Source organism: Vanellus vanellus (genome assembly GCF_965231255.1).
Source record: "Vanellus vanellus genome assembly, chromosome: 6".
NCBI lineage: Eukaryota > Metazoa > Chordata > Aves > Charadriiformes > Charadriidae > Vanellus > Vanellus vanellus.
The window spans coordinates 61,817,086-62,072,814 of record NC_138911.1 but is presented as its reverse complement, the minus strand read 5'-3'; the positions used below and the strand labels follow the sequence as shown (position 1 = coordinate 62,072,814).

Below are 255,729 nucleotides of genomic sequence, written 5' to 3'. Positions count from 1 at the left end.
GCATTACATACATGTTGTTTTCCTGTTAAATTTAAAATTTAATTTAATTTTAAAATACTTTAAGAGAATGGTGTGATGCCTTGGGTTTGTTGTCATATGAATGTTATGTTATAATAATATGTTTTTATGACAGTTTATATTCTCACTAATGTGGTGTTTTCTAGGCTCCAAGCCATGTGTACGGTGGACATAGTAGTCATGTAACTAATGTAGATTTTCTCTGTGAAGACACCCATCTCATCTCCACAGGCGGAAAAGATACAAGTATTATGCAGTGGCGAGTCATTTAGAGGAAACATCAGTGTGAGCATACACAGTTGAGTCGACCATGCACAGAACTTATGTATAAACTGTATATTTAAAACTTAACAGTACGTTTGCAGTTTAGCCTGGTCACTGTGATTTTTTTGTTAAAAAAATTCTTACAAACCTCAGGAAAATTAAGCCCTGTGCTGGTTACTTTACTCAGTCTAGTGATTTTTTTTTTTTTTTTTCATTGTGTCACACGTTAAGAATGATCGTTTTCTCTTCTGTTGTACAATATACAACGCAGTACAAGTTAATATAAGAAATGTGGCTTGACAGTTTGCAATACAGTGGTATCAGCTGAATGTGACTATCTTAAATGTTTTCTATAAACACTGCTAAAATGGTCACAAAAATGCCTTTCAAAGACTGTATATATGTGCTTATTTGTTTCACTATCTACACTTTGTACTGTATATCTACTTGTTTAGAAAAATCTATGACAATGTCAAGGTACCGAATTGTTTGTGATGGAGGATGATGAATAGACACAAAAAGCATAAACAGAGATGCAAGATGCAAAAATTAGTGTTCTAGAGCTGAAAATGTGACTGCTGGTAGATTTGCATTCTCTTGGGAATAGCACGCCTTGGGTATCACCCGTGAGGGGTTGTGTTCCCTTTCAAGTGAATCGGCAGGTTATGCCCCCGTTTGACCGGAATATCTCAGCAGGGTTTACAGATGTCTGTGCGGTTCAGGTATTCCATATGAGTTTAAATTAAAAAAAGTCTTTTTACTTGTATATGAACAGTTTCTTTTTGAGAACAAAACAAAAAAGCTTGGCCACATCCCCGTTATTGGTTGATATATTTAACTAATATGTATATTAATCAGCATGATGCTATATTGTACATGTATAAGATTTTAGCAGTTCATAACAAATGGTAAGGCAATCTAGCTTTACTTTTTTATGCTTATGGATATTGTATATTTGTATTTTAAGACCAAGTAGACCAAGTCTAAAGATATCTTTTTAAGTGTACCATAAACCTGCAGAGGGTGAAGGAAGTCTTGGAAGCCTACATGAGATATTAATGTGTAACTTCTGGCCCCTGTGTTTTGTGCATGGATGGATATTTATAGTATGAAATAAGATTGTGTTTTGCAATGAAGTAATAGTGGAGGTGGTATAAAATGGTTAAGAAGGCCTTATCAATGTTGATTGTGACACAGATTGAAATGTATTGTTTACTTTGAGGAATGTATCTGAAGAATTTTAAAAGAGAGGAGTTCTAAGCAGACTCGGAAAAGGTAATATTAAAATTTTGCTTGTAATGGACGGTAAACGTTAATTCTCTGAACTCTAAAGCACTGGTTGTTTAGAGTGATTTAAATGAAATGGAATCAATAAATTTTGAAACTTTTTTTATTACATCTCCAACCTCCTACACTGAAAGTGCAGGACACCAATAAACATGTATTAAAGTGAATTTTCAATGCATTCTTCCTGTTTAGTAAACTTAGAGAAGAGATGGGCTTTTACTTAACAACACACATTTGTGATTTCTCAATTAGAGCTGCATTTCAAGATATTTGGGAATAAAATCTAGATTTTGGCCTACATAATTTCATGCGCGAGCGTGACCCTGGGAACGTGATCCCTGACCCACACCGAGGGAGTGAAACTCCACCTTCACGGCAGGGAAGAAGGACACCTACAAACTCCCCTGGTTCTGCCTCCTGGTACACATCACTTACCCCTGAGCACTCGGCGCGCTCACGGCAAGAGCTCCTGCCAATTTCTCCGTGTTAGGAACCTGTCCTCAGGCAAGACTTGTGAAGGCCGGGGTTTCGGGGTCACTTTAACCTGACGTTATCTAGCGCCGTCACTGAAGGAAGAGGTTTTGCCCCCCGGCTGCTTGTTCCCATCCCACGCAGCAGCCGAGAGCTATTGTGGCCACAGGGAGAACCCAGCTGGGAGATGGACCCATGTTAAAATTAATTCAGAGGAAAAAGGCTGGGGGGGGAGGGGGGGCAAGCAAGCAAACAACAACTATCAAACAGAAACCCCTTTTCCTCAGTTTCCTCATCTGATTTAGCTGTGTGGCTGTATGAATGCTCGGACAGAGGAGGGAGCAATGTGGAGAAGAAAATAAATGAATAGAGGAGCAGCGGAACAACTTTTTTTGATGGTGATGTCAATCTCCCTCTGCTTAAATTGTGTGAAACTAAGGCGTAATATCCCTACCCTTTCTAGGGTTAATCCAATCCTAAGAGGCTGTAATACGCAAGTGACGGGTTCCCATGTTGTCTGGTTTCTTGGTTGATTTTTTTTTTATTTTTTTTTTTTTTTTTTGCTTTTGCAGATGGGGTGCTTTCAGGTGTTCTGCTTTCAGAATTGTAGGTGATTTGTCATAACTTGCAACAGAAAAAACGAGCTGCAAAATTGGGTTGGCTCATTCCCTTTTCATCCGTCTCCCACGGTGCTACTCTTGGGATGTACTGATGTATTTGTGATCCCTTTCTTCATTTTAAACTATTACCCCTTACAATAAATAGATGAGGAATCCTGCAAGTTCATCCCTAGGGTTACTGATCAAAGGGGATTTTCAACAATCCCATCCCATCCGTGCCTCTGCTGCTCCTCTGTTTCGAACTTTTGCTGTTAAATGCGTCTTTGTTCCTTTATGAAGACCTGATAAACGTATTAGCTGAATTGGCAAGTGCTGGGTAACATCTTGAGCCAAATATCCGTTTGACGACTGTTAAAGTGATTCTTCTTTCTTTATCCAGGAAATTCTACACAATTTTGCCATTGTTATATATAATCTTCAGCTCTCCACACTTCCACCCTTGTTCCTTGATTCTTGCATTTATTTGCTTTCTCAGGAGTGTTCTCTTTTTTGCTTTAAAAGAAAAAAAAGAAACAAAAAAAAAAAAAAAGGGAAAGAAAGTGTTATTTGTGAACTTTGCATGCTTGGTTCCCTCAGCAGCACCCCAGCACCCGGGACTCCTACACCTGATTCCTTCACCTGGGACTCTGTCTGGAGCGGTTGTGGGCTCCTGCCCTTCCACGTAGCCTAAGGCTGGTTCGCAGGTCCATGGCTGGAGCGACGGCAGCGCTTCTGCTCCTGCGCCTTCCCTCCCCTGATGGTGGCTGTGGCAGGTGTAGCATTGCTCAGAGAGACCCATTTCTTTGTGTCTCTTGTGTTGCTGTTGTCTACCAAGCATTTGCCTACTCCCTTTCAACTTACTTTTTGGTTTCAGGTCGTGTTTCTTGCTTTTCTTCCCTTCATATTGCTCTTCTGTGACTTCAGCTTCCAGGACTGCATCCACCTTAGCCCTTACTGGCACACGGTGCTGCCCTCAACTGCTTATAAAACCAGTGGCCCTGACTGCCTCTCTGATGGTTTTGGAGCCGAGTTCCCGGTTTCTTACTGTATCTGTATCCACGCTGCTGCTTTCGCTCCCACTTACCAACATCAGTGGCTGCGTCTGCTTTCAGCCCCCCCTCCCCCCTTCCTTGTAGCGGTGGATGAGGCCATCGACGCGCTCTCCTCGTTTCTCAGTTGTCCTCCGTTTGTCCGCCGGCAGCCCTGAAATGTCTATCACATACTTAGGTTTTGAAATATTTTTAGGGTAGGGATTTTTTTTTTTCTCTGTTGTTGTATGGCATTTAGCAATGGGATTTTGCGATCCTATGTGCACTGCAACAGTACGACAGTCATGTTTGTCCAAAATGATGAGCATGTACGGTCAGGGAACACTTCTGTGTTGGGATATTCAAAGTGATTGGCTGCTGAAGTTGATACTATCTATTCTCTAAGTCTTAAATTATTCAGAAAACAATACATACGATTTCAAAAGACTTCCTCCTCCCTCTTCTATATGCTTATAAGACAAACATAGACTCAATCTGGTTTTTAGGGTCATCGCCCATCTTCAAGTAGAGGCTTTTCATGATTTGGTTTACCTCTCCCACCTGTTATCTTACTCCTAAAGGACACATATTTGTGTTATGTCAAAACTACAGCCTTTTTCAACTAATTCTATATGTACTACTTGAATTACTACCTGAAAGATAATTGTTGCATAGGTACTGCTGGTAGTGCTTGGTTCTGACAGGTTGGTGAAACCTGATGGGTATTAACAGTTTCCAGCAGATGCGCTCTACAAAGATCAGTCACTGTATTAAAAGAAAATGAAGTAAAAAAAAAAAAAAAAACAAACAACCAACAACCAAAACAAAACAGTGAAGAAAGGAGGTAAATATAAGAGAAAGTTCAGAGTTTCTCAATGCTAGTGAATTAAAAAAGCCCCACCGTTTCAAATTATTAAAAAAATCCTCTCATGAAGCAAATCAATTTTGCTAAAATGGATTTTTTTACTCTTGTAGTAATTACAAGGTTAATTAATACAAGGTCATATTTCCTCTGTCAAATGTTTGGGTGAAATTTATTCTTCAAAAGAATTAATATTAGAGGATATTATTTCCCTTCAAAATTATTCCTGTGACGAGAGCGTGCAAGGGCAAAGAGCCCCTTTTTTGCAAGGCTTGGCATTCTTCATTTCTTCGGGTTCTGCTCGGAGAAGCAGGCAGTCTTTTCGTTGTGTTTTCTCCTGCGTCCCTGGAACTAGGGCTGTTGACAGATCACTCGATTGCATCCTCAAAAATCCTACAGATGGCAGGGAAAATGTCACTTTAATTACTAGTGAAAAGAACAGACTTCCGAGAAAGCCTAAACAGAAATCCTTTTCTTCCATCACTGGCCGGGATTCGCAGCCGCGCTGGAGCGGTCGGGTCCGCTCACTGCCGTGCCGCTCCGGCTGCAGCAGGCTGCCCTTCGGAAGGGATGCCCCAAGCCAGAGCATCTCCTATCCCAAAAGGTGGGAGATGAGGAGCCGACTCTTGAGGGGAAGGAAGAACGGCACCCAGATCTGTCTGCTCCCGGACGGAGGCTGCTGGCTGAGCGAGCCCCTTAGCGGTTCACGCTCTTGCTGGGAGAGATTTACGTTTCTCCTTAGTCATGCAGTTCCACGGCAATTGCGTTTTTCCTAATGGAACAACTTTGCCCCCTGAATTCATTAAATAATTGTGGAAGACTAAGTGATGATTCACGCGGAGGCATTGCTGACAGTTCAGCCAAAGCTGCCATCTAGCACTAGGTGTGGTAGACCTTCCTTGTGTCAGCGGTGATACCGACCGGCTCATCTGGGAAGGCCGCCCGAGGGACAGGATGTCCGTCAGGATGTTTCATGGCGTTGTGGGTTCCCCTTGGGCTCCTGCCAAATGTGGAAGGGTAAGACGGTGCCTCCTTTCGACGGAGCCGCTGCGCCGTTAGTGTCACTGGAATCTGTAGGCACTTCTTTGGATGTTGTGTTTTGTCTGGTTTTATGAAAGCTTGAGGTCCTGGACTCCATGGAGAGCGGTTCCTCCCCGCCAGCTCCACAGCCCCAGCTTAGCACAGGTTTGTTTTTACCATCTTTTGGCTATCTACAAACTACATTAAATTAATTTAGACGTTTCCATTCATTTGGAGTGGACCTGTACCTGAAAGGCTGCTTCTTTGGGTCTAGGCTGAGGCGTTGGGGTTGTAACCATGAGAATGGCCACCCGCTTTCTGGGGCTCCGTGCAAGTGAATGGCTTTTTAGCAGGAGTTTCTGAGAGATGAACGTTTTTAAAATCTGACCCGTGGAATTACCGAGAATAAGCATATAGCCAGAGGGACGCAAATTCAGCTGATTCTGGCTCTCAGCGCTACGCGAGCTACGTTTGCTCCAGATTCCAGGTTGTAGGCTAAAGAAATCTGCTTCAGGCTGTTCAGTCATCATGGTTAGAAAGTGAAGCTGAAAAAGGCTGGATGGGTTGGTTGCCTTGCACTGCCCTCGCACCGCGGAGATGTGCCGAAGAGGGAACTGTCTGCTGGAGGCAGCCTGAAGGAAACGCCTCTCTCTACAAAATCAGTTGCCTTGGCTGGTGGTTCTGCATTCAGGTTCTCATTAAGGTAAATGTCAACGTTTTTAGGGCTCCTTCCTTCCTGCCCAGCTTCTCCTTTTCAGCAGCTTTCATTGACATCGTAATTCCCAATTTATGACATCAGTGTGTAACCACAGAGGAGGTTGTTATGCCAGAGGTTCGAGCGTTTTGGCCTCCTTACAGCACCTAAAAAGAGCAGAAGCTGAGCTCTGAGAGCCTCTGTCTAGGGCTCGAACAGGCTGACAGGAGGCTCAGTTTAAGTGAAAAGCCCTCTGGCATTTCCCGTACGCGCGGCTCCTGTTCAGCAGCAAATCTGGCCGCACGCGGTTCAGCAGCCCGGAGAGTCCCCGCTGTCTCTGGCTTCGCCAGCGCGGCGTCGCCTCTGTGCCGAGACCTTCCGGACTAGTTTTGGGTGAGAACGCGGCGGCTTTCGTTAGCGGGCCGTGACAAGCCTGGCCTCTTGCTAAAAAAGCTCAAGCCCAATCAGTATTGACCTTGCAAGAGCGGGACCAAGGGGATTTTAATAGCAATAAAACAAAACGAAGCAGCTCTTTGCCTGGCTCGGTACAGCCCTCTCTGCAAGAGACGGCAAAGACGCAGACTGCCCTCCGAGGGCAGTGTGTTGTCCCCCCGGCGTGGGATATGGAATATCAAAACACAGGCTTTGGAAATGCTCGGATGGGGCTAAACCATAAGCTGAAGCAGTATTTCTTCAAAGAAGCCGAAGTCATTGGTTAAAAGGAAAACTGGAATTGTCAGGGGTGTTTCTGCCTCCCATTCCTGCCCTCCTGCCCTCACCCGAGCGGGAAAACACATCTCTGGGGATGCTGCTGGGGAGGTTGGACCACTGTTACCTCCCAGTAGGGCAGGCGGGTGCGTGGTCTTTGGAAACACCCTTACTGGTTTGGCTTCTGCACGTGGGGCGCCTAGGCACTCGTGGTTTACTGCCCTCTTTTCCTTAAGTTGCATGTAAAAGTCACTCAGGGAAAATCACTGATGGCCTCGAGCAGATAAGACCAAAGGAGGTCCCCAGGGCCTCCCTGCAGAGCGGAGCTCCTCCCTGCCTGGAAGGCTGTGGTTTCCTGCTCCGGCATTCCTTGGGACTGGAAATCCCGCTCTCCTGGGGCTGAGCCGGAGCGATAAAAGTGCCAGTGGCGTCCTCCCTTTCCGAGAGGAGGTACTGACTATCCCCCACCACCGTCCCGGGAGCACAACCGGACCCTTCCTTTCCCTGGCCGCCATCTTCACGTGAGGAAATATAAAAAAACATAGAATTAAAGTATCTCAACGGTGTATTATTTCCTACTTATTCTCTGCCTTTTCCTATACCGCTCCCCCTTCAGTCTTGTTTCCCTTCTTCGTTCTTTCCTCATTTTTGCCATTTTCATCTAAGTTCCTTTTCTCTCCTTTTCTAGTTGAAAAAAACACAACCCAAACCTCTGTATTGACCTCACTTTTCTTTAGTTTCCCTTCTCTTGTTCCCTTCAGCTCCTGCCGGAGTCTTCTCCCGCTTGATCCTTTGTTCCAGCCTCTTCTCATTCTTTTCCTCCTCCCCCCAAAGACTGGACAAAGCCTTGCGAAAGAAATGCGGGTTTTGGGGGACTCGGCAGTTGCAGCCCCGCTGCAGCTCCTTTCTCTCCCTCTCCCTGCGGCGGTGCGGGCGGTGGGCGATGATGTGCGCTCCTCCACCGCCTGTGCCTCACCAGGGCCATCTTTTGGGCTGCCCTAACAAATCGGAGATGGGGCTTAGACCTTTGTCAAATGGTGCCGGAGATGGCGGGGAACGGTGGAACGGCCAGGCAGGCGGGCATGGTGATGGGTGAAAACCACACACCCAGGACTGAAGCCCTCCGAGTTTGGGGAATTTTGGATCTCACTTTGTGCCTGAATTGGGTAATCGTGTTCTCCCTGCCCCGGCGAGGGGTCCGTGAAATTGTACAACTAGAGCCCAACTCCGGTTTGGCAAAGTTAGCAGTCATGTTGCCATTTGAGGAACAATTTTTTAGAAATAAATGCATATGTGTATTACTAGACATTGTATAATAAATTGATATAACGAATCCCTCTCAAGGGTGAATTTCACAAGGCTAAATCCTCCAAGCTTAGGAAAAGCCCTCAAAAAGAAAAAGAAGTGTTAAACAAGTTATTGTGGACATTTGTTTTCTTTGAAAAGAGGTTATTTTTGTGGACAAGGCCACGGGAAAGCCTGAGAGTTTCAAGAGAAAGCTCTGAGCTGCACAAATTCAGTGGGAAAAACATCACCACAAGACTCTTGCGCTGTCGTGTAGCTCTGGACGTGGCATCGACTCCCTGAGAAAAAGAACTGGGTGACCTTGAGCTCCTGATACGAGGATATTTACAGAGGATGTTGCCCCAGGCTGTGTGACTAAGAAGGGCATCCTCCTCCTCCTCCTCCTCCTTCGAACATGAACTCTTGGAATCCAGGCAGTTGTTGCAGCAGGACCTGGAGGGGGCAGATCCATCAGGGTTTGCCGTGCAGGAGGTCTCAGCCAGGAATGCTGTGACCCTGGGGACAGCAGCTCTTTGTTGGGCCGTGCAGGAGGATTCGCAATTAGGAAGAGGAGCAGGAAGACCAACGAGCCCGCCGGGATGGAGATGCACCTTGGTGGGTATGTGTTCATACAAATGAACAGCTTTAAGTGTCTTAGAAGACGTATAGTTCTGATAGCAATATAGTGCAGATTTGGCCCAGCAAAACAATTATTGCATGGTTCAGTCGCGTCTTTCAGTCAACACAGTGATCTGGTGGGCACGTGAGCCCATGAACATTGATGAAGAAGCCTTGTGGAGTCTGATTGTCGTGGTTTAGGCCAAATCCACCACTGGGGACCCGAGGGACCCCAGACGGGACCGACAGATGCTCCCCTCTACCCCTCTACAAAGAGGGGTTCTATACCCCTCAAACCAGGACACTGATACATCGCAGGTTTTTAACACTGCTCTCCTATTCCTACGCCGTTCGTGGCCAGCAAGATTGGCACCTGTGACGGTACATACATTTTCTTCTCCTTTTCTCTCTTTCTTCTTTATATAGGAACAAATAAAACGACCAGTATAATTGACCAGTAACACCACATACTTTGCATTTCTGCATCAGTTCTCAAACCACCTCATGGGCAATTAAGCCTCCCAACCCTTCGCAAGGGTAGACGTTGCACAAGTTTATAGCCAGTGAGGTGTTGCAACTTGCCCAAGGACGGCACTTCTTCTCAGGAGGCGGCGCAGGAGCAGAGCCACGTGTGGTAGAAACCACCCCCGTGCTCTGCCCGGTTCTCCGCAACCCCTCCTGGGCAGCTGCCGGGGGTGGATGTGTCCATGCTGGGGCATGCGGCGGTTGTCGTTTCAGCTCTTTGTAATGACTCAGGAGTCTCTGTGCAATATCAGGTGCCCCTTTACTCCGTGCAGCGTACGTGCCCAGATAAAAGTCTTCACAGAAGTTTTTTATATCTTAAACACGCCATGATTTATGTACGTTTCTTTGCCTATTGGATTTGCGCCTGTTATAAACCTAGCTTAAGACAATTACATTTTAAAAAAAAAAAGATTACCAACGAACTCGCGTATGGATTTGCTCTTTTAATCATGTTTTAAGTTCTAGTAAAATTACTGTGAAATTTTCTAGTTTAATAAGCATCCTCCTTGCCTTATGCCATCTCCCATATGTTGCATGAGCTGGTCAGTGACCCGCACTCTAAAGGATTAGTCAGATGATAGTAATAAGAAAATAGGTTTTATTTTTGCTCGTTATTTCTTCATAAGCTTGCTACCTTCAGCAACCCCATCACAAATTACGTGGATGAGTTTCTACAAGCCACTGTCACTCGGGGGAGACTGCATACCAGAGCTGTGGTCTGACAGTTGTTTCTTTATGCAAACAACATATATTGTGCCTTCTAGGAAATTTAGGATAATTGCTTATAAGAAAGGACTTTAAGCTTTAGTTTCAAACAAATGAGGCCCCTCATGAATAGGGGGAAATTCTTCTTTAGGAGAGACTGTCTCTGTCTGAAGTGAGCTTATATTAATCGGTGGGGTGACCTGGGAAGAGGATGGCACAGAGCTGGTATGGGACAGGGAAGGCATGAGCTGGGCTCTGTGCTAATGAGGCACAGAAAGGGTGGGAGTTCCCTCCCCCTGGCCCTTCACTAACTCTCTCCCTAATTAGTTTTTTAACATCTTAATGATCATTGAAAATAGCAATTATCAGATATGCATTCACTACCAAGAAGCAAGCGTGGCCTTGAATAAAAGGCGTACACATTTCTTCCACCGCAGTGTTTGTTGCTGTCATATTATTGTTGTTGTTATTGTTGTAGTATGTTTTTATTTAGTATTGAGCTGCAGTAGGCAGCAGCAAAGCTTGACCAGCTGGTGGTGAAACAGGTCTCTAGGGCATCAAATCTATGGGCTTGATTTTTTGCAACATTTATCCTTGTGGCATAGGCTACTATTACAGAAAAAGAAGTGTCGTATCGGCCTGAATATCTAGAAACCTTAACTTTTCAGAGAAATGGACATGAAAAGGTAAGTATTTATATTAAAAATGGCCCCTACTGCTTTGCTGTGTACCTCCTGCGCAGGCTGTGCCATGCCTGGTAGCCTCCAGCACGGTCCGGCAGTCTGCTTGCTCTGCACCACGGGCAGGTTGCCCCGAGACCTGGCGCAGCTTGCCAGCCCTCGGCGCTGCCCTGCAGCCCGCCTGCCCCCGCGCTCCCTGCCCCGTCCCCAAACCGCCTCCGCACACAGGGAGAGGGGCTACAGCTCTGGCAGGCGCAGATGGAGGTGGGTCTCAGGGAGTGATTGGAGCGGTGTTAATGGGGACACGGACATGTGGAGGGTGGGAGAGGGCCAGAACCCATTTCTGTTCCAGACACAATGCACACACGTTCTGGCTGCCTGGAAATCCACCGCTTGCTGTGGGATTACACAGTTGTTGGGTTGGGTTTTTTTTTTTTTTTTTTTGCATCCAAATTGGATCATGCAGAACTGGGAGAAATCTGTGGGGGATGGACCCAGTTTGAAGAGCTTTTTGAAGTGCCAGTCAAGTTGTGATGACCTACGTATGAAAGGCCTGAGAAGCAACTGCAGGATTTGGTCCCTCGTTGTGCCAGATCCTTGCGGATACCCAAGTGATGCCACTTTTAATATCACCTTTCATTAGTGGGTGGTGCATAGGAAGAAGCAAAGAGATGTGGAGAGGGGCAGCTCCAGGCTCTGGACACGCAAAGAAGTTGTTCCCACTGGTGGAGATCATCACCGGGGGGTTCGGGCTGGCGGGAGGTGACTGGGAGAAGAGCCGAGGGCCAGGGCCGGGACTGGGACGTGGGGTGGGGAGGAGAGGTGGATGGGGAGAAGCGGCAGGACCAGGGGCAGCCCAGGGCACCTCGGGGCGGGAGGGGAAGGTGGGTGCGGAGGAGGGACGTGGCTGACGGCCGGGTGGGAGAGCTGCCGGGGCCACTCCCCGGGGCCGAGCGGGAAAGGGCGAAGGAGCAGAAAGCGCAACTGCCCCTCAGGGTTAACTGGAAACACAATTTCTGCCCTCGCTTCCATCAACATAAAAAAAAACACCGATTTTTAACGCTGAGCATACAGGACCCCCTATAAGGCAGAGGAGGGGTCCGCAACGGCGGCACTGCCCCCGCTGCAGCCGGGAACGGGGCACGGCCGGTTCCCCGGACCCTCACCCCGGCACCGGCCCCGACCGAGCAGCCCGGAGCCGCCGCGGGGCTCCCTCCCCCCCCTCGCCTCCGTCTCACCTGCGCTGCCGGCGGCGGTGGGGCGGGGGGGAGACCGGGGGGAGAGAGACCGGGCCGGGGCGGGCTCCATCCCCCCGGCGGAGGCTGCGCGGGGCGGGGCGGCTCCGCCACGCGTGGGAGCGGCGCGGAGCGGAGCGGAGCGGGGCGGGCGGCGGCGCTTTGTCCTGCCCACACACACAGAGACACACACAGACACAGACACACGCCGGCAACATGGCCGGGCCGGCGGAGGGGCTGCCCGCCGCCGCGCTGCCCGGATAGCGCCGCGGGGACCGGCGCTGCCGGTGGGGCGGTGCCGCCACCGGAGAACCCCCCCCCTCCAACTCACCCCCCCCCCCCCTCCTCCTCCTCCGCCCCGCCGCCGCCACCGTCGCCGCCCGCCCGCCCCCGGCCCCGGCTCGGGCCGCCGCCGCCGCCGCGCCCCGCCGGGAAGATGAGGTGAGTGCGGGCGGGAGGGGGATGCGCAGCGCCGGGCACCGCCGAGCCTGCCCCGGGGGGGGGGGGAGAGGGGGGGGTATCCGCGGCTCCCCCCCCCCCCCCCCCCCGCGATGGTGTCACGCCGTGGGGGTGGGAGGGGATTTCCTGTGGGAGTGGAAGGCGGAGGAGAGGTTAAGCAATGCGGCGCTGCCTCGTCCTTCACCGGATGGATAATAGGAGTGGGTGGTGACATTTTTGGCATGTTTGACTGTCAGTGCCTAAATCCGTCTGACGGATGATCTCGGCGGTTCCCGAAGCGCTGCGATATCGGTGCTGCGATGTCGAGCCGGGCGGGAAGCCCGCTCTGCTCCGCTCCGCTCCGCTCCGCACCGGCGGCGGCTGCCGGGTCGGGTCGGGTCGGGTCCGGTCGGGTGGGAGGCGCGGCGAGGAGTCCCCACCCGCGATCGCGGAGGGCGGCGTGCGGGGCTGGGGGAGAAGGCGGTGTCGTGTCCCCGTCCCCCCCCCACGGGGCGGGGAGACGGGATTTCTCCCGAGCATCCAGCTCAGGTCGCGCCGGATCGCCCCCGGTGTCTCTCCCTTGTGGGGCGGTGAGAGCTCCGACTCGGAGTTTTCCCCCGGTCAGTTTGTCTATTGTGAATATGAAAAGCAAAAAAAAAAAAAAAAACCAAACCCAACAAACCCCCCAGATTTCCTGCAGCCAGATGAGTGCCTGGTGGAAAGAAGGAAGGAAGGAAGGAAGGTGTTACTTGTCTTGGTTCATGCTCTTCCAAATCTCTCTCCTCTCATTTATTCAAGAGTTCACTTGAGCTGTCAGTATCTCGGAACAGCCCAGCCTCTGATTCATCTTCTAATACTAGTGGTTCTTTCCACTTAATTATTATCTTTAGCAAGATAAAACTGCTCTGGGAAACCTTAAAAATGGAAAAAACAGTTTGAAGCCAGAGCTCCCTTGCCTGATCCCTGAATTGCAAGGTTGGCATTGCTCCTAGGAAGTACAGTGGAAGTCTAAAAACCTTCGCCTGCATTTAGAGTTAACATTTATTCCTGAAATTATCATGTGTGCTGAAGGCTTGGAGCTGCATGGATTTATTTAATCATTTATCTTACCATCAGTTTTCTTCACTTGCTTCAAATTACATTTTCGGGGTGGGCTGAAAGCACGTGAGCCTGCAGTGTCACGTGAGTGGTGGCCTAGACCCCTCTGGTCTCCACGCAAAAGGTGTACCTCCATCAGTCTCACCTGGGCTGACCACGATGCTGCTCAGAGACCTCCAGGGATCAAACACAACACATGGCAGTGAAGTCTTCCCTTGCTCCCTCCCGTTCAGTTAGTGGCCCAGTTGGTAGAGCTCTTCCCTCCTGAAGAAGGAAAGCCGAATTTTTGACTCATAAGCGCATCTTTCACCCCTGAGGAGGCACCACGGGCTAGTTGGAAGGCTGGAACAATGTTGAGTTTCTCCCAGTGGAGGTCCCCTCCTTCGCTTGAACTTCTGCAGTTGGTGGTTGTGCTTTTTGTTGGAAGAGGCAGCAGGAAAGAGAGAGTCCCCCAAAGACAGACTGTGAACTGTGCAGCCGAGGTGATCCCCACTGCGAGAGCTCAGGCGCTCTCGGAGGAGGTGTGAGCTACAGGGCATTTTGGAAAGCAAAGCAACTTAACTCGAGGAGGGGCGTCAGGACTTGCCCATGTCCTCACTTTTGACGATGATGGACAGGGCGCTTCTCTAGGTTGGACACCCAGCGGCGGGCTGTGCCTGGGCTGGGTGAGGGAGCAGGCACTCCACGCTGGGCGCTTTTTTGTATGGCTGTCCTTTTCCTGTTGTCCCCATATGATGCTTGGCAAGTGTATCACACTTAAAATAGTCTTTTCTTATAATTGCCACTTTTATACTCTAATAGACATGCTTGTTTGTTTTTTTTTTTTTTTTAATGAATTCCTGTTTCTAAAGGTTGCCATTACTGATTTTTTCCCTTGCTTATACAGTCATTACTGAATAGGTTGTACTTGTCAGTAAATATATATCTGCAAATCACCTATAACCTTTTTCAGTAACAATTGTTCTTTGATAAATACAGGCCATATAATTCCAAAAGACCCCGCCAGGCTAGACAATCATTTAATAAAAACCTTCTTACAACATTTGCTTAGCCATGTGTGTTTTATTTATATTGCTTTTTGCGGTGAAAAGATCACAGTGCTATTCCTTGCACAATTGCATTTATGTTGGTTTCCATTTTTTGCTAATTTCTTTATGTCTTCATTTCGAAGGTATAAAGTGTGCGTAAGTGGGTGTACCACAGGTCTTAGTAATAAAACAGGTTATAATGGATGTTCTGCTTTAAAAGTGGATTAGGATTCCTGGGTGGAAAATGCCAAAGTGCAGAGGTGTTATTACTTCTTTGTATATAAAAACATTGCTTTAGTGCAACAAATATTGAGGTTCTTCTAGAGCAGATACTCATTTATTCTTGGAAGTAACAGAATTAGCTCATATTTGGGAAAATGTCTATGAATATTGCTGTAGATGAAAATAAGACTTTTACATTCTGTCAGCAGAGGTGTAACCTCACGTTTCTTAGTCATACGTGTAGTTTAGAAGGCATCTGTGTTTCAGTGGTCTCAGATCTTAAAAATAAAAGCCAGCTATAGCATTTTGGGTGTATCCCTGAAAAAAATCTTCGCTGCCTCTCCCTTTGCCGTGCCTGTGGCGAGTGTCAGTTGGCTCTCTGTGCTGTGCTCCCGAGGCAGCGGTGTGGGGGAAAACCTCCCGCTTTACGCACTTTGTTTTTTCTAAACGGAACATACAGTGAATATCCAGAGATGGAAACAACCTCTAAACAGGATTATTCAGATTAAAACTATACCGCCTTACCCTTTCGTGGTAACACAGGCTTTAATCAAACACGAGGTGATGAGTTTAGCGCCGAAGTTACTGAGGAAAACGGTGTCCCTTTGCACCTCAGCGTTTGCAGAGTTCTCTAAAGTCATCCTTCCTTGTTCTGATGTTTCTGTATAGCTGCCAACTGGAAATCCTAAAAAGCTGTTGTATTTAGCCCCGATTTAAAGAGGTGAAGCAACACCCTGAGGAGAAGACAGCTGAATATTCATAGTATAAACCTGTTTCAATAACAGGAAGCGTATATATGTCATTCTTCTCAAACCTTTTGTTTTCAGACATAAGCAAGCAAAGTCTTTGCCTTTGTTCTAATAAACACGGTGTGTCGAGCATTTAAGTCTTCCACATTTTCCATTCATTAAGCAGTTCATGAGATAACTCAAGAGTTTTGCCAGTGCCTTTAGTTTGCTTGGAGGGTAACTGGAGCTGTACGTCTGTAGTGTTATGTTCTACGTTTTTTGTTTTGTTTTGGTTTGGTTTTTTTTAACTGTTTCTTTCTGTTGCATTTGTAACAAATTAGAGAGAATGTGTTGTTTGTGTTTATAATGTCATCAGATTTGGGGTTACTGAGCTCTCGGGACTAGTGGCCTGTGTACTGTCTCCTGCAGGAAAGTAGTAGCATCCCCTGAGATGGGTAAGAAAATCAAGTTGTCTGTAAAGTGTCTTTTAACCTTGTCACCTGGTAACTGATTTCTGAGCTGCAGCAATATGCTTGTGGCTTAGCTAATTTTTGTTTAATTAGAAACCTCTGTCCTGCCACGTTCTGACTCCCGCTACGTGCCTTGGCGTTGTGGCGTGTGTGCGTGCGTGGCGTGGGGCTCCTGGGGACGGTTGGGAGGTGTCCCACCACCTTCTACAATGATGCCTTTCGGCGTGTTTAGGTTTGCAGCCTTTTGAGCCAGATCTGTGCCGTGCGGTTCTGCCGGTGGCCCTCGACGAGAAAACACCCAGCCCTCTGGCTGTCATGGTTTCGTCAGCAGAATCCCAAGTGTGGCTACTATGCTGCTGACAGAAAATTGCTTTTGTTAGCTCCGCTTTAGATCTTTAGAGGGGTAGTTTAGCTCTAGCTGCGGCCAAACTCCTTTGTCAGCAAATTTTGGACCCGCGCTGAAGGTTGCACCGCGGCGGCTGCAGCCGTGCAAAGGCAGCGGCTCGTCGGGAGCCGGGCGATGCTGGGGCTCCTTGCAACGCGCCCTTACGGTCAGGACCTGTGACGAGGCTGGCCAGCTGCGCCTCTTTCATGCTCACCGTTATGCTGTGTACTTAAAACCTAAACTTGTTTTCCCCTCTCTAAAATAAAGCGTGAACTCTGGGCATCTTTTTGTGCGCTCCCTCTTTTTTTGAAATATTTTGTTTTGTCTTCTTTTTGTAGTGGTATAATCGAGGTTGAAAGTAACCTTTCAAGTGAGGGTGTGCAGGTCTGTTTAACTCAATATTGTGGCTTTGTGTGGTGTTTCACTTCTGTCCTTTCCCAGATCACTCAGACTGTGTTAAACAACAGATGTCCTAATGCAGAACAGCTCCGTTAGAAGTGTGCTGTGATTAAAAGTGTCTGCATAGTCTGTCTTTGTACTTGGCCAGGTGCTTCCATCGGACAGTACTATTCTCCTCTCTTTGTAAGTATTTAATGGTCTCTTGTAAGTAATCATCAAAACCTTTCCAAAAGTGCAAACACAGTTCAGGCTCAAATAATTTTCCTTTTTTTTTTCTTGCTGCCTTGTCATAGTTCCTCTCAATTCTGAGCACTGTCTATGATGGCCAGCACTGAACCTCTTTAGAAAGGATTTCTAAAGCTGCTGCCGAAATAAAATGAATCCTGACTAGTGTTCAATCCTAATAATTACAGAATTAAAATGAAATAAATTGAATGAGCGATAGATTTTCTGTATCTGAGAAGGTCACTGTAGATATTCCAGGTTTCTTTGCTGAATCTGAATCTGAGTATCATCTCATCCACTTTCTATCTACATTTTAAAAAAACCCATTAGCTGATGTTTCGGTATTGTCCTTCACTGCAGTAGATAAGCAGTGAAGGCTGCTCCAGCGTATGTTGGTATTGCTCCTACAAGAGGATGGGGAGTTTTGGGATGTATTTTCTGTTTTCTCTGCAGCCGTTGCAGAACACTGGAGATCCCCAGTGCTTCCCCCCCTTTCTGTTTTCCTCAGCCTTGTGCCTAGGCTCACTTTCTCAGGAGCACGGAGGAGAGGTGGAGTAGCTGTGCCACCGTTCCTTCATCTCACCCCGTTGCTCGCCCGTAGGCCGATTTCATCCACGGTCACCTACCCAAGGCTTCCATTTCATCTGCTTTTTGATCTAATGCGCCGTAATGAGGGGAAGCGACCGAAAGCCACCCTGCCACAGCTCAGAGCTTCCACCAAGGTGCATTCGAACCACGCACCAGCAAAGCCCCGGTCCCTGCAGGACTACAGCCGCGATGCAGCCCAGGGAGAAGACACCAAACCTCCCACCAGGCTGCCGTGAGTTCCCTGGGGCGTAAGGCAGTGCACAGCCTCACTTGGGTTAATCTACCTCATTCCTGGCTAATTAGCTCACGGGGAGCTTTGCAGTGTAAGGCTAGGCTGTTTCCCAGCACCTGCGGCGTTTCTATCCCGCGCCCTCGCCAGCGGAGTAACCCCATGGTTCATCCGGCACGTCCTGCTGGTGATGGCTGTGTTCGTGGGTGTGCGCGCATGGCTCCCGCTAACGCTCCAAGTGTGCTTCAGTCTGAGTTGTGACCGTGTGAAATTGAAAACAGTTTAAATTTGGTCTTTTTTTTTTTTTTTCTTTTTCATTTCTGAGGTATTTAGCACTGCAGAATGTTTCTTCCCGCGAGACTCTGTGTTTTTGAGTTGAGCAAACACTCAGAATGGTATTGACAGCCTTTCCAAAACTATTCTTCGCTTGAGAGTTACAAAAGCATTAAGATTATCGATTTTTATTAATCAGAAGAGACAGACTGGGCAAGTCCTTACCAAAAATTCAAAGCTGGAAACCTCCTTCACATCGCTGACTATCCAAAGTGCCATTCCATAACATCACAGCAACTCGCGAAGCATTACATTTCACTGGATATTTCACAGTCCTGGAGCGGGAGAGACATGTGGGGGCCAGAAACTTTTGATTTTCCTTCTTGATGTAGGCATTCCAGCCTTACATTTGTTTCAAGTTCAGTGTTAGTTTATGCATCTCTTCTGAGTTCTCCTTCCTGCTCCCCTCCGCTGTGCCAAGTTAGCCATTTGTGGTTTGGTAGGGTCACCCAGATCACGAAGTCTACACATACAAAGACAGAATAAAAGAAAATTCACACTTCCCATACACAAAGGGTGTATATATATAGGGTAGGAGCAAGCAGGAGGCTGAAAGGTTCGGGCAGTGCTCCGTGGCACCACCAGAAATGCTCGTGAAACCGTTTCTCCAGGGATTCCTATTACTGCCAATTAAAATTTGGCTTTTACCGAGATGCTACTCCTGCTCTTCACAGGAGAGGAGCACCTCTCCTATGAGGACAGGCTGAGAGAGTTGGGGTTGTTCAGCCCGGAGAAGGCCCTGGGGAGACCTTATAGCAGCCTTCCAGGGGGCCTGCAAGGAGGCTGGAGAGGGACTTTTTACAAGGGCGTGTAGGTAGGACAAGAGGTAATGGCTTCAAACTGGAAGATGGGAGATTTAGAAAAAAAAATTTAGGAATTTAGGAAATTTAGGAAAAAAAAAGTTAGGAAAAGAAATTCGCTCTGAGGGTGGTAAGGCACTGGAACAGTTTGCCCAGAGAAGTTGTGGAAGCCCCATCCCTGGAGGTGTTCAAGACCAGTCTGGATGGGGCTTTGAGCAACCTGGTCTAGTGGGAGGTGTCCCTGCCCATGGCAGTGGGGTTGGAACGAGATGGTCTTTAAGGTCCCTTCCAACCTAAAGCATTCTATGTTCCTAGGATTCCTGTTATCCACTGGAGACCCTCCTAATCAGGCTCCCCAGTGCTTGCGTTACAAACTGTGTAGCCCAGCTGGTGGTATGGATGAGCATTTTCTAGCTGCTGCCATGTTTCCAGCGCAAAAAAGGTATTCTCCACCTGGGTTCACGATGGAGAGATTTTTCCCCTTGAGTTACACATGCTGTTGACCTGGAATTCAACCCCCTTCCTCACATCACTAAACCTCTCTCCCTGCCTGAATTCCCTCCAGGCTTTCATGCAATGGCCCTGATAGTCATCAGCGAGGCTGGGCCTGTTTGATAAAATCACAGAATGGTTTGGGTTGGAAGGGGTCTTTAAAGATCACTTAGTTCAATCCCCCATGCCGTGGGCAGGGACATCTTCAACTTGACCAGGTTGCTCAAAGCCCCATCCAGCCTGGCCTTGAACACTTCCAGGGATGGGGCTTCCACGACTTCTCTGGGCAGCCTGTGCCAGTGCCTCACCACCCTCATCACAAAAAATTTCTTCCTTATGTCTAATCTAAACTCTCTTTCAGTTTAAAGCTGTTTCCCCTTGTCCTGTCACTACAGGTCGGAGTAAAAAGTCTCTGTCTTTCTTATAAGCCCCCTTTAAGTACTGGAAGGCTGCATCAAGGTCTCCCTGGAGCCTTCTCTTCTCCAGGCAACTCCCTCAGCCTGTCCTCGCAGGAGAGGTGCTCCAGCTCTTTTTGTGGCCCTCCTCTGGACCCACTCCAACAGGTCCATGTTTCATGTGCTGAGGGCCCCAGTGCTCCAGGTGGGGTCTCACAAGAGCGGAGTAGAGGGGCAGAATCACCTCCCTTGACCTGCCGGCCACACTGCTTTAGATGCAGCCAAGGATGCGGTCGTGTCCATATGCCAGCTTATTCTCTGGAAGCCCCTCGCCGTTGAGTGCTGATCTCATTTAGGTGAGCAATTCGTTTCTCAGGCAGTAGGTGTCATTCCTGCAACTTGAGATCTCATAGTTTTCTTCGCTCTTTCTTCAGCCTCACGTAGGTGCCGGGATGGATAGACATGTTTTTCTGTGATTTACTGGGGGGGGGGGAAAGCAAAACCAAAAAGCTGTGTAGAGTAACTTGGCTTAATGCAGTACCATGAATTGTAGCGTGCCTCGGATGCAGGCACAGGTAGATGCTCCAGCAGGGAGGACATAATTTGGGTCTGGCTTGGCAGCGAGGCTGTTCAGGCCCCATCATTGCCATTGTGGGGAGATATGTTGTGCTGGTCTGCGGTGGCTAAATCTTTTAAACGTTTTTGCTGCATTACTTTATCTGCTGGAGGATGGCAATACTTACCTGAGGGGGAATTAAGATTGTTAAGTAGCTAGGTCTCAGTCTAGCACAGAATTTAAGGATATGCTTAATTTGGTCCTGTTGAAGCCCGTGCTTTGCTAGAATGGAGTCTCTTGTTCAAAAAGCATTTCTGAGGATGAAGAGCATATTTATACCGAGTGCTAAGCATTATAGTAAAGTACCTTGTGTATTGCTGTCCATTCTTCTTTTCCCTTTCCCATCATTCACTGCTGCCTCTTAATCAGCGTGTGCGTTGCTTCCTTCCAGTGCTTCCTTCCGTTATCCCTGCCCAGTAAGCCACTCCCTCAGTAACGAGGGGATCTAGAAAACACACTGAAATGGCATTAGCAAGAAGCAGGGCCGTGGTCACCATAATCCCTTTAATTGCATGCTGTATCCTTTTTTTTTTTTTTTTTTTTTCCCCCCGTAGCTGTATGCAGATGAGGAGGTTGGCTGCAGGGATGTTGCATGGGTGTATGTTTGCATGCAGCGGGAACAGCTAAGCACAACCAGGACTGTTGAGTGCTCATGAGAAAAGGTTACCTTAAACAAGTAGATTCAAGTGGAAAAGCTGTAACTGGAAATAAGTCTGTTACACGTGTGCTGGATGAGTAGGAATATGTCTTCAGCGCTGAATAGACCAGCGCTACTCCACTTGCGGTTCGTAGACCAGAAGACATGAAAAGAGAGTTTCAAAATCAGAAACAAGGAAATTGAAATCAGCCACATCTGCACATATTTTCGTGCAGTCTGTGTGTACGTACCCATGTCCATTAGCTCCTTACTGTTGTTATTACGCAGTTAAAATGTTGTTGGTACTAAAATCATCATTTTATTAAATGACTCTGTTTTGCCTGTCACTTTCCTTCCCACCTGCCAAACAGTACTGGGATTTGAGATAATCTGTGAATTCCTCTTTGGAAAGGATTTGTGATTTAAAATGAGAGACACTGGACTAGCATATTTTGACAGAATGAGGTAACTTTAATATTCTGACTTTGTCATGAATTAGTGTTGAGTGCTGCAACACATTTGCATGCTAATCTTTCTATTAAATAACTAAATGCATCATCTAGGTGAATCTAACTCAATTTTTGATCCCACAGCTGTTACATTGAGAAGGAGTGATTTGAGTCATCCAAATAAACCAGCCTGGCTATTCTCAGGCAATTGATTTCTTTGACTAGTCAGAGAGAACATGGTCTTATCTACCCATTTTACCTGTATGCTTAACAAAATGTCCTGTATCTGTCCCTGTTTGTTGTTTCGCTTGTCTGGTAGTGAGAACCATCTGTGAATAGGTGGAACGAGGAGTTACATCCCTTCATTTTGCTTCGGCATGTGCAGTGTTTTCCATTAGAGGAGTTCACTGAAATGCTGCTTTGTCAGCTCCTCCAAAGTGATCCGTAACTCACAACGCTGTCTTATGACTCCACCGGTAGCTTGGCGTTGTGACGGATCCTCCCTGTACCTCCACTGGTAGCCCGGTGTTGTGATGGATCCTCCCAGGGCCTGACCTGCTGACTCTTGGCTTTGTATTTATTTGTTTTAATGGGCGTTGAGCTGTCAAACTCTAGTTTGCAGCATATGAATCACATACAACTGCCACCAAGATTGCCGTGGTGAGTGGTGATCCCCGGGGCCATCCAGCTCATCGCACGCTCAGGAGCAGTCCAGAGCAGTGCCTTGCTCTACCTGCAGGTCAGCCCCGGAGATGGCCATCCCCCTCCATCCTCAGGGATTTCAGCTGCTCCGTGTCTCATGCTGGATGCAGGAGGAAAGCCAGACAATGCTATGGCATTAAGGTCCTAATCTTGAAGAGACTTGTACAGATTCTTGGCCTTATTACAACATCCTTGATGTTTGTGAACCTAATGACCGTTGTGATAAGACCACTGACCGTAATAAATTTAAGTGCATGTGCAAGTATTGACAGGATTGGAGTCTGATGGAGCGGTGAAGGCTCGCTTCTTCGTTTGAGGGCAGAGCTCAAGCGGGGGAAATTTTGTAGCTTTTAGGAAGGGAGCCAAAACTACCCTATTCCAGTCCTCTGTATGGAAGTCCTCGTTTTTAACATACACAAATACGAACGGAAGCATCCCTTGTTTAAACTTTCCCCCTCAAAATGAACAAGTATTAACTGAAAAGCTGGCAGTAAGTCAAAACCAAGCCCTGCCCTCGGGGGAGCGGAGGAGGCGGGCAGGCGGTACCAGGAGCGGGTTTGCTGGAAGTGGTGGGGAGGGCTGGGGCTGGTGGAGCCCTCCTGGTAAGGCTGGTCCTTCCCTTTTCGGGCTTCCTGAGCCAAAATGGAAATGAGGAACAAATGGAAAGATGGGCAGAGCGTTTAGCATGACTGAGGAATGTGTGTGGGTAGTGGGGGGTCCCCCTGGGCCTGTCGTGTTGACCCCAGGGAACGTCCCCTCGTTTTGTGGTCCTCAAGCTGTTGCCCAAGGACGAGCTGCAAGGCCCCGCTTGTCTCTTCTGTCCTGTCTTGCTAAACAAAAATAGCGCCAGAACTGCGTGACTGCAGCTCTTAGCAGGATCTCAAAAAACCTGAGCCAGCATACTATTTTAAAATTTCATGGGATTAAATATGAGTGTGACAGAAATAGCAGAGGGGAGACCGAGCCAGGCAGCAAACCAGGGAAGATGGAAATGGGTTTGCAAGAGCAATAAATGCACACAAGGGCACATCTCCAGCTACGAAGCTTGTTCGGAGGTGTGCGGGGCGAACGCCTCGCATCGTGCGTTTAGCCGTCACCACTGTCCCGAGCGTGGCGGGGGCTCTGGCGTCGGTACTGGTGTGGGTCCGGTTTAGTCAGTGCTCCCACTCTGAAAGCAGAGCGGTGTTGCCTTCAGCTGGCTCCATCCCCTGAACCGGTTCATGCTGAAGCTGTGTAAACGTCTGTCAGCATCACGCCAGCGGTGCCGCGGGCAGCGGGAGGGAAGGCTGTGGTGAGGCCAGGCCTCACCCACGTGGAAATGATGCTCCGTGTCCGACCCTCCCCTCGGTGGGGACTTCATGCTTCCAGGAGCTCAAATTTAAATCACTGCATGGTCTGATTAACCCAGTGGTTTGCTAAGGATTTCCATGCTAAACTGCTGAAACAATAGTCCTTCTTTCTTACTCAGGAATGCTTTCTATGGCCTCTTATTCTTGACACTGGACTCCAGTCTTTGATCACTTTGGTCAAAGTCTGTGACTGCAGACTTAGTCATGCCCTGATACCAGCTGTCATCTGTTATAGCCATCATATAGCCTATATAGGGCCCGTTTGTCATCTTTTTGTTTCGGAGGTTTGGACACCTTTTGTGACCCTTAAAAGATGATAATCCTGAGTGGACACTGCAAAACAAACAGCACAGCTAAAAGTTCCCCAAACAAACATTTTAGAGGCATGCTGGGGTATTAGAGGCTGTGGTTAAGCCTGACCTTGCTGGAGTCCTCCTCTGCTATTTGAATGCAGTGGGATTATAATCTAATATCAGTTTCCATCTCTGATTCCCCAACACACATGTCAATATGATAGGCCTAAACTGCAGTTCAGCTTCACAGATGGTACCTGCATCGCAGAAAATATTAGATGACTAGTGCCCTAAATACGACAGAGTGCATTTGTCTACGTGGCTGTGTATACAGAAAAATCTCTTTAATGGTGAAAAGCGTAGTCACGTAAGAGGGATGTGAAGGGGGTTTGCTAGAAGGCTCAGTGGTGGCTTTTTAAGCGTTGGAGCAGGGTAAGCAAAATTAAAGTAAGACCTTAAAACTGTGAATAAACATGACAAGTGACTTTAACACATCTGCCTAAAGAAGAGGGCTTTTATGATTTTGTTGTTTTATTAAAAACAACAACTTTGATAAGCGCTGTGTTTTCGTAATAGTACAAACCACGTCAAATATTTTAGTGACCTCCTATTTAAAATATAACCACATGAAGTGCCTCAGCTTCCTTGAGGATTGTCTCAGTTTTCTTCAGGACGTGCATTTCTCATGGCCCGTCAACATCTCTTCAGGTATTGCAAATGCAGGAGGATGGAGAGGTGAAGACTTCCAGGATCTGATTCTCTCCAGCCTCTGGGCTCCCGAGGAACTTCAGCAAAGATGGAGGGACAGGGGAGAGCCTTCATGGAGGGTGAGCCTGCAGCAGCCCTGCCAGCGTGTCCTCAGCAGGATACACAGCTTCTAGTACCCCTTTCCTGGGGAATGAATTCATTGACAGCTCAAAACTGTTGATTTTAGGGGGATTTTTCCAGCATCTCTTCTGTTCTCTGCTCTCTCTCTAAAGCTGTCTGCACGAGGATGTGAAGGAAAATTAATCCAAATCACCTAAAATGTGAATGTAAAGTAAATTAGGTAAACTAAGTTAAACCATTGTATATATTCTCTGATTCAGCGTTCAAGTGACCTTAATTTGATTAAGCTTAATTCACATCAAAGTAAATTATACTAAATATGAAATAGGGTTGATTTAATTAATAGTGAGTGTGTCTGCAGGGATCTAATGTGGTTTGATTCATTACAGAAATGTTAATTCAGATTACCTTTCTAGAGTTTTCGCATGTAGATAAACCCTACAGGACAGTTTATTAGTTCTGCCTAAACTGGTGTAATTGTGTGTTGATTCCCTCTGGCTCTAGCAGGACCTTCCCACCACTCTCCTTGTGTGGGACTTCACGATCATCTTGTTTTGGAATGTCTTGTTAATTTGTTAATCCAGCCAAAGAAAATTCATCAGTTTTCTGTTGGATTGGCCAGATTTTGACCTGGTCTGTGGCTGCCTGGAGCTCCGCAGGATAAAGACAGGAGTGTGAATGTGTGATCAAGGTGGAGAGGGTGGGGACTTGTTTCACCTCAGGTCAACCCTTTGTGCAAGAGACACCCTGCTTCTAGCACTATCGATCCACTGGACGTTCACTCTCCGTTGGGTTACGTAGCGCACGGACTAGAAGAAGTCACGAGTCTTGCTGGAGTTGCTCGAAGTCAGATACCACCAAGTTTGATTTGCTCAGTGTTTAGGTACAACTGTTAGGTATTTCTTGGCTCTGGCTTGTGCTGTTTTCCTTTGGCTTTTTCTCTCCTTTGTGCCTACGTAGCACTACAGCACGTACCTTCTGAATAGCCGGCACCTCAGTAGCTTGTGCTTTCAGTATACACAAGCTCTACTGACCCACTTTCTTACTGCTTTTCTTCCTTTTCTGTCCATGGCTTTAGAGTTCTGTGAGTATACTTTTTGCTGTTTGATTATTGCAGGAACGGACACGTGATGATTGCAAAGATGGGATAACTGGAATGGCTGAGACCTGCAAGTTTTTCTGTAGGGTGTTTTTTAAGGACTTGCTTTGTTTTCAAAGGATTGTGCAAAAAAAAATCTGATTTCATAGTGCTGTGCACACAGTGTAAAATAAGTAGCACATAGTGTAAAATATGTAGAACGGAAGCACCTGATGATTTTCAACAATTTGGCAAACTGAAACGACTGGAGCGACTTCAGGAGGAAAATGGATAATAAATATGAACTAGATATGGTAAAGTTGATCTAATTCCATAGCTTTTTTTGCTTTTTTTTTTTCTGAAGATCATTTGAAAAATAGAAAAATGACCTGCCCTGAACTTTAACATGAACCCTACCTGTGATGCAAAAGTGTCTGGACTTTGGGAGGCTGGAAGGAATATAATATTGTGCTTCAAAATTTGCTTGAAATCTATCCCCAGAGGACTAGGAAATGCTGGCTGTCCCCGTTAGCGTCTTCGCACCTTCTAGTTTCGGCTTGCACAAGGAATCACTCCAAAGTAGTGGCCGAAGGGTGCTGTCAGCCTCTAGAAGCTTCCTGTGATTATTTGGTTCATTCTGTCTGGAAACCAGGCTTTGGAACCACCGAGCTGTGCCCATCTCATCCTGTTTTAATATCAGCACACCCAGACGCATAAACAATGTGCTTCTTCATGAGGCGATGAAAATCAATGAGGCTTTGAAAAGACATGCTCTTTAAAGTCATGGCCTTATTTGGGAAGTTGCAAGAAGCTTGGCTGTCACAAGAGAATATTTTGGCTCCGTGACAGTTTCCTTTATACGGTTCTTCAGCGAGGAATCTCCTGTGTTTGTACAGTGATAACTTGCAAGCGTTGCATGCCTTTTTTCCCCTCCCCAGGAATATTTGCTGGAGGAGAACCCAATGTGTTGGTCAAAAGAGGCCAAAGACCCCTTCGGACCTCTCTCTGGTCCAAAGTATGTAGAAAAGGCAGGTTTTCAAAGGTAAAATGAAAAATTCTTGGTATTTTAGGATTCCTGAGCAGATTCACATATATTTTTATTGTAATTACTTCTCTGTACCCTTTTTTTTTTTTTTCGCTACTCATTTGTTGAGTGCTACCTTCTGTTTATATAAGTGTGGGATTGTTTAGGAATAATCCCATCTGCCATCACCCTTTTGTTCCTTACACTCCTTGGGAACGTTTCCTTTATGTTCCTGACGCCTTGGGAACTCTGGTGGGATAAAAGAGCCTGCATGATAAAGATAAATAATAAAGTGAAGGGAAGGTGTCAGAGACAGAAGCATTTTAGACTTGGAGTTGTAGGGGGAGTACGAGGGAGGAGAGAGAAGATTATCATAGCAGCATTTTGAAATGGTTTCAGAAGAGGTAGTTGAAAGAGAAAGAGGGATTAGAGAAAAAAGTCATGATTATAAGATAAAAGTCACTGTGGCTGTTGCTGAATCCCCTGTCCGTATGATAAGACAGTGGAATATAAAAATATTGCAGAGATTTAAGCCACACAATTTGGTGAAGTCCTGAGTGAAGAGGAACTCCAGGCCATGGGGATGTTGGAGACCTGGGGCACAACAATGAGCAATGCCATATGGAGCTTTCGTGATACCAGAAAGGACACCTTCCAGCATCAACAGTACTGTTAAAGAATAGTTTTTGGAGAGGCTGAGTAGTCAAGGGACAGAGGGTGAGTTCAATGCAGTCTGGTTGAGGAACTAATAACTATCCTTCAGATTTTACATTCCCTGAAGGGTCCAAAATATCCTTCTCCCCAGGATATCGGATCCTCACCTCCGCTCTCCTTACTGGGTTTCCTTTGACCTGTTCTTGCCGTTCCTGTGCTCTTACTGGCCCTACATACATTTCAGCTCTCTTCTGCTCTCCCCAGTGCCTTTCTGTTTCCGAGGAGGTGGGGAGGCAGCTGTACAGGCTGATCTCTGTCCTCAGCCCTACAGTGCCAAAGGTAATATTTGGTTAGAGCTGTCACATCTTCGGAGAAAGGGCAGGTGGAGGGGGTGGTGAGCCTGGAGCAGAGGCAGCCCAAGGGTCCAGCATTGCTTGTATTTCCCAGGCACCAACGCTGTCTGATTATACTAATGTCACTTAATATTGTCTTCATCTAATAGCAGCCTGAGGTAGCAGAGAAAAGAGTGGTAGAGCCCGTGGCCATGGATGGGAAAGCAAGATACTTGTAACGTAAGAGAGCTTGAGCTATTTGCAGCAGATAGGAGGAATGCAATTAGGAATGTGAGGCTGGAAAGAGCAGGAGTCAGGTTAGGCGGATCTGCAGTGCTCTGAGATAGAAACGTGTGTTCAAAATGTGGAAGAACGCTGATGCCTGTCTGTGGCTGGGAGCTCAGTAGGAATTTTGTGAGCAAGAGGAATAAGTTTTGGATAGTATTTGAGGTTTCGTGATGGTCTCTCATTTTATGAGTCTTGGGAATTCATTTGCAGAGCCTTGCTTTCAAGGTCTCTGGGATGCACTGACTGCTCTGTAGCTTTGTTCATTAGAAATTAGCTAAGCCAGGACTTGACTGGGACGTTTACCTGTGATGACCTGACCGTTTCCTTCAGGAAGTCATTCATACTCGGAAGACAAATCACAGAATCACAGAATCATCAGAGTTGGAAGGGACCTCTAGAGATCATCTAGTCCAACTCCCCTGCTAAAGCAGGAATTGCCTAGAGCACATTGCTCAGGACTGCATCCAGGCGGGTCTTGAAAATCTCCAGGGAAGGGGACTCCACAACCTCCCTGGGCAGCCTGTGCCAGTGCTCTGTCACCCTCACCGTAAAGAACTGTTTCCGTGTATTTGAACGGAACTTCCTGTGTTCTAACTTGTGCCCATTGCCCCTCGTCCTGTCACTTGGAACCATTGAAAAGAGCCTGGCTCCATCCTCCTTCAATCCACCCTTGTATCTCATGTTAGAAAACGGGTCATGCTCACCTCTCTTTGCCTCTACAGATGAGTGCAGTCAGATTTGGCTCATGAATAAATATTTAATACGCAAAGATACGAGTCAGTTGTGTAAGCTGAATTGGTGCCCGGTTCCTTTTCAAATGATCTGGAGTACCCAAGTGATGGACGGGTGGCTGATGGCCATGACTGGTGGAGACCAGAGTGCAGCTGGATGCCAGACACTGTCCATGTGCTCGGACACCCAGGTTTAGGCCACTGGTTTGAACCCCAAGCGATGCCAGGCGGGACGGCAGTGACACTATGCAATGTTTCAGCAGTAGGAGGAAAAAGCTTCTGTTTGCTGCAGTTCACTCTGGGGTTTGGTGTACAAAAACCAGTCAGCGGGTCTGGAGCCAAGACCCTCTCTGATTGCAAAACTCACTCCTGCTTTCCCCTTCTGTCCTTTCCTGGTTCTGTACACCACCTTTGTGCAGTTTTGGGGTGGACAAAAGCGTATCTCAATGCTTTTGCCAAGGTTGCGGCCTGGTTGTGAGGCAGGCGGGCTGCGTTCTGCGAGGCTTCCTGCTGGGCCAGCCTGAGTGATGAAAAGGACCCAGTCTCAGCGCAGGTATGGAGGCAATAGGTGTAGTACTAAGCTTGATTCACGGTAGCGTAGGGCAATTTGTACTACTGCTCCTTACTTGGCTGTAAAAATGCTACTAGCTCTACTACAGGTAGTTAATCACAGTGGTGTAGCCTAAGTAGGTAGTTTTTTAAAGACAGAGTGAGAAAATGGCATCGTTCAGTTGAGAAATGGTAAGCCATGCAATTATAGCTGGACAAGTAGCTTGTATGCGTGATCTCCTCCTCTGCTCTCCCTCCCGAGCTCTCCGGGTTCCTTCTGGCTGCACGAAACATCGCTGGGTCTTGAACAGGAGTGGCGGCTGGCCAGGGCTTGGGGCTGCTGGGGCGGGTTACAGTAATGGTTTGATTTGTCAAAGACCTCCCTCGTTGGGACTGGGTTGGAGTTGGCAGAGCCCAAATGAGAATTCTGACTTCATCAGTGACTTTGCTGCACAGTCCCGAAGCAAGCGGCAGGGCTTCCCTCACTCTTCCATTCCCCACCTCAGAAATCTGGATCTTATTAGGTAACTCACGGGAAAATTAGGAGAGAGATGGCGAATCCTGGATGTGGAAAGCAAAGCAAGGTGCCCCAAACGTGTGGTGTTTGTGTTACAGTTTTGCTGCTTTATGAATGTTAGTGCTTGTCCTTTTGTTAGGAAACTGAGTCTCATCCCCAGTAGCGTTGGAAATCGGAGAACTGATGATATTCAGATGATGTGGGGTCCTGAACGCTGCCCAGTTTCATGGATGGTGTAAAGGCTTTTGCTGTGATGCTGTTTTTGTAATTTACATGCATTTGACTCTAAAGTGTAACATGCAGCTTATGTAAAAAAGGTATTTTTGTGTTCATTTTGACACCTCCTTTAATTAAAGTGTCAGACCTAATAACGTTTCGCTGAAGAAACCGGTGAACCCTCTCCAAGGAGTCCTGCAGGAGCAGCAAAGAGCAGGAGTTGTGATATTTCTCAGGTTCTTAAAAGAAATCTAAAAAATCAGTTTTTCAATCTTCAGCCCTTATGTGGAGAACAAATAGAGGATGCAGACACGATATTTAAAACAATACTTTGCAACTTAAACTGCCTGCTGTGGTTTTGGTTTGCCACGGAGTGTCATACAACATATCTTCTTGCTTTATCATCTGGCTAAAAAGCATTGGATCTTGCTGCTGCTCTGCCAAGAAATTGGTAAAGCTGGCCGAAACCCACACCTCCACTGCACTGCACCCTTTGCAGAGTGCAGTGTTGCCAAGGTGCGTGCATTTCAGAGAAAGGCATCCCTGAGTTGTCTCCTGTATTATCGAATATACTCGTGGCCACCCGTAACTCTCCTCCAGCCTTACAGGAAGAAGGCAGCATGAAGTCTCAAAGTTGTAGTCTAAATGCATCGATGGTTTTTGTTAAAGATTATGTATAAACTTCCTCCACTATGTGTATTTTACTTAGGGAGCATATGTTATCAGTAAATAAATTCCATGTGAGATGGGTTATCGCAAAGGGGAGAGGTTGTGGGAATGACCTGATGTTCCTTGTGCGGCAGCTGCTGTCGCAGCCAGGCACGCTGTGGCAGGAAGCTGTGCTGTGCCCAAGGGATGGGAAGGTCCGCTCACAGAATCACACCCAGTTGTGGAGATTGGCAGGGACATCTGGAGATCATCTCGTCCAACCCACTGCTCAGGACCTCGTCCAGTTGAGTTTCGAGTATCTCTAGGGATGGTGAATGCCACAACCTCTCTGGGCAACCCATGCCGTTGTTTGGCCACCCTCATGGTAGAAAAGTTTCTTCTTTCTTATGTTTGAATTGGATTTCCTGTATTTCAAAATTTGTGCCCATTGCCTTTTGTCCTGTGACCTGTCACCTCTGAGAAGAGTCTGACTCTTTACTCCCCCATTACGTATTTATACACAGTGATGAATGTATCCGTGAGGATATGACACTGTCAGAAGCCTTACTGGAGTCAAGACTTGTCAGGACAGAGTAGGCCAGAACCTGACCAGTGTGATATTGCTGTCACCTTTCTCCGGGTAGAAAGTGGTATGCACCACACCGCTAGCATCTCCCTCCTGCCAGCAAGGTCGTATGGGTTAGCGTGTAAAGCTGCTGATGGGTGCTAGGCTGTCCTCAAGCCTTGGAGGAATCAAAACTTGTATGTTCTCATGGGAGCGAGCAAATGATGTTCTGAAATTGCCATGGCTTGTGCCTGGTGCTGCTGTCAGAAGCTGTTTCTGAATGAAGAGTTCCACAGTATATAATGAATAATTCCTTCACACGTTCATTCTAACCTCTTTTGCATCAGTTGCAAGGAAAAGAAAAATTTGTTCTTTTTTTGTTGGAAGCAGTGACAGTATACATCTTAATGTGATAGCAATGCAGCTAAGTTTTGGCAAATTCTCTACCATCTGTGACTTGCACTGGACAATCCTTACATATCCCGGGGGAGATTCTGGGCCGCGATCCGATCTGAGCTTTGACATTATGTCCATGTACCATCCCCGTAAGCTAATAGTTCCTAAGACCTTGCTGCTGTGATCCTGTGCTGCAGAGAGCTTGCTCAACAGACACGTGGTACCCATGGAGTTTTATCGACTGCAGTGAGGTTACTTTTGGCAGATAGAAGCAGAAGTATAAAACTTAGCTTTGATTTTTCTCCTGTCTGCATCCTACCATTTAACTAGCGAGTGCTGAGGTATAAGAAGACTCAGTTGTTACTACTCTTCTAATGTTTACCAGAGAAGATGTCAAGTAGACTCCGATATTTTCCATGCAGAGTAACTTCTGGCCTGTCAACATACTTGATAATGAGTCCCCAATTCAGTAGGCATTAATGCATTCATCTGTGTGGGGGAAGTTGCTTGGTTGATGTTGGCTGCTACTTTGGGCTGCAAAGATGCCACTGTATAATTTAAATGCTTGTAAGATCTAGGCCATTGGTTTCCTTGAAAATGGCAAGAAGGCCAAGTGTTTTATCGTGGTATGTGAATACCTTTATTTGTGTTTGTGTCTGAAGTACACAGGTTTGTGTTTGTTGATGTATGATTTATACACCACATAAACGTCCACATGTTTTATTGTCAACGTGTGCTTTAGTGGATGACCGTGGTTTATTCAGATACTGTTTTCTCATCCATTGACATTTCATTTGCTAGTGGTGATAACACAAGTCTAGTTTTAGCCTCCCACTTCTCTTTTTTCCTACTTAATCCCTCACAATTTGGAAAAAGTCAAATTGACTAATTATGACTTGAAGGAAGTTTCCAAATGGAAGCCTACAGTTCCTTTTATTTTCTCTGAAAGATTCCTCTGTGTCTTCTGCTCTGGGCTTGTACAGATTACGATACTAATCAGTGAAGATGTAGCAGGTGTAAGATGCTGTGGCTGTCAGGTGAATATTGAGGCAGCGTAATTCATAACTGCTGAGAGGACTTCTCTGTGCAGTGTGATTCGAATTAGTCTGTGCTGTATTGAAAAAGCTATGGTTGATAATTGTTTATCTTAGAATAAATAGTACATTACTGCCTTGCACTTCAAATTCATGCAGCCCTGTACCTTTCCTTGGAAGAGATTTTGTGTGGTTTTAAATCATTTTTCATAAGCAGGCAGAAACTCAGGTAGGAATACCCAAGTCTTGCTCATATCAACAAACATTTGCAACCTATACAGACTGAATCTTAATTTTTCGGATGTTCAGTGTTATGACCATATTTCTTCTTTTACTTATTTGACATTTATCCCAAATCATAGATTCATAGAATAGTTTGGGTTGGAAGGGACCTTTAAAGGCCATCTACTCCAGCCCTCCTGCAGTGAGCGGGGACATCTTCGACTACATCAGGTTGCTCAGAGCCCCATCCAACCTGACCTTGAAAGTTTCCAGGGATGGGGCATCTACCACCTCCCTGGGCAACCTGTTCCACCGTTTCACCACCCTCAGCGTAAAAAAATTCTTCCTTATATGTAGTCTGAATCTTCCCTCTTTTAGTTTAAAGCCATTACCCCTTGTCCTATCGCAACAAGCCCAGCTAAAAAGTCTGTCCCCATCTTTCTTACAGGCCCCTTTTAGGTATTGAAAGGCCACAAAGACCCTTGTCTGCTGCCAGTTGTGGCGTCTGGCCTGTTACAACTGCTAGGGACCTTTTCCATTTTCAGCTTTATATGGCAATCAGCACCGTACAGCCCTAAGCTCGACTGCATATTTCAGGCACTATTGCCCTGATCGATAACTTAATAATCCATATGGAGCTTTTAGTTTTCATCCCGACCGGCTCAGTTCTGTTGGATTGCAAGTTGTGACTTGGTGCTGCTCCCAAGGGCTGATTGGGAAATCAGTCAGGATCCCATTCTCTCTAGTTCAGCCCAGTGCACCTTCCCCTGAGCACTAGAATAAGGCAGATGGGGCTGTGTTTGGAAAAACGTCCCATTTCAGCCCTGTGAGATGCTGTGAGCTCTCCTGCACCCGGTACAGAGTGTCTGTTAATGAAAATGGTATGCGCTACTCCCAGCACGATAAGAGTAAAGCCGTGGGAGAAAATCAGGGGGAAGACCTCACTTCAGCCACCCTGTGGTCAGGCCAAGCCTCAGGTTTTGCAAAGCGTAATGTCTATTTGGGCCAAATCTGGGAGTAAAAAGTGATTTTTGCTGTGCAGATGGTCATGTGCTGTGATAATTTAAAGCTGTATAAATGAGGAGGGAACATAGGTAGGATTTTTTTTTCTTTTTTTTTGGTGAAGGTTAACGTCAAAAAATCAAACTTTAATGGTCAAACTGAAGACCAGAGAGCAAAAGGAGCAGTCTGAAGTGTGGATCAGGCTGCTCTTGTGCATAAAAATTCACACAGTGTTTTAAGGCAACATATAATAGAAACCCCATTGAGAAAAAGAAGGGGAAAAAAGTTCGTTTCCTCCCCACCCACCTTTCCCTTTAACAGCTGAGGGTTCGAGTCAAAACTCCAATATTGGATATACCATTGTTCGGTAAACTTTAGGGCACTGTAATTATTTCCACAATTTTCCCAGTACCTGAACAGACTAAGGTACCCATTCCTTCCTCTATTTCAATAATCCTTTTAAATCTTATTTTCTTAAGCCCAAGGAAGACTTTTGAACTCAGAGAAAATCCTATTGAAAGAAGATTTTTCTGGGATGCTGGCTGTGATTGCCACATCCTCTGTTGTGCAGAAATGTTAGAGCTGCGGTGGATGTATACTGCTAATATATGCTCTCGTTGGCTCATTTCCCTTCTCCTTTCTGTTTTCTCCCTGATGAATTGAAGTGAATGCTGGGTTTTTCAGTGCAGTTGGTTTTTTTTTTTAGTGGTCTGAATTTCAATTCAGCGTAATGATAATACAGGCTTAATGACAGAAGTCCGCTGCGCTAGTGGCTTTTTCCTTGCTTCAGCAAGGCAATAAATAGTTACCTCATTAAAATATCTCCGTCTGCTTGTGATCGGATAATGTCACCTAGCATCTGGCCGAGGCTTTGGTGAAATCTCAGGTCGAGAGGACCAATACTGATACACCGATACACTGAATACCAATAAAGCAAGATGTTATTCTTAGGGAAACTAGGTTCTTCTGCGGCGTATCAACGCAAGGCTCCTGTATGCCACTTAAATACTCGCTAAAGCCAGAAATGTCACCATAATCCTCTGCCTTGCTCTGGTTTGTCGTATTTCCAGGCTTTTTTTTGCATCCTTTGCTCCTTTGTCAAGCTTTCATCAAGGGTAACCGCTTCTGTCATGGTCTCACTTGTTTGTTAGAGTCTGGAATTAAAACTGCAATTTTTTTTTTTTTTTTCCAAAAGCTACTGATTTTCAGTGGGAAGGATCCCCCGTTGCCACATTTATCTGGCCTTGGATCAGAGGGTGTGATGTGGGGCCCTCAGTTCCCATGAGATTAGTTGCCCCACCCCGACTATGTTTAGTGTCATTTTTCTTTTCCGTGATGTAATTTCATTTTGTGGTAAAGTGCGGGACATTTTTCTTCAGAGGTCTGGGCTGATTATAGAGCCAGGCAGGGAATAAACAACTCCTCCTTGTAAAAAATTTCATTTCTGGTTGTGGTTTCTGACGTACCTTCTGTCTGCTTCTGCAGACCTTTAGTCTGGCTCGGGGCATGAGAAGTTACAGTCGTCTTTGCTAAAAAGTCATAAGGAGGTATTATAATCCTGCGTTTATTTATATATTTGGCCATTGTATGTGTTCATGTGACTTCCTGAAGCCCCTGCGAGTTCTGTTAGGTAGCCGCACGCCGAGCCTCATTCGTGTCGACAGTATGACATGACGCTCTCAGATCTTACCGTCTAATACGGGAATCCTAGTAATTAATTAACCAGAAATGACACTATCGGTTATCTCGCAGGACAGGAGCCCTGGTCATGCTGTCTGTAGTGCTATGAGCTGTCGTGAAAGCGCCAGCTGAAAAAAAATTAAGTTAAAAAAAGTTATGGTACTGAAAGCTTTCAGCAGCTGACCTCCACTGAATACGAAAGCTTTCTGGAGAGCGTTTGCTTTTCGTGTCGTTCACAGTGAACTCGCTGATGAGGCAAGCCTTGACTTGAACAGTTGACTATTTATTTGCATAGTGGCTCTCAAGAAGTTGCAGAAATAGAACGACCAGACTGAGTTTTGTCAACAGTTTCAAGGAGAATGAATACTTAGGGGAAACAGTACGCTGTTAGTTCTGTAGAAGGGTTTTTATTCTAGCTGGCATGAAAAAGAAACATTTTTCAAGTGAAAAACAGCCCTCTTCCATTTGAATTCAAGTTAGAGGAAGATTGGGATGAAGAAGAAAACAGAAGTTGTCTTCATTCGCCATGAGGGATCTTGGCTGGCTCTCACTTTGGAGGTAAAAATCCCGTTTCCTACCAATTCGGTAGCAGAACACTTGTTTGCAAGGGGCCACCTCACCCGTGCCCGGCTGCTGGGGTACTGTATATAGTAAGCATACTTCTAGGGAAGTTCAGCCTAAATATGGAAGATGACTTTTTTTTTTTTTTTTGATGGCTGTATTGTTCTCCTCTCTGTTAGTTTTGATCTTTTATTAGGCTCTAGCCAGAAGCACCTACCACGCAGTCCCTCTCTTTTGGATGCTTATGGAATAATTAATTTCTGTCAGATGGTGTGACTGCATGTGTTTTGGTGTTCCTACAGTGTGCCTTTATTGTCGCTTAACACTATCACATTTGTTTAAAAGGAAATAAAACCAAACTCAAGGTCATTACTGCATTAAAAACACCATGTCCTGTGTGGATTTTCTTTGTTTCCGGTGCTGGGATTTTTTTTTGCCACGAATGCCTTTCCCTTTCACCCCGGCCCTTTCTGCCTATACTTTTTCAGAGCTGTGGGATCAGGTGGCACAGTTACCGCAGCCTGTCGTGGATCCCTGTGTCCAGGAGATGTGGCTGGCTGTACTTCAGATGCTTTTCCAGTCTCTGACTCCCGAAGCTCAGTGGGGCGGCCGCTGCCCTAGAGTGGGGTGAACCTCAGCAAGCTGTAGGTGGGTCGGGATGTTCCAGGATCCAGCCAAACTCCTCCATGTGAGAAACTCTTTCCTTGTACTGGAAACCAGCCCTCGCAGTAAAAGAAATAGGCAAGCCAAGGTGGGGAGCAGCCCCAGAGGTGACTTTGAATTTGCTGCCTCCTCCTGACTTTCCCAGGCAGCGCGTTCTCCCGTTATCTCTCCCTCCCAGGTGAGGGGTTTATTTCCCAGGATTTCAATCATCTCCATCATTTCCAGCGATCCTCTCCCTTAATCTGCTCTCCAGCCAGCAGCTGGGTGGCAGAGCCTGTCCCCCTTCTGCCTGGCCTGTGCTGGCATCCTTAGGTGGCCGCACGCTGTTGTGGCGGAGATGCCGAGGCTTCTCTAGCGTGTGCCCAACCGAGCGAATAAACCTCCTCCCATCACTCCCGAGCACGTTGCCGAGTTCAGCTGGGTCTGTCGGGAGCCTTGGCGAAGTCTCCCCGTGAATGAGACTCATGCGATCCCTACGCGAATGGATAGTGTCAGTCATCCAGCCTGTGTGTCTTAGACGTCCAAAATTTCCAAGGGGCTTGCTGTGGGGATGATGAGCTCTGCCTCCTGGTGTTTTGGGGTCCGTTCCCCTGTGCTGTGAGCTGTGTTTATTCAGCCATGGCGTGCGACACTGCCGGGCCACGTTATTTTGGAGGAGCAGATGCATTGTCCCATCGGTGAGCTATTCCAGGAGCGTGCCCATGTGCCTCCATCCTCTGCTTTGGTGGGACCGCCCTACAGAGAGTAGGTGCAAACTTCATCCCCGCACCCGGGGTGCCTCGTGGCCCCCAGTTTTCCCCGCCGGCCACTGGCACCGGGGCAGGTCCCTCTGGTGCGGGGTGGCCGGCACAGAGGTGCTGTGGCTGGACCAGGGGAGGGCGGCTCCGGCTTGTCACCCCCGGGGTGTGTGTGCGGCAGGGATGCTCTGACCCCAGCGCTCGCTACGCTGTTGCCATGGAGATTGCGTGCGCTGTTGCTAGGCAGCTGAAGCATCTTCGCTTGCACACTGCAATGCCACGAAATTCTCAACTTTCCTCTTTCCCGTCTCCTGTCTTTGATTTCGCAGATATGACTCCTTTGGCTCTCATCCCGCTCCTTTCAGTTGCACTGCTGCGATTTCTTGGTGTTAACCCTATAAACCCTAAAAAGCCCGCATGGCATTGCGAATAGGATTTATGGCAGCGCGTTCAGGGCTGAAGGAGTTAAAGTGGTTGGGGATAGACTACAGAGGAAATGATTTCTAGCAGATAAACTACTTAAAATGTTCTGGCATTCATGGAAGGGGAGGTTTGTGGCTGCAGTCTTTTGTTCCGTCACTGATGGTTTATATGAATAAAAACACAGACTAAAATATCTCTACAAGGTAAGAAAATCAGCTTCAACGGGCCTAATTAATCTCTTCGGTTACGATATATACTAAGTTCTTTAGTATCCTCTGCTTTTGTTTACTGATTTTGACGTAGCGTGTGAATGGTAATTTAGCGGTGGAGCCTGTCGCGTACAGTATTTGACTTATTTGGCTTGAATAATAAAGATATCAGCCTGTATTCCTGGAGTATACTGCATTAATCAGACTTGCAGGAATGATCACATGGTACTCTATCGCCTTTCCCTGTTAGCTGCTGCTTGTCAGCAGCTGGCTGAGCTGTAGGCTGCAGGCCAGTAGCTGCATACCCTTTCTCTTCAGAATATTTCAAATATACTCTCTCGCCATTATGCATTTTGCTGCAGTTTGGCAAAACTAAATGGTCCTTCTGCACGTTAAGAAGATCGTTTTAAATTTCAGAGCATTGGTGTAGTTACTAGGCCATGTATGCATTTGAAGAATTCAGGTAGGCTCTCTGTTTTATACATCACTGTGCTCGGGTTTTGTTCTCACTAGGTTTTTGCTGTGTAATGTCAGTCAGCTCTGCAGCTAGTTCTTCAGTGTGCAAATATTTATTGCCTGTTAAAATCTCTGCCCTATGCATGGGGAGAAGCGTTTGAAGGGTAAGATGCAGGTAACGGCAGCTAACCGCATGATGAAGTGCAAAGCTGGGTAATTGATTCTATCTTGCACAAATTTCATCGCCGCGCAGCCAGGAGCAGCGAGTACAGTGCAGTTATAAATATAAACCAGAAACTGCTCTGTTTAAAAGGGTCTTCGCTATTTTTGGTTCCGGAGAATCTGACAGATGCTCCTTCGAGATAGAATACCGATTGTGATAGAGAAGAGAAAATTGATGCTTGGCTTGTATATTAGGGTTATATTTTGTGCTGCTGCAGAGTATACATGTCTGTTTTTCATAATCTGGTGGCTGCAGTATTCTGTCTGAATTACGTTTAAAATAACAATGTGGTTAAGTTTGTTGGGGTTGGTTTGTTGTTTGCAAGCATTTGAGCAACTGTGATTGTTAGAGTATAAAATTAGCACCTTTTATTTGATATCGGTTCTGCTCAGTATTGCCTCTGCCCCCTCTCCTCCTCCATCCCCACCCCCAATATAACTCCATCCTTATGCAAGCATTGAGGTCTCTTAAAACCATGACAGATTTTTGAAGACCTGAAGCAGAATTTCTGCCCTCACTAACAGAGCTGATTATTTTACCTGCAATGAAACAGTATTGGACTTGAAAAAATTCTGGTCAGTAGTTGTCGGGTAGGGGGTGTCTCACTTTTTTTTTTTTTTTTTTTTTTTAAATTTTTGCTTAGTGTGTTCAGTTCTTATAACTTACGCTTTAAAATTGTCCAGATAAAAGGGTGACAATGTTGTAACAGCATATGGGGATTACCTCATGATATGTCTGTCTGAATATCTTTATTATAATGTATCTTTAAAATTCCCTTTCTTTTTTTGATTCAAAAAAGAGATTGTTTGACCAAGTATGCAAGTAGAGGAGAGGATGGATTCTCTTTCTATCGACAATGAGTATTCCGTACCAAATATCTTCAAATTAAACTTTCTAACCTCAGATGAAATATTACAATAATATTTCTGCCTTTTGTTAAAGTATTTAATATATTGGCAGCTTCCCTTATTTTGTGTTTCGTTGATCGGTTCTGTGTGGAAGTAAGCCGGGTCAAAAGCAGTAAAAGCAACTACAGGACACCCCACCACTCCCAAATGTCCTGATTCAGCCATAAAAGCTGAGGAGAAACAGGCTGAGGATGTATATACTTCTATTGTGAAGTGCAGTATGATGCTGTTTGAGGGGAAAGATTTTACTGGAAGACCAGATAATGCTGTGTAACTGCAGTTGTCACAGGGCTGTCAGGAGATGCTTGAAATCTTGACATGGCTGATTGTTGGCAGTAAATTAAGCTGCGAATGGGCCACAAACTTACTGTGCCGCTTACTATGCCTGCAGAGTTATTTGTATTTCACCCAGTTGGTTGGCTCCTATTCTTAATAGAGTGACTCTCTCAATAAATCTACATGAGAAGAAAAAAAGGTGTTTTAAAAATTCTATTCTAGAAGCCTTAGCTGTCTTTCAGTGGTTTTCCTGGACATCATGGGCCAGGAGGACACCTGCTTTTATGGCAAGAATGGTCAAATGCTGATTACACGCTCATTAGGCTTATTAAATCACTTGTCATCCTCTCTTAGATTTGTTTTGAAAATAGTATTAACATTTGATATACACACTTCTAGACCTTTTCTTTTACATCTTCTTCACCGGTAGGGCTGTGGTTTCTGCATGGCAGCACTGAAATGGCATTTATTTTATTAGGCTTTTCAGTGGTGTTTTGTTAAGGTTGTATCTGCATGTTGACGGGTTTTTTTTATGGTATGATTATTCTCCTGCCTGTGGCTATATTACATTATGATGGGATCAAAACATATCTTGCAAGATAAAGAAAAAAAAAAAAAAAAAGGGGTCTAGTTGAGTAGCCGGGTGGAAGTCTCACTCCCATGGGCTCCTGGAAGCAAAGTTGATGAAGCAGTAGATGGCACTCTGCTCTGGACCAATGGCCCCTGGTCCGTGGTGGGCCCACACTTTACAGGTGCCATTTTCCACGTGTGTAAAACATAAGCCTGCACTCATCTCTCATCTTGACATTGACCTGCAAGCAGGTGCTCGCATGCCCGTTGCAGAAGCTGTTTCCATCTCTGGGTGCACCTGCTTGGGTACCCAAGTATCTAGAGAAGTGGCGACCCCAACCTGTACCTGCTCATGCAAACCCATGCGTGTCATTTCTGTATATGCTCATCTACATTTTTCTCTCTGCCTCCAGGCTGGGCCTTATAGACCCGCAGGACACCGCGGGCGAGCGGTGGGGGCTGTGGCACCCCGGCCCAAAGCCAAGAGGTGTCACTGGGCTCTGGCTGCCCGAGTTGCCCCGGCGGTTTCGGTTTGATGCAGCCTTCTTCACTTCCCCGGCGGAACGGCGCCGGGGTGTTTTTGTGAAGTGTTCGGCATCCGCAGGACCCCTCTGCAGGAGTGTCTCACTTAAGGGCTGTAAGTGGCCCTGGTGTGCTGTTTGTGAAACACTTATTTGTAAAGCCTTTTGGGATGAAATATTACCCCTGTGATTACTGGCTGGATGAACAGACACTTAAGCCTCAGAAAAAATAGAGGGTAAATCCATCAAATAATCTCATAGTTCCTTGCATCGGCCAGGCTTGGTTTATCTTCCTCTTGGGAAGAACCTAATGTCCCCTGAAAAACTTGGATTCCTTTTAAAGCGAGGGTTGAAAGAGCCGAGACCCTTCTCAGTTTATATAGGCTGCTGGTTTCTGTGCGATACCACTTGGGTCCATTTTTTTTAATGATTTTTCCACACCGTCTTCATAAAACCCCAAAGCTCATGTACATTTTGTTTATAATTGGAGGCAACATTGTCAGCCACTTTTTTTATGATCTCCTGCTGACTGCAGCGTCGTAAGATGACTTTGCGTGTGAAGCCAACGGGAGGATGGTACAGAATCACACAGAATCACAGAATCACAGAGTTGGAAGGGACCTCTAGAGATCATCTAGTCCAACTCCCCTGCCAAAGCAGGATTGCCCAGAGCACATTACTCAGGACTGCATCCAGGCGGGTCTTGAAAATCTCCAGGGAAGGGGACTCCACAACCTCCCTGGGCAGCCTGTGCCAGTGCTCTCTCACCCTCACCGTAAAGAAGTGTTTCCGTGTATTTGAACGGAACTTCCTGTGTTCTAACTTGTGCCCATTGCCCCTCGTCCTGTCACTGGGAACCATTGAAAAGAGCCTGGCTCCATCCTCCTTCAACCCACCCTTTAGATACTTGTACGCCATAATAAGGTCTTCCCTCAGCCTTCTCTTCTCCAGGCTAAAGAGTCCCAGCTCTCTCAGCCTTTCCTCATAAGGGAGGTGCTCCAAGCCCTTAATCATCTTAGTTGCCCTTCGCTGGACTCGCTCCAGCAGTTCCCTGTCCCTCTTGAACTGGGGAGCCCAAAACTGGACACAGTATTCCAGTTGTGGCCTCACCAGTGCAGAGTAGAGGGGGAGAATGACCTCCCTCGACCTACTGGCCACACTCTTCCCTATGCAGCCCAGGATTCCATTGGCCTTTTTGGCGACAAGGGCACATTGCTGGGCCATGGATAATTTACTGTCTACCACAACCCCCAACATTTGGGGTACATTTGGCCACAAGCGGTGCTCCTCACTTGGTATGTTCAGTCCAGATTTAGCTCTCTAGCAGCAGAACGCAAGTGCATTTTCTTTTCTTTTGTTGCCGTGCCTTTATCTTTCTGGGATATTACTTGGTATTCTTCGCAGTGAGCTAGTGTCTGTCTATTTCTGACACACCGCCCACCACGGCATCGCAGTATTTTTAACTGCATCTTCTATTCCCCCGTCCACCGCGCAAAACTGAGAATGCTACAGGAGGGAAAACGAGTCTCTCAAGGAGCTGGCTGTGAACAGAGGAGACAAAGCCCCCCGATGAGTAGGAAGCAAAGTTCAAAATGGAGGTAAAGCATTTGGGTACCGTGGTGCGTGTGGAACCTCTCGCCTGCTGGTCCCCCAGGCAGCGGCGGCAGCAGGGGCCGGCGGTGCCTCCTGCGAGTCGGGGATCCCCTCTGGCTTTGAGCAAGCGCCGGCACTGAGCTCACCTTACCTATAAGCGTTTATTTCATGGTGGAGTTGAGCTGCAGAACTGGAACCGAACTCGGGAATTCTGATGCCTGAGCCTCTCCTTTTACTACTGCCAAATGAAAAACTGAAACCCCCGAATTAGTGAAGAATTCTGGTTTTAATACAGTTCTGCAAAAATGAATTCTGGCGGCAGGTGCCCATCAAACGCTTGCTCTGACTTCGGCTCTGACCGCATTATGGCCAACAGTGCAGATGCCTCCAGGGTAGGTGGCATATTTATTAAAGAACAGTGTAAAGGGCAAGCACAATCCTTTTGTAAAGGCGGACATGAGATTAAAACTTGAGGGCAGGTGGCTTTTCCTTCCCCCTCCCCCAAAGAAATCGCAGACTCACAGAATGGTCAGGGTTGGAAGGGACCTCTGGAGATCACCTAGTCCAACCCCTGTGCCAGGGCAGGGTCACCTACAGCAGATTGCACAGGATGGAGTCCAGGTGGGTTTTGAATGTCTCCAGAGTGGGAGACTCCACCACCTCTCTGGGCAGCCTGTGCCAGTGCTCTGCCACCCTCAAAGAAAAGACGTTCCTCCTCATGTTTAGATGGAAAAAAATAGCAAGATGACTTATGGAAGGGACAAAAGGCTGGTGCTCCAAAGGGATGCTGGCCTGTCTCCTGTGGCTTTTCCTGCTGAAAATTCCTAAGAAGGACATCTTTTAAATAGTGCTGATTTTCAGAATTGCATTCTGAATAGTCAAGCAACTTCAGGAAGCTGTAGGTAAGGCACATGGAGGGATTTGCTTGTGTCACAAATTGCTCTTTAAAAACAACAAAAAAAAGATCTGCTGTTCTTTTCTACAAGAACGCTGATCATATTGATGAGCAAGAAGCATCAGGAGAGTTGCCAAAAGACTGTTTCAGTTGCTACAAGAGTGTAGCTTTTGCAGAGAGGGGTAATGGGGTTGCAGCGCTACGAAGAAGTGGAACAAATTGTTGTTCCACATCGGTGGCTCTGACCTCCCTAACCATCTAACCGATGGAGCAGCGAGTGAAAAACACACCAAATAGTGCAGTTAGTCTTTTCTGACAAGAGGGAAAAAGAATCAGGGAGTAATTGTTGCTCAAGTCAGAAAGTGTTGAAAGGAAAGGGAGCAAAGAAGTTTAAAATGCAGAAAACCCAAGGATGGTATTTTGGCAGACCATAATTGGTCGCAGTGTCTCAACCCCTTCTAATCTGCATTGCTGAACTCACCGATCGCATTGCTGAGTTTAGAATATCCTGATATCCTGTTGGCGCTTAATAAATAACCACAGATGTGTGAAGCTCGAAGCTGGAAGGGGCCAGCTCAGCTTCCGCAGAGAAGCGATGCCGCGGGCCTGCCCGGGCTCCGCGGGCTCCTCCATGGACTACGGCCACCAGCGAACCAGCTGGCTACGTTCCTCTCTTTTGTCCTTACGTGGATGCAAGGAAATGTAATGCAAAACTTGATTAAAATAAGTTGTTGAGACAGAAGCTTTTGATTACATGCAGGAATTGGCAAGTCTACTCGTTCATGTTGCAAACGTGAATATTCCATACGATGCATCTCATCAGAGAAAATACATGTGCGTGGGGGGGGGAAAGTTGGGGTTCCTGCAAGGTCTACATAGGGGGGTTGGAACTCGATGATCTTCAAGGTCCCTTCCAACCTAAACCATTCTATGATTCTTCTCTTAAGAGTTCACCCTTCAGTTTGTGACCAAGAGGCTAAGTTTTATGGGTTTGCTCTGAAACAAACTTGCACTAAATTAAAAAAAAAGGAGAAGAAAAAACTAGTTTGGGGTTTTGTTTTGGTTTTTTTTTGTTTGTTTGTTTGTTTGTTTGTTTTCTGAAGGTAGTTGCCTGAAATCCGCCTTTTGATATTTGAAATTGATTTTAGATACTTGGTTTTTGGACAGTTGTTATTTATCCACACAAGGCATACCCCCTGAGGAAATGTTGCTTCCTTAAACAGCAGATTGAATCAAATGTTTTTGCTGACATATTTTTCCCTGTGACAACTGACACTGCAGTTGCCACATATTTCAGTGGTTTAGCACAGAGACGTTTGAAGAGAAGGAGAGGAATACTTCTGAGGTAGGAATATGAGAATACCATCGCTGGGAATGAAGATAAGCGCGTACGAGTCTCATAGTGGCTACGTTGTAATATTTCTACTGAAAAGAACTAGAGACCCTTTGTTAGAGGCTGTGGGATTAGGTTTGGCCAGATTTTAAGAGGAAAGCATTCTGGTGCCTGGGAGTACCGTCTTGTCCTAGATATAAATGTGAAAGGAGATTTATCCCAGGATATTCATTGGATTAGAGGAGCTCCGGTATGTATGTTAGGAGGTAAATTCCAGTCACATTAAAATCAAATGTAAATTGTCGGTGGGGTGTGGACTTCGTGCCTGAAACGTGGGGCTCTCTGTGGAAGTCTGCAGCGTTCCCATCTTTTCCGTGGTCCAGCTGGACACCCTGCAGAGCAACCATCTCGCTGGTGCCAAGGGCTTGGTTAGGCTGCCTGACATCTACCGCAGTGTAATTCATTTGCAAACCCAAGAAATTTTCTCTCTGTTCCCTTTGCCTTCTAGGCATGGTAACCTGGTTTTGCATTCGTCTGTTGTCTCTCTCATTTCCTATACATGTTTATTCCCTCCTTCCCCTCCCCTCCCCCTTTATTTTTTAACCATCCTTGTAGTAATATTCACAACCAAGAAGTGGCTGCTGGTGTTTAATGAGGATCCAGACACGCTTTTCGGAACTGAAGCTAGTTATCAAGAGGCATGGAAATTGGTGTCAATCTTTAAAATGAAAACAAACACACGAGTACAGATGGCGTCTTTAAAGAACAGAATTTATGATAATTTTTAAATCCACCTATGGGCACCCATTAGAGCAAGGCATTTGCAGTCCTGCCTGCCTCTGTCTAGCCTTGAGTGTAAAGTCTATAAAGATTTGAAGCACTTTAGTTTAACTTTCATGGAAGACAGCTGCTGCCCGCTGCTTCTTACCTGCGGTGCCAGCTTCTTAGGGCTGGATGCTGGATTTTGCTGTCCTGGTGTGTTCCAGAGATGCTGATTATCCCTGTCCCTGCCCTTAACTGCAGCCGCAGGACGGCGTGGATCGCCTTTTCTTGCGCAGCGAGGCCGTACAGATCAAATTGCTGGTCTTGCTGGTTCTGCCGTTCAGGATATGGAGGCTTCTTCCTACGATACATCTTAGCCCTTAAAGGTCATCATGGCCTTTGAAGGGGAAAACTTTTTCCCTACTTACTCCAGCATGAGTTGGACTGGATTCCTGACCTTGTTCTCCTGGGAACTGGTTTGATTCCTGCAGGAATCGTAGCGCAGAGCTGGACGGGGTCACCCGTGCCTCTCTATTTTTGCACTGGAGGGAGGGTAGGACCTCACAACATCATCTGCTAGGAAAGGCTAACTACACGCAGCAGCAGCTCAAACCCCATCCTCATAAGCTTTTTGTTCATTAACTAAAAGTGGAAAAGGTATGGCGCTTATGGGGAAAAATCCACTGGTGATGCTTCATTACTAGAAGCCCTTTTCATCCAAGGACCTCGGTGTGCTTTTAAGGAACGTCTTTCACTCTCCCATTGAGATTTTGTGCAAGAACAGGCAGAAACTAGGGAAAGTTGCTCCCTGCCATTCCTGCACAGAGCCTGTGCCCAGAGCTGTATCTCAATTCTCCTTTAGCTGGAAGGTTTTTGCAAGCCTGATACCTTGCGTCCTTGGAGACTTTCTGGGTAAGGTGTGTCCATTCACTTTTCCCAGCTTGGGGTCGTACAACTTTGTGTATTTTAGATCAGCTGCTTGTAAAATGAGGTTAAAAAGCCACAATTTAAGCGGCTCATGCTTCGTGAAGGTTTGTTAAAACACACACAGATTTTTTTTTAAAAAAAAAAGGAGCTGACAGTACAGTTGAAAAATCAAAGTTCAAAACAAATGTTGAAGTTTCTTCATATTAATATGCTGCTGTGTTGGCTCACAAGATTACACAGACTTAAAATCAAATGTTTAGAGTTTCTTTCCTTTAAGTTGATATCTATAGTTGCACATTACTAGCTGATCAGCAGCTGGAGTGCTTCTTCGTGCCACCCAGGGGGAACATGGGTTGAGTTTCATACTTTGGACTGCATGGCACAGCTGGGTCGGTCTATCTCCTTTGGAAACCATCGCTGCCTCCCGCTAGAGACTGATGTAGCTTAGGTAAAGGTATGAGAAGACAAATTTGTCCATTGGGTGTTTGCAGTGTTACCTTTCGAAAGCAGTTAGAGAAAGCTGACACTTGGTCTGTCTTCATCGTAGCTAGCGGAGAGCAGGGGAAGGTGAGGGGAGCGAAAAGTCTGTGGAATGGCCCATTTCTTTCCATCTAGGTGCCATGAAAGCAAAGCTGAGCTCTGAAGAAGAAAGGAAGCGACCTGGGCGGGAGGAACGTAGAGGAAAACTTTCCCAGGCAAAAGATGCGCGTAGCAGATGGTGTTGATATTGCGAAGTGCTGTGAATTTCGGGGGATAATGGTCCAGCAAAGATGATTGCTGGGCTGGGCTTGAGGATGATGGCTGTGTTTCACAGATCTGGCGCTGAGGGTTTGAATCTGAAAATGAATGAGAATAAATACCCACTTTGATACTCTCCATTGCGGTACGATTGTTTTGGTGTGGATCGGTCAGGCAGTGTGGTGTCCCCGTGTCGGTTCAGGATATGAAGATTGAAATGAAAATTCTACTTTGCCTTTGGATGACTTGGGATGGAAAACTATTCTTAAAATCACACAGAGTTGGTTTTACGTCTGGATTGTCCACATCCTAGGCGACTGTCTCAGGCATTTAGCTACAGGGCATGGGAGATTGTGCTGTCTTTGTGGAATCGGGTGTATTTCCATAAAACATGCTGTTGTAGTGCTGTCGTGGTCACGGTCTAGGGATATAAATGAGGCAGTGTTTGAAGAGAGAGGGAATATCTTTTATTAAACCAACTTCTATAATCGGCCAAAACAGGCAAGCTTGTGATTACACAAGCCCTTTAGAGATCTGAAACGGACGTTTCAAACAAAGAAATTAAGAAAATATCAAAGCCACCCAGAAGAAGAAGAATTCTCTGAAGTAAAACTTCTGCTTTTCTTTTTATTAAAGTATCAATTGTTAGCAATATTATAAAGCCTCAGACGAACTTCCCATTAAATTTGTCTCTGGGAGACAAGGAAAGAGACTGAAAAAACAAACTTGAAGGAAATAAAAAGTGAAAAAAAAAAATTTAGGGAAAGCGGTGATTGAAACTTTTGTTTCAGACTGAAGGAGGGGTTTGTATCAAAACGCTTGTCCTTTCTTCTGACTGTAAGAGTTGGTCTAATAAAAGAACTGTTCCTGCAAACCTTGCCTCCACAGATTGTTTTTGCTTCATGAGACAGCACTTTTTGATGTCATTTCATGCTAACTGCATTTCATGTAGTTAACGCTGTTCTGCCCAGCTAGCACGGCTTTGCTGCCGTTTGGCAAGGGGCGGCTTCTTGTAAAGTTGGGTTAAAATGGAAGCAACAGATAAGACTCTTTTTGACATCCATTACAAATTATTTGAGATCAAAGTCACATTCTTCTCCTAATTGGAGAACGGAAATCTAAGAACCATATTTCAGAAATCAAGAAAAATTCATTTTACATGGATCAGATTTTCACAAGAGCGTGTGTCTGCTCTGATTATTCCAGGGAGGAGGACCAGCTGGATGCTAGTTACGTAGAAAATTGGCCTTTGTCTTTAAAGGCTCACATAGATGTGGAATATTTGAATTATTTGAAAATTTATGTTTGTTTTCCAGCGTAAACAATGTGGAAAATGTGATTCCAGGCTTGTCTGTGTGTATTGTAGAATGGAGGGAGCAGCCGTTACGACCCTAACATTGTAGAAGGTGCTATTTTCTTAAATCTATGATTTTTCAGTGCATCATGTTGCAGGAAAATAAGAGTGATAGGTGAAGACTTCTTCCACAGCAACACACTAAAACCGGCAAGCTACAACATCCCCCGTGTGCTTTCTACATCATCAGTAAGATGTGTCGGTAAATGTTTGCAATCGCTGGAGCAGTGTAGGTAGGCAACGGTGGTCAAAACCTTTTCAGAAGCACATACAAGAGGGACAAAGTCAAGAAAAAAATCACTTGTAACCCAGAGGGATGCTGTTAGAGCAAATGAAATGCATTTTGCTTGGGACTGTGTCACCAGAGAGAGAAGTTCTTGCCTAGAGCCTGTGCCTTAGGTCACACGCAGTTGCAGTACTCCTTGGGCATAAATAAATGCATGTCCCAGTTAAGCCAGATAATTGCACCATCACTATATATATCCTTTAAAAATAGAGAATACAGCCCAAGCTTCACCATGCATTAAAGCAAGTAAGGCAGTCATTTGAGTCACGTGGAGGTGCGCTGTGTGCTGCAACTGGACTCATCCCATTATGGTATCGGGACATTTCTGTTGCAAGAGAAACAGCAAATGCTTTAGGAGTCCGAAGTACTTAGTACTACAAAGGCTGGGGAAAAACCCACCACCATCTTTGGAAAAGGATCACCCACAAAGCTTGAGGATGACACTTCAAAGACCGCGCTGGCTTGTTAGACAAGATTATTGGCACTAATAACAGGTAATGCATTCATGTCAATAGTTCCCCTGTAGTTGTTTTTAGCTACTCTCAGTAACTAACGGCAATTTCCAAACTCACTCAGACAGCATAGGCTCATTAAAAAAAGTTAGGCGTTTATTTAAACTATTTATAAAGTGCAGTGTGAAAAGGAGGAGAAAGAAAATGTCCTATTACAGAAGAAGGTGAAAATGAAGTACGCGCTGGGTACAGCACATGTAAGGTAGCTGGATAATTTTACATGAAAAAGATGTCTGACTTGTCGTGGAAAATCCTGACATTGCTGACAAAGATGTAACAATACGCTAGTTTCCAAGGTTGAAGTACGAGAAAATCAATCCTGAAATACGATGTGATTTCCTAGCACCGAGACTTAGGAAGCGGCGGGGTTGTTCGGAGGGGGACACTGTGCACTTGTCACCACCTCAGCTCCCGCTGCGGTTGTGCTCCTTTCAAGTACAGTTTTCTCCCCCCAGAAGAGATCACGTCTATGCCTGCGAGTGCACGAGCATTGGGTGGGGGTGTGAGCTCGGACCCTGCAGCTTCCCACATCCCTCCTGAGCTCTGCCCACTCTTGTGTGACTCTGGCTCTACGTCAGGGTAACCTCGGGTGCCAAAAATTGGGTATTTCAGCTGTCTGCCATTGCGTGCGTGGGCGAGGGGAGAGCCAGGGGTCAGATACGGACCGGTTTTCCCTCTAGATGCGCGATTTGGCTTCTGAGGTCTGGAATGTCTTTTGCTTTGCTTCTTTGATTCTTTCCATCTGAAGTATCTGAGGTCAGCCTGGCTGGCCAGGCGATGCCCAGGATGGCAGCCCCAGCTCGGGGGCAGCAGGCAGGAGCTGGGCAGCTGCTGCCTTGCTCCCACGCACAGGGACTGCCACGTTTGGGGTACCACCAAGGTCAGAGAGCCCGCTGTGATTTTACTTCTTGGGGATTTCCCCCCCCCCACCCCCCCAGTCAGTTTCCCCAGTACATGTTGTGATCCAAGTACAGCACTCAGCTAGTTATTCTTTGCCAGGTTAAAGTTTCTGGTGCATTCTTGGGACCTCTGAGGTTTTAAACTCCTTATCTGCAAATTGCATGTATGTAAATTATAAATATGCAAATTAAAACAACTAATCTATGAACTCCGTCAGGTCTTTTAGTTGTTTCTCAGTACTTCAGAAGGATAATACGGAACCTTTTGGTGGGTACCATGAATAGAAACTTGGATTTTAAGAATGCATTTTGAGACATACATCCTGTTTTATAATTTACTGAGTCCATCTGGTAGAGGACCTGTTAAGAAAAATCCAGTGCAAGGGAAGCAAAACGCTGCCATTGCATTGCTACAGTGGAAAATCACACACCGTACTGCAGCTTTGCACTTGTGCTTCAAGATGACAACGAGCAGAAAGTGTATTTCCAGGGCTTTCTGTGCTGAGCAGATTCCTTAAACACAGATTCCTTCAGATTTCTGAGCTCAGCCATGGAAGTATTAAGTAAAAAAGTCAGAAACTTGACTGAGGCTGCTCACTGAAACCATTATTAAACTTTAAAGGAAGCAACGAAGCAAGGATTAGATGTAGCTGGGTGTGGAAAATAGCTGTGGAAACAGGTGTTGCTTGTCACTTCGAGTTTCACCTTGATGTTCAAGCGAGCTGAGGCAAGCGGGGACAGAGCTGGTGGACCAGTGAGGAGGTGCAGGTGCGCTGGCTTTGCTGGAATCGCAGCCTCTCAACGTTGGTGCTTGCTGCAACCCCCAGAAATGTGCGTCACTGGAAGCCGTTCATCCAGGAACACGGGCCGGAGGAGTCATCTGTTGTTTTATAGCCGGTGTTTAGTGGGCAGACTCTAGTCTTCAATCCAAAACCTCTGTAACCTCGAGAGGGGATCAACTCTGACAGTGGCGGTTGTGCCAGAGAACTGAGGATTTGTCTCTAATGCTGAGATTGAGTGCAGATGCTCCCAGAAATGGTACATGTGCGCCTGCGGACACGGGGCGCCGTGCTTCAGGCCGCGAGCACCCCGGCGTGGTACCTCCAGGAGCTCTGCCGGCTGCTGGCCGAGGACAGGCCTGCGCGAGGGCTGGAAGCTCTCACCGGGCAGGGGGGGTCTCCATGTAAACAAAAAGGGGCAGCAGAGCCGTGATGTGGTCACAGCTTTGTAGGGACAGGGCAAAATTCCCATCTGGTGAGTAACTGGGCTGTGAAACTGGTCTCCCTTGCTCTCGGCGGGATGCTTTCGCTGCAGTGTGCGTCCTTCATGTCATGCGTGTGGCTGTAGGAGTCTGCCTCTGCACTCGCACCTCGCCAAAAGTTTTCCGTGCTGTCTCCTTCCCCTCAGCGTGGCCATGCGTGGGCAGCAGCCCGCCGTGCTGGCGGGGTGCCCCGGCGTTCCTGCAAGCCGTGGGAGCTCATCCCTCTTCGCTCTGCGCAAGGTGCTGGGGGGTGTGCAGGATCAGTCCCATGGCTTTTTCCGGTGAGAGGTGTTTTGTGGGAATCATTAAAGTGAGCAGAGGTCTTTTCATCTCTAAATGTCCAAGAAAAGGGAAGTTGCAGGTACAGGATGTTCTGAATCCTGAGAGTGGCAATGATGAGCAGCGTCCCGGCTCCAGTAGCCCTTCTGTGGTGGGTCTCTCTGGTCCGAGGACGCCTTCCTTCCCTCTGCAGCATGACTGTACGTGTGTATATATACAAATACACACATACATCTATATATTTTTGTGTCTGTATTTCTACATCATGCTATAAACCAAAGCTGTTTTCAGGTTAAAATGAAAGTGTTTGCATTATGTGAGCGCTTTCCTTGAGCTTTCCTTGCTGGGCTTGTGAGAATAGAAGATGGAGCCAACAACACTTTGTTTTGATTTCTAGCCCAAGTTACTGTGTACAGTGATTCAAGTGTGGCTTCTAGACAGGAATTATTCATATTTGTCTATTAGATTTGGCAAAAGGCTGCAGATTTGTTTACATTACCAAAATTCAAATCTATTTGTCAGCTAAACTTAATAGCAGAATGTGTGGGCTTTGATATATATATATATATAATATCTATTTACATATAGCCATATTTAGGCAGAAAGCAAAGAATTAATTTTTGCATTAGTACATGATTTTAACAGGCAGCAGAAAAAGGAACACGGTGGTAAACTTCCAACGTGTCAGATCAAAAGACACAAATGCCAGAGAAATAGGCATGTGAATACCACTGAGAAGGACTACCCGAAAAAAAGCACAGGCAAATTAATTTCAGCTGTTTTAAAGGTAAATGTTGCATAAATGCTGTCTTTGTAATGGTAATCATGATAGTGTTCATATAACAGTTAATAGTATTTCTGTTTTGATGAGAGGCACTGGAATCCCAGAACACTTTAAAGATGTTCATCAGTTACGACTCATAGTTCTTGCAGAATTGTTATAATTATCCCTACTTTGCAATTAGTAGGAAAAATTAGGTTAGCTGACATGCCAAAGGTCAGATTTCAGATTAGTTGTAGTGCTGGGAATAGGGATCATGAGTCAGACTCTTTCAACCCTTAATTCAGATGTTTGAAATGGAAAGACCTTGCCTTGTTGGGAATTCAGATTCGACATCAGTCGAAAGCTGGTCGTCTTCTACTTTTGGCTTTTTTCTGCAGTGGAAATTAGCCCCGCTTTCAGCCATGAGAAGATAAGCAGTTGTGCAGATGTCTGAGATGGGCTTCATTTCCCTTAACTCTGAATGTCTACATCAGACCCGGTCCCTGTAGGATCCTTGTGTAGTCAATGGAGAGAAAAAGCTGCTGCTAACGTGATTTATCTGACCTGTTTTAGCCGCCTACTTCAGGAGTAGATGAAGCATGCTCTAGAAACGCTTTTACTTCTCCTGATTTTAAGGAGGCCCAAATGAAGAACTGAAACTTAGAGGTTGTCTGGGCTGGGTGAGGTGAAGCAGAACTCGGGGCAGTGTGAGCAGCTCTAATATGTCATCTGGCCCAATTTGTGGCTTAAAGCAGTTTATCTTTTTTTGGTTTGCATGTGGCACTTTCATTTTCTCATCGTCTTTACTCCAGCTTCTGGCCCCTGTTATTTAACATCCAGCAGATTTAACTACAGTTGTGGAGTACAAACACAGGAATGACCCAGGTACTGTCTCGTTGACTTGGGTGAGATCACAGCTTTGAATTCATGTTATTGCTTGAACGCACCTTTTATTTCAGGAAATGGAGTAAATAAGCTCCCTTGTAATATGTGGTGTTAGTCAAGACAGAACTTCGCTTGTGGTTGGGGTACAAAATACAGAATGGTTTCAGTGTTACTTGGGATGTTTCGTGCAGCTCTGACTGCACCTCTTCAAACAAGATCACCTACTGCCCTCTTGTAGTGAACATGTAGCAGTTCTGTTCTTTGTTTCTCTGACGCTTACAGCATCCCTTGGGGTATCCTTGTTCTTTAAGTTTACTTTAAATTTGCCTTGAAATATATTTCCAATGCAGTGCCTGTGATGCTTAAACAGCTTTCTGAAAACCAACTTTACATGGGTACCCTAAGCACTAATACATCAATGTTCTCGGGTTAATTTATCCTAACTGATGCTGCATGTCCCTATGTATTCATATGGACCATTGCCAGCATTTTTTGTGCTTTGGCTCTAGTTTGGACATGTAATAGCACCTAAACCGCTGAAATTTCTGTACTGCAGTATCGTGATGCTCTCCAAGAGAAAGACGTATTGAAAAGCAAAAAGAGCTACCTGTGCTTGTGTAGTAAAAACCTATCCAAATGAAGAAGACTCAGAATAGCTTCCTTCATGATTTACCTGCCTGCCCGTTGGGATGCTGGAGAAGTTGTGGAGGGAATTGCAGGGGATTTAAGAAGGTTCCAGACGTAGTGAACAACTGAAACATAAAAGTAGATATGCCAAAATGTATGCTGAGCTTCTCCTGGTCTGTGACTTATATTGACAATCTGTATGTAACTTTTGTCATCTCAGTTGGGTGTTACTGTCTTTATCCTTTGAATCCATTAACTAATGAAGCTGAGATAGCTGACATTTGCCTGAAACCACTTGTTTTTCCTAAGTGTTTTGTTTTAGATGTCATCCTAGACCAGCCTAGTTTCACTGGAGCAGTAGTTCCCAAACACTGAAAAGGAAATTCCCTCCAAGAAAATAATCCCTGTGCTCCTGTTGACATCATCTTGTCAAAGTCTCAAACTGCTGTGTTTTTTGTAGAGTAGTTGGGGATCTTGTCCACGCGATGCTGCTTTATTCCTGTACTGGTCTATCTTATAATTCATTAACCAGTGAAATAACAGGGAATAATGAAAACAAACAGCTTAAGCATGGAGCTTGAGCACGGCTCATGCTTCCTGAAAGCTTGGGCAGATGGGGCCATTACATCCAGTTTACATTTTAAATCCCTTCTCACGAGGATAACTGATAACTTTTTGTTTGAAAAGTTGAGCTCCAGCAGAAGGAATGCCATATCCCTTCTTACACCTGGCTAAGCTTTTGCATCTCGCTACTCTGAGAGGTGCTGCCATGCTTTTTTAAAAGTGCACGTGAATATCCTAAGCCAATAGTGAGAGCAACCGAGCCTACGCTGAACCGAAGGCTGCAATTACCTACGTGTTCCAGGAGCTGATCTCTTCCTCCCCTGTTCTTCCCAGCTGCAGAGTGACCGAACTTGGCTGTTTACTGGGGCATGCTTCCAACTGTCTTATCAAATATTAAGCGGATGACTATGTAAATAATTTTTAACGTTACTGTGCTAACATCTTTATCACAGTTATAAGGCACTAGGTGCTCTCCCTTTAGTAAGAGTGGTTTGGGTTTGGGTTTTTTTTTGTTTAATTTAGAAATGAATCGATAGTTCTCTTCCTGCCAACTACAGCATGGGAGAGAATGAACTTCGCAGTGAAATTTGGCTATAATAAAACACATAATCTGTTTGACTTAGTTTTAAAGAAGGCAGTTGTTTAAAGCAGCTGGTTAAATACACAGATGTTCTGGTTGAGGGCAATCCAATATTAAAATGGCATAACGTGGCAACAAATTCTCATTTTAAAATGAATGCCTGACAAAAGAAGTGTTTAGTTAAGCACCTTACCCTTAATTATAGCGGCAGATATTTTTCTTCTGGAAGCACGTGATCAAAAGGTGCTGAACGACCGAGCCGCCTTCTAGCAGAGAATGCTGCGTTGCGCTTCCCCGAGACAGAAGCGGTGCGTTCCCTGGCTGGCTGGGCTCAATCCCCCACCGCCGGACCGCTGCCGGACTCTGCAAGTGAAACGACGGTGGCTATGCGAAGAGGTTTGATTCATCTCATCTGCGGGCGTAAGAAGAGTTGTGAAGTCATGTGAGAAAATGAAGCCGAAGGTAACGTGCTTGTGTCAGGGTCCTGCTCCTCTTCAGGGGCCAGCAGAGTTGAATTCTTAAGGTGGGATGGAGACCAGCTGCCTCCCTGAGTTTCCTTGTGAAGATGGGGCTTTTGGTTATAACATTTTACTCATCTTCATGAATGCCTGCCCAGTGAAGCATGGAAGCGTTGGGCTTTCTCTCCCTGCTGCAGAAGAGGAAGTCAACTTAGGCAATTTCCTCGCACTTCGTTTCTTTGAACTTGCACAGCTGTCCTCTGGGGACTGCAAAGTCCCCCGCCCTAGGGCCTGCCAGTTTTGGAAGCTTCTAGATGTCAAGTCTAATCTCAGTTTTCATTTTTAAAAATGCAAAGTTCCTTGACTGTTTGCTTGCAGAGAAAATGGAGTTATTCTCGGTAAATGACATGTTGGTGCCGTTATGTTTCTGGGTGTAAGGTGGAAAGAGAGAGAATGTCATGTAGCTATTTCATAGTCCTGTAACGATAAAAAGAGGCACGGTGTCTCCAATTGCACCAATTAAACCAGTTAAACAGTAACTTTGCTCCTTCTTGTCGCAACAGACCTGCTTTATACAGGTCTGTTCTTTTCTGCAGCCTCCAGCATCAGGGGCTCTTTATCGCCTGCCTGTATTGCCTTGTTCCCGAGATGTGGGCTTCCCACAGACAGCACCCGGGAGCCTGTGGGAAAAGGGAGGACTAGGGGCACCAGAGTAGCCGAACTTGTGGGAGTGCAGTGTCAAGAGCAGTTGTGGGTTCAACTACTGTGGCTGAATTTGCAGCCGCTACTGGAATGAAGGCCCAGGAGGATAGCCCGAAACAGAAGGGAGGGAGGTAAGTGGCATGAAAAGTTTAGTCTAGGACTTCTAAATCCTTCTGAAAGCAGGAAACCACTCCGTCGTCTTCCATGGCCTCCCCTCTCTCAGCCTCCAAGGCTTCCTTGGCGTGATCACAGCTTTATTAGAGCCAGGATAAATTTTAACTGAGTTGTATGCACAGAACTTGAAGTCACACATCTTGTTTGCGAGAGAGGCACGGTATTTGTCCTTCTGCCACCCTTGCCTGTGAAGCAATTTGCCTTTCCTACACCGATGTGCGTCACCCAGTGTTGTTTCGATTAACGGGCCGCGTTTTCTAGAAGGTATCATCACAGAGAGCCCCTCTGTGTCTCAGATTATTGTAATCTTGCTGCCTGCTGGCATGGTCTTAGAGGCACTGATAAGAAGAGCCTGTTCTAGCAGTGTTGTGTCTTGGCTCTCTTGGAGAGCGTGAGGCATGTATGGCATGTGGGAACTCTTCTCTGAGTTTGAAGAACTAAGGGAGAAAGTACTGATGTCAGCAACTTCACCATTTTAGTGCAGAACGTTGCCGGATTTATTCTGATCCCCACCTAGAGCCAGGATGGGTTTCAGAAAGGAGATGCTGGGATGTGGCGAGTGGATTGGGAGCAGGGCCTGGGGACACCTGGGGTTTCTTCCTAGGTTTGTGCTAGCACTGGGGTGACTTTGGGCAAACCAGATTCACTGTCTGCAAAATGGGGACAGTGAGACTCCCGTGGTGTAAACCTACTAAGGTTGAGAGCCTCTTCTTTAGGAAACAGCTTCTTCTACTTAGACATTTTTCTTTTGGATTGCAAGCAACTCCTGGACAAAGTTGCTTGTATATTTACACGTCACACTGCTTTATAATGTGACTTCCCAGCAAAGCCCACCTGTGGCAGGAGGTGAGGATATATGGGCTTTAATGCATTAATTTAGATTTAACTGCCTTTCCAGGAAAATATTTAAAAGTACTTGCTCCACATAAGAGGTTCTCTATTGCTAGATGTCTTGAAAATGAATGTGCTACCTCGGGGCAAATGCAGTATCTCCTTATTGCTCATAACACGGTTACTTTAAATCTTCTGCCTTTATTGAGAAAATGATTATCCTTGTTGAGGATTCCTCCATTAGTCTACCAGGGAGGCTGTTAGTTAGAGAAGTAGATGAGTCATGTCAAGCCTCGTGTCTCCTGGTGCATGTTTGCAAACCTAATTTTAGTCAGTCTACTCTATTCTGCTCTGCCAAAATTAGATAACATTGTTACAGCTATGCGAGTGTTTAAATCAAAAAGATTCTCCAGATAAATATAATTAGGGAAAACCAGTTCCCTTTAGCTGTATTCGGTCATGGATCACAAATACATCTTTTTTTTTTTTTTTTAAAGGTACCTAAATTTAGGTTTCCAACACTGTTCTCAGACCTGTTGGCTTCAGCAGGCTTTGTAGCGAGTCCTTAACTGCACACATATCTAAACTTGTGTCTAACATTTCCCGTGCGCCTTCCTGCTTAAAAGCAGTTGTTACTATTACTACTGTATTCTGGCAGCAAATGCCCTCATGAGGCACAGCAGCACTTTAGATAAAGTTTTCTTGACTTGTCAGCAAATTGTCCTGTTTGCTGTCAATTTGTGAGGTTTCCCATCGCCTCCCTTATGTTTGTATTTGAGCACCTCTTACACTGAGGAATTTAACCCCTTTGTCCTTGGGAAGTAGGGGATGTGATCCTCATTTTGCAAATCCTGCTAGTCTTGCTCTCCAGCTGATCAGGTGGCCTTCATGAACTCAGTGCTAGGTGAGAAGAGTGGGATTCAAACCAGGGCATGGACCTCCGTTTAACAGAGAACTCGAGCGCGTACGTCCATTCAAAGTGTGTGCTTCAAAGCTTTGTGATAGCTTAGGGCTTAAACGCGTCTTCAGTCCTTTATCAAACTGAATTGAGCTGATGTTCAAAGTTACTCTTCTGTTGGACAGTTTTGTTAACTCGGGGTCCTGCTCCACGAATGCGATCTGAAGGCTGTGCAGCCCCACAGACTGGTTGGGGAAGCTCACTGTAATGATGAGGTTCGGTGGCAGAGGTTGGGTGAGCACACTTGCCTATCCAGGGTGCTTGGTGGTATTTTGTACGTTCTTTCAGAGAAGTGCGTCTGCCACAGTCCAACGCTGCGAGTAACGAAACACCCTGGAGATTTTGTTGCTGTGGTAGGTGAAAGAAAAGGGGGAATGGCAGACAGACAGAGGTGTCCGTATGGTCAGAAACTGAAGTGAGCATGGACTGGGACGGGGGCAGGACCTGATGTGGAACATCAACTAAACGCATCCAAAAAGGGAGAAAGGAACTGGTAGCCTGTGCAAATCGGCTATTAAATGCTACATCTGATGCCATTGCAAGAGGCTTTTTGCAGTATTAGTTACTTCTGATTAGATTTGCGAGATGTACTAGATGACAACAGTCTATTTAAACATCTATTCATATTCTTGCTCTAACTTACTTTTGAGTCCTATGTGGATTACATTTGGTGTTGTGAGGACAGAGTCACACAGCCTCTGTTCTTTCTTCCTGGAACTTTGGTTCCGATTTGCCAGCCATGGCCCCTTGCTCCCAGGATCTCCTTGGCTGTTTGACTAAAAAGGACCAGACTTGGAGTCTCTGGACTCCTGTTTCCCTCCAAATGCTCATGTTGGAGGAATGAACTAAACTCCCAAAATCTTCTTTGCCAGATGAGACTTCTTGCTCCTTCCCTTTCCTCCCAAACGCATCATCTGCCCGTCAGCATGGGTTATCTCAGCACAGGACGTACTGCCGAAGTGTGGAAGAGGTAGCTAGCTCCTAACAGCAGTGAGTGAATGCAGTGGTTAAAGAGAAGAAACAAGACTGGCCCGTCTCCCTGGTGTGCAGCCTGCATGGGGAATGTGTGACTCACGCTTTGGACGCCCATCTCAGACTTCCCTGCAGCTGTGCCGCATCTCACGTGCCTACAGAGCTGTGCTGCAGGGCTCCTGGCAGCCTGGGGTCCCACAGTCACAGCTGGTCTGATGACCAGCCGTCCAGCATGGCTGGAGCGTGGGGTCACGGAGCAGGAGAAGTGCTGGGGTGTGGTCCAGGAGGAGACTTCTGCACTGGAAGAATCTCCTAAAAATATATCACCTAGCAACATCTTCATGCCAAAGAGCATCATCTTGTCTCACGGTCAAGAGTGAATGTGGGATCTCATCCTCTGAGATAGCAAGGAGCTGAGGAAGGGAGGTGGAAATCTCTCCGCCTCGGCCTTCTTGATCCTTCAGAGCTGCCCTCTCTTACCCTGTGGGTTTTTCCCTTTCCTTCTGCCACCAGCACCCCACTAGACGTGCCGAGGGAAGGGAGCGCCCTTGCTTTCACTGCACCTGTTGTCCGGGTAAACAGAGATTCAGTGCTGCTGACATGGGTCCACAGGCCCTACAGTCTGTTAAAAGTTTCCTTTAAATAAACAAAGCATATTTTTAGTTGTACGCAATGTTTGGCCATGGGAGCAGAGAGCTCTAGCAGGTGTCTTTAAGGCCTCTAGAAATGAAACAGCCATCCCCAAGTGGAATATGTAGTGGACCGGCTGCTTAGCTCATGGAAGTTGGCCAGCCTCCACTGGATTTGACCCAGGACAACTAGATTAACACACAAAAAAAAAGACAAAAAAACCCACTTGTTTTCTTTCTATCAAGATGTGTCCCCTTCTTTCTGCCTCTCAGCAATCTGTCCTGTCCCCTCTTGCTGCATCTTTCCCCATCTCCCTTCCCCTGATCTTACCTCTCTTCCCTCTGTGCTGCAGGGAGCAAACCGACAACCGTGCCAGTCGCTTGGCTGGAATAATTCAGGAACAGTTTTGCCTTCTTGCCACAGGATATCTGAGGAAGCAAATGCTGCCTTTGGTTTTGCAAAAGGCGGGTGGAAAACTTGCAAGAGGCAGGGGAACTTCTGTGGCACTTCTGTATAGCAGCTCAGCGCTGGGGCCAGCAAGTTGCGTAGGAGAAGTGTTGGGATGACACTGCAGGAGTGATCCTGCGAAGGTGGACTGCACGTGAAATTACAGAATCATAGAATGGTTAGAGTTGGCAAGGACTTTAAAAATCATTGAGTTCCAACCCCCCTGCCATGGGCAGGGACACCTCCCACTAGACCAGGTTGCTCAAAGCCCCATCCAGCCTGGCCTTGGACACTTCTGGGGATGGGCCATCCACAACTTCTCTGGGCAACCTGTGCCAGTGCCTCACCACCCTCAGAGTAAAGAATTTTTTCCTGCTACCTAATCTAAATCTCCCCTCTTCCAGTTTGAAGCCATTACCCCTCGTCCTCCCACTACATGCCCTTGCAAAAAGTCCCTCCCCATCTTTCCTGTAGGCCCCCTTCAGATACTGCTCTAAGGTCTCCCCGGAGCCTTCTCTTCTCCAGCCTGAACAACCCCAACTCTCTCAGCTTGTCCTCATAGGAGAGGTAGCACAAGACCCTGGAGCAGCTCTTGGGCAGGTCGCATTCCTGGAGTGGCGAGAGTGAAATTCCAGCTACAAGTCCTAATGAAGGACCCGTCAGAGTTCTTCCGGGCACTAGTTGTGGCTGGACCATCTTGCACATCCTTCAAGTGTATTGCTGCAAGAAGGGTGTCTCGTGAGCCAGCAGAGAAGGCACAGATGGGAGGGTATCACCAGTCTGATGTCAACTGAGCTAAGAAATAAAAAAGCAAAATGATTTTTTTAATTAGATGAAAAAAAAATGAGCAGACAGTTAAAGACAACAGTTAAATGTGAAACAAATAGAGAAGGTAGTGAAGTTAACGGGGGATTAAAAATTGATCTTGAATAGTGTGTTTGTAATTATTTGTATTTTTCCCGGTGTCTCTGTTAGTGGGACTTTATTAATGGCATACTCAGCAGGCTTGTTTAAAATGAGGATTTTAAGCAAATAGCATTATCTTTTATTTTAAAAGAGCTTTGAAATATGAAACACAGCAGGAAAAACAGGTGTTGGAAGAAGTGTAGGCCGAGAAAGCCTTTATTAGATTCATCTATTTTCTGCCTTCAGTGGATCTGATTGCCCAGTCATTGTTCTGAACACTGTTTGGAAAAGGTGGGAGATGCGAGAGAGGCACTTTCTCCTTGATGTCTTGCTACAGGTGTTGAAATACTTCTATAGCTACATGTCGATTCATGGCTGAGCAGCTTCAGAGGTTGGGAGGAGGTTCTTTACTCATTACTTGGGTAGAAGCGGCATCAGGTGGCAAATCATGAATGAAATCAGAAATCAGTGCCTTTGTAAATGTGGATTATGGAAAGGAAATTAATATATAGGTCTCATTCTGAAACAAGAGAGAAAGCTTTTATTGAACATGTTCAATTAACAAAACTTAAGTAATATGGAAATTCACCTGGGGTGGAAAACCAATACAAGAAGGAAAACTAGTAGGAGGATTTAGGGGTTGTGTTTTACCTTTGCTAAGCCACAAATATATAAAAGGTTATATATAAACTGTATTTTATATTTATTAGTCTGAGAGCCTTTCTCAGTGTGTGCCACAGCTCCTTCCTTGGCTGGATGAAGGGTTTTGTTTGCTTTTTTTGTATCCTTAAAAAAGACTTGTTAAAATCCACCTTCGCTTAAGAATACATTAGTCAGTGGTACATGCTGGGTGTAGAAGTTACAAAGAATGTCTACTCATGGAAAATGTGGACGTCTGAAAGTCGTTTGCGTTTCAGTGTTAAACCACCGTTGCCTCTTCCTGCAGAAGTACAGAGAGGGCTGCGTTCCCTCCTCTTAGTTCACTTTCATCGCTTGGATAATGTGAATTCAAAATTTGGAAACTGCATAGAATAAGCATAAAGTTTTGGTTGGTTTTTTTTTTTTTTTCCCCTAGTGTTCTAATTATGAATAAAAATGTAATCAAGGATATCTGCTAGCTCTAAAGCTGTGGAGGAGACCAAGCTTAGTGTCTGTCAGTTCAGTGTGATGACAGATGATACTTAATCTCTATTTTGTAATATTTTTAAAGTTAATTTTTAGATAGCACTGGGGGAGTTATGTAAGCTTATTTTTGGATGCTGTGAATTAAAATTCAAATTTCCATCACTACGCAGCATGGCAAATCAAAATCAGAAAAAAAAGTCTATGAAATGCAAAATGAACATCATTCACTTTTGCCTAAGTTAATGCAAAAATTAACATTCTGAATAAAGGTATGTTTAATCTGTGTAATTGCTTATTGCGTTTCAATACTGCATGATGTATTCTCCTGATCACCTAAGAAAGCACCAAGTTTCTTCTAACCAGTAAGAGTTCCCTTTGGGAAAATAGCTTTAAAAAGCACAAACGCAAACCAAAATGGAGATAGCGCAGGAAACCCTGTTTTAATTAATCTTACTGATTTAACTCGTAATTAATATCAGTGATACGAATCAACCCGTGTACTTATTGCTTTGGGAAGAACAACCTGCGGGCCCACTTGGAGACGAAGGTGTGCTGGGAAGGAGCCTGGGCAGGGGGGAGGGAGGTGGTACCCCAGGCTGCGGCGCCTGCCCCGGCTCACGGCATCTCTGCAAGAATTCCTCGCTTCCAGGGAAGAGAGATGGCCGGGATGGAGATCCGTGGTGCAAACCCCAGGCAGCTTCCGCAGCAGTTGTGAAATCACGCTCTTAAGTCCTCTTATGAAACTCGCCTTTGCTTTTATTAGAAAGGTTTTAAAGTATCCCCAATTGGAAAGCAACACTTAGTTTCTAGTTGAATTTGAAATAAAAGGCTTGTTGCAGCCAAAAATGATGGTTTTGATTTGGTTCATCCCAAATAGTTTTATTTTTCTGTTTTCTGTAAGGGTAATAAATCACCATTAAGTGCTGATTTCTCCTTATGGTTCTTTATTGTAGCGCGATGGTTTGTTCTGCTTTCAAGTGTCATTAATCCGCAAGGAATACATCCGAGTTTCTGAATAAGCTTTTATTTGTCAGATTTGACTGGGGTTTAATCCTCAGCATTGCTAAAAAGGCTTTTCTTTTTCTGGAGGTGCCTTGTTAGGAAATACGCTGTGCAGACTGTGAAAATTTAGAGTAGTTGTCTCCTGTTACTACTGTTATTTCTCTTTCCCCTTCTCCTTCTGCCACACGTAGCTGTCTAGGGCTTGGTGTGAGGTTTCCTATCAGCGGAGGTGGTTTGGTTGAAAAGGGTGAGCGGAGGAGGAACGGCACTGCAATCTGCGTCTGAGCTTTGGCCTGGTGGTCTGGAGCTTCTGGGTCTGATTCGGGCTTCGGCACTCACCTGCATGGTGGCTTTGGGTGAGGTTTGTGGCATCACCAACTGGAAATAACTGCCTGTAGGATTTGGTCTTGGGTGGTGTAGCCTGATGTCTCTGTGCAATGGAAAGTTTGGGCATTCTGTGCAGGAAGACTTGGTTCAGAGCTGACAGCGAGACGGAAGAGACTCATTAGAACAAACAAAAAAAAACAACCGTCAATAAAACTGATGTGCTAAGAACTACCACAAACTGTATAAGTTTCCTCCCATGCTGCTTTACCTGCTTCTCCCAAGCAAAGACTGTAGCACATGAGCCAAGAGGCAAATAATTAAAAGCTCTCCCATACTGTGTCCCTGAGAGATGTCAACAGAGAGGAGTCTTGTTTGATGGGCAGTGGTGCTTTTGGGAGGGGGGAAGGATTCTCTTCACTGTTCCCTTCTCTGTTTCTGGAAGCGTCATAGTGATGGTGCTAATTTAATTAAAAAAAAAAAAAAAAATAAAAGAGAGAAATCGAGGCTGTGTGTGGCAGAAGTAGTTTGCTCTCACTCAACTCAGCTCCAAAGGAAAAGCTCCAGAAGGTCACTGGGCACCTGCAGAGGCTTCATATTTAGAAAGATCTTGCTGGCAGTGGAGTCCCTACTCTGTTGGGAACAGGGGGCACCCGGACAGTAGTCGAGGCAGCAGTAAACCCATACACATGCAGCAGAGGAGTCCGCACAGAGAGGACAGCATACATGAAAAGGCTGAGATTTCACAGGAGGAACTGGCTTTTCTTAGGCTTGTGCAAAGTTTTGCTTTCTCTTTTGTAAAAATTACTCATAATCTCTACAAGAGCAGCTTTTAGCTGTTTAGGGCACATCTCACGATGATGCCCACACTGCTGCGGTTTTCTTTCCGGGCTTTTTATTTCTCCTTTTCGTATCTAAAATTTCTACTTAAACAAACATAGCTTGATGGAAACTGTCAGTACCCCTTGGTCTGAGGGAGGGGGAGAGCCTTTCTGTTGACAGTGAGTGGGGTGCAGGTTCAGACACTGGATTTGGTGTGGATGTGTGATGCGGCTGCAAAATGAATGTCTGAGATGGGCAAAAGGATCTCTGAGAAGAGGTGGGTGAAGAAAAGGCAAAGATGGGGATATTTTGCAAAATCCTCAGAAATGCCTCCGATACAGAAGGGATGGCTTTGTTGCTGGAGGGAGCTTGCCATCAGAATTAACCGATGGTTATTCACTCTTTCTTTGAGATCGCTACAAGGGATACAAAATTACACATCTGCTTCATCCTGTCCCGAAATTCGCCCTTCGGTCTGCAAAAATGAAACAAGAACTGGTGACTTTTCGATATGTGTTGAATGTGTTGTTATAATATCTACTGTGCCTAGAACAACCTGGCTAAAAAAATCCAGAAAATGTGAATTATGTGCTATGAATAGGCAAATGATTCCTAAGCAATAATGTGTGCTGAATAACCTTTGTACCTTAGCAAACTGCCAAATCTGCAGCTGAAATCTGGTAGCTGAATAATGTAATGGGTTTAACCTGGCTCTGGACGTGGAACGCAAGATCCTCCAGCCCTGGCGGTGGGACTGCTCTGTGGAGGATGACACTGGAGGGGGTTCAACCACAGCATCTCTATGAAATTGGAGGGCAGCTCTTCACTACAAAGCAGTGCTCAGGACACGCCAGTTTGGCCTTCTGTAGTCCCTTCATATTCCTATTTAAAGGCAAAGCAGCCTTTCAGGACCGTTTGTTGAAAGTAGAACGTGCCAGTACTGCTAGGCTGGGGGGAAAAGACAAAATATCCTCATCTGATGGGAAGCGCACCGCAGCAGTGTCTACCAACACCCAGATGAAAGAACACAAACAGAACTGTGTGTCTTATTATGGGCTTCTGAGTGTTCCCCCCCCTCCCCCCCGTTTGTTTCTAATTTAAGAATTGCAGTACATCATTGTAGGATGCAGGAATCTTAAGAAGTAACTCATGTTCTAATAGGGATGTCGATGTAAGTCATGCTATATCATAAGTGCCACTTTCTATCCCTCTGTATGTCATCAGAGCTGTTTCAAAACATATTTTCAGCTGTATCAGCCACAGTGGATATTTTTAAAAATGCTTTCCTATTAGGCCATTCTGCTCCTGACTCAAAGAAGGAAAATGTTAAGACCAGCTTTCAAACTGATGCGTGCTCTGTCTGCTTCAATGAAATCAATATGTTAGTCTCCACCTACTCTGGCCTGGGGTTATCTTTGTGAACTACGTCTCAGAAGAACGTTTTATCATTACAAGCATTTGAAAACTATCCTCTAAAATCAATATTCTTTTTCTCTCTTAAACTTGCATTTGGTAAAATATTCTCAACATTTCTTTCCTCTAAAAAAGTTAGTTGCTATTAATTGTGGGAGAAATAGATCTTAAATTATTTTCCCCAGTGACACGGCTTCATCTGTTCTATGGCCCACATAATTTCTGTTCTTACCACGATGACATTCCTGAGGTTACGCCCAAGATAAATTTATCTTGATGTACGCTAGGTTATTTATCCATGGAAATGTAGGGGGGGGGAGCAAAATCTGGCTGCTGCTGTGGCTGTGCACATGCTAGAAAATCTGCTGGCAGCAAACGCGGCACATGGCGAAAAGTTAGTTTGCCCTGATTCTGTCTTTTCCAGAAAGTCAGAGAGAAGAAGGCGGCCCCGAATCCCCTGAACCGGCAGTGCCGACCGCGAGGCACGTGGGTGCGCTGCGAGTGCTCGTGCAGCGGGATGTCGCGGGCAGCGCTCCCTGCGTGCCACCAGCCATCGCTCACCGCAGCGTCAGCGTCTCACAGAACCGTTTTTGCGCTGAGCCGAACAGTATTTCCGTGGAAATGCAGCTCTTCAAACCAGACCTTTGATGCTACGCTAAAGGTCATCTCCGCTATCGTTCTTCTCCCTTTGTGTGGCCCAGCGTTATAAGAACCAGCTGCGCTGACGCTGCGACCAGGCAGGCAGAGAACCGCACTGTGTAGCTGTCGGAACAGAAACGTATGCGTGTCCCGCTCATACCCATGTGTTAACTTCAGAGCTGCTCACGGGTCGTACCTTCATCCAGTGAACTGACAAAAACTGCCGTCCTCTTTCTCTGCTTCCCTCAGCAATTGCACGTCGTGGATTGTTTATTTCTTTCTCCAGCAATGGCCTGCAACCTTGAATTGTGCTAATAACACACATCAGATTGATGGTCGTGCCACCTGGGGTGGGTGGCAAGGGTGCCTTAGTGCAGCTAGCATCCTCCTCCTGGAGATTACAGCCATCAATTTCCATCTGTTGTGAGCACCTACACTATGATTCCTGGGTATAGGAATGTCAGTTGGTTCCCAAGGCTGAGCGGGTTTCCATTTGGCAACCAGCCCTCCACCCCTAGCATCAGTGCTATAAAGACAGCAGTAGCAGGTAATTTGCTTTGGCTTTATAATACGTGAGCCTGCAATTACCTATTTTCCTCTACTGCATGAGATCGGTACCCAGATTGGTACCTTTTGAGACTTTACGGATGCCTTATAGCTTTCAGTCCAATAGCACATCATCTCTTTTGCTGGCTAATCAGAATTATTATTCACTATTGGTGTTTTGGGAAAAAAAAAAAAAAAAAAAAAGAAAGCTTCGAACCTTAATTAAACATGGCATGAGCCAAGCCTGGAATTTCAGGACAATGGGAGAAGCAGATCCGTTTTCAGGGCAGTAGGCTCACAGCCTCGGCAGCTGTGAAGCAACAGCCCTTCTTGGCATCTCAGCACATGCAAAACTTATTGTCCGACTTTGGAGGCCTCTTGAAAACTTGGTCCTCATGTTGCTCTCACCCTGCACCCCATCCGGCAGCCTCGGTCCCTTCTTCTCAGCCCCGTTTGCTGGTGGCTCTGCTCAGGCAGATACCAAACCCCAGCAGTGGGTTGTGAGTGTGTAATTCTGCCGAAGTTTCCTGGTGTGGCTTCCTGGTGTGGGTTCTTGTAGCATCATTTACACAGCCTTCTCCGGCACCATGGGCACAGCCCCCTCGTGAACACTGGAAGTTAAGAGAACTCACAGATTTCCCAGTGGAAATCCTGATAGCTGCGAACACTATTGCTTCGTGTATGTGACTGGTGTTAGGGGGAAGCTGTGGTCTGGTCCAGCTCCTCTTGACAAAAATTTGGATCTGAAACCCTGAAAAGTTGTTTCTGCCTCTGCTTTCCCCCCACTCCCTTCCCACTCAGCGGCAGATGCAGGGTCTCTCTTCAGATGTGGTCCCTCCTTCATCGCTGACCTGGTCTGAAAACGCGCACAGTAGGAGTTGCTGCCCTGATAGGCTAATCTGAATTTTAGCACTGATTTCTGTGAAGGAAGCCCTATTGCCGGGGTAGGGAGGTAGCCTGGGGAACCTCACAGGGAAGGGGACACTCTGGATGAAGCAGCAGAGGACTGTGGAGATGCGGCTGATGCCTCCACGTAGCATCGGAGCCCGTAGACTGCAGGTCCATCTCTGGTGCAGCCAGTAAACCCAGCTTCGGGGTGAACCTTGTGAGGGCTTTCCAAAGCACTCATTCCCAGGATGTTCCTAAACAGTGCCTGTGATTACTCCAGAAACCACGACTGTAACACTTGGAGGAAGAAGAAAGGCTTAATGAAACCAAATGTGTTTGTTAGCAGTAACGCAGAGCAGGCGCCGTGGCTGCGCCTGCCAGCCGCCATGCTCTGCAGCGGTTGCGCTTAGGCACGCTTAAAAGCAGGAGCAGTACTGGCTCTGGAGGAACCTACTGCTCCCTCCTCTTGTCTGGAGAAATAAACTGCTTCATAGCAATTCCTGGAAATCCCATGCCAGTTACATGCTGAACAGATAAAGTACAAATCTGTACTATCAACTTGCAAAACTTTCTCACTGACATATGGGACTTCTGGGCCTCTTTATTAATAAAGGGCCTGATTCCTCCCTGTTTTCTTCCAGGTGGTGGTTTGTCCCTGCAGGGACTATGTAAAGCGCTGTCATGTCAGATGCTGTTTTATAACACTTGGCTTGTGCAAGTGCTAACAGCAATACTGGAAAATGGCATTTATTTCTTTTTACCACGGTATGTTCTAGATCCATCAGGAGTTGCAAATGTTCTAGGATAAATATAGCTTGTTCCTTTGCGAGCTCTGAGCCCGCTGTGGCAAAACTCCTTTCCTCCCGAAAAAAAAGGAGGATGTGGTGGAAAGGAAGAGGAATGTCCCATGCGTTGACAAATCCAACCGGTGATGTGTGGGAGGTGGGTCTGGGACTTTGAATGCCACCATAATCACAGCATCACGGAATGGTAGGGGTTGGAAGGGACCTCTGGAGATCATCTAGTCCAACCTCCCTGCTAAAGCAGGTTCACCTAGAGGAAGTTGCACAGGGTTGTGTCCAGGCAGGTTTTGAATGTCTCCAGAGAAGGAGACTCCACCACCTCTCTGGGCAGCCTGTGCCAGTGCTCTGCCACCCTCAAAGTTAAGAAGTTTTTCTTCATGTTGAGGTGGAGTTTCCCGTGTTCCAGTTTGTGCCTGTTGCCCCTTGTCCTGTCACTGGGCACCACTGAAAAAACTCTGGTCCCATCCTCTTGACACCCGCCCTTTAGATATTTATAAGCATTGATGAGATCCCCCCTCCGTCTTCTCTTTTCCAGGCTGAACAGCCCCGGGTCTCTCAGCCTTTCCTCATCAGAGAGATGCTCAAGTCCCTTGATCATCTTCATAGCTCTCTGCTGGACACTGTCCAGTAGTTCCCTGTCCTTGAACTGGGGAGACCAGAACTGGACACAATACTCCAGATGTGGCCTCACCAGGGCAGAGTAGAGGGGGAGGATGACTTCCCTTGACCTGCTGGCCACGGTGTTTATAATGCACCCCAGGATACCACTGGCCTTCTTGGCCACAAAGACATATTGCTGGTTTATGGTCAACTTGTCCACCAGGACTCCCAGGTCCTTCTCCACAGAGCTGCTTTCCAGTGGGTCAACCCCCAAATAATGCGGTCTAATGTCCTAACTGAACTGTGCACAATGGCGTTACCTGGGCCGATTCTGTCCTCCCACAGACTGCTCCCTGGAAATGCTCAGGGAAGGTGTTTACATCATCCTTAGTTTCTCTGTCGCAATGTTCATCTGCAGTCTTCCACCAAAATCTTCTCCCTTTTGGAGCCAAAACAGAATCACAGAATTATCAGAGTTGGAAGGGACCTCTAGAGATCATCTAGTCCAAAAAACGATTGTTGCTTTTGGCCCCTCCTCCAAAGACAGGGTCTCAGCGTGGTTCTTTGGGACACCTTTCTCTGGGAGACCTTTCTCTGGGAGCAGGAGATGAGTGACTCCAGGGACAGCACCAGGAGCTTTGCATTTCTGAACTCATCCTTCTGGGGTCACTTCTTACACAGGGCAGCATCTCCCCTTTAATGCCAATGTACCTGCCACATCACCCGCCTCGGCTCCCTTCTCTTGCCCAATTTTAACCGCACACCATCTGTGTGGCCTTGTGTCTTGTTGCTGCCATGCATGTGTGTCTGCCCTTCCCTCTGGTGTTTGTTCTATCTGCCTGTAGTGCCCCAGTTTATGCTTAAGCAGTCTGATTTTTGGAGCAGGGAGTTTCATGGTCCTTGCAAATGAGAAAAAAAAAACCAAACCTCCTACGAGATCAATGGATTTCTGTCAGTATAAAACAAATTTGAGGGAGAAGATTCTCCTTCCTTCCTCTGCATTCCTCCGCCTTTTTCCCCAAGGTAATGTAAACAGCAAAACTGCTTCTGGAAAGCACTGTCCTGGCGGTGGAAATGGCTTTCTGCGGCTACTTACAATTACGGTGGAGATCAATAGGGAACAGCAGCACTTGTGCAGCGAAGAGTGAATGACATGAACTTAACTTTCCCGCCCCTGCTGTGATGTATAGTGTCCTGTGGCCCCGCTTCCTTATCCTCTGTATACATGAGTGTCATTTCAGGCTTGATTTTTCTTGATTATCAACAAACAAGGTACAGATTTTACTGCCCAAATCTTTGCCGCCGTTCGGGAGGGGTGTCTCCTCGTAATCTACCCTCTAAGCGTCTTTGCAGGCTCAGAGATCCCTTCACCATAATGCGTTTTAAGATTGTCTCGTTACCTTTCATATATATATGTCCGTGTGCTGTGTCTGGAGCTGTGTGTGGGGAAGACAGATGAGCTTCACATGCCTTCCCTTAGAGCAAGGCTGCCCACATGGGATGCCGTGCAAAGGAAAGTGGAAGCGTCTTAAAAAGTTGGGGAAAAAATTAAAAGCATTAGTAAAGGAATGTGAAGCATATGGTGCATTCTACATACAAACATATAAATAAATACATATACATATAAAAAAAAATAGATACCATTGTAAAGGTCTTTTTTTCTTAAGTTTTTGAAGCTTGGGCAGCATGGTGCCTACCAGGTTGAATTGTTTCCTTCGGAAGTCATTGACAGTAGCAATGGCATTGCAGTGGTTTTGAAGGCTGGGCTGAGCGGTGAGATAAATACGAGTTACATTTTTATTTTGTGCATTATCATATTGATCTAATTCAGCTTTATGATTCAATTATCCACTTAGAGAAATTAATTACAAAACAGGCTCTAAAAGTGTCCAGGATGGGTTGTGTCGAGCCAGCAGCATGTTGTGGGATGTGATGAGTGAGGCTGAGCCTCGCTCCATCTCCACGCTTGTAGGAGACTTCTTTCCTCGGGATACAGGAGGCGGGAATGGAGAGCTTTGGTCTTGGACTGCAGTACGAAACCTCTTGTCAGTCTGTTTTACTTAATGTTCGGCTTCGTCTTGGGTAAAAGTGGGCTTGAGAACGTTGCATGTTGGGGAAAAAATCAGCGGGGGGGTTGGAGCTAATGGAGCTGCAGCGTTAAGGGCTCTCCATCGTTCTAGGGTACTTGGGCGCTGCGCAGAGAGGATTTACTGCGGGGATTTTGATCTGTAAAACGTGAAGTGCCCGTCTGTAGCAACGGTGCGGCTCGTGTCAAGGGAATATGATGCAATAGATCAGAGTTAAATTAAAACTCACTTCATGTATTTATAAATGAGAAGAGGTATCTGTTTTCATGCTTAGGTGAACTTGACACATATGAATGTATGAACCGCAGTCTCTGGTGGTTGTTACTATTTTAATAGTAAGTGAAAAATCCAGAGAGTATAAATTGCTTGTGTTTCTTCATGGCAAAACCGGATTACATACAAACCGAAAGGACATACTATACTCGGTAGAATAAAACTGATCCATGTATTACCTGTTAATCTTACAGCATTAACACTGACTGAAGTTGAGATTGGTTTTTGGGTTTGTGGGTTTTTTTTTGCTAATTTGGGGGTTGTTTGTTGTTATCAGTAAAAGAAGTGAAGCATTGAATTGATTATTTGAATATTTAAAGGCTGCCTCGTGCATCGCCATGAACGCTGTGATCTTTAGAGGCCCTGACAGCTTTCCCTCTGGCTATTAACATGTCTGCTTTATACAGCACAAATGTCAACATCACTACTCCTCTAATTAGAGCAGTAGGTCAAACAGCGTCTTTGTCTGTAGAAGAACCTGAGCCATCAGCCGTGTTAAGAAGCAGCCCCTTTGTTAAGCTTGATTTAGTCTTTTAAGGTTTGTCTCGTCCTGTGACAACCTACAAACGCTGTTTTTCAGAGGGGGACGTTTTTGCTTACTGCAGAAAGGGAAATGCGTAGAAGAGATTCTCCCTCAGCCCGTTCAGCCCCTCCGCCTGAGATGCAGAGCGAACCTTCCCCAGCAATCCCAGCTCGCTGCAGGTCTGACCAGCGAGAGGAGGGTGCATTGATTTGGTTTCGTTCAAGCACAAGAAATGTATGTTTCCAGAGACAGTTTAAATTATAATAGATTCGTAAGCTGCAAAAGCTCACGAAGGTTGAGAAATACGGTGCTGGCCTTTAAAACTGTTTTCTGTTGACGGATGCAAAGCAAAATCGCCATGATGGTCCTCTTTTGGGTACTGTATTGGAGGCACCGGTTTGGTTTTGCCTTTTCTGATTTTTTTTTACAATTTGGCATCCTTTCCATAATGATAAATCTTGCATTTGAGACCAAGAAACCAGTGGCGCCCATCTTGAATATCTGAAAGATGTGATTGCTATTTACAGTTTATCCCATTTTTTTTTTTTCTGACAATGTCTTTGATTACTTCTCTTTCAATGCACTACACATCTTGCTAACTGAAATTGCCTGTAGCATTATGGAAATAGATTGAAAAATATTTTAAACTAGACATGGATTTTAGCATTTTTTTTATTTTTTACATATTTTTTAAACATATTTTAAAATAAGTTTTTTATTTCCGTGATCTTGGATTTTGGCGGCTAAGTAGTTGGTGAGTCTCCAGTGGAAATTCTCAGATTTCAGAACTGCACAGTTTTTCTTTAGAGCAAGTAATAGTCACGTGAGCTAACACAAGAATGTATACTTTAATCTGGCTAGTTGTTTCTCTGGAAGGAGAGTGCCAGCAGTAAACAGGAGGCCACGACCACCTTTGCTCCTTAAACAGAAGCACGATGAAGAACAGTGCCTAGGACAGACGGACAAAGGATGGTTTGGGTCTGGTTTCTCTGCTTCATGTTCTCGTTAGCATTTGGCACGACCTCTTGTGCTTCCTTTCTCCTGCCCGTTTCCCCTTCCCTACAATGATGCGTGACCCAGCTCGGACCAGGGTGGGTGCGGGAACTCCATCACCTCTACCCTCGAGCAAACCTGAAGCACATGGAGAGCACACAAGGATAATAATCCATCATCTCTCCCCTAACCTGTCCTGGGCCACCCAGTGTGCCCAAAGCCTTCAGAGGCTTCAAAGACATCAGCCCTGGTGGGCACCTGCTGCTTGTCTCGGGCTGCTTGGTTCTGTTTTATCTCAAACCAGGACACTTCTCCTACGTTTTGCCTGCGACCGCTGGTCCCCCTGCAGGTCAGGGTGCTCTGCTTCCTCCAGGTGAGGATGGTGTGTGTGGAGGCAGCTGCCTGCTGCCTTCCCGCTGCTGCCTGCCAAAAGCACTGCTCAAGCGCTTTGCCTCTCCCAGGGTTATCCGGGAAAGGAGCCCGGGTCCTGAACATCCCTGCAAGATGCTGAAACATGCTTTTCTGTTAGTGGGGGAAAAGCTCATCACGGATTGAATTGGTCGGGAAGAACCTGAAATGGCTGAAACTGCCTGCAGTGTCGCAGTGAAAAAAGTCTCTTCTCCCTTTCTGCTGCGTCCCCCCAGCACCGTACTGGCTGGGGAACTGGAGCTCCTCCAGAGGGAAAGTTTCCATTTGTTGGAGGAGCTGTGCTTTGCTACTGTGGGTTTTTTGGTTCTGTTTTGGGCGGTTTTTTGTTTGGTTTTTTACATTTGCTCAGTGACTGTCATCCTACAGAAAATTAAAGCTGTTTATTCCCCCAGACAGAAGCTGTATTTGCAGATTTATGTTGCCCTTCTCTGAAGAGACAGTGCTGCTTCTGCCAAATTAGCTGCAGCAGATCTATGACCTGGAGGCTGCTCTTCAGTAGGCTGGAATTAAACCATCCAACACGCTTCCAACATAAACACTGCTCCTGTAAAGAAGCTCTGACAGAGAATACCAGGCGCCATGTCTCCCTTGGATTTCAGTGGTACCTAACGTGTCTTTAGAAATCCCAGTCTTGCCACTAAAAAACAAGGGGAACTAAAATAATTGAATTGGGCTTAATTTGTTTTTGTTACTGCAGGACAGACCTATCATTTGATGTCTTTCAGTTAGGCTTTCCACTTCTTATTGAATATAAATCGAAGGACTAAGGGATACTATTTCCCTCTTTTTTTTTTTCTTTCAGAATAAGAATTTCCTTCTATGTGCACCAAAATACTGTCAATGTAAAGGATGAAATAATTTTGGCTGTTGTTTGTGTGTAAAACAAGTCTTACGTGGAGATCATGCATAAGCATAACCAGTTTCTTAGTTTGCATAAATAGTTTGGGTGATACTGGCTCGGTACAAGTATGGCCTGTGGGCTATTTTGGCTCTTGGTCAAGTGATGCTCTCTGCACCCCTGAGTGAAGGAGACACAGAGAGGGTCATGGGTGGCTACCAAGTTGGCCAGTACCTTTAGGAGCGAGCTGGGGAGCTCCGCTGCTTTGGAAACATGAGTCTCCACAGCTCACGTTGAAGATACGGTGTTACCCACCCTGGCTGTACCCTGGTTATTTGCTGGTAACCCTGCTCGGGAGGAGGCATTTCTTTCTGGCTTTCACACTGCTCCGTGCAGGGCCTCTGAAGGCACACTTCATTGCACACTGGGTTATCCTGTATTATAATGAGCTGGGTGCTCATTAGAGCATCGCAGTTATAAACAGAGACACGATTTTGCTTGGGGAACACCATAATATTAGTCTGGTCCCTGGAAACTAACCCTATTTCATGCTGGGTTATGTCAAAGTGTAAGGGATGGTACTTACTTGTCACATCTGAAGTAGATGATGTAGAGATGAAAAAGTGAAGGAAAACTTCAATCTCCAGACCCCGTCTCGTTCTCTCCTGCCATTCAGCCAGCCCTCTGCTGCCTGCCTCTCTGGTGTCGTGGCCCATACAGAGGGTCATACCTTGGTTTGGACCTAGTTCATACCTTAGCTTCAGCAATCTCCCATCCCAGCAGAGCACGCTCACTTCCCAGAGACCTCCAAGGGTTTCCATCAAGCTGATTTTTCCTCTTGTAAGTTTATGCAACTAATTAAACCAAGAAGTCACCGTTAGTTTCTTCTGATAAAACCATTGTCTACCTTTCCTCTGTGGAGATGCGAGAGAGGGGTTTCCAGCCTGCCCTGGGGCTCGGCTCTGCCTGGGTCCTGCTGCTCCACGCAAAGGGCTCCATCCACTGCGTTGCGTCTTGTGGAGCATCTATGGTGAGCACAGATGCACGTAAAGCCCGAGTCTTGTTTTGGGCATGTGACTGAGATTCCCCAGGGGTGATGCTAGGTTTAAGGAGACCCATCCCCAAAACCTGTCTTGAAGGGATATTGGTAGCACCGATAAAAAGGAGTTTGCAACAAAACCCTCTGTTTTCTGAACCTTATGCTCATCCAAGGGTTTTTTTAGCTCGCCCGGCACCAGCTAGCAAAGCAAACGTGGTACTTTTGTGTCAGGGAATGGCAGATCCCACAGGTGCCGCAGCCGGTTTGCTGGGTGTGGACGTACAAACTGCTGAGTGAGCAGTATTCTCCCTGTTTTCTGGGTGATTTCTATTAAATCCTGCCGTACCTTGAGACCACAAGGTCAGAGCTGGGCAGTCAGGGTGGCAGCGTGCGTGGCAAGGGCTGGCAGTGCCTGGTCTGCCATCCCAGAGGCCAAGTGAGCCTGCATAGAAATTAAGGCTTGGAAAATTCACCTATCAGCAGGTTTTATTCTTATTCTCATTTTTTAAAATGGTGTGAACCTAACTCTAAGCGGCAGTGGAAGTGAGAAACGGAGAACAACGAGGCATATGGCACACCAATTAATAGCTGTTGCTTTTATTTTCTGTTTTATTTTCCCTTTTCTCTTGTTCTGGGTCAGGCAGGAGGAATCCTGAAGAGCAAAACACCTCTATCCAGAAAAGATATGGGGGAGGGATGGAAAACCAGGCAAATGATAAAGGGTCCACTAGCTGCGTAAGACCAGGCTGGAAGCTGGAAACCATTCCCTGCGCAGGCTACCTCACCTCCAGGGCCAGGGAAGTTCTGTTTTCACACATCAAGTGTTTCAGAGGAGTGTTCCCCAAATCCGCGGTCTGATTTCCAGCTGTGGGTGTATTATTAAGTAAATAAGGGCCATTGTCTGGGTGTTAGGAGCCAGTCAGCCTAAGAAGAAAGAGATGAGACAGGCGAGGAAGGCAGAAATATTGAAGAGAAAAGGCTTGTGGCAAAAAACCGCAGACGACACTTAGGAAAGTGGTTCTTTGAAACTAATGCTCCCTAACCCAGTTCCAGCGCCCGTCGCGGGAACGCAAACGGGATTTGAATAGGGGTCTCGGAGGTCAGTGTTTTATCCATTGAGCTGTAACTGCCTAAACTGAGTATGCAGCCCAAGAGACAAGCCCGAGCTTTGCCTAATTTGTATTCTGTTTGCACTTTGGGGAGTTGGTTTCAGCAGACCAAATAACGCTGCAACGTTGCGCAGCTGATAACGCACCAATTATAAAGTTCACTGTGAGAGATCCTGCTGTGAACTGACTGAAGGTTTTTGCATCAGTTTTGATTTTGGTAAGCTCTTCATGGTGTAGAGAGAAGCCAGCATGGACGTAGGGGGAGAGGTTGCAGGTTATGGCAATTTATTAAATCTTTCAAAAGCCTTGTTGGTTTGTGGGGTTTTTTTTGTTTGTTTTTTAATTAACAATTTAATCATAATACAGCTTTGGATGCTGATTTCCATATTCTTGTTGGGGTTGAGAAAGAATGGTTGCTGCACCTGAAAGAAGAGTTTGCCTTTTGATCCCACCTGGCTGTGGCCATTAGCGTTACCGTAGAGGCTGGGCTGCCTTGACACCGAGCAAATGGAAGATGTGCTGCAGGTGCTATGTTGCTCCTTCTTAAAGACCCTCCACCACCTCAGCTCAGCCCTCCCAAATTTATCTTGGAAGATGGTGGAGCTTTAAGGAAGCAGTCAGGCGTGGAAAGGCATTAGCAGGCAAGGAAGGATGAGGTACTTTTGAAACTTTCCCCATTCTCTGCATCTGCCTCTTCTTTCTGTAGTTTTTTGACTTGTGAGTGGTTTTTTGAGTCTCTTTTTAATTTTTTTTTTGAAACATTGTATCAGTTATGCAAAAAAGCAGTTCTAAATGTTTTAGTGCTGTTATAACAACACCAGTGTGCTCTTATGAAAAGCATGTCTTGATGTATAGGCTCTTGAACACTCCCAGTCTGTATAACAGCTCAAGGGCTAAACTTTTATGTTAAGCTCTGGGTGGGAAGGTTATCTTTTGACGAGTCTGTCTGAAGTGCTGACAAAAAATCTACATGTTTTAGGCAGTAAAAAAATGCCAGAGAACTAGAAAGTTATACTTTTGAAAAAAATCTGTAATGCCCAATATGAAGGAGACATCGAGATGGGGAATATAGGAACTATAAAGAACTTTCACCCTTAACTGTGTTTGCTACTACTTACCAAGTGTGGATTTGAAATCAAAGGAAAGTATATGGTCTTTTTTTTACAGCTGAGCACCACAGAATAACTGATTCTTGCATTTCTCATGGTTATTCAGAGGCGATTTGGTTCTTTATGCTTCTTAATCAACATTTACTTGAGGAAAACTCATTCCATCCCCCTTCTTTTAAATTGTTATAGCTTTCCAGATTGGCAGAAGGACTTTAAATTTCTGATATGCAGCTTCAGAAATTTTACTGAAAACTGCTTTGCCTTAGATTCCCCCCCTCTCCCCCCAGCAATTTCCCAGTCATGATCCATTTCACTCTGCTGGACACTGTGGCTTGGTAGAGATAAAGATTTGCTGCTTTGCAAAATCTTGACGTTTTACTAGACTTGCATCCTTTGGGGCCTCAGATGAAGAGTCTGTATTATTTGTCATCTTCTCATGCAATGGTCCGTAAAGCGAGGTGTGCATGAGACAATCCACTGGGAGATGGGAAGAAGATTTTAGAACTTCAGTAGTATATAATTTATAATAAAACATATATTGGGGTGTGTAAAGTTTTTTTACTGATAGGGGGGTGTGGCCAGAAAAGTTTGGAGACGGTTGTTCCAGTGACTTGTTAACTCATCTGTAAGAACTGTGGAAGAATCTTTGTCAACTCTGACTTGTGAGAATTGCCACAAACCATAGGAACGTCTTCTCCATGTTGTGGACACAAGTAATTTCATGGCAACTCCCAAACCTGTGACATGGCCTGCGAGATGAACGATGAACATTCTTCATGCTGGTCCCAATGCATCCTTTATGATTGCTTTCCAGCCTTTTTGTACCTTCAGGTTTTGTTATTACAGGGGATTGCTTTCATAAGATTTAATGAAATCGGCAACAGGCTAGGTGTAGCCAAAATGCCTAAATATATCGCCTGAAGTGCTTTTAGTAGAAGTTTAGTCCTGGGTATTATTGTATATAAATATCGGTGGTGAAAGGATACTGTATTGGGTAATAGCCTGAAGCTGACTTTCAAAGGGACTGTGCGTGCGATTGTGCCATTGTGGAGGCTTTGGCGGTCAGTGGCTGCAGATGAAGGAGCTGGTGAGGGCACTGGTGGAGGTAAACAGCGATTCTTTGGGGTTCCCTCACTGCCAACCTCTCTTTAGTTTGCTTTCCTAAGGAAGTAAGGCTTATGCAGTTGCTTTACCCTTCTGTCTGTCCCATCCTTCTCCTTCTCTCTACCACCTTCCCAGTAGCTGACCAGCAGAACGGGGAGTGTCAGCCTAGTTTGGCAGAGGAATAAAAGTCACCGGTTTGTGAGGCTCAGCAAATGGATGGAGAGGAGAGTGATTCGGACTGGAGCCCTTCCCAAGGTAAAGGCAGCGTGTGGTCTGGTTGACCAACCGCTCGCTGCCAACACGCACGTGTTCTGTAGATGGCGGTTTAGTAGATACGTATCTCCTGAGAAGTGGCGCTGTATGGTGTCTCTGCATGATGGGAATGTCACAGGGGACGTATCAGAGTCAAGAACATAATTTCGGAAGAGGTAAGGAAGGTTGCTAGGGGAAAAAGGGTACGTTCAAAGTAGTCTCTCCTTTCCTCTTTGGTGTCTTGTGCATTGCAAGCAATGTGCAGCTCTGATTTAGAAAAATACATAGTCATCTTGCAAAATTCCAAACGTTGCACGCAAACAAGTCTGGTGCACAAATGTGCTCAGGGATCCTGTTTCAGTTTTGGCACTCATCAAATATTTTTATTTGCCAGGCAATGGGGACAAATCTTTGCCAAGAAATAATGGAAGGAGGGAAGAGGGAGAAAGGAAAGGTCTGCCAGGATAATTTTTGTTTTGTTAAGTATTGTCAGTAGCTTTGGACAAAGGATTTGCTTACTGCACATCTGCATTCACTAGCTCTCCTTGTGTTTATTTTTACTAAAATAATTGGAAAATTGTTTTTCTTGAGAAATATAGGGGGGGAACACCGCCCCCGATTAGAGCATGTTAATGTATATACAGATTTTTGAGTACAGTTCATTTACACTTGGTGCTCTTTATGCCCACCTTGAAGAAGGCTGTACCTTTTCTGTGACCGAAAGGTACAAATGACCAGGCCTGCAACGTTCAGTTTTTATCAGAATGAAGATAGTTAATCTAAACACATACTATGACTCAGTTGTACAGACTGTTGTTTGTGCCCAGGCGTAATTTGTTATTCTTCCTAGCTGAAGCATATCTGGAAACATTGAGGCCGCATCCATTGCCCATCACCATCAGTGCCGACAGTGGATTTAAGATGAGGCTGCAATACCCCACTATTGTTTACTTTGGTTTGCTGCCTGACCGATGACACAGGTGATATAAAAGTTAAGTTTCTGCTGCAGCTGAAATTGGGAGTTTTTCCACCAACTTCAGCAAGGACGGAGCAGGTATCGAGTCATGCAAAACTAGCTCAGCATCCTGTTAAATGTTATAAGGGATTGTTGTAAAAGGTGCTACTTGTCTACTATAAGACATGAAAAGAGTGGAAGGAATAGGGGTGCTCTACTGTTATTACAGGATAGAGCTTCCCTGTGTGTCCGTTCCACAGTGTGTTACACGGTAGTGAAAGATGTGGGGAGTCAACATGACAAACTGCTGCCCATACCATACCCATTCCACCTCCAGGGATCCTTCTGCAAGTTGAAGTTTCCCCATGTCCGTAAGCCAACTATTATTTCCAACCTGTCCTGTTCTGAGAAGCACAAATATCAGAAACGAGTGTAGAAACAAGGCCGGGCATTCTTCATCTTGATGCCAACCTAGGCCCTCGTCCTTCTATAACCCCGACAAATGCCACCCTAGCGCATCTTTCTTGTCGAAGCAGTAGAGCTCACCGGCTTTCGCAGCTGTCCTGCGCAGCACAGCCTTCACTTTACTATTCTGCTCCGGGCCCTGACTTTTAAGGGATGGTGTTGCTGTCTTGAAAAGCGCCTTGAAAAGGCCCTGACTTTTAAGGGATGGTGTTGCTGTCTTGAAAAGCGCCTTCCCAAGGACTATCAAACGTCCTCGGTCTGGCAACCTGGACATCAGGCAGGCGCGTGCCTTTAGAGAACTGCAAGTAATAACAATACAGTTAAATGTGTCCAGTTCTGGGCCCCTCAGTTCAAGAAGGACAGAGAGCTGCTGGAGAGAGTCCAGCGTAGGGCGACTAAGATGATTAAGGGAGTGGAGCATCTCCCTTATGAGGAAAGACTGAGGGAGCTGGGGCTCTTTAGTTTGGAGAAGAGGAGACTGAGGGGTGATCTTATTAGCGTTTATAAATATATAAAGGGGGAATGCCATGAGGATGGAGCCAGGCTCTTCTCAGTAGCAACCAATGATAGGACAAGGGGTAATGGATTCAAGCTGGAACACAAGAGGTTCCACTTAAATTTGAGAAGAAACTTCTTCTCAGTGAAGGTGACAGAGCACTGGAACAGGCTGCCCAGGGAGGTTGTGGAGTCTCCTTCTCTGGAGACATTCAAAACTCGCCTGGAGGCCTTCCTGTGCAACCTCATCCAGGTGTTCCTGCTCCGACAGGGGGATTGGACTAGATGATCTTTTGAGGTCCCTTCCAATCCCTAGCATACTGTGATACTGTGAAATGTAATTTCTGATCATTTTTTGTCAGCTGCTTTTGCTCCAGTCTCTTAAGCTGTTTTTACCTGCCTTCTCTTCACTCCAGCATCCCTTACGTCAGAAGGCTTCTCTTTGTCTTCCCGCCTGCTAGGCTGTACCTCACCCATCCGTGTGCCTCTAAAAGGCTTATGATAAAAACACTTCCACGGGGTTGTGGTGCCCACAACACGCTATAGAGGTGCTTCAGGATGCAAGTATCTTATCTAATCAGTGAAACATGATGCTTGAATGACATTACTTAGCGGCGGATATCATTTTAACCTCTTAAAATCTGCCGTACAGCAGAGGATTTGTAACAGTCTATACTATTTAATTCTCAGCCTCTGGAGAAGACAGGAGATGATAAGACTCATCTGAGGCTGCTGATGGCAGCAGTAACTGCTCTTTCCCTGCTGCTGGAGCAGGTGTGGGAGGTGTGCCTGGTTCTAGCTGTAAGCAAGGAGGTGACTTCTGCCTGCAGCAGGGAGATGCTCGTGCTGGCGTCTGCAGTGAGGTTGCTGACATGGAGGCTTAGAAGGTACAGGCCTTTGCACCACTGGCTGCCGTGAAACGACAAGCAAATGTTTGTTTAATAAGGACTGTAAAATGTCCCAGGCACTCAGGACTCTTAAGTACTTTCCTGCTTTCAGGGGAACTTTTTCTGGCAAACTTTGATCATATTAAATAAATTTCCCGTGACATCATAATGCTCCGTTTGTTATAAATGTGCTGATTTGCGGATGTGCAATTAGCTGACTCAAGCAAAAAAGCATTATAGATATCCTGTGTATGAAGTGGCAGTTTATTTCTCTCCATATGGTCTATAACTTGTTCCATGCTGCTTACCGTGGGGTCTGGGCTTACTGCCCACTGCTCATCGCGGTTTATAGAGAGGAAAATTGAAGGCAGCCACAGAGTTAATTCTTTGCAATGCAGTGATGTCCTTAATGCAATACCTAAGCTGTTTGCATCAGTCAAAATAGACATTCCCCTTGAAAGCAGGTGAGTTCTGACTGTTCCCTCTGCGGAGTGAGGAGGTGGAGATGAAATCATCTTAGAAGAGGGCACTGCATGAATGAGAGAGTCAGGGGCTTCCGGGAAGGAAGGAAAAATAGGGCTTCCCAAATCAAACTCGGGTCCTTTAAAAGATTTGGTATATCTTTTTCTGCCGTATGGTTATTTATCGCTACTTGAATGGATCTATATCAAGGGTTAAGTCTTGTCTCTTTTAATTCCATGGCAAAACTTCCTTGGACCTCAGCAGTGATGGGATTGCATCCGAAATGAGGTCTCAAGAAGTCTCTCATTTGTAAAACATGCCCAGTGCAGGACAGCTGTTTTGCTGTCAAAGTGGCAGTTAGCACCTTACCTCATTGCACGTTTTTAACTCTTGCAATACTAAAGAAGAATATTCTGCTCTCCTCTCCAGTATCTCTCCTGCTCCTTTAAGATGAGTGAAGAGCATAAAAAGAAGATTTGAGAGAGCAATAGCATATACATATATGGGGTTAAACTTTCTGAGGACAAGGAATTTTTTTTGTCTTATCAGCATGTTTAGCAGTTGCAAATCTCAGCGTATGAGGAAATGTCTTACATTCAAAGACTATTAACAGCTGTGAAATTAGTTTTGCGAATCTGAATATTTAACTGCCTATTTTATATGCTATCACATAGCATTTGTGCATATATTCATACAATTTTCTTGCGGTTTATGAAATTTGAGTGCACAGTTTCAGTGTGAACTTTCAGATTTCTTAATCATGAGGTTATTAAACAAAAGACAATGCCATATGCAAATTTTGAATTTTTCACAGTATAATAAGATGCCTTTTTGGAGCAACACTGAATTAAAAACAACAGCTATACATGCACAAAAAATTATTTGGAAGGTTTGAAATATATGCTTATTTAAAAAAAAGTATGTTTTAATCATGTCTGCCTTTAAATAGTTCTTAGATGGTTACAGTTTTATTTTTGTGTTATGATTGTAATAGTTTTTTTAGAGTATACATAACACATTCTACAGTGCATCTTCATTTCATTCTCAAAAATTAACAAGTTTTTATATTTGGAGAGGAATCATTTCGAGGCCGAGACACTCACCTTTCTGCCTTCAGCCTGTAGCTCTAAGGATTGAAAATATATTATTGTCTCACACAAATCCTGTTTTGTCTGGTAACGGAATTCCCCAAAAGAAAGCGAATACAGTACTTGGATGTCTTTGGAACATGAAAGCCTAGTACATGGCCAGCAGACGTGCTGCTTGGAAACCTGTGGGAATATTCACATAATTGCAACTAAAGCCTCGTTTCTGTGTTCAGGAATCCTGATCTTCTCACACGGATCTCAACACATGACTGAAATAATCTGTTTATCCAGCATATGGCCCTTCGGGAGGACCGGATAGAAATCAGCTACTGGGTCTTATTTGTGATTTGTCCCGGGGTGCAGTTTCCTCCTAAGTGCTCCCTTTCTGGTCCGGGGCCACGGAGGCATTTTAGCAATGCAAAAAGGTGATTAGAGGCACTTCTGCTGGAATGTATGCTGTAGTGCTTCGTGAAATTAATTTGGCTTGTGATGGGCGCACCGAGAGGCAGCACTGGGCTTTGTCCCACTCACTATCACTGCTTTCCGGGGTGACGTTGTCAGTTATGACCTTCTCTTTGCTGTGCTTGGGGCATGCACAGTGTTAGCGGGACTTGGAGGGAGCCTGGGAGTTTTCAGGTGTGCTCGAAGGTGTTTGTGGTCAGGAGAACCAAGTCTTTGAAACCAGATTATTCTAGCTGATATAAGCAGCCATGAGGAGGAGATGGGGGTGCTGGCTGATGAGAAGCTCAACGTGAGCTGGCAACACGCAATCGCAGTCCAAAAGGCCAACCGTATCCTGGGCTGCATCAAAAGCAGCGTGGCCAGCAGGGTGAGGGAGGGGATTCTGCCCCTCTACTCTGCTCTGGTGAGACCCCACCTGGAGTACTGCGTCCAGCTCTGGGGCCCCCAACATAGGAAAGACATGGACCTGTTGGAGCGGGTCCAGAGGAGGGCCATGAAGATGATCAGAGGGCTGGAGCACCTCTCCTATGAGGAGAGGCTGAGAGAGTTGGGGTTGTTCAGCCTGGAGAAGAGAAGGCTCCTGGGAGACCTTATTGTGGCCTTCCAGTACCTAAAGGGGGCCTACAGGAAAGGTGGGGGAGGACTTTTTACAATGGCATGTAGTGATAGGATGAGGGCGAATTGCTTAAAACTGGAAGAAGGTAGATTTAGATGAGATATTAGGAAGAAATTTTTCACTCTGAGGGTGGTGAGACACTGGCCCAGGTTGCCCAGAGAAGCTGTGGCTGCCCCATCCCTGGAGGTGTTCAAGGCCAGGTTGGATGGGGCTTTGAGAACCTGGTCTAGTGGGAGGTGTCCCTGCCCATGGCAGGGGGGTTGGAACTCAATGATCTTCAAGATCCCTTCCAACCTAAACCGCTCTATGATTCTATGATATTATTATAGCTGATATTTGTGTGTAAGGAGAATCATATCTGCTTGGTTTAGCAGGAAGACTATTCTGACAACTAAGTGCTGTCTTCTACCCCCCTAATCAGATGCATGAAATCAGAGAAATAAAAAGGCTGCTCAGATCTTTCCTTAGTCCATCTTTTTGCATTCCTCTGCCTAGAACAGTGGAGCCAGTGTGGCTGATCTGGGCAATTAGGGATTTGAGTCCATAGTTATTTGGAGATGCATTTTTCAGGTTATAACATTCTTTTCTAATACATGCAGTAAAGTACTATTTACACAAACAAGCTCTACAATAATAGTTTAAGCTATATGTATGAGCTATACAGAGGAACTGCCACTTGAATCCAAATAAAGTTTTAAATTAATGAAAAGCAGGATTTTTTGAAGGAAGCAAGGTAGTGCCCAAAATCCACCCAGATCTCAAGGCAGAAAAGTGTAGTATCAGGAAAATGCAGCCAAGTTGAAATCCCAGAAAAGTGATAATTAATTAAATGTTTAATTAAACAGAAAAAAAAAAAAAGACATAAAAAAACACAACAGAAAAAGCTTTGCTTAAATGTCAGTGAGAACTTTATTTCTTCTTGGGTTTTGAACTTCCCCCATCAGTTGAAAACCGAAACCCTTCAGTCATACAGAGATTTACTTCAGAGGAATCAGAAGCTGCAGCTGAATGGGTGATGCACTACCAACCGTGAGATCAACTGGATTTTGACACCCGTGTTTTTCCTAGGTGCCATTTCACCAATAGTTTCTTGCAGGTCTTTCAGCTGGACCATGAGAGCAGTCTTTTATGACAGGAAACCCAGTGAACATGAAAATCACTCCTCTCCTCTGCTCGGGTAGAGTGGTGTTTGTAGCCCTTGCTCCCTCATGGAAACTGGCCTGAAGCGTTGATGTAGCTGGTGCACCTTGCCAAATTCAGCCGATTTCTTACACCTCTCTCTTCTTGCTATATTAAACGGGGATCCGAGGTTATTCACACGTATGTTGCACTCTTGAAACCTCTGCAAGGACGTGGGGGGTTGTGTGATCTCCTGAGGACCAGTCTCCTCGGGGCTCTTGCGGGTTTTGCTCTCATTAGTGCAGACTTTGGAGCCTCCAGTGCTGACTCCCAGAGAGCGCCCGTGTGCATGGAATGCTATGTGCTGCCTCCGGGGTAAAATCATGGGTCCCTGCTGTGGTTCCAGCAGGTCTTCAAGAGCTGAGCAGCTCCACCATTTTTGGGGTGCTTTGGGAGGTTACCTGGGCACCATGGCTGCTCCATGTCGAGTGCGGGCAGATGGGCAAAAGGGATCCAGGGAGGTGAGAAAGGTAAGATTTTGTGCGATGGTTTACGGGAGGGAGGTGGCATTGCACTTTAGAGAACTGGGTTGGGATTAGGTAACGCGTCTGTTCCTGGTTTGTGTGGTGCCCAGGTAGGCACAAAGTGGCTCAGCAAAGTGCTGCAGTGACACACAAGTGGGTGCGAACCCTCCTTCCCCCCTCCACGCGCTGATCCTGCAGTACGTCCTGGGGTGGCTTAGGTAGTTGCCACAGGAGAAGCATTTTCTTTGGGATCTCTGACTGTCCAGTGGGTTTATTCTGCAGTTGTTTGTGTTTTGTGTTTGCGCTGTCTGTGTTTGTGTAATCACATGTAACAGGTCACTTATTTAGACACATTAAGAGAACTCATGACCACACTGACAAAAAAAAAACCAAAACCAAACCAAGTTAATTTCATATGAAAATGGGAAGAAAACCTCAGCTTTCTCTACTGACAGCCAGAACACGGCAGGGTCCATCTCGTACTCCCTGTCAGGTTCTCCTGGCACTGGTTCTCTGCTTTTAATCTGCTCATGCTACAATGCACCTATGCCCTGAGGTGAAGACTAGAGTGTTTGCATCCATATATACAAGTTTGCCAAACCAAGGAACGGGGAGAAAAGCAGGATGATCTGTCTTGAGGGCCTGTCACCTCTGAGAGGGAGCCCGTCAAAACCGCTGCAGTTTTACCCCAGGGAAGGGAGCGCTAAAGTATTAATTTGCTGTTCTGCTCTCCAAGACCTCCGCTCATTTCTTTTTATGGCAATACTTTTAATTATTATTCCTAAATTTGCAAAGTTTCAATTTGCGTTAATAGGCCATCTCGCTGCCATGGCCAAGTGGCCATGCCCAATTAACAGAGCAGCCAAGCGGGCAAACAAGAGCCTGCAGAGAGAGCAAGGGAGGTGGAAGCACTATTGGAGGGCAAACCCAACCTTCCTGTTCACGGGAATGTGGATGTACGCAAACACGTGTGTAGGCAGCTCATGGCAGGATGGAGACAAAGGCTTGTAGCCTCTCAGGGGTCTTCTGTAGGCACAGCACAGTGAAGGAGGCTTAGTTTTGCCAGGCAATCCAGTTAAAAAAGAGCCAGGATGGTAGTGAGAACTAACTGTCTGGAAGACAATAGCAGATGGCACGTCTTCTCCAGCAGAAGCCGTGAGATAAGGTGTTCTCCTCCTTACAGCCGGGATCTCTGTAGTGCCAAATCCCACGTGCTGTTTGTGGGAGGCTTAGCGTTGGGCAGGCAGGAGAGCAGGGGAGAGGTGATGAAGTCTCATCTTTGCTGTCCCCTGGTACCAGCTGGCCTGGGGCTTGCCTGCTGCTGAAGCAACAGGGGGGTCTCCCAACTGCTGGTGATGAAGGGAGGGCACACACTGCTTAGATACCCCTTGGAGCAAATTTTTGTCTTGTTTTTTAAATGTTGGAGATTTCTCCCGTAGAATCATAGAATGGTTAGAGTTGGAAGGGACCTTGAAGATCATCAAGTTCCAACCCCCCTGCCATAAGCAGGGACACCTCCCACTAGACCAGGTTGCTCAAAGCCCCATCCAGCCTGGCCTTGAACACCTCCAGGGATGGGGCATCCACATCTTCTCTGGGCAACCTGTGCCAGTGTCTCACCATCCTCAGAATAAAGAATTTCTTCCTAATATCTATTCTAAACCTCCCTTCTTTCAGCTTAAAACCGTTACCCTTTGTCCTACTGCTACCCTCCCTGATAAAGAGTCCCTCTCCATCTTTCCTGTAGTCCCTCTTTAAGTATTGGAAGGGGTTATAAGGTCTCCCCAGAGCCTTTTCTTCTCCAGACTGAACAACCCCAACTCTCTCAGCCTGTCTTCAGAGGAGAGGTGCTCCAGCCCTCTCATCATCTTCATGGCCCTCCTCTGGACTTGCTTCAACTGGTCCGTGTCCTTGATCAATTACCACCTTCTGTGAAGATGTCTTTCTTAGTTTATGTATTTATGGCGATGCCCCAAGTAGGGTGACAGGGTTGGAGAGCAACCGAGAGAAAGCTTTTGCTCTGGCTGGACCCCGAGTTAGCCAGGTGTAAGGCAGCTCCCGTCCAAAGGCTGTAATGGTGTGGGAGGTGAGAGTCAGTGTGCAGTAGCCTGGGCACTGTGCCGTGCTAATTCAGGTTTTGGGCTGGAGCTGGCCCTGAGCCAGCCTGCAGGCAACGCCAGGTACCGACTGGGGCCCCCCACGTTTGGTTCGGCACCACGCAAACGCCCACGCCATAAATGAATAATTGCCATTTTTTCCTGGGTCTGAGGTTTGTTTGCTTTTGCTTTTTCTTGGACAGCGAACCCGTGCCTTGAGAAAATAAGCGAAATGTTTTTAACACCCGTGCCGCCAGTGAGGCAAAGGCGGCGCATCTAATCTTAATCTATATTGTCTGGACTTTCGTTCGGCAAATCAGCTGAAAGAAAGAATACATTTCTTCTTTAAAGTCCCTTCCCCGCCCCTGCCGTACCGGTAAGAGTTGCTTCCTGCCCTTCTACTCTCTCGACGGCGCTTCCCTTTCCTGTTTGGGTTGCAAGCCTTCATGTAGGCTCCTGGCTTGTCTCCCTGCCAAATTTGTCTTCTGCTCTGCGACCAGGTGAAACAGCCTCTTTGGGTTTAAGCGCACGTGCCAGACTTGAGCGTCTACTCCCACGGGATTACCTGACCAGGTCTTCCCCGATGGCAGGCACGTAAGTATCCGGGCTCTGTGCAGGATGGCGGGGAAGTTGTTGACCGGGATTAATGTGACTGGATGGGAAGGAGAGCGTGTATTGTCCTAAACGCAGAAGGTCTGCCTTTTGGTTATATATAGCCTCACAGGATGATTTGTAATTGTATAAAACGGTAATTAAGCTTTTACGGCCGTGCTACATTAATATGCATCCCCTGGCAGTGAGGGAGAGGCTGACTTGACGGAGCGAGCCTCCTTCATTCCCGGTCTGCCTCTGTCAGCTCCGGGGGAATTGTCACAGGTTTATTTGCATTTCGTCTGGGATTGAAGGCGAACCCCCGCCAGCTTTCATGAAAGACCTTTATGTTGATTTCCTGTATTCACTTATGAGTCTGCCTCTCCCGATTATTGGTTATGATTATGATCTTTCAAAGCTTTTGTTTAAGGTATTGTTCTTCTGAAATACGGACACGGCTGGCCCATGAGCGAGAGCCCTCAGCCATGTATTTGCACTTGACAGTTCGGTTTTGAGTTTTGCATAATGGGTATTTTACAAGATTAGTTACTTCTTGTTTTTATTTCTGTAATTTAAGGGCGGAGGGAAGTAGTTTATATTAATAGCAACCTGATCTAGTCAAGTTGCTTTTTTACTGTTTTTGACTAACTGGGTTCATAGTGTTTCCCCAGGCCATTTACTTGACTTATTTTTAGGAACTTTAAGCATTTACCTGACATTTATTTTTAGGAACTCCCACAGTATATCTTCAAGGTGGTATGCAAAATCTGAACCACACTTCACTGCAAAAAGAAATGTTGCGTGAATCAAAGCGTTAATGGATCAGTGGAGTTTCTCCATCGGGAGACAGCAGTGATCCTACCTTGGTGGAGAAGGTGGAAGTTGAAGGGAAAGTTTCCCGGAGCACAGCATGGCTCTGGGAGTCTGACTGCCTGGCAGCGATGGCACTTCTCTGAACCACTAGACTTCCTCTGTGAAAGTGTCTTTTGCAAAGCGGTTCTCTAAAAGCGTTTTTTTAAGTTGTTGAGTTGAGATACTGATGACTGGAGTTCCCTTTAGAATCACATAGATTCTTACGCTTCAGTTTGCAAAACATACCAGAAAAGCGATGGGTTAAAACTAACTCCATCGCCTAGTTTCAAAATCTCTGCAATGTGAACGAAGCAGATGTGCCGGCTTCCGAGGGCATCCGTCTGCAGCCACTCCGCTGGCCCTCAATCTCCATTGGTGCGCCATTTAAATGCCGCGGTGGACACCGAGAAGTCGGGGCTCTCCGCGGACTTTCGCTGGCGGTGCTGAGGACTGAGCTGTTCTGGACTGGCAGTCAGGCCCAGGTGGAACATCTCTTCCGCTGCATTATCGTTTTGCATACTTTATTTTTTTGTGTGTTTCTACTCGCTTCTCCCATGCTCAGGAGCACTGAAGGGTGACAGAAGGTTACGCAAGCTTCTCTGGTCATGCCGGGACTGAATGCATGTTCCCAAATTTAGCAACTTGTCTCCCAAAGGCCTGGCTTAGTGTGAGATCTGGATGCCTCGTAAAGGGTCTCTTTTTTTGTTTTACAGCAGATTTGAAGTGTCTGCCATGGATGTCTGCAACAGGTGCTGGGCAGTGCGCACTGGGTATGCCAATGTAGTAAGGGAGAATTCAAAATGAATGTCTCATTGCTGGCAAAAAGAAGAGTAACTCTTGAATACTCTTCCTTGTGCAGGTGAACCGGTGTTCATCTTATTCTTGTTAATGCCTTAGGTACCAGTATTTCCATTTCCTGCTCTGTAATATACGTATTTATCTTGCAGGTGTGTCACGACTCTTTAACAGCGTCAGTCTTTTTGAGAGCTGTTTATGGAGGAAGCTTTGCATTTGTGGTATTTTCTTCTAATTATTTAGTGTTAAGCTGTTTAGATGCTGAATTTTAACAGTGGAGAAAGGGGATGGCCAGGCACCTGCAGCAGATGCTCAGTGCAAAAGGCTCATCTCCCACTGGCGATGCAGCCAAAGCCCAGCACCAAAGGCAGATCTTCCACAAGTACATGCAAGCTGAGCCGGAGACCGAAAAATAGCAGTTCCCCTGGGAACTGGGCTGCACTTCAGGCTGACTGGGGGAAAGGGCTGCACTGTCGTGGAGGTCTCCCTGCAAACGCAGGTGACCAGGAGTGAGTGCAAACTGAGGACTTCTGACCTCTGGCTCCGTAGGTTGGTGTTTCAAGGGGTCCCACGAAATGGGACTCAAAAGAAAATGGAGATAGCGGTTGTGGCACCTCCATATTATATATGAAACTGTGACTGCTGTTTTTCTAAATGTCTGCTAGAAAATATTCAGGTGTCTGCATGTCGCTGAGGATTAAAAGCTCCTATCTGGATGTAAAGCCCCTGTGGGTTTCCGCTGTCCTGTAGTTTGATCAGTGGCTATATGGTGTTCTTTCACTGTGTGAGGTTGCTGAGGAAGTAAGGTCTTCAGTGCTCTGGGACAGAGGTAGGGTGAATGATGGTGACACCAACTGTCCTGCGGGTTTGGTTGCAGAGAGAAGTAGGCTTTGAAAAAGGTCCCAAAAGGAGTCACAAGCACGACTGATGTTGTGTTGGAGAAAAGAGGTTCCCACCGAGAAATGGGGTCATGAGCAAAGCTGTCAGTGAAGCTCTGGTGGGAAGGCTGGAGAGCTGCTGCGCTGTGGCAAGTTTTGTCTGTAATGAGCTCGGATGTCAGATACGGCATGTATGAGCCTGGATGACCTGACTGACTTGTGTTCAAAGGGTCTCCCAGGTTTTTTGTTTTGTAAATCCAGTTGTCAGAGAAAAATGTCCACCTGTTTCTATAAAGATTACTACTGAAAGACTTTCCCTGCGTCCCAGTCATTATTATATTTGTTGTAGTGAAACCCATTAAAATGTTTAGCAAATTAGTGCATTAGAGTTTGCAGTACGCTTTAAATGCTGCAGGAACGTGACTTGTAGCTTCCTAATTTTGAGGTTAACACAGATATGTACCGCACAGACCACATGTCTCCGTATACAGGATTTTGTACATACGTTAGCCGTTGAAGCTGACACTGAGAGAATTCTGTCGGCTTCTTAAATCAGCATCAGCATCTATTTCTTGCCTATCAGGTTTAACCACGCAAGTGTGACTTTCGGTAGGCAGACTCAGTGGATGAGTAGAGCGAGATGTGTTAAATGGCTTGTGAGTTCTCTCACACATTCTGTGTGCTGATGGTTTTGTTCCCAGGTAGGACAAGCCTTGGGCAAAGTAGTAGTAACAATTTCTGACACCAATAAGGATGGCTAGATCAGTCAAAAATATTTTTTTTAGTTATGAATCATTTAAAGGTGAGGGAATGGATGGGAAATAAAATAAAATTTAAAAAAAAAAAAAGTAGATGTTTTCAAGAGTAGCTGTTGGCATTTCCTAAGAATACCAGAAGACAGCTCATTTGAAGGTGAGAGAATCATGAGCAGCTTGAAACAAGGTAGGTCCATAATAAGTTCAAAGCGTGATAGCTTGATTTCTACCAAGGGAGCTTTCGTGGTTTATGCTAAGTGAATGTCTGCCCCAAGGAAACAGTTGTGTCAGTAAATGTAAGGGATAGTGGAAGTCGTCTGGTCCAGCTAGCGTGCTGGAGTAGAGCCCACAGAATTAGGTGTTTAACACTGAGGTTGGTTAGTTGCGGTCATTTGTTACACCTTTTGTGACCATGATTTGATGACCTCCCAAAAGCTGTATTACATTGCTCTGGCTCTAGGGGAAAGTATTTTAAACCTCTCCCATTACCCGTGGAGAGATGACCTTTGGGTGGGCTGGTGCTGGACGGGGGGTCTGGGGTAGGGCTGGGATAACCCTGCGCCACGGCAGGCTCTGCACGGGGTCACTGGTCAGAGGTGGGCTCAGCCACCCAGTACCACTCTGCAAAAGTTTTCTTCATAAGAAGATACCTTGTAAGTAGAGAAAACAGATCAATGAAGGAGCAGCGCAGCTTGGCCTCTCATCTTCCTCTCAGTCTGGGATGGGAGAGAAAAACCTTGGAGACCGTTCAGAGCCCCTCTACCAAAGACTTGCCTCCAAATATTATGATTTACTCACTTTTTTTTCTGTTTATTCTTTATGCCAGGCCTTTTGTGGTTCCTTCCTGAGCTTTTTGCTTGTGCGTTTGGATAACCCACGGGGCTAGGCAGAGTGAAGCAGGAGGACTTTGGCTCCCCCACTCCCGACCTCCACAGTCATTTCTGTCATTTCATTTCCCCCTGTGTTTCCTCCTTCTATTTAATTACTTGCAGTCAGCCAGGTAATGTCAAGCAGCTCCATTAAGTCTCGTGTGATAATTCACAAAACGTACAGATATTTTCCCTAAGACTCCCTGTGTTATCTTTTCCATGCTCCTTTGTGGCTCTCTTTTGGCTATGAGACCTCAGTAATCATAAATTTACTAAAAGCTGGGAAGGAAGGACTGCGTTTCTCAAGTTCTGCACAGATGGAAGAGGAGAGACGCTGCTGGATGAAGCCGCCTTCGCTGCAGCACTGTCTCGAAGTACAGCCTCGTTCCTACCCTTAACTGCTCTCCCCAAATTCAGCACTCTCGGGGCCATAAATGGTACCTTTAAGCTTGACGTGACTCATTTGGGGCTGGACGTGCTGCTGACGCCATCGCTAGCAAAGCAAGGAGGATACAGCAAATCTCTATCCGCACATGCCACGCAGCCCAGGCGCTGTGCTTGGCTGCCCGCTCTCACCGGGGCTGGGCAAGAAGGGTCAAAGTTGACCCTTTCAAGAAGGTTTAGCTCCGAATTAGCTAATCTGCTAATTTGCGAAGCTTGGATCCTAAACAAAGAGACGGAAGACAGTGGGTCAAAAGGGGTTACGCAAAATGAAGCGAACGGTATCGCCCGCAAACATACGTATATATTTTTAATTTATATTTTTGTAATATTGAAACAATATTCTATAAATCTCAACAATGAATGCTATATTTTAGGTATCAGCTGTGAACGAAGGATTTCCCAGTGCAGTCTGCCTCTTATCAGATACGAAGTTAAGCAGATTTTCTTTAACTTCAGGCAAACAGGTGGTCCTGGAGCAGAGGTTTGCCATCCCACAGATGTAAAGCACTGAAGAGAAAATGCTTTCAGAATAGAATAGGGGTGGATATTAGGATTTGGGTGTAAAGGGGTCCCGAGGAAGAGCCCCTTCCCCTCCACGTATAAATAAGATGTCTCAAATTTGCCCTAGAGTGTACTGCAGTGCATTGGAGTAGATGTTATGCGCAAACGTGAACGATGTTGTAATTAAGACCCCTTCCATGATGCAATTTTTATCTTTTTAACAAGTACTTACCTATGCTGGAAACCCAGGTGGATGAGTGATGACTTGTATGTTAATGTTACATTAAAAATCAATAGGGAAATTGGTAATATTTGGAAAGGTGTGTGAAACTTGATGAATCTTCTCCAAGACATACTTATTTTTCATTAACTTTTGTGTATTTATAGGAAAATAAGGCAAGTTCTAGAAGCTACACTCATGACTTTGCGTATAAATACTGATATCTGCCAAACTTCTCATGGAGAAGATACGTGGCTGCACAATAGTGTGACTAAACCCCACATTTATTACCTTTTATGTATAGTTGACATAAGTATCAATGGTGTATGGTCCCCAAAACAGCAGAAAATTTTGCTGGAGCTTTGTGAAACCAGTGTTGCTTGATTTACGTTTGAAGTGATGGGCTCTGCAGAGGGTAATAGAGAGGTTCTCACTGACCTTTACAAGAGGAACGTTTTCTGGACTGTTTTCAGGGAAGCCCCTTAAAGCGGCACTGGGAGAGCTGTGCTTTTTATGGGCAGGATGAGTAAAGAGTCTTCGGGCATAAAGAGTTACACCTGCATTTAGGGTGAGACAGCAAGCTAGCTATGGGTCCCTGGGGGCATTTTAGGTTTTGAAAGATGGATGAAGTGCTTTGCAGGAAAGGATTCCCCTTGTGCTGTACTTGTTTTATGTTCCTTTCGCTTATTTCACTGGAGGCCAGATAACAAGCTTAATCCTGTTTCCATTTAAATGAATGATGAAAAACTTCCATTGACGGCAGGGAGAGCAGGGATTGAGCTTGATGTGTTGCTTTATGTTACAGTAACAATTGGTTGTCATGCATTAAATATTGCTGCTGGGGTCTACATCCGCGTTTCAGTCATGGGGTTGTAGAGGGGTTCTTTGCTGCATTTTTCAATGGCAGCGAAGTCTGAAGACAAAGTTGCTGTATCCACGGGAATCTGGGTAAGGCTTTACCAATAAGGCCATGGTAAGGCCCTCATGTCTGTACGGTTAGGTGTGTTCTCTTTGTTGTAAGTCAGGATAATTTAATTAATTTTGACTAATTAAGGAGCCCATGACAGTTGTGGGTTCCAAAATTCATCTGAAATGGAGACACCATTGGGTCCCAGGCTTGCTCTGATGAAACCAGGGGTGTGATCCTGCTTACTTTACTACAGCGAAGCTTGTAGTGACCAGCGAGGCTTGAGGAGAAGGACCCGGTATCATGCTGCCTGAGTGTGCCTCTCCCAGGGACTGTGATTTCTGGGACCCTGCTGGCTTGCTGGGCAGGGGGCTGCTGTGGCCCTGAGCAGCTGATGCTCCCCCCACCTCTGGAGCTGGAAGTGGCATGAGGCACCTGGTAGCACAGGCAGGTGGGCACCGTCCAGCCACAGGACCGCACCAGAGATTATTTTTAGCCGTTCCGCTTCCACATGGCAAAGCTAATCCAGTATACTTGCCTTTTTGCTGGTGCATTGCTCTCCCTTCCTCCCCATCTGTGAATCCGAGCCTGAGTGAGCATCCCCGGCTGGGTCCAGAGGATGCGGGCAATGCCGCTGCTGCTGCCAGTCTGCGGCTCTTGCACCAGTTGGAGGATTAGGCAGGCTGGAGTGAGCTCAAATCCCTCAGCTGCTACTGTCAGATATGGAGAAGCTGCCACGAGACATTAGCTTACCTTAAAAAAAAAAAAGTGATGGAGAGGTATTTGCTGGATAAGTGCATCAGCAAAGGCGCAGCTGTTCTCCAGGTATCTCGCATAAAAAAGCAACAGCAACCGGTGGATGACCTTGATTTTTATACATTCTGAAGAATAGAAATAAAATAACGTTTAGACTTGCTGATATGAATATATTGCCCATAGGCTTCAGTAGCAGAACCTGACTGTCTCCATGCCGCGTAATAAAAGTACACTTTGTTCTGAATGTTCTTACCTTGCTCTTTACGGAGATGTCTGCCGGCATCGCTGCTCCCTCTGTAAACGCTGTGAAGAGTTCCCAGGCTCTTACCCACAGCCTGGAGGAGGTCTGTGGGATACCTGGAGGCTGCACGAAGTGACGGATAAAACAAGCCAAGCATCAGTAGGCTTTTGTGTACAATGGGGGATGCATCTGCCTTTGCAATCTTTTCGAGACCCGCAAATCAGAAAAGATTGAAAACTGCTGCTCTAATCTACCCAGATCCTCTTAATACTTACAGTAACGTGCTCCCTTGCATTAAAGTGGTGACAGTGATGGGGTCGGGTGGGTTTGGGTTTGCAGCAGCTGGTATAATTTACAAGTGGTGTAATTTGGTGGGGTGGCAGCCGAGGGACATGGTTTAGCACCACCCAGGAGCGTCTTGTTTATTTATTTGTGTGCTGGTGAGGCATTACTGAGGCTAAACCAAAACAAAGAAGTATATGCAAGAGGGGGGGGGGGGGGGGAAAGGATTTGAGTGCAAAGCGCATTAGCAGTTGATATTGCATTGCTGAAAATGATTTAATAAGGCCTGGGCTAAGAAAGAGAGGTATATATAAATATATATGGGTCTAAAGCTAATAGGACGGTCATGAACTTAAGTTTTTTGCAGGACATAAATCCTAACGGTGTTATTTAGGCCCAGGATACGCTATTTGCTTGTTGAAAATCCCTGTTACGTTTGAAGATCTCAAGTCTCCAAAATTTGGAGGGTTCACTTTTTTGTTTGTCTAAGGAACTCTTCTTTCCTCCAGTACAAGAGAAGTGGCTGGGAGGTCAGGAGAGCCAAAATCCTCATCCATATTCACAAGTCACCTCAACAGGATTTGCTGGTGGCATTTCTTGCACGTGAAGGGTATGTTTTAGCACGAATCTAGTACATGTATATTAGTCACAAATATGGAAACAGGAGGTAAACTGATGAATTTCTGTGAATCTACAGAAGAAAAATAATCACTGATGTTGTATAAACTGATGGCTACGTGCTTTAACACTGGCGTGTGGGCATTCGTGGATTCCTCTTTCCCACTTTCTTTGCCTACTAGCATGAAGGCAAAAAGAGTTCCTCTGTGTTTTGCACCGAGTATTCTGGGACTTCTGAGTGCGTCAGCGGGTCTGGGTATTAGGCGTCAGCTGGATTAACATAATTGATTTCTTCAGTTTACCTAACGTGGCTTTTGGTTCAAGGTCTGCTTGCTTCCAGTTTTAAATGTGTAACTCAGCTGTGGATGTCACGTTTATTTTGTCAGTAAGCTGTAAAATATTGGTAAGGTTTTGTGCAAATGTGAAAGGCTTCGCTTGCCAATAGGTACGTGAAATAAATGGAGCATTCATACCGTTGGACAGTTTTCATAATATTTGTGTGATACAAGTTATTCCTCAGGGCCTAATATTTTTATATAAAATAGATTATCAGTTCAGAACAGCAGCATACTGGAGGGTTTTTGAGTCTATGAACACGTACATGCCAGCTGTAATTTAACAGGCAGATCGCAGTCAAAGGCTTAGCAGATCTCCTATAAAACCGATGTTGTAAGTCGTTCTGATAACTTCTGTTGGTTTCTTTTCTTTTAGCTCTTTTTGGTAGTACACAGCAAATTCACTGTTTGGGCTTTTTTTTTCTTGATTGTTTGTTTTGTTTTGTTTTGTTTTTGCTCTCCAGTGAACAGAGTATTTGCCAAGCCCGGGCTTCAGTTATGGTCTATGACGATACCAGTAAGAAATGGGTGCCAATCAAACCTGGACAGCAGGGATTCAGCAGGATCAACATCTACCACAACACGGCCACTAACACCTTCAGGGTAGTTGGAGTTAAACTGCAAGATCAACAAGTGAGTAACCCTATCGAGTTTCCTGTAAATTAACCTTTGATCTCTTTTGATACCATCAGTTCTATACTTAATGCAGTCTTACAACGTTTCCTGCTCCCTGCGAGGTGCCTACTGGGCTCTTTACTCCAGTCATTCAGATTTTCTTTAATTTTTCGTGCACAGAATGTAGCATAATGTGTTACTGCTGATTTGCAAACCGAACTTTTGGTAAATGCCAGAGAGATTTTAATGCTCGTTTTCCTCCCTCCATTTTTGCTTGTGAAATGACTCTTACTTCGCTCTGCAGGTTTTGCTCTCAGCTCCCCCAAACTTACTTTTTGCTCACTTTTAATGCTATGTATAAAAAAGAAGTCAATCGTTCTGCACTGCCATCTCATGAAGTGTGACTGTTACATTGCTGTGATAAGTAATTAGTTCCTCATAATGCATTTTAAATTCCTAGGTGCACACTGTGATCTGATTTGCGGCAGCCTAAGTCTGCAGGACCTCCTTGGGTATTAAAGGAGTTATATGGGATTTAGATAATCAGAACCGGGATCAGACCCTCCTCGGCCACCGGTCCCTGGCAGCCTGGCTCGCGGGCGTGCTGGGCAGCCTGTGCCATCCCTAACCAAATGTCACGTTTAGACCCTAAAGTACAAAACTCTGCCTGGAGGGAGTAGTGGTGCTACACTGTCGTGCCACTTGCGTGCTAGAGCAGACATTTAAACGTTGGGGACTCCCCCTGTGTGTTGGTGTGAGGCCGGTGGACCCTGGGCTGCCCACCTCAAGGCCTCAACCTGGCAGAAGAACCAGAAGAAAGCGGGTAATTGGTTTTCTGTTGGTTCAGAGAGCAGCGTTGCTGCCTGGGAAGGTGGGATGAGCACCGCCGCCAGCATGGGATGGAGAGAGGCAGGGCAAGCCAGGCCTAGCCTAGGCTAGCCTAGCTCCAAGCCAAGCTGGAGAGCAGGAGCCAGGCCACCACCACCTCTCAGCTGCCGCAAGTGTTAAATTGACCGATGTGCTCATGGAAATGCAGGTGATGTCCCTCAGCTGTCATGATGCTTCGGCCAAGTGGGAAAGCTAGCCAGGTTGCTTACTAGAGGTGTTAACGACGACGCTGCAGTGTCCATATTCAGAGTCGTCATTTTGAAAAAGGAAGAGCAGAACGGAAGTAGATGGGGGTTTTAGCACATGGGTTTTCAGCTCCTTCCAGTGTACTTTTGAAACATCTGCCACGTCTTTTGCCACTGCTTTTATCCTTCTCAGTAGAGCAAAGGCAATATATTAATGTCGTTCCATTTAGAAAATAGAAGCTATTTTTGAAAATAAATGAAATACAGCGCCTTCTTAGTCAGTTGTGAAAACCAGTACTACTTTGTAACAGGTGGTGTTTATTTTACGTAGTGTCGTGGTTTAGGACACATAGCTAGCAGGTGAATGCAAATTATTTTCATGTGACTACAATCTAAGATGCGTCTGAATAGCTGATGTAAAACAAGCAAAAGTCATAAAGTCTACGTGTATATGTAAGGGAAACTATGTACCAGAGGTCTGTCTTAATCAGAGTATACAATTTAAAAAGTAGTCCATATTAAAAAGTCAAATCTGGATCTGTACTTTAAACATGTTTTGCATTAACTGTAGCATTCTACTTGCTTGCAAATGTTCCTACTTATGCTGAGGCTGCATGCCATCTAACAATCACCCCAATTCAGCAGGAAACAGACAGAAGAATATATTTTTCTAGAGTTTAAAGACTAAAAATCCTCCCTCAAACAAACAAAAAAGTGCAGGTTACCTTAGTCACTTAAAACCGTCTAAAAGAAAGTATTCACCTCAAATACGATTACAAAAATCCGGTATTATGAATAAAGTAAATTCAAGGCACTGTAGCATAGTAGTATTAAAAGAAATGTTCTGAAAGTCGTAAGATTCAGAATTTAATATATTTTATATGAGTCTCACATGGAGTCATAAGCTTGCTATGCTTGCTAAGTATTTGCATTTAACGAGAACAAAAATTAATTTCAGTTAAAATAATTTTCTGTACAAGCTATTTCATGCTTGCTCTCAGGTTGTGCTAAATCACACTGAAAGTGAGGTTTCAGCAAGCGCTGTTGCTTTGCCAGGAAAGCCATATTTTTCGGAAAGGACCAGCCTTCAGCTAGTAAGTGATTTGGCATATAGTGAAGCTAATGAAGCTACATGGATTTCCAAGAGTTGAGAAACTAGTTTAAAATATGTAACGCAACAATACCACGGAGGAGCAATTTTAAGTTTGGTTACATACTGTTTGGCAAGGCGTAGACTAGAGTAATCTTCGTGACTTCACCCCTGCCTGCCTTTAATGTTTCGCTTTTAATTTTTGTTGTTTTACATTACACTTCCAATAATCTCTCTCTCTACTTTTCATCCTTTTTTTTTTTTTTTTCACCTGTCGTCTTTTGTAGACTCCTTTTGTTGTCTTTGTCTAGCTGCCTTTCTGTTTCCTTTTGTACCTTTTTTGGTGCGCGTGTTACAGTTTGTGATACTGTATTCTCATTCTGCTTACCGTATCTGTGTTTATCTTCTCCTTTAGCTGACGGTGTCTAAAAAGTTCACCGCAAAGAAATATGGGTTTTAGAGTGGCAGAACCTGAGCATCATTCTCACCACCGGGAAGTGGTCGCCCGACCTCTTGTTCTCCCTAAGCGTCTGGGTGACGTGCTCATCGCGTGCTTGCGTGCAGCAGCAGCGCTAAGTTACACACCAGCGGTACACGAATTCCCCTTTCTGCTCTGCACAGAGGTGCACATTTGCATAGACGCATGCCGGCATGAGCGGTAATCTTCAGAAATCCAGAAATAGACTTTTGAAGCTTTGAAGTAGCCACAGAGGCCAGAACTGTTTTGAAGCTGAGGCCAGATCCATATCACAATCGCTCGACATCATGAGCTTTGATGTTTTCTTGCAGCCTTCATGTTCTCCAAGCCCAACGGTCGCAAGCGAGCGGTTTTACCCCCGTGTTGCGACTTGCCGGCTGTTGTTGTAACCTAGCCTGTTGTGAAGGTGAGGTGTGCTGGCTTCAGTCACCGCGCAGGAAGATCACAAAGCTTAAAACATACAAGTGGTCCATCTTCATGGCTTAGCTGACAAGCAGTAGCTCCCCCAGTTTGGAGTCCTGGTCAGCTGAGGGTTTAAAGTGATGATTTTAAATCGAGTGATTTCAGCTCGGCCTGATCTCATCACCGAAAAGGCATGTGCTGAACAAATAGGCGGGGAGGAGGGTGCAAGTCAAAAGTGAATCATATCTCCTGAGGGTTTGGTGTATTGATGTGGTGAAGGAGTGAATGTAAAAACAGGGCCTTGGGGAAGGTGGGATGTTTTACATTTGAGGCTACGCCAAAACTGAAGCAGGGACGGCATTCTTGAGATATAAACCGAACCACATTTTTTGAAAAATAAAGAACCAATTAATCACCTCTGTGACTTATAAGAAGTTGCTCGGGTTTGGGCCTGCTTACAGAAATAAAGAATCTGGCCTCAACTGTAGCAGTTTTTAGCTGCTGCGCCGTATCCTCCCTGGTTTAGCCATTATATGACTGGTCCCCAGGAGAGGAGTCTGAGCGCTGGGAGCGTGGCAGACCCCGAGCTGGTAACAAACTTCTGGACCGTTTCATACTCTGGCAAAACAAGCAAATGTCTTGTTCTGGTTTGATAAGCAAGCGTATGGGCAGTAAGACTTGTGTGGGTGCTCTTCCCATGATCTTGGTTGTGGTTGCACCTCAGATGTGGTCCTGAGGCCCCCTCAATCCCTTCTAGCCCCAGTCCTATGAGTCTTGTCAACCACCACCATCATTGCTGCTGACATAACTCAGCAGCCTACAGACTGCAGTCAAAGGGATGGGCTTCTCATTTTTGAGCTTTTTGATAGATCCCAAAATTCACTACCTGCCCCAGAGAGCCTACGCTCGAAATTGAGATGAAAGGGTGAAGGATAGTACCGGGTAGAAGTGAAGCAAATCTGTTTTTAACATTGTAGTGATGGGAACGTTGAAAGGTGTCAACATATTAATACTATGCACAACTGGTCTGTGAAACTCCTTCCCATGCGAGGTCATTGAAATCCAGGATTTAACAGTGTTCAAAACAACACAGACATTCATATCAGTAACAAGACTACCTTGTTTCAGGATAGAAAAGACCAAAAAGGGCTGGAAACCAAAAAAATAGGCATATAAAACGTCATGTTTCAGCTTTTAAGACAAATTCTGGGTGAGAATTATGGGAAGAACTGTTTGTTATGGACAAATCCATTACTTATTTCTGCAAGATTTCCAGTAAATTTGTCCAATTCACCTAGACTACAACTGAAGATTAAAAGAGGAACTGTTGGTCTGCTCAGCATGGCAGATGCTATGTTACTGACATACGAAGCTTTAGAGTGAAGATCCCTTAGAAACACCTGTAACCCCCCCACCATGCTCCAAACAGGGAGACCTTCTTTATTTTAATTACTGCGCTGAAGCACTTAGTTATCATCATGTGCCTTGCAGAGTCTCAACGCCATCTGTACCAGATACCTGTGTGCACTCATGCTTAATAACAGCAGGAGAACCTGTCGTCTTTTTTCTGTTTTCTAGAAACATTAGCCGAAGGAGATAAAATGAAACTCAGGCTATTTTATGTTTAATTTCCCAGTTTAAAACTCTGGTTTGAGTTTGAAGACAAGGTATTATATGTGTTGACATCCTGATGATCACTGAAGGTCAACATTCAAATTCTGTCTTTATTCGACTGAAGGGATCAAACCCTCGGAACAGAGCGGATTCTCTGAGCTCTTTGAGTCGATGTTCTCAAAAAGCAAATTTTGAACAGTTTACCTGACTTGTATTAACTGATTTTTGGCATAGGTTTTACAATTTCTGTCTTTCATTATACAACTGCAAGCGCACTCTGGTGCTCTTTGGACTTTGAATGGTGCTGTCCTTTGAAACAGAAGATTCTTTTAGTAAGTGAGAGATACTCACTTTGCAAAGCCTGGTAGAAGCTTACAGTCTTTCTAAGCATTACCTCAAAGATACTGACTGTATCTTCCTTTGGTGAAGCTACTCAGAAGTGGTTGGAAAACTTAACAATTGGTACATGTTAAAACTGTTGGGTTAGTAATCCAGGCATGAGTCTACTTGGTGCTCCAGAGACTCCTTGAGTGTGAGCAACATTGGTACAGGCTCTCCCAATGCTCAGTGGTAGAATAGGGGCAGTGTCACCATTTTTTAAGAGAAAAAGGCTGTCTAAGCTATCAGCTGTAGGCGTGAGTTCATGGCTTTGCTGTGACTGGAGCAACGTGGTTTCCACGTTGTTCTGGTTGGTGTGGGTGGCTTTCCATGCAGCATGCTGGTGATGTGGTTCCCATTTTCCGGGGACCAACTCTTGGGAGCCTGTGTACCGAACACAGGTCACACTGCATCTCCCTTTGGATCACAGGTCAAGACCCTCGCTATGAAATGTGGCAAAAAAAAAAAAAAAAAGCAGTGTAGGTCTGATTGCTGCCCAGTGCACCTACACGGAAACTTAGTAATGATGTTGGTTTGAGAGCAACGCTTGAACCAGGCGTCTCGTGTTCAGTAACCATCAGGATAATTTATGCCTAAAGCTAGACCAAGTATTCAAGGATTATTTGCTATGTCACTTCTTAATGCTGGCTCAGGTAAGTAATATGCATTATAGACATAAAGTATATCTGTAATTACTGGGGTAGTGGCTTCTTTGCTGTTTTCTATGATTTTTATATGTTAATATAGTATACTTATATGACATCTGTTAACTAGCTATATCAATGACACAATGTCATTCTTCAAAAATAGGAATGTGTGAAAAATGATTTACTCCTTATGTATTAGGTGCTCATCTAATGTTTTTCTCCCAGTTTAAATTGGCAATCCACTGAAAAGTCAAAACTCAGAGCTAGGAGTCATTCATCTTTGAAATAAGTTGCAAAACTCTGCTTTTATAACTGAGAAGAATTGTCAGTCATCTAGCAAAAATTTTGTTAATATAATTAAATATGCTGGAGGTTTTTAGATCCAACGGTAGTATTAATGGAAAAGTTTCCAAAGTACTGGTCAACCAGACTGAAAAAAAGATGTATCGGTAGGTTTTCTGGTCTGGGGGATCCACCTGTACCAATAAATACTGTGTACAGTTTTTACTAGGTACTGGCTCTCTGTTGCCTTGTCTTCTGTTGTTGCTCCTGTCTTACCAAGTCCAGGATGGTAAGACTCGCCCTGCGAGTGGGATAGAGAGCCAAGGTCCCTCTTCCTACTCCTGTATACCAGTGTCCAGCTCACCTAATTTACAGATGATGCAAACTAGTTTGATGGAGCGTTTCCATTGCTTGGCTTTCGACAAGGACCAGAAAATGTGGGATTGTTCTGGCTCTTGAAAAAACTCCAGCCAAAATAACGCCATTTGTAGAGACAATCTCAAATATTCAAACCCAGGTTTCCTATACTTGAATAATGAACTTCAGTCTTTCCTTGCTCGTAATTTTAAGTTTCTCTGTCCCTGGTTCCCTTCTGCCCCCAGGCTGCGTGGGCTGATGAAGAGGGAGCCTCCGCTTCCTACACCCTCTCTGTTTCCAACTGCACTGTGCCTGTTTGTGAGAACGATTATGATCCCTTCTGGTTGCATTTGGTTTCTTAAATTTGCACCGCAACCGAGTGCTGTTGTCAGCCCACAGATGGGTATCTCAGGGTGCTGTCTCTGCCATAGGTCCTCCTGACTTATTAGTGGTGCAACGGACACTCCTGCCTCTCCACCTTGAGCTACTGCAGCTCATGCTTTTAGCATTGGGGGTTTCTGGTCGGATCCCGGGTGTACTGCGTGGTCGGGTGTCCCGTGTGCCCTGCCCGAGGATAAACAGAGCGCTGAATTCAGCAGATAAAATCAAACCGTAGAGAAACACCCTTCTGCTGCAGATTTACCTGGAAATCATAGTACGCACAGCAAGGGAGGAGGTGGGAGAGGAAATATTTAGTTGTCTGGTTTTGTCATTGCCTATCTGATTCTAGAGAAAAACTCTTTCGACATACGTTGGTGGTGATCAGGCGCGCGGGAGGAGAAATGCAGAGCCGGTGCAATGAGTCAAACATCTCTCTGCTGTAGGGCACGGTTAGTGCCAAGAGCTCTGTCTGGCTCTTTTTCTGACAATTCCGCATGATCATCCCCCAAAAGATGGCAACAGCTGCTGGCACTGGCTCCTGACATCTGTCCGCAGGATCCGCACAGCTGTATCCTGCGGAGGTGCCGTAGAAAACACGAGTAGGTAATAGATTTTGCAAAACTGGCTTGCAAGTCCCTGAGGCTGAACTGAACTGCTCTAAATCTCACCCCCAGATGTGGGTCTTCTGTCACCAAAACACACACTGCCTTACCGCACAGCCATGTAGGAGCTGCCCTATGAATTGCCTCTAAAAATTTAATTAAACTTTACCAAAGGGTTGTTTTTTTTTTTTTTCCCCAGTGAAAACAGAACTGTTTTTAATCTTCCCCCCTCTCTTTCAAATCACAGGTAGTGATTAATTACTCAATTGTGAAAGGACTGAAGTACAATCAAGCAACACCTACCTTTCATCAATGGCGCGACGCACGGCAAGTCTACGGCTTGAATTTTGCAAGCAAAGAAGAGGCTACCACATTCTCCAATGCAATGCTGTTTGCTCTCAATATCATGAACTCACAAGATGGAGGTAAATTAGCAGCCACTACGCTCTTTATTAACTTGTGACATTTTCCAGTGCTTGCTACCAGTCGCCTGGTGCGGTTGTGTTGGACAGTATGCCATTATAAAATGGGTTATAATAAGAAAAGTTGGTCTCTGGTAGACAGCCTGTAGATCAGCGTTTGCAGTGGTATGAATTGTACGTGCTTTCAGGTTTCATTCGCCTTCCTTCTAATTTTTCATGGTGCCTTAACTTGCAATAGGAAATCAATGGTTATTTGGGAGTGCCTCAGCGGGCAGGTAGCCCCGCTGATTTGTGTGGATCTGCGTATGCGTTGTGTTACATGTAAGATGGCAGAATATAACTTTACCTAAACAGAAACTAGAGTAAAATTAGCAACATTTTACAAGGCAGAACTGGGAGCTGGCATTTCCAGTGTCTTGGACGTCAGCTACAGCCGTTGGCTCTTGTGGGCCGGCTTTCAAAAAGAGGTGTGTGTGGCATCTCGGTTATTTCATAAGGTAAAACGCAAAGGCTTATGTTCTGGATGTCGACTGATGTTGTTCCTAAGTACTATATTGACCGCAGTTGAGTTTGTGGTGAAGTTTACTGTACTGCGAAAGCCATAGCTTGATGAGGGCCCAAAATAAAGTGAGTCCTGATTTCTCAATGGAAACCATTTTCTGGTCTGCGGTATCTGGATGAAGTACTGCGCTCAGTTACACACCTGCGGCCTCTCTGCAGGTCCTGGGCTGGGAACAGGAAGCAATCCTTGTGTGGTGTCTTTTTTTTTTTTTCCTGCAAAGTACCCACCGCAGCCCTCTTTTCCTTTGGAAAACACAGTGAGTCAAGGTGTACGTCGCTCGCTGCCGTCCGGGTTTCACTGCAGTGTTCGCTGGCGATGGACAGCAGCTCTCTGGAGTGAGGTTGTCTCCTGACAGCCTTCCATACACCAATATGCCTTCCTAAAATGTGTGTTTGTGATATAAAAGTTCGTATATTTTCTTTTGCTATTTCCATTCATCCTATTAAGCTGACAAATGCAAAAGTCATCAAAAATCAAGAAATGTCTTATATTCTGAGCTACAGTTAGTTCTGCCTTCTTCAGCTTGAACTTTTTCAGCTCTAGCTGTGTCACAGCAGGAGACTTCAGGAGGAAATCTGGCCAACACTCACCGGTCCTAAACTCAGGCAAGTCTGAAGAGTACAGAGTTCTTTGTCTGCTTATATGTTCTCAACCCTTTTAGACCACCTTTTAGACTCCAAAATTTGGATACTTTGACTATGGTCTTGATGTAGTGGTTCGTTTAATGTCTATGATGGGTCTGCCTTTCTACCGAAAGCCCGTAAGTTTGGAGGTTTTTTTCCATCTGTCACTTCCCATCAAGGGGACTGAGGTTTTTGCAGGATTTTGAGGTTGTCCCAGGGAAGTGCCTTGTGAAAACACGAGCCTCAAGATGAGAATTTATTGTTCGTAAGCTAAAATGAAAGAAGCTATCTTAAAGTGAATACCTTAGTTATGTTAGCTACTCCTAGCAAAGACCAACAGGTATTTTTAAGAAATTATTTCTGAGTACTTGAAAAGCCCATTAGATTTCTGAGAAGTTTATGAATATACAGCTAATAATAATTTGCATATTTGGGGGTATTCTTTTATTCATTTACTTAGCACACCAAAGTGTGCTAGATGCTTTACAGACATAAGATCCAGCCCATGCAGAAGACCTCACACTTCAAGTTTGTAGTTGTCACATAGAGAGACATGAATTGGGTCACAGATGAAAAAAAATCCTACTTTCTTTTCTAGGAAAAAAAAAAAGGGTTTGGTAAACATTCAGTCTTCAACGGCCCGTTTTCTCTCATACATAAAGTGTTACAAGTTTCAAAGACTGCCAGTTGTCCCATTCTTTACAGCTGAGCTTGTCAAAACCTGAAATTTGGTTTAAAGGGAATTTCAGCATTTTTTTAAAAAAAATGATTCTATGAAACAAATTCCCAAAATACTAATTTTTGTCAAAATTCTGTTCTTAATTACAAAATTTATTTCTATAAATATTTCTCGTTAAAATTATATTAGCAACAAACTGATAATAGATTATATTGAGGACTTCTATGTCATCATAAGTTTCCTAGTTATTCCAATGATCTCGGCATGCGAGTTGACAGTAAAAGCACATAATGGATATAAGGTAAAAAATGTTTATTCAGCTCTGCTCTTCTAGGCTTATATAGCGCGTTAGCTTTTGTGGGCATGAATTAATGCAAATAGGAATTCACACAAACACATGTATCCGTATATCTTTTCAGGCACAGCCACTGCCTGCGTACTCCATCCATTCTGCTGCCTGTGTGCTGCATTCGGGTTTGCTTTTTCATATGGAAAAATCATTAGGGGAAAAAAATGTATTTATTATATCTACGCATCCATGTATTAAAGTTGCTCATGTGCTTATGCAGCTTTATGACAGCTTTAAGGAGTGCATTTGTACGCACAGAACGGCTCACCCGCTAATAACATCCTCAACCAAAACCAGAGAGTTAAATGGAGGTTCCCTCTGGCACATTCACAGTACAGAATACCCCAAGAATACCCCATCTATCCGCTAGCTCTGCGCTTGGGAACGTGCTACACGCACTACTTGGGATGTGCTGTGTCTAATGTTTACTTGTTTCGCGTATTTCCTGCTGAGACATTATTGTGTTTAGGTACTGCTGATCTTCCCATAGTTGGATGCAGATCCTGCCTTCCATGACTGCTTCTCCCTTCGTTCTACCACCCACTTGCAGAGACTAAAATTGATCATGGTAGACTGCAGCAGAAAATCTGAGACTGCACCGCCTCTTCCGCAGATGTGGAGTCAGGGTACTGTAACATTGGGGAAAATAACTAGTCTTAGTCGCGAAGCGATGGTGTGGGTTTTTGAATGGTGCATTAAGCTGAATTAGTTTAAAAAAAATGATAGCAGTCAGTGTTTTGGGGAGCTGGAAATATTTTTAGGCAGTGCTGACTTTCAAATGAATGAGTCGCTTCAAACGAATGTAGTTATGAACTAGCGTTGAGAATTACTGTACTGTCCCACTTCTTCACAAGAGAGACTACGATGCCCGAGATCGTTCACTGCAGGCGCTGATCCCCCTGTGCTGATTACACGGGGCACTAGTGGAAACTAAACCGAGTGCTTCGTTAAATGCCTGCGGTTAAATGGGCTGAATCGCATCCTACATCCAGCCTGTGTTAACCTGGGTTGCGTGTCAAGATCATCCTTGGGGAGGGATTCTTCCCAGGAGTGTCTGACATCCCAAAGTTTGGGAAAGCTGGGAGAAAACCCGTAGTCTGAACGTGCTGTCTAGTTGTATTTCTGCGGTGGATGAACTCGTGCCCTTACCCAGGGGGAGGGCTGGCCATCTTCTGCGTGACCCAGTCCTCAGTGCTGCGATGGAGCCTCTCCCAGTGCACGGGGGAGAAGCAAGCCTCGGGGCGGGGGGGTAAAGCGAGCCTTGCAGTGCGGGAACCGAACACATACTCAGCTCACCCTTGTGCTTTGTAGAGATGCTAATGATCGCGTTAGGAGTAATCTGAAATGAGATAAAATAACACTAAAAAGAAAATAATAATACAAATGTGTGCCGTCCTGCCTTTAGAAGTTGACAGTTGCCTCACTGAATCACAATTGCTTACCTGCCAGCTTGTTTATATGCCTAATTATTTTGATTTCCTTATAAGTCTCTTTAATCTGTTCTCCTCTACAATAAAATCTGAAGAGTTGGTCCCGAGCCAGCCTGCAAAATGAGAGCAAATTATAACATTGACTTGCTCATTACCAGTCTCTTGCTTATGGTTCTTTAATGGTGTCATTTAGTAAGATCATTAGTATGACTAGTGGCTTCCCATTAAATTGTTTTTCTTTCGTGGGTGTCCACTTTGTGAAGCCAGACCTTTTACTGGCATGAGTTACCCGACACAAGGAGTGTCACCAGCTTACCTTGTCACCTGCAGCCAGGTTTCACTGGGCACAGAGCATCACCCCTTCTTGCACAGGGATACTGTGGCAAAAGCATTTTGCGCGGATCCTGCCCGCAGGCTGTTTGATGTTTGGTCAGCAGGCGAGGTTCATGTTCTTCAGGGCTTACATCCTCTTAGATTTAACAAACGCAATGACCTGTGGCAGCACGGCACGGTTATTGCGGCAGGACATAAGGTGAGGATATCAGCGAGCTAAAAAGGGCAAGTTCTTCCCTGGCAATATTTTGCAGGGAAGGCGGTGGTGCCCACGATGAAGGTCAGGGGTAACTCTTTCTGCAGGGCTTAACGGAGCCTGGACACTCAGCGCTTCTCCCAGCGACTGGTTACACTTCCCTGAGAGAAGGAATGGGACTATTTTCTCTCCTTTCTCACTCCCCAAATCGCTAGGGACAGGCAAAGGAATGGCTTCGTTTCTTTCCTTACTTACTTGCTGACTTCAGACCCTGTCCTTGCTTCCCTGCTGGTGCCGGACAACACCTGCACGTTTCCGTGCCGCAGCAGGAGGCAGCGGCTCGGCTTTGTGGCTTGGCGTGACCGGATCTGAGGGCATCTTGGGCTTCCATGGCTGAAAGACTTGGTACCTCTTGGAGAAGAATTCACAGCCTGATCTGTGCAGCCGGCTGGTGAATGCTGCCTATGACATAGTGAATATAACATAGTGTTGCTTTTCTTTTGATGGCTTTGCCCCGGGGTCTTGGGTGGTTATTGTCGACTTACGATGCAAGAAAATCATATTTCTAAATGTAAACACCACGTGCTGGAGAGCCTTATGCAGAGGGCTACAGTGCAGAGGCAGTCATAGTTAGAGGTCAGCTGCCTCATCTGAGCAAGAAGGGAGGAGTTGGAGGAAGGCTTGTAAGAAGGCCATTCTCTTGCTCTGAGTCTTAAGTGGCTTAAAGACCACACGACACAGACGTGTGGGTCACAGAGGGTGCGAGGGTTCAGCCCCGTGCTTTCCGTCACAGAGTTTTACAGACCCAGCTTAAATTCTGCAGGGAGGACGTTTTGGCAGTCAGAAGGATTGCTCCTCACGCCTTTTCCTTCTCCACCACTGTGGATTATTTGACATGTATTCCTCCAGCCCCCTCTCCCATAAATTGGATTTGATGAAGTTCTTTGGAGTTTGAAATCTTTTTCCATTCCTTCAGTCATTCTGCTCTGATCCTCATCCAGAAGTGACTGCGTTTCTCTGTTGCTGGGAGGAAGATCCTTGGAGAGCACTTTAAGCCCTCCAAAATAAGGGGAGAAATAGAAGAATACAGCATTGGTTCATCAAACAGCAGATAAACTGGCAGCACATAGCATACGTTCTCTCTCCTAGTGAGATGCCCTCGGTATTTGCAAGGTTTCTGTCGGCGCAGGGTGTGTGTGAAGATCATAGTGCACTGGATTTCAGATGAAAGTCTACACAATTTTTTTTTTGTTAATAGAATTTTGTGATGTTATATTCAGTTTAATTTTCATTAGAATTTTTCCAACTAGTCCCAGGTCTCTCGATATCTCAGTGGCACTAAAGCGTAACTGGTAGGAAAGTCAGTCAGCGGTATTCATCTTCTACAATGCAGCCGCTCTTTTATTTGATAATACTGCCCCAAGACTTCCCAGCACCACAGAGGACACAGTGTGGGGAGACAAAAGGCTGCATCTTCATTACAGTACTGCATAATACATAAAATAACTCATCAATAATGGAGGGGACCCACCGCAGAACACAATGCCCACTTGCAGCCAGCTGGTTCCAAACCCGTGCCGCTGTAGAGAGATCCGTGCCCCATGCGAGGCGCTTCGCGTACTGCACTGCGGACTCGTTTCCCACGCTATCAGGCGCGTTGGTGCGGATTATAAACCCCTAAGATGGTATATTCTGTGCTAAGAACATTTAAAAGACTCGCGTAACCTCATATTGCGCTGGCATCGCGGTTCTGCTGCAGGTCTTTTAACCAAATCATCCCAGGAGTTGTTCCCATTTATAATGTAGGCACAGAGAACTTGCAAATAACAAAGTTTTGAACTTACTAGTGCAAACGTGACCTGTGTGGTCGGATACCTAGTGCTAGCCGAAATGGCAAGCCACAGGCAATGGTTAATTGGGTGCATGTTAAAAATACAAAAAATTTTTGCCTCTTTAAAAAGCAAAGCTTTCCCAGGGGAATAAATCTTCCCCAAGTGACATCTTCCAAGAACACCAGAGAAGGGTTTAGAGAAAAAAGTTTCACGATTTTTCCATCCTCGTGCCTCCTCCAGTTTCAATATAAACTTTAGTCGCTCAGAAACGCTCTGCAGATAAGGCAGTTTCTGATCGAACTCCCTGTGCTTTGTAAGTCAATGAAGAGGGAGGGAAAATTCAAGTAAGATGATGAGCTTTTTCCTTTCATCTGCTGCATCGCTTTATCACTGGAACTGTTCCAGAAAAATCCACCCAACTTATAAATAATCTTTTAGTAGATTGCTTACTATAGGAAAAAATTCCTTCCTGTGCGAACAGGGCAGAGATGGGCTGTTGCCCAGCAAACTAGGTGGGAATCTATGTTCTTGAGCAACCGGTGAAGGGTACTCTCCAGCCAGTGCCCCACCACGTGTTCAGCAGGTCCCGTCTCTGCCCGACCCTTTGAGGGCAGGAGTCCCTTGCGACCCCAGCTGACAAACATCAGCTCAAGCTGTAGTAGCGCTCATTGTGTCTTGCTCCCAAAGCTCTTCCTGAACTGTGATGATGGGGATAACAGTGCTCATACAAGCCCACCGCCCATGTTTCCAAACCAACCAACGTTTCTCCTCCTGGAATCGTGGGCACTTGCCTGGTGAGCTTCCCCGGCCTGCAAAACCGCTCAAGTGCCCTCTTCTCAGGTTCAGATGGGTTTCCTGAGATGGATATATGACATTTCTAAGAACCTGGGTACACTTCATAAGTTGAGTTCCCATTAAGAGAAACTATGTTTAAAAGCAGAACTGGAAGAAGCTGCCACAGCCAAGAGAAGCGGCGAGTGAAACTGGTTAATCTTTGTATTAGCTTGGCTCCAGCTGACAGGAGCACAGGAGGTGAATTGCTTCACTCGTGAATAGATAAACTGGGATTACAGTCTCCTTTCAGTGTTACCACTGTAAATATCATTGCTATTATTCATCTGTCAGGAAGTATCAAACCATTATTTAATTATTCTGCTCTACAGAAGTAGGCTTTTTTTTTTTTTTTCAGTTTTTCAGTCCCCCAGATGGTAGGGATCCGTGGCAGAAAGTTTTCCAGGGCAGTGAAGTGCTCTCCCAGTGTTATGCTAATAAAAACCCATGGCATGTTGCTTGTACGCGTCTCAGCCACTTTTCTGCAGGACCCTATTATATCCCTCCTTAGAGCATCGGCAGCGTCGGAGCTGCTGTCGCATGTCTGGAACTACAAAAGGTGCCTCTGTTCTTTGAAGGGCATAACAAATCTAACGGCTCTTGAGCCTCTCGCTGATGTTTTTTGCTCTGCTGAATTCTTCTCTACGAAATGAAAACCACTTCAGGAAGGAAACTGTGGGGGGAGAAAATTGTTGAGAGATTTAAAAGAGACTCGCACACGCTGAGAGCGAAGACTTCTGCTCGCAAGATTCCCTAGCGCCGTTGCCCTCAAACCCTTGTTTTTCTGAAACTGGTGCAAACTGGCAAAGTTCCCAGAGCTCAGTGGCAGGAGATGCGATGTGGCTTTTTGACTAGACTACAGTAAGTGGCAGAAGAATACATTAGCTTAGGAAAAAAGTAATTATCAGAATTTTAGAAGTCCAGTAATTTATGTGAAAGCAGTGTGGGTCAGATTTTGGCCATTATTCATTTGGAGACCAATTGTAGGGTGTTTCCTTGCTGGAAATACCTCTTCATCTGGCGAGGGCTCCTTTTTGGGGGGTTAGTCTGGACTATACATACATCATGCCCTGTGTCCAGCCATGGCTGTGAGTGGAGCTCAGCCTCGAGCCACGGCAGTGCGAAAGCTGCCTTGCCCCAGGAGATGCCGTGGCTCAGAAGCAGCTCCGTGTCACTCTTCCTCCTCCTCTGCGAGGACGTGGGGGCAGGAGAAGGAGTACCTGATGCCAGCAGAGCACTGCCAGCACCCTCCAGGCACAGCTCCTCGGGTGGGTGGTGGTGGGCTCCTCTGCCCCCCGACCCTGCGTGGACAATGAGCACAGGGGCGGGTTTACGCCCCCGTCTGCCCTCTCACCTCCCGCATAAGCCCGTGGTCTGCGCTTGGAGGCCACAGCTCGTCACAGATCTGAAGCAGGTGAAGGGCAAATGGCTTTTTGTGACGAGAACAGTATTTTTCTCTTTGCCTTTTCCAGTGCCATACTTTGGTACGGTGAGTCTCCGTGCGTTTTCTTTTGCTCAACAGTAATTGTCTATGCGGCATTTATTTATTGATTGGACATCTGATTTCCTTCAGGGAAAGAGAAATTGCCCCTTGCAAGAGATTTGATTTTTTAACAAACCTTCTTTCAGTTTTGTGTTCCTTTTCTGTCATTCTTAACGTGCTTTGGTATTTGGTGTCCTGGGGTAGCCTCTAAAATAACATGGCTTCATTTGTGTCGGAACAAGAATTGCTTTTTTAAGGCACTTTGTCTTCCTTTTCAGACCCTGCATGAGTTAAGAGGTGCTGTAATTCCACGCAGAACAGTGCTCTGTCTACTTGTGTACGTACACTGACATCTCACCCCACTCTTCGGATTGTTTCACTCTATTTTTAAACCCAAATATTGGTATAATTCATAATATATAATGTCATAGAATAAGTTGAAAAGAACATTCTGTGGATTTTTTTTCTCAATAAAAGAAAAGAGGAGAAAGAATGTTAAAAAGAAATTATTTTAAATACTGTAATGGATGCCATCATTCTTAAAAGTAAAAAAAAAGAAAAAAGATCAGGCAGCGTGCTGTGATGGTAGTTACACAGATGCAGATTTGCAAAGAGTGCTAACTACTGATAGGAACTCCTAACCTGAATCGGCCAAACTAGATTGATTTTTACGGTGGTACTGTGCTCCTCTAAATGCTATTTATTTTTGGAAAAGTAAACTATAGAACATTCCAAGAAATTGTACGGAAAGTGACATCTCCAGCTTTCTACAGCATTAATAAGTATCCGAATAGACTTAACGCAGGAATAGGTGTTTTATTCATTTTGAATATTCTTGCAGAAATGGTGTCTTCAGATAATTATGGTGTGGTTTAATTCTAGCGTTAACCCCCTCCCCCACAAGTACTTATTTTATACTATTCATGGGTACTAGCTAATTTATATCAGTGATTAACTTGAGATGAGATACACAAATGTATAGGGATTAAGATAGATAGGTTTCGGTTATTGCTGAGCAGGCAAGAAACTTGGTTCTTTTTTTTTTTATTTAGTAGACTTTCTGGATTCCCGGCCAAGAGCAAGACCTTACCATAGTTTGTCTCTGCAGAATAATCCATACACTCCCCGAGCTGCGGTCCCACTCCAAACAAGTAATAGTTGTGTGACCACAGTCCTCCTGTTAACAGAAGCAGAAGTGTAGGCATCTGTGGTCCAGGGGGTTGTGCTTGAGCTGTGCTGGCTCTGTGGTCAAGGAACGGTAACAGATGCTCCTGGGACAGTCGGTTGTGTGTTTTAGGTGTCTCTACCAGGCACCTCTAGGCCAAATTCAGCCTGGTTTTCCTCTCTTTTTCATCCCTGACTGTAAAGGATTGCTGCTAAGAAGCCTTCTCCGCTTCATGACAATTTTGCTATGATCCTCTCCCAAACTTTCTAATTAATAGATTAATTATTTCTAATTATGCGATAATTAATTAGTATCTGCAATAATAATTAAACCTCTAGTTTAATAATAATAAATTAGGGACCTGGAAACTGATGCGCCTAAGCTGTCTTTTTAGCGATGCTCCCTGGATTTCCCTGGGACAGTTAGGGAGAACTCGCAGGAATACACGTGTTGTGTGTGTCCGTGTGTGTGTGTTCGCATGAGCAATGCACGTCGGATTAGCACTTCTCTGACTGCCTGAGCTCTGCAGACAGATGGTCTTTGTACATGCAAATGTTTGGATTTTATACCAGAAGTGAACTCAGGAAGAAATTCACACGTATATAGATGAAAGTCAGGAATAAGAGGGAATGGCTTCAAGCTCCAACAGGGTAGATTTAGACTGAACGTTAGGAAAGAATTTTTCACAGAAAGAGTGGTCGGGCATTGGAATAGACTGCCCAGGGAGGTGGTCGAGTCACCATCCCTGGATGTGTTTAAGAGACGTTTAGATGTGGTGTTGGGGGATATGGTGTAGGGGAGAACTTTGTAGAGTAGGGTAGATGGTTGGACTCGATGATCCCAAGGGTCTCTTCCAACCTAGACAATTCTATGATTCTAAGTTGCTGGGCTGAGAGGATTTTTTGCGTACACTCAAAATAAAATTGATAGTGGTTAGTGGTTTGAATTTTGTTTTTGAACTCGGCTTTTGTTATGTGCCGTCGTTCACTGCGTGAACAACATTCACTAAAAATGTGCTCCGGGTCAAAACAGACAGAGTGTTTCGGACCAGAGGACTGAACGGGGACAGTCAGGGGTGCAGTGGAGGAGGTCGGTCACGGCTCCGCAGCCCTCTCCGGCGACAGGCTCGGCTGAGGGGAAAGTCTCCGGCTTAATTCCAGGCAGCCAGTGAATCGCCATACGCTGCCGCCAGCAAAGCATGTAGAGCAGCTTCTGCCGCTGGCTGGTAATCCCCAGGGAGCTCACACAAAGTCTATTAATTGCCTTCTTAGATGCCTCTGTGCGGTCATCCAGCATCTTATTTTTCACCAAGTCAGGGACCCAAAAACTCTAGGCTGTGTGGCATTCCGCAAGCGGAATCTCAGACCCTTATGGCAATCACTGTTGTTAATTTCTCCGGTTATTCCTAATGAAGCAATACAGCTGAAAATGGGATTCGTTTAACTGAACTTCAGCTACGTAAATGCTAGGCATCTGGTCTACAACGATTGCGTAGTTTCCTTTCCACCCCGCGGAGCGAGGACGGCTCACCTAGAGGGGGGCAGTGTGGATGTGGCCCCGTGCTGCTGGCTGGTGGCTCGACGGGCTGCGCAGCCCCTGCCCCGCAGCAGGGAGCGAACCGCAACTGCGATCCGATGGAACCATCTCGGGTGTTCCTGCAGTTCAGGGAAGGGAAGTGATCTGGGGAGAGGCGATTTTAGTTCGCAAAGCGCCCAGCCTTTGTACCTGTACGTGCTCAGTGGCACCGCTGAGGAGAAGGCAGTGTGGTTCAGGTCTTGAAGGTGCATTTAAAAATCTGCTCCGATACAACTTATAGAAACCCCCAGACCCTGCGAAGCAGTCACCGTCCATCTGATTTGCACGGATTGCTTTATCTGTTGGTCTTGATTAGTATTCCGGAGTGCTGTATAGAAAACGCTGATTTTAATTCCATTTCCTTCGCTGCTGGTTTCCAGGGACTCCCTCTGGTGGTTAGTGCAGCGCCCGGAAAGCTGAGTTTGCATCTTCGCCTGTGCAATACAGCGTGATATTAGAGGTAGATACTGTGGGCACAGCAGTGTAAGGGAGAAATGTAAACTTAGTTCATTCTCTAAATGGAAAGAAAATAACAGTAGTTACTTACTGTACTGGCTTTGCTCTATTCTTATTCAAATCTATCGTCCATGCTAAGGGAGAAAACCAAGTCTTTAAATGAGCTGAGGTTTCCAACATTGACCAAATCTTGCATGAGAGACCTATCTTGTGCTCTTCTTAATCTCCCCAAAGTCTCACTGAGGTGACGGTTTGGTACCCAAGAAATTCAGGACTGGTTGGTGGGGTCCAGGTGTTGCATAGCGGACGATGCCTTTGCTGGCACAAATACACCTGCACTCTTACCCTGGCTTAGACATGTGAAGAAGCGTTCTTCCTCTGTGCGTCTGCAAAACAGTGCCTCATTTCTTCACTCGCCTCTGAAGCAGTGAACACCCTACGCGTACCTGTGCAGGTATTCGTGTGCTTTAGCCAAACGCTCCTGAACCCTCTGGGAAAGCACCAGAGGACTGCCAGACGGGAAGATGTTGGCTAGAAACTAGTCCTGATACATGGACTGGTTTTCGTGCTGATGTTCCGTAGTCAGTAGGACCGATACCCTCTGAGGGAGAGCTCAGTTCGGCGTGCCGAGGTTGCTGTAACTGCCGGCTCAGCCTCTTGCCTTGCCACTCGGTGCTTTTCTCTCCCACGTCCTTTCTAGGTCTCCCTTTCTTACGTCTGTCTCCCTTTCTGCTTTATGAAGATGGCAGAAAAAACATCAGCGTTTCCATAGACGAGAATATCTGTTAATATCTTATTTTAAGCAATGAGAAGCTCCAGAGGCAATTCCCCCTGGTCTGCAGGTAGGCACTGAGCGCCCTCGTCCACCCGTGTTCCTAATCTGAAGGTCCAGTAAGAGAGGGGAATATGCACTGACGGAGGCATCCGTGAAGGAGCTATTTCCGTACTAATGGCATCCTATCCCAGCAATACAATGAACCAAATTGCGTACTTTGTAAAAACGGGTACCCAGATGATGGGAAAGGTAAGTTCTGTTTCAGCACTGTGTAGAAAGATTGTGAATTTGAGGCCAGTGATTGCAGAGGCCTGATGTACCACAGCCATCCAGGCAACAGATACATAGAGGATTATATTTCAATATATAATCAGTGGAGCTATCACTCTTTTACAATGGGAACGTGACTTTATTGTCCTCTAAGACCATCCACAGTTCAATGTATGGAAGTCCTTTTTATTCTGATCTTACGCAAGAATCGGAGGACACGAGAAGGAGCCAAGGGAATTACAAATTTAATTCTTCCCAGTTTCTAGTGGTGTTCTGCAAGTTGGCAGAACGCTGCTGTGGGGAAGCTGAGGGGCAGCCGGCTTAGAGAGGCTTTCCAAAATATGCTTCCCCCCCCACAACTGTCAACTGCAGGAGTTAAACAGAAGGCGCAGCTGTAAAACTGCGCCGCACATGGAGGCTGTGGGCTCCCAAAGTACTGACCAGGAGACAATGCGAGAGAGGTGACCCCAAGGTGTTTTGTGAAGCAAGAATTTCAGAATCAGTTGTTTGTAGTAGGTGGCAATGAGCCATGACTTGTCATCTGCAAGTCTTCTCTTGTATAGTGTGTGGTCTAAGCAGATTAGTCGCAGTCATTGTAAATGGCTTTCTGCAAGAAATACAATGCATTATTCTGAATGAGAAAGTTGTTAGGGATAAATCTGGTTTTGTATTGGTATTTGAACTGACGATATGTGCATGGACCATGCTGAGAAACTTGCCATCTACAGGTTTGATGGCTAGAGACATACACTGGGAGAACTGGGAGGAAAGCACCGTCTTCAGGACCTCTCATGTTTCTCTTTAAAGAGTGCGAAGGCTGGGAATGGTGTGGTGGCAGGGAGCCAGCCATACGGATGTTAGAGAGTATTAGTGTTTTCGGAAGCGCCTGGAACCCCACAGCTTCCTATGGTAAGCTAATGTTTCCAAATTCCTCGTTCCTCACCACTGCAGGCAAGGATCTTGCTCCCGGTTTGCTCAACCTTTTGTCTTCTGTGGTCGTAGACTTCGGATGGTAAATTCAGACTCTCGATACCGAGCTAAAGTTTACAAAAGGTAGAACCTGGTAGTAGTCTTCCCAGGGACCCAATGCCCAGGGCTGTCGTTCCGGGAAGGGGCAGGCTGAAGCACACACGTAGCTGGCCGTGCGGCTTCTCTCAGTGCTCTCGGTGGAGCCATTACAGCACAAAAGTCAACGGTGTGACAGTGTCTTTGTAGAAGTCGATGTGTGTAATTCGGTGTTGTTTGTACATATTTCTGATGATGCCACTTGGCTGTTCGCTAGGAGGAAGAATGTTATTCAGTGCTGACTGCGGAGTATCTTGGCTTTTTTCACACCTTTAAAAATATACTTATGGTCACAAGTCATTGAGATTCTCACCTCTTTCGACTGCTTGACCTTGCTAAGTGTGAATTTCTCGTTCTTGTGACGTAATGGTGCGCTTCTGCCGTGCGGCAGAGCGAGGAGCAGGACTGCAGGTACCCGCCTGCCAGTCTGCTGTCTTTGTGGACCGGAGCAGGAGGATGTTCAGAAGGTTGGATTTTATCAGAAATCCATTTAAATATGGATTGTCCTGAAATTAAGAGGATGTTCAGTTCTGGCGATTTGATTCAACCACGACTTTGAAAAGGGAGACTTTTTGAAAATATGAAAGGGTGTTTGTAGCCTGAAAGTGTGTTTCAGAACCACGCTTTGGGCTGGTTTCTAGTTAGCAGTTTCTTTTTCTCTGTCACATGCAGTCATTCAGGAGGAAGTATATTTATTTATTTATTCATTAAATTGGCTTCTTTAGCAATGACTGCCATAACAACTAAGGCATTTTAGTTTACGGGATATTTGCTTGGGCTTTTTTTGGGCATAGCATAGGCAACCAGTATTGGCATCCACACTAAAAATGACTCTGCATGTTTGGATCTGGGTGCCGAGGTTCCCATGCATCGTTTTCAAATACGTACGTTTCATTTTCACTTCTCAAGATGCCGTGCCAGAAAATCTGACAGGATCCTTGCTAAATGCAAAAGAAACCGCTTTGAATCAGCAAAAGAGCGAGGCTAACTGAACTGGGACAAAAAGAAACGAGCCTTTCGGTGTCCTCCGGAGCCTGGCAAATCACTCAGTGCCGCTGCTGACCAGCAAGAGGGGCACATCTAATGCAAAGGCCGGCAAAGAATTAGCAGGCAAAAATGCCCCCGCAGGGGTACCCTTGACTGGGGATGGAGGGGTGGATAGACGCCGGGAGCCGAAGGGCAGTGGCAGCGTGCGAGCTGCTCCCTGCAGCACTCGGGAGACGCGTGGCCGAGGCGTGTGGACAGGTTTCTGGATCTGCAGTGGAGGCAGGAGGCACTGGGAGAAAGCTTGGGTCCCCATAGTCAGCAGCGAACCTCCTGAGTCGTTGAGATAAATGAGGAATTTACCCCAAGCTTGTGATAGGAAGAAGGGTTTGAAAAGTGTAGCAAAGGTGAGGGTCTAAAGGGAAGCATGCCGTATGCTTTCTGTTGATTGTTTTGTTCCTCATGTCTCTGACCTTTCTGATCACTCTAAATTTAATATTTAGACTTCAAGGCTGAAGCTTGAACAATAAACATAGATATAGCGCTCTTTAGGCGAGTTGGCATTTGATTCTTTTTTTTTTTTTTCCTATCATCTGCTGTAACATTCCTGTAAGCCCAGAGTAACTGCATTTTTTTTTTTTTTTTTACTGTTATTGCAATGATTTTCTTACAGATGAGATCGCCCCTGGGTGCCTTTTCGTTATTCCATCAGCCTGTGAGTGCACCCCCCCAGCTGCCGCCTTTTTGCTCGTCAGAGTTTACTGGCGTGTCCAGAGATTGCCCAACTAGGGTCGTGCTCTATATACTTCTTCTCTTAGATCCCATTATTTTGCAGTTGGATCTTTCAACACCGCCATCTTTTTAAATCGTGTTTTCCCCGACGCTGCAAATGGCGCAGACAGTTGTAGGCAGGCGGCCGCTGAATCGAGCCGTTAGAGGTGGAGGCAGGGGCTTTGCTCAGCAAGCTATTTTTGTGGTGTTACATTGAGAAACCGTTGCAAAAACATGAACAGTGCGGAGACGTGTCCTTGGTGGTGGTGCCGCAAAGGTCAGCATCGGCGTGTTGGGCGCATCGGTAGGGGCTGAGTATGCGTTGCTCCAAAGTCTGTTTTATAGGCAGGTTTTCTCACGCATTTCACTGCCACGGCTTCTGTTTCTTCTAATTTCTCTTCAACTTCTGAAGTTAAATTACAGATATAGCAACAAACAAACTGTGTGTTTCTGCTGGAGCATTCTTGAGGCGCATCAAGCCTGGGGAGCTCTCCGAGAGGTCTCCACCAGGCGTGACGTGCTTAAGTCGCCCTTTCATCGAGGCTGGGAAAAATGTTTTCAAGGGTTTTCAAGGCTCTTTTAACAGCAACCAAAACTTTTTCCCAGAAATGCGTTACATCTCATTGTACTTTATATTTTACTAAAATCAATATGGAACTTTTGACCTTCCTGAGAAGATAAAGTATGTATTTTTCATTCTGAAATTACCTTCTGTTTCACTTTTCATATACACATAATGTAAAATACCGCGTTTGGTTATCTTGGAGGCAATAACAAAATCCTAGTTTTCTGATTCAAAATAGAGAAATTCAAACTAAACATTCTTTCGTGTTTCCATTTTAAAGCTCAAATTCAAGGTAAGTTTAAAAAAAAAACAAAAACAAAAACAACCTAAAACAAATCTGAAAGTAATTTTTTTAATTTTTTGCGATTTTTTTAAAAGAAAAGGAATATCTTTTATTCAGAATAAATCCTCCCCGTAAAACTCTGCAAATTCTTGAATGGTTTTTAAATTAATTTTTTTAATTAAACCCCAAAATTTTACCTTCAAATTCTTTTTGCACTGCTGCACTAAGAACGGTAGTGCAGTAATGATTCCTGGTCAGCAGTATCTTGAATTACTGGATCTCGCATTATTTTTATTATGGGTTATTTTTAGCGTTAAGATTCGTTTATGGCTAACGTGAGAACAGTAGCTATTTAAACAAAACTGCAAAACATATTGTCAGCTTTCACGCTACATAAATTAAACCAGTATTTTTTCATATTACATGAGAAACAGATATTGTAGAGTGTTTGGGTTTTTTAATCATATAAAATGATTCTGAAAGTGTCCTTTTTTTCGTCGGCGGTTTTGAGAAGAAACCTGCAATATTTGCCGAGATAAAATTAAGGAAATGTATGCGTAAAATGAGGAGGAATGTGGATGTAAAGAGCAGAAAGCTGTATCAGCCAGTTGTCCTGGCCCTCGCCTCCCAGCCGTGCCCAGGGCTGTCCCTGCTTCTGGCCTCCCTATTTCTGGGTGAGGCGTGGAGGCAAATGCATCATTTTTAGGCAGTATTTTTGGGGCTGCTTGCGTTGTTTTCCCCTGTCTTCCTTAGAAGCGGTTGTGCTAATCGGCTGATTTATGGGTTACATTTTCTTTGTTTTGCAGCACTGCAAAGGGGAGGATGATGCCTCTGTTTTCTCTTCTGTGCTTTAAAATCTGGTGGGTTTGTTTTTACCGGTTTAACCTTGGTTAGAGATTTTGAAATGCTTTTTCCTGGGCTTTCCTCACCTCATTTCAGTCTTCTCACTGAGCTCGGTGCATACAGAGTCACAGTTAAATCTTAGTTTCATTCATTTTTTTCAACTGGAGCGTTTTCCCCTCATGCAAGTTCCTATTAACATGAGAGTGCTTAAGGATGAACTGTAATTTCTGGGGCTTCTGCCATCATGTCCCAAGTTATTTGGGGTTCGTCCTCTGCAACGAGTTTGTCAACAGAGGTGATTGGCCCGAGTAAATTTAAATCCATCTTTTTTCTCCCTGTCAGTGGTAGAATGATCTTCCAGTGCTTTTACTTAAGTGCTCTGTTCATATTATCCATTACTTTTTTTTTAAAAAAGTGGAAATCTAAAATTCAACCTGTTGATAGGATGAAGCGTGGTACCTGAGCTGGCTTCTTTGTGCACAGCATGAAAAACGGAGAACTCTGGCGTTTTGGAGTGGTATTTTTTCCCAGCAGATACAGTTCCCCTAAAAGGAGATGCTTTGGGAACCACTAGGAATCAGGTGGTGCATTTTTATAGGGCTCAGCACACACGGCTCGTAGTACACGGGAAAAGAGGGAAATCCCCAAAATCATAATCATATGGCCAAACAATCTAATAGCCAGGAGTCCTTGGCGTGAAACTGCCTCTAAAAGAGGGCTAACAGCTGCACCTTGTGGGCTTAAAATGCCTTGCAGAGATTAAGGAAAGATGCCCTTCATGGTGGGACTCTCTTTCATTGAAGTCTTTCATTAACTGACTTTCAGAAGTTATTGGCAGGGCTTTGTCTGGTCAGAATAGATCTTTATTTTGGGGTAGTAAAGATGAGGGCACATGTACAATGATGACTGTATAGAGAGAGTATTATTTAAGGATTTATTTTCATTTGCACGTCAGATTAAGATCCTGTGCCATTCCCCATGTGAATTAAACACAGACAGCTGTTAGGAGAGTTACGAGCTTCTCCGATGGATTTCTGCATTGAATTGCAGTGAAATCTTATATTATCAGATGAAAATGCCCACTCCCATACATTATTATCCTTTTGTATTTGGAACGGATATAAAAATAGGTATCACATTGTATAGGCGAATAATGCACCGTATTCACACGGATTAGTATTTCAAAGAAATTAAAGGTCATTCTAACTCAATAGGGGATAAAGTCTACAGTTGGTTAAGACAACGCAGGGGTGCATATCCCTAGTGTTACGATCCCCTCGGGGAATGGTGCTTCGTCTCCTATGACTCAGGCAGCAATCGGTGTGGATCCAGATTCCCGTGCCGCACCCCACCACCCCAATGACGGCATGCAGACGGCGTGAGAGTGCCTCGGCAGAGCCTTCTGTCTCGCAGTGACGGCTTATGAGACTTGGTGAGGGACAGACAGCCACCAGAGCCGTCATCCCAACTCTGAGCAGAGCAGGTCTGGGGTGGTGTGACCCAGCGGGGCTGTGCCCCCAGCGCCTCGCAGGTCTGCAGTGGCAGGGTGGACCTGGACAGTCAGAGAAAGTTCTTGCCCCCGACGACTTGCCCAGTGCTCTGCAAGGTGATCACTCATGACAGGAGTGTGCAAAATATTGGCCAGTTTGTTCCTGAAAATCTACGGTACACCAATCCAACTTATGCCAATGTGGTACAGCAACATATGCCAATTTAAATCATAGAATTATAGAATGGTTTGGGTGGGAAGGGACGTTTGAAGGTCATCTAGTCCAACCTACCTGCCCTGGGCAGGGACATCAAGCACTGGAACAGGCTGCCCAGGGAAGTGGTTGAGTCACCATCCCTCGAGGTATTAACAAGACATGTAGACAAGGCGCTTAGGAACATGGTTTAGTGGTGGACTTGGCAGTGTTAGGTTTATGGTTGGGCTTGATGATCTTAAGGTCTTTTTCCATCCTAAATGACTCTGTCATTCTATGATCTTTCACTAGCTCAGGTTGCTCAAAGCCCCATCCAACCTGACCTTGAACACTTCCAGTGGTGGGGCATCCGCAGCTACTCTGAGCAAACTGTACCAGCACTAACCAAGTGCACTGGGCTGCAAAGTACCAGATGCAAGTGCTGCCTTTTGGGGATCAGACCTCTCCTCCAGGCATAGGATGGAACCATGCCCCCACCATCCCGCTTCATCAATCAGAACCCATGGACTCATTTCCTCAGCCCCAGGGCCCAGCTCTTGCTCCTTGCCACCCTCTGTCCCCATCCCGCACCCAGTCCCTGGAGCAGGGATCAGGGGAGCCCCCCTTCTCTTCCATGGCACCCGTGCCCGTCCCACTCCTTCTCTGTGTCCCCGGCCCCAGTTCAGCCCCGTCTCACGCAGGAGTGTTTCCTGAGGAAGCTTTTGAGGAAACCGCAGTCTTGTGCAATACTTCGGTAAGGAAAGAAAATTTCTGTGAAGGAAGTGGATTTTCAGCTGTTGGACTTCACATCGAGAAGAATGATTAAAATGTGAAAATAACATTCAGCCGGAGGGTAATGGGGTGTGCGGATGGCATGAAATAGGCTTGGTGGTACTTCAGTGAGAGGTTAGCTCTCACCAGTGAAATGTGCTAGTTGGAAAAGGAAATAAAATGCTCCCACATCCCCAAATGTGAGTGACTGTAGGGTTTACAAACACGGTCAGGGCTTTTTTTTGGTTCTGACTGGTGATAGTAAGATTGTTGTGACCCCGCTACTTCGCAAGATCTGGATTTAAAGTGTCAATGTATCACTTTTTCATAATATTGCGAGTCTGTTCCCCAAAACTTCCTTGAAATGTTATTCACGGCTGCTTTGGCGATTTTTCATCTCAGCTGATTGATTAAAAATAGACCAACTGTCTTAAAGCTATCCCATGGCTCAGTTCTGCTGCTGAATTGGTCTTGCCTGATCTCTCCTGGCTATATATATTATCCAGGGAGGAGGTGTGCTGCTACTACGAGTGCTTGCGAGAGGAGTGTGGCAAGGAAGCCTTCACCACATACTGAGGAAAATTAACGCCGAGCTGGTAAGCCCAAACATACAGAGCAGAAACCTCATTACAGTTATTCTCTTCAAATGTAGCACAGCACATATCGGGAACTATATTAAAAAAAAAAAAACAACAACAACAACAAAAAAAAAACCCAACATTTTACAGAATTATTCATGCCAAGATTGCAAAAGATGATTTATTTTTTAAATTTCTTTTGGGAGACAGCCTTCAAAAGCAAACAAGTTTTGACAAAACTGTTCAGCAGGTGTCTTTGTATTTATGTATTGGAGTATGGTGAAAATTGCCAGCTAATTATTAAATACAAAGTAGTCATTGTCTCTAATAATATGTTTTAAAAATAGATCGTGTTATTACAGAAGACATGAATATGTGGTGCCCCCGAAGTCTCTGGGTTTAAAAGGGTTTTATTACAATTGTTTAATCCTGCATGTTACAATTTCCTCTCTATTTGTGATGTGAACATTTTATTACTTTGGTCTAAATGGTAAACAGTAAATACATGCCCAGCTGGTGGTGGTCACTGGGGAGGGAAAACCGGCAGCCCAGCCTGCCCTTCACGAACATCTTCACGCTTGGACCTCGGAACTGCTTTGCTAAAGTAGGTTAAGAGTGAATAAACTCTTCACATCTCGCCAGCTAAGTATTGCTGCAGAGGACATCCAACCCCAGTGAGAAGTTCAGGGGAGCTTCTGTTTTCTGGTTTTGGTGTGGTGCTGCTGTGGAGCCCGGTGCTGCCATGCTCACTCACAACCTGGGATGGGCCCTTATTTTAACTTCCGAGAGGTACCGCCCCTTGCAAAGTCGTGTTTAACATTGAAACTGAGAAGCACAATCCATCGTGTTGGTAATTCAAGTTTTGCTTTGCAGGTCTTTGGTTGCGGACAGGTGTGATTTGTGCCGCTGTGCCAGGCGGGTGGGTGACATGAGCTGTGGGCGAGGGATAAAGCCATCTCCTGGTGCGGGCTCGTCACAATCTGCCTGACCCCGGGTGTCTGTGGTCTAGGGGGACTTGTGTTCACTTCTGTGTGCAGAGACGCGAACCACCCTCAGGAGTTCTGAAGTCTTGTGATGCATTTGAGATGATGACCGCCTCCTCCCCTGGGGATTTCCTCATCCCATGGGGGTCCCTGGTCACACTGGGGTTTGCTGTGTCCATATTTAGGTGCTGGCTCTTCCCAACATCTCATTTGGACACTGATGGCAGAAGTCAGTCCATAGGGTTGGTCAATGGCTCTGTTCATGTTGCCGCTCGGGAAGTCTTTTTTGAAATACCGGTCTGGCTGGCTCAGCAGGGTCATCTGGAAGGGGTGAGCTGGGCTGTCATCAGCCCAAGTACTCATTGGGTGTAAAGCCATCATGTGAGTAATGGAGCTTACGAGGCACCCAGCGGTACCCCTGCCCTGCCTTGGACGCTGGTCTGGGGTTTTCGGTATCACTTCTTCAAAATGGAAAATAGCTGGATGTAGCTTTCCACTGTTTATATCTTTAAATTATTGTTATATAAAGATAGTAATGTTGACTATCAATTAGAGGGCTACATCGTTGCAGATGTCAGTGCTTTTCCTGGGAGTATGGCGAGGCGGGATCAAACATTTGCATATCCAGAAGTAGTTAACTAATATGAATTCTGAGTTGTTGCACTGTAGCCAGAAATGAAATTGTAGCTTTTTTCGTGTGTCAGCCTCAGTTGCTGTAGACCGTAAAGCCTGCAGGTCTGATTCTCACACGGCATTTGTACAACACGCTGCCTTCGTGCAGTCACTTCTGATTTAGACGTTTGGTGGAAGCCAAATCTGTTGAGACGAACAGGTTTATAAAATGCTATCTATTGCCGTTGAAGAGTGAGTAATACATGAAGTGATCGTAGTATGCCTGGATTTTTCTGAATGGCCTGTTTTAAGGCTGCTCGCGTGAGAAGCTTTATTCCTACTTGCTAACTCAGCTGACCTCTCTGGTCACCTCCACATCTCTCTCGCAGTTGAGCTTTGTGAAGAGGTTCATGGACCCATTGTAAAATGAATTTCAGCGTTAACAGAAGGCAGATATGTAATTATAGAATCATAGAATCGTAGAATTGCTGAGGTTGGAAGGGACCTTTAAGATCATCAAGTCCAACCAACATCATCAAGTCCAACCAACATCATCAAGTCCAACCAATACACCTATATTTTGATTTATTTTACAGCTGTAAAGTGTGGTATTTTTGCTTATTTCTTTTTTTTTTTTTTTTTAGAAGATCCAAACCCAAGGGATGGCGTATTTCAGCAATGAGAATTGCACGATGATTTGTTGTGCCAGCTCAGCACAAGTGCATACTGCAGGTTTAATGGGACAAGTTGGGTTTAATAATTGGTTTCTTAGAATATTGGGATATTTTTGCAGCTGTGGGCTCCGGCAGCATTTCCTCTCCTTGTGCTTTCTTCAGACCTGAGGAAGGGTGTCTTTGCTCTGTGATACCATTTAAAGCAAGCTTGGTCAGCGGTGTGTAGTGTATCGGTTACGTGTGTAATGCCGTATAGGATGGAGCGACTAGCTGCTGAGGGGGCTAACGGGAGGATGGGGCACTTTTCTTGGGTTTTTTTTTCCCTTCGTTTCCTTGTTCAAATTTTGATCGAGACACAAGTCCAGTCCAGGAGCGAGCAAGTGACTGCTGTGCAGTTATTTGTGAAGTCCTGAGCAGCTCTGTGCTGTCTCTGGGAGTTAAAAACCCTCCCTGTCCTTCAAAAGTGAACCCTGTCTGCCTTTTTGAGAGCCTGCAAGTACTGGTTCTGGCTGGGCCAGAGTGTATATCCCAAAAGCTGTCTCTGATGTTCTCCGAAGAGAAGCCAAAGTCTGCCCGTATTGTGGATCATCCTGGTTCCTCATTGTTACAGATGATTTTTTTTTTTTTTTTTTTTTTTTTTATGGAAAGCATGATTAAAGCACATCAGCTAGTCAGGGAGCAGAAATATATGCAGCCTCTCCAAACAAAAACCTTTTCAATGAGAAAAGGACAGGCTTTGGTTTCCAGCCTTTCAATTCAGGCAACCTGAAAGCACTAGATGTTTTGGAGAAAATTAAAATATTGAAATTGATTTATTATTGTGCCAAGATTTATTTGAATTAAAATTCCCTATTTTGGTGGGGGTGGGAAGAGTATCATTTCATTTTCTAAATTATATTGAAAGATCCCTCGTGAACTTAAGAGACCAAGGGATAAAAAAAAAAAATATATTTTCCTGTCTTTCATTTGCTCCTTTTTTAGGACAGTAAGAGATGGCAGGTGGAGGAAGTCTGACAAAACACCTTGTGCGTTGGCACAGAAGCAACATAAAGTCTTTCAGGCATCCATATTCTGCAAATTAACTATTCTCAACTGTTAAGGTGGAAAAAATTCAATATAACAATGCTTCCAGGTTTGCTGTTAAAACATGTCACTTCTGTTTATGCTCTCCAGCCCGGGGTCGGGATTGCAGCCGAGTGTGTGCTTACCGGTAACCAGCTTAGTCGTCCCGTGCGGCAGCTCAGAGGTTTGCGGTTTTTGCGGTTGGAGCCAAGTGGCGTTGTAGTATGGCAGCGCAGAAGAGCAAAGCGTTGCCATCGGGGGGGTTTGAGAGGACTCTCTGTGCTGCCAACTTCTTTCCCAAGGTTCCTAAACCCCTGGGGCAGGAAGGAGATGGGCCAGGAGACCTCGTCTCCAGCAAGTCCCTACAGCGCGCTCTTGCCCCAGGCTGTGCCGTTCAGGGCCCAGTTGCATTATCACAGGTAAGAAGTAGTTTATAAAAGTGTTTTGTTTAGAGTGAGATTGTAGCCTCAGCAGTTGCGCAGCGTTACTGAGTGTGATCTCTGGCAGAGAGAGACCTTTATCGTCAGGGGAACTTTACATTCTGCTTTTCCTTGTCATTCGTTATTTCTTGTCGTTCCCATCTTCAGTCGAAGGTACCTTCGTTTGTTCTCCAAGACCACACGTACCAGCGTGACAGCTGCGCGCCCTGTGTTTATCTGTCAGGAAGACAGACCGCAAGGAAGGATGCCCTTGAGAGAGTGCCATTTTGAGATCCCTCTCCTGAGTGCAGCCGCAGTTCCCGGGCGGTCTGTCCGGTGCAACCCCTCACCCATCCTGTTGTCTCTCTCTGTTAATGGCCCTGGTCGCTGAGAGCCCTGACCCATGCACCGTTTTGCCCCTTACTTTCCCTCTGGGCATAGACCTGAGAATAACATCTTTTTTTTTTTTTTTTTTTTTTTTTTTCCTTTTCATCCTCTCAGAGCATGTCCAGATGTATTGACTCTTTCTTCTTACGCTCTCCCTGGGTCGGAGTCTTTCGCACGCACCCTCTCTGAAGCTATCGCAGGGCTGCTTGTGGTGTTCATGGCTGAGATGACTCCAGCACTGCCGGCTGCACATCCAGGCAGGCTCCCAGGCGACCCAAATCACTGGAGCATCACCTGCCAGTCGCAGTGGTGGATGCCGGCTCCCTTGGCTGTCACCATTCGTTCTCGGCCCTGGAGCCTGCATCCCCTGCGTGAGCTGGCAGGGGCTCGCGTGGTCCTCAGCACATCTTCAGACAAGCGGTAGTGTTGCCCACAGTCAGCTGACGAGGACACGCAGGGGGAAGGGTGCAGGACAGGAATGTCCCTCTGCCATTTCAGCCTCACAGCTTCCCTTACCCTGTCCCCACCCTTCCCTAATTTCAGAAATTGGAAGGGTGCGTTACCATCACTGTTTTAGACACACATCCAAAACACGGCACCCTAAGGGCTGCGGTGAAGAAAATTAACTCCATCCCAGCCAGACCCGGTACACGAGTGTTTGTGCCCGGGATGCTGGCAGCTGGTCACATCTGGGCCCCGGAGGAGGCAGTCCTTGGGTAAGGCTGGGCACGCCGGGCATCCAGGCAGGCACAGAGCACTAACAGCTGATTTTTCCGATGCCGGGTTGCGGGTGCAGTGAGCAGCGCTGGGTGCTGGAGACGGCGGTGCAGTACGAAGGTTTACCGGAGCTGCTGTACCTTACCGTGGAACAGGATGGCGTGCGAGCAGGTGGCAGGGGTGGAAGGAGCAGCCCTGTGTTGTATTCAGTCACATCCCTCAGAGGAAGGATCTTCTCCCCCCCCCACTCTTTTTCTATGATAGGCAGAGGGGAGGGATGGAGCAACCAGCTGCTCCCAGGCCGTAAAGCCCTGTGCATGTGGAGGGTGGTCACTCGCCACAGGTCGTGAGCTGACCCCCGTGGGAGTACTCGTGTAATCTCTTACCGATGCAGGCAAGAGACTCGCTCGTTTATACCTGAGCCTATATTTTTAGTTGGGAGTTTAAACTGGGAAAGAGCTACCGGATTTGTCTGATGTTTGACTGTATGCAAACTGCCATGGTAACTGCCGCATTTCATGTGCTCAGGGCGTTTTCCTAAATTCTGCAAGCAGCTGTAGACGCGTTTATTTATGCAGCTCAAAGTCAAGTTTCATTAAACCAGTAACTTTTGTTTTTTTCAGCACGTCTTTTCCTTTTCATACCACTAGCCATTTTAGCTCTGCATTTTTCTTTTCCTTTCTAAATTTGAGTGCAGTTTTGCAGCATGGGCTGTACCAGAACCCCCTTTTAATCACAACGTAGAACAAACTCTTCCTTGACGCAAAAAGAGTAGAGGAGTTGTCATCATTTAGCTCACTTAACCTAGTTTGGGAATTTTGAAGTCTGCAAAGTGTTCCAGGTCAAAGATTCTGAGCTCTTAGTCTCATGAAATTATTTATTATTAAATGAACATAAATCTTCTGGCTTGTACTACGTTGCTGTGGCGTACAGAATAGCATTGTGTCTTTTAGGTGCTTCGTGCTGCTGGGAATTTTAATGCTAAGTCAGCATCCATCTACTTTTTTTGTCCCTCGTTTCATACGAGGTCACCTGTAACAGCAGAGCTCAAATTCAGGAAAGCATTTAGCAGAATATTAAGTATACTTAAGTATTAAATGCTGAATTATCTTTGAAGTAACTACCTTAATTAAGATCTAGAAGCTGCTTAGTGGACCCCAGGGCATCAGCAGATAACTCATTTTGCAATAAAAACCATGGTCAGATGAAGTTCCTTTACTTGCTCGCTAAATGCTGTGGAAACTAGTGATATTTGCTTCCTTAATTTCCCCGGTGTCTTCAGACAGAGTTATTTAGGGACCTCTGGAGATCATCTAGTCAAGGCACCTGCTTATAGCAAAGCTAAATTCAAGATTTGATCAGGTTGCTCAGAGCCTTGTCCCAGTGAATTTTGAGCATCGCCAAGGATGGAGACTTCTCCACGTGGCGAGGCCCTTTTTCCAGGGCTGTGCCTTTCCCATTGTGAACCAGCTGGGCATTGCTGAGATTGCTCCTCAGAGAGAACTTGGCTCTCTGAGACAAACGAGGCCACTCCCCTGCCAGCTCCTCATGTGCCATTTGCAATCCCCAGCCATCTTCGTCACCCTCCATTGGGTCATGGCACTATGTCAATGGTTCTTTTGCATTAGGGGTCCGGAGCTGCACCCAGCGTTACTGATGCTGAGCTGACACAGGCCTTGCATTGCCTTTCATCTCAGCTGTCCTCCTTCCAGGCCAGCGTTTAAAATGTCTTCTCAGGGTGAAAGCAGGAAAACACGAATGTCTCTACGTTCTGTCTTTTAAAAGATGGAGGGAGCCAGCATCTCCCTGGCTCCGTGCAGAAGTCAGCGTGGGAATCGGAGCCAGTGAGATAGTGCCCTTATCCTGCACCTAGCCAGCTCACTTGGTCTGCTGTGCCACCTTGGCATGGCCCTGCCATGTTGGGTAGACATGCCCTAAGCAAGAGATCATAGAATCATAGAATGGTTTGGGTTGGAAGGGACCTTGAAGATCACCTAGTTCCAATGCCCCTGCCATGGGCAGGGACACCTCCCACCAGACCAGGTTGCTCACAGCCCCATCCAGCCTGGCCTTGAACACCTCCAGGGATGGAGCTTCCACAACTTCTCTGGGCATCTTGCCCATCAAGAGATGAAACAAATAGCTTTATTTCTCCAGGAATGAGAAATATTTCTTTTATTTAGGCTGTGTACTATAGCTCCAAATCACAGCCGGGCTTTCGGAGAGTATGAACTGTGAAGGGTAAAAACTCCATTATCTTGGTCTAAGAACAGCTGCGACACTGGGAAAGCTCTGTGTATCTCCCAGAGAACCTGGAGAGCAAAGAGCCTTTTATTTTCCCTGCTGCTCGCTGTCTAAGTGTTGGTAATTATTTGTTGAAAGTAATGAACTTCACAGTATTGCAGGGACCACAGATTACATGCGAATCGCAAACAGTATTTTAACGACAACAATCCTGGGTATTGTCTGTAGTTTCTCCTTAAGTCAGCAGAAGGATTTCCATTGACTTCCCTTGAGGGTTTTGTGTGATAAGTGCTGTTATTGTATTGACTTGGTTATTTTTTATGTAGTAACAGAGTTTAGTGAAGAAATGCCAGATTCCTTTATTTCTTTCCATCGGTGACATTTTGACATTTTATGCTCATTAATGATACATCTAAACGAGAGAAAAAGAAATGAGAGCAAATTGTATTGTTAAACAAAAGTTGGTTTAGCTATCAGGAATACGCAGACATGTCGGCACAACTCCGCTGAAATTCAACAAGTAATTAAGCTTATCTCCTCAAACATAGGATACTATTATTAGCAAAGCATTTAATTAGCTGTCCAGTGCAATAGAGCTGAAAGCCAAATACCTTGTCTGGCATTTCCAAAGTAGTCTGTCTGTAGTTCACTAGAGCAACACTTTGAGGCACATAAAGACTGAATAAGATTTTGTTGCAGAAAGCTTTATGATAAACTTAATTGTATTATTATTACCAGGCGAAAAGTGCACCTTTTTCGAAAAGATCGTAAGACAAAATTAAACTGATCTGATTTCAGCCATGGAAAGAAGGGGCTGACAAATGCTCCAAGAAAGTGCAAAAAATATATAAAACGTCAGGATGCTTTAAATTGTGCGTGTGTCAATACCAGCGCTCCTGCTTCTGCGCAGCTAATGAATGAGAGAGGGGCTTAAGAAAAGGCTTCTGTGCTACATCCTCCAGATATTAGAACTATTCAGGGCAGGATTAAGACGCATGGCAAGGAGTTGTGGATGGATTGCTATAGTAAGGTGCTGACTTCAACACAGCTCAGGAATGTGCTCTTGACTCCTCGTAAAGGCGGGAGGGACGGGGTGCCGGCTCCTCTTACGCGGAGCTCAGCGTTTTGCAGAATTGGGTCTTCACCTACCACTTCAAGCCTATTGTCCCAAATCAGACAGGCACGAGTGTAAAATAAGATATCTTCGCCGTTGCCTTCTTCCAAGAGATGAAAACAAAGATATTGATGGAGACTGGAATTTTCCTAGGGTTGCAAAAGCAGCACAGCCACCCCCGGTGGGAAGACTGCTGTTCACTGGGTTTCACCAGGCCATCCTCGGTGTATTTTGTGGATGTGTTTGTCTTGCAGATCAAGGCTCAGGACACCGCAAGACTCGGGGCTTGGCAGAGCTCCTTCCCATCTGGCTGATGGGAGATCAGCTGGAGGGCGTCTCTGCCTCACAAATGGGAATCCCATTATTAAAAGATCTAGACTTGCCTAGATTATCATCTCTCCAGGACAGGGAGTAACTCCATGCATGTGTCTGTCAGCACCTAGCAAACAGCAGCTAAAAATAAAACCATTGACAGTAGCCCACAAGTAATAGACGTATTAATATGGATAAACATGTTTCTTTTCATAGTCTTTTCTCATAAATTAGCCCAAATGACCAGCTTAATATAAATTAACCCTATATATTATTAATCTGTTTTCGTTCGGTAGCATGATAACACTATTTGTAGGAGAAAATGGAAATTCATTTGGGAAACATTTTGTACTACAATTAGCTCTGATGCTGCTCAGTGTGGGGTTTCGATTTGTTTAATTCACGTTGCTGTGTAGGTAGGGCTGCAGAACAAGAAAAATACAAGCATACATTTAATACTAGTTACATTGCTTGTTCATGCATACTTTAGCTAATTTCAGATTTCATAGTCTTTTCGTGTGTCTCTAATCAAATATTCATGGTTATATTCTCACTTACAGTATGTTCTCTCTGCTAAAGAAACGATCCTGAAGCCTACCATGAAGGAAATGCAGAGAATGAGGCACACGTTGAGCCCAAACGTTGGCCTTGCCTATGCACGTGTGGGTTCTGTAGCAACAGCTACAACCAGCTATGTATGTGAAAATCAAAGGGCAGATGCTGCTTAGGCACAACATCAGCAATGTGAAGGTATTGGACTTCCCAGGACTGAGACCCATCCCATTAAGAACGTGTGCAGTCCTCATATCTCATTTCAGCTCGGGAATGGGGAAACGCTATTTACCCAAGAGGACAGACCGTGACAGAAAACGCCATGGTCTAGATGCAGTTTAGCAGGAAATTCTGTCCGTTGGGTTCAAAGGAGCAGCACTGAGCTGCAGCTGAGGGGCTGGTCTTCTGTCAGATATTACGTTTAGCTTTCACTCTTTATCCCTCTTTGAGGAAGAAGCACAAAAGCAACTGTCTTAAGACGGTCCAAACGATTCTGCTTACTTCATTACTGAAGAGTAATAACATCGCTAGTATTACCTTTTGCAGTAATAATACTCTAAACATTTACTAATATGTGTTTAGATTTTTGTGTGAATGGAACAGAAAAATATAATTTGGTGTACATGAAAGCAACCTCAAAAAGTATCACCCTGTTTGAAGGTGAGTCGCTCCTAAAAAAGACTTCATAACATCTGTCAAAGTTATTTAGCTGCCCGACTTTGCCTGCGTTGGGCACTTCAGTCTTAGTCACACAGTCGTGTTAATGTTTCATACTATGTTCCTATACAGGTTGCTTCTGTAAAAAGAAATAAATGTGTTAGTGCTGTTTATTATTTATGGTGCGCCCTAGGTAGAAAGAAAGAAAACTGACAAGATCCAACCTCACCTTCACTTTCATTCGCAAGGAAGGGGATTTCGTTATTTTTCCCCGCTTTGAAGTGCCAGGTCTCTGAAATCTCTTTTTAATGATACAGATGAAAAACAAATAACGTAGCGGAAGGAGTCGGCGTGCAGAATTCGCAGGAGAAGGGGAGACGTTTTGAGGCCGCCCCGTCCAAGGGGGATGGGAGCAGCGTGCCGGCTCCCCGGGCTGCCGGCGCTGGCTGCGGTTCAGCCGCCGGGCAGGAGTTCCTCCCCTCGTCAATGAACCAGCTGTTACGGCAGATGATCGCGCTGAATTTCAGGTCATTTGATAACTAGGGCAGGCAGCCGTGTTTTGCGGTTCAGCTTGGGTGACATGTAGATTAAGAACTTCATCGGCACGATGCGGAATCGCTCGGGTTTCTCGGCTGCCCGGGTGGGTTTGTGCTTGGGGGGTGGGAAGGGGGGGGTCAGCGGGGTCCCGTCCTTGGCGGGCGGATAGCAAGGGCCGCCTCCTGCTTGGCGCTTCTGCGGGCCAGAAAAGCGCAGGACGTGGCTAGTTTTTTGGCTTTATTCTGAATGACATTCAGAGCGGTTCTTATTTAGGCTAGCACTGAAATCCGCAAGCTGTCCGCAGGCCTGGTAGGCTCTGCTTGGTCCCATCAGCTGTTTCTTCAGCGTGAATTGTGGTGCCGGCTTCCAGACTCGCAAAAAAGCCTTATGCCCCGTGTCGGGGAAGGGGAAGGAAAGCTTCCCAGTTCCTTCGGTGGCTTGGCAATAGCGGAGAGGCGACGCACAGGGAAGGGGGAGACCATAAGGAGCCCTTTTTGAGGAGCAGCCCGGCCGTGCTTGTTGCTCGGGCTGCTCGGAAGAGAAGTGGCGAAGGTTGCTCGGGGCCGGGGGAAGGGTTATTGCAAAATTCTGGGGAAAGCAGCTGGAAATATCACAGTAATTTTCTCAGCTTGGCAGGCTTTTAAGCTCTAATGAATTCCCAGAAGAGTCAAGCAGATCTTTGGTGTAAACTAAGTGATTAGCGATGATCCTGTATTCTTAGATTTTTAGAGCTGGAAGAGATCATTAAAGCTATCTACTCTAACTTCTGCGTTCAAACCTACGGTGTTCGGCCCATAAATTCTTTACCGAGTACGTAAACCCCCGTTTGTGCTCAAAAGACATATTTTAGAAACCCACGGTCTTGATTTAATAACTGCCTATGTGATAGAGAAATCTACCACTTCCCCAGTTAAGTTTTCCCAACTGGCTCGTTAGCATCCCTGATAAAATATCGTGTCGGAAAGGGTACGCCTTGCCTCTGGGGAGCGCCGAGCTCGGGCACCTGCCTTGCTGATGCTCATACGCAGTTTCCAAACCAGACTGTGTGTTCATCTCAGCACCGGGCAGGATTTGGCCAGCCTGCCCTGCGCCAGGGTGGGTAGGCACAGAGCGGGGCTAAAAAAGGACGTTGAGGGGCTGAAACAGCGCTGGCATAAGAAATGTGGGAATAAAGGCAGGACGGCAATAGATTTTGAGAAATAACCTTGGAGAGACGTTTTGGTGTGCATAAGGCTGGTTTTAATTTAATTTAGAAGGCCGTATCTGTCCTCTCTCCCTCCAGGCTGCTCATAACGCGGTGAAAGGCACCTACAATTTCTACTGGTGAAATTTAAGAAGAGAAAAGAGCAGGGCAGTAGGTATTTTGACAGAGAGCAGACTGCTGAAGATGCCTGCCGTATTAGAGGTGGCAGCTAAGACTTGGTTTCCGTGTTTCGAAGTGAATACGCCCTTTAAAGCAAACCAGCTATTTTTAACTCTCGTTCTGGGAAGTCCTGTTTCCCTGTGCTGGCAGGGAAGGTACGTGCAGTGTGTCACAGTTGTCTCACAACCGCTTACCTCGCCAGCCTCCTTTCAATAAGGAAGGCCAGATAATAGGGCAGAAAGTTGGTCAACCCAAGCTCAGTGATTCATAAACCCCCTCTCCTCACTCCAGGGGGTGAACGGGGAGGGGGGAAGCCCGTTTCATTCAGCAGGAGGGGTCCCATTGAGGACGGTAAGGCAGAGCCGAGCAGGTATTCCTTACTCGCTCCAATGAGAGCTTGGGCGCCGTGGGCCCCGCAAGGCACGGTCACCCCTGGAATGAGGAGGGGAGGTTTATGAATCACGGAGGTTGGGTGACCAACTTTCCCTGGCACACCCCGCGGTGATTCACCAGCGGTGGGCAGAACGGTGAGCCAAGATGCAGAGCGATACTCCGTTTTCTCAACCCTCCCTGAATCTACGGGTATTTTGGTAGAGCTTGTGGCTTAGTCGCGTGGGATTAGGCTCATCCCAGCTATATTTACAGGACTGAAAGTCTGGCGTAGAGTCTCACCCAGACTCCTCCTGTAATCAGTGGAGAGACGTGCTGCCAGGGAGGATTCATCCCTCTCTTGGCACTGATCACCAAGGAGGCTTTAGGTGACGCAACCAGAAGTTTGCAAAGCTGAAGTATTTGTGAATTGTGCTTGCTAGGCTCTTTACAGGAGTTTGGGGCTTTTTCTTGGGTCTCAGGCTTTCTGCGTCATCTGAAACGTACATCACAGTCTCCCCCGAAATCCCTGTGCTTACTCCCAGGGAACAGAATGCACTTTCTGAACGTTTTCAAGTGAATCATAATCAATTTTCAAGTTTAACTTAATTAAAGTTGAGACTTCTGAGAGGTATCGAATCCATGCCAGCGCTTCTTTTATACCAAACGATCTTAATAGCAGTGTAGCATAGACTTCAAAATTCCCCATCAGTTAAATTAATTGAAGTTTTTTGTAGACGACAATTTAGAAAGCAATATATTGCAGTACAGGTGTGTTACTAGTGACTCTTTAATTGTTGCCATACTGACGGGCAGCAACTTAAATAACTTGCAAGTGGGGCAACTGTCATCAAAAATAACTTACCAGCCTTCATCTTTCCCGTACAACTATTTTGCCCCTAGCAGTACCCTGCAAAGAAAAGATATGTAAAGTGCAAGCACGTCTTTTAAAAATAGCTTGATTTAGGACCACAAACACTGACATGGTTTAATCGTAGCATATTGTTAGAGAATGGCATCGGTTCAAGAGGCTCCGATGCAGATAAATTTGTGTTAGCGGTAATCTTTACTTGAGTTGACGGGGGTTTTCTGGGCTCAGTCTGAGAGACTTGCGTCTGCCTGGAATGCTTCTTGTTCTCTATTTCTTGGCAGAAACTTCCAGTCTTGCATCCTATTTAAAATCGTTTACGACTGGAAATATATATGAGGGTCTAGTTCTGAAATAGGTGCTGTGCCAGGTGGGTCTTCTCGCTCCCATGGGCGAGTGTTGGTCCAGGCACCTGAACCTGGGCTGTCCCTGTAAGAAATGAAGGTTACACGCTGTATTCCTAGGTTGGTCTCGCTCCCTTGTGCCGGTGTTGCAGACACTGAAATTCGGGAGGGGATCCGTCAACTCGGAGTCAGTGTGGGCTCAGCCAAGGTCTCCATGCAGGGAGCAGCTCTGGCGAGGAAAAATCTGGAGACGAGCGGGGTGCTTTCCCCCAGGTCTTTAATCTGCTCCATACAACCTTACTCCAACCAAATTGCTCGGGTTTGTGAATGTCACCTCTCTAGGCTAGCAGCCATCCCGCAAGCATCGTGTACTGGTGGGAAACACTTCAGCTCTCCTCAGCCCGGTACCCAGGAGTCCTTTGGAAGCGATGATGGAAGTGGAGGTTGAGAGCAGAGAAAGGCAATGTAAAAAGTTAAGCCTGGTTCAGTGTAAGCAGCTTCTACGAGTAGAACAAAACATCTGACGCTGATCCTCAATAAACAAAGCCGGTTTCCATCTTCAGGACTACAGCGATCTGGGCAATGGCACGACGATGGCTTTTTGAGTATATTTTGCCCAGCTGAGGAACTTAAAAGTTCTTTGGTCCCCTTCTTGAGTGTTTTTCAAAGCTCTGTAAAATACAGACCTTCTGAGGGTGCCAGGGGATAAAGACACTACTAAAATGATGAAACCAAGCACTCAGTTCACTTCACAGCGTTGTTTCAGTTTTGGCACAGCCTCTGGGCCCTTAGCTGTCTAATGCGCTGGGAAGCTCCTCCCCAAGCGTGGATGATAGGTATTAGGAATAAAAAAGGAAAGCAACCTTTTCAATTAAGGGCAAAACCGTACAGAAATTAAAATGACACAAGTCGTATCGGCTGCATATTGGCTCCTGTGCTCACAGTCTCTAGATCTAATCAGTAGGTGCTCAGACAGATAATTACAGTCTTCCTGCAAAAGGCTTCATGTAGGAGAGGCACCTGCCTGCCTGCTACCACTTGCAGGATCAGAGCTGCCCTTTATTTTTACTGCTGCGGATTGTGGAAGTTACGGTTTTCCAACTTCTGTTTAAAACAGAATCATTTTTCCGGCACATCTCCTGTCAGAGGACCGCGGCACCAGGTAAGCGCTGGGCATCAAGAGTCATTTGTCGGCCTTTGCTATGGACTCAGTAGCGATTGATATTTGTCAAAAATGCAGTTTGCACAATTGATTTCCTGCTGCAAGGACTACAGGAGCGTTTAGCTGAGGGAGCGTTTGCCTTCTAGCCAGCTGGTAACGGTTCGTGCTCAAAATAGGGTCAAGGTTGCTTTTTGTACAGGAGTAGGAGGTGGTCGATTGAGTTGTTACTCAAAATCTCCTTTAGGTGCCCAACATCTGCAAGCGCTGCTCGTTCAGCAATCATCTGTCCTGCCACAGGCGACCTTCGGGAAGGCAAGAGGCAAATAATGGTAGTAAGAAATTACCTTTCTGCGGGAGGAGAGTGGGGCTTCCCCCGTACCATGTGCTGCATGTCAGAATATAGGTCACTTTTAAGTGATTCCCATACTGCTGGTGGCACATGTACCACAGCTTGGGAATTCCAGTACAGGTGCTATAAAAACAGTTGGTCACAGTGTTTCTGCCCACACCTGATTTTTTTTTTTTCCATACCTAAACCAACACTGAAAGTGTCCAGCAAGTCGGAATGTTGTTCACCCAAAGTAAGAAGTGGAGGTGGTGGGTCACATCGTACTCTCCGGGGCAGCTGCTTTCTCGGGTTCTTTGACTGTATTTCCCGTGGGCCGTGCTGCTATTTCCCGTTTCTGAGGGGCCGCTTCCTTGCTGGTGTGACTGTGGGTCCCAGTCTTCATTTCAGAGTCAGGAGTGATGGTGGAGCCCCTGAGGGAACCTGTTCTCAGTCCGTATGTGCTCTCCTTGCAGATCACCCAAAGCCATGCTGTGCCACTTAGTCACAGGGCGGCACTGGCTCTGCTGCCCCCCTTTGTGTTTGAATGAGCTATTTAAAAATATTACGTTAATTTTAGGGTTAGGCGGAGGGAGAGGTGAGCATACCCACTCGCTCATTTTCCTGGTTGCATGGCAGACTGTTGGCAGGGTGGTTTCTGTGCAGAAGGATCTGCAGAAGTTTTTTGATTAGATCAGTCTGAGATTCACTGAGATGCTGCTTGGCCTCAAAGGATATTTTTCAGCTTTTCATTAATCACGGGCCTATTTAACCCCTTAGCAACCAAAATCTTAGTGTGTAAGAGATAAAGGCAATAAAGAAAATATGGGGTAACAGATACTCTTGGCCAAATAAGTCATTAAAAGACTTAGATAGATTCTCTTAGCAGAATGAAATTGTACTTCTCTGTGTTTACAGATTCCCTCGTTAGTTTGGTTTTTAATTGTCTGCATTTGTGTAGTACTGTTTTCTTTTGAAAGAGCAGGTGGTTCCAACGGTGGTGCAGGATAAGTCAGCACTTCAGAGATCGGATCAGATATTTTACACCAGCCAGATGCTCCCCTTCATTGTGAGATATAGAAGGAAAGCAAAGGAGAATGAAAAGGATTTGGAGTGTTCTCAGAACTGACAATGCAATGGCTTGAACATACCTTTTTCTCTATAAAAAAATTGGAGTCCTGATGATAAAATAGCGTAAAGTTTTATTATTTTAATGCCAGTTTTGTTATTCTAAATTTATTTCTGGGGTTTTTTTTAAACCATCAGAAAGTAATTACCCAAGACCAGTGGCATTTATGGCTATGGAAACCTGAATTTACACTCGTTTGAGTGTAATATTTCTGTTTGCTGATGTGCCTCTAATGGCTTTATAAGCCAGCAAGCAGGAAACAACGAGCATATGCAGGTAGAATTTAGACCATCTGTGTGCCATAGTGAAAAACATAGTTTGCTATGAACAGAGTTTTTGCTGTCTCAAATATTAATTAGTTAATACTTGTTTTGCTGCATCTGATAGTGGAGCATACCTGAGAGCTATCGATATTGTAGACTTAAAATGGGACATAAATAATTCATAGCAACAAGCATTAGAAACCATACGATAAGCAGCTTTGCTATTAGAATATCTACGTATCACTCGAACGCTCGGAGTGTCTTTTAACGTTGTAGGAGGCAGGTCCCAGGAAAGCAGCTAGTCAGTTGTGCTGGATATGTGTTGTTTGCGAAGGATGGGAGGGGCTGTGAGGTATTGCAAGGTGGTTATGAACCTCTCTCCTCCTGGGGTTTCACCTGCTCTAACCATACGAAGGGCCTTATTGTTTTTATTTAGCATATTCTAGAAATCAAAACTTAGATAAAAGACTTACCCGCTAAGTCCGGTGGGTCAAAACACTTATCGGTCTAAATCAGGGTAGTGTCACTGAAGCTGTGGAGATACTCCCGCTAAGCCAGCTATGAATTTGCTCGAAGGACTGGGCTGTGTGACGTGCCCAGCAGACAGGATAGTGCAAAGGCAAGGAGAAGGGCAAGGAACAGATCAAAGGAGTGGTGATAAGGCAAAGACGACAGAGAATGAATATTCTGCGTAGCCTCCTCATACAAACTGTCCATTAACTGCGGCTGGATTGCCGCTGCGAGACCCGCCGCATTTAAATATAGAAAAGGAAAGCGATTAGCAGGCAGAGTAGAATGGGAGGAAAGTCTTGGGATCAGAGGAGATGAGGAACGATGGGATGATGAAAAGAACCAAAAGACAGGAGATGGGGATTTTAAGCCATACATATTTATTTCTGAATCCGGCATGTTCACACTTCTATTTTAAAACTAGTGCTCAGCACTCATCGCTGGTGTAGCCCCTTCAACTTCAGCAGCTACACCGCCAGTGAACTTGATCCTGCATGTTCATTTGCAGTCACTTTTTCCCCAGTACAAGCTAACCTTCTGCTTATTCACACTTTGCGTTTATTGTAATTCCTTGCACGTAGGCGAACGTGCGGTGATCCGGCTGGGGCAGGGGGCAGAAAAATGCAATTTCTTTCTGACTTTCGCGGTGTGATGCGAAAGTCCAGACAACGAAGTCTGGCACCGAGACAGCCCGACGCGTTGCGATAGGCGAGGGAGAGGGTTCCGATTAAATATTTAGGCGGCCGGGCCCACTTCGCTGCTGCGGCGGTGTATGGATTACACCTGGTGAAACCTGGTCCGCAGCGGGGCGGGCGGTAAGCGCTGGGCATGAGGAGGGTGCAGAGAGGAGTGCGCTGAGGAGGCTGCTGCCATACTATGGTCAGCAGGGAATGGATTTGGCACTGCTTCTGCCTCTGCCACTGTGACTGCATCATCCTGTGCCGAATGTCTTGTAGGTGATGGAAACCTCCCCGCTGCCTTGCAACGCCCCCGTGCCTTGCATGCCGCGCTCCCGGCGGGAGCCGTCCTGGGAAAGGGGGAAGGGATGCTTGCGCTGGGGTGTTTTTGCATGGAAATGTTCTGTGCCGCCACCCAGTTGTGCTGGGAAGTCGCTTGCAGTTACAGCTCGTCGATGGATCGTTTGGCTTTCACTTGCTTTTAATTCCGGCAGGCGGGCGGTAGGATGCTGAGATAATATTTGAAAGAAATGACCCATTAGGTTCAGGTGGCGGCATAATTCAGGGCTGTTAAATCAGGAGAAGTCATTACAGGGAGAATACGGGCGATGACTTCTGAATCAACGTGTTGGATTGCTTCTGTCTGTACTTGCTGATGAATAGCATCTGCACTCACAGAACCAATATCGGCTCAAAAAAACCCAGATATGAACAAGGGCAGCATTTTATACCTGCTGTAGTTATCTGAATATTTACCTATTTTATTTCTCCATAATGAGCTGCCTGTGACTGCCAATTCCTGTTAGCTTTTCTGGAAATGAGGATTTGCAGGGTTGTGGGAGGTTGGGCCATTAGGCTGAGGAAGATGGGTGGTTTTACTATGGACCTTCCTAGTTAGGGGGACTTGCGCTCCCCTTAAGCGGAGAGCTTGGCTTTTGGTGTTAGTGTGAGCGGGATCAGGTGCTGTATTTGACTTTTTTTGTTTATCCATTGAATTTATTAGGCTTGTGTGTTTCTTGTCAAGGAGGACTACCCATTGCTAATGGTTTTTTTCTCATGTTTTTTTTTTTTTTTTCCATAAATCTCTCCATTTAGTTGTGTTTCATTGAGAAGTCCTTCCAGCACTCTGTCCAGGTACAGGTGCCCGTCCTAGCTGTCTTACAGCAGCGCTGGGGTTTAAATCGTGATCTTGGCTGGATTGTAACCATTGACTAGCTGTGTGTTTATCAGGTGGTGTTTTCTATGTGTACATGTTGCTTCGATGCACGTACGGGGCCCTGCTCTTCTCCACGTTGTGGAAAAGACTACCCAGAGGAGTTTACTGTCTCACCGCAGAGTGAAGAAGGGAGGAGACACTTGAAAACGGAGAGACGTGCCCTGCAAAGTTATACGTGGAGCGGGGCCAAGAATAGACTGTGGTGCTCTAGGCACTTTGGGTGATGCACCAGGCTGCGCTAAGCATATATATTTTTCTGATTTAATGTGTGGTAAGTCTTATCGTTAAACAAAAGTAGGGATGATGTTTGACAAGCCAAGTGTGTAAATATCAGCTGATTGAACTCCTGTACATGCCAGAGGCTGGGTTCGTTTTCCCTGTGGCTTCAGAGGTCTTCGGAGATTCAGTTTGGCCCAAAAAAGGATTGAATTCTTGCTTTTTATTTGATGTAAGGAACTGTAAGTATGGAGTGAGTATAAACAGGTATATGCATGTACTCATGTGGAAGTGCACACATGGTCACGCTTAGCTAAAGGAAGATATAGAGTTTGTATTTCGTGAGATGGACGCATGGGGCTTGAGACTTTGCCCCTCGAAGTCGGTGGGAAAGCGCTTTCTGAGCGCAGCGATGCTCTTACTGCAGAGCACGAGGCCAGCGTGGCCAGTGCTCCCTTCTCTGTTGGGACAGAGCCAGGCAAACCGTCACCGGAGTGAAACAATTCCTCTCCTCCTTAAAAGCAAATTCAGGAAAATATCTTTGTAGTACAAGCTGTATGTTTAGACGGTATGTATTGATTTCCACCCTCGGCTTTTTTGGAGCACCTACTGCCCTGGCTCTGGCGTTAAGCAGAGCCCCGTGCAGTGGCAGGGAGGTGACAGCTTCTCAGTATGGCTAATGCTCTCGACATTCACAAGACTACGGTGATATTTGGCGTTTTCTTAATGTTCCTTTACTGCCTAGAGGCACAAGATTATGAGCTGATCTTAACCTTTAGTGAAAAGTTTTGAACCTGGATGTGCAGGAAAATAGGCTTGATGCACATTCTAAACGACAATCAAAAAAAAGGAGAGGAAAAAAAAAGAACCGAAGTGCTTGTGTGCTTGTGGACTTGTTTATTTAATACAATAAGTGTGAGTTTTATTTAATACTTTTGCTTAGCTAGTCTCACGCTCCTGAATTTTATAGATTACTTTTTCACTGATGGCACTGATTGACATCTTGTCCCATCATCTTCCCTGTACGTGTTTATCAAGTCAGCAACACCCATAGAAATTCAGCAACGCCTTTTTTTTTCCCCCCCCCCCCCCTTTAAAAACCCCCAACTGTTCCCATAGCTTTCTGCGGACATACCGTTTTTCTCAGAGCCACGGGCAGTTCCCATAACAAAAGCAATCGGTCATCCGCGAAGCAGGATGCTTACTTATTGTGAAACTGCCTGCGGAAACAAGGCTGTTTCCCTAAATGCGGCAGTGCCCCTGCGAAGGAGGGAGGTGCTGGGGGCCGCGCTGGGTGCTGCCTGGCAGGTGGCTGCCTTATCCACCTCTATTTCATTAGCGCATAATTGAGCGGCTGCTGAATTAGTTCTTTCTTGCCCAGAGCTCAGCGCAGCAAACAAAATCCCCCCCGGGATGCTCCAGTTCTGCCTTTCCCTGCCCTGGGCAGAGGTTTCCTGGCTGTAGTCTGTTTCCTGGAAATCCGGCGCTGCACGGGGTCTGGTCCTGTCCCGACGCCTTCGCTGGGCGCTGCGGCGCTGGGGCCTGATGCGGTCAGCCGTGTATGAGGCATCATCACCCGCCTCTTTGCTGCCATCCTGAAGGTTCTGGTGCTTGAAGGACTTCTCCGGGAAGCGGGGGACCGAGGTTCAGCCGCCTCTCCTGCCCAGGGGGAACCGCAGCTTTCGTTTCCCACCTCCCCCTGCCCCGACAAGCTCGTGCTGTTCTAGATCAGTGCACAGTTGGTTTTTTTTCCTTCCTGTTAGAACTGAGCTGCCGAGAGCAAAATACTTCCCAGTTCTCATGCAATTCTTTATACTTTACGTTAATCAGTCACCGGCTAAAAGACAGGGAGTTGCAGACCGGACACGTGGGTGTCCCACCGCTGCTGCACGCCCTAACCATGGGGATGCAGTCACAGTATCACAGTATCACAGTATGCTAGGGATTGGAAGGGACCTCAAAAGATCATCTAGTCCAATCCCCCTGTCGGAGCAGGAACACCTAGATGAGGTTGCACAGGAAGGCCTCCAGGCGAGTTTTGAATGTGTCCAGAGAAGGAGACTCCACAACCTCCCTGGGCAGCCTGTTCCAGTGCTCTGTCACCCTCACTGAGAAGAAGTTTCTTCTCAAATTTAAGTGGAACCTCTTGTGTTCCAGCTTGAATCCATTACCCCTTGTCCTATCATTGGTTGCTACTGAGAATAGCCTGGCTCCATCCTCATGACATTCCCCCTTTATATATTTATAAACGCTAATAAGATCACCCCTCAGTCTCCTCTTCTCCAAACTAAAGAGCCCCAGCTCCCTCAGTCTTTCCTCATAAGGGAGATGCTCCACTCCCTTAATCATCTTAGTTGCCCTACGCTGGACTCTCTCCAGCAGCTCTCTGTCCTTCTTGAACTGAGGGGCCCAGAACTGGACACAATATTCCAGATGCGGTCTCACCAGGGCAGAGTAGAGGGGAAGGAGGACCTCTCTCGATCTGCTAACCACCCCCCTTCTAATACAGCCCAGGATGCCATTGGCCTTCTTGGCCACAAGGGCACAGTGCTGGCTCATGGTCATCCTGCTGTCCACCAGGACCCCCAGGTCCCTTTCCTCTACACTGCTCTCTAACAGTCCCGCCGCCCCAAGCTGCGCTCGGCCGGAGATGCTGACCCCGACAGCCCCGGGGCCACCTCATTGTGGGGTGTGCGAACTTCCCGTTCGCGCTGACACCTATGTGTATTTTTAAATTTCTTTTAAAGCTGGTTGAGCTATCTTTTATGTGGGAGGTAACCCAAGCTGTGCTCCTGAGCTGAGGCACTGAGGCTGAGATAAATGCACCTGAGCCATGTCCTTTACATATTAAATATGATCCCCGCTGTCAGAGCGCGGTTGCGTACTGCCGGAGCTGCTTTAGCACCGACTCATCTTTATTGCCTTCAGAATGAAAAAAAAAAAAAAAAGGTTTTCTCCTCCAGCTCAACCAAGACACCAGCATGAAAAATTAGCAAATGCGGTGCCAGCGCCGTGACGGATAAACAGCCGGGATCAAACAATTGCCATCCTATTTTATGCAAAATAGCGGAATTAACGAATTTAGCAGTTGAGTCAAAGGCACACTGGTTTCATGCCGATGTGTTCAGTAGCACTTCTGGTGAACTGAGGACGATTTCTTCCTAATGGTCTTGCAGCACCGCCTCTTTGTGTGGCCTTTCTGTTTGGTAACTCCTCTCTGGATCTTCATGCCTTCCACCCTGCTTGAGTGCGCACCCCCAGCCGTGCGGTTGTGCGCGCAGGGGCCCCTGCAATTCCGTTGGTTGGTTTTCCTGAAAAAAAGAAAAAAAAAGAAAAAACAGGCTGCGCACAGCACAGTGCACGCACCTGTAGCTATGTAGTTGGAGGAGGTGTGAACTCTGATAGGGTAGGGAACTCCCATGATAAATACCAGGCTTGTTTTTCCAGCTCCGTCACTGTCCTTAAATCTTATCGACATCAGAAAGTTTCGGCAGTGAATGTTAAATCAGTTTTTAGTCTAAACGAACAGACTTCATATGGACCCCCTGTGCTCACACCCTTATTTCTGTTGAAGGAGGGCCTGTTTCATGTTAGATTAAAGTAATCTTGCAGGTAAAAGGTAAAAGATAAAAGCAAAGCAATTGCAGTCTTGGGAACGGCGCTTGGAAGAGCTCCTAAGCTGGGAGTTTCCACAGTTTAGCTGCGAGCGGGTACGTGGACACACGCTGCTCCTTGTCCAGCGTAGCGTGAGGCGAAACGAGGTTGTGTGACATGTTGCTGGGGGTGGTTTTAAGAGGATGTGTTTGACTTCGCACTGCCGCAGACCTGCAGGGTCCCAGACCGGAGGGGGGAGGGAGGGAGGGAGGTAGAGAAGTTTTCTGGCAGAGAGCTGGAAAGGCTCATTTCCCTGCCCTCTTCTTGCCTTAGGCCAGAGCAAAACTCACGTGGTCTGCCTCAGAATAAGAGGGCCTTAGGTGACCTTTTGCATAGGTTTAACTGCATTGGTAGCAAATCTCACCTGCAGGTAAATCGACGCTAACAATTTTTACTTGTGCAGACATGCTCTGGGTGTAACTGAGTCGCTCTTAGCTTCCGCCTCACGGCACGGGTGAAGCTTAATTAAGGCCGGTGAAGTTCTTTCTTTGCAGTTCTCAGAGGGAAAAGTTTGGTCCCTGTGGAAATGATGTTATAGAAGGCATTTCATGTGCTCTGTTATGAATGCTGTGGAGGCATCCGGCCTGTGTATATCACTCTCTGAAACTCTTTCTGTTTGGAGTTAATGTTTGACAGGAATGAGGCAAACCCTGCCCGACAGCGGGCTCTGCGGCGGCACCCACACCCTCCCTTCGGTGGGAGTGCTGCCTCTGCCTCTGCCACGGTGGTTTTGCTTACTGTGATTCAAATGATCCAGCAGCATCCCCTACGGAGCGGTAGGCGCTCTGTCGGGTAGTTACCAGCACAACAAAACCCGCGTGGCGTTAAAATTTTAAAAACCGAGCTGCTAATGACCCGCGGAGAAAACTGCCACGTTCGTCCATCTGTCCATCTTTGCCTCAGCCCCTGCATCCCTGTCCGACAGCCCCTCCCCGCAGCGTGCCTGACGCCTGAGTCTTGCACGTCACACGAGGCAGGATGTGCCGAGTCCCAAAACCCTGGTGTGGACTCACCGTGGTGGCATGGACTCGCCGTGGTGGCATGGAATCACTGTGGTGGTGTGGAATCACCGTGGTGGTGTGGAATCACCGTGGTGGTGTGGAATCACCGTGGTGGTGTGGAATTGCCGTGGTGGTGTGGAATTGCCGTGGTGGCGTGGAATCGCCGTGGTGGCACGGCAGCACTGCGGGGCCGGCGGCTGTACCCAGCTGCAGCCACGGGGCTCAGCGAGCTGGGGCATGCCTCTTCCCAGTCCGTTAACTGGCCGGGGAGACGTAGGTATGCATGACCCGCCATGTCACCCAGCCCTGGCTGTAGGAGCTCAGGCCCCAGAAGTAGTGTAGGCACCCTGCTTTATCTACGTGCTTTATCTAGGCTAATTAGATCCGTGCTTTGTCCAGGATGATTGTCTCTACTAATGAGTTTGAGCGCAGTGTCACTAGTGCAGAAGTGGTGCGCCCGATTCCCACGCCGGCTCCTTTGGTGGGCACTTCCTCGCGCCGTCTGGCCATGCCAGGACATCTGTGGCACGCACAGTGCCCACCAGGACAGACCGAGTGGGCCGAGAGCCAGTTGAGGTCCTCAGGGCAGATGTTTAAAGTGCTGACAGAGCCTCCGCAGCAGCAGCGTGATTGCCCAACAGCGGCAAGAGAGCTAAAATTACAGCCCAGGCTGTGAACGTGGGGAAGCGGTAGTGTAAGGAGAGGCAGAGAACTTCCCTCTGCCAGCCGGAGCCCGCTTGGTTTCACACCCTCATCGCCGGGCTGGTCTGCCTGCGGGGCGCCTGGGGGGATCGGGCAGCAGCGGGGGGCAAGGAACCCCCTCGAGTGTCTGGGGGTGAAGGGGAGAGGTTGTGGTGAAGACAGCAAAATGCCCCGTCCAGGCGATACCCCCGGCGCAGGTCTGCAGGGAGCTGGCAGCAGCCCAGCCAAGGCTCCCTGACACCGGGAACTGTGGCCCAGGCTGGACCCGACTGGGGACACGTCTTACGAGGAACAACTGAGGGATCTGGGGTTGTTTAGCCTGGAGAAGAGGAGGCTGAGGGGAGACCTTATCACCCTCTACAACTACCTGAAAGGAGGCTGTAGGCAGGTGGGGGCTGACCTCTTTTCCCTGGTGACAAGTGGTAGGATGAGAGGGAATGGGTTCAAGTTATGCCAGGCGAGGTTTAGATTGGATATTAGGAAAAAAATTTTCACTGAAAGGGTTATGAAACATTGGAATAGGCTGCCCAGCGGGGTGGTGGATTCACCATCCCTGGAGGTGTTTACAAAAGGGGTAGATGTGGTACTTAGGGACATGGTTTAGAAGTGGGTTTTGTCAGGGTAGGTTAATGGTTGGACTTAATGATCTTAAAGGTCCCTTCCAACCTCAACAATTCTATGATTCTATGATTAGCGCTGATCAGAAATGCTTTGGACAATTGTTTGGGGTTTTTTTTTTTTTTTGTCTATCAGAAAGCGCCAATTTATTGGAAAGGTATCGCTGTAGGAAAGAAGAGCTTCATTGGAATGATTTGTTCTGTTCCAGTGAGGATAAGCAAGTGGTGACAGCACATTCCCAGGATATAAATGATGACAGGTCAGACTTGGTGCCGGAACCTGAGTCTCCTGCAATCCGAGTATATGCTGGGAACCATCAAGCAATGACAGAGAGCTGTCTGTCTGTCTCTCACCTCTTCTCCCATAGTCTTCTGCGGGTTTTTTCCCACAAAATCCTCATGTTGTGTTCATATGCAGAATAAAAATGTTCAGTCTCATGAAGTTACAGCCAGATATATTTCTCATCCAGCTCTGACCCTGGACCCTCTCCTTAGCCCACCACATTGGTCACACTGGTCCATGAGCACCATGGAGGCTATAGGGGTTGCAGACCCTCCCCCCGTGGCAGCTGCTCTGTTTCCAGTGTGTAAAATGAATGAAAGATCTGTAAGCGGGTTAGATCGGATGCTCTCTATTGAAGAAACACAAAAATCCTGGTTGCTCAGGGAAATCGGTCTGGTTTTGCCATTTCCTTGCGTGCATGCAGGCAGCGGTGCCTGCAGTTGTAGCATAAGTAAAAGGGGAAAAAGAAACGCTGCTTGGGGCTGCCCTGGCAGGAGAGAAACGATGACATTGTTCTGTCTTGCTCGTGCCTTCCTGCCACAGCTAAGCTGGAGCGGGAGCCGGGTTTTCCCTCGGTGACAGCTTTGGTCCTGTTTTGTGGCCGGCTGTGGGTCTGGACATGGACATCTCGGAGCGGCAGCAAGGCGCAGCGGTGCAGGAGCGGCCACCGGCATATGGAAACTGTCACACCTACCGCGAAGCAGTGCCCCGCTGCCAGGAGATCCCCATCGCCGCCGTCGGGGACAGCTGGGGAAGGGCAGAGCGGGAGGAGAAGCAGCAAACAAGGGAAACATCCGTGTGCTCCCGAAATCTGCCTTGAGCTGAATCACAAGATGCTTATATAAAACCGCAGTTAATTATTACAAAGCAACAAAGCGAGGAAATGCAGACATTCACAGCGTATCTCCTGCATTAATTAGTTGCTAAAAATGTAGATTGCAACAGCTCTGAAGCTGCAAACGGGTCAGTAGCAAAACCGTCTCTCCTGGTTATTGTGCTGAGAAGCGCTCTTCTCTGTGAGGCTGTTCCCAAAGGCTGTCACGGTGAGAGGCAGCTCACAGGGCAACTCGAGAAGCACGTTTAAATGAGGATGCCATCACCAAGAGCACTTGCTGTTCATGTCTGCCCAGGTCTGAGAAATATCTAAAAACGTGGAGAGCAGTTAATCCTCGAAATCCACTTGAATTTTAAAAACCCTCAGTCAAACAGGTGTGTCTGATGTATGTGCACTGCAGAACATACAGGTACGGAACCAGGCGTAAAAATAATCCCTGCCTTCGGTGTCTGTGTGAGCTTTGGTCGAGCATGCTAAACGCAAGCTCGAGGACGAGAGAAACAAGAAGCTCTATCATTATGGAGATGGAAGTTGTTTGCAGACTTCACATGAGATGATGGTGTACCTGGGTCTGCCGAGAAGTCTGGGTTGGGAGGAGGGAAAATCTAGCAGAGTTTGTGTTTCAGGCAACGAACAGACCTGAAACCTTAGGTTGGACTTTTAAATAATTGTATTGGCCAGCCTCAGGCAAAATCTTGGTTACCAAAACAGGGTGCGCCTAACCTTTCTCCTTAGGGTTTGCAAATGAAGGTTTCACATTACTATAGAAAAATGATTGGTTTGAATAAGATCACAAACAGGATGCCAGAAGGAATTATTTCATATCGTCATGAGTAACTCAAGCAAAGCAACAACCAGGGGCAAATGGAACCGGCGCGTTTCCCCTCTGGTGGCAAGAAGAGTTGTAACCCCACGGGCAGCAAAAGCTGCGACTGCCCTGAGCACCCCGTTATCCCAAGGCAACTCCACAAACTTCCCTCAAACTTTTTTTCCAACCACTTCCAATCAATACAAGCCTCTGCAGGAACACAAAACAGGTATCCCTATTCCCACAGGCTGTGATTGACCTCTGCTGCTGGTCTAGGCTTTGCCTCAGGTGGCATTATCTTACCAACTTTTACTCCACTGCTGCTTGTTTTACCCAGGAGAGAGGCCGAGCTACCTATCGCAGCTTCATCCTCCTCTTCTGTTCATGCTTGCCTGGTTTTGCCTCCCAACTTTGTTAGGGTACTTCGCTTCTAAAGCACTTGGAGAAGAAAACGGTGCTAAACAAAACCAATGTGCAGAAGAGGACATTAAAAATATCTGAGGATTGGGTATGAAGTGAAGGCGGTTCACTTCTTTAATGTCCTCACTGCCAATCACTAATAAAATAGAAGAAGAATCAGTTTGGAAAAGATTTAAATAAATGAATGGTGTGCTGCAGTGTGTTGATTTAAGTAAGAAAGCTAAACCTGTAAAAGAGAGGAATTGGTCTTTACTCAGAAAACACTAATTGTTACATGTCTCAAGATATCGGAGAGAGAATTAAGGCATTTTGGGGGCCTGCAGTCGAGTACCCCGTGCATCTGAAAAGTTGTCTGGCTTTTTAAATTAATATGCCAATAAAAATATCTGCAAATTTGTCACCACTTTGCAAAGAGTTTTTGAATGTTGATTATTTAATGAGTCAGGTCTGAAGTAGCTTCTTTCCTTCTGATCTTTTTTCTCTTGTTTTTGTCTGCCAAGAGGAGGGCATTTCTATAGAAACTATGAAGAAATTGGCAATGGCGAAACATAATTAGGAGCTTTATGTTCTTCATTTTAAGGATATTTCAGTCCACGACCAAATAATAATAAGAACAAAATGCTGCCAACTGTAACAATCAGATGGGGTTCTTAATTTAAAAAAAAAATAAATTAGGGACTATTAATGCATGGAGGTCATCTCTGAATAAGGGAGTGAAATTAAGTTATTTCAGTAAAGTGAGGGGAAAAAAATTCCAGTAGCATTGTCTGAATTGACTCGTGGTCTGTTCTGGGAATATATCAGGTATTTGCTGTACCACAGACAAATTTTTCAAAGCTGGTATTCATTTTGCGACCGTGTGTTGCAACTAAAAGCTGTGTATTTAGTTTCAAGTGTGGCCTTAGTCCTGCGAGCGTACAGATACATACTGGGAAATATAAGTAAACTCGTTGAATTTACTGGGTCTTCTTCGTGCTGAAAATTGAGATGTGCTTGTCTGTATGTCCCTATGGTTTTTCACTTACCTGCCTGCTATGCAAGAGCAGCTTGAGAAAACTCCGGGTGATAAAAAGCCACCACCTCAACTTCCAGATGTGTTTTGTAATGTTCCCTTAAAAGGATTTCTTTATGCCGCTTTCCAGATTGATTTAGTTGGATTTGTTTGGTTTTAAACCTACATAGACAGTTCGTAACAGTGCCCACAGAAAACAGGAGGTGGGGATTTTTTTTTTGGTGTAGTGTTGATAGTCTTTTTTTTGATTCCTTCTCCATGTCTAGTATTAATCAAACGGGCCACACTGCCTCATTTTTCTGGGCATTTGGCCCCAAGAGAAGATTCATGCCAAAGTACCAGATTAAGATGGTATCATTAGAGCCTCCTATATACTTTGACATGATTTATTGCCGCAGAAGAATTGTTCTTTCTGCCGCCTTGTCCTCTGGCCTTTCTTGTTCATGTTGGCGCCTGCTTTTCGTCCTCTTTCCAAGCAGGTTGCTGGCACCCGTATGACACTCTGTGTCTTCATACGAGGGAAGTTTTTTCGTAGAATCATAGAATCGTAGGGTTGGAAGGGACCTCTGGAGATCATCTAGTCCAACCCCCCTGCCAGAGCAGGGACACCTTAGAGCAGGTTGCACAGGAACGCGTCCAGGCGGGTTTTGAATGTCTCCAGAGATGGAGACTCCACCACCTCCCTGGGCAGCCTGGTCCAGTGCTCTACCACCCTCAAGGTAAAGAAGTTCCTCCTCATGTTTAGGTGGAACTTCCTATACTCAAGTTTGTGCCCATTACCTCTTGTCCTATCACTGGGCACCACCGAAAAGAGCCTGGCTCCATCCTCCTGGCACCCACCCTTTAAGTATTTATAAGCATGGAACAGGTCCCCCCTCAACCGTCTTTTTTCCAGACTAAAGAGACCCAATTCCCTCAGTCTTTCTTCATAAGAGAGGTGTTCCAGTCCCCTAATCATCTTGGTAGCCCCGATGAAATCATACCCAGTGATGAGCGCAGCTAAGGCTTGTCATGGTGGGATTTGTTAGCTGGTGAGGGAGGCGTAACTGCCTTCAGCCCTGAAAGTCTTTCACCCAGAAGTCTACTTATTGCAGTATCTCACAGGTAGGTGTATGTGCGCGTGGGTGTTACCTGCGCGCACCGGAGCCAGCGCCCGAACTGGTGCCACTGCTAACTGTGGGGAGCCTGGTCCAGTGCCACAGCTCGGGGATGGGACCCGATCTGTCCTCCTACCCTGGTCAGAAGAAGTTTCAGTTCGCTCTGTAACTGCTGCTCAGGGGGAGCTCTGCCCTTCTGTCACGTCAGTGGTGAAGACGCACGGTGCACGCCTTCACGCAGTAGCACGGCATCCTCCTCACGCCTTAGACTCCTTACGCGTGAGCCTCCTGCCCTGTGCTTCCCAAATACCTGCTAAGCTTCTTCCTGAGGCTTGCCTCCAAAAAAAGACCGCCCTCTCCACCCTGCCCCATTCATTGTTTCATGTGATCTTTACAAAATGTGGCATTTCTGTCTAAATAGTTTGCCAAAGGCACGTGACAAACAGTACTAAGTTGTCGGTCGTGAGACATTAAAGAAGTGAACTGTCTTCACTTCATCCCCAATCCTAAGGTATTTTTAAATGTCAGAGCTTTTGACTCAGTGGTTATCACTGGCTGCATTTTTGGGATACCCAAAACTGTAATACATGGGCCCGATTTTTCAGAAAGTGCCGTGTTCCCTTTCTGCAAATGTTAGTCCTCAAACACATTTCAAAAATACGCACAATTTCGTCAGGATCAGTCAGCGCTCTGGAATTTCAGACTGCGATGCATTTCTGCCATCTTTCCTCTTTTCACGCAGTCATACTTTCTAAGTTCATTCTCAGATGACATTCTGCCTGGCAGAAACATATAAAGAAAATTGAGAGAATTATCCTTAATGATTTATGAGTGACATATTTGGGTTTGTAAGTGTTTAATTCTGATTTGCTCTTGTTGGATAACTTTTAAAAGGATGAAATTTTACATTTGAAAATGAAAAAAAAAAAAAAAGGTAGACGTAATAATTTCCTGCATATAACCGATCTATTTCTCAGTGCTGTTTATAAGGAAAATTGCTGTTGCGTTTAATAGACCTCTTATCTGTTTAGTCCCAGTTGAAACCCACCTTGTCAACTGAATGGAACAATCCGCCTTCCACTGAGTGCAAGACCACTGTAGCTTATGTTACCAACAATTATTTTTAGTGTCAGAATAATTATTTCTTTCTGAAAATGGCACGGGAGCGTGAGTGTGCTTGATTAAATGTCCAAGAACAGAGAGTAAATGATCAGGGTTGAATGGTGACGTGCATAGTCGGGTTTTGTTAGTGAACGCCAGTGGCAGCTCAGCTTGGTGTGGATCCTGCAGAAGCAGAAGACCGACAGCGTTGTGAAATGAAAAGCCACCTTTGTAAAAGGCTTTTTTAATTTGTCATCTGCGTGCACCTTCCACCCAGGTAGCTTCTTGTTGCCAGCTCAGCATCCGAGCAGCCAGCACGTACGCTCGCAAACTCAGCGCTGCGGTTGAATTACTGTGCAAGCACAGAATAATCCGGGGGGCGGTAGATCTGCACCCTGTGAAGCTACAAATGCATCCCGGTGTGATGGACTGTCCTTCCACAGGACATCTTTTGCAACATTACAGGTCTTCACCGTCGCCAAGGGATTAGTATGTAGTCTACAGCTACCGTGATGCCAGGTTTCTGGACAAATCTGCTCACACATTTATCCATTGGATTCTCCTCATGGGACTAAAAATTTACAGGGGGCGATGATTTGTCAAACAGGAAAAAATGAATTTAAAAAAAAAATAAAGCAAAGAGAGGACAATAATGCTTGAGGTTTTTTCTCTCATAGTGAGATGGAGAAGCAGCTGATCTGAGTGGCAGTGATTTTTGGAAAAGTCAGCCACACTTGCTTTCCTAATAGCATTCTCTCGTGTTTTCTGTAGGTCCAGCTGCCCAGCGCCAGGTCCAGAATGGGCCATCTCCAGATGAGATGGAAGCACAGAGAAGGTGAGTTAATCAGTTATGGTAGCGTTCTAGCTTGTAACTTGGATGAACGTGCGGTCCTTGCTCACCAGTAAGCACTGCTCTCTTTACTTGTCCCTGTTTTAAGCTGATTCTAAGTTTTCTGTAATTATTGCGAACGATTCTGTAGTGACTTTTAAAGGATGAAGTGAACTGAAGCTCTAGGTAAACTCTGCTCAAAGGCAAGTGATGTTCAGAGTTAAAGACAAAACCTGTTTAAAAGAAATTTGTAGAGGTTGCGTTCCTCAAGCGCATTAAGAAAGCCTAACCTTATCCTGTTCTGCATCACCGGCGGGCAGCCGAGAGCCATATTGCCCAGGGAGCACCTGGTGGACCACACGCACTCTTAGTGATAGCTTAGGCCCAGTTTGTGTACGGCTACTTCCTATGTCGTATGCTGTTCCTTTTATAATTGTTCTGCTCTCCTCCAGGATAATAAATGAAAGTGTATAGCCATACCCTTCACCTTTACACCCATGTCAGACTTGGTGCCATTATTACACATGGCCTTTGCTCTAGCTGCTACGAGTGCTCTCCTTGACGTCAGAGGGGAGGTGGGCAGGAGTGTTTGTCCTTATATGCCTATCTCCATAACCAAATTATGAGGTCCATCTCATTTCAGCTTTGCTGATTCAGCCCAGATTCCTGTAGCAGCAGTAGAAATCCCCTTAGCAGCAGCGTCTTCAGCTCCCTTCGCTAAGTATAAGACATACCTTTGACAGGCTGAGAGAGTTGGGGCTGTTCAGCCTGGAGAAGAGAAGGCTCCGGGGAGATCTTATAGCCCCTTCCAGTACCTAAAGGGGGCCAACAGGAGAGCTTTTTACAAGGGCATGTAGTGATAGGATGAGGGGAATGGCTTCAAACTAGAAGAAGGTAGATTTAGATGAGATATTAGGAAGAAATTTTTCACTGTGAGGGTGGTGAGACACTGGCACAGGTTGCCCAGCGAAGCTGTGGAAGCTCCATCCCTGGAGGTGTTCAAGGCCAGGCTGGATGGGGCTTTGAGCAACCTGGTCTGGTGGGAAGTGTCCCTGCCTATGGCAGGGGGGGTGGAATTCGATGATCTTCAAAGTCCCTTCCAACCTAAACCATTCTATGATTCTATGAGTCTATGAGTCTATCCCATTCTAGACAAAGTCTTCTACTCTGACGGGTAGTCCATGCTGTCAGAGCTGTGATCTGTCTGCCCAGCATCTGTGGTGCCCACACCAGCAGCGCTGCTTAGCCAGGCTGGTGCTTCCCTGATGAAGTATAGGCTTGTGTACACAAAAAAAAAAAAGCACCTTTGCTCCCCATATTCCTGCTCACTGCGAGTGTGTTTCTGCTGCTGTATGAGAAACAGCAGAGTACGTTCTGCCGTAGCTCGTGTAAGCTGCTGAGCCTCACTTCGTCAGGAGTGCGCTGGGGTACGGGAATGGGCAGGACCTGTCTCTGTTCCAGGTTGGGTGCCTGGCATTGCTTAGATGAGGTGTCTGCCTTTGCTTCTGTAACGAGAGGAGGATCAGTGGGCGCAGTTAACCCTCCAGAGGACTTGGCCCAATGTTTGGTTCAGATAATAAATAGCTTTGGAAGGATTTTAGGGGAACCAGACCTGCAGGGGCAGTTCAGCACCGAAGATGTCAGATGTTGGTTCGACGTGACAGAGGCTCAGTGGGCTCTGCCTTTGTTTTAGGTGCCACCTGTAAGCGGGCCAGGTCCCCCCTTGCTGGTCCAGGGACTGCCTTGGTCCTGTGGGTTGTGTAGCTTACCTTCACACGCTCCTGGAGCAGCAGAGATGAAGTGCTGCAATATATTGTTTGCATTCACGCTCCAGGGCTGCCGTTCTCACTGGTCCCTACGCAAAACCACGTATAGGTCATTTCAGACGAGACCCTTACACAGGCTGCAGTAGGTACGTAGGATTCTCTCTTTCCCTCCCCAAAAACTGTATGAAAAATGTAAGGAAACTGGTTTCCTGCGCCTTTATGAAAAACTCTGAATGGCCGGAGATTTAGTAGGGATTTACATATGACTGTTAAATGGGTCAGTGGGTAATGATATTTCACTCGAGATTTGTGAGATTTACTTTGGGGTAGCAGAGCTATCCTGAAGGTCAGAGGAGAGCGGCTGCTCGCCCAGAGGCGGGGGGATGCCGCCTGTCCCCACCGCCTGGCAGAAAGCCCTGATCCAGCACTTCATTTAACCCATGGAAATCACCGATTCATCAGACCATACGTAACTCAGACCTCAAATTTAGGTGTCTAGTCTGTACAAGTGTGAGCAGCTTAACTACATCAGATTTTATTATTTTTTTTTCATTTAGAGACAGTAAAAGCCTTTTGGGTAGGTATTACTCAACTGCTACAGGGCACATGGTTCTGGGAAAGCTTCTTTTGCTCCACTGGACTGGAATAAGCTATGCCAGTAGATGCACTTAGATATTACTGCATCTGCACTAGAGGATTTTCAGCTTTAATTACGCTGATGCATTCTTTAGGCATAGAGCAGACCTAATTTTAGGCCTACTTTTTTTGAACATATTATAAGCAGACAAGGAAATGAAGTTATGGTAACTACCCTGCAAGTGTGTCTGTTCAAAAAGTTTTTGAGAGACCTTTACACAAATGTTAAAAGAATATATTTTTAAGTCAGTCTCATTTGTCCCCTCTTATACTTTATTCCTTGCATACTCCTTAAGCAGCCTTGTGCCAATCTCAGGCTTTATTTAGTTCCACTGGAATAAATTTGACTTCCTAAGAGTGTAAGAACTTCTCCTTTTAGCACGTGTGGGAGGGTGCGTTTGGCACATAGAAACTGCTTCTGCCCAAGGGCAGACAGGGCTCGTATGAAGCCCAGCGACTTCAAATGGCAGGGGCTGACCCTTGTTTTGGGGAGCACCCCGCGCCTGTAGCTGCTCTGCAGCAGCTCTGATGACTTGGAGACGTCTTACCAATATTGCTTTCCCGCTCTGTCAGGCTGGAGTTTTCCAAGTCTGTCCTCCAGACAAACTAGAACTTCCCCCAGGTTTAACGAGGGAAATGTATGCGTCAGGTTGTTCTTCATCATAAATTTTGCTAATAAGTGCCAAGCTAAAGTAGGGGACGGTATGCTTAGGAAGTTCTTAGTACATGTGGTTTACAATTGAATTTTTAACAGTGCAATTGATGCTGTTGCATATGTGTTCAGCCCATAACTATCAAGTAAGAGCCAGGGTATGTACTGAAGTAAAGATTTCTATTTATTTGGCTTAAAGTGTCATAGCTTAAATGAAACCAGTTGAATCAGCCAACCAATGTAGTTCCTCAAAACTGTTTCCCCTTTGCACATATAATAATTTTCTCAGCTGCCTATAATGGTTTCCCAGAAATTGCCAGCGTTCGATGGACTGCATGTCCTGAACATAAAACCAGTTTAGGATTGATCCCTCCACAGCGAATAATTATAGTTGTGAATTTTCCTGTCCCTTCTATTGAATTAGAATTGAAATATGGGAAATTTGTTTTGCAAAGGAAGACATTCTTTTTTCCTTACATAATTTAACCTTATTTTTCTGGACTTTTTTCTAAAAAAGCTTTTATTTGTATGTAAGAAGATATAATTATTTAAAATTGCAGACTCGGGAAAGTACAAGTATCAATGTAACAGGGAGATTTCTCTAAAATATTAAATAGAGCCAAAATATAAGTGTTACCCAGAGTTAAGCTTGCCTTACTGTACATAGCATGAAGTTAAGTTGTTACAGAAAAAAGAAATCCCTGTGCAGTTAAGACTGTCCCAAACATATGTAGAGCAAATTCAAGGCAAACTTGGTCAAGAAATCACGGAAGAAAATGATAATCAACCTTATTACCAAGTGCTCCAGTGAGGTAACTTCAGAGTTGTGTTTTAGTATTGCCGAAATCCTCAGTCCGTATCCATGCGCGTGGTAGAAAGCCTGGCAAATTGTCTAGATTTTAGCTCTCAAATCTTTTTAACAAGAGAAATGCCAGGGAGGGTTTGTGGCCGGGGTCAGAGTGACAGCTCTTTCTGCAGAAGCGCTAAAGCGTGCGAGAGAAGACCTCTGCTGACAGACCCTGGGAACTGCACGTCTCTGGAAAGCAGACCTTGGGAAAAGGTTTGGCAGTGCCTTTCCCTGTGGGACACCAGCCCTGGGTAGCACGGGAGCCGGCAGCTCCTGGGGAGGAAGATACCCCAAAAGCAACAGCGCAATGTTGTGATCTGCATATGTGGAGGAAATGTGGCGGTCGTGGTCCCCATGGCCCCGCTGGCCGGCACAGGGGTGGCTGCGCTGGGCCATCGGGTGGCACGCTGTCAGCAGGGTTGCGCAGCTGGAGAGAACAGGTTTTGTACAGTCAGTACCCAAACGCAGATCAAGTTTCCTTATATTTTCATTTTAACTACAAGTCCTCTGGGCTCCTGATCCATAAAAGACTCAGGGCTGTGTTATTTTATGTGAGTCACCCCTTACTCTTTCCTGGCAATCATAGAATGGTTTAGGTTGGAAGGGACCTTGAAGATCATCCACTTCCAACCCCTCTGCAATGGGCAGGGACACCTCCCACTAGACCAGGTTGCTCAAAGCCCCATCCAGCCTGGCCTTGAACACCTCCAGGGATGGGGCCTCCACAACCTCTCTGGGCAACCTGTTCCAGTGCCTCACCACCCTCAGAGTGGAAACGCTCATCCACTTCAGGTTAACCACACATGTGGTTGCTGTGCTCTCCTGGACCTGGGACACTGACCGTTCCTCCTGCAGAGCCCATTAAGGAGTCACCTTAAATGGATCAACCAACCCCTGCAAGTGTCCAGCAGGTGCAGGGCAATGTCCTGGTGACGCTTCCCCAACACGTGCAATGGCACCACTGTGGCCAGGGCAAGTGAAACCAAACCCACCTCCATCTCACGGGAACAGCATCTCTGTGAGGGACTGGCTCATGCCGCCCGAGACACACAGCTTCAGTGCTTCTCGGCTTTTACTCAAAATTGTAAAGAATACATTATGACCGAGGTTTTTTTCATTGCTGTTTTAGACAAGTGATGGAGCAACAGCAACAGCGCCAAGAATCTCTGGAAAGAAGAACCTCTACCACAGGCACGTATCAAACCAAGCAGATCTAGTCTCTCCCTGCTTGTCCCCTCGAGCTGTGGTTGGGTTTTGCCTGGTGCTGTACAAGAGCCAGACTGCCAGAAGTGGTCATAGTTAAGATCAGATTTTAAAGCATTTTCAGTGAGGGACTTAGACGCATTTGGGCATGTGTTGTTGCGCAGAAGCTCCGGTCCGGGGATGCAGGTGGAGCTAGGTGGGTTTTGCGCTTGGCAACATTTGTACAGCTGAAGGGGATTTTAGGCGTACCAAGGGGGCCTGGCTGTGCTTCTTCCACCCCCACCAGGAGAGCAGGTAGCACAGCCACCACAAGAGTGCCTCCACGTTTCCAGGGGGTGCCAGCACGAAGGGGTGGACGTGCTGGATGTGCCGGGCCAGGCGCTCCCCATCGCTCTGCAGCACAAAGCAAACTGCAGCGCAGAGGAAAATATAGCTCTAGATGCTCATCAGTGGGGATTTTGTGGTCATGAAGTGAGGAGTCTTCCGTTAGCTTAATGGAAAAAATATATATATTTAATGAGCTTACAAAAATCTTCTATAGCATATTAAGTTGCACTAAGCTGAGAGAAGAGATAACAGGAAGAGCTTATAACTAGTCGCTCTGCGTCTCTGAAAGAAGGCAGAGCAGGCAAGCCAAGATGGACATCTTTTGTTTCAGATTTTGTTTTGGGGAGGTTTTTTTCAGTTAATCTGGCCACATAAGTGAAATGTTTTTCCTCAGCTGTTACAACTTTTTAGGTTTTTTTGACTTGGAACCAGCTCAGACATACACACATACCTTAGTCAGCGACAGAAGTTGTTGGACTCTCTTTCAGCAGAGGCTACTGTGTGCTATTCTGCATAGGGAACATAGCCAAAATCCTGCCTCGGCATCTGCAAGGAGTGGGATGTGGCTCCTGGGGGCTTCTGGCTGTCCCCTCCCCGGCTATGAGGTGGCCACCGCTGTGGCCACGTCCCTTGCAGCTGCCCCTGGTGCAAGGGTGACGCTTGTGATCGTGACTCAGATTCACACGGGGCTTGGAGGAGCCTCACTGGCACCGGAGCAGCCAGCCCTGCCCATGCCCACCCCTGCCCAGGGCCCTGCTGAGGGTTGGAAACCCCCAAGCCGGTGCCTGCACCATCTCCTCTTTGCTTTGTTGGAGTTTCTGTTTGCGTTTATTTTGCGGTTCCTTTTTCTCCATTCTGCTTTGCCTTGGTTTCGTTCCTTGCCATGTACCCGTCTTATTCTTTTCATTTGTCTTTTCTGTTCTTTTAGTTTCCACCCTTCAGATAAGCGTGTGCTCCCCCCTCCCTCAGCCCCAGCCTCCTCCTGCCGCTTGCAGTAACTGGGGTGCTCCTGCCCCTGCTGCTGTGTCCCCACCACCACCTCATGCCAGCGCTGGCTCTTCATCACCTGCTGTCCCCGAGCCCTCCAGTCAACCCTCTCCCAGATCCCCACAGAAAGCCAGAGAGCCTCCACAGCTCCTGCACAGGCACTCGGCCTCCGAGCTGCCAACGGCCCCACGTTCCTCCTCTCCAGCCTGCCCAAACCGCAGGACCATAACGGCAGGCATCAGGCGAACCTCGCTGTCTCCACCACCTCCCCATCCTTCCCACCTTCCCTTCGCCTCTCGCCAGCCCCTCAGGCGCTCTTCTCTTTCATGCTCTCCTCGGTCTTCTGCTTCCCCCGCCACAAATGCACCACCTCTGCAGAGGGGTGATGTCCTGCAGCCACGTGGTCCCACCATCCTACCTGTGATTCCTGTCCCGCCTGAGAGGGTCAAGGGACCCACAGATAAAGCAGGCCAGGAGACCTCAGCAGATGTACCTCTGAATGGCTATCCTGAAGAACAAATTGCTTTAGGCCCCTCTGGGACCCATGTGAAAAGCATGGATGGGACCTTCTTTCCACACCTAGGCGCTGCACCCTCCTCCCCGCTGCCCGCCATCGCCAGCCCCCCTGGTTCCTTTGGCCAGGCTCCCTCCCCATCCTCCCACCCATCATCTCGTCCTCCACAGCAGTGGTATCAGCCCATGTCACACTGTCTTCCATTGCCTCCCCCTTACGCTGCTGTGTCTGAGGTGACTATGCCCAGGAGGAACCCTCCTTACATGACTTCACCAGCCATTGCCCACTTGAGTAAGTACTGATTTTGAATGAGTTGCGACCTGTATAAAGCCTGAACTTGCAGCTGTTTCAAAAGCCCTGTTGGCACTGCCCGTGACCGCTAGAAGAAGAGCTGAGAGACCCAAGGCTACTCCTGCTGTACGTGATTTCTGAAACCAAGGTGAAAAAGTATCAAACTCACTCGGGACTGCTCCAGGGACCTTCTGAGCTAAAAGCAAGGCAAAAAGCAAGAATTACAGGACCAGGGTGCTGTAGCTGGGTTGTTGCAATGCATATTCTTACTCTATTAGCCCAGAATGAGATTTTTATCATTCAGCAGAGTCAAGTTGCGTTTGGCAGTGAGCTTCGTACAAAACCTATTTTCAGCTGGTCCAAACGTAGCGGACGGGCTCTTCTGAAGCTGGAGGCCAGGTCTGCGGTAGACTTGTTGTCTGTGGAGCACTGTTGGTAGAGGTTGTGATTTTTACTCTTTTTCTTAAGCGGTATTTCTGTTACCAGCAAAAGATATAACGTGGGGTTTGTTGTAGATGCCCAGAATCCCCTGTGCTTGTGTAATTTATTTCATTCTAGAAACTCTTTTCCTGGTATAAACTGCGTTTATAGTTGCGGGCTTGTCACTATAACTATTCCAGCAAACCTTTTTCATTGCAGGCACATCAAGAGCTTGGGTCTGCCACTTTGCACGTGGTCTTGATTTCTCGCGCTCAGCTAAAGCCTGCGGAGTTAGAACAGTTAGGAGCAATGCCTATTTGCAATGCAGATGATAGGTTTTGTGACTTGGATCCATTCCTGTTTATAACCACATATGATGCTTAAATGATGTGCCTAGAAAAGGAAAAAAAACTGAGAGGCATTTCCTTTCACTTTCTGCTAAAAATATTACAGCAACCACTGGAGGCTCAGTCCTTCAGCTGATATAAGTCCTTGAAATCCACTTAGTTCAATAAAGTTATTTTAAACTCACATCGGTCCATTATTTTGACTCAGTTCAATTTCTGCCTCAGGCTGGCCTCTAATTAGGTGGGTGTAGTTTTGCAATTACAATTAACTGTACCCACAATGAATTACTAGCTATTATGTTCATGAACCAAAGAGGGCTTGAAACATTTAAAGTATTTCTAATAGCAGCTATGGTTCATTCCAAGAATGGAATCGGGAGTGTGAAATAATAGTAGAAGTAACCACAGAAATAAGGCAGTATTGTAAGAAAACCTAGATAAGAAGAAAACCAGGCTGCTAATGTTAAATACAGTTGCCAAATGTTCCTCGGTCAAAATCCGCCTGTCTTTCAAAATAACACTTAACTGAAGAACTGAACCTGTGATTATGTATCAGGAGCAGCCTGTTCTGAGAGAGCCTAAGGTGGGGGAATACCCCTGGGGGGATGTATTTGTCCAACTGACCCATTACGGACAGGCAAAACACTGCAACGGAGTTACCCACCATCAGCCCCTCCAACGGACTGCTGCTTTGAGGAGCTTCCCTGAAGCCTGGCGTGCTTCGAGCTGGACTCTCCCCCCAATATTCTGCAGGAGCGGCTGAAGCCACGTGCTTTCTGTTCAACGGAAAGGAGGATGTGTCGCTGCAGCCCATAATTCTGGTGCAAAGCTCGTGTTAACTGGAGTCCCTGGAGTTGGCTGATGTAGTTAATTGTCTCCATGCAGAAAGCTATGAGAGCAGCAGCAGCAGATGCCACTTATGAATTGGGAAGCGTTGTCTGTGTTCTGATTTCAGCGCGGAATGAAACACTAGCCCAGCCAGGGTGAAGAGGAGGGAGAAAACTAGCTTATTAGTGACAGGGCCTCGCAGAAGGACACAGCTGTAGCTGATTGACCACTGATGCAACCACTGTTTCCCATTCTTCTCCGTGCTTGGTGCTTCCTTGCGTTGCTCACTCACGGCGCGGTCGGGAACGTGGCCTTGGGAGCGGGAACGTGACCTTGTGTACAGGGTGGAGGAGGCCGCGCCACACGTCTAATTCACGTCCTCTGCATTTCAGGCCCAGCACTTCCACCTGGTCATCCCAGTGGCGCCGCTGTGATCCCTGCTTCGTCCGGGGGGCCCCCACCTCCGCCACCCCCCCCGGTCCCTCCACCACCCATGGGAGCTGCGCCCCCTCCGCCGCCCCCGCTGCCGGCAGGCGCCGGCCAAGGGGCTGGCACTGAAGATGGGTCAGTGTCGGGGCTCGCAGCGGCTCTGGCTGGTGCCAAACTAAGGAGAGTTCAACGGGTAAGGAGGTGGCACCGGGACTCCCCGATGGGCTCTTCTCCACTGCGGGAAGGCCTGGCGCAGCTTGGTGTCATGGTCTGCAAATCCGGCGTGAAACATGGTGAAAAATGCTTCGGCTCAATGTTGGGTGAACTTTTTAAGTGTGAGTTTGTAGTGCAAGTAAAGCTGAGCAGGAAATGTCCGGTAGCATTTCTACTCTTCAGAAAATATTAATTAGCAAACGGCTACAAGTTCTCATGTTGCCTGCATTTCATTACTTCTGCAGAGTCCACCACTGTACTATCTGTTAGTGTTTTCCGTCATTGTAAGTCCTTAAAACTGCACCGTACTTACCCAAAACAGTGTAGATTGTTGAGGCCTCACGTAAATAGGTGTCCACTTAGGCAAGAGTTGCATAACCGTGCATAAACTTGACCACGAACAAACAACGCTGTGGGTTTTTTCATCATATGGCCATATATTTGCTTCACCCAGACTGTCCTGGTTTTAGTAAGGTCCATGTGGGTCTTCTTCCCAAAGCAGAGCTCATCCTATCTCTGGTTTGGGGCTGTGATTATGATCGCTGTTCCTAATAATTAGGAAAACTAATCATTAAGGGTGTGGTTGTAAGCGAAACTCTTTCCATTAATTCCAATGTTGATTTCTGTCTTAAGCCAGAAGATGGTTCAGGAGGGTCCAGCCCCAGCGGGGTCTCTAAGAGCGATGCCAATCGAACAAGTAGCGGAGGAGGCGGAGGAGGACTAATGGAAGAAATGAATAAATTACTGGCAAAAAGGTTTGTACTTTGACTTCGATAAGCACTAAGCATGAGCTCTGCTGCAAACTGTGGAACAAGGTGCTGTCATTTTTGGTTAGCAATGGGTCACTCTGGTGCTTCTTTGCAGTTTGACAGGTCCTGCATAGACGTTAGTCGGCAGCATCGTCTGGCCTTTAGTATGAAGCGTAGATGTTGCAGCAATGATACCCGGCAGAGTTCAGCTGCTGTAGTAAATCCTGCAGTGTGGTAACCTTCAAAGATGGTGATCAATATATCCACTGCGGTTTTGCCATTTTACCAGGTCTAGTTCAGAGTTACTGGTTTTGGAAAGAGTAAACTATAAAAGGAGCTTAGACAAACCATTCTTTCTGCAGCACATTCAGGATGTTGGGCCCAAAGATATAATCAGAAGTGCAGTAAAAGGACAACATCTTGGTGGGTAAATTGTTATCGATTCTCAGGGTGTTACAGACAGTTTAGCCAAGTTATTCTCCACTCAAGCAAGTTGTGATGTATCAGCTATTAAAAGGCACTCAATTATTGCAATTATTTTTGCTTTCTCATTTCCCCTGATTCCATCAGTGACGTTCTGTCAGACTGTAACTCCCAAGTTCCTAATGTTAGATGTTTTGGTTTTAGCCCTAATTTTTTTAAACTTATCAATAGTGTAAAAAAAAACGATGACTGATATAAGGAAGAGTAGGTAAAGTTGTATAGTGCACAGAAACTGAGCTTTTAAATAAAAACAGTTCCCAGTTCAGAGGGTCTGATTCCAATTTTCCTCCGTGCCCTTGTCATTTCAGAATGAATTCTGAACACGGACAGTGGATGCAATCCTTTGGAAAACATTAAATACAGAACACTATAAAAAGTTACCAGCAGTGTAAATAGATAGTTTTCTCTCTGCTGGGGGAACTAGCTCTGTTCAAGCAAGCTAAATGGACAGCTCATATGCTTGGACATAGAACTCCTATAAATTTCTGTGGTTCTGCTCTAAAATGTACTCCAGTATGGCTTTCAGCAGTGGGATCTGGGTGCCTTCAGGTATTCAGGGTCGGTTCCCCTCGCTGTCTTAACACAAGGACGTGCGCTGCCGTGAGCGCTGTGCTGCCTCCACTCTGCAAAATTACTGACCTGCAAATCCTTTCCCAGGGAGCTGACAGCAACAGAATTGTCTCCTAAATTTCGCTTCACAAAGCCATGGCAGTCCCTGGAAGTACACTAGTGCCAGGCAAGGGTGCGAGCTGGGCGCGCGCTGTTGAACTGACAATGAGGGGCTCCTTTTGGCTGCAAAACCCTTTTTATGTGTGATGACATAGAGAAAGGAAAGAACCTGGCACTGTGTTTCAGGTTGCTCTTACCAAGCTGGCAGCCAGGAGGTAAAAAAAGATATTTTTTAAACTGAGCGTGTTCAACACAGAAATAACTGAGTGATGATCTCAGGGGCCCTCTTCTGAGCAGAAAACCACATGCTCAGAAACAGGGAATGAGCCTAATGCTGGGGAAGTAAAGGAGGAAAACGCTTCCGAGAGCTCAGATGGTATAAAATATGGCTCTCTAGATTTAGTGGCCCCCGTGAGAGCAGCCTTTTGCTTCAGGACTGAAGTGCAAGCAGAATAATAGACTATCTCACAAATGACTATCATTTCTAGCCCGGTTAAGTTAGTTGCAGGACATAAATCTAACACTGGTCTCTTACCCTGGCAAATATTTCCCTCACTCAGGTGCGTAACCATTATAACATTGTTCCTCAGAAATATCATCTAAATATTATAGAAAGACTATAAAATTATTACTGATCTACTAAAATTCTTAATGCAGCTGAGTATCTGGAAGTAGAGATAGAGCACTGTGTCCTACAAACACGTGTTTTACTCCTCTGTTTTTTTGACAAACTTACATCAAATCCTCCAATTTGCGAATCCTGTGAGACTTTTCTTTTGCCAATGATATGAAAAAAAAAAAAATCCTTTGACAAACTTCTGGCAGTGTTTTGAAACTCAGAAGCCTGTCCAAGTGCCACTTGGGATTTTAATTTTTTGGGGTGAGATTAATTTTGTCCATCTTAGAATCAAGACTAAATGAAAAAAACTGTCATACTGGTGTTTAAAAAAAAAATCTGCTAAGGGTAGTGTTTGCGGGTGGATGAGGATAAGGATCATCACAATCAAAATCCATCTGGAGACTAAAGCTGCAGTTCCCCTAATTGTCTAAAATGGGAAATTGAACGTCTAGAGAATCAGCAGCTGGCACACTTGAGTGCTGTTTAGACCCTAAATAGGGCTTGAAAATCAAGAATTTGTGTTTTTTTCTTCAGCCAGTGTGGCTTAACACCCAAGAAGATTTAGCATGCATTCTTCAAAAAGAAACAACCAACATCTTTGTTCCCTCTCGGGTCCAGTTGCTCCGGTGGGTGGTTTGCAGCTCTTTGCCACTTGCTTCTCAGGGAGTTTTGCCTCTCCTGGGGAAGCGGGGCTGAGTGAGGGTCTCAGGTCCTCACTCAGCTTCTGCAGACACCAACACCACCTGCTGGTCCTGGGAGTGTAGGGCTCAGGAGCTCTGTTGCCTTTGAATTGGCTTTGAGACAGCAACCATCTCCCGTCACTCACTAAAGGCACTTGGTGCACTGCCGTTTCCTAACTCCTGGCCTTCAGCCAGAGCTTTCCCACCCTGGAGGGAGCAGAGGTCTTGGCTGAGCAGAAATGGTGCCCTCTCTTTCCCGGTGAGGATGGACCTGGGTTGAAGGGCTCTTCTGACTGTCTTCCCAGCACGTGGGAGCACTGCTGCCACCCTTTCTCTGGGAGGGAAGGGGGATGAGGGGATATAGGACAGATATTGGAGCCAGCTGAGAACATAATGTCGTCACTGCAATACCCACCTGATCCACCTGTGGAGGGTGGGGTTGGTCCTCAGAAACCCCGGTGGGGGTTTGGGTTGTTCCTCCTCTGTAAGACACAGGAGCCACCACTTCCTGAGCCCTAGAGAGAAGCCATCCCTTTCTCACTCATTTTCATACCCAGCTGCGCTTCCTTCCTCCGCTTCCACGCATTTCCTTATGCTCTGCACCCTGTCTTCCTCTGTTAAACACCGCCTCGTAATATTGCCCTTCTCCCTGAGTCGTATCGCTGAGGTCCGGATTCCTCACCTCCACCCCAGTCCTACGCAACCGCACCCATCCAGCCTTTGCTGCGTTCCCCAGGATGAACTAAGTAAATAATAACTCCCACCAGAGCCTGAATCAGCCTTCCCACGGGGAGGATGTGTTTCTAGAGGGTTGACTGTGTGTCCTATCTCATGTTCCTTTGCAAAGGAGGAAAGCAGCGTCGCAGTCAGACAAGCCAGCTGACAAAAAGGAAGAGGAAAGCCAAAACGTAAGTGAAAGACTCCTCGCTGTTACGCTTTTGCAAATGTGTTGATGCGCTGCCTTGTAAGCCGAAGTCCTGTGCTCATTCGCTGTGTATGGCAGGCAACGACGAGCAGTGTTGATCCAGGAACAGATTTGCATGTTCAATCAAAAGCTAAATGTAACTGCTTCCACCTTTCCTGGGAACAGCACCCCATAAACAAGAATCGCCACCTTATTCGTAGGTGAGATTTGTCCAAACGAGGTTAACGGGTGCTTTCTCATGGTCTGATCCGAATGTTGTAGGGAGAGGCAGATTTTGCCCCTTAAGAAAATGCATCGAACCTTCTGGCAAGTCAACTTGAGATCAAATTCATGTTTCTTATTTTAAATTTGCAGCTTCAGCTAAGCTGAAGTGGATCATCAACCATGTGGCGTAACTTTGGATTGCCAACCTCCATGCAAAGCAAGAATCAGCTCACTTTGGACCCCAGAGTGCACGTAAAACACGTCTCTGGGGGGGTGAAGGGGAAACAGTGTATGAATCATTAGACCATTCAAAAGTTAAGATACGCGTTCATGATGTTTACACTAAAATGAGATAGAATTTGGACAACTTCAGGGAACTTTGAATCATTTTAACTGTTCTGTCTGTATGTTGTCCATAAAAGCAATTAAACAAGAGTTTTGATTTGACTCGGTCTTCACGCTGAACTTGATGCAGCAATTTTGAGTTCAACGTGCAGGTTAAAACACTTTTTTACCCGCTGAACTGGTAAAGGGTGGCAGATCTTTCCAGTTTCAAGAGAGGCCAAGATTTACGCTGTGTCCCTTCCCATGCGGTGCTTTTCTGGGCCGCTGCTCATACAGCGTTCCTGTTGCTAGCCAGTGCCCTTGTGAAGGCTTTCTGCCAAGGCTCAAGTTCATAAAGCACCGTGGGTGCCTCATATCACCTATACAGAGATGTTCCCTCCAAAGACAAAGTAACAGCTGCTCAGTAGGAAATCCGTTCAGGAAACGAAGGTCTCGTCCCAGTCTGAAAGGTTTGGGGCAGGAATAAGCACTTTGCACTGCTTAAGGAGAAAAGCGGCTATTTTTTGCATGTTCCTCGAGGGATGCTTCAAGCATGGAATTTGCCTCTTGAACCCGCTATGCAACCGTTGTTCTTAATCTTGCCCCAGAGCTGGTTTTGAAGCATAGACTCAAGAGACGAAAGGTACCATTTAGCTTCTAACTATTGAGCCTCTGCTGTCTTTCTGCCCCTTCTCTCTCCTTGAAGCTCTGCATTAGTTTATTTCAATTCAACTTTTTGATAGCACCAAACTGTTTAGAAAGGTGGTTTAGAGAACATCTGTTTAATGTGTACCTTGAGTACGCTTTGTGGTGGAGTTATCTTCTGTCAAACTGGGTGCAATTCTGTTTTACAATGCACAGTCAATGCTGTGCCTGAGTGCGTTTTGAGGGCTGCTAAATAATATTGACATGTCAAATATATGGGTGAATGTTTTATGATCTGTCACACATAAATCCCAGGAAAAAAAAAAAAAAAAGAGTCCAAATCCATGATGTAGTGTTTAATCTTCCACTTAGGAGGAGTATTGATTGATTTGGTTACATTCTGTTAGTACCTGGACTACCCTCACCAATACCAGTGGCGGTCCTGGGTAAAAGGCTGGGATCTGACCTACTGGTGTACCGCCTGGGCTGCAGCTGGTCTCCAGAGTAGAAGAGGACTCTGCACTTTGTCTCCAGAATTAAGTAATATGTCCTGTTTTTCTCTTTGTAGGATGATGCTAGCACCTCTCCTTCACCCAGTACACGAGGTCCCACCCAGCAGCAGCAAAATTCATCAGGTATTAAATCAAGCTGCTAGTGGTTTAGTTGTCTTAATCTAGTCTTCTCTGCCACCTCTGGGCTCTGGGTTTACTGTTCTACTTCTGAGCACAGCAGGAGTAACTAACAGAATAATTCCCAAATGCCTATTGCTTTAAAAACTGTACTCGGCAAGAAATGGTGATTTTATATGCTTCACAGCCAAGAAAATGACAATGCAGCCAGTTTAGTTAATGGGGTCCAGACATGTAGCTGAGGATCTGCGTGCACATGAATCTAAGAGAAAAAAGCTATTATTATTTTACTTTTGGTAGTGTAGCTGTCCTGGTTTATACCGTTGGGGTTAGGGTCGGAAACTGTTGTCCTTCCTTAACCTAGTAGCTTGTTGCAGTAAACCTGATCCTAAGAGTTACTGGGTGAAATTAAGGAGCCCCCAAAGTACGTTTTCCCTATGATGAGTTGAAATAACTTTCTCTGCGTAGGTAAGCTGCAAGCCAGTCAGATTCATCCTTGCGTCAGCCTTGGCTTTCATACATGCTAAAAGAAATCTCTCCCAAGGGAATGAGTATTTAATCATTCCGGCTTCCTTTTGGAACAAAGCCACGATTTGCCTGTTTTGCAAGGGAAAGGGAGGAAGCCAGGAGAAAGGTGCACATAAATGAGGAATGAGATCTAGAGATTTCCTGGGAGTGCCCATAATTCTTTTGAAGAGCTTTTTAGGACCTCACAGAGGAGCAAACCCTTGTGTATGAAGTTGTGTGTTATTCAAGTCTCTGAAACAGTTCACTATATTTGAGACCATTGGCATACGAGGAGATTGGGACGATAGTAAGTGTTTTCAGTAACAACGGTTATGTAGTGCAGCTTTTGGGAATGTTCTGCAAGTTAGAAATGTAGACAACATTAAACAAATTCTCTGTGGAGATTTGCGTAGTGGGGGTCTCACTGCCTTTTTTAGATACACCCACATTTTCTGCCAACTCTGCAGACAAAAAACCTAATACTTTTTAACTTAAAATACAAATAAGTATTGTACTGAATAAAATAAGCCTTTCAGCAATCAGCCCGTATTTCTTAATAGAAGTGATTTGTGCTTTTCCTCCTGCTGTTCCAGTTCCATGTCTTTTTAGTATCGTTTAACTATCCAGTCCCTAATTAAAGGGATCACTAAACAGACTCTTGCCAAGGCTTTCTCTCTAATGTAGGCAACCGCACTCATTCAGCACTCCGGCTTTGATGGATCTTTCTACGTCACTCATCCTCACTGAATGAAAGCAGCTGTATAAGACAATCAACTTTAGGATTTTTTATAGTTCGAGAAAAAATAATAAACAGTGACTTTTTGGTTTTGTTTTCCAGACTCTGGGAAGAAGCCATGGGAAAGGAGCAATTCTGTTGAAAAGCCTGTATCTTCATTACTTTCTAGGTGAGCTGCACGGGGCGTCCCTGCGGCTGGCTGGCAGCGGGGCTGGTCATGCTGTCCCCGTGGCACACGCACAAACTCATGTCTCGTTTCATTCCATTGCTGTAGAAATCCATCAGTGGTGAAGAGCTGTGAAGCTAAGAGCCCCACACAATCCCACGTGTCTTCTAGGTACTGGCTAACAGCCTGGCTTCTTAACCATCTTGGCTTGTCCTTTGGCTAATTCCATCATTCAGCACTAACGTTCGTCTTCTGCCACGTCTTTTACTCATTCTCTTACGATCTGCTTTGTCTGTCGCTGCACAAAGTGTGAAGGTAGAGCGTGTCGTGCCAAAGGCTGGTTCCGTGGAAACAGCCCCCTGCTCAGGTGGGCAGGGGCATCGCAGACGTTAATCCCACTAAAGCAAGCACTGAAAGCATCCATGCCCATGAATCAGAGGCACGGGCTTGGCAGCGTGCTGTGCCGCATGGAAGACAGATTTTGGAGCATCTTCTTACAGCAGGTTCAGGATGACCCTGCCAATAGGAGAAGTTTTCATTGTCCAACCTCTGCAGAAATTCAAAAGCAAAGGCAGAAATGATCTAAAGAGCCTGCAGCTGGGAGAAGGGAAGTTATCCTCCATCCATGCAACTGCAGTGGGTGCATGAGAAAGGAGAGCAAAGCTCGGTGCAGTAAGTTAATAACGTCGGCCCATACAAAGGCCCAGCCACAGACAGGGCATTCAGAAATGCAGGGTACAAAAACTGGCAGGTGTCAAAAGCCGAGAAGCGTAAAGCAGGGCTCCAGAAGTCCCGTCAGTCAGAACAGCCCAGCTGGAGTATCACCCACATTCTTACCCACAGAGACTGAAATTAAGTTTGATATTGGACAACTAAAGAGATAATTCTTTCCAGTGCTGGTCCAGGACTACCCAGCGTTACTGCAGAACTGAACGTTGAGATGGATGGATAAGCTGAATAAGGAGGCAGAGCACAGACTTACATAGGTTTAGCATTTACTGCAAAGAGATGTCCTTTATTTTACACTGTTACTTGTACAACAGCGCTCATGGTCTGCAGAGAGAAAGTTGCCAATGGCAACTATCTGCATGTACTTGCTGCTGTGGTAAAGATGCTGGAACATGCCTGCCCAAACATTCAGAGGGATGCACTAGTGTTACTAGAGCAAAATACAGTCTCTCCAGCTCTCCTAAAACCAATGGGACACATTGGTTCTAGGAAATATGTGAGAGTTTCCAATAGATGTAGAAAGACCATTCTTTCTCATTGCAAAGAGGAATGAGACGTGGGCTACTTAAAGCAGCCAGCCAGTTTTCGCCAGCTACCTTCTACAATGCCATTCCATCCTGGGAGGAGGAGGAGTTCAGTGGGAAAAAGATCTTTTCCTCGTTTAACACCTGGAGTAGTGCTCAGTCTTTGCTTGCTCGAATTGCTCTTGTGGGTGAAGAAGGGCACCTTTCAAAAGCTCTCAGCGGTGACCGGTTTCCGTTCCTGTTCAGTTTGATGGTATTGGTATCTGTCTCACCTCCCAGCTTAGCTATGAGATGGTAGGAGACATGTTAAGATTTTCCCAAGAAAGGGTTTCCAAGACCAAGCATTCCCTCAGGAGCAACAGAATCTCCTCCAGCCTCCGCTTCGGGCCCCCAAATGATGGCAAAGTTATTTGAAGCCTTTTCTACGAAATATACGGCATGGTTAATAAGCAGCTTCTGCTTCCTTAATTTATTTTATCAGCTGTCATCAGAGTTCAGCCCACTGACTAATACCATCCTGGACGACCGGTAACACTCAAGTGTACTAGCCATCACGGGCAGATTGGCTTTGGTTCTGGGTCAAGAAAAAGTGCCTGTGCTACACAGTGCTATCAACAAGCTCCACTTGAGTCAGGCTTTCCAAGGAAAGGATTATTGGGTTATTACTTTCCCTATAAGCTTTTTCTAACCTGTATTCTACTATTACTTTAGCACCCGATTAAAGCCTCAGCAGCCAAGACAGGGTTGCTGTGCAGAAAACCGACAGTGAAAGACAGAAAAACATTTAGCTTGCAAATTGCAAGTGCTGTAATAAAATACATTGTTAACGGGCTTCATCCCCTGAAGTCATCTCAGCATTTTCTAGTTTGAAATCATTGAGGCCCCAGACACAAAAAAAAAAAAAAAAAAAAAAAAAAAAAAAAGACGAAATTCTGTTTCAGTGCAGCCTTTGCACTCCTTGCAACATGCCCGCAACAGGAGAAAGCGGCATCTTTGAGGGTCGGGCTGTGCAGAGGGGAGCAGTGCTGCTCCCCGGCTGCCGAACTCTCCGGAGCGGCACAAGAGGGAGCCCCCAGTCCAGCGCTCGAACACGGCTGCTCCTGCCGTGGGGTGGATTTCACCCACGCCGTGAGGTGGGTGTAGCTTGGCGTGCATCGCGAGGAACTGACTGGCTTTTTTGTCCTCTTCTTCCGTTTCTCAAGGATGAAGCCAGTGAGCAGCAGCAATGATGTGGCTATGGATGCCTTAGATTTTGACCGAATGAAACAGGTGAGTGAGAAGGTGTTTGGCACTTAAAGAGCTTTGACGAGCTACCCATTTTCCCCCATGCATGCGCTGTACAAGCCAAACAGCTGTTCAGTCTTCTGGTTTCCGCTATTAACTAGGTGCTTAGAGGAGGGCTAGCTGGTGAGCAGCAAGAGAGCGGTCTCACTGCTATTTGATCACGATGTCGGTACAGAAACGTGCAAATAAGTATGCCAGCATCTTCTGCGTCCTTGGCCTGGGAGCGCAGCCGTAGCTGGTAGTCGTGCTAGGCTCTGGTCGTCAGCGGAGGCGGGGGACGCAGCACAACCGCGTTAAACTTGCATTTTCTTCCACCGGTCAGAAGGAAATTCTGAGCAGCTGACTTGTGTTTTGTCTCATCAGGAAATATTGGAGGAAGTTGTAAGAGAGTTACACAAAGTGAAAGAGGAGATAATTGATGGTAAGAAAGAGAAAAATTATTATTTTTCTCATCTTTATGACTAATTTCCCATAGATAAGATGATAGGAACTGCAGAGTTCCCTGGTGTTGTCAGACTTCACTGAGCAGCTCTGATTGATATACGCATTTGAAGAACAAGCATCTGCCTTATCTGAGCTCTGATCGTGATATTGTGTTTACCTCTTTTATTTTTACGCTGTTGGCGAGCATTTTCACCCCCAACCTCTGAGAAATTCACTGGTCGGTGTTTCTCACAGGTGGGAGGGTGAAAAAGGCCCTGCCCATAGCCCGTGGCACGTCAATTTATCACAATCAGGGAGCGTGAAATCGCTTGTAACTAGCTGGCCACACAAGTCCGGGATGAGGAGGGGACAGAGGTACCAAACTGACAATCCTTCCCGAGCATCTTCTGTAGGCTTCCTGCGCTTGAAGAGCTATTTCAGACCTTCACTCGATTAGACCTTTCCAAATAGCCACATATTTTTCTAATTCATTGAAAAATGCAACAGCTGTACTGAATGTGTATTTTTTTTTTTATAAATTGCTCTACAGCATATGACTAAATGTATTTTTCAGGGCTGTTACTGAAGCGCACAGCAAAACACCTATTTGAACCCCGCATTAGGCCATATGAAGATGCACTCCCCATCTCAGATTCACACAAAGGGGGGGAAAACGAGGAGACTGTAAAGCAGCTAAAATCCCCTCCCTGTCCCCTTGCCCTAGACCCGTGTGTTCACAAAACCTCGGGGCAGTTTGCAGTTGAGGAGACCCTCGCCCGTACGCTACCGTCCCGGCAGCTTGGCCCTTCAGAGCCTCCCTAGTCCATTCCAGTGCAAAATAAGACGTTCACATAAGCCACAGGCGCAACTTCTCGAGCCAGTACTGCAGTTTGCAAGCAAACAGCTGACTGCTTACCCTTACTCATCCTTTTACCCTCCACTCATCCTTTTACCAGCGTGTACTATCTGCAACCTCTATACTTAGCGTTTGCCATCACACTGGGTATGACATTATGCATTAACGTTTTTGGTTTGGTTTTCTAGCCATACGGCAGGAGTTGAGTAGAATCAGTACAACATAATGATTGCAAAGCCTTTGGACGGTACTAAGAATGGTAGGAAGATCGGATCGTTTCTAAGTGTACCAAGGTCACGCAAGATGGTGAGAGAGGACACCGGCACTGTCTTTGTTCTTATACCCTTTTTATTAGCAGACTCGGCACACTTTGAAGCTTGCTGCTGCCTTGGATTCGCTTCATTTTAAAAGTCTTAATCTAAAGAATATTAAATTTTAAATTTCTGGATTTTTTAGATTTCATCTGACACTGCACATTGGATTTGTCAGCCTTTTTTGTATTTTGTATTTGCTTATTTAAATGTATTACCTTTCTTTTTAGTAGTAGATAAGAAAACACGTGAACCATTTGCTTTTGATAGATGACTTCAAAGTAATTTTACTAGTAGTCTGCAATGTAAATGAAGATCCTTTGCCAACAGAAATGTATTGTGGCATCACCAGAAGAAACAGAGACATGTTAGTTGTCAGCCAACAAGTTCTTTGTCTCAGAGTTATCACAATATAAAAAAAAAAAAAAATGGTACGTCAGTGCATCACAGTATCTGTGTTCATATTGGTAATAAACTGTTTATTGTCCACATGGCCCTGCCTTTCTTTGTTTCATTTGTCCCTTGAGCTCCCGCGCTTTTATGTCACTTGAGTTGACGATGAGAGAGGAAGGTGACCGAGACTCACCGTGGGGTGGCAGCTGTGCCCGGCCAGTGCCGCAGAACACCAGGGGAGAGCCGGAGCGTGTCACAGCTGGTGCAACGGCGACAGCCCTGCCACCTTTTATAGGGAGACGTGGCTCTCATCTGCCCGACCCTCCTCGCACCGCCGGCTGAGCGCCACCTCCTGCAGCCAGGCTGCGGCAACCTCAGCGACTTTTGGCCATAGGCAGTGAAGGACAGTGGCTTACGGCTCTTCTCAGGCCACCATTGACTGTCCCACCGCATCTCTCTCCTGCCATGGCTGAAAAAAAAACAGGTCCCATCACCTGCACTCGTAAGGGCTTCCAGTAAATAAAAGGGAGGTAGTTATGCAGCACAAGGCTACCAAAGGCATTAGGAGGATGCAAGCTGGAATCACCGGCACGGCACTGCTCAACTAGAGGCTTCAGGGGAGTCATTTGTTAGTATCTCACATGTTGCATTTGTCTTCAGCTTTATTTCATGGAAAGTGAAGTCAAAGATACGAGTACAGGACACCGAACACTTAACAGCGCACACCCAGTCATATCTTACAGGTCGTACAATTGTTTTTCTTCAGAGCCATTTTTTCCACCAGTGCAGTCTTGGGAATTTCTGCTTGACTTAGTTTGGCACAGGCTTTACACGGCAGTAGTCTCGATACCATCTTCTTGATAGCTTTGTGCAAAAGGCCAAAGATTGGGAGTTCGGCTATTGAAATCTGTCAAACATTTCCCAAGGCCCCTCCTCTGCTTCGGGCCTTCCTGAAGCTTTTCTTGTAGAAGAACGGTTTCGGGAGCAGAGCCTGGTGCGGCAGCCGAGGAGAGGCTGTGGCTGTCCCCTTCCTCGCATCCCCCAGACCTCCCGGAGCAGGGCAGCAGGCAGGAGCACTGCCTGCCAGCAAGAGGAGGCCCCGGAGAGGCGGCGGGATGGCGTGCGCTTTGCCGTTGGTTGTAAAATGTTATCATCTGCTTCGGCTCGGAGAGCGTGGGGTTGTCCTTCAGCACTCTTCAAAGCAACCCCATCCGCCTGTTCGAAAAGAGTCTTTTCTACAACGCGGTTATACTTCAGATTAAATGCAGGAGAAATGGGAGAAATTTGGGTTTAACGCAAGGGTGAGCTCCAGACTGAGCCCGATGTCTGTTAGCTGTTTAATGCCAGCAGAAGGCAAGAGACAGGTTAGAGATTGGGGTAAGAGTTCCACGTGGGAACTAAAGCAGGCAGACACGCATGTGCACCACGGTACGACAACCCCAGGACCAGGAGAAGGAGCCTCTCCAGTAGGAAGAACACAGAAGCAGCAGTAATAGCAGAGATTATAATGCGCTGTTGCATAAATCTCATACAGTAGCTCATGCATTTCTTAATTATAAACCCATGTCAGCATACCTGACAACGGCAAGTACTTTTCAAAACCGCTGCCTCTCAGATGATCACAACTGTTCTGTGAAAACTCTCCCGTAATCTTAATTAAGCTTCAGGAAGTTGGGACCTGGCGTGGTTCGTGTTTTGCCTTGGAATGTGGCATTATGCCTAAGGTCAGTAATAACTGCGTTGCAATTTGGGCCTCGTGTACAGCCTGGATACGGTGTGCCCTCTGTTAACATCAGCCACCCGCTGTAAATGAGTTTTTCTTACTTTCTTCTTCTATCGATGCAGGCCGCGTGTAATTAAGATATACATAATGAGCTGAAGTTTGCACAGGTCCACTTAATAGCAGTGGGAGGAAGGTGCACGGGGGTGGAGGGGGAAGCTTGGCCGACAGGGGAGCAGGATTAATTTTTAAGCAAAAAGAATAAAACTATACATAGTCCCGGTGTTCTTTTAACCTAGACCCATTTGCCCTGTGGTTACAAAAAAAAAAAAAAAAAAAAAAAAAAAACCAAAACCAAACAAAAAACTCAAACCCTTCTGCCAACTTCACTGGTAGTGGCGAGGACAAGTGCCCAGCGGGAGGACAGGATCGCAGCCTTCTCCAGCAGCACCCACAATGCGCCGAATCTCATCTCGCACCGCACATCTGCGGGCGCCAGGCTTCCAGCCACCTCGTGTTCCCACCGAGACGGGGAGGGCAGAGCAGGAGGGCTGTGGGGCTGCCCAGGCAAAGCACGGTGGGACCGCGACGGAAAGACGGATGGGAGGCAGGATAAGAAGAGGTTGCCAATTTTGGTTATCCTCCTTACACCATAGCCTCTGTGTCAGGCTAGGCTAGTAATCTATGGGCCACATAGGTGACTGCATCACGGAACAGCTGAGTAAGGGAACCACAGAAAGGTCACTCTCCATAGAGGAGAAGGACAATAGTCAGATCGAGGAAGGTAATATAAAAACCATAATAAAGATTACACTAACTTGCTAAGTTGGCCAAGCTTGCTAAGGATACAGGAAGTTGAATATGTCATCATGGAGTGGCAGCAACACTGAAGTAAATTAATAAAAAAGTGAAGCTCCTGCCTGTGAAGTCTGAAGCATCAGAAGTCCCGTTCTTCCTCTTCTTTTCCAGAAAAAGAACCAGACCAAAACAGTATCTGTGAATGAACTGGTAGTCAGCCCCTGCATCACAAAGGCTCTTGCACTGCTGAGCAAACCTGGGCATTTATCCAACTGCCAAAATCAGACAGATGAGGAAAATGGAGGAAAGAGAGGAAGAGGAGGAACCCAAATTGCAGCAGGCAGTCTCAGCTGCCTGGTATGCCAGGCTAGCTCAAGGACAGACTGACTCACTGGACCCAGTGCCGTAGGAGGAAGGAATCAAACTGTGTTTATTGAGGAAATCAGGCCTCAATAGCATACTTTGAGGGACCAAATGGAATGCACAATAATCCTTTTCTTTGTTACAGACACGGATTTCCAGAAGAAAACAAAAAAGCCATACTCTTAGAGGGTTAGGGTATAAGAGGACCTTTGGAGACTTACTCTCTTTTAACCACGTAGTAAGGACAGAAATAAGTTGTCAGCTTTCCAGGGCGGAGGGAAGTTACGAGATAGCATCTGAACTCCTGACTCACAAGACATCCTTCTGCTTGCAGAAAGGTGTGGTGATAAAGGTTCTTGACGATACAGAATTACTGAGGGTAGCCAGAAGCTGATAGTTGGAGAGGACAGGCAGGAAGACTTATTCCAGTGGGTAGAAATGGCAGATGAAGGTTAATGTCAATAGCACAAAGTAAGGCACGTAGGGAGAGAAACAACCCCAGCACCGTGTTCCCTTAACACCCCTCTCCTTCACACCATCAGCGTTAAGCTTTTACATAGTTGGAGTATCATGCGCTTCCCAAATGTCAAGTCGGTGCCCCTTGAATGACAGAGGGAAAAAGTTACAATTATTCTGAAAGCAGTTAGGAACAAATACTACCATATTGTCTCCATGTCTTCACTGTCACATACTCCTAACTCCTATTCACAGAAAGGGCTATAATGTAAAGAAGACCAAGAAAGATGATCAGGAATACTAACAACCTTGGTAAGCAGCAATTAAATCAAGCACCGTCCCACCCTCAGAAGGACTTATAGCGGGGAAAAGTATGAGAAACAAGAAGTTATGAATACTGTTGAAAAGGTGAGTGAGGAGGGACCACCCAGTTCCTCTGGGGGCACATCCACGCTACGGATCGGACTGCAAACAAAAGACTAAAGGAAGGATTTCTCCATGTCACCCTTCAGCTCTGCCACTTAGCTACACTGAGTATTACATCCTAAGAATAGAAATGGATTTAGAAAAGGTTTAGACAAAGCCCTGGAATAAAGGCAAACAGTAGTTACTAAAATAATAATCAAAATGTACAAAAATATACACATATTTCATCGCATATACAAAAATCTCTGCAACCAGCCATTATCAGAAGTGAGATATTAGATTAGACAAAACATTGATCTAAAGGCACCCTTGTGTCCTCCAGAAAGTATCATTTGCTACTGCGTGCCGGACCTCCCTGCTTCCACAGTCCTGTGCACACAGAGCATCTACATCTAATCTGGCACGAAGGGAACCCAGTCCTAAACTACACACACGCATGCTCGCACATACACGTGCCATTCTCCATTGCAGACCAGGCCAAAACTCAGACTTAGGCACATGTGGCCCAGGAAGCTAATTGTAAGCCTAGACCAAAGGTTCCCATAATCGTAGCTCACTCTAATCTAGTTTCTCAGGGTTACATACACAAATAATCCTTTATTAAAAAGTATCAATAGTCTAAAATAGTGCATCTGATTGCTTCATTTTCACACTCGTCCTCTTGGTCTAAGGAGCACGCACCGGCGCTACTTCAGCGGGCACAAGCATCCTTCTGCTTCTGCAGAAAACTCAAGTCATTCAAATGAACAAACAAAACCCCGATGCAGCAGGCAGAGCTAGTCCGTTAGCTTTCTTTTGCCAGCTTGCATAGTCTCTTAACCCTTGAATAAGGACCAATACTGTCATCAAAAACAAAGTCCCACAGAACTCGAATCCAGGACTGGTGATGTGGGAGGTTATCATAATATTCCGCTGCAATCTTCTTCACCTGGAAGAAGAAGAGAGAGAACGAGCTGTTTAGCTGCACAGCGTCAGGTGTGTGTCAATCTTCACGTACAGATCTGATAGCACAGCCGTAACCTGAAGTTACCTGTTACTGCTTGTGAGCTTCTGAAGTTCAGCCAAATGAGATGTACTTAACCACATTTAGACACTTCTTTAGCAGATTTCTGATGTAAGTTTTGCCTCACTATGTCAGAATTTGAAAGATGATGAATCGCTGCCTTCAGTCAGAACTATTTTCTCTCATTTGGAAGGTGGAGGGATCTCCACAATGAGATTACTAATCCACTTTATAAATTGCCAATCCCCTTCATAAATTGCCAAGACTCCAACACGCTGTATTTAAAGCCCCGCGTGCCACTCGTAATACTCATCTGCTGAGGGTTCCAGGTAGGAGAGAAATACCAATTGAGAAAACGCCAGAGACAGCCTTGCCTACGCTTCGTTTTCTTTCCTCCATTCTGCTACCGTGATGCAAACCTGAGAGATGGTTTCCTCCAGCAGGCAGAGGAAATTGCAGGGGCTGTCCGTTCTCCTCAGTCTGGTGCGAGATTCATTACTAGATCATGAGCCTAATACATAATTTCATCCCTGTTACAAATCCCCACCTCTTAAGACTGTTGCCAGCAGAGAAGCATTGTGCATCATTGGGGATGGCGCTTGTAGTAAGGCCACAACCAGAGAACAAAGAGGTTTCAAACCTGGCAGGTTTGGAGGACTGAGGATTCCCAAGTTATCAGTAGTCCCTGCTCCAGCTTGATGTTCTGCTTTTTTGAACACATTTATGAAGCAGCAGAGTCTGTTAACCATTGTACACTTGTCCGTAATCCGCTTGGGCGCGGTTTTATTACAGCTCCGCCTCCTAGACAAACAAAGCTTTATTCTAGAGTAGTTTGTCTTGCTGGACAGCATGACTTTTCGCTTCAGAAACCCTGCAGAATTTGAAAGCCAGCTATGCTGAGCGCAGTACGGACTTCCAGCGAAGAGCAAAAGGGTTACACAGAAATTGTCATCCGGGAGGAAGGTCTCCTCAGCATCCCAGGTGTAATGGTGGAATCTTAGCACAGTGTTTTGACTGTTTGTGGAAAGGGAAGAATCCCAGCAAAAGTTAAATTACAAGCCGGTACCACTGACTGCTAGTTAGCTCGGTAATTCAGCTTCCTAGCAGACACTTCCCGATGAGGTAGGGTGGGTAACGGACAAGTTGCGTTAAGATCTTTTACCTCAGCCTCTATGCACTCCTTCTGCTCCGTGGCACAGTAGTCCTGTGCTGGAGATGGAAGATTCAGTTCAGGTCTGATTGTATTCTGCCTTCCACTGAATACCTCTGATATATAATTCCCTATATCCTGCTTTAAAGTGTTGGTCTGTACTTCAAATGTGGTTCATTTTCAACGGGATTCAGACGATACCAGCATTTCCCCTTAGAGGTATTTGTTAATGATTGGAAGAAGGGTGATTTCCAGGCACCGGGTAAGATCTCTGGAGATGCAGATTTAGCTCCCTGTGCTCCATCTGTAACCACAGTCAGAAATTATTTCATTTGGGGGTTGTATCCTCTCTTTTCCCGGCTGGGTAATTGAAATAGCCAGGGGATGAGAGGGAAGACTCTTTAGACAGTAAGCTCCCTTGACTCCCTTAAATGAAAGCCACTAGTGAGGCCTTACGCAAACACAAAGGGGGTCTCAGACACCCAGCCCCCAAAGCTTCACTCCAGCTCTGACGTGGTCATTCCCTAGCACGCCGCTGCTTACAGGCCTTCCCTCCTACCTCCATTTTACAAGTTCTGCCTGAATTTTGACTTGCAAAATGCCACCCTTGTCTATACTAGCCACGTTTATACGGTAACTCTACTATTCCCCTCTTCTCCAGAACCCCCATACATTTCTTGCCCACAGAAACAATGTTCTGAACCAGACATGTTTTCTCAGCTGCTCACATTATTGTGCAGAGCTCTTGATCACGTTAGACTCTGACCACTACGAAGGCTTCAGAAAGTCTTTCTGCATTGCCCCTGGCACATGGAAGAGGAGGGATGGAGATTCATAGAAACCAGTTCAGCTCCGAGGAACAATGTCTCAGGCAGCGGCTGTGTCCTCTGGCACCAAAGGCTAACTAAAAATGACCCCAGTGACTAAGTAGGAAGACATGGCTCAGAGAAGAGGCCAATAAACAGCATATGTTCAACCCAATAGTTACCGTACTTTCAGCAAATGAGCAGCAGCGTAGTCTAGGCATAGTGGTGAAGAGCTCGGGTGGAGACAACATGCAAGTCTGGAAACTTGCCCTTAAATATATTCTATATACATATTCTGCAGTTGTATTACAGATTTAAAACAGGCACCTAGAATACAAGTGTTATTGGATAATTAAGATGATTAATCAAAGTACCCAGCAGCAATTCTGAAGAAGATCATACACGACCCATTCTAGAAGCAGGCAGCCCAGTCATGGCTGGCAAGCTGCTTGCCAGCATCAGGGGTGGAGGAGTTAGTTGCTCATTCACCAAGCATGTCCGTTTAGCACCCTCCTGCAGAGTATGGTGGCAGCTCATTATCTTATCAATGCTTATAAATACTTAAAGGGAGGGTGCCAGGGGGATGGGAACAGTATTTTTTCAGTTGTGCCCAGTGATAGGACAAGAGGTAATGGGCACGCACTTGAACAAAGGAAGTTCCATCTTAACATGAGGAGGAACTTCTTTTCTTTGAGGGCGGCAGAGCACTGGCACAGGCTGCCCAGAGAGGTGGTGGAGTCTCCCGCTCTGGAGACATTCAAAACCCGCCTGGACGCTGTCCTGTGCTACTGCTGTAGGTGACCCTGCTCTGGCAGGGGGGTTGGACTAGATGATCTCCAGAGGTCCCTTCCAACCCTGACCATCCTGTGAGTCTGTAATGAGAAGCCCAGTATGAGAAGCCCACAAGAGATGACCAGGGGCTTGCATGGGAGTGTGTTACCCTGGACCAGTGACTCACAGGTACACGAAGTAGTTCTTTGCTCTTCTGGGCTTGGTGCCCAGCAGCACCTTGTGCAGAAGGCAGGCACCACTTGCACCATCAGCAAGGTCCCGGTGCTCTGGGCAGGACAACTGTACAAGATGTTCATAAGCAATGGAGAGGAGAAGGTAAACTGTAATAATGTGTTTTTGACAAAGGAATAGGGAAGAGGGAAAATTTAATGAATGCTGTTAGAGGGAAGGCTTCTGAAGGGTTTTCTTATGGAAAAGACAAGTAAGTTTATTAGGTGCATGTTCCCATTTTGCTACCACATGGTAGGAAAGAATTTTAAAAGTCATTTCTCTTTTACAATGGATCAACACAAAAAAAAATTTCCTGACAAAAAACACCTCATCTATTGTAATATGTTTCAGCATCTCCATATATAAAACAAAATTATCTCCTCCTTACCTACCAGAAAATGTGGGGAGTGAAAATAATTGTTTTTTAATGCAGATTCCCTTTTAAATAAAACATTAAACTACAGCTATTGAGCATATTTTAGACTGAAAGAGTAATCTTCCATGTTGCATTCTGGGTGCAGCACAAAACCTGTGCATGGCGGTTTCCAGGTAGCAAGTTTTACAGCCAGATCACAGATCACCTTAAAGAGGATGGCACTGTGACAAAGGACTCCTAGATCCTGCTCCTGACTTCCCCTTCAAGCTTTCCATATCACATTGGAGATCTCCCGTTTAACTTCAATTCCTCCCTCCCTTCCTCCTTACAGATCTCAGCTGTAAGTCTTAACTCACTGCTAGTTTGTGAATGGAAGATACCATGGAAGAACAACAAGAGATCACAAAGTCTATGAGAAGCTTATTAAGCACTTGGCACCTGGTATACTGAGGCTTTTCTTCAAGTAGGTCAAAGTGGTAGGTAAAAAAAAAAAAATCACATCTTTTAGACTGAAACTGTGCTTCTGGTTTTGTGCTTGTAGACCACTGCAACAGGATTCCAATCCTACTCCATTGTATCGGACAGGCGCAAGAGTTAACTGCAACCTCATTTTTGACCACGCCTGTTATAGATCCTTTGTCCTGGGGTTGTACAGAAGCTAGAGATCCTTATGAAAAGAAGCTGAAAGATGATGTTTAGAATGCTAGGAGGCATATTACAGAAGTTCTCTCCATAGTCCTTGACCAGGGGGGAGCACTCAAGCTAGCCTTCCTGGCCATCGCAGGGTTAATGGAATCTGCAATTCAAAACCAGTACATCTACCATGTTTTCCAGTCTTGTCTGTCTAATAAATCTGGTTTCATACCATGTCTTTTCCTTTTCCCCACAAGCTTAATGAGTAACTAGTTTGCCCCTGGTAACACAGCAGTTTTTATTGCAGTTTGTAGGAAGAGCCCCAAGTTCCTCCTTGTTCTCCTGTCCCCTCTCTCCCTAAGTGTATTCAATCCTCCAGATAATGAAGAATGCATCTTTTTACTCATTTGGTAAACAATGCGATATTTTATCGTTATAAGGCTTCATGCAAAAACTAGTCTAGTTGTAAGTCTACAGGGTTTTTTTTAGAGCACGTCCCTCATTATAATGTTAAATTTCACGGTCTCTTGCATAATCTCTCATTATACTAGTGGGACAAGTTCTTACTGCACACTCACGTCGCTCATCTGTAGTATCTATAAGCTTACGGCACAGCCTAATTTTTCCTCTTTCAAATCCATGACACTCCTAGGGTAAAGGTGGCAGTGTTTCCAGTGGCAAACACATTACTCAGAACATTCTGAATGAGACACCTGTAACAAAGGACAAAGCTGAATTTCCTTTTGTGATAAGCAAGTGGAAGAGCCAGTTACTTTCCAAGATTAAGATCCATATATTCTATAATCCTATGTATAGCCTGCCCTGCTATCAATCAGGCAGGAACCAAATACTTGCCAATAATTAAAAATAAAAACAGCTATACTGAGAGGACATCCATATTACACAATTAAACTATTAGAAGTTCAGGTGCCTAGGGGACTAGATCTGAAAAAAATAGACATTTGCTGAGTGAAGAATTTTGGGAAGGTTAAGCAGAGGAGAGCAAGGGGAGGTTTCTACCCCTACCTGTTATGAAGTTCAAATGTTTAAGCTATCCAGAGAGATGTGTTCCTTTATCTCCTTTCACCAAAGAGGCAGAGATTTTTTCTTCTCAATTTGCAAAGAATAACCAACTTCTTTTAACGGACAAAGGATTCTCTCCAGTAGCTCTTCTGCCAAAGGATTTTCACTTCTTAATACATTTTCACTTGTAACTGATCACTCATCAAAGACTCAAAAGCCTTCCACATAGTTCTGTCAGGCAGCAACGACCGACAAGCCTGCTATCTCCTCCACCAGCAGGGCAAGTCTCAATTGCCCAAGAGCTAGAAACACATGAACACGAGCCTCTGAAATTCAACTAATAACTCTATCCTCTTTACAGGGGAGGGCAGACACTTCCAGCTGCTGCACTGCCTCGAGGAATTAGGCTGAACTATTTGTGATGTGGGTGGGGAAGAGCTTTTCAGGTCTCAATCAGGTCTGGAGCAACAGTCCCAGCAAGTTCAATTAGTCACTCACCTCCCTCGTCTAAGTTACAGAGCTAACCTCCTTCTCTTCTATTTACATTTCGGTAATCTAAGTATCTGAGCCTATCTAACAAGTTTGAACATTTGAAGCCAAAGCTGAGCTCAAACACTTCCCAGCTGAGCTATCGGGTGCATCAGCAATGGGAGTGCCTGACAGGAGAACTTCACCTGTGAACGTGGGCTGCTTTACCGGCTGCTCTGAACCCCCCCAAGGAATGGCCGGCTTCTCCAGGACAGACCTCCAGCAGTAAAGCAGGTGTGGCAAAGCAGAACTGCAGGCTACATAGAGGCTCCCCACACCCTTCTACACCACAAGAAAATCTCCTCTTGTTTTCAGTCTCCTCTCTCACAGTGCTTCTGCGATGAAGAACATTAACCCATAAAGCAGGGTTTGCCTGGATCATAAGAGTTGTAGCGGTTATGCAGCAGTGGGGAGGTCACAGCTCCTGAACCTCAGCCTCCTCAGCTCCAACTCCACCTCACGAAGATGTTGCAGTAGTAGCCCCCAACTTTGCACCCAACCAGAGACAGAAGATGTTTCCTTCCTATTATGCCAGAGGATTTGTACGTAGGAGTAACACTTTGAAGTCACATACCTCTAACGCTGTGAGCACCTGCTGAGGAACCCTAGTATCAAAACCCAGAAGAGCAGCTATGTACCTGGAGGGAGACTGAAACCCATTCCTAGGCACCTGGGCTTTGCAAATTTGATTCCCACAACTGATAAAACCTAAGCAAAAAGGGACTTGACTTTCAAAAGAGGAAAGCCACAGCACTTTCCCAATGACAGACCAGGCATCCTCAGTTTCTGTGGGTGGGGCAGAGATAAAACAAGTCATGTAGAGTGGGGCTTTATTTTCTAGTGCTATTTGTGTCAGGCTGGAACATGCCCCGATACTTACGTTGCCTCAAAAATAGAAGGACTTTTGTTTGATGTTAATCAAGCAATATAGTTAGCAGATTGATCATCACACAAGCGTCAAGTAGTAACTGGCACCCGCCTTACTTTCGATGGGCCTTTAAAATTTCAGGGAGATGAAACCTGGTGGCTGAAGGAAAGAGATGGAGAAATTTCGAGCATTGTTGGAGGATTCTATCATGCAAAAAGTATTCTTCAAGCCCTCTGAGGCTCAGATCAAATAAACTAAATATTACAGCAGTTTGGCAGCCATTTCTCTCAATCTCCTGCTTAAAATGAAAGAATCAGAAACAAATCCCAAAGCTTTCCTCTTTTTTCTGTTCTTTTTCCTTTTTAAAATTGATCCATTGCTGTGTGATTTCTTTGAGACAGTGTAGCAGCTTTTATAATAAACCCCATTCACTCGTGCAATGCCATGCTTACCATCGGCAGTCTGCATCCAGGAATGCTGGGGAAGTCATGATGCTCCATGTGGTAGCCTACGTTAAAGGTGAGCCAGTTCAGAGGTCCGTAATAAGAGTATGTCTCGTACCCTTTTAAGAACATGTAGTGTTCTGCTATGAAGTGCCCAGAAATGGGATGTAAACCCATGCAAAGAATTGTACCTGCTATTAAGTAAATAATAGGTTTGAGCCCCCAAAGGTAGTAAATGATAAGGTCTACGGAAAACTGGACGAGAGCGTTAAAAATTTCCATCCGTGTAATTGCTTTGGGGTTCACATACAGAGGTCTCAGACTGTAGAACAGAGGTTGGAGGAAAAGCCAGAGCAGTTTCCGAAGTGGCGTACAGAAGAACCAGCCTTCAAAGTCTGTGGGAATGTCCACATCCAGGCTATCCCCACCAAGGTACCGATGATGGTCGATGTGGTATTTCTTGAAGGAGGCAGAATAAGGGATGCCAATCGGCAAGTTGGCAAAGACTGCAAACCATCGGTTCCACTTGGCCTGCTTGTTCCCAAAGGCGACGTTGTGCGAAATATCATGGATGGCTAGTGTCAGCGAATGGTTGATGCAACCCCCAAAAGCATAAGCCCAGAAGAAAATCCATTTCCAAGATAAGTCTTTCACCAGGTAGCATGCTAGAAACTGCATGAAAACCATTCCAGATACAATCCACTTTAAATGTGGATCCGGTCCCATCAGAGTCTTGATCTCTGGATACTTTGCTAAAGGGAAAAATGCAGAGAAAAACCTCATTAGATCACAATTACGTAAAAACAATCACCACTGGCACTCTCTTTTTATCACTGTATGCTTGAGGCTATAGCTTTATGAAGTGGCCATTCCAAAGCAGGGTTGCCACTACAGTGAAAGCTTTACTAATGTATAGGGGGCTGCATTCCCACTGCCAGCATCATGTCCGGTTGTGATTGATATTGAGAGACAGATATACACACACACACATACATATACACACACATAAAAAAATAAAATCTACCTTGATAGTCAATGCGTGGCATCATGTGCCTACACAAGGATGAGTATTAGTATGCCAAAACCCACCAGATTGAAGCGCCCTCTGTCAAGTTTTTCATTTCCCTTTTTATTTTGTCCAATCCTGTTGCTATTTTCCACAAAAGGTATACAACTGCCTTTTTGTAGCCCTTTTCATACTGTTGCTTCAGACATACTGGCAGGGGAAGAGGGCTGAGCAACAGGCTCACCAGGTTTTGCTCTGTGGTTAGATGACAAATGCAGCATTAAAAAAACCCCAAATTCTTAAGTATTTGAGTGTTCACCAGTGCTCAGAACACATCCAACTCTTTGCACATGGTAACACCACAAGAAAATCAGTAATATTATCAGAAATTTGTAACAGAGAGAACTTTTTTTTTCCTGTTCCCATCCATTAGCCTCTTCCCAAGTCACATACCAGAAACAGACATGAAAGTCACATCAATAGTCACACAACAGCTTCGTGCAGCCTCGCAAATACTGCAGTATGGCATCAGAGAGACACGGGCTAGGCTTGCCAGGTCTGACCCGTCTCAGGACAGGACCAGCTTACTGATCTATAGTTCCACTGGCCGTTCATTTGTCCTTTTAAGGAAAAGAAAATACACAGAAGTACAGCTTATCTCCTAGGTCCATTTCTTCAGGTCCCTTCTTTACAAATCCACACTTCTGACTTCCAGTATTAACTTGCACATGAATATTTCTACTGTTTTATGGCTTTTCCCCACCCGCTGGCCTCCCTCCCTCCTTTTACTCATGCTCTGCATTTCTCAATAATTACAGCTTACATAGATAAGACCGTAGGACAAGTCACTCATTCTGAACCCTGAGGTTACACAGTGTGTCCCTGTAAGTTTGATAGGCCCATTTTATGAATAGAAAAGTAAATATCATCTGACTGTCACTGTACGACACCAACACAATAAAAGCAGATTATAATGATTTGCATCTATGCAGCTGCATATACTATAAACAAACACAGGACACAATACACAACTTCATGTGACCTTGCAAGCAGTGGCAGGTACTCAGTGCAGGACACAGAAGGTTTTTATAGAATCATAGAATGGTTTAGGTTGGAAGGGACCTTGAAGATCATCCAGTTCCAACCCCCCCGCCATAGGCAGGGACACCTCACACTACACCAGGTTGCTCAAAGCTCCATCCAGCCTGGCCTTGAACACCTCCAGGGATGGGGCTTCCACAACTTCTCTGGGCAACCTGTGCCAGTGCCTCACCACCCTCACAGTGAAAAATGTTCTCCTAATATCTAATCTAAACCTGCCCTCTTCCAGTTTGAAGCCATTCACCCTTGTCCTATTGCTACATGCCCTAGTAAAAAGTCTCTCCCCATCTTTTCTGTAGGCCTCTCTAGGTATTGGAAGGCCGCAGTACAGTCTTCCTGAAGCCTTCTCTTCTCCAGGCTGAACAACCCCAACTCTCTCAGCCTCTCCTCATAGGAGAGGTGCTCCAGCCCTCTGATCATCTTCATCCCTCCTCTGGACCTGCTCCAAGAGGTACATGTCTTTCCTATGTCAGGGGCTCCAGAACTGAACACAGTACTCCAGGTGGGGTCTCATGAGAGCAGAGCAGAGTAGAGGGGCAGAATCAAGTGATCATGGAATCATAGAAGTGAACCTTGAAGAGTTTGCAGAAGTTCACAGAGATGAAGCACTACTTAAGGTAGCAGATTGACACAGTCATGCTCTGCAACCATTCAAACAACTTTGGAGCCTGCTGGCCAACTTCAGCCCAGCTTAAAAGAGGTTAGAGATGATACAGATTAGACAGGTTTTGTGGAAGATGTTGAGAAAAGGGATATTGTCAATTCTTCCCTTGTGAGGACAAGGGGAGAAAAATCACCATGAGGAGTATTCATTTCCTAAGTGGTCAGAAAGCTCTAGTAAAAGTTGATGTCTTTCTAAAGTCAGCCAAACTTTTTGATAAGAATCTTTAGAATGCCCAGGGGTTTTGCTTTTGCTGGTTTGGTTTTGTCCTTGTTTTTGCAGCTCTTGAAATGAGTTTTCACTTTAGAAATTGTTCTCTGGTACTTTTTTTTTTTTTTTTTTCTCACACAAAGTGCTGAGATATCCAGTCTAAAGAATAAGTTGATGTAATGACCTGGTCAGAAAAATCTATTACAGAAACAGAATGTATTATATAATATAAGAAATATACAAGAGATGTTACTGCGGTCACCAGAAGAGATGTAAACAAACCAAATCTGTTCCTCAGCCTCGTAAAATTTTGACCAAAAAAAAGTTTTAATGGGATGGGGAAATGACTAAGAGATGCTTTATATTGTAGTTTGAGACAATGAAAGTTTTGGACCTATTTCGTTTTGTTGCAGCTAACAAGGATCGCAGATTACACTTAAGAGGTTTCAGAGTAGTGACTTCCAACCAGCAGCACCGGTGTCTGCAAGCAGCAATGCAGGCAGGTTGCATTTATCACAGGTGAGAGCTACTAAGTAACTTGCTAGGGTTTAATATTAAATTCAACACATGATTAACTCTGCATCCAGCTCTGGAGTCCCCAACATAAGACAGACATGGACCTGCTGGAGCGTGTCCAGAGGAGAGCCACAATGATGATGCGAGGGCTGGAGCACCTCTCCTATGAGGAGAAGCTGAAAGAGTTGGGGCTGTTCAGCCTGGAGAAGAGAAGGCTCCGGGGAGATCTTATTGTGGCCTTCCAGTACCTAAAGGGGGCCTACAGGAGAGCTGGGGAGGGACTTTTTACTAGGGCATGTAGCGATAGGATGAGGGGGAATGGCTTTAAACTGGAAGAGGGCAGGTTCAGATTGAACATTAGGAAGAAGTTTTCACTGTGAGGGTGGTGAGGCACTGGCACAGGTGGCCCAGAGAGGCTGTTGAGGCCCCATCCCTGGAGGTGTTCAAGGTCAGGCTGGACGTGGCCTTGGGCAACCGGGTCTGGTGGGAGGTGTCCCTGCCTATGGCATGGGGGGTTGGAACTCTATGATCTTCAAGGTCCTTTCCAACCTAAACTATTCTATGATTCTACGATTCTAACTCCTCTCCGACAATTTCTGCATACTAGTTAAACCACAATATTGTGTTTGTTTATCATTAATACTGATAAACCCTTCCTGTTTCCATGGCCCAGAGAAACCTCAGGGAGGCTGACAAGCCGGGCTGCTAGACTCACTGGAGGCTACAAGCCCTGCTGGTGGAGTAGCCTGCCAGAGACCATTTGGTTCAGGAACACTTCACATGCAAAACGTTGAATGCTGACCCTTTCATAACTGGAGCCAAACACTCTTCAGTGAGACGCATTTAATCTCAGATTAAGTGATTCTGATGACTGCCATGTATGGATAATGTGCTCACACAAAGATGCATCTCATTTTTCCCTCATGTTCATGTCTTGCAGTTAGCTGAAGGAATCCTAGTAAGGCAAGATAGAGCACTTAGCAGCCTTACAGGTTTTTCAACTGTGTGACAAGTGTCTGTAGGTGATCGGCTGGGCTGTGCAAACCAGCTGGCAGCCATCTCCACCTCCAAAGGCAACAGAGAATCAAACACGGAGCTACTCTGCAGTGCTGAACCAGGAGCCATAAAGGACTATCTGATCTGTGGCAGCCACGCAATAGAGACCACCTTTGTTTCCTATGCATCGCACTTGGAGCAGTAAAAAGACACCTACTGTCCACTTGACACTACTGAAGTTTCACACTATGAGGCATCTGTCCTAAGATTTTCATCATGCTGCTCTTTCCCGAATCACTTGTGGTTTGGTCTTCTTGAGCACTTTTCCAGTATAAAAGCGACCAGCTTCTAGACAGCCAAAATTCATCGCTTCCCAACAAGCACTGGGTCAGGACTAATACATGTCAATGGCCATAAAATGTAATCTATAGTGAGCTCTTCATTATGCACAATCATGGCACGGAAAGGACACAGGAATAGGAGAAAAAAACTTCGACATTCAAACCCCCACAAAGGGCCAGGATTTGCCTTTTAGAGTAAAATAGGACCAGGACAGCTCCAGCCACCCTGATGTCTCCACAGCATATTCTCCAGCCTCCAGCTCGTTGGGAAAGTCTGTTAGCTCAGCCTGGCAGACTGCTTATCCACATGTGCTGCTTCCAGCTTGTCCATCATACTGCCATTCAGAGGGTGGGAATACTGGTGTGGATGTACAGCAGTGCAGAAGTATGACTTTTCTATTCCAGCATACTGCAAAAGCAGTGCAAGCACTTTAGTAGTAGTACCCACTTTGGGCAGAATTATTAACTACATCTACCCGCTAAACAGCTCTGCAGTCTCTACAGCGTAACCTCAGAGCAGCCGAAATCTGCATCACAATGATGAAAGACAGCATTTACCACTTGTACAACAGTCCAGAGAGAACAGTCCAGAGAGAACAAATGTTACAAGTATATTTTCAGAAGCATTCGTGATTCCAAAACAACTTATTTACTGAATTAACATTTCATGGAGATTGCTCTAGTGTTGTGTCTAAGCACCAGTCCTCACCTTTCTAGAGGCATGCATCGCTCTGAAACACTACTGACAAACTACTCTGACTACACTTTTTTTTTCCTTGATGCTCCTCTCTGGAGATCCAGAAGCACTCACCATAGCCCTACAGTGATGCTCAGGGCTGGAGTAATTGTTCCTGGAGAAGCTGTCAGTCACCAAGTCCTGGTGTTCCTTCTCCTCAGGAGACAGTGAGTATCTTGTTCTGAACCCTCACTCATCTTCTATTCCCACTGACAATGGTTCTAAGATGACTCAGGAGAGACCCAGTTAGACTTCAGTGATGGCAGCAGACACAATTCCTCACTGAGGTGACACCACATACTTAGCACTTGCATATTTTGGCACATGGGGGGTTTGGATGTGGGCAAGTGGAAGCTGTCCGCAGGCACAGAGGTGCGAGGGTCTGAAGGAGCAGCAGCCCTGCCACATGCGCGAGAGGCCAGTAGTGACAAGAGAAGAAACTTAATTTCTTCATATTCCTGTATTTTGACCACAAGAGCAGCAAACATGTATAGTCAAAGTGGAGATATTACTCAGTATAAGACTTTTAGAAGGCTTGTTAAAGAAAAGGGGAAAAAAAACCTCTGCGGCACCACTGTCCTGGACTATGTTCTATCAACTATGAATCCCTGCCAGAACAAATAAGAGACACCAGGCACAGGATGTTAGCTTTACTACCCCATGCCCTATGCTGGAACTGGTATTTGTACCAAAAAAAAAAAAATAAACAAAAGAAGTCAGTTCCCTGACGTGATAAGAGTTTTGCTTTTTAGCAGCTCATCTCATGAATGTGTTCATAAACAGCACAGCACACTTGATTCCTCAGCATCGGGAAGACACGGACCTGTTGGAGCAAGGCCAGAGGAGGGCCACAAAAATGATCAGAGGGCTGGAGCACCTCTCCTATGAGTAGAGGCTGAGAGAATTGGGGTTGTTCAGCCTGGAGAAGAGAAGGCTCCGGGGAGACCTTGCAGCAGCCTTCCAGTACTTAAAGTGGGCCTAGAGGAAAGATGGGGACAAACTTTCTAGCAGGACCTGTTGCAACAGGACAAGGGGTAATGGCTTTAAACTAAAAGAGGGAAGATCCAGACTAGATATAAGGAAGAAATTTTTTTTACAGTGAGGGTGGTGAAACACTGGCCCGGGTTGCCCAGAGAGGTGGCAGATGCCCCATCCCTGGAAACATTCAAGGTGAGGTTGGCCGGGGCTCTGAGCAACCTGACATAGTTGAAGATGTTCCTGCTCATTGCAGGGGGGTTTGGACTAGATGGCCTTTAAAGGGCCCTTCCAACCCAAACTATTATATGATTAATTCAAACCATACATGAACCAGGACACAGGTAGGACACACCGAGAGAACAATGTGCACAACAAAAGCTTCTGGCTTTGCAGAGTCTCCTGCCCTCTCCAGTATGCAAACTAATAGAAAACCTTTTTGGCCCAACAAATTACAATGAAGTTTTGTATATCCACTGTGCAAGGACAAGGGTCTTAATCTTATATTTGCCGCTCACAAGCTCCTAAATTACTTTGTGCTAGCCTGTCCAAGGGAGCTCAGTCACCCAGAAGTGGCCACCAAAGGCAAAGCACCGCAGTGGTGCCACATTGCTGGTGTTGACAGAGATGGACAGTGTCAGCACATCACCCTGACCTCTTTGTTTATGCTTGTTTATTAACCAGTTCAGAGTAAAGGGATGTAGGAATGTTAGAAAGAGGGCTCCAAGCTCCCTCTGAAACAAAAACCTGCAACATGGAGTAAGCTGAAGCCTCCAGCTGCACTTAATACGTTTTCAGCAGAAGACTATAAGTGCCTAAAACAGTGACTTTCTGCTCATGTGATTTATTTTATAGGTGATCCCCACAGGGAATTGGCATGAGCGCTGAGATAGCAGCTATTCTGAATGCGCTCATCAGAGAAGATGCACATCAGTGGCAGCGCTGTGCCCACGTACTGCAGCATAAAGGGGAAACAGACTCAGAGGTTCTTTGCCAGAAGCATATGTAATTCAGAGCTTTGATTTAAGCTGAGGAGATATGCATCTTGCACATTTCAGTAGGTACAATTTATCAGAATTTTCATAAATGTGAGGTTTACATAGGCAACAGAAGAGTCCGCGGGAAGAAAGAGCAGACTAATATCTAAATAAGTGAGCAGAGCTGGAAGCTATTATACTCAAATTAGCTAAATGCTAAAATAAAAGGGATTTTGGCTTTTTTATTTTCTTCTACCTCCTCTCCCTGCATAGGCTAACATCTCAGCCTTTCTACAGGATAAAGCACATATAAAACACTTGCACCATCTCCACTCCAAAATAACTTGCTAAAGATCCAATTATATAATTATCAATTATTCTTGGATGTCAGATCCCATTCAGGTGCTCCTAGCTCTTACCCTGAGCAACACCGATTCAACCCTCATCCTCAGCAAGAACAAGTGCTTCCCTAAGGATCCTGTGAGGCAAGACATTTTCTGACCAACCTACAATAATTTTATGAAGTTAGATCCAACCCACAGCACAAATAAGATCTCCTTGTTTCCATGCCACAACATATTATTGCTCATTGCTTGCAGCTGGAAAACTGTTTGCAGGTGAAGTGACCATTCATTGTCTGCTTATGGTGTTATCAGCATCTGAGCAAAGATTTTTTTTCAAATTCTCTCAGGACTGAAAAAACACCAACACTTCCCACAGAGCAAGACCATAGTTCTCCAAGTGTTTCAATCCAACAGGCCCTTACGGCCACTGAGGTAGAAATCCTATTTCTAGCAGGAGCAGATACCCCTCTATGTTATACCCTACGTTATATCGCCCTCTAATAGCATTTGTATAACTATACAGCAAGGCTAAGCAGATCCAGCTGAAAAAAAAAACTTTCTTCCATCAGGTTAGTTTTTAGGCAGATCTTTCCCTAACACAGCTCACCGCAGCATCACGCACACCTCAGCCCTGACACAAGACAGTAACAGGCTTTCCTTAAACAGGAGGATGAGAGAGCAGCAACGAAACAATTCCATTTCATAAACTGAAAAGTGTGAATAACGTCTTCAGGAACACGAATAACGTGATCAGGGTCAAAGCACCAGCTTGGCACGAGACCTCCACCGTAACTTAGAAGCAGTTGGCGCCCAGACGGTACTGAGCACAAGCCACATTTTAATACCTGGAGTAAGAGGAAGATACTACAAAGAGATAAGAGAGAAAGTATCACCTGTCCCTTGCGCAAAATGTTGATCTATTTGCCGGTATAATTATAGCTGTGAGGAATCACATCCCCAGTAGGTTCATCTAGTGCAAGTGTCCTGTCATAAGCCAGCTTCCAGCCAGCCCTGTCGACACACACAGCTCATAGCTCTGCTGCTCAACTGGCACAGGCTGCCCAGGGAAGCTGTGGAGGCCCCATCCCTGGAAGTGTTCAAGGCCAGGCTGGATGGGGCTTTGAGCAACCTGAGCTAGTGAAAGATGTCCCTGCCCATGGTAGGGGAATGGGACTCACAGAGTCACCATTCAGACATACTGTCACCAACTACAAGATTTTGATGGACACCCGAGCCACTAACTCTCAAGCCAGGACACACAGCTGTGTGACAGACCATTATTATCTCTCAGTTGCTCTATAGAAACATATCAGAGCAACAGCTCAAAGAAACACCACTTATGTAGAAAGAAACTGCCTTACGTGCTTGGTTTGCCCATTTTTTTCCCTAATGGATAATTTCAATTTACATTTAAATCCAAGTAGCCATGCCTGACATTTCAAAAACAGAAAACAATCAAGTTTCAGTGCTTAGCAACTAAATCATTAACCTATTGAGGAAAATACTTCCTTTACCAGCATGGAATGCTGTCCCCAAGGCATTGCTATATACAAAAATGTAAAATACGTGGATATTTATGGATATTTGTTCATATGCACATAAGATTCTTACAGTGCAGTTACACTAGACACTTTGGTCAGTACATAGTCTAGATACCAGGAGTGTGCTGACCCTCAGGGTTTGAATAATAGTGATGATCATTATACCAATATCATATGGCTTATCATGATAGTTTCAATAACTTTTGGTAACATTTTGGTATTCATAACACTAGTTTCATCATCCATTCTGCCTCGTCAGACACAGGCACAGATTGTTCTGCCCACATCTTCCATGTCCCTCTTTCCATGTTGTATTTCTATGCGCCCTTCCTTCTTGCTCCCGCAGTGGAGGCAGAGGGAGCCGCAAGGAAGGAGATGGACCTTCATTCCAATTGCTCATTCTGAACCCAGAGAGAGTGGGGACAAAACCTCTTCAACTATGCAGTTGAAAGGTCCTAAAGAGAGTTTGCTGCAGCAAGGGTAAGGCAGTCCAACCACTCCAGTACCTCCCTACAAGATGACTTCATCATGGTTTGCAGTCCCCACTCTACAGCAAGATCAGGAAAACAAGGGATTAGCAAGGGGAGACACCCACCATACACGCTCCTACCCATAGCTCACCAAAGTATAGTCCCCTTGACGGAATGGAGGGGTAGTGTGACACCAAGAAGCATCATTTTACATAATGACATCATTTGCCTCTCTATCATGGTTACATAGTAAAATAATTATTTTCCTGGATATAATTTAAACCTGGGCCAGGATCTTCCACTACCACAACTATCCCGGAAATGTTTTTGTAATTTAGATTAATCCTGGATTAATGTATTAGATTGTGGAGGAGTTTAGAAACTACACCTGATTATTACAGGCCCTGTGCAGCACCTCAGCCACAAGCCCCAGTGCCTTCCTTTATAAAGATCTTTAAAAACTTTATCCTACTCATTAGAGGGAAGGAAAAAACCCAACCAAACAACCCAAATAAAAACGGGGGGGAGGGGAGGGAGATATTATTTATTAATAAAATGTTGAAAAGATGTTTTCAGGAGATGCTGCAGAATATTGTCGTGTAATTCCGAATTATTAGTTCTTCTCAGAAACTATCTTCAGAAACACCCAAACCAAAAGCAGAAACCTCCCAACCCACCACGCTCAGGTCCGCAGACAAACGTGAAAACACAAGGGTGTACCTTGTCCCTGACCCGCACCGGCGACTTTCTCTCCTTCTCTAGCAAACACTCACCCACATCCTCATTTATTTTATTGCCCTACCAGGACACCGGGAAAACTTGCCTGCAGGAGGGCTCCCAGCCGTGTGTCCCGTCCGTCGTTCCTACCCCCTCCCCCGCACATGCCCGGGCGCGCTGCCGCCCCCCCGCCGGCCCGGGGCGAGCTGCGGGGCGTGCGGACGTCGGGGCGGTGGGTGGCCCCGCAGTGTCACCCCACCACCGCCAGCTCTGCCGCCCCTCCAACCCACCTCGGTGCAGAAGGGCTCCGTTCCGCCGCCGGTACCCCCCCGCCGCGTCTCTCCGCTGACTCCAGAAGGCGAAGCGGCGCCGGGAGAGTTTGGGAGAGCGGAGCGCACCCCCCCCCCGGGAAAACACCCCTCCGAGCTGCAGCCCCCCCTTCTCCGCAGCCCGGCCAGTGCCCCCAGCAGCTCCCAGCACCGACATCGGGGGACCCGGCACGACTCCCCCGCTCCCCGTCCAGGGGCGGAACCTCAGCCCGGCCGCCTGCCCCGACGGCGACCGCTTCTCAGCCCCTCGACGTACCCAGGATCTCCTTCCTCCGCTGCGTGTGGGGCTGCTCCGTATAGACCCACTCGAAGTCCCCGCGGGTGACACGGTTACCCATAGCTCCCGCCGCGCTCCCCGCTGCTGCTCCCCGTCGCCCTTATAGCTCCGCGCCCGGCGGAGGGGCGGCTCCGCCCGCCTCCTGCCTCCGCCCCGCCGGCTGCCTCTCGCCTCCGGCGGGCACCGGGGGCTGCGCCCCGACGGGGCAGCCCGCGGGGGGAGCCTCGGGTGTGCAGGGAGCTGGGGGAGCTGCAGAGCCCCCCACCTCGGGTGTGCGAGGAGGGGATGTGCCGGGGGGGAGGCGGGGAGAGGGTGCCTCAGGGCTGGCTCTGGGGCAGGAGGGGGGCAACGGAGCTTCGCCTTGCTATAGGGGCCTCGAAGGTGACCCAGCGAGGTGTGGGGGGTGGGGGGTGGTTTGCAGGGCAGCAGGATCCCCGTCGTGTTGCTGCCACCAGCGTGGGGCCCTCCGGGGCTCGGCACAGCCAGTACAGCCATCCCCTCCTGGGACAGCCTCAGAGCGCAGGGGGGTCACCAGCACTGCAGGTCTGTCCCCAAGCACTTCCAGACAAGGCTTTTGGAAAGCAAGGATAGTCCAAACGCCATAAATCAAGTGCCACAGCCCTAAGCAGAATGTGACTTAGGGCAAAGCCCAGCCACGTGAGCTCCTCCCAGAGGTGGAAGACCTGGAACAGCACAAAGATGACCAAACACCTGACACACATTTCCTTGGCACTCTGACAAATCCTGTGTGAGCTGTCCCAGTAGCATCCAGCCCTTGGCTGGGTCACGCTTCGCTCCTGGGAATCTGCGGCCCGCTTCCCAGGTCCAGTACCGTCTTCGCTGAAGCAGCAAGAAACCACACTGCTCCCTGTTAATGAAGCCAGGCGAAGGGCCTGCTAACCTTAAAACTAAGGTAACCTTCCTAACTTCTCTAGCCTCTCTGATTCACAGGGAGAGGAGTTACAAGTGTCACACGGGGATGTTTCTCCAGACACACAACCCAAAATTAAAGTGCTGCTCTTGTTCCCACTATGCTCTTTTGCAAGTCCATGCATGACCCGCTGTCCGTCTTCAGCATTCACTGTCCCTGTCATTACTCCTTCCACTGACAACATGCCATTCAGATCGGCTCCACACATGGAAAACCATTTTGTATCATTCTGTTTCAATGCAAATCTCTCTAGCTCCCTCCATACTCTCTTACCCTTAAAAATGCGTATCAGAGTGGGAAGGTAAAAGGGGCAAAAAAGCAGCCTTGCAAATGTGAAATGTAAATATTTTTCAGTGATAACTTTTGCCTGCTAACATTGGCAACACTATCACCTCTTACTTTAGTCTAGTTCAACTATTTAAGAATGTTTGGTAGTACAGTTGCATGAAATGATATGGGCTAAAAAAAACCAACCAAACAACAGAAACAACAACCAACAACAAAACAGTCCACAAACCCCAAACTCTGCCACCTGACTTTTTTCATTATTTTTTTTCCCTGAAGTGGGCTAAATTTAAACACTTGAATGCTTAAAGGTCCAAAGCAGGTGGATTGGAAGGAGTATGGAGTAACCTATGAATGTATGGTGCAGCTTTGCCTAAAGCAGGAGCAGGAGGAGTTTAACCACTTTGCTTTTACAGGTCAGCTCTCTAGAAGTACAATGGTTTCTTCACCATTGCTCCAACACGAGGTTGGTGTTCTCCCATGAAGTTGCAGTGCCCAACCCAGTTAATGGACTGTTAATCCAAGTTAAGGTTATTATATGTTTCTATAAGGAATGAATTGTTCGGAGAGCAGATGCATCAATATCTCAGCCTAAACCTTTAATTGGCTCAAACGTTTTGGCTTGTTGACAGTATCGGTGGAGAAGCCAAAGACGACATGAACGTGATGACACCCTTCTGTCACTTCCTGCTCAGGAGTGCTCAAGGTGACTAAAAAAGCAAATTAGTGGGGCATTCCATGCAGTTGCAAAGAAAACAAATATGACTTCATCCCCAGAAGTTTATCCAATAGGCTAGCACTATTGCATACGGTAAGTTATGCACAGAAAATTAAGTGTCTCCTTTGCAGGCAACGGCATTGTCTTCATGTAGCTTATTACTAGAGGCTTGACCCTACCACATGAGAAGAACAAAAAGCTTTTCTGTCTCTAGTGAGTTGGCATCTCTCTTTGAGGATAGAATTTCACGCCTTATATTTCTATAATAAACCAAACAAATTATACTAATTTAAAAGTAATGGTGGATGCCAGACAAACAAGAAATGCCAGCTTTAGACTGTCTTCTAAAATTGGCAGAAGCATTATCCAGCTCTGACCATGTGGCACCCCTAGTTTTATAGCATCCTAGTAAAGTGCAAACAGGCTTACAATCATTCACAAAGGAAAAGGAGGGGGGGAATTTAATGTCACCTGGCAATAATAGACATTTTAATAAATATTATCATGATCGTGAACTCTACAGATTGACGTACTCACTACACTTTATGGCAATTCAAACATGCTTCGTATGGTCAGGTTGTCCCAGCTGTACCTTTCCATTTTCAGCAGTTTCCCATACTTGTTCAGGATTTCTACCTGCTGAGAAGCCTAGCTGAGAGAAATTCCTAACACGCTCAACAGGAGGAGCCCAATTGTTGACTCTGCGCAGGGTACCATCAAATACCTCATTTACATAGTTTTAAGTACACGTCACACTCACCTCCAGCATCCCAGCTGCCAATTCCCAGGGTAAAAAAGACAAAAATCCTTTGCTCCACTGGGGACGTGACCTACGATACGCAGCTCTGAAACAAGACATACTGGTCCTCTTTTCCACATGGCCAGGCAGACTCATACTTCCCCACCCAAAGGTGCCTTTCCACCGGGTGGCTTCCAAGCAGGAACGTGTTTCTGCTACGCAACCCAGCTACTTCCTCCCTCCGCTTATTAAAAGAGCAGGTGACACAGTAAATGCAGCGGGAACACCTGCTCCCAGTGTTTCCCAGTGGCTATCGCCAGCCTGCAGAGCAGGCTTGGTGCCTGAGACATCTTAATTCTGCCCTGGTGTTCAGGCCTTAACTCCTCTTTTTCTGGTTTCCAGAGACTGATCTTTGTTAATGTTGATGTTCTGGAAGTAAAATAAAGTTGCTCGGCAATTTTAGATCTAAATAAGGTGTTTTCTCCTCTGAATAAAGAGCTCCATGCCCCATGACAGACTTGTATTTTCAATTCCTGAATTACCTAGTTTCTTCTCTGTCTGTCTAAGCTGGGCCTTCCTTAATAGTTACTTTTACTACCTGAAGAAAACATAGCTGTGCATTTTGTTTAGAAAACAAGTTGCAGTCATTTTGAATCGGGTGTCACGCTCTGGCTTGACGTAACTAGTGACAGGGTTTACGATGTGATGTAGTTTATTGAACAAAGCCAAGTTTTCATATGCAGCATAGATTGTAGATGAGCCATGTCATCAACGCACATGCCCACTGGTGTTAGGTCAGGAGAAATAATTTGCCACTAAGCCCTACTTTCTGCCTTCCCCCTCTTACCTGCGCTGACCCTGCCCTGGCTCGTTCTGGCTTTCTCTTTCCACTGGGTTAACTCTGTGCCACAGCTGTGAGTCGACTTGACCAAGCAAAGGTGCTGAGGAGCGGGTGCAACAGAATCTTAGGGGGAGAATGACATTTTCCCTTTGCCAGTGGTAAGCTCTTAGATATGTTCGGTCATATTACATGTCACCCACCCTTGATGCAATACGGTGCTTTCGTGTCAGCTGGCACAACAGCCATTGTTTGCCCAGCGCTCAGCAAATCCTGCTGGATCTAGGCTGGTTCACAGCCTCTCTGCCTGGGCACTCCCAAAATGGAAAGTGAGCTTCAAGGAAAGAAATAGCTCCCTAGGAGATCAGCTCATTCCTGCCCGACTTTATCACTCCTCGCTTGCTGCCAGCTTGCCCGGTACCCAGCTCTGTGCCGCGGGGCTCGCCGGCCCTCGCCTTCCACAGCAGGGCCAATAACCCCTGCTGGGGCCCGGAGCAGCGGCAAACGCATAGGGAGAACCAGTACAACCCAGCACCGGCACCACGCGTGGTGTGGTTACCCACGGCACCTCCGCTCCCCCCTCCCCACCCCCCCCCGGGGCCTGTGCGGATGCTGGGGAGGCGGATGCGTGGCTGAAAGGCTCCACGGCAAAACGTGGCCAGGCTAACCCTCCTCCTCCTCCAGGGGATGCCCCCCTTTCACGAAGCACGCTGCCCCCCCGGGGGACCGGGGAGCGGAGCTCTCCGCCCCCGTCCCGTCCCGTCGCGCCGCGCACAGGCCGCCCCCTGCCGGCCCCGCGCCGCCACCGCAGCCCGGGGGAGCCCCGCCGCCGCCGCCACCGCAGCCGGGGGGAGCGGGGTCCCCTCTCCTACCCCTCGCAGGTCGGCGAAGAAGGTTTTTCACGCTCACCGTGGGCGTAACAGCGCTCCGCGACCTCTCTGGGGTGCTGCGCGGGTGCACCGTAGAATCGCAGAACGGTTTGGGTTGGAAGGGACCTTAAAGATGATCCGGTTCCAACGCCCCTGCCATGAGCAGGCACACCTCCCACCAGACCAGGTTGCTCAAAGCCCCATCCAGCCTGGCCTTGAACACCTCCAAGGATGGGGCAAAGCAGAAGTAAAACCTTGAGACAGCTTGGGCGGCTCTCCTTGGGAATAACCACTCTCCATTTGTGCCTTGCCTAGAAACGGCTTTAGGGCCACGACTAGTAATTGTACTTCTTTTGCCTCAAATAGCTATGCACTTCCTTTCATTCCAGCAGATCTAATTGTCCCATGCATGTCATGGAAATCAACAAAAAGGAAGACTATTTCTTAGGAAGGGCTAACTTCACGGGAGCCATAGACTTGATTTGCTAGCACTCTAATGTTCTCGCCTCCTTTAGAAATACATGTTTAAGGAATTTTAAAATGTTTTGATCTGATCATTAGCTAGTAGCTTAACAAATGCAGGCCTAGTCTAATTAATAACACTGCTATGGTCACGTACAGGACGTGTTTAGAAAGGCTGCTTCTGCAGAATTCAAATCAAACCGATTTCCTCTCCTACATAAACATTTTTTCTTGTGTTACATTTTCACTCCTCTGCTTCTTAGCTTTTTCAAAGAAACACAGTCTTTCTGGAAAGTAATTTATTCGACAGAGTGTTTTATAGTGTTCAGAGGATTTGCGATTGCTTTCTATCATGAGACACATTTGCTGTTACACACCATAAGTACTTACCCCATTAATAGCTTATGCTACCCTCCCTGCAATCTTGGCATTTCAGGGACAGTTTTACTAGCATCCTGGTACAAATACCTGAATGGAGTGTATTAACTAAATTCCCTTCCACAGCAAAAATGTTACGTGTAAAAAGTAGCAACATTTGTAAGCGCTTATCCAAATGTGAGAACCTAAGGGGTTCCCTTTTGACAAAGAGTGTCAGGATCATGAGACAATGTGGGTCCTGTGAAGAAAGGCATCACATTAAACTGGGATTTCTCTCCTGCCCCTCTAAGCGTTGATGGATCTCTTCTCTAAGCCCCAACACTGCTGTACAGCCCTGGTACGGCAGTGCTTTCCAGACCACAGCTGACTGTAGCAGATCTGCTCTTTCAAACCTATTTCCCGATACTCGAGTTTCAACCTGATATACTTAAAACCTGATTTATTGCAGTGCTGCTGAGCTCGCTTCTGACAATAGGAGTGACACGGGGTTAAGAGGGGTACTTTGTTCAGCCCCTTGAAGTCAGAGACTGAGCTTTGAGCAGAGGAAAAAAAGCCACTCGAACATGGCTGGGTCTGTGGATGTGTATGCACGTGTGCACGTGCCTGCATATGGGAAGAATTCCCCCTGCGGGGAACAGTCAGAGAACAACTTTGATAATAAACTGTGCTAAATTCCAAAGATTATGTCATACGGTCTCTGGTTTTGCTTTTGTAGCAACATCTACAGTACCTCCACAATTGACTATAAAACCACAAAGTAAAATTACAGTCTTTCCTCCAATGAGTTGGAGTTACAAATCCTTCTAATACAAGCACACTAGACAAAGTACTGATCAGCTTTGCTTATGCCTAAGGAGTATGAGTTTTTATACTCATATTTTAGCAAACCGTCAGAGAAAATCGAGTCACAATATCTATTGCCAGCTAAGTCGGTTTAAGAAAAAAAATAGCTGCCCTTGGGCTTTCATTGAGTCTGCAGCGATTTATGCATCTTATTTATTTTTAATTAATCAGCCTTTTTAATTTCAACCCGAATCTTTCACTTAAAATGTAACATTAACTCTAGGGGTACTTCTTAGCGCGCTATCAATACCTGGTGACTTTAATGGAGGCTGAGGGCTCAGCACTTTCCAGCACGAGGTCCGGCATCTGTAAGCCAGGCAGACGCACCTGCAGGAGGAGGGCTAAGAAGTCCTGCTATTGGGAAGACCGCAGGCATGAATCGGAGCTGCAGACTTCCTTCCCGGTCCCAGGGTGCAGTATGAGCAGTTAGGACACGCATTCACATGTATCGCCCGTGCTGGCAGGCGTGAAATCATATCGTGCTGGCTCAACTAATATGTATTATTTCCCAGAAGTTTCTGCTTCTTGCGTTGTCTCTAATTTGCAAGATATGGCCTGTTCAGATGTCCACACACATCCTGTGTTGGTGTGTTTAATACGACCGCTTTGTAAAGGCTGAGGAGTTTTGGAAGGGCAGTTTCACAACCTCAGCCATGAAATCAGGAATGGAGGACAAAACCTACATTTTTGATCATCGGCTTTACAACTCAATAATAATTATTTGTATTTTCCATGCACAACTGAAGGGTTAAACGTTTCCAGAGCAAGGATTAGGCCCACTGATTCATGTACCCTTTCATACAGTAAGAAAACCAAATTATATTATCTTGTCCTTACAACAAAACCTGTTCAACGAGAGCGGGGTGATTAGCGACCATAACTCAGAAATTAGTTTGGAATGGTGGCAGTGCAAACCCTGTCTCCCTCTCTTTGCCAGATAACAGATGAGAGAAAATCCTTCCTCACTGCTCAGTCCCAAAGCAGATGACAAATGGAGGACAGCGCTATAAATCTCAGCAGATTAATTGGTGTAGCTTTGTTAGCTGCTTGGTTTGTTCTTAAGAGGGGAATCTGAAGTAGGAGGCAGTACAGCAAAGAAAACAATAATTATTTGAAGTGCCAGAAAAAAGAAACAGAGAAAAGAGGTGCACACAGAGTTCATTGCTTGTTCCCAGTCATGGTCAGCAAGCAGAACCCTAGGCTCAGAAGGAACCTTTAAACCTGTTTTGTAGGAGTCCATGCACAATTTGGGATCAGGGATTTCCCTCACGTTTAATTAGAAATCTGAGGAGAAAGGGCAACAATCTTTGCAGCAGAAGCTTGGGCGCAAAGGCCAGGCATGGCAGGAGCTGTATTAGATCAGCTGGAGATGAGGAGGCTAAATTATGAAGGGCTATAAAGGTAAAGTTAAAACCACATTTCCCGCAGAGCTGCAAAGAGCTAGGACAAGGGCTCTGGGAAAAGATGGCACAGCTAATTAACATTTTTCTTAGTGAATTGCTTTAATGGCATTGTAAATCCTTGTTTAAATTTCTTCCTGAGCTGTTTTTGTTTTTGTTTTTGTTTTTTTTTCAAGACCTCTTCTGTTTTAACTGATTAATAAGCCATTCTAGATGAAGATAACAAGGAAAACCTGGTATCTTGAATTGGCAGAACTTATTCATCAGTCTTAGATAAGTCTTTGATAGGTGTTAACTAGGGAGCCTCATATTATCAATTACTGATTTTCTTTTCCTCCACTAAATGGCTCTGTATTTGGTCTTCTTTACACAAGAACAAAAATATCTTAAAAGCTATTCATGTCACATATTTAACTAGATATGTAAGTATTATCAGTTTAGTGACCGGTGTTGATTTACAATGGCAGGGCTAATCTTTCTTCTCAAACATTAGACAAACAGTTTGTGTGAGAATGAGAAGAAAAAAATAGGATATCAGAAGTTTCCAAATCAGTGAATTTGAAAGGCCGGGTGAAACAAATTGGGGAAAGGATGTGTTGACTCCACTAGAGGCAAGAGAGGAGGCTGTAGATGATGGCTGTGGAAAGCTGACTTGTTTCACACTTCGAAATTCTTCTTCTTTCTAACTTTAATGTAAGCGGAAGAGGACAGGAATAGGACTAAAAGAAAAAAACACCAGGATTTAGAAAACAAGAGTTGATCTTTTTGTTCATTCTTTCTTACTTTGTGAGAGATTTACTTCTTTTGTGTGTCCTTCCTTTTCTTAAAATATAACAGACTTTTTGGTAATTCTTGTTTAAAAAAACAGTTACCTAGTTTTGGCTTGATGCAGCTGAGATAAGGGCCAGAACAATTAGTTTCTGTAGTACGAAACAACTTTTTATATAAATATCATGCAACCGGATATTAGGCACAAAGTTGGATTAGTACAGCAATGACAACTATGCATTCTGGATGCTGTGAACTACTAGTTCACCACAAGAAAATGAAAACATGCAAGAGGAAAAAGCGTAATATTGATCGAGTGGCTAATGATGTTGAGTGCTGAGTGTCATCTGCTGATGCTATATGGAGCACACCTGAGAGACGGACTGTAAAAGTTCTCCCAAGTCAGGGTGCTGCGATGCCTCAAGCATCCCATATCTTCTTGTACTATGAGCAGCACTGCTGATTTCACTGCAGGTAGTCTGCATTTAACAAATGGCTTAAGTCTAATTAGGACACTGAGCATCCCGGGAATTGCAAAATAAAATTACAAACAAACAAACAAACAAAAAAGATGGAACCATACTCTTCTAGTGGTGCCCAGTAAAAGGACATGAAGCAACAGGCAAACATTACAATACAGGAAATTTTACTTAAAGCACTTCTTTACTCTGAGGGTGGTCAAATATGGGAACAGGTTGCCCAGAGAGGCTGTGGAGTCGCCATCCTTAGAGATATTCAAAGCCTGACTGAACAGGGCCCTGAGCAACCTCCTCTCTTTGACCCCACTTTTGAGCAGGGGTTTGGACTAAACAATCTCTAGAGATGCCTTGCAGCCTCAGCTGTTCTGTGATCCTGTGAACCTGAAAAGATCGATTACTCTTGTTTAAAGCCCAAGATTACATCCTTTGGTGTAAATTGAAACAAAACATGGTATTTCAAATTTTCCATGTATGTCATCTATGCATACTTAAATGGTTCCAAGTAACCTGTCTTTAGAACACTTACACTGATGTAACTCTTCACCCTAAAACAAGAAGCTAGCACCTACCATAGAATCATAAAATAGTTTAGGTTGGAAGGGCCCTTTAAAGGTCATCTAGTCCAAACCCCCCTGCAATGAGCAGGAACATCTTCAACTATGTCAGGTTGCTCAGAGCCCCGGCCAACCTCACCTTGAATGTTTCCAGGGATGGGGCATCTACCACCTCCCTGGGCAACCTCTTCCAGTGTTTCACCACCCTCATTGTAAAAAAATTCTTCCTTGTTATCTAGTCTGGATCTTCCCTCTTTTAGTTTAAAGCCATTACCCCTTGTCCTGTTGCAACAGGCCCTGCTGGAAAGTTTGTCCTCATCTTTTCTGTAGGCCTTCTTTAGGTACTGGACGGCCATTATAAGGTCTCTCCGGAGCCTTCTCTTCTCCAGGCTGAACAACCCTAACTCTCTCAGCCTGTCTTCACAGGAGAGGTGCTCCCTCTGATCATTTTTGTGTCCCTCCTCTGGACCCGCTCCAACAAGTCCATGTCTTTCTTATGTTGGGAGTCCCAAGATCTGGATGCAGTACTCCAGGTGGGGTCTTATGAGAATGGAGTAGAGGGGCAGAATGTCCTCCCTCGCTCTGCTGGCCACGCTGCTTTTGATGCAGCCCTGGATATGGTTGGCATTTTGGGCTGTGAGAGCACATTGCTGGCTCATGTCCAGCTTTTCGTGCACCAGTATCCCCAGGTCCTTCTTGGCAGGGCTGTCCTCAATCCCATCATCCCCCAGCCTGTATTGATACTGGGGGTTACCCTGAGCCAGGTGCAGGATCCTGCACTTGGCCTTGTTGAGCCTCACGAGGTTCACATGGGCCTACTTCTGAAGCCTGCCCAGGTCCCTCCGGATGGCATCCCCTCCCTCAGGTGTGTCAACTGCACCACTCAGCTTGGTGTTGTCTGCAAACTTGCTGAGGGTGCACTCAATCTCACTATGTCATTGATGAAGATATTGAACAGTACTGGTCCCAATATGGACCCCTGAGGAACACCACTTGTCACCAATCTCCATCTGGACATTGAGCTGTTGATCACTACCTTCTGGATGTGATCATCCAGCCAATTCCTCATCCACCAAATAGTCCACGCATAAAATCCATCTCTCCAATTTAAAGAGAAGGATGTTGTGGGGCACCATGTCAAAGGCCTTACAGAAGTCCAGGCAGATGACATCCATAGCTCTTCCCTTGTCCACTAATGTAGTCACTCTATCATAGAAGGCCACTAGGTTGGTCAGACAGGACTTGCCCTTGGTGAAGCCATGCTGGCTGTCTTGAATCACGTCCTTGTCCTCCATGTGCCTTAGTGTAGCTTCTAGGAGGATCTGGTCCCTGATCTTCTCAGGCACAGAGGTGAGGCTGACAGGTCAGTAGTTCCCAAGATCCTCCTTTCTACCCTTTTTAAAAATGGGTGCAATGTTTCCCTTTTTCCAGTCACTGGGGACTTCACCTGACCGCTGTGACTTTTCAAATGTCACAGAGAGTGGTTTGGCAACTACATCAGCCAATTCCCTCAGGACTCAGGGATGCATCCTGTCAAGTCCCATAGACTTCTCTATGTTCAGGTTCCTCAGGTGGTCACAAACCTGATCTTTTCTTACAGTGAGAGGGACTTTACTTCCCCGGTCCCTGCCTTGCCGTCCATCCACTTGAGAGGTGTGGGAAGAGACGTTGCCAGCGAAGACTGAGGCAAAAAAGCCATTGCGTACCTCAGCCTTCTCTCATCCCTTGTTACTAATTTGCCAGTCTTGCTTATCAGAGGGGTACGCTTTCTTTGACCTTCCTTTTCTGGCTGACATACCTGTAGAAGCCCATCTTATTATTTTTTGTGTCCCTCACGAAGTGCAGCTCCAGCTGTGCTGTGGCCTTCCTGACCCCGTCCCTACGCAACCGAGTAGCATCCCTGTACTCTTCCCAGGATACCTGTCCCTGCTTCCCCTGCCTGTGCATCTCTTTCTTGCCCTTTAGTTTGACCAGCAGGTCTCGACTCAGCCATGCCAATCTCTTGCCTTCCTTGCCTCGTTTCTTACGCCTGGGGATCAAGAGCTCTTGCGCTCTATGGAAAGAGTCCTTAAAGATCCGCCAGCTCTGTTCTGCTCCCTTGTTCCTGAGGGCAGTTTCCCAGGGGGGGTCCTATTGACAAACTCCTTGAAGATCTGGAATTTTCCTTTCCTAAAATTCAGGGTCCTGACTTTATTCTTCCCCTGACCCATATCCCTCAGGACTGCAAACATCACCAGTATATGATCACTGCAGCCCAGTCTGCCTCCAGTCTTGACATCACCAATTAGCTCACTTGTGCTGGTGACCATCAGGGCCAGTATTGCCTCTCCTCTGGTGGGTCTGTCTATTACCTGTCTTAAGAAGTTATCTTTGATGCACTCCAGGAGTCTCCTGGATTGCTTACAGCTTGCTGTGCTACTTTTCTGGCAGATGTTGGGGCGGTTGAAGCCTCCTCAGCAGTACAAGAGGCTGCGAGCACGATGCCTCCTGTAAGCTGGAGTAAGAAGACTTCATCAATAGGCTCCCCTTGATCAGGTGGCCTGTAGTAGACACCAACCACAAAGTTCCCTTTGTTGCCTCTGTCCCTTATTCTTAACAATAGGCTTTCAACCTGCTCGTGGCTATTCTTCAGAGACAGCTCTTCACACTCTATATACTCCTTGATGTAGAGAGAAATGCCTCCACCCCTCCCACCTCGCCTGTCCCTTCTGAACAGCCTGTAACCATTGATAGCCACACTCTAGTCATGGGATTCATCCCACCAGGTCTCAGTAACGGCAACTAGGTCATAGCTTTCTAGCAGCATGGTGGCTTCCAGCTTCTCCTGTTTGTTGCCCATGCTGAGTGCATTGGTGTGGAGGCATTTCAACCAGGCTGTTGGACATGTCACCTTCTTAGAGGAACACCCCTTAAGTCCTTTAGGGTACGTCACTGGCGTATCCCTCTTGCCTCCCACTGCCTCAGAAGTCCCTGACTCATCTCTGTAAGACTTCAAGTGTCCTGCAGTGTAGCCAGCACGTCTCAGAGCAACAGGCTGTGGGCCCTCACTAGCACCTCGTCCCTGTTTCCTGCTGTCCCACAGCTTGTCACGGGGAAGACTGATATTGCCCCCCTTCCCCCTCAAGCCTAGTTTAAAGCTCTGTATGATCTCTTGTAACACTTGATGCCAAATATATGCAAAAACTAAAAGTAGAGGGAGGTTCAGAGGAGTAAGAAATCTCTTGCAGAGCATGCACCTTATCCTGCCTTGTCTTCTTTCCCTTTCCCTCTGTCCCTCCCTCCTTCCTTTCTTTCTTTCTTTTTGTCTGTGTCTGTCTATCTTTCTGTCTGTCTTGTGCATGTTACTGGTAGCTCAGGTATACATGGGTGGCACTATTTTTTTATGAGACTGTACCAAAATTAAGAGGTCAGTTCTCAGTAACCCATAGCTTTCTAACTTCTCCAAATGATGACTATAGAGAGCTACTATACTGTTTTGTGCTGACTTTACAGCTGTTCTCTCTTTGAATCCTGAGGTTTTCCCCTGCCCATCCAGCTGCTGAAGGCAGGCAGATGTGTGAGCAGGTTAAATCCAAAAGAAAGAAAAGCCATGAGGACGGTAGAAGCTGGGTGCGTCAAGAGAAAACTCATGCCGTTTTGCTCTCTCAGTTAGGTATGCTCAGGACTTGAAACTACTGCCAGGAATTTTGCAGTGCCAGGAAAGGAGAGTGGAGAAAAAAACAATGCTGGTGGGTGTGTGCGTGGGAAAAGTTAAAAACTGGTTTCTGCAGACTGATGGTGGACTACAATTTACTACAGCAGATTTTAAGGAAGGAACCAGAAAAAAAACAAACCAGCTAAATCTGAGGCACCTAGAGCTTGTAGATCTTGTAAAGAATATATATTCTTAAAAACTTATTCATTATGGATGCTTAAAAATAGCTTTTATTGAAATGCTTAAAATAGCTTTTATTTCCAATGAAATTTTTAAAATTTTAAAATTTTTAAAATTTAAAATCTTATTTTTTTTAAATTAAGGGGTTTTTTTACCCTCACTTTTTAAATGTGGCTAACAAACAAGCTGGAGTTCTGAGGATGGGGAGCAAAATGGGGTGCATAGGGCAGAAAGATAAGAGATTATCAAGGGAGTAACTTCTGCTACTATTTGGGCAGAGGACAAAGTTTTCTTTAAAACACCTTTTCACTAGACAGCTTTCACATCTTTATTTTTGCTTGTTGCTGTAATTTTTTCTCATCAAGCAGTTGGAAAAACGATGTATGTCTAATCCTTGCAGTTAATGAAAGATAATCGCATGCTAGTTAAGCAAACCATCTCGTTCAGGATGAAGAGAACTGTAAAACAGATAAAACACAGAACTGATGAAGAATATTTGTATGATGTAACATTTCTCACTGAAAAATATTGAATTGTGAATGTTGCAGCAAAACATTAAAACATTGGCTTTAAGCCAAAGTAAGGGAAAAAGTAGAAAACACTTGCAATATTCAAAATAAGATGGTACTGAGGCTTACAAACTTGTGCTTTTTTCTATCCAAAATTATATATTTGTTTGCAGTAAAAACACAAAAATGAAATGGGGTTGCACAAAATTGTTAAACTATTATCATTGACCCAGACCAAAAAATTATATTGACAAACAAGACTTGTGACTTTGTTCCTGTATTTGACAAAGCTCATTTACACTAAAACAAACAAACAAAAAAAAAGACCCAAAATAATCAGTTCAGCACCAAATCCCACTTACTGTGAAGTCAATGTCAGCTCCAGTGAGAATTCAAGAGCAAGACTGAGTGCATGTCTAACATACAGGCAACATTAATATTTTGTCTATGCAAGCTTAGAATAAAAAGTATAAGTGAATTGTGCACTTTTCCTAAAAAAAAAAAAATATATATATACGAACTCCATAATGACTCACCATTTTTTATTACATTTAACTTTTACTGGGTGACAAGGGAAATGTCATTCAAATTTTGAAATATTCTTATTTTTAAAAGTTACGGGCACTATTTTTCCCACATTGTTACATTTGCCCTTCCAACTACAGACAGAGGGACTGAATTTATATGTAACAGTCTGGAAATCTCTCTCCAGGATCTAAGAATAGCCTTTCAGTTTATGAGAATTTTGCAATGATAAACTACATCTTGTAGTTTGTTAAAATGGGAGTGCTGAGTGTGATTGGAGAGAAGGAATTCCCAGATCTCCACTGTTAAGTAAATTTGCTGCTATTTCTAATACTTAATAGGAAAGTATTTCCCAATCTCATCATTAGCTGTCTTAAGACTTGGACTGGACTAACTTTGAGAATACTTCATGCTGAGGTAGAAGAAGAAAGTACTTCTTAGCAGGAATCTTTTCCCAGTTTTTATATCATGGCAATTTAGGATATGACGAAGCAAAGCTGTGGTGTAGTGAGAAGTGAAGACAAAAATGGAATGTACACTTGCAGCAGCCTCGGAAATACTTAAGAGGCAAATCTGTGCTTGTAGTTAATAGTAGCTTAACATTTAAGGGGAAGGAATGGCGGTGCTAACAGCCAAGAAGGAATGAGGAACGGGCGATGATCTTGTCATGAATCCTGAAAGCCTATGAGGCTTTAACTTGTTTTAAAATCCTCATGTTCAGTCGCATTTAGTTTATTTCATATAAACCAAACACTTTTTTTTTTGTTTTTTGAGATTGAAATGCTTGCAGAGGTACCAGTAATTTAATTTTTCAATGAAGATCATATACAGCCCTTTCGAAGGACTTTTCACCACTACCTTTTCAGAACATTGTAAAATGAGATCTTAGGAGCCCGTCCACGACTCTGCATCTCCTTCTTGTAACCGCTTTTGCATCTGCTTGTTCGTACCAAGGCAGGCAGCTGTTTCTTTGCAAATGCTGTTTACTATTATTTATATGCACACAGGCCTGGCCCCTTACAAAGCCAATAATCAAATGTGTGCGAAACCGTCACGAGTGGTATTTTTCCCTCCGGATCTCTCCCGGCAGGGAAGTTCCTCGGTGGGGTAAGGAAGGGACATCCCGTGGCAGTTGTCAGAAGGGGAAGTAAGCGGAGCGTGGCTGGAGCAGAGAGCTGCTACATTTGCAAAGCACACATCGTTTTGTTGTCGTTTGAGGGGTTTTGGTGAGTAATGGAGTGATGCGTTAATAATTACGGCAAATTACACATGATAATTGCATTTTAAAAGAGGGGTTCGCTTCACCTGCTGGAATTTCACGCAGCGATTGAATTACAACGTTATTACTTATTTTAAACCCTGCTTCAGGGTAACCGAGTTCACGGACTCGGCCACCGGTGTGGGAGCCCCGGCGGCGCCCCGCCGGCCACAGCCCCGGCAGCACGCGCCCCCCGAACCGCGCAGCCCGCCTGCGCGCGACTTTGAGCCTCGGCCTGCGGGAAAGCACTGCGCGATACGCAATGGTGACCCCACCCCCCCAAAAAAAGACCCCCACCCCCACCTCCCCCCAAACCCCACCAATAAAAAGGAGGGGAAAGAAAAATCCCAAAGCACCGACGGCAGTTCAACTGTAAAATTCAAACAAGCCCGCCCTGCCGCCAGCCTCCCGAGGCTTCTCTGCCGACCGCGCAGCCCGAGCCCGTCGCTCCGCCCGGCCCGCGGCGGGACCCCGCCGCCGCCAGCACTCGGCGGCAGGGCAGGGCGGGGCAGGGCTGGGCCCCGGGGCGAGCTCACCCGGCTGGCAAACGCCCGGGACGCGCCCGTTGCTCCCGATCCGTGTTTTAGGCGCGGAGGCCCCGCGCCCGCTGACAGGCCGCGCGCCGACCGTTAACGGCCCGGCCGCTGCCGCGCCACCTACCGGTGGCTCAGGGAGCCGCCCCCGGCGACAGCGCGCGCGGCGAGGGCAGCGGCCCCCCCCGGCGGAGGGGAGGACAGAGCGCCGGGCCGGGGGCGGAGCTTTCGCGTGGGGAGGGGCGAGGAGGAAGGGGCGGGCTGGGTAGCGCAGTGGGGGGGTGAGAGGGGGTTACAGGACCGTGGTCCGATTGGCTGCTCAGCGCCCGGAGGCGCACTCCGCCGTCGCAGCGCTCTTTGATAGGCCGGCGGCAGTAAGTGGGGGTGGGCCGCTGCGGCACGGCGCGCCCCCGTAGGCTAGTCCGCTCGCCTGGGTGAGCCGTAGGGCGCGGCGGGCGGTGCGATTGGTCGGTTGGCGGCGGGGAGGTGGTGGGGGGGGCGGGTCCCGGCGGCAGCGGCCTCCCGGGGCTGGGGTCCGTCTCGGCGGCAGCAGCGGAAGTCTCGCGAGGGAGCGTAGCCGGGATTTGGCGGCTGGCTGCCTCCCTCCCTCTCGCTGGCTGCGAGGAGCTGGTGTTTGTGTGGAAGGGGGAGGAGGAGGAGAAGCGAGAGGAGCCCGAGCCCCACCATCCGCCGAGGGGAGCGGACCGGAGCCCCCTCGCCGCCCGCGGAGGTCCCCCCGTGCCTCGCCCCGCCATGGCCTCGGGAGACACCCTGTACATCGCCACGGACGGCTCGGAGATGCCGGCCGAGATCGTGGAGCTGCACGAGATCGAGGTGGAGACCATCCCGGTGGAGACCATCGAGACCACCGTGGTGGGCGGCGAGGAGGACGAGGAAGAGGAGGACGAGGACGAGTGCTGCGAGGAGTGCGGCCCGCACCACCCGCCCCATCACTACCACCACCACCAGCCCATGATCGCCCTGCAGCCACTGGTCTCGGACGGGGACCCTAGCGGGGCGGGCGGCGGCGCGGCCGGCGGCGGCGGGGGACAGCTCCATCTGCACCACCACCACCAGGAGGTGATCCTGGTGCAGACCCGCGAGGAGGTGGTAGGGGGAGATGACTCGGACGGACTGCGGGCCGACGACGGCTTCGAGGACCAGATCCTCATCCCGGTACCGGCCCCCGCCGGGGAGGACGAGTACATCGAGCAGACCCTGGTCACCGTGGCCGCCGCCGGCAGCAAGAGCGGAGGCGGCGGCTCCTCCTCGGCCGGCGGAGGAGGCCGCGTTAAGAAGGGCGGCAGCGGCAAGAAGAGCAGCAAGAAGAGTTACCTGAGCGGGGGAGGCGGCGGCGGGGCCGAGGGCGGCGGCGGCAGGAAATGGGAGCAGAAGCAGGTGCAGATCAAGACCCTAGAGGGGGAGTTCTCGGTCACCATGTGGGCCTCGGGTAAGTGCGCACCGGACCCCTCCCTCCCCGGGCCTCGGGCCCCGCCGGCGGCTGCCCGGCTCGGCTCGGACAGTTTTGTTTTGAAGGGAGGCCATGTTTTGATGTGTGTGATGGGCGCCGCCATGTTCATCGCCAGGGCAAGTATGGCGGCTCCCCCGAAAAGATGGCGGGGTCTGCGCTGCTGCCGCCGCTGCTCCTGCCCGGCTCCGGCGGGGGGAAGGAAAGATGGCGGCGGCCGCCAAGATGGCGGCGGCTGAGGGAGGGTGCGAGAGGGAGGGAGGCAGCGCGCGCTGCTGGCTCCAGGACTAGGCCGCAATGGCGTAGTTTCTGCAGCAGGGGGAGGCGGGGTGTGCGGGCGGGCACAGGGTGCGGGGCGAACCCAGCCCTCCTCGCTTCTCCCCCCCGTCCCCGCCCCGCCGCCGCCGCTGCCGCCGCCGCTCCCCGCCGCTCGTTCCACGCCTGCCCCTCGCCCTTCCCTCTCTCTCCCTCCCTCCCTCCCTCCCTCCTACCCCCCGGGCCGCCGCCGCCCTCTGTCCTCTTTCTCTCCCGTCTCCCGGCCCGCCGCCGCTGCTGCTGCCTTGCCGGCTCCCCGCCGGCCGCTCCGCTCTCTCCCGCCCCGCACCCGCGGCCCCATTGGGCCGCATTTTAATGCCGAACGCGGGCGGCGGCCCCGGATGAGGCGTGTGCTGCGGGCCGTGACCGTTATGTCGGGGGGGGGAAGGAGGGAGAAAGAACCGCCCGCCCCAGCGCCGCCCGCCCCGCCGGCTCTCCCTGGCCCGGGGACGGCCATCTCCCCCGAAATACCGTTTTACAGCTCGCCCGGTGGGGGTGGGCCCCGGGGCCGCCCGGCTCCGGCCCGCCGCGGTAGCCAGGCGGGGTGTGGGTGGGTCCTCTCCGCCCGGAGCCGGGGGAAGGGAGGGGGGGGCGGGAGGGGAAAGCACCTCTCGCCCCCCGCGGGGGTTCCTTTCGCCGGCCTCGGAGGGGGCGGCCACAGACAACCGGCCCTTCGGAGATGCCCTTATGAGGAGCCGGGGTCTGACAGCCGAGAGCCGTCCCGGGGAGCCGCGGGGAGGAAAGGAGCGATCTCTGGTTGGCGCTGGGAGACCGTTCCGCTTTTCCTCGGCGGGGCTTAGAGCTTTGAATCGGGGCTCTAAATAGGCGCAGGGAGTCCGTGTTTCCGTGTTGAGTGAGGTTGTATGTGTTTTTTGAGGACTTGGGTTTGTTGGTTTTTGGGGTTGTGTTGGGTGGGGTTTTTCTTGGTGGGTTTTTTTTTTTTTTTGGTGGGAGCGTCTCTTAAAAGGAATAAAATCTTGTGAAAGTATTTAGTGTCTGCGAGGCTTGGAATAAACCTGACATGCGCCTGCCCTTCTCACTTATTTCATCTGTCACGCTTTTCTGATCCTTTCCTTTAAAATCTTAGGGAGGAAGAGTCTGTTTAGTCAGCAGAAAAGTGTTACTGGTGGCACATTGGGTTTTTAATTTTTTCTTTTTTTTTAAATGTGTTTCTGGCAGCTGGGCTCTATAGTCAAAGTTCAGTGCTAAAGCTATGTAAGCGTGGGGAAAAAAACAGTCAAATAGTATCAGTTCATGTAATATTTAAATCAGTGTGTGGTCTTCGAATAGTAGGTCGTAATCTGTCTTGCATATCATAATTTTTGTGCTCTTGATTTTTTTTTTTTTAAAGAGTTTGGTAAGATAGAGATACTCTTTTAAGCTTCTGATGTTGTTTAAAGTGTTTGCTTTCTGTGATATTTGTGAATGACCAGTAGTTGTTAGAAAGGGCAGTGTTGTATTGGATGGCTGAATTCACTTGTCTGAAAAGATGAAAAGAATGGTGATGTTGATTTTTACTCTCTTTTTAAATATAGGCAATTACTTAGCAAGTTTGACAGAGTCTATGACACCTCTGGTATATCAGTTGACAGCCCGATGAGTCTCATCAAAGTTCTCTGCTTCTTGATGAACAGGAAAGAACTTTCATTTAAGAGTTTCCCAAATATTGTTTAGTAGAATGGGGTTCTATATGCTTCTGTGTATCATTGTATGAAACCTGAATAAATATTACAGGGTGGGGTGTTTTTTTCTTAGAATTGAGCATCCAAGCAAGAAAAAAGGTAATAGAAACTACTATAGTCTTTGGGTTTGTGGAAGCTACCTAAGATAGCTGAATGCAAGTGGGTGTATGACTCATGAGCTGGCAGGATACAGGACCTCGCTGAGATCAATTGACAATTTCTAGCATGCATTTGCACTCTGAAATTCAGAGTGCCTTATAGGATGCTTCCTTAGAGCTTCTGCATGCTGATTATTACTCGGCTGAAGTGAAGCGTGTGTATAATCAATACACTTGATTCTCTTCCTGCGTACACAACTTTTACATCAGGGTAGCCCTATTGATTTCAGTGGTTTTGTTCTTTATGAGCATGACCATGCAAGCTCGGTGGGAATGATATCCACTTGTAATTTACTGGAGGTTGAATTGCATTGCTACATTCAACTCAATTATATCCGTGATGCAGCATACCTATTCTGACTTGACTTCTAATGCCCCAAAAAGCCTCCCAAAAGCAAAATCACAAAATAAATAGGCAAAAGTATTAAAATTTGACCTCCCCTCCCTGTGTGCATGCACACACACCCCTTAGTTTCAAACAGCCTTTGGTAATATCCTGCTCAGTTAAGAGTGTTGTGAAGTTTTACTGAGCCTACGAGTTAGGCTTTTATGCCTCTTGCACAGCTTATTGTATGTTATAGAAATGGTCTGAAGTGGTCAAATGCTGAGGCTTCGTTCTCTGTTTTCTGCAATTTTAGAGGGGGAATCGTTGCCAGAAAAATTCCAAAAGAAGCAAAACTGGGGGGGGGGGGAACACCCCAAAACAGAACAAACCACTGGCTTGTGAAAGGGCAGCTGTACTAAAGTTTCCCTGCAGAATTAGGCATACTTCATGTTGAACAAAGATAGTAGTTTTGCCTCTGTATTTTGACATAATTAAAGACTTGCTTGCACACTGATGTAATTGACTGTTTGGCTTAAATGCTTAGCAAAAAGGTGATCGAAAGATGAATAGTAAATAAGGCTATGTATCAGGATAAAACAATGAGCCCTATATTGCTGTTCTTGGGTATTTGAATTGGGAACAAGGGCACTTTGCTCACCACAGTGTGGGAAGACAATGCGTATTAATTACTTGCTGCTGTTTTCTAGTGCTGCTGTATTAGCTTGTACATGGGTGGTACCAAATTTAGCCATAAATCTTTGTCCATAAATGAGTATAACAAGTCTAGTAGCACCTCTTGAAATGTGGAGAAATAATCTGTAAAATTTATAGCAATGTGATTAAAGGGGACTGCTCGATCCTTGTCTTGTTACGGGGTTACTTAGAAGTTGCAGTACTGTTGTTGGCAACGGTTTATACTTACCATAACTTCTCTTATCACCTTGGTATCTATGGTGATATCAAACTTGTGACCCATGATTACTTTAATTAAAGTGTTTGGTTTGAAACAGGAATGCTTTGTTCTAGTTCAGATTAGCTTTCCAGATCTTCAGAATGGAATTATTTGCCTTTCTTCATGTGTGAAAATGGGAACTGAACAAAGGCGTTCTATTTTCTGAAATGGTTGAAGAGGTGTATTTGGTGGATACTTCAGTTGCATTCTTGTAGCGTGTTTTCTCTATATTGTCATATATCTGTTACAATTATTTTCATTGGAGTATCCTGTAAGGGATTTAAAAAATTGTATATAGTTAATGGTGCTTTCCAAGTGAGACACCCCAATTTGTACTAGGAAAATTGTTTTTATGAAGTGGAATTTATATATGCCTTTGCTAGATTCAACTTGAATTCAGTCACTCTGACTGACTCCAGGTTGGGTACTCAGTAGTGATGGGGGAGAGGAAGGATGGTTAGAAATTATTTTGTCGGATTGCACTTGCAAACCTGATTCTTAGATGCAGGAGCATTTGGGAAGATGGTGCTGAAATGCTGGCTCGACCAAATGCTGGAATTTCAAGCAGCTGGGGTTTCATTTTGAGGGGGAGAAATGTATTAGTGTAACTGCATCTGCTTCTAGGTAATTACTCTTGACTCTGTCAAGCTTGCAAACCTGAAATAGGTGTTGGCTTCAACTATTTTTGTTATCTTAGTCTGCAAGCTATGGGCTGAAATAGCACAACCAAAATAAATATTGCCCACAAATGTTAAACTGCTCAAGTAGCCTATTCCTAGATTGGAAGGACAAAGATGCAGAAGTTAAGTGTATGGTTTGAACATGATTCTTGATAATTTAGGAAGCCTGTGCTGTGGACCCATATTAGGAAGCTCAAGGGGTTCATGTTGGGCTTCTAGAAGGGTCTTCAAAACCTCTTAAAAAAAAAAAAAAAACAAACAAAAAAAACCAAACAAACAAACAAAAAAAAACCAAAAAAAAACACAAAACTTTTAATGTCCTAAAAAATAGGAGGTTCTCATTTGACTTTATCAGACTGCAGGGGTGAGAAAAATAATTATCTGCGGTCTGACCAGTTGTCTTGCATAGTGTAAATGATAGACAAGTCATTTAGTTCAGCTGTGGGCCTGAATTAAGGATGTCCAAAATTCTTTGCGATGACAGATAGGTAATGAGCTTCTTATATGAAAATTTTTCATAATGGAGGCAGAAAGTGATTGTCAGGTTCCTTTAAAATATTAAGATGATAATCTGTTTCTGACTTTGATTAAGGCAATGGTATAGGCTTTTAGTATCTGTAAGCATTGAGTCTACCCTGACATTTTTGCCAGTGAACCTTAGAGAATAAGGCAGATATTTTCCTGCAGCTGTTTTAAATATCTCTTCAGTTTTGAAAGTGAAATACATGGATGTGCTTCATCACTTAAAATGTCTCAATTAAGTTGCCTCTTTGACCATCTTCAAACCAGAATCCTCTTACTTGCTATTGGATCCTTCCCTGAGAGGTCCATGTCACTTGTATGCTCATGATTTAGAAGGTCATAGTGCTTCGGCACAGTGTCTCACAAGTGTTGAAGTCAGATGATGACTATTGATATATGCAGTGTTTTTGTCAGTTCATGTCTCAGTGGTGTGAAATAAGAGATGGGTGACACAGGGAAAGAAGAACCTGTTCTCCATCTGTGTGCAAGGCACATCAGAGGGAAAGTAACCTAGCAGCCGATTAGGTTAAAAAATGACATACTGTGCAAATGGAATTTAACATTCAGAAGTGTCTGCTAAATAACTGTATTATTTAACAAGCTAATTATGGTTCTTTGCTTCCAAACATGACCAATGAGCTAATTTGCCTGAGGAGATTGCAATGTGGTAGCAATAACCAAGCTGTTACCACAGTGCCTTGGTACTGCACAGTTGCTGAATACGTCCTTTATCATGCAATTGCATTTCAGCTGTTCCTAAAAACAAATGTGTTTAACCGTGTGATCATAAAAGGAAAATGGAAGCTTAAGTGGTGTTCATCCTTTTAGTTGGTAAGCGGAATGTCTTTTAACCTTGGGGAGGAAGCTATAGGGTTAGGTTTCATTGCTTTGCTACCAAGTGTGCCTTCCGAGTTCCCTTTTGCACTCCTTATTTTCCACGGGGGAAAACTGATTGAATAAGGATGTGTCCTCCCTGCTCTGTAACAGAGGAGGAGGATGGCTCAGAGAAAAAGGGATATGGAAGTGGAGTATGATGGCTAAAATCAAGAACAACTGAGGCAGAAATACTGACACGGCTTTTTGGGTTGGGAGTTAAGGAGGTCATCTTATAAAGCTGGGGAGTTCCAGACATGTCAGCTGGAGCTAGCTACTGTTCTAGAAATGTATGAAATAATAGGGTTCTGAGGTAGATAGAATTTCTGTGCAACAGGACTGCAAGAGATGGAGAAAGTGTGGTAATAAGAGCAAAAGGTTATCATTAAAGTCTTGGGAAACAGATTCTACTGTGTTTTGTCATTGGTCTGTTGTATGGAATATGTGGTTACTAGTTTTATCCCAGTAATCTGGCTCCTTCCTACTTCAGTTGATACTTGGACTTAGTACTCTTAAAACTTCTGGTTATTTCACCAATAGAAATATGTTTTAAGTGGTAGTCAAAAAATATGGCTGGCTAAAATACTGAGCTTTCGCTATCTTAGAAAATGTGTGTTTGATATACTTTGAAGAGCAGAAGTGAATCCAGTTCAAGGTGTGTATTGCCTGTATATAGGGCACGAGAGAAGTGCAGATGGAAGGACGCTGAACATGAAGATTTGTTTGGGTATGTCCTAAACAGGTACATAGATCAACCCAATTCAGACTAAGTATCTATCTTAATGTTATTGGGCATAGAAGGATGTTGGGGGATATCTGTGGTGTCTAACAAATCAGTATTTTACAGTTTTATAAGATTAATATTGTACATAGCTATTGCAGCAACTGGTAGTGTATGTTTTTGTGACAATAAAGTGGTTAACTGATTGACATGCATTCACATCTTCGATATCTTTCAGAAGACAAGACTAAAATCGTGTTCTGAGTTGCTTACAGAAGGCTGCATTAGATCTATAAAAATAGTGCTAAATACACTGTGCAGCAGAGTGCCTTATATTTGAGTCTACTGTACTCTCAAGTGGTTTTAAGGGACAAAACAAAGCAGGTCAGATAGTGTATAGCTGTTAATTTCCTTTTCCTGACTGGCTCCATGACTCTGTCTGTATTTAGCTTGTATGGGTGGCATCCAGATTAGCTTGGCATGGGCATAAACTGCATGGAGTTACCATGCCTTATTTGTGCTGTAGTTCTCCAGAGGTGTCACTAGAATTCCACGGTTGTGTTCCTGTGTTTTGCTTTGCTTTGGATGCAGTGCGTTTGATTCTCTGATCCTTCAGGAGAGGAAAAGGGGGAAATAATTGGATGGCGTAGGCACCAGGACTTGCTTGAAGGCAGCAAACCTCAAGCAGGCAACTTGCCCTGTTTGCAGTGAGAGTGTCGGTTAACTTGTCAGCCTGAGTGAAAGTTTGCTTGGACTTTACCCTCCAGACTTTGAGCTGCTTAGTCCCGGTTAGTAGGGCATCACAAATAGACTTGTGATAAATTTGTGCATAGAGGACATTAGTAAAGTTCTTCCAGACTTCTTCTGAGGAAGTGTGTGGGAGTTTCTCTTTTTGTTTTGTTTTCTCAATGAGTTGATGAAGTCATAGGATGGTCTGTAACTATGATGGTCCGGATAATTAAAAGCTACTGAAGTCTGCTGCTACTTTTGAAAAAGTATGTAACTTTTGTTGTGAACCAGGTCTTCTTTCTTGAAGGATGTTAGCCTGATGTATTGCTTTCAGGTAAATGTTTTGTATTTTGTTGTTTTAGTCTGGTTTAGATCAGTTTTTTTAAAAGTGCAGTTATGTGCTGCTATAGAGATACTGGGTTTTGGTATAGGAAAATTTGGTTGTTTTTTTTTTTTTTCCACATAACTGTCAAGATATTATGGGATACTTTCTCTTATTTTCTCCTGTATCAAAGCAATATGTTCATGGCTTTTCATGTTTTACTCCAATATCCTGTGGAATTGATTTCTGTTGGCGGGCTTTGGGGAAGGCACTGAAGGCGACTTTCTTTCAGTTTGGCCCTCCAGTAACAAGAAAGCATTGTGGGAGCCGTTACGCTAGGGAAGGAAAGAAGAGCTTATGGAATGTATACAAAATTTCCCTATTGAGTCATGCATCTGATCTGAGGCAGGAAATGAAAACTTGTTTCTGTTATGAATGTCATCAAACAGTCAAACTGGAAGTCGTGGGTCGCTGTTGAAATAGCTACATTGAAAGCAGCTGATCTCATTCTAGTCTGCAGTGGGGAGAAGGCATTGCTTTTAGCTTTCCAGAAGTTCTGTGCTCTTCTGGGCTTCGTAATGTCTTTTCTGTGGGCACTGCTAAATATCTTTGCTCAAGTTCTCTTGGAAGAACAAATTGTTGCCAAATTGGAGGTTTATTGACTTGAATTTGTAACTCCCGCAGATGCTGTAAAACTTATATTATAATCCTTGCTTAAGGTAAATTCAGTTGCTTTCTTTGAAGCACTGATAAAGACTAAAAGGTAGTGTGGTGAATGGTAAACTAGATTAGAATAAAAAAAAAAAAGTCCAAATAGTCAGATTTGTAGTTTATTCTCCGTTTAATGCTGGAGATAGTATTTTCTTATTAACACACCTGTCTTTGCAGTGTTGGAGTCTGTTTTCCTCTTTCACCATGGAACCATATACATGAACTGCTATTTGATCTGGTAGATCAGATTAAACCCTAAACCAGCAGTAACATTTCTAGAAATAGCTCAGTGGCAAACATTAAAAGCAGGCATTACAAATTGAATATAAATTTGTCCTTAGTATATTTATTTTATTTGCATATGTCTTGTCCTCTCTTTCATAACCTAAGTAGTTACTGAGTAATGAACAATGTTATTTCCTGTGTTTCTGGTTGGGGGGGGGGGGTGGGCTCATTTGTTTTCTGCCTTATGTTTTTCTTTTTTTATTTTTGTTTTGTTTAAATTGAGGAAATGCTATTTCTGTCCTACCACTTTGTATTTCCATTTCTTAAACACCACCTGCAACATAAAATTTCCTGATATTTTTGTAAATACTTTGACTTTTCAAGCCCTTAGTATATAAAGTGACTTGCAAAATCTGCTCCTCATACACAGGGTAGAAGTAGTGTAGTGGCAATTTTATTAACATTTAGCTGAGTAGATGAAACCATATACATGTTTGTCCTAGGTGTACTGGAGGGTGGAAAGTAGGATCGGTGCTGGTGTGAGCACTGCACTGAGGAATATAGGTGGATGTGTCCCTTCTCTGTCATCTTTGTCTCTCTCTGGTTTCTGTTATAAAATAGCAAGAGGAGAGAGAAAACATTGTGTCTTGGCATATTCTAAGGTCGGAATGTGAGTAGACAGCAACAGCAGGTCTTCCACCTGATTTCACTGCAGTTCTTGAGCACAAATCCATAGGAGGAGCTCTAGAGCAGATAAAAGCAGTATCTTAACTGACATGTAGATGAAAGCTCTGAATTATCCCTATCTGCTGTTTACATAGTAGAGTGGGAAAGAGCTTAGGCTGGCCTCTGCCACGAAAGGAAAAACCCCCTTGGGAGGGAGACACAGTTTAGTTTTTTGCTTTCGTTCAGGCCTGTCTGCAAGTGTTGCAAAACTTAATTTTATGGGCAGGTGCTGAAGTCCATTAGCAGTTATTTTTAAATTTCTTGTCCCTACGTGACGCTTCTGTTGGAGGTCAAGGAAGTCTGAAGACTCTGAAGTAAAGATCAGTAGTCCTAACACCTCAGGGTAAGTATCTGCCATTCCTCTGGTAGGCTTACTTGGTTGCTGACTGCTGGAGAGATCCAGAGGGGGTATGGTGGAGGTTAGTCTTGAAGAGGTTAAGGGAATTAAATATTTAGGCATTATTTCAGGAAAAGTATCTTTCAAATGCAGCCAGCATTTGTAGGGCCGTTCAACTTATTTCTTTATTTGTTTAAGTAGATATGTGACTTCTGCTTTTTTTTTCTTGCCCACTGTGTTCTTTCTGCGTTCATGCTGTAACTGTGTGGATTTTTTTTTTTTTTTTTTTGCTCTTTACAATTACTGTAGAAATCTGGAAGTGCAGTGTATTTTTTTTAAAATGTCCAGCAATAGTGAATTTGTATTGAGATGCAGCCTAATAACTTACATGCTGGTTTGTTCTTTAGTATGTATTAAATTTGGTATTTTGTGTATTTCAGATGATAAAAAAGATATTGACCATGAAACAGTGGTGGAAGAGCAGATCATTGGAGAGAATTCTCCTCCAGATTACTCAGAGTACATGACAGGGAAGAAACTTCCTCCTGGTGGAATACCTGGCATTGACCTCTCAGACCCCAAACAACTGGCTGAATTTGCTAGGTAAGTAGGAAGAAAGGATCTTTAAACTAAAATGGTTTTCTTTTCATTGGTTTAGTTATGAAAGTGTTAGGCAAAATAAATGGTAGACTTAGTATGACTTATTGTTCGATTAAATAATCTTCTAAAACAAGGGACTTGATTCAGAACAGAGTAGCTGATACCATGTTAAAATGGGTTTTATATTCTTCAATGACTTCTGGTCTTTACATCTTGTTGGGTAAGACAGGACCTAAATACACTGATAGACTGCATCTTTGACATGATAGAATGTATCTTTGTTGTAGAGCAGCCTTAGATTCTTCAGCACCAAAGGATCTGATAAGTGAAATGCTGCATTTGGGTTGTCCAGTACCAGAAAGCTAGACTACAATATTTAGTTTGTAAAGCCACTTACTGTTCTTTTTTACTTACTTCTTAACCTGTAGGTCTTAAACTTCTTTTTAATGGAGTCATGTGTCTTGCACTTTCAAGTGCCACTGATAATTGCAGTTTCACAATTGGTAACTATACCGCCTGGATTTTCCTCTAGTGAATCAGAATTAGAGCTCGTTTACATATCAATACGTTGACCTCAGTTACAAGTTGACTTTTACTTTCAAATAGAGGTGAAGTGCCGGGGGGGGGGGGGGGGGGGGGGGGGGGGGGAAGTACTGAAAGTGTCATGTGTCTTCCCCCCCCCCCCCCCCCCGCCGAGCCCCTGGCTCTGCTGCCGAGTGCTCAGGGCGGCCGGTGTCCACCAGAGGGCAACCGTGAGGTCACCGGAGAAGTCTGCTTGGGCACCTCTAAGCTGTGACACGAGGGTTGCCTTTGCAAGGTTTATTTGGTCCCCTTCTGTGTGTGCATGTGGTTGTAATTACCAAAGGCATACTCCTCCACTCAGTGCATGGGCAGCCTTAATGCTGGTGTCTCCAAATATTTGAACACAACTTTCATCTTCCTGCAGCTGCTGTAATCAGTTTTTCTCATGTCAAAATCAAAATGTATGTATGAAGCTACAACCATTTTCATTATTTTCATAATTTTTCAGTTACCAGCTGGCTGTTCTTCAGAGTTCTAGTGCACAATTCTGACACTTAGAGCAGGTGGATGGTCAGATGTTGTTACTCTTAATTCCTGGGTCAGCTAGTAGAGGGAGTAGTGTGCTGCCACTTTTTGGTGTTTTTCTTCCTTTTTTTTTTTTCCTCTCTATCGACTGGGTTTTTCAGCTGGCTGCTAGATGTTGAGACAAGTTCTGGTCTGGCTTCTTGATTAGGTAGATCTCGGTGCCCAGTGTGTGCATCTACTCGTTTCACCTTTTTGATCTTGCTGCTTTTTACAAGCTTTTTATGTTAGTTCGGTTACTGTGTTTGTGTTGGAGGATTGCCAGCACAGCCTCATCCCACAGTTATTTTCAATAAAACTATTGAACTGGATTTTGAAGGCTCCTGGTAAGATAGTTTTGCAGGGCTTGCTCACTGCTTTAGGCTATCAGATCTGGAAATGTATAAAAACACATCACGAAGATCTAAAACCAGGGTTTTATCTAAAGTGGTGGGTGGTTCTAGCTATTGATACTGTTGTTACTTGTTTCACTATTGTTGACAAAATGATTGTGTTTTCCTCTGAGACCTGCTGGAAGGTTAATACAATTTTTTGTGAAAGCAAATATTTAAGTGGTAGTCTGAGTGTACATTGCTTTCTAATCCTAAAAGGTTACTTACACGTTTCTGCTCATCATATGCTTAGAATGGTATTCTCAGTTATTTTAAAACATGCTGAAACCTTTGGTTCTATTAAACATTTAATTGCTGAATAGCTATCTTTTGTTAGGAAGCTTAAATAGTTTCTCATAGGGTATTCTCTGCAAATACTGGATGTTTTTCTCCAGATTGGTTTGAATACTTGAAATGATTGCCAGGATTTGGGCTTCTTGAAATTACCAGATTGCTTCTATCAGATCTGTCTGCATATTTCTTAATATTGTAAAATGTGCTGCATCTTTGGGTTTTATTAGTTTTCTGTTGCAAAAACAGTGGCAGCTGGCAGCAATTTAAAATTGCCACTTTTTTCATTCATGGTAGAATGTTCTGGGATGTTCTAGAGCTGGCATTTGTAGCAGATGATGGAAAGAGTTCTATGTGTACAGCAGATAAATTGTAATCCACTTCAGCCATAAGACAAATATATAGTGGTAGAGTAAGCAACCTGGGGGGGACACATCACCTTTACCAGTATCACCAAGTTGCCCAAAACCTATGAAGAACTTTCTGAAAGGAAAACCTGTGTATAGCTGAGGCTGAAGGCTATGGTTGTATTATAATTTGATTTTTGCTTGTTAAGCAAAACTCTTGCAGTGAAGCATTTTGAAGGGACTCCTTTTAGCTAATAACATGAATTCAAGCATTGATATGTACAAACCTATTTTTATACTGATCAGTTGTCTTGTTGATGTAGATAGCTGTGTGCAGTATCACTGGAAACCTTGCATGGCAAACTGGAAGAAAAAAAAAAACGAGTTTACATGTACTGGAATTGTGTTTGGAGGTCCTAGGAATACAATTGTTCGTGTGTTTATTTAGTGTAAAGTGAAAGTTTCAAGCACTGCTTGTTGCTTTATGATTCAGAATTTTGAAATTCTCAGTAGCTGTATTCTGAAATCTTTGAGCAGCAAGTGAAGTTGAAACTTACTTTTAAACTTATTAAGTAGCTTCACGTGCTGTGAGTAACGTTTTGAATAACAAATTTGTATTTTGATGACTTGAAAAAGAATTGTGCACATTCTGCATATCAGGAAGTGTGAACTGGCTAGTAAAATTGTATGCTAAATGTATTTTGTGCATTTGTGAGCAAGCTATTTTGGGTTGCTTTCCTGTTTTCATTAAGGTAGTTGGAAGAATCTCACGATATATTTGTAGAAATTAGCTACTCAGAACCAGACTAGACTCACTGTTTATAACCATACAACTTATTTTGATTGAGACATTTGCATTGATTCTTGGGAATAAAGTTCTGAGGTTAAGTTTAAATGGGCAAAGCTTGAGTTCTAGTGATAGGAGATTTCAGGCAAGGTTCTGGAGTTCTGATCATGGTCTGGTTAGTGAGAGGTAAGGCAGGGGTGGACTTGATGCTTGAAGTCCTCTGTAGCTCTGCAGCCCTTAAAAAAACAAAAGAAAAAAGAAACCACTCCTCCCCCCAAAAAAAAACCCCAAACTTAAATCTGTTGTAATTCAGCATCTGCAATGGACACCACTGCTGCTCAGCAGCTAGGTGGCACTAGGAGAGCGAGCAGTTACACTGCCTCTTCTGATACAATGGTCTTTTGCAGCTTTTTTTAGTGCATTTGTCATTGAGTCATGTAGCAGGAATCCGGATCCTTTAACTGGAACTCTTATAGCTTTTCTTGGAAAGGCTTTTATACATTCTAAAACTATTGAAAACAACGTGAATAAACAAGCTGTGTGAGAACACTGAGATGTGTTCAGCAATGCATAGACAAAGGACCGTAAATTATACCTGGTTGGGCAATTTATCACCTTTTACAAATTATTTTGCTCTGTTGTAGGGCCCATGCATTTTCTCTAGTATGCTTTAAAAATGCAATAAAAAGGAAAAAAAAAATGTGGATTTCTCTTAGGCAATGATATCAGAACATGAAACGTTAGTTGTGAATGATCTGTTCAGAAAGAAAAAAAACCTAATAAGTTACCACATTCCCATTTGATACCTTTGACTGGGACGCTGGAAATCCCTTCAAGTGAAATAAAATGTTTTCTCTAAATTGATGACAAATAATTTTGTAGTTAGCTGTGAAGAAGTCATAACTGCTTAGGAAGTAGCAGACATATTTCTAATTGGCGCATATGGCGCATTCCCTGAAACGAAGCCACTAAAAGGGATATCCCTGATTGTCCTCTCTCTCCTTCATACCCTCCGGACAGATACATGATTGAGCTGACTGAAGACAGCAGAAACAGATATCGGTAAAACTAATAAAAAGAGGGAATTATGCTATAGGTGGGAAATTGTTACAGTAATGGGTCCTAGTGGTAAAAACTCCATGGCTTTTTCTTCTATTATCTTAGTACCTTTACTGAAGGAGAGCTCTTGTGAGGACTGCCCTTCCTTTCTATCCACTTTCAAAAATGGATAGAAAACAAAGGAGAGGAAATTGCATTAGAGTTTGAAATTGGACACCCTTCTTAGAAGTGACAAAGCATTCTGGTCACCTAGATTTATGACTTAGGCCTCTTTATGAGGTATATGCTTTTGTACTGTTTTTGTTCTTGTTATAGAGAAGCTTAAAGGGCAGTAAATTGGCAATCGCTTTACCCAAAGTGGTGTTCTGGGGGAGGGGAAATCTCTTGCCCTGTGCCACACTGAAAAGGTCACTCTCACGGTTTAAACATATGATATTCTTCAAAACTAGAACAAACCTTGTAATTATTTTTGCCAGAATCTTGGAGTGACAGAGAACTTTTTCTTTTTTATGACATTTTCCAACCTAGCTGTGAATGAAGCATGGTAAGACACTGGCTGAGGTCTTTGGTTGTAGATAGATTCCTAGGACACCATTGCACCACTCCCCTTTTGTATATTTATCCAAAAGCCAGTCTAGCCAGTTTCAGGAGTTTTCGGCACAAAGGAATTACTGCAGCAGCGTAGGGCCATGACATTCAAGTTATTTCCGCCTCAGCTGGGCAGTACAAGGAGAGCAGCAGGAGGAAACAGATCAGAAGTGGTGGTGACACTGCTGATAGAGAATAATTTCCTCCTCTTTTAACTATTCTTAGGGATGTGGTCATTGGCACAGGTGAATAATATCACTGCTGGTTGTCAGAGACCTCTAGGATGTGTTGGAGGAGTTGCCCGAGAGAGAGTAATGCTGTTTAGGTTAGGCGTATGTATAGTGGCAGAAGAAAGGATGTGAGAACACAGAAGTGCAACAGAGGCAAAAAACTGAAATGGGCAGAATGAAGATGAAATTCTGTACTGTTACTTGCTTTTTGACTTGTGGATTTCCATTATTCCTAGCCTGAACACCATTTCTGTGGCTATCTACAAGGCAATAACAGGTTGTAAAGGTTGACAGAGGTTTGGGGTGGGAACTGGTTCCATCAAGGTACAGTTGTTCAGTTCAGCTGGGTAGATGAAAGGATGTCGTTAGCTGTTACTTTCTGATATTGCACAGTGACTGAGTTCCTTGCTTTATTTTGAGGATAGGTTTAATACCTGTGATTTCACTCAGTCGTCTTTATACATGGATAAGATGGTGTGCTTTTATGGAGCTCATTCTGAAGCTATTGGGTTGCAAACCTTTCTGGTCTATCTGTTGTCCCCTATTCCCCCCCCCCCCCCCCCCCCCAATACAAGTTAACAGACTTAGCCTTTAATCACAGTGTCCCAGTGCCTTGATCCAAAAGGTGTGCTTGCTAGTTTTTCTCAGTTAGCTAGTCTGCAGTTGCTACTCCTAGGCATGCCCCATCTTCAGAAATGAAAGTTCTGGTCTTGCCATGTAAATTGACTTTCTGCAAAGGCAGCCATTTCAAAAGGTCCACCCAGGTATTAACATATGTGTCTGTAGTTGTTTTAAATACTGGTATGTGTTAGAGATCTGTTTTTGATTAATGTTTCAGGCTAAGAAAACTTGGACGGAGCTGGTAGAGATGCTCTACTGGGTGGGAGCCAAAAGTCTTAACCACCAGCAAGAGCTACCTGCAACAGTGTAATTAAGATCAACAGCCCAGGTTCTAGTCTGGTCTCCTTTTGCAGAAAGTTAATTTTAAAAGTAAGACCAAAATCTTTTTTCTAATACATTTGAATATGTAAGTCTTTAAATTCTTCTTTGAGTGATTGTCTATATGGATTCTACAGCCTTGTGAGCAAGATGACATTTTTTTGACAAAACGATCTGTCATAGCTGTGCCTGTGGTGTACATGCTTTCGTGCATCCGAGTGTACGAAGGGTCAAGCAGCTTCTTGCTGCCTGTGGCACTGAGATGTAACCTGGACTCCGTTCGCCACCTCATCCTGTTGAAGTGTCTGCTTCTGTTTTCTTGAATAGCTTGGTTGCCTGTGGAACCCTGTGCTTATACACAGTCTTGTTCAATATTTTAAGCTTAAGCTGCCCACTTTCCATACTTCCAGGAGAAATGAAAAGATTTAAAATCTGCCCCTAGTTTTAGCTAATAAGCTAAAACTTGTTACAATTTTGTAGTTACTAGGGACTAAATGTTTTTACGTTCAAACATATTGCTGGGCTGATGCTCCTCACTTCAGAAATAAAGCTTGACAATTAAAAAGTCAGCTTATTCCAGAATGGACACTGATAATGTTACGTGCCTGCTCAGACACTGAACTGAAAAATGTAATGTGTATGTTGAAGTTCCCATCTGTCCCATGTCTGACCATCCAGTTCAGCTGCAGTTGGTTCCTCAAGCTTCCTGACTACACTGATCTAGAAGCTTCCTGTCTACACTGGCCAGGGTATTTTCCTTCTCACTGTACTTCAGCAGCCTGTTACAGATGACACTGTAGTGGCATTTCTTTCTCAAAGATTGACTTAATACCAGAGGCAATATGCAAGAGTTACGAGTAGGATTTAACACAATGATCAGTGGGGTCTTGCACCAAGTATTGTTAAAAAAAAAAAAAGGCAAAAAAAAAAAAAGCAGACACTGCCCACTCTTTACCACATCTCTTGTTAGTGATTCCTTTTCTGTCTAGCCTCTCCCTTTACAGGTCGTCAATTAAGACTTCAGAACAATAAGTGGTTTTATTCATTCTGATGGTGCCGAGGACACAGAACTTGGGCCTAAGCGTTTTTTTGCTTTGTTTTTTTGGGGCTGGAGGAATGACTCAGCCAACATTTAACAAGTTGATAGAGTTAGAAGTAAAGGAGGTGGTTTTGGCACCAGCTTTGTCCCCTAAGGGTGTGTGTTCTCTAATGGCATTAAACCGTGGCACTTTGTTCTCCCTGTCCTGTCTTGTCAAAAAATTATTGTGTGTGTCCATTTTGGCATAACAGATGCTTGTTTCTGTGCTTTTTCCTTTTGTAAAAATTGTGGGGACATAATAACAAGAATCTCATGCAAAGGGTAGTTGAAAGCTTTCTGTGGAGGGAAGACAGCTTGTGTGTGTGTGTATAGCCTCAGTACCTGCAGTACTGTCAGTCTAGAACGTCGCTGGAGAGTGTAGTCAGTCGGTCAGTTAATCCCAATCACTTGTTTGGATTTAGGTATTTAATACTTTGCTCAAAGAGGCTGCATAAACTAAACACAGCACAATCATTCTGTCTCCCAGTTGGATTGTATAAATTAAATTTAACCAATAAGGTCATCTAAGTTGGTCTGTAATCTTGGAAAAAGAAAAGTTATCAGGAAGATAAAATAACAAAGAGGCTGATCTACAGGAACAGATACAGTTTAATGTGTTCAAGGTGTTTCTGCCCTTAAACTAGTAGAATATTTAGGTATGCTGCTGGCGATGGTGCAAGAGGAGCTTTGTCAAGACAAATACCTTACACCTGTGTTATAGGAGCTGTTAGTGTCTGTAAATAAGAGGATTGTTGGATATGATACTCTCCAGCTTCCATATTTTTGTCACATCTGTATCTTTAACTGTGCAGGAGACTGCAGTGTTCTTCAGTTGGCACCGTACATATTCAGTGTAGTCTGGAGATGCTGAGCCAGCAAGAGTTTCCTAAGCGTCCACTCAAAGAAAAGAACAAATGCAGCCTGTAAATCCTTGGGTTTTAATGTTGTGCCTGTGAAGTGGCTAACTGTCAAGTGTTTTAGTCCCTACGTGATCACTTGAGCTGTGTTACATCTGCAATACTGAGACGAGTCAGATTGTTTGAGGGGCAAATGATAGCCCACAGAGCCATAGGAGACTTCTCCATCACATATGACTCTAGTGGCAGTTGTAAGGACATTTTCCTGGATTCAGGACTTCTTGGGGATGTTTTTCACTGCTCTTGCCTTAATTCAACCTCACAAAGCCTTCCGGTGCTGTCCTCTCTCATCTGTCCACATGAAGGCAGCAGTGAAACAGCAAATTCCAGCCATATGCATAGGAATGTGACAGTACCACAGGAGACTGGACCCTGCCTGCAAAGAAACAAATGCTTATGTGGTAGAATTGGAGGGATTTTAGCTTATTTTCCCTACAGCTCTTGGGAATTGTTTTGAATGTTTAGAAGTTGCTGTTTAGCCACTCTCAGATCAATTGTTAAAAATGCATGTAAAAAAGCACATGTGTGTACTACCTGGAAATATCTTCCCCAAACCCTGTTCTTCCACATCTGTTTGCAGGAACTGAACTCATGGGGATTAAAACTGTCTTGGATAGCAACAGACTCCTCTCCTTCTTAATGTTAAGAATAGTGATTCTGATAATTCTAATTCTTTTGTTAAATTCAAGCCACCCATATCTGTTTCATAGAGACTAGAGAGTACACCAGAAAACCTTTTGCTTAACTTAAAGGTGATATGTAGCTACCTTGTCATGCAGAACTATCTTGTACTGTATTACCAGGAAAAATTTATTCAGGAACTCACATAAACCAGCTAGCTCCCCTTCTACAGCAAGGTTTTGGAATGTGCAAAATCTCATTACTTATCTAAGTGAATCTCCAGCTGTATGAGGTGCACTTATTTATGCCTACCTACCTCTACCGTAAGGTGAAGGAAAGCCATTTCTTTTTTATTTTTTGAAGACAGCACTACAAGTTTGAGAAATAAAGATAGGTGAAAGTGCAGTGCATTTCCCTGGAACAGCTTCCACACAGCAGACTCTTCTCTGGCATTCAGACAAGTGGTTGTTATGGCAGGCCTGTTCTAACATTGTTTTCTACAGGGAGCCTCATTGTATTTGAAACACCTAGCGCATGCAAGCAATAGTTTGCTGGGCTCCTTATGTAGTCAGTGGAGACTAATTGTGCCCATAAAGTAGTGGTGAAGATCCCTATCAGCTACCGAGAGTAAACAGACGATTGCTTGTCAGTTGCCAAGAGTGGAATCCATGTGTACAGTAGCTTAAATTAAGAATAATTGCAGTTTTTATGTTTATAATGGATGTCTACATTGCCTAAGTAGATTCTATAAGTTGCCTGCCTTCCCTGCTTCTGTAGAGTCTTCTGAAGTCTTGTGTGGTGAAAATACTGAAGAATGATTGAGGCTACTCTGTCCTTCGTGTCCTGGTGCAGGGATGGAGAGAAAATGAAGATAAACAGGCCGCATGGGTACTGGCACAAGAAAAAAGGAGTTTTCAAACAAAACCTCCTAATTACAGTTAGAGGGTTTTTCTGACTTATACTATTTCTGTATATTCAAAGAACTAGGAAGGTAGTATTAAATGTCTTATTCTGTACTTGAGAGGTCCTTCTGGGAAAGGTGAACTTTACAAATGCCAAATTGTACTGTTAATGTTATTATAAAGGTTTTAAAAATATTAAACTGGGTACTACTCGTGCATGTAATACTATCAAGTAAAGTGCATTGTGCAGGCAGTTAGGGGAGAAGAGCTGTCTACTAATGTTTTTCTACTAATGTGTTGGTTTTTTTATCTTTAAGAATGAAACCAAGAAAAATTAAAGAAGATGATGCTCCACGAACGATAGCTTGTCCTCACAAAGTAAGTGAAGTGCTCAGCTTCTGAGTAGGTAGTAATTTCTAGACCAGAATTTTGTATTGATGTTTTTCTCTTGAGAATGAATAACTAAAATATCTTAGTGTTAATGGACTACACTCAGTTAACTGTATTTTAGTTATCGTTCTTTAGAGGCTTCCTTGAAAACCTTTCGCTGAATAATATATTATTCCCATTCCTTGTCTTAAGGTTAGTGCATCCCTAATCTTCTGGTAACCGTGATGCACAGTCCCTAACATGCTGGTTTTACTGTTGTGATTTCCTGCCACCCAAGAATACATACTTGAAAGAATGTTCTGAGAGCTGTTCAAAGTACGTTCCTAAGATCTATATATCCTCTGCTTGGAAACTGTGACAGATTTGGAGTCTAGATCAGGAATCAGCAATTTATGGTGCAGATACCAAAGTCAGCATTATTGGAAGACTGAATTACATTCCACAGAACTGGAAGGTGCATCATCACAGAGAGAGAGAGAGAGAGAGAGAGAGAGAGAGAGAGAGGCATCTTGGAGATATGATTCTGATCCACTGGTAGCAGGGAAGCCTCTGTCTTGAATAAATGTTGCCAGTCACCTAGATTGGTAGCATCTGGCTTTACTGCATTATCCAGCTTATGCAGAGCTCCTGTTAGCTGACTTAGTCTGTAATGAAAAAAGACAAATACAATCTTGCTGGCTTCTGGTCTAGATAGGTGTGAGCCTAAGCAAATAGCCAGGGCAGATAGCTAGCTCTCACCATTAGAGAGCATAAATAGAAGGCTTCTTTCTGACAGCCATAGTCTGAGGAATGTGCTGGATTCATCTTTGTGCTTTTATTGATTTCCAGTTCTTCACGTTCTACAAGGTCATGTTTTTATTGTAGTATAGTATGTGGAGACACAGGAACAGTTACTCCTTACAATACCGAGGCATGCTGCCTTCATTTCTTTGATTTACTTTTTCATAGCCTCAACTTCATCTGAACAGGGGAAAAAAAGAATATTCTGTCCTTCCATTTTCTCTCTTCTAGTGTTTCTAGGCTTTGTGCATTTATGACTTCAGTTCAGGAAAGAAAAATATTTTATTTTAGAAGATGTAACTGCTTCCCTCGGGCAAGCAGGGGCTTTGAAATAAATGCAAAACACATTGATGGTATGTTTATTTTGGTGCGGCTTTGCCCCACCCAGTGCTGTTGTGTGCAGTGAATGGTGGCACAACACTTCGTAAATCAGCCAGAGAAATTCTAGTGCTTGAAGAGAGAACTCTTCCTGGAAGTGTCATTTCTGCATTTTTAAGAAATAAGGCATATTTACATGTGGCTATTAGTTGGGGGGGGGGAAGTAATTTCCAAAGAGGAAGCCTGTGGAATCGTAAGATTTAGAAGTTGAATGTTCCTTTAGGTTTTCTTGTCAAATTTTATGCCTCATAACAGAATGATGTTGGTAGACTAGTTTTATGTAAGTTTAAACAGCATCACTTGGAGTACAGATAGAATTTACAGTTGTTAATAGGATTTTATGAGGAATTTTGAACCTTGAGGAAGAACATTTGTAAAACATATGGTAGATGTGCATTGATTGTTGCTAAAAGGTGGGGAAAAAAGGTATAGAGAGATTAAGTAAAGAGAGCCCCAGGTCGCTGCTGCCTTAAGTGTACTTTGGAATCAAAAGTAGTATTCCTTCGTGGATGCAGCATGAACTCCAGATTAAGGCTTCTGATGCTGTACCAGAGTTAATGAGTTTTGCTTTGGGTTGTATTGGCACTAACTCAGAGGTTCTCCATCTCTACCTTATTCTGTTGCCCAGTATCACTTTATAGGTTTAAACTGTAGAAGCAGTGGCAATCTCATTATATTTTAAGGTGGTAGTGATCAGTCTGCTGCTGCCAGTTTGGACAAGGTAGTTTCTGTAAGTTGTTACATGCAGGAAACCCTTTTGGTCCATTTCTTCTCAGGAGTGAGAAGGAAGAGCACAGAATGTTGGGAGGTGGAGTGGTGCATGTACAAATTGGTACTAATCTGTGGTATACTAGAGACTATATAATATATTGTACTCAGAATATGGCACACTGAGGAACATACCGTAGGTATCCATGAATTATCATTCTGTCTTTTGTGTATGTTTGTTTTTTGTCGGTGGTGGTGTGTTTTTTTTTTTTGTTTTTTTTTTTTTTCTCTGAAACTGTAGTGCTTTTGTTTGGTTTATTCATTTGCTTTTATCAGAACTGCATCTTCTCCATGGTACTGTCCTGTTATTCATTTGACTACATGTGGTTCATAATACTAAGTGAGGACAGGGTTTTGAGGTTTTCTGTTTGGGATTGTTTTTTGGGGGGGGGGGGGGGGGGGGATGGTTGTCAGCTTTTCAAATTATTGGTTTTCTTGGTATTGCCTTTTTTTCTAAAAATAAATGTAAGGGGTCTCCTTTTCAGGGCCAACTTTTAAGAAAGTATTCAGGATATGAAAGCATTTTAAATGCTTGTACTGTAGCAGATAAAGCCTTGTTTATCAGAACTAGCTTGTCTACTAATTGAGTTTCACTGTTCTTTTTTAAGGGCTGCACAAAGATGTTCAGGGACAACTCTGCCATGAGGAAGCATCTGCACACTCATGGCCCTCGAGTACACGTATGTGCAGAATGTGGCAAGGCCTTTGTGGAGAGCTCAAAATTAAAGCGACATCAGCTAGTTCATACCGGAGAGAAACCCTTTCAGGTATTGTTAACCTCCAGACATAAGTACCACAATTTATTTGGTAAACGTGTAGACTGTAACTGTAACCCAGCTTCCATATGACTTCAGGGATACTATGTTGTTTTCCAAAATCAGATGAGCCACTGAATGATCACCTTAAAAATTGGAAGTCCCCTTAACTAGGCTGTCGTGTAACTATTTCTGTGGGCTTTTGTTAGAAATTGGCAAACTGTATGTACATGGGAGATATCTTCCAAAATATGACGTAAAGTTAACCACTTTAAAAATGAAGTCTGCGGCTACTACTGAGTGAGGAAAATGTCTCGTTCTCCTCATTATCTTTTCAACTTGGCACTTGTGGACAACTGAGACTGGGGGCTGTTTGCTCAGTTGACTCATGAGACTTAATTTTCAGTAGCGAGTATTAATCAGTTTTCAGCAAAATGATGGTAGTCACTGAATCTCTTTCTGTTCATATCAAGTCACGTGAGCTTCTGCCACCACAGGTCCCCTGCCTACTTCCTATGATACCCCTTATAAATCTTCTTTGCAGGTATTCAGTCTTGAGCATATCTCTGTTCTCCAGTACATGTTTAAGATACATATTTTCTGTTGACTTTTTAAAAATAAATCATTTCAGAAACTTGATTTACAGTCCTTAGGCATTCACTTAGATGTGTATAAATATGTGTGGTAAATATAAGTATTTACTGCTAAACATGTTGCCCCTTTCGTATTCCAAGCCCATCTTAAAAGTAAAGCTGGTAAAATGAGCAAATTGTCACTGAAAGCAGGGAAATTCTGACCTGAAACATTGCTTCTGTTTTCAAGTACAGCATGGCAAAATACTGGTTTAGATGCAGAGAAAGGTGTTTTTAGTGAAAGCATTTGCTTGCAAGCTGGAAGTTATTTTCCCTCTTAGCAAATAGATACACTACTGTGGTAAAACAACGTGAAGTATTTAGGTGATGTCCACAGCTTCACCTGTAATAATCTTCAGCATCTAGCTTCATGTTTGTGTAGGGTGGTGATTTAAAGAGGAATATTGTTTTAATCAATGATTGAAATGACTACTATTTTGTTAGCTAATGGAGCATGTCTTTTCCTTTCAACAGTGTACATTTGAAGGATGTGGAAAGCGTTTTTCACTGGACTTCAATTTACGCACACATGTGCGAATTCATACTGGCGACAGGCCCTATGTTTGCCCATTTGACGGCTGCAATAAGAAGTTTGCGCAATCAACTAACCTGAAATCTCACATCTTAACACACGCTAAGGCCAAAAACAACCAGTGAAAGTTGGAAGAGAAAGTTCTCGAACTCAAAGCATCTTACAGGAGTATGAATCGGAAATAAATACGCCTCCCCTTTGTATATTGTTTCTAGGAAAGAATTTTAAAAAAAGAACCCTACAAACCTAAAGGACGTGTTTTGATAAGTAGTAAATAAAAAGCAAAAAAAAAACGCAAAAAAAACTTTAAGGTGACGTTGCTAAGATGCTCTACCTTGCTCTGTAATCCCGTTTCAAGAACACGGTGTTTTGTAAAGTGTGGCCCCAACCGGAGGGGTCAGTTCATGAACTTGCATCAAAAAAAGACGATTCTTTATACAACAGTGCTAAAATTGGACTTCTTTTCACATTCTTATAAATATGAAGCTCACCTGTTGCTTACAATTTTTTTAATTTTGTATTCCAAGTGTGCATATTGTACACTTTTTGGGGATATGCGTAGTAATGCTATGTGTGATTTTTCTGGAGGTTGATAACTTTGCTTGCGGTAGATTTTCTTTAAAAGAATGGGCAGTTACATGCATACTTCAAAAGTATTTTCCTGTAAAGAAAAAAAAGTTATATAGGTTTTGTTTGCTATCTTAATTTTGGTTGTATTCTTTGATGTTAACACATTTTGTATAATTGTATCGTATAGCTGTAATGAAATCATGTAGTATCAAATATTAGATGTGATTTAATAGTGTTAATCAATTTAAACCCATTTTAGTCACTTTTTTTGGGAGAAATACTGCCAGATGCTGATGTTCAGTGTAATTTCTTTGCCTGTTCAGTTACGGAAAGTGGTGCTCAGTTGTAGAATGTATTGTACAGGCACTGACCTTTTATTAACACCTGATAATATGTACATCCCATGTAATAGAAAGGGCAACAATAAAACAGTGGTCCTAAAGAAAGAATATGGCAGAAAATTATCTGTAAGCACAGTCTATTTTCTTTTGTTGTCCAGAGCAATCCTAGTTCCTCTTGACCTCCCAGAAATTGGAAGCTAAATAAACTCAAGTTTCCTTTACTTTGCATTCAATTGCAATGATTTGTGATGAAATTACGTATTGCCACATCAGGTGGCATACCTAAACAGAATTGGTGGCTGTAATTCTGTTTATGAGTGACCTAGACTTCCATTAACTGGAACGGTGGATTTGGAGACTTGGCAGTGCAGTGGGGAGTTTTCAGTGTGCCTGGACAGCAACTATGTGAAACAGTACAGTAAATAGCTAAGTGGGCACCTTTGTTTAGTCAGGGTAAGGAGTCTTGGAGGTTTAAGTGCAAAAACAATAGGAAGTGGGGGAACGGTAGGATTTGAGTGGTCGTACCAGAAAAAAAGAAAATTGTCTTTCTTTTGGCTAAGTTGGTTGACTGAGTATAATGATGATGGTTCTTGGTACCTCACTGGACACCTTTTACTTCAAAACAGGAACTCATTTCTCAGAAAACTTGATGGAGTTTTGATGGTCTAGCTAAAAGTGGTTACTGCTCAGTTGTTCAAGTGTTCAAAGTAAGAAATTTGCAGATATTATAGTAAAATGTGATGGATTAATAAACATAATATGCTCAGAAATGCATAAGTATTACTTTTTAGAGGGATGTGACATATTTTAATACAGTAAAAACTGTTGTTAATATTTTTCTGAATTCTGTTCTTGCAAGGTTCATGATACTTTTCATTGCTAATATCGTAAAACTTACTTTTGAGTCCAGTTTCAGTGGTAGTGGGAAAAACATGGGTAATAACAAAACTACGCTTAAGAGCAAGGGAATTTTCATCTGTACATAAATTAATCTGAACACTGCAGCTCTAGTCTGAGGTTATTAGGGGTAGAAAGAAAAGTGGGACATTTATTTGTAAAGTATGCATTAGAATTTTGGCATTTTTTTTTATATAAGCCGTTCTTGAACAGGACAGTATACTGAAACTTGTATAGTTATAGTTAAATTAAATTCTGTGTACAGTTAAATTAGTGTCTATTCTTTTTGGAAGGAAATAAAATCAGTTCAGTCTAGTTCTAATTGACCCTACATTTTTTCTTAAACAGTATATATGATGGTGTTAGGCTTGCGCAGAAGTTTGCTTTCCTGTGTCATAAAGTGGTACCCGTTTTATTGAATTGCAAGGTAAAGAGATTCCTTGATGGTGTCAGTACTTCATCCTTGAACATACTTTTGAGACTAAATTATTTATGTTAAATACTGATTTGAGGATTAACTGGAAACTGAAACTTGTACTGCCCCTAGTTATATTGTATCTGGTTACGGAGAGAGATCTGAAAAATTTTCATCTATGTCTCAAATCGGTAGCATTCAATACACTTCTGAGTGTAAGAAGCAACACTTAGTAGCATGAAAGATCTGGCTTTGTATCTAGTTAATTACACATTGGGTACGAATAAATACTTGCATTGAGCAGCTTCTGTAAGTTAAGTTATTTAAGCGCTTAAAAGTATAATTGGCACACCTTGTTCTTAAAACATCATGCCTAGTTGATTCCAGAGTTCTCTTTACGGATTTTCAGTGAAGAATTTGCAGGCTTTGAGAATAGAAACCACCATTGCCGGCCTACTGTCGACAGGTTCCTGCGTTATACCACTGATTTGTGAGCAAGTTCAGGTAAGGGGAGGGGAGTCTCAGGGGTGGGCAAAGTGTAGCCAGTGGTTTTAAAGCTGGCAAAAGACGTAAGTGCTTACTCATGCCTGTTCATTTGATCTTACGTTTCGTATTGCCTTACCTGGGTCTGCTGCTGTTGAAATGGAAGGAGACAAATTCTGTAGTTGTGTGTCTCTTGGACTCAGACCATTTATTTTAAAAAGTAGAACTGACTATAAACTTTTTCAGCTGTGTCTATTTGTGGTCTGCCAGTAGCAGTAGGTCCTGCTTTAAATACAAGACGAACTGAACTTAAATGGCTATTACTTCTGAAGATTTGTTTTTATTGAAAAGGTTGTCTGAGGAGCCCAGGTACAGATTTGAAGTGAGAAGTGAATAAATTCTTAGTGAAACAGAACTGAGAACTCCTTCCTCTCTGCCCAGACCTCAGCTGAACTTGAATTTGACTTTAATTGTCTTCTTTTTGAAGAGTTTCACTGTTGAATTGAGGTAGTGCAACTCGACACTTTTTTTTTTTCCCCCCTTACAGTGGCCACAAACTGTCAGTCGACAAAGCCAAGTACTAAACACTTTCTAACAACATAGCTTGTCAGCAGTAATCTGCTTTTAAAGGCAGACGAGAACCTTTCCCTCTGCTAATTCCACAGTAAGTAAAAAGCAGAAGAAACAATAGTTAACAGAAACAGCAAAAATACTGAGGCCTTAAAATGTTTGAATAAAGCTAATCCCTTCACAGTGCTGGATAAAGAGGAATGGCAGTGGTGATAAAAGGTGTTTCCACTTGGTCATCACTGGCCCTAAGGTGCTCACAGGTTATTTTTATCGGTGTGTGTGCCTTGGAAAAAACAGGGCTGATGAGTCTTTCTACTCAGTTAAAATGGACAAACTCAAGGACAGTATGTGCTGAATTGCATTCTTCAAAATGTGGTTCGATAATGCCTTGAAGAAATAGCGAGAAATCAGTATTTTTGTCAGGGCTGCTGGACAAATCAGTCTAGGAAGTCTAATCGGTTGCGTGGTAGCCATTGCTGATGTTTGTTGACCCAGTTGTTCTATAGCGATGGCACTTTGGAATAATAAGTTTTTCATCTTTACAGCACCTTTCATAAGTCTGTGTTACAGTGGCTTGAGAAAAGGAGGGCAGTAAACAATGTTTGTGTGAGCATTAAGCTTTGACTTCTTAGTGACTGCACTAATGTTGCTGTATTGCTTAAAGCTATGGAGAAATTAAAGGACCTTCAGAAGCTACAGAACTTGGGGTGGATTTCAAAACTGAATGTTGGGTGTAAATTTTGCAGGCAGGAATAAAAAGAAAAGTTGGATTTGGGACCAGTAGGCTTATTCATAGCTGTGTAAATGGAGCAGTTAAAATGCAGCACTTCCCTTGGGAAGAGTGCAAAGGTGTCTTCTATCAGCCTGATTTGGCAGTCCCAGGGAGAAAAAAAGGGAGAGTGATGTGAGGAAGAGGGTGTGAGACCCCACTGTAGAACACAACAAGCAGAAACACCTACACAGTGATCTGTAAAGGTGCAAACATATTAGAGGAGGAATGCATGTGCTTGTATTATCACAAGACTCGGTATTCATTTTCATCGTATGAATTGATCTAGTATCAAGTTGCAAACGGCTGAGTGTGAAGATGGCTTTACAGTGATGCTTAAGCGCCACCTGGATGGCTACCAGCTTTGTTTTGTAAGGTATGGTGGTCCCTTACTCCATTTCATTTTCTTTGCCTAAACTGAACCAGCTTAGGCAGGTTTATGTGTGCTCACAATCATCCCCTATTATTAAAGCAATTTTTCTGAGAATTTTTTTCAATCCCTTCACTTTTGTGGAAGTAGGCTGGAGAATATTGAATTTCCTTTTGGGGAGAGCACATCAGATTCACTGTAAGCGTTCACGTGAATTTTTCAGTTCCTTGCTGCCTCTAAAGTAGCAGAAAAACTCGTTTGCCTACAGCAAAACAGTGTAAGATCACTTAATAGCAACTGGGGTTTAGACAGCTCCAGTTTCAGGGTTTTCTTAAGCCTTCTGTTTTGGTTTGGTTTTGGTTTGTTTTTTTTTTGTTTTGTTTTGTTTTTCTAACAGAGAGGCTTCAAGATCAGGTGCTGGTCGGATACCATTCCTTCTGTAAGGTGTTGACATAATGTCCCTCTTGTGAGCTGCTGTTCTCACCGGGTTCCTCTGTAAATTGAAAGCTCTTCAGGAGCAAGCCCGAATTTCTGTAGGAGTGTTGGTCAGTTTTGGGAGTGAGGGAAAGGGATGGCAAGTCTATGGGGACCTTGCAGGACTTTTGGATGCTTCTCTTGCCACCACTTTTACGTTAAGTGTTCTTGTAGGTTTAAGTGTGATTTCTTTCTAATCGGGCTGATATTACGTAGGATCTATGTCAATACTTTACTTCAGTCTGTACAGATACTCTCGAGTAACATTTTGCCAGGAGATGGCAGTGAATTACCAAACTTGAACAGTGTGAACCAGCAGACGGAATAGCCAAGTGTCAGGGTGCTCCTATGAGGTCAGGCACGGTGTAGGGTGTCCTGTGGCGTTAAGTAGGTCTTGACAGACTTGGAAGGTCAAAGAGCAAGTTCCCACGCAGCCGGGCAGGTGAATAAGAGGTACAACTGCTGTTTTCTGGGAGTCCCAAACGTACTTGTGCCTTCGTAAAAAGCATCAGCAATGCAATGAAAATAAAGACTGAGGGTTGCGTGTGGCATGGATCATATGTTTTTAGGGGATCCGTACATCCAATACTAATATCAAATATCTTTAAAGAGAAACGTGGACATCTAATGACATGTATTAATGAATGCTTTCAGCTGTAAGTGGCTGTTTGCGTTAGCTGGTAGAGATGTCGAACACCAATGCTTCACTCCAGCAGTGGCTTCCTAGGAAGTCTGGGCTCACCCGGGGCAGTTAGGGCCTCGCCGTTTGACTTTCCGTCGGGGTGTTGCTGTTGGCAGTGTTTGGGAGGCCATTGCAGAGGCTGCAGGACAGATGTTGCCTCCGAGAGTCCTGCATTGCTGCCCTGTAGGGAATCAAAGAGCTCCAGTAAACCAGTTCCCTCTCTGAAGCAGGCCCACAGTAAAGGTCTATGTCAGAGGGATGTTTGTGAATAACAGGGATATTTTTGAGATAAATCACCGAGCGGATAAAGACCGAGGCATAAGATTGACTTCTTGTTAAATAGTGGATAACCCATACACGAAAAAGCGTGGTGACTGGATGTGTCCTGATGTGCGTCAGCTAAAGCTCATCTCGGCAATCAATTGCCAGACAAATTGTAGAAAGCCCTGCCTTATTAGTCAGTGTTTTGATTTAAGGGCTCATAGGCAGGTGTCCTTCAGAGCTGCAAGACGCTTGCCAAGGACCTCACTAATGTTGCCAACTGCAATTTTGGCTCGCCAAGTTTTTGATGTGGGGCATCACGCAGCTTGTTTTGTCTTATTTTTCAACACATTTCTCAGTAAGACAGAAGATTTGGCCTTTGGATATAGAATCCTTCAGTCTTCGATCTTAACTGGTGCTTTGAGTGATCTTCCGATGGATTTGTATGAACCCAATGACTCCCATAGCTTGAAAGGGCATACAAATGTTTATGGTTTGGAAGTGGATTGTAAGGAATAATACTCTGGCAGCTCTTCAGGTGTTCGTCTTGTATGTTGGTTGTCTGTTTGGTTTTATTCTTTCCTCTTGTGTAGGTTAGGGATAGGAGATTTCATATCAATATTTTCCGGAGTGTGAATGAAAGTGTACAGTCTCTCAGTTATGAACTGGCGGGGAAGCGGGTATCTGCCTGGAGGAAATTAAGGGTAAGAGAGTTATTTTTACTTCTAACTCCTTCAATTGCGGTTAAAGAGCTTGAACTTTATTACTTGCCTGTTTGAAAATTACCCGTTATATTTTCACTTAAGGAAGACTCTGCATCAGTGCACAAGGAAGAAGGTATGTAGCCGGGTTGATTGCAACACTTGAGTATACCTCACCTAGGATAAATCTCCACTTAAGCAGAAAAAGCATACTAATTTTCTTTCATAAACTTAGTCTAGCCAAGTAAAATTACTCTAGCAACAATTCTTCCTATTTTGATATCTTTAGCAAAAAAATGCAGACCATGAGGTCAAGCTTCATGAAGATTTTAGTATTTTATTGATTGGCACGTGGATGTGGTTGAAATGGTACAACTCTATTTTACCGTCAGTAAAAAATGTGGAGGGTTTCTTTCAGTAAGGAAAAGCAGTTGTAATAAAGTGTAAGTAATATCAGTGAATGATAGCAAGAAGAAATTTAACTGTGTTAGATCTAAAATTTTATAGACCTGGAGAATGTTTTGTGGACGTTAGAACTTGCCTTTCTTCCAGTTATATCAATGTATAGGGTGTTATTCGTCACTGCAGAGCTTGCCTTGCTTGCTTTCAATTTATTTATTGATGAAACTATAGCTTAAAGTCACATTCTAGGTCAAATCAGTCAAAACTGATAATAAAATATAAGGAGACAGGCTTTTACTGTATACTATATGTATAATTGTGCATATTATGTCAATAATATATTTTTTTTTCTGTTAGTGATAACCATTTTTGTAATTAGCGAGGACAACGCCAGTACAAAAACTGCAAACCAGATGCGCTGGGAGGATGAAAATGGCTTTTCTTCCCCTGCTTTCCTCCCCCACTGCCCGTGAACGTGCATAAATTCCTGAATAATGAAAAAAGGGGTTTGCTTCCTCGTGGCTTCCAAGTCTATCTCGTCTAGGTTTGGCCCAGCAATTCTCTGGTTCCCTACTCTCTTGCTGTGCTGCCCAGAGTCCTGTGGTCCTTTGGCTCCTTCATCTCCCTCCATGGCTGTGCTGGTTGATATGGCATGTTGCCTTGGGGTAAGCTTCTCTTTTCTCTGGTTTTCAGGGAGAAGAGGGATTTAATAGCACCATCTGCTAACCTAAGGCTGTTTGGCACATTTCTGGGCTTTAAGTTGTTCTTTAACTATTCACAGATCAAAAGTCTGGCTAACACCAGCTGTTAACAACTGCTTTCCAGCATCAGAGTAAATATAGTTAATTTTGCAGAAGGAACGCATCTCTGCAGGGTCAACTTTTTATACTTACCTCTTAGTAACTTTCTCAGTTCGATACGTGCCCTGTACCTGCAACGTACAGGTTTTTACCCCTTGAACATCTTGCTGCCTTTTCATGAGTGTGTGGAGCTGTGTGTGGAGAAAGGCAAGGAGGAGAGGACCAAAAAACTACTGTCAGGTTGCAATTGCAGACGTGATAAATGAACTGCATTTCTCCCCAGTAGTTTCACTACAATAACTTTAAAACTTGGAAGGGTTGTACCTGGGTGCTTTTTTTTTTTTTTTTTTTCCTTTTGTCCTAATTGAGCTTATTTGTGACTGCAGCTCGTAACACTGGTATGACCCATCCAGTAGCAGTGTGGGTCAGAAGAAAGAGCAGAGCACGGGGACTTGATAGTAGGTGAGTCGTACTATCAGTGACTTTTACCTTCTTACTCTCTTCAGTTGTTAAGAGCATCTCCTACCCAGTATCGTGATGGTTGTGGGAAGGAGGACCCGGGGAGGCAGCGTACAGTTCTGTCTGATTTGGCTAGTTTGGCTGACATTATCAAAAATCTGGCAGGAAGGAACTGAATCACGTTTAAAAAGGCTGAGGCTGTCGTCTAGCTTGATGTAGGAGTTGGGAGTTGCACAGATTTGAAGCAACTGACGTCAGAGGAGGCTGAAAGCTGGCTGTTACCCTCTGCTTAGGCTTCTTGAGTAACCGCTGGTGTCTGCTACTGAGTGTTTATAAAGTTCCAGATAAATGAATTTCTGGAGAGAATGTTTTAGTCAGTACTGCAAGTAAAATATTGCACAGTCCTTTCTGATGTAAGGATATTACTGTCTTCTAAGGGAGACACTGTTTGCCTGTCCCAAGGATTTGTTTCTGTGCCATAGTTCAACGTTGTTGCTCCTGCTGAGAGAACAGGGGGGGTCCTTGTCTGGAGCTGCCCCTGGTCACGGTTAGTTGGAGAAGTGGTGGCCTTTCCCTTTTCTGACCTAGTAAACTGAGGCTTGACAGGGTTTTTTTTTTTCCAGCCGTGTGTATCTACCCTTTAAGAAGATGAATTAGCGGAGCCAGTACCTGAAATAACCTCTCAGCAGCAATGACACGTCTTTTTCATAGGTCGTAACACAAATCATCCTGCTTTTCCTGCGTGGCTTTTTATTTGGAATGTTGATGCCCTTTGGAGTAGTTGCGCTGCCTAAAACCAAAAAACCTCCCCAGCTTTTTGCTAAGGCTGTGTGTCTTCGAGCCAAGCGTTATTCTGATTCAGGTACGAGCAGTGCTGTTGGCAGACTGGGTACATGACTGCCATGTGACTCCACAGGGACCCCAGAGTTGTCTTCTGCTGCTGTACAGCCTTGGTGCCCACCAGCACTGCTTCAACCAAATAAACGCGGAATATGAAGGGTCCGAGCGTGCTGCCAGTACTAACAGCAGGATTGTTCTCTTGGTACCTATAGTATCTTCAAGTGAGGTACTCCCTGAGAAGATCAATTTGAAGAAGCGAGCTCGGGCAACTTCCCTTCTACGAACCTCTTGATGTGCTCTAAACCTGAGCAAGGCACTGCCCTTCCTGGGCTGCAGGGAAGGTGGGGATGGACAGACAGGTTCCTTCGGGCAAAAGCCACACACCCCACCCTCTTGCAAGCTAGGGTTAACTCAAGGAAGCATCTGAGTAAAACATGAGAAACTTCATAAAGAACCAAAGTCAAAATTTTTAAAAAATTTATTCCCTCAATTTTATATACAATAATTACAGACTACTGTACAAAGGTGTAAATGGTCTTTGCCGTGAGTTGTGCATATGCAGCTTAGTAGACAGATTTAACATTCAATTTGAATCTCAGTGCAAGTAGGCACTAAAACATCCGACATACCTCCAAGGTATAAAAAGACATACCAGTTTTACAGGTTTCTCCAGCATATTGTGTTACAGTGCAAAATGCTATGAAGTAAGGTTTCTTTAGAAAATTCATATAAATTAAACACATATTGCACTTGTCCCAACCAAAAGTGTAACAAGCTGTACTTACTGAATTAGTTTGATACGTTTCAGAACATTCCTCACACACGTGCACTCCTCCCTCCTGGCTATTTGTGCCAAATATGTGTAGTTCTTATTGCAAATCTTATGAAACTGTTATAGCTCTTTGACTAATGCAATCCCTCTTGAACAGACTGCTAAAAGGAAAAAGAGCACAGCGGATTAAGGTAAAAAGAAAATTCTCCCAAACCCTTTTCAGTCGTCTTTTCAGTAGTACTGTAACCGAATACATAAAAATCAGTATTGTTTGAATTCATAACGCGAGTCTATTCAACACCAACCATTTCAGACACTTACACCCCTATTTTCTGGAAAGGTACGAAACCTCCACTTCTAAAGACGTATGTACTTCTACAATACTTCAAGCTGCTAAGCTAACATTGCACCCACGAACATGTGCAATACCACAGGTAGGACTTGGACTTCTGTACATCACTGGCTGCTATGGGACACGTTGGGAGAAGCGGCAGAAAGTTGCATTAACTTCAGAGAACAGAGCCTACTTGGGCTGAAGCTAGTCAATACGATCCGTGCACTCGCCAACTGAGAAACAGAGGTGAAGGCAAATAACATCAGTCTTACTAAATTCAAGTTTCCCTAAACCCTTACAAGCCTTGAGATTTAAAGGAACAAGTGCATATGAGGGCAGATGCTAACTTTGTGCTTAAGACGTTTGTTCAAAGCTGAAAGGTAAGGGAGTAGCTTAGGAACAAATCGTATTTTTATTTGGGGGTCTTTTGTTGTTTGTGTTTTTTTTGGGTTGCTTGTTTTTTTTTTTTTTTTTGGCAAACCAGTATGAACAAAGTTGCTACTAAACCCACTGACATATAAAAGCAGAGGAAAAGTAAAACACATGGCTAGCTGAATGCTAGTGCATGTCTTGAAATAGTTCAGGGTTACCTGCAAAATGCCTCCACCATTTAATTTCCTCCCCCTACTTCACCTTAGAGAACTATACTTACTCCTGTTACACACAAAAAGAGCATTTCTTTCCTGAAAACATTTCTGCATTCAACTCAACGCAGTCATTCAGAACGTGAGTGGAAGAAAACCTGATTTCTGGTACTATGAGATTCTCCAGATCCTCTTCTGGAGCCGCAACAATAACTGTACAGGACTTTCTGAAGGCAGGTCCCCATCTGGCGTGGATGCTACTGGATATGAAGTCCTTAATAAGGCAATATGCTGTTTATACGAGTAATGAGATGAAATCCTAATCTGACACTTTTAGGAATTCTTTATACAGATAGCATACAGTTACACCACTTGTGCGGGTCAAGTGTTTACATTTAAAAAACAAACAAAAAAAAACCAAAACAAAACAAAAAAAAAAACCCCAAACCCAACCAGCCGGGCGCCGGATCAGGAGAACAAATGGATAAGGTTCACAAACTGGAAGGCTGCTGGATTACTGGACCTGGTTCACATTCACGAAGGTTGTCTTCTGACCTCATATACATTAGGAACACCGTGACAGTAGCAAAGGTGGCTGCGTTGACAGGGAAAGCACGCAGAAGCGTGGAAGTGAGACCTCTTGTGAACACCCTCCAGCCTTCGTCGTGGTAACTCTTTCTGACGCAGTCTAAAATGCCGTTGTATTGCGTGACACCTCCGACTCCGTCGGCCTGAAGCCGGGATTTGATCACATCCATGGGGTAGGTGGAGAGCCAGGACACGATTCCTGACATCCCGCCGGAAAACAGCAGTTTGGGAATAACGTAACTGTCTTCAGCTTCGCAGCCTAAATACCTGGTCATGCAGTCATAGGTCAGGAAATAAAAGCCAAAGCTCGGAGTCTCTCTTATGAACGTGGAGACCATGCCCCTGTTGATACCCCTCAGCCCTTCCTTTCGATAGATTTTGATCAAGCAATCCAGCGAATTTTTGTAGTTCTTCATTTTTAGTTTGTATTCACCTGTTCCTTGAAGCTGCATTCTTGTCTTGGCCAACTCCATGGGACAGCAGATGATGCACTGGATGGCCCCTGCTGCCGACCCTGCAAGGAACTGGTTTAAAGGAGTGTCTTTTCCAAGAGCACGAAGTGTATTTCCTTGTACACCGAACACGAGCGCGTTAATGAAGGTAAGTCCCATCATTGGTGACCCGATACCTTTATAGAGTCCAAAAGCCTAATGGAAGAAGGAAGGAAAAAATCCTTTTCAACAGTGGTGCTGAGAACCTCCTGAAACCGTGCAGAACGTGGCCTTTCTGGTCTCCCTTGTGCCCTAACTTTCGAACAGCGGCCAGAAGATCAGTAGCATCTTGTGTTGCAATAACAACTTCATCCCTGCCTAGGACACGAACTTCTAAACACTTTTAGCAGTACAAATATATAGTTGGACGCACCCAGAAAATAATCTTAGACCATCCAGAGAGAAGTTTCCTGGTAAATGCTATACGTTTTATTTTTTAAGTAGCTAAAAGCCTCAAGGCACCCTTTTAGTTATGGTCTTAAAGCTTCAGCAGGAAAAAAAAACAAACCCAAACCTCACCAATTTCTTCACTCGTTGCTCAGGTTGTTTGGATTATTGGAAAACTAGCTATTCAAATAACTCATTTTAAAAGTTGACATCCAGATATGAACTTCCAAATTAGTGATCCTCATGAAGTTTGCCAGAAACTTCTGACTACAATATCTGCCCTATGGTCAGGTGAGGTTCGCAATATGTTCATCTCTTGATCTTCAATATCTGTGGGGTTTTTTTAACAGCTTTCCCGCCCTTCTGATTCAAAATATATGAAGATAGAAAATACGCAAAGCATTCATTTTGTACTTACGGATTCTTGCTTTATGATGGACTGAAAGCAATGGAAGGTCCCACGGTAGAGAGGTTTCTCTACATTTTGAACTTGTAGACGAACCTATAAAAAGTTGTATGAGATACTGATTTGTATGTCAAGAGCAGCCTAAGTGGTAAAGTAGTGTCTTGTACATATATGGAGATTTGCTATAGCAATGTATATGCAAGAGCACAAGCTGGACACTGGAATGCCGTATGTGGCAAAATAATTTAAAAATACTCTGTAAGTGTTTTGAATTGATTTTGGGGGTGAAAACGCGAAGGGAGGAGGATTATTAACTTATTGTGAATATTAGGAAAAACAGTATGTGGCAGTACAACAGGGCACCCTCTTCTCTAGAGTTTCAGACTGAAGTTCTCCAGTCCCGGCTACATGAAGTTCTTTCTTTAGCTGCCAAGAATACTTCTGATCACGCTAAGGAATATCTGTTCAAACCTGATAGAATTTTATAAGAACTTATTTACAAGCCAAGCATGAAATAAGGATAACTTTAAAAGAATGGAAACTTTCAACAATTTCTGGCTACCAGACTTGGGACCCTTCAGTGATATCTGACTATTTATTTTTTTTCCAGAGGGTAGCTGCGAAGTGACTCTTAAGGTGTCTTACTTTGCATAAGGAAAGGAATAAAAATCCACTTGTCCTTTTACATTTGTCTGTTTTGTTTGGGTTTTTTTGTTTGTTTGTTTTTTTTTTTTTTTAAACCTGCTGAACACAAACAATTTGTGAGGGTGTGGCTGTTTCAAATCTTTAATGTTAGTAATCAATTAGCTTTTCCAAAGCAGAAAGGGGATGTTTTGCTGGACAGGTAGATGCTATTCTAACTGGTGACATTTGGAGATGGGCCCTTTTGCGAGATGTTTTTTAACCTTTAATGGGAAACTCCAATTCTGGTTTTCTCCCGCTAATTTGTCCTCGGCACACTTAAAAAAAAAAAAAAAAAAAAAAAAAAAAAAGTCTCAAAGCTACCTAGTTCATGCAAAGCCCTATGCTGCCATAACCTCAATAAATTGCTTTCGCTGGATTGGTAAAGTTAGAAATCTGTC

The 255,729-nt window shown here is 45.4% G+C and overlaps 5 protein-coding genes across 6 annotated transcripts in view; 3 read left to right on the top strand and 2 right to left on the bottom strand.

The window, feature by feature from the left end:
• EML1 (EMAP like 1) overlaps positions 1 to 1,736 on the top strand; it is a gene marked incomplete at its 5' end in the record, with an annotated part of 56,406 nt that extends 54,670 nt beyond the window's left edge. Inside the window, one exon of the mRNA XM_082485785.1 lies at positions 165 to 1,736. Within this exon, the coding sequence (XP_082341911.1) occupies positions 165 to 290 (126 nt within the window). The 3' untranslated portion in view covers positions 291 to 1,736. The remainder of the gene's footprint in view (positions 1 to 164) is intronic.
• Positions 1,737 to 12,388: 10,652 nt separating this feature from the next.
• EVL (Enah/Vasp-like) lies at positions 12,389 to 178,683 on the top strand. 2 transcript variants are annotated; one of them, XM_082484766.1, is made up of 14 exons: positions 12,389 to 12,439; positions 98,117 to 98,285; positions 105,819 to 105,996; positions 157,108 to 157,171; positions 162,196 to 162,257; positions 166,376 to 166,605; positions 167,259 to 167,380; positions 170,673 to 170,733; positions 172,492 to 172,558; positions 173,898 to 173,964; positions 174,070 to 174,132; positions 176,417 to 176,483; positions 176,862 to 176,919; positions 177,966 to 178,683. In XM_082484766.1, exons 1-14 carry the CDS (start codon positions 12,435 to 12,437, stop codon positions 178,001 to 178,003), a joined length of 1,251 nt encoding a protein of 416 aa, XP_082340892.1. In that variant the 5' UTR covers positions 12,389 to 12,434; the 3' UTR covers positions 178,004 to 178,683. The 2 variants fall into 2 exon arrangements, with proteins under 2 accessions (XP_082340892.1, XP_082340893.1); XM_082484767.1 differs by lacking the exon at positions 174,070 to 174,132.
• A 4,345-nt stretch (positions 178,684 to 183,028) lies between these two features.
• Positions 183,029 to 201,334, bottom strand: DEGS2 (delta 4-desaturase, sphingolipid 2; the record flags this gene model as incomplete). Its single annotated transcript, XM_082485002.1, has 3 exons — positions 183,029 to 183,172; positions 190,086 to 190,828; positions 201,253 to 201,334. The coding sequence occupies 3 exons, from the start codon at positions 201,332 to 201,334 to the stop codon at positions 183,029 to 183,031; spliced, it is 969 nt and encodes a 322-aa protein (XP_082341128.1).
• A 16,432-nt stretch (positions 201,335 to 217,766) lies between these two features.
• On the top strand, positions 217,767 to 243,183 carry YY1 (YY1 transcription factor). The gene is made up of 5 exons (XM_082484891.1): positions 217,767 to 218,686; positions 228,423 to 228,585; positions 238,134 to 238,194; positions 240,741 to 240,899; positions 241,994 to 243,183. The coding sequence occupies exons 1-5, from the start codon at positions 217,990 to 217,992 to the stop codon at positions 242,174 to 242,176; spliced, it is 1,263 nt and encodes a 420-aa protein (XP_082341017.1). The 5' UTR covers positions 217,767 to 217,989; the 3' UTR covers positions 242,177 to 243,183.
• Positions 243,184 to 251,545: 8,362 nt separating this feature from the next.
• SLC25A29 (solute carrier family 25 member 29) overlaps positions 251,546 to 255,729 on the bottom strand; it is a gene marked incomplete at its 5' end in the record, with an annotated part of 10,478 nt that continues 6,294 nt past the window's right edge. Inside the window, 2 exons of the mRNA XM_082484769.1 lie at positions 251,546 to 254,010; positions 254,660 to 254,743. Coding sequence (XP_082340895.1) covers positions 253,267 to 254,010; positions 254,660 to 254,743 — 828 coding nt within the window. The 3' untranslated portion in view covers positions 251,546 to 253,266. The remainder of the gene's footprint in view (positions 254,011 to 254,659; positions 254,744 to 255,729) is intronic.

Bases quoted from the DNA above. Each gene is read 5' to 3' on its own strand.
- YY1 (XM_082484891.1), top strand. From the start codon at position 217,990: ATGGCCTCGGGAGACACCCTGTACATCGCCACGGACGGCTCGGAGATG. The intron at 228,586-238,133 runs GTAAGTAGGAAG...TTTATCTTTAAG, and splicing joins CAACTGGCTGAATTTGCTAG to AATGAAACCAAGAAAAATTA. The intron at 240,900-241,993 runs GTATTGTTAACC...TCCTTTCAACAG, and splicing joins CCGGAGAGAAACCCTTTCAG to TGTACATTTGAAGGATGTGG.
- EVL (XM_082484766.1), top strand. The intron at 167,381-170,672 runs GTTTGTACTTTG...TCCTTTGCAAAG, and splicing joins AATAAATTACTGGCAAAAAG to GAGGAAAGCAGCGTCGCAGT. The intron at 174,133-176,416 runs GTACTGGCTAAC...CCGTTTCTCAAG, and splicing joins CAATCCCACGTGTCTTCTAG to GATGAAGCCAGTGAGCAGCA.